General features: G+C 39.1%; 2 protein-coding genes and 1 pseudogene across 4 annotated transcripts; 1 reads left to right on the top strand and 2 right to left on the bottom strand.

Annotated features, from left to right (window-relative positions):
- Positions 1-52,110: 52,110 nt before the first annotated feature.
- Positions 52,111-211,578, bottom strand: LRRK1 (leucine rich repeat kinase 1). 2 transcript variants are annotated; one of them, XM_036735425.1, is made up of 35 exons: positions 211,529-211,578; positions 206,115-206,325; positions 159,382-159,542; positions 147,156-147,327; positions 143,773-143,952; positions 143,035-143,183; positions 126,716-126,942; positions 123,227-123,354; positions 121,798-121,961; positions 121,005-121,142; positions 116,888-117,000; positions 115,932-116,008; positions 110,180-110,309; positions 109,216-109,328; positions 108,304-108,518; positions 105,879-106,043; positions 104,358-104,530; positions 102,399-102,519; positions 101,321-101,480; positions 98,353-98,629; positions 94,835-95,006; positions 92,960-93,123; positions 90,820-90,959; positions 84,293-84,542; positions 79,927-80,093; positions 75,583-75,780; positions 73,818-74,095; positions 71,429-71,623; positions 70,254-70,405; positions 66,493-66,610; positions 65,702-65,818; positions 63,019-63,866; positions 62,441-62,542; positions 58,050-58,091; positions 53,483-53,541 (listed from the first exon to the last, which is right to left on the bottom strand). In XM_036735425.1, exons 2-34 carry the CDS (start codon positions 206,182-206,184, stop codon positions 58,064-58,066), a joined length of 5,862 nt encoding a protein of 1,953 aa, XP_036591320.1. In that variant the 5' UTR covers positions 206,185-206,325; positions 211,529-211,578; the 3' UTR covers positions 53,483-53,541; positions 58,050-58,063. The 2 variants fall into 2 exon arrangements, with proteins under 2 accessions (XP_036591319.1, XP_036591320.1); XM_036735424.1 differs by lacking the exon at positions 58,050-58,091 and having other exon boundaries at positions 52,111-53,541.
- LOC118828626 lies at positions 177,573-181,148 on the top strand (annotated as a pseudogene).
- A 5,096-nt stretch (positions 211,579-216,674) lies between the features above and the next one.
- On the bottom strand, positions 216,675-265,468 carry ALDH1A3 (aldehyde dehydrogenase 1 family member A3). Of its 2 annotated transcripts, XM_036735417.1 has the most exons (13): positions 265,370-265,468; positions 259,059-259,163; positions 254,576-254,716; positions 249,179-249,308; positions 248,448-248,509; positions 243,983-244,111; positions 240,158-240,271; positions 236,081-236,183; positions 233,897-234,081; positions 224,603-224,767; positions 221,877-222,034; positions 220,986-221,060; positions 216,675-216,859 (listed from the first exon to the last, which is right to left on the bottom strand). In XM_036735417.1, the coding sequence occupies exons 1-13, from the start codon at positions 265,466-265,468 to the stop codon at positions 216,787-216,789; spliced, it is 1,539 nt and encodes a 512-aa protein (XP_036591312.1). In that variant the 3' UTR covers positions 216,675-216,786. The 2 variants fall into 2 exon arrangements, with proteins under 2 accessions (XP_036591312.1, XP_036591313.1); XM_036735418.1 differs by lacking the exons at positions 243,983-244,111; positions 248,448-248,509; positions 249,179-249,308.
- Positions 265,469-288,358: the final 22,890 nt, after the last annotated feature.

The following is a 288,358-nucleotide window of genomic DNA, read 5'->3' as shown; positions in this document are numbered from 1 at the left end:
CTCTGGACCTGGGATACTTTATAACACCCCTCCATTTTCAGGATGTTATTCCACCACTGATAGCCATAGGAGGAGCATGATTTCCAAGCTGTTTCTTGACTGCCTGGACTTGTTAAACTATCCTGTACCACATGTTGAAGATAAGCTGATAATCGGAGATGGGACAGCAGGGCCATTGACACTATGGAATCAAGGTCTTTGTGTTTAGAACAGGCTCCTAGAAAGTTGAGCCACAATAAAAGCTGTGTTGAAAGGCCCATTCATGAGATGTGCTTGAGATAATTTAGAAACTAAATAATTTCAGAGCTCTTAGTTGGCAAGGGAGTATGTGGGGGAAGCCCTTAAAAACCATTTTCTGGTTTTTGAAGATATTTTGTTATGGGATAGATTATTTTTATTGCTCAAAATTTATTTTAAAAGTTCTTGGAAATTCCACTTAACCCTCAACCGTCTAATTTGATGAGACAATTGTTTTCGTTACTATTAGCATCACTACTAGAATGTTATCATTAATCTTTTATTGGAGGTGGGGCAGGTAGCTCTATGACTTCATCAATATAGGGAATTCTTGTTCTGGAAACTCCCTTCAGTGATAGTGATCAGCAGCACATACATCAGAGCCCACTGCACAGGGTATTGAGATTTTAAGTGACTTAACCATGATCACAAAGCTAGGATATATTCACAGTAGGAATTCCTCATTGCAAGGATGGTTCCCTCCTTACTATATACTAAGTTCCTCTTTTTATTACTAGTAATAATCATAATTTAGGGGCAGCTAGGTGGCGCAGTGAGTAGAGCACCAGCCCTGGAGTCAGGAGGACCTGAGTTCAAACCTGGCCTCAAACACTTGACACACTTACTATTGGTGTGACCTTGGGCAAGTCACTTAACCCCAATTTCCTCCCTCCCTCCAAAAAAAAAAAAAAACCAAAACAAAACAATCATCATTTAATTGGACTTTGGAAATTGATGCTTTTGCTCCTGATTGTCGGGAAGTTGCCATATACTCTGAACTCTCATGATTTCTTCAAGCAATTTGTTCCAAGAAGAAGACACAGATTCCTAGAGAAGATATTGTCAGTAGTCAGCTTTGTCACAAAGAAGCTATTGGCTAAGTGAATAGATATCTGTTTCCATGCGTAAATGTTCCTTTTTGGTGACTCGACAAATATGTGATCCAATAAATGCCTTTCTTTGCTTCCTTGGCTGATAAGGACTTTTCCTACTCCAGGATTTCATGATTAATGGAAAGAAGCAGTGGTGCATATTACCTCAGAGTAACTTATTTCAAACATGGCTATATAACATAGAGAGAAGAAGACCTGGTTTCAGGTAAGGCCTTGACACATACTGACTATGACTAACTAAGACTCTTAATCCTCTCAGTATTTTAGCCAATGCTGTTGACTCAAATAGAAATAGATCTCAGTGGGCTGCACACTGATTTAGAAAATCACAAATTAACATTATGGTTATTTTGGTTTTATTTATTTTGTCAAACATTTCCCAATTACATTTTAAGGTGGTTCATTCACTTGGGAGTTTAACAAGCCCTGCTGGTAGCCTTTGGGCCCTAGGCTGACACCTCTGAGGGCAAATTTCTTCTTTGTTTAAAAAATTATTTTATTTTTTTAAAATATTTCCCAACTATATGTAAATTTTCTTGAACAATCATTAAAAAAAAAATTTGAATTCCAAATACTCTTCTCCCTCCCACCGCTCACCTCTCCTTGAAGAAACTAGGCATAGACCAACATCTCACACTGTATCCAAGACATGGTCTAAATGATTTTTGACATAAAGGGTGATATCACAAGTAAATCAGGGGAGCCTAAGAAAATGTACCTGTTGGATCTATGAATAAGAGAAGAGTTTGTGGCCAAATAAGAGTAGCAGAGATTACAGGAAGTAAAATAGATAATTTTGGTTATATGAATAATAAAAAGCTTTTGCCCAAACAAAACTAATATAGCCAAAATTAGAAGGAAAACAGAAACTATGGGGAAAAATTTTGCAACAAAGTTCTCTGATAAAAGCCTCATTTCTTAAATGGGTGAGCCAATTTATGAAAATAAGAGCCATTCCCCAGTTAATAAATGGTCAAAAAGGATATGAACAGGCATTTTCAGGAGAAGAAATAAAATTATTAATAGTCACATGAAAAATGCTCTAAATCATTACTGATTAGTCGTTGTTCAGTGGTTTGACCCCATTTGGGGATTTTCTTGGCAAAGGTACTAGAGTGACTTGCCTTCTCCAGCTCATTTTACTGATGAAGAAACTGAGGCAAGCAGGGTTAAGTGACTTACCCGGGGTCATATAGCTAGTAAATGTCTGAGGCTGCATTTAAAAACTCAGGTCTTTCTGACTCCAGGCCCAGTGCTGTAACCACTGTGCCACCTAGCTGCTGGACTCTACTGATTAGAGAACTTAAAAATTAAAACAATTGAGATACCACCTCACACCTATCAGATTGGCTAGCGTGATAGAGGAAAATGACAAATGCTGAAGGGGTTGTGGAAAAGCTGGGACACTAATGTACTGTTGGTAGAGTTGTGAAATGATCCAACCATTCTGAAGAACAATTTTGAATTACACCCAAAGGGCTATAAAACTGGGCATACCCTTTGACCCAGCAATTCCAGTATTAAGGGCTGTATCCCAAAAGAGTCAAAGAAAAGGGAAAAGGCCTTTTTTGTACAAAAATATTTATAGCAGCTCTTTTTGTGGTGGCAAAGAACTGGAAACTGAGGGGAAGCCCATCAATTGAGGAATGACTGAACAAGTTGCGGTATATGATGGTGATGGAATACCATTGTGCTATAAGAAATAATGAGCAGGATGATTTCAAAAAACCTAGGAAGATTTATATGAACTGATGAAAAGTGAAGTGAGCAGAACCAGTAGCACATTGTACACAGCAATAGCAATATTGTACGATGATCAAATGTGAATGACCTAGCTATTCTCAGCAATGCAACGATCCAAGACAATTCTGAAGGACGAACTGATGGAGTTTGAATGCAGATCGAAGCATACTATTTCACTTTTTTTTGACTGTTTTCTTTATAACATGACTGATAAGGAAATATATTTGCATGACTGCACATATATAACCTATATCAAATTGCTGGGGGCAACTTTCTAAGACTATGAGTTGCAAAGAAGATGCTTACCTTCATTGGGAGAGAGTTTCCTTACCTGAGAACTCTGATTCCACGACCCTTAGCTTTCTGCCACTGGGCCAGGCATTAAGGTGGTATGCTAGCCATAGAGAACTTAAAAGTATAATAAAGCCATTGAAGAGTCCATCTGCTTTTCATTATTACTGTGTGCTGGCAATCTTAAAGAACATCAGGGACAAATCTTCCATCTCAAAAAATTTTGTTGGTCTAAGTTCTAAATATTTGCCTCAAAACTTGCTTCAGTTCATTTGTCTCCAACCTTGTGGTATTATTACATAGTCATTTATTTAAACAGTATTTGAATTAATATTAAAAGAGCAACTGTAAATACAAAGAAACAGGGCTCAAGTTACTTCAATTCTGTCATTCTGTGACCACTTGGACTTTTTATTTGTGTTTAAAGTTTAAACAGGGGAAAAGTGAGAATCAATAGGTATTATGTTTTTGTTTGGCGAGGGCAAATTTTCTTTCATATAAAAATATTTTTTGAATTTGAATAATCTTTTAAAAATGAAAATTTGGTGGTTCCTCCCATTGGTTCTAATTCTTCTTTACAACATGACTAACGTGAAATATGTTTATATAAATGTACAAGTAGAGCCTAATCCAATTGCATGCCGTCTGAGGTGGGGGTAAGGGAGGGACGGGGAGAAAATTTAGAACTCAAAATCTTATGGAAGTGAATGTTGAAAAGTAAAAATAAATTAATTTTTTAAAAATGAAAATGTGTTCTCCTTTAATTGTTTTGAAACTAAAGAATGCATCAAGAAATAAAACATTGTATTAATGATCTGATTTAGTAATTTTCTAAATTGTGCCTTTTTGAAGACATGGTTTTATTAAAATTCACTTATAAAATGGAATTTTTAATGATCTCTGCCAAACATCCTTATATTTGAGACTTTTTTAACTATTTGAATATCTGTGAAAGATACTTTTTAAAATTAAAATGATAAAAATGTTCTTCCATCAACCATGAACAAAGATAGATTGACAAATCTAGCTATATTATCTATTGAACATAAATATGGGAAGATCAATTTGATGGTCATTGACAAGTTTGCAGAAATTAAGGCTCTAAAATGTTATTATTCATTACTGTGACAAGTCAATATGTAGATATAATTTTCCCTTTTAAAATATTAATGTAATTAATATTAATCTATTGCTTTTTACTTTTTCCTGTAATATTTTATTTTCATATTTTTAAACTGGAATGATTATATATGTGAATTTCAAGAGAAGAAAACTTTCACTGTCTGCATTTCCTTTCTGACTGTTATATTATTCATTTAATTTCATCATAATTATTAAAAATCATTTTCTTGCCTAGAGGAGGAATAATGTTAAAAATTAACTTCTCTAGGTATCAAATATGCTGGGTAAGACTTTCCTAAGAGTTCTCTAGTTCAGTGAAATCACAGGTTTAGTCTCTATCCTGTACCTAATTAGGTTTAGTGAGACTCAGAGTCTGACTTTAAACTTGGGATATGGGTTGCTTTTAGGAATCTCAGATCTATATCTCTCCCCAACATTGCTACTGCTAGAAATTTCTTTAACAAATTTTTTTTCTAATTCCATAAGGCTTAAAATGCAAATGTATCTGACATTAATGTATTCACTTCAACTCATTCACTGGGAGTCCTTCTTCAGACTCATCTTTCATTCTCTCCTCTTCCTCACTCTCCTTCCCCCAAACCAATCAGTTGCTTGATCTCATTAATTCTACTTCCCTTTGTTTTACTTAACTATGAATTTTTATTACAAGGGTTTTGTTTTTCTTTTTTTTTTCTTAATTGTCAAAATGGGAGGGAAGAGGTAGGAGGGAGAGAAAATAGATCTTTTGTTCATTAAAAATAAATAAATAAAGATTCTATTTTCACATCTCTTACCTATCCCCTTCTCTCCATTTACATAGTTACTAACTTATTTCAGGACTCTTCATGTCTCTCCTATACCATTCCAATAATTAGTCTCCTAGCTTTTAGTTTCTCCCCCTCTTCAAACTATTCAGACTATGTAGATGCCAAAATAATTTTCCTAAGGCACAGATCCTATCAGATCACTTCTCTGGTCAAAAGATTTCAGTGACTCCCTATTGGGAGCATAATGCCTTATACATGACAGCTTCATTCATTCAATTGTCTATTTATTTACGTATTTATGTATCTATCTGTTTATTTGTTTTTGTTTTTGTTTTGAGAGGCTGAGTCTCTCTATCTCCCCTGAGCTGGAAGTACAATGGTCATTGACAGCCAATCTCAATGATGATGGGGAAGAGGAAAAAGAAAGGTACAAGTTAAGTCCCTACTATGTCACCTTCTGGATCACTGCCTCCCCTCTTGGATCACCGCCTGTCATGGCAGAGGGGCTTGTGTAGCTCAATGAAACTATGAGCTACACCATACAGATTTATCCAAGAAGGACAGGTCATGGTCCTGATAAAAAGTGATCCACTGGAGAAGGAAATGGTATCTTTGCCAAAAACCCCATGTACACTATTAAAATAATGAAAGATAGGGTATCTGAAGATGAGTCCCTCAGGTCAGAAGATATCCAACACAAGGGCCTGGCAGGCAATGTTCCAGAGGGTCAGGAAAGGTCGGACACAGCATGACTGAATAACAATAATGTGCCAAGCACTGTACTAAGTATTTTACAAATCTTATCTCATTTGATCCACATAACACTCTGGGAACTAAGTACCATTATGATCCCCATTTTTACAGTTGAGGAAACAGGCATACAAAGGTTAAGTGACTTATCTGATCATAGTAGTAAGTGTCTGAGGATAGATTTAAACTCAATTTTCCTGACTTCAGGCCTAGCACCCTATCCACTGTAATACTTCTATGCAAAAGAAGCTTTGCCTGGCTCTATTTTTCCAATGGGGTCGAGGCGTAAGGGGTGGGGGCATGGGGGTGGGGGGTTGCCGGACTTACTGTAGATACCATATTGGTTTCAACCCTCAAAACTCCTAAGCTCAAGCAATCCACTAGTTGTGCCCTTTCCCTAGTAGCAAGGATTACCATTCTAAGCAGGGTACAGTGATGAATGTTTAATCTCTGGGGGAAAATAGCATGTACATACACTTTTAAGTTTCTACATTATTATTAACATTTTCTTAAATTTTGGCAATCAACAAAACAATATATCAAACCTGATTTCTAGCAATTGAGGATTCGGGGTGTAAAATGCTCACACTGAAAATTTAAGGATCGACTTTCCTTTAGAGTTGGCTATAGCACACCCCTGGACAGAAGCCTAATAAATGAACAAATAATTGTTTAATTAAATTCACACTAAGATAAAAGTGAAAAATATTAGATGCTTTACTGAGTACTGGTTGTAGTGAGACATGTAGGGAGAATGAGATAGGGGAACAAGGGAAGGGAACAAGCATTTAAGAGATTACTATGTGCCAGGCACTGTATTAAGCACTTTAAAAATGTTATTTCATTTGATCTCACAAGAACACGGAAGGAAGGTGCTATTATTATTCTGGTTTTGCAATTGAGGAAAAGCAGCTAGGTGGCACAGTGGATAGAGCACTGGGCTTGGAATCAGGAAGACTCATCCTCATGAGTTCGAATCCTGCCTCAGACACATATGAGTTGTGTGTGACCCTGGGCAAGTCACTCAATCCTGTTTGCCTCAGTTCCCTCATCTGTAAAATGACCTGGAGAAGGAAATGACAAACCACTCCAGTATCTTTTCCAAGAAAACTCTAAATGGGGTCACATAGAATCAGACTCAACTGAAACAACAACGACACAACTGAGGAAGACAGAGGTTAAGTGACTTGCCCAGGGTCACACAGCTAGTAAGTGTCTGAGGCTAGATTTGAACTCAGGTTTTCCTAACTCCTTGCCCAGTGGTGAATATCAGGCCACTGGACCCAGATGGCTCTGGAGGAGAAAGTGAGGCTGGTGACCTTGCACAGCCCTCTCTCACTCAAATCAAAGTCAACTGCAAGTCACGTATCATTTCCCTGATGTCAGGTCCTCTTCAAGAACAGAAGGACAAACACAACAACAATCCATTGCACCTAGGTGGGAAGGTGAGGTCACAGAAAGAGGAGTTTAAGGAGATCGAAGACAAATTCCACTTACTACACAAGCCTGCCCCAGGCTCCCCCTCCTCAAACCCTTAATTAAAATTAGTTTGCTTTTGCAGAGCTCATGGAAAAATGGATGGATGACATAGCAGCATGTTTGTGGTTAGTGAAAAACCAGTTGGAATTTAAAATATGAAGTGGATAGTAACCAAACAGATCAGCCATGTGTATAATTGAAAGTTGAGTCCAAGTAGGCCTCCATATAGGCTTCAGAAGGGCAGCAGGCCTTGAATTACCAAAATACTGTGTGTTTTTATATGTTGGTAGGTATCAACATGACTGTATTAGGATAGCTACAGGAACTTCTGCTAAACTTTGATAAATTCTAGCACCTCCTGCATAAAGCTGGGGAATTTGGAGAGGGGGTGGGAGAAGAAGGGACAGATTCAGTTGTCATTGGGAGAAGAGTGCCACATCTTGTCTCTGCAGCTCTGTCTTAGGGCTTTGAACAAAACCAGTTGCCCTGAGGCTGCCCCATCAATATTCATTGCATTGAATGGAAGATACCCTGGAGAGTTAATCCAAAGGTAGGAAATCTCTTCCTATCAGCAGTATCTCTTACATGCTTAGGTTAAACATTCAGGTCTTTCTGCTGGTGCCAGAAATTTTTTCCTTTTTTTGCAAAATAAAATAGATTTGAACATTTGTTTAAAAAAAAAAGTATTTCTGGGTATTTGATGCAGGCAGGCCAAGGCTTCACACACCTAATGCACATATACCTACAGCTTTATCTTCAAAGGGTTTGATTTTCAAATTCCTGTAGGTGACTGCGTAGATGTTTTGTTTTGCATAAAATGCTATTTATTTGTATGTATGTGTAGAAAGAATCACAGGCCTCTAAAAATGATCATATGCCCATGGGGGCCTGAATAGTTCAGCCCATGGGACAGATTCTCAAGTCACCTTGAATAAGTACATGGTTTCTTTCATAATTTAGTCAGGAGGATCAAATGATAACAAGGCTAGCCTTTAGGGATTAGAGAATTGGGGTGGGGGGGCAGGGGAGAGAAGTCCAGGAGAGGAATCTGTAAGCTCCTTTTCCCTCCTCCAACACGTCTCTTTGACAGGGTTCCTCAGAAGAATGTGCAATTAATTCCTCTTTAGGTGATTCTAAGAGACTGGAGAGACAGAAAAGAAGTAGGAGGTAGAGCGGGGAGAGAAAATATACTTACAATCTACTCCCTATGGCAGAGTTGTTACTAAGATTGCTGTAAAAGATTAGAGCTCTTTGTAGACAGCAAACTCTCGAGTAGAAAGTAGATGTTTTATGAGCATACCTTGCCTCTTGTCTTCAGTTCCATGAGAATATGACATTAGGCAAAATAGCCAGGGTGGAGAAGAGGTCAAGGGGTACAGGAGTTATTGTTCATCAGTCTACAAGCATTAATAATTACCTGCTATGTGGCAAAGCACTCTAGTGTCTTTGCCAAGAAAACCCCGAATGGGGTCACGAAGAGTCAGACAGGACTGAAAAACGACTGAACAACAGAAGACAAATGTGCCAGGTACTAAGCTTAGGTGCTAAGTATACAAAGACAAAAAAATGAAGCAGTCCCTGCCCCCAAGGCGTTTACATTCTATGAGGGAAACAAGTGTATACGTATAAATAAATACAAAATATTATACACAGTAACACACAAGTGATCTCTGGCGAGTGGAATCACTAGTGTTTGGGTGATCAGGGTAGGTAGGAGTCTCATGAAGGACTTCTCACTTGAATTAAGCTTTGAAGGAAAACTAGAGATTCTGACGTGGAGAGGGGAGGAAGGAGTGTATTCCGGCAGGGCCAGGTTGTGCAAAATCATGGAAATAAATGGTCTTATGAGGGCATCACTGGCTCCAAGCAATCCTGAAACTCATACTATGCCAAAGGCACCATAGGGCCTGGAGAAGCAACAGATGTCTGTTATTGGCATTCGCAGATAGCATTAACTGACAGCAATGACCAGGTGTGGGTTCCTGTTTAAGTGATAAAAGTGCACATTTAGCTAGTGCTTTAAGGTTTTTTAAAGCTTTTAACCTACATTATGTTTTTAAAAAGGGGACTACACCATGTCCCAGGATAATAGCTGGCAGGGCTAGAGCTTCCAGAGGAGATATTATGGAATTATGTTATGAACAAATAAAGCATTTACTTAAGGATTATGTGCAAAGCATGGTGCTAATTTCTCGGGATACAAATAGACAGTTCCTGCTCCCAGCAAGCTCACATTTTAATGGGAGAGACCACATATGGAAGGTTTTAGCTGCAAATCAGATGGAAAAGACCCATGGTCCTCAGGTGCCACAGCAAAGGAGATGGTAATCCTTTAAGTCATTTCCCTTGATAAAATTTTATCATTTCTAATGTTGTACCATTTGGCAGTATAAGAATGTTGGTGGTAAGAGCTTCCTTTCTGGGTCTTCAATTACTGTGGCTGCTCATGAGAAGTTGCCAGGCTCTATCTCCACCGGGGTTGCTTCCCAGGGTGATTGCTGAAGGAGAAGCATTGGCTACTCCTAAGGCTCTTGGGTTCAGGATCCTGAGCTATCCACACTGGGGTCTGAGGAGAGGTGCTGGTCAAGGTGCTGGTGGAGGCCTGACCTGCCTGGCTCCTGCTACCTCCTATCCCTCCCCCAAGATGCCTTGCTACTTCAGCTATGCTGGCTTGCCTGCCCTGTGGGTGGCAGTTGGTTAGCAGTTGGTGGGGACTGCTAGCCCTTCCTCCATAGGAGTTGCCTGTCCAGATGATGGCTATGAAGGTTGGTCTGGAAGCAGGACCAGTGGTCTGGTAAGTGTTGTCATTCTCAGGGCTTCTGTGCTTATCAGTTATGAATGGGGCAACCAATGACTTAAATTGCAGGCAACGTTATATGGAGTATGCTTGATTTCTACATGTTGTTATGTGTCCATAGGAGAGCTAGATGTGAAGAGAACTCAAGGGCTTTCTAGTCCAACCCTTCACTTTACAGATGAAGAAGCTGAGACCTGTGGAGTTTAATCTTGCCCAAGTTCATAGTGTCAGAGGTAGGATTCAAACCCCTGACTCCAGAGCCTCATTCCCATACTGCCATCACAGCAGAAAAGTCTTATCCATATAGTGATAGTCAGAAGCTTATTTTCCCTGGTCAGAGTACCCTTTCTTCTACCCCCCCTAGCTTGTAGAAGACTATCTTCTGCTTAAACAAAGAGCAAATGTCTCCTTTGAAAACCCTTTCCTTTGATTCTACTGCCCCTCCTAGCTACTTTCCTATCTCTCTCCTTTTCTCAGCCAAAATTCTTGAATACGTGGTTCACACTTTCTTCTCCCACCTCCTCCCCACCAATTTTCTCCTTAGTCTTCTATAACCTGGTTTCTACTCCCTTTCACTTCATAGATTGTTAAGCCTAATTGTCTTTTCAAAATCCTCATCCTTTGATCTCCTTCAAGACCTGACATAATTGCTCCTCAGTGTTCTTGAAACCAGCCCCTCCCGCAGTTTAGCAATACCGTGTTATTTCTGTTTCTCCTTCTATCTAGTTGACCCCTTCTTCAATCTCTTTCGATAGATCATCTTCATTCTTCTACTTCCTACAAAGCTCCCTTCCTAAACCCACTCCCACCATGTGGTTTTTTACACGACTTGGTCCTTGGAGCCTTGTGCTCTGTCTTCTCTGCCTTTTCTTCACTTAATAATCTTATTCTCTCCCAGAATTTCCCATGCCTTCCTCTACCTTCCCACCTTTTCCCAAACTTATCACAGCTTTTTGGTATATAGGTGCTCAATAATTTTAATATGAAAAATATTTACTGATTGATTAGCTCTCACCTTGCCCAACTCACAGCTAATTGACTCTTTCCCAGAGACTGAATTGCTGTGCTTTTTATCTGACAGAAAACTGGATTTCCTGTCTGTCTCTACTTAATACCCTGATCCAGAAACAAATCAATTACAGAGAGCCCACTAACCCTCTCTATATTGCTTGATATGCAGAAGTTCTTCCCCTCTGTCCATAGAGTTGTTTTTTTTTTTTTATATTCAGAATCTTTACTATGTTCCCGGCACTGTGCTATTTGCTGGTATAAAAATACAAGCAAAAAAAGTTCCTGTCTTCAAGGAGTTTGTATTCTAATGGTAGAAGACAGCACTCAAAAGGGATCTGAAAAGGGTGGGAGGTACCTGAGGGGACTTGGTAGTGATCTCCAGAGAATCACAAGTAGATCTGAGAGGGAATCAAGCATGGCTGGCATAGGGCCCCCTCCAAAATGGAGGCCCTGGAAGGAACTCATCATATGTTTTACCAGACTGCTAAGGAAATTCATGACTCAGAGAAGGTTGAGAACTCCTGCTTTAAAGAAATTGCTAAGCAAAAGGAATAGATCTGTGCAGAGGTCCTTGTAAATGACTTCCAAACCAGTATCTCAAGCTGGGATCCACCAATCCACTCCTGTATTTCCATTTGCCTGCTGGACATTTGCATCTGGGTGATCCTGAACTCACATCAATCTCCACATGTTAGAAATAGCCCTCCCCTAGTTTGCCCAGACTCCAAACCTCAGAGTCATCTTTGACTTGTGTTACAATCGTGTCTTGTTCAGGGCCCCCTGACACACTCTCCCTACCCCCTCACTTATTCCCACCCCCCCATATAATAAATTTATAAGTAGTCAGCATAAAGTGAACAATAGCAAGAAGTAAGATTGATTGCAAAGGGGAACCTAGAAATCATGTACAGACCATTCCAAATATCAAAGGAGCATAATTTGCAAACTATCCAAAATCACATCCTGAGACTGTGTGTTAAGTCAGAGGAAGTCATTTAGGCTTTGATGTCTGGCTGTTTTGTTCCTTTGTAAATTTCGGACATTTGCAATAAAAGCCACAGAATACAAAATGTTGCAGGTAACTTTGATGCATATGTACATTTTAAAGTTTTACTTACAGCTTAGACATATGCTGACATTGCCCATAACCTATGCATATGTTAATGAACTAATCTCAAGGTGGTACAGATAAGACCTAGTCTGTCCCCAACCAAACCCTATAAAAATGAGACCTAGAATTCCCCCCTCTCCCTCCATACTTGTCTGTCTCTAAGTCCATGCTGACTAGCGTTCCCAACTCTAATCCAAGGTTAAATGAGGAACTCTGTGACTTTCCCCCTCCCCATTCGTTTCCCCATGCTGCCTGCCTTCTCCACCAACCCATCCCCATCCCCATCCCATCTGCCTCTGTACCTCCCCCTTTTTGCCACTTGTCTGTGCTTTGCCTGTTCACCCTATGCCTTATTAAAGTGTGACTGAAGCCTCACTCCCTGATGCCATTGTGGTCTTTCCTGGCAAATCCCAAAGAACTGGGAGTGCCTGCCTCCAGTGCCTGAATCCATAGATTATTAGCAATTCAACTCTTCTCCGTAAATCCTTCCTTTCTTCCCTTTACTGTTATCAGCATTTGAGTCCTATGGGTTTTCCTTTGAAATGTCTGCCCCATCTGCTTCTGCCTTTCCATTGTCTCCCCGGCTCTACCCTAGTTGAAACACCCACTCCCTGATAACTATAGTAGCCTGTAATAGGTCTCCCTATACCCAGCCTTCTTCTTTCAGCCCATCCTGTATGCTGCTGCCCAATTAATCTTTCCAAAATACTACTTTATACATATTGTCCTGCTCAGAAACTTTCAATGATGATCTCCTTAGCCTGACTGCAGAGCCCTCTTCAGGGCTTCAACCTGTCTTTCTAGTTCCATCTTTTATCACTTTCCTATATGAACCCTCTGCTACAGACAAACTGGTCTACTTGCCCCTGAAATATATCTTCTGTTTTCCCGTTCTTAGATCTTTGCTTGGCCATTCCGACGCGACACTTGCAAAGCCTTTCCCTCCCTCCCCTGCCCCAACCAAATCCTACTTATCAAGGCCCATTTTATCTCTAAAGCCTGTGCAGACCACTCCAAGTTGGTCACTCTCCCCTCTAAACTTCCCAGGCATTTAGTGACTGACACTTATTGTTCTACCACTCAGCATTAATCATTTACTGTTGTTTTTTTAGTTCTTTCAGAAGTACCCTCATCCTTATCTACATTACAAACTTTTTAAGGGAAGAATTTTGTCACTGAGTACTCTGAATCCAATTTAATGTGATAAACATTTATTCAATCTGCACTGCCTAGCCTTCTACTTCCCCATAATACTTACCAGTCAGGGATGAGGAACTTGAGGCCTGGAGGGCCTCCAGTCTGCAAGTTCCCCATCCCTGAGTGATTCATTATACATATTATTGTTGTGGTTGTTCAGTCCTTTTAATCCTGTCGACTCTTCATGACTCCATTTGGGATTTTCTTGCCAATATACTGGAGTGGTTTGCTATTTTCTTCTTTAACTAATTTTACAGATGAGGAAAACTGAGGCAAACAGGGTTAACTACTCCATTATACATATTAGGTACTCAGTATTTGTCAATTGATTGATTAGTTTTTGCCTTCCCAACTCAAAGCTGATTAACTCTTTTCCAGATCATAGGCCCTGTGCATTCTATTTTTTATAAATTGGATTTCCTGCCCCTTTCTACTCTAGGTTACTTTTTCTGTATCCTGTATTCCTTTTGTAGTCTGTTGAAACATATGGATCACTTTTCAGAATAATGTTTTTAAATGCATAAGTAAAATACTTAGTTATAAAGGAAATCAATTATATTGAAATAAAGATGTAATCTTTTTTGCCATCTATGTTCACAGATCCCTCGAAATCTCATAAATGTGCTGGAGATCCATGTACACCAGGTTAAGAACCCCTGTCCTACTCAGTATCTTCTATAGCAGAAAAATCATTGCATTTGGTGTCAGAGGACCTGTGTTCAAATCCTAATTCTGGTGTTTATGGACTATGTCATCTTGGGCATGTCCCTTATCCTCCCTGATTTTTGGTTTCCTCATTTACAGGATGAGGAAGTTGGGCTGAATTGTGTCTAAAATTAAAAAAAAAAAGTCTTCCAACAAAAAATCCTGTCTATGATCCTATTACTTGCCAGAGGTTGAAAGGGAATAAGTAGCAATGTCAGAATTGAACCTAGGTTCTCCGTCTCTAAATCCAACTTTCCATTCTATCATGTGGTCTCCTTCACCCGTATTAAGGTATGTTTGAGTCAAGGGTCAGTCATAGGCTCATAAATTCAGAACTTCAAGGGGCGGTAGAGATCATTTAGTCTAGTATTGTGAAACTCAAATAGGAAGATCTCCCTTCACTTAGAAAACACAAATTAACATTAGCTATGCTTCATTATATATTCTTACTATACTTATGTTTTATTAATTTCATTAAACATTTCCCAGTTAGATTTTAATCTGGTTCCCACCTCACTCAGGAGTTTTACAAGTGGTTTTCCTTAAGTTTGACACCCCTGATTTGGCCCAACCCCCTTATTTTACAAATTATGAGGCCCAAGTCACACAGATAGTAAGTGGCTGAACTGGCATCCAAACCTAGGTCCTTGATGATTGCTAGTCTAGTCTTCTTTCCATTATATGACTCTGCCTGAAAGGAAATGCCTGCAACACCTGGTATTTCCAGGTGGTCTCACATCCAAATACACATGAGCCATCTCAGTTTCTGAGATCAGACAAGACTGGCTATGTTGAGGGTAGTATTTGCACTTTAAAAGGGATCTCAGGCTCTAGACCTAGGTAGCTTCAGAGTCTTGCCTACATCCTTGTGAATTCTTTCTAGGAAGATTGGTGGCTAAGCTAGGAAAAGCTACTCCTTCTGTGGACTAAAGAATTGTAGAGAAAATCCGACCCCTCCCCCTCTCATCCTCTTTGGAAGTCATCAGATTTCCCTTGGACTTCCAACAAGAGAGTAGGGGAGCATCCCTTCTTTCCCTCCTCTCCCCTTCTCTCTGCCCACCAAGCATATCACAGAAAGAGCAGATGCTTCAGCAAGAGACCAGAGCAAATGTCCACAGAAAAGGGTTAAAGCATTTACAGAACTCCCTAAGAGGTATCCAGCAGATCAAGGGTGCTCCCATTACCATTCTTATGGTGGTGCAAAATGGAACTCTGATAGTGGAATTAATGACATCATCCATGAATGGTGAGAAGGGATTTTCACTGGGGCCATCGTGCCTCAAAAGCACTTTGGGGTTTTTTGTCATAAAAGACTGGCTCTGACAGAAGCCAAGGTTCTTGCTCCTAATGGTCATGCCCAGATGTTGGCCACCAAAACATTTGTGACTCATGATTTCCAAATAGTCCCACGTCTCCCTGAGTTGCTTAGTTTTCTGTTAATATTCTGTTTCTGAGATAGGAGAAATCTTTGGACTATGAGTTTCTCTATATCATGGTATCATCTTGGGATTTCTATTAAGGAAATTATTTGAGGGAGAGATTATGGATGAGCGGTAGAGGTGAATATATCTTTTCTTTTTTCCTTTTGTTCATTATATGGTCTGCCTATCAGATGGCTGGACTTTGCAAAAAAGTGGCCCTACATTATTGCTTTCTCCTCTCATTTCTTGGTTACTGTGAGACCTGGGCAAAGGAACAAACATCTCAGAAAGTCTCTCATTTGGTAAATTCAGTTCCACAGAACTTGCACCAAGAATGGTGTTTGCATCTCTCTGGCATGGCAGCTGCTCTCTGTGTCCCAGCCCTGCTCTAGGAAAAGGATATGAGTGATAAGAAATTGATGTTAGGTCATAACATGGGCAGAAAATCCAAGGCCCCATCTTTCTAGCTCCTCTTTCTGCTTAAGATGGACAGGGTGATCCACCTAGGGGGCCGGTTAAAAAGAAATTTGTGCCCTGGGCCCAAAGTGTGAGAGAAAGGCGATAGGAGAAACTTGATGAAAATTACAGAAATAAGATCCATAATGCAAGCGTGTGGTAGGAGCAATGTTTAGTTTGCACCACCATCTCCAGGCTTGCTCTGAGGTTCCTTCTTGGTGGCTAAACCAGGAACGTGGATAGGGGACTAGGACCTTTGCTGCTGCATGGAAATGGCTGATATGCCTGGATAACTGTATTCACATTCAGTTGCTGCTACAGCCTGGGGCCTTCTACTCTCCCTTTCCCTTTGGTTTTGCCCCCTTTGCTTTCCCTTTCTCTTTCGTCTTTGCTGCTTTATTCTCCTTTCTTCCTTCTCTCCCAGGAAGCCCAACTAGAATGCCGCTCTAGCATAGACTGCTTCTTTAAACTGAAGGGAGGTGGTTTCGCTGTTTTGTTACCAAAGCGTAAAAAAGACCCATCTGAGTGGGAATTGGTGTCAGACAACGTATCTGAATTCCTACAGTTTTGGTGAGAACATTTTCCTAAGTTTGTGATCTGGCAGCTGTAAAGAAGGTGAGGAGATGTGTTTTTATATGCTTTGCCTTTAGCAACTTTGTTCTTTTGATCTATCAGTAAAGTTGTTTGTGATTGCATTTTATTCTTCATGAAGGCCTTATTGCAATTTAACCCTTGAGCCTGAATCATTGGACTGGCCTACCTTTAGCCTGACCCAGAATAAGGAGCCTTTATCCTGGCACCATCACACTGAAATATGCAGTTTGCTTCTTGTGGGTTGACAGATTTAGAGCTGGAGGGGACCTTAGCAACCATCAAGTCCAAAGTCTCACTTTACACATGAGGGAAACTGAGGCACAAAGAGGTTAAGTGACTTTCTAGGGTTACGTAGTAAGTTTGTAAGGTGGGATTTTCCTTTAGGCTTCTTGACTCTGAGTCTGTCTACTATCTACTACTACCTACTACAGGCAATCGGGTATTCATAGATAAGCTCCAGCTTGGTCTCATCATATGTGTTAGAAAGAGCACTGGTTTAATCATTAGGAGATCTAGGTTCTCTGGTCTCTGTCACTTTCCATTGGCCTTTTGACTTTGAACAATTGCTCACTTATTGCCTTTGACCCTTGGTATCCCCATCTGTGAAAAAGGAATACTACTTGCTTTACAGAATTGTTTTGAGCATCAACTCAGGGATTAAACTTGAAATTTCAATGGCATAGGGAACTTCCAGATAAAGAACTCCCTCTACCAATGTAAGTTGGTATCTCTCGGACCTTAGAACTTATCATTTCTCTGAAGCTTATTAACTAAGATAATGCATGTGAAAGCACTTATAGCTATCTAGTGCTATACAAATATAAGATAATATTATATTCTAGGTTAACTTTTAATTGGCACCTACATAAGCTTCTATCTCAGAGCTTGTGAAGCTGTTTTCTGGTAATAAGCCTTAGAGCACAGGTAGCATGAGTAGCATAAGCTTTTCATTTGGACCCTGGACAGAAGTGAGGGCAACTTAGTGGAACTAGCCCAGCTCTAATAGAAGCCTATTAGTTTCTAGGAGAGACTAATTCAGTGTCTATCATTAATTAGCAGTGTTTCTGAACTTTTCATTCAACAATATACATTTTTAAGAGTGTTCTGTGTACCAGAAGTCATCCTGACAGCCCCTCTCCCTCCAGCCTAAGAGACATTCTTTGTTCTAGTGACTATGTGGGTGCTTTGGGGCCTGCTTCTGGCTGTGTGGTGCCCCAGCACTAAAAGGGCTTCACATCTTAGTATGACATGGTAAATCCAACTAGTTCTGGCAGTGGCAAGGTGATAAAGACTCAGTCAAAAGAACAGATAGCTTCCTGCTTGACCTCTTGGCCCCAACTCTCCTATGAGGTAAGTAGTTTACTTTGTTATAACTCTCCCTTGCAGAGAAGGGAAAGGATGGGGAGTATTCTTTCCCTTTCCCTTCCTCACTCCATGTAGAGCTTGAACTTCAGTAGACTTGGACCCCTGCCAGCCTTTTCTGATTGTTGTTTTCCGCCCTGATTGGTATGGATACTCAGTTCTCAAGGTGAACATATCTAGACTTGGAAGTGATCTTTTCAGTTCTAGAGGTTCTGGAGTCACCAGTCCAATGAGGCAAATAGTTGGTTTTGGCAAAGGCAAGGAGAAGAGTGGCCTGACAGGAGAGGCAGTACATCTATGACAACAAGAGGATTGACTAAAGTCTGGCTATTTTACCAGCAGGCATGTTTGGACAGTGTGAGTCAAGGTGAAATGTAAAATGCTCCTTAGAAGTATTGTAAATACTTAAGTTCAGTGAATTTTAAACATCTGTTTCTTAGAAAATTGAAAGAATAATTGTAAGTAAGTTACCGAGTGCTGTTTTAAGTTTATTTGTCAGATTCATGTTGTGAGTTCCTGGGTTTAACCATTCCTTTTCTGTGTAAGTTACCTGTCACATTGTACTTTGAGTATCGTTATTCTGGTAGGAAGGCCTTAGAGTCAATAAGTAAATCATCCTGAAGGATGATTTTATTTATTTGGTGGGAGGGACTGATAATAGAAGCAGACCTCTTATTAACTTTAACCAGTAAGATTGTGTACATTTTAAAACAGAATTTCTGGATCTGACCTGGTCAAACTACATGTGTGCATTCAGAACAGGTGGTGCAGTAACCTGGCCCTGTGGGACCCACATCAGTCCCTCAAGGTAGACTTTCTTCTTATGAACTTAACATCAACAGACACAAATATGTGGTATACTGCATGGAGAAGAAAAAAGAGGGGTTACATATGAAACCATAAATATGTATGCTTTGTTTTTTTAAAAAGATATTTTAAAGCTATTAAATACAATTACAGCATACTACTGTTCTATTCATTCTGCATTAGAATTTGCAAATTCATTAATTCTTGGGCTATACCTGGAGAAGACAAGGAAGAAGGATATCCTAAGCCCACTGATAAAGATAGATTTGTTTAAAAAAAAAAAAGGATAGTAATACCTAGCTTTACACAGTATGGAGCTTTGAGGTTGCAAAAGCCTCATTGGATTCTCACAACAATCCTGAGAGGTAGGCACTATTATCATCCTCATTACAGATAAGGAAGATAGAGGTTAAGAGGTTATGCCCAGATCACAAAGCTAAATGTCTGAGTAGGATTTGAACTTATGTCTTCCTGACTCTGGTCCAGCATTCTATCCTTACATCACCCAAAAAGGAGAGAGAAAGAGAGAGACTAAAAGCTGAGCTGCTGCAGTCAGGGCATAAGATTAGATACTCCAGACCATCTTTGACTGGTCCACCTAAAACTGGGTTTTGATTGAAGATACTACTGCATGGGGTACAAACTGAAGAGAAAGAAGGAGCCAGAGGGCATTGTAGCTTTTGTCTCTGGGATAGACAAAGAGCAGGGGCTAGCTATGGGGAAGCCTGGCTTGCTGCAACATGCTAAGGAAATCTCAGTGGCACATGGGCACGCCCCATCACCCAGGCTGTGAAAACACTAAATTAGATCATCACTGTCAGCAGTGAGTGCTGCCAAGTGGTGGGATTAGAGTCCTGGAAGCTTTAGGCCTTAATAAATACTAGAGTTTGGAAACATTAGAACTTATTACATTGTTTAAAAAAAAAACACACACCTTTAAAACCACAGATTTCGGAATCTTCCCCAAGAAAAAATGTTACTCACTAGCATCGGTTACTTTAAACAATGGACTTTGAATTCAAACCTACCAACCTTTTTTCAGACAGGGCAGCCATGCTGTGCCTCTAAGTCCACTCAGCCCAGGTCACTGTCCCTCTCCTGTAGGGTTCCCACGATATTATATCAGCTTGTAAGCAGCCTCACATTTTGTTAACAACCAGAACCCACCAAGGAGTATGGAAATGTATGAATCCATGCTTTGGAATGTGCTACTGGGGATTCGGGTGGGTGGTCACTTCAACTCTATCATTTCCCCTTTAAGAAATCCACCATTAGGCAAGAATAACCTTGCTGCATGGATTGTAGAGGCCTTTGCTACTTTCCCTAGGACCTTCTGGGGGAGAAACAACATATCCAGGCCCATAGACAAGCAGAGAAATGTGATAGAGAGCAGAGGAGTAAGATCTCCCAAAGGAGGAAGCCCTATGCCTGGACCTTGAGTTGGACAAATCCCCAGCCATCTCACTCTGCTGGAAAGCCCAGCTGTTACTAACCCGGTTTCCTTGGGGAGGGGAAAGTATGCAGCCAAACCTTGAGTCCTACAGTAGATCTTCCAGATTTGATCTGAGGGGTCAATAAAACTCTTTGACTCAGAGCCACTGGAGAGATATTAGCTTAGAGAAGATGCCTACTAGAATCTCATAGACCAACTAGACTCTTCATCCATAAAACCAGCCCATTAATAATCACAGTTTCTTTAAGCTTCTCTTTCCTCATCTGTAAAATGGAGGCGATAATACCTATCATACCTACCTCACAGAGTTAGCTATTTGTCAGGGGCTTTTTTTTGGTAGTCGGGCCTGGACTTGTAATCCCATTGGTTAAAGGGAACTTCCAGTGTGAAAATAACTTCCACTGGTGTATATCAGTCTAGACCATAGATGCTCTTAGAGTGTTGCTCAGAGAACTGAGAGGTCAGCTAGCTTGCCTGTGGTCATACAGCTAATAGGTATCAAGAGACAGGACTTACTTCAGTGTTGACCCTTTATCTACAATACCAGGCTGCCTTTCTTAGGGTTGTTATGGGGCACAGATGATCTAATGCATGTAAAGTGCTTTGCCAAATTTAAAGCACCATATAAACATCAGTTATTATCTTATTCTTCTGATTGTTTTCAATGGAGTTCTGAAATAAACTGTCCTGGAAAAAGCAGTACTCTTTTATATTTAATGTCTTATAGATCAATGCATAGGGGATAAAATAACTCATTATTATCATGTCTCCCACCCATTAGATTGCAAGGTTCTAGAGGGTGGGGAATCTTTTATATCTGCAGTCCTCAGCACAGTGCATGGCATATAGTAATTTATGTTATTGATTAATGTCATTTCATTTTTTTCAATGGGATTCCAATGGAAATGGGCCTGGGAAAAAGCACTCTTCTGCTAGTATATTTTTTGTATTTAATGTTCTATAAACATCACAAGTGGATAAAATAATTTCTTTTTGTAGTTGAATAGAAGAATGTATGCTTATCTTCTGTAGGTTCACTGAAAATGTCTTCAGTACAACCCTAGTTTCAGGCAGGTTATATCACCTCATTCTGTTCCCACAGGATTTTGATCTTCTCAGCTTGGTTGGGATAGTTTTGTTGGGATTGGGAAAGTGACTTGATTAGGGAGGAGTAGAATGATGACCTTGCCAAGGTGAGAGCCCAGCTGATATTAGATAACCTATGTATGACTGGAGTGTTGATTGAAAAAAAAATCAATCAAATTTTCCACCCTACTTAAAGTAGATGATCAGCATCATAGGCTTTAATTTCAATCAGCTGGTTAGTCAGTCAGGTCACAAGCTTTAGACTAAGTGACAAAAGTCCTTGGAACTAAGTGATTTTGCACAGAATTGTGTTCTGGGTTGGCTGAGGAATTTGGTTACATCCTAATGATCCAGGGCAGAGATGTCAAACACATGGCCCTCTGGCCACATGCTGCCCATAACACTCCTAAGTATGGCCCAAACCAGATTAAAATGTGATTTCAACGTGCTATCTGATTTTGATGTGCTGGTATGTTAATACAAAGAAATATACATATATATATATATGTATATAAATGTGTGTGATTCTCTAAGTCAATATGCAGCCTGCAGAGATCCTTGTGAGTAGTTTAGTGACCTCCTACACGTTTCTATTTGAGCTGGACATCAGAAATCTAGGGAGAAAGGGAAAGGAATAAGCATTTATTAGATACCTACTACATTCCAGGAACTATGCTAAGCACTTTACAAATGTTACTTCATATCTTGATTCTCGCAACAACCCTTGGAGGTAGGTACTATTATTAGCCATCTTTGACAGCTAAGAAAATTGAGGTAGACAGAAGTTAAGTGGCTTGCTCAGGGTCACATAGCTAATAAGTATCTGAAGCTAGATTTGAACTCAGATCTTCCTGACTCCAGAACTCTATCCACTATACAACCTAACTAGCTCATTTATAAAATATAGGGATTAGAGAGAGAGAGGCCAAGTCTATCCCATTCTCTCACAACTTTGGCTATGAGCCTTAAAGGGTTTGGAGGATTTTAGACTTCCCATCTTCCATCATGGGAGGTGGTAGGGCGGGGTGGGGGAGCTAGATGGCTCAGTGGATAGAGCACTGGGCCTGGAGTCAGGAACATTTGAGTTCAAATCCACCCTCAGACATTGGGCAAGTCACTTAACCTCTGCTTTAATCCACTGGAGAAGGAAGTGGCAAACCATTCCAATATCTTTGCCAGGAAAACCCCATGGACCCTCCCCATGGAGTCATGAAGAGACTTGACTGAATGTCAACAAAAACAACTTTCATCAGTATCATTGCAGAGTCTTTAGATCAGCTGACAGAACTGTGTACATTGAGAGCCAAGGATAGACTGGACACCGGATTCACTGCTCCATAGGAGGCCCCAAAAAGAAGCCAAATCATGCCTAAGGAGAACTTCTTGAGCATCCCACAAATGAGAGAAAAAGACTTACAGAAGTGAGAAGCTTTGAATTACTCCCTTTGTTACATACCTTCTTTAAGCCTGAGCCCATTTTCCCCTGGAGGCTGTATGTACTGGTGGGAAAGTGTCATAGACTTTTGGGAAATATTCTGTACTAACTGTTCTTACTGTGGCACCTTAGTAAGTACCCCTTTCTAAAAATCTCCTTAAGGTTGATTGGCCAAATTTATTTTTAACTGGCAATCTTTGAAGAAAGCACATTGATAGGGGCTTGTAAGTTATAGTGTTAAGAAGACACCCCCAGTACTCCAGAGGTACCCCTAGAAGCCTGAGGAGCTCTAATAGCCAAGGTCTGGGGACCTGACTCTCTGTGGGAGTTGGAGTTGGGATTAGGGCATCAGAGCATGCTATACATAAATTTGTAGTGGACCCAATCGCATAGTTTTTTGTAATTTCCTCCAGCTCCATTTGGCAGCATGTGAATGGGAATGAAGGAAGTAAGTGGGATTAATTGTCAACAGAACAAGAGATTGAAGGAAGATAGTACAGAGTTGAATTGCTTTACCAAGGGGCTGAGATAGTAAAGGTAGAATAGAATCTATTTGTTGAATTCTCCAGAATATTTGGGGGCTTCTATTTGTAGCATAAGAATGTTTTGTTGGTTATTTTATAAAGGATAGCAATCCTCTGGTGTTTGATTCTAACCACCTGAAATCCAGCAAATGTTAAAATTCTGTAGCTTCCTATAATGTTATCATCATCATTTGTTTATTGTTACTTAGATCCCAATTGCCCTCCTCAGAATTGTTCTGTGTCATTGACTCTATGATGCCTATCCTCATTTCCTCCGCTGAAAGGTGGGGCTCCCATTTTCAGGTTCATGCCTTTGGCTTCTGGAAATGAGCTAATGTTGTATAAAGTGCTTTAGCAAACCTCCGAATTCTACAGAAATGTCAGCTATTTTTATTACTGAAGACAGCAACCAGGATAGTGAAGGGCCTTGAATCTCAGTCATGACAATCGATGGGAGGAACTGAGGATATTTAGACTGATACCTCAGTATCCCATAAAATCAAATCATTATCAGTACTCACACCTCCTCAGTACCCTCTGACCCTCAGATCGAATGGCGGTGATGAGCTCCAAAAACCTCCATTTAAGGAGGGGACTTGGGCCAGCTGTCTCTTCCCACCTGACTGAACTCCTTTGACTTGACTTGACTCTCCGTTATGCCCCCAGCCTGGATTTCTTCTCTGTACCCCAGACCCCCTTTCAGCTTTCTTTTGTGTATTATCTTCCCCCACTACACTGTAACCTCTTTGAGGGCAGGGACTATCTTTTTTTGTATTTGTGTCCCCAACCTTAGTTCAGTGACTGACATATAATAAATGCTTAATAAATGTTTATTGACTGACTGACTGAAGAAGAAAAGACTCAGAGGGGTTATGGTAGCTTGGAGGACTTGAAGGGTTCTTATGTGGAAGAGGGATTTGACTTGTTCTTGTTGGCCCTGGAGGGAAGAACCAGGAAAAATGGACAAAAGTGGCAAAAAAGAAAATTTAGGCTGATGTCGGGAAAAACCACCTAACAATTAGAACTATCCCAAAGTGGATTTGGCTGCTTCTGGAAGTAGTAGGTTCCCCTTTGTTGAAGGTTTTTAAAGTGAAGGCTGGATGGATAATTATTTGGGTATCTTGGAGTGGGAATTCCTTTCAGGTATGACTTGAACTAGATAGATGCCAGGATCTCTTCCAACTTTGAATTCTGTGATTCTTTGATTTTTTTTTTTGATCAGGGAACCCACTCCACAGTGGGATGTGGAAGTAAAGTCACTCTTAATATGCGATTGAGCATTCTTCTTATGATTTCATCAATGTGTCATACTTTGATGAAGGCTCAAACTTTCCCTAGTGTTACCAAAAAAAATCAATATTCTAGTTAATGTTGAAAGTAAAGTGGAAAGCTATTTCCAAGTAAGGATTTCCAGTTCTAGGCACGTTTGGCCTTAGGAGGGGAAAAATGATGGTTTTCCATGCCAAAACCTCATTTGGAAGGCAATGGAAACGAAGGCTTAAGATTTACCAGAGCATCTTTAAAATGTGCAAACCCAGCTTGTGAGGCGAAGGGAAGTTGAAGTGGATTGGAATGTCTCCCTCTGTGTTCTGCTGCCTTGGACAGTTCTTGGATTTCATGGCTTTGAAATAATGGTTCTTGAGAGGCAGCTTAGCATAGTGGATAAAGGACCTAGGGATCTTGCCTTGGAGTCAGGAAGACCTGGGTTCGATTCCTACTTCTGACAAATACTAGCTATATGCCCTTGAGTATTTCCCTTAACCTCTCAATATCCCAGACCCCTAGTCTATAACTTGCAAAAGAGTTGGGGAGTTTCCACACTGAGTTCCCGCCCCAAGATGGAATCACAGAAAAGAGTATGGAACAAAAAAGGTACAGTCAGAATCTAGTATTACATTTTGGTTTGATTTGGGTTTTACATTTGATATGGTATTGACTTGTTTAGCAGAATGTAACACTACTCTCTCTGGGCTACCTCCACCCACAACTTGCAAGCAAAAATGGTGTCATGGAAGAGGCAGTGGGAGGAGGGGTGTGGGGGAACTGAGGGGAACACTACTAACTCAGATTTAAAATAATTTGCTCCCCATCACTTTGGTCATAGTCTCTGTAGACTGCAGCTTGATGCTGCTCTGCTGAAGTCGTTGGCTAGGATACTGCTATGCTCCTAGCAAAAGCAGACATCCTTCCCCTAGGACCAGCAAAAACCAGCCTGCACCCCCCTACCCCCTCCTCCTTTGGTTTCCTCAGAATTTTGGCCCAGAGGCTTCTCATATCCTGAGCAGGAGATTCCTAGTCCCAGGTGCCAAGCCTTTTAAAACAAAGAGAGGGGCTGTCCCAACAATTTCACTCATGTTCAGCTTTCTTTTCTCTCCCCTTTCCTGGTACAGAGTTCTCATTCTAGCCAGCCAATGGTGTTTACCCAATGCCCTTCCTAAATTTGCATCTCTGCAGGCCAGGCAATGCTTTTTTCCCCATGACTACAAAGCAGTTTCAGTGTTCATGGATCCTCCAATCTTCTAAATTTCTGGTACTTGTCCATGTAAATGAGCAGGCAAGGAAAAAGATAGAGAGAGGCAATCTACCCTCAGGAGGCAAGGTCACTGTTGCTGTTAACTGCCCAGAAAATTTCCATATGGCAATACACAGCCACTAACAGTATGAAAGGGCCAAGTCTGAAAGGGGCTTCGTGTCACCCCCACCCCTCCATTCCCTTCTGGGACTATTCAGGAACTTTATTCTGGACTGACCAGAGTGAACAAGGCAGCCATTCCTTGTATACTTACTTAGGGATACAGTCGTGTGTGATGAATTACTAATCGGTCAGGAAAGCAAAGTGATTTCATTGCTTCTTGAAACTGCTTGATGGATCTTCTTTCCTTTTCACTTATGTGTCCATGGGATACCTAAAGGGGTTTCCTCTCCTATTCAATAAACTCCAGTGGCTCCCATTAGGTCATTAGGATCCAATACAAAATGCTCTGTTTGGCATTCGAAGCCCTGCATAGTCTGCCTCCTCCTACCTTTCCAGTCTTCTTACACCTTACTCCCCAACACACGTGTGCAACTCTGCCTCGCTTAAATCCAATTCGTGCTCAAGTCAAAACATCACCCTGTGATGTCTTTGGTCCTCCTTGAAAATAAAGGACAAACACCTACTCTTCAGTCTAGTGACACTGGCATCCTGGCTGTTCAACAAACAAGTCACTCCATCTCTTGGCTCCAGGCACTTGCTCTGGCTGTCCCCTATGCCTGGAATATACTCCCTTATTTGCTCAGATTACTGACCTCTCTGGCTTCCTTAAAGTTCCAACTACAATCCCACCTTCTATAGGAGGCCTTACCTGACCCCTCTTAATTCCAGTGCCTTCCCTCTGTTATTTTTTTTTCTTATTTACTCTGTAACTAGCTTGCTTTGGATAGTCAGTATTTGTTTGCATGTTGTCTCCCTCAGCAGATTTATAAATTTCTCGAGGGCAGGAACTATCTTTTGCCTCTTTTTGTATCCCCATCACTTAGCACAGTGCCTGGTACATAGTAAGTGTTTAATAAATATTTACTGATTGATAGTATCTTTGCTAATGTCGCTTCATAATCCTGTTGGCAGAGACATAACTAAAAGAGTATCAAGGCTGATTTTGCCCCAGAAAGGATCTAGTGGTGGTTGTTGGGTGGTTGGGTGGCACTGAGGTCCAGTCGGAATATTCTTAGTCCTTTGCTTCACCTGACAAGCAAAAAACTTGGTAAAAATTAAGGCAGCTCCAGCCATGTCTCAATTTATACTCCAAAGGACCAGTGACCACGCCTTGAAGGACTTACCCTTTCAGCCCCAGAACTTCCACTTCAGGATCCTGCTGTTCTCATTGTCTGGTGACTCACTTGGCCAATTCAAGATGAACCTAATTTTAACCCTACTTCCCAGCTGCCTTGGTGTAGATTCCCTTCCCCCTTCCCACTTCTAGAAGCCTAATAAAATCAATTCTATCATTGACCCTGGGAGGTGTGTGTCAATTCACTTCCCCAAGGCTCCATTCACCACTCCAATAACTTTCCAAAACAAAATACTTCTTCCTGACCACCATTCCCCTGCTCCCATCTGTCACTATAAGTTTGCATCCCCACTTAATACATATTTTTTTTCATTCATTCAAGTGCTTTAATAGAATATCTTTAGCTGGAAGTGATCTATAAAGCATCTAACCCAACCCCTTATTTTACAGATGAGGAAACTGTGCCCCAGAGAAGTGTAGTGACTTGTCCATGGTCATATAGGTTGTGACAGAACTGGGATTCAAACTTAGTTCTGCCAACACTAAATCCAACACTCGTTCCACTATAACACACTGCCAGGCACACATAATGATGCAAGCATTTCTTAGTTCTACAACACTGACTTTTTTCCTTTCCCATTTCCAGTAGAATGTCATCTCCTTGAGAGTAAAGGCTTTTTTTGTTTTTGTTTTTGTTTTGTTATCCTCAGCTTAACATAATGTTTGGTAGATGACTAACAAATCCTTGTGGAATTAAATTTAATTGAAACTATCATCATTCTTTCCACCTCTTCCTCTTTCTCTATCTGCCCACCAGTGTTAAATACCCATCCTTGGGACTGAGTGATGAAATATTCTGCATTTCTATCTTCTTCTAAAGCTTTCTTAAGGTTTACATGCTCTACAGGAGGATCTCAACACTTTAACTGAAATGCTGCCTTAGCATGAAGAGATAATCCTACACAATTTGAAGTTGGCAAAACTTCTTTGGTGATCTCCTTATCTTTCCCCTTTCCACATTCTTTTTCCTCCTTTGGGGTGCCCCCTTCATGAACTGGTCTCTGGGTTTTCTCTCTCCCCTTCCTCTCAAAAACTACTCTGAAAACAATCTGATTCTGCTGATGAAAAGTACTAGACTGTCACTCAGGACAACAGAGTTCTACTCCTGGTCCTCTGAACCAACTGTGTATCTGTGGGCAAGCCATTTAATCTAGGATCTAAATGTTTTTTCTTTTCTTTAGTTTGACAAAGAGTTATTTGCTGAGAAGGTACCAAAGTACAAAACCTTTTGAAAATGGATATCCACTGCCTTGGTCCCTGGAGAGAGTGGACTCAAAGAGGGTGACAATTAAGCATTCCCCTCAACCAAGTTCATTTCTGGTTTGGGGCAGAGGGGTCCTCTGAAGGTCTCTGAAATTATACTAGGCATGCAGATCCCTACTTAGCCTAATATTAAAGCTGGCCCTGAGCATCAGCACCAGGCAAAGGAAGAATAATTTTGTTTGCTAGAAAGTATTTTTGATTTGCCAAGTCTAGAAAGGGTAACACCAAGAACTTATACCATGGAACTATCTTAGTAAACACATGGAGCTCTGCCAGTGTCCCTGAGCTATACCCCACATATGGGATTTTCCTTTTAAGGATCATTTCCAATAGGAAGAGCAGAGGAGTGAAAGAATAAACTCTCACCTCTATAAATACCACTGGAGCCCTTTTTAGGTCACTTACAGTTAGTCAGACCTCCCACTGTCCTTTCTTGCTGGTGTGACCAATTAGTCCTAAATCCAGACAACCATCTACAACCAACAACCCCAGGAGGGGTGAAGAGCAGATTAGGAGCAAATCCAAATTTTCAGCTGCCAAACTGCCTGATGGGAGACAGTCCCAGATGCAGAAAGCCTGTGGTTTCCAGTGCTGTCCACTTGGAAGGAGTCTGCACATAACCAGGGCCTGGCATGAGGGTGATCAAGAGAATATAATTGTTCTTCTTAGATGATCAAGTCAAATCAGACTTATTCAACCACCTCATGAAATATAGTGAGAAACACACTTTGTTCCTATCTAATCTTATCCATTAGATTTGGGTTCCCCTGTTTATTCTGTAGGGAAAATAAAAGTAGTAGAAGGTGCCATCCCCCAAGAAACTGACATTCTGAGCAGAAAGGCAAAAACAAATTGATATAAAACCGCTTAGTGACTACTTGCTAAGCTGTTTGGTGTTTGCTGTTTATATGTGCAATGGGAGTTCAGGAAATGAAAGATCCTGTGGAATGTTATAAGGGAGCAGGTTTTTGTCTCCTCTCCCCAGCTCGATCTGATGTGATCATGGGAGGTTATCATGGATGATGAGGTGTCCCCATTATCTCTTTATGTAGTACAAACATCTCTCTGCCTGGTTGAGTTGACAGGAAGAAATATCACTGGATGAATAATGCTTCACCATGCCCCAAGGCTTACTCTTAAAGATAGTCAGGCTGTTTGAGACCCTGGAAATTGGATCACTTTGTAGAATATGATCTCTGCTGAGGAAGAGGAGACAGCAAAGAAAAGAATCAGCTATGGACTTAAGAGAATTAGACCCAGAAATCAGAAGTCATGCTTCTGCAAAGAACAGATCAGCAGGAAGTAAAGGAGCTTCCTGAGGACTCCACAAGAAAAGGACATTAAGGCTGTCAGTTTACTTAGGCCACATGTGCCACCTGTGTATGTGTGTCAGTATCATTTCACTCTAAATATGCGCCCACTCTTCCCATGTATGTTGTATATATTTGTGGGAGAGTATGTCCCAGGCTTATGAGGGCAATATTTTGTAGCTACTGTTTTTACTATGCTAATTTAGTAAATGTCTTTGCTTTGAAGTGATTTTTGTCTACTGGCAGACAGCTAATGAGAAGCATACCAACCCAGGGCTTATGAGCCCTCAGAGGAATCCTTTCCTATCAAGTAATGCATTGTATACTTGTTTTAGTAGTGCAGACCTACCTATAGGGTAACCCCTAGACCCTGGGAGTAGCAACTACCCCCTGGAGATTTCATTTTCAAAGCTCTGAGTACTAAATTGGGGTCGTACCCCCAAAGGGGGTGCTATGTTGGCATAAGATGACAAAATGGGACTTGAGCTTGGCATGGGAAGATGAAAAGTAAGGGAAAGGGAGCAGTAGAATAGGCAAGAAAGAATGGGCAAACGGGAAAGGATATGTGAAAGAAAAGAGGATTAGAAGGGAAGAAAAAGTAGGAATGAGTATAGAACTGAAGAAAAATTAGACACTAATTGCTGCTGACATTTTTCAGTGCAGCCAAGTATCCAGGTTTGTATCAACATGATTTTTTTTAATGTGCAAATCTAATGACAGGAGCTCAGGGCAGGTTTATTAAGTAGTGACACTCTTGGTTGAATAGAGATCATTTTGCTCAGTTAACTCAGGTTTTTTTTTTTTTTTCAGCAAGGAACATTGAAATTTGCTTCATCATCTTTCCTGTTAGTAGGAAAGTGTGTACGAGCACAGTTGGATTATTGCCTCTTCAGCCGTCTGAGGCTACTACAGTCCTATTTCGGTAAAGATGTTGGATCATGATGTGAAATCACCCCACAGCTCTGAGAGATCCTAAATCTGCAGAGCAGAGGAAATACGGTGTCTGCACCAACAGTCCAGGAGCCAATATCGGGCCTTTCACTTCATCACTCAAAAAGAGAGACAGAGAAAGAAAGAGAGAGAGAAGCAAAGAAAGAAAGAAAGAAAAAGAAAGAAAGAGAGAGGGAAAGAAGCAAAGAAAGAAAGACAGAGAGAGAGAGAAAGAAAGAAAGAAAGGAAGGAAGGAAGAAAGAGAGAGAGAAAGAAAGGAAGGAAGGAAGAGAGAGAGAGAGAAAGGAAGACAGAAGAGAAAGATGAGAGAAAGAGAAAGAAACAAAGAAAAAAAGAAAGAAAAAAAATGTGGTGACTGTTAGAAATGTACAAACCTTGAAGGAAAAGGGCTGATCCTTTCCTCTCAAGTAATGCATCATGAATGGGTTTGCTCTCTTCCCCCATAGTTTGGTTAATATAGCAAGAACTAGACCAATGCACTTCGAAGGGCTTTCTCCCTTGCTCCTTCTGCTTCTTAACTCCTCAGCTGGTGTCTCCTTCTGCAGACAGAATAAAGGCGTCTGTGTTTGCAGCAGTTCCCAGGGCCTCCTGCCTGGGAATGGATTGTATGGTAGCTGATAAACGCAGCTGCTAACAGCCACTCAGACCCTTTCTTCCCATCTGGGCCCCAGTGAAAAGTGCAAGCTCTCTCTCTATTTGCACTTCCAACCCTTACATGGAAAGAGCATTAGCTCTGCAGCTTGAAGGTCTAGAAGATTCAATTCCCCATTTTCTCTGGTTCCGAGGGTCACATGGAACCACTGACCTATTTGCACCAGTGACCTTCTTCCTGCACCCAGCCAGGACTCAGACTACACATCAAAAACAATTAGGTGACAAGAATAGTTGGGTGAGTAGTCATCATAGCCTTCAAGGCTGCCACTGTATTCTTGGACCCTCCCTGGGGAAAATGTTCTCCTCTGGGCACTTCCTCTTTCTTGGCCTGTTTGCCCACTGGAGTGCTGAAAGGCAGAGATCAATTTGACAAATCTTACCTTGGATTTCAGCCAGTATAACAGTGTTCCCCTCCTACTATCTCTTTTCTCTGGTTTCCCCAAAGTGAACACTGATTTTTGCCTTGGAATGTTCTACCAGGTAGCTTTCCTTCTAGTGAGAATATAAAGGCTTTAAGTGATTGGCAGTAAACCCTTTTTGGCTACAGATGCAGAACTAATGTTACTTTCTGCTTTGTTAGTCACTAAATTAGGGAAAAAAAGAATACACTACAATTTAAAAGTAACCATCACCTGCTCAGGTTTGAAGGCCCCCGGGGAAAATGAAAAAGGAGATGAGGAGAGAGGGCCAAGAAGGTACAGAATACACATTTGGATACTCTATAGTTGCCTCACCAATGGGACCCCAGAAATCGTTTATCAGACACATTGAGAGGCAGTGGAAGTATCTGGTGAAAACAGCTCAGAACTCATAGCCAGAAAATCTGGGGGATTCCAGTGCTTAGTAACCATGCAACTCGGGGCAAGTCACAACTTTTCTACACTTTGGCTTCCTCATCTGTAAAATGGGAGATAATAATATTTGTGTCAGAAAGATGCATATCAGGAAAAGGAGGTGGTCCAGGCTTGTAGACAGAGTTAGAGGTAACCATTGGATGGATAGCGCTTATACTCTATTGGGATCCAGCCAAGTGAAAGGCCCTGAGCTCGTTGGGTAAATCCCCCATAGAAAATTTGGAGAGGAAGAGAAATGGACAGGAGTTGCATAGGCTGATAAAGGATAAGTGGATTGTACTGGTGGAGGGAGTGTTTACATGGACAAGAGCCAGAGTTATAACTAAGGTGGGATGCGTGGGGCTCTGGCCCAGGACACTGACATAGGTAGTAAGCTTTCTTCCCATTCATGTTTCTATGGCTACCAGCCCTGCCCTGCTCCTTCTCTTAGAGGTAGTTCTTCTATTTCATAAGCAGCCTAAAATGACCTGGGGTCTCTTCTCCCAAAGGGACTTTTTCTCAATATATGAGAGTTTTCCCAATATATGAGATCTTCAGTTGTGACTTTTCTCCAAAGAATTTGCCCCTGTGTTCCTAGTGGCTGTGATGAGATAGCAAATCTATTATTTACATTGCTTCAGGGTTTTGGTGAAGAAAGTAATTTGTGAACTATGTGCATTGCAAACCCTATGTACATGTGAGTTATTACCATAAAAATGTGGGAAACTTCATGGGGATGAAGACTTCCCTATGAGGCTTAGATTAGATTTGCATTGTAAATGGAGCAATGACCCAAATGCCCCGTTGTGGTTCTTGGTCTCATCTTCACCCGCCCTAGGTTTATGAGACTGCAAACTGTGGAGATCAGATCAACAAACCTTCTCTTTCGTACCTACTTTCTTTGTAAGCCCAGCTGTGGGTGCATAACTTTAATTCCTGATCTAATCTGAGGCATCTGGACTTCTGTTGCAAGAACTTACTTTTGGAATAAACAAGACTTCTATGACTGCAGTACATCAACCCTTCCTCCCTTTGACAAGTATAGACTGTGTGACCCTGGGCAAGTGGCTTAAACTGCCCAGTGTTGTGCACAAATCTCTAAGATTATAAATTGAAGAGAAAGTGCCAATTTATATTGGTAGGGGGAATTTCCTCCTCTGAGGGTTTTCTATATTAGTGAAATCACTGGTCCAGTTCCTGGGTTTAGACTTTTTCCAGTTCGGGGTTTACTTGAGGTCAGAAAAGTGGTTCAGTTGTCCACAGGAGAACATCTCTCCCTGCCCTCGCCCCATTTCCTTCTCAGTCCACATTCTATACTTTTTCTAGCAGGTTTTACTTACTTCACTGAGACATTTAATGTCTCTTAATTAAAGCTTGGTTGAAATTCCTACTGGAAGAAGAGGGATTGATTATATACAAAGTAAGTTTAACAGTCGTGGCTCTAAGTCCCCACTGGGCTGATGACTGGGGAGCAGATAGGGGTGGGAGTTCTAACCCCCAGGGAACCCTGGGAACTTCTAGAACACAGGCTAGTTTTTCAATGGTAGATTGGCCCAATTAGGAAGGTTCCCCTCCATAATCCTGGTTGTTTGGAAGGCAGTCAGAAAGTCGAGCTCACTCATCACAGCCTTTAGTTTAGGTCCGGAAAGTTACCACAGTCTGAGGAGCCTGGCTGAGAGCCCTTGTCAAAGGCACAGTTCCTGTGTGCTGCTAAGATAAAGAAAGCTACAGATTAGTTCATTGTTGTTTCTTTAACTCCTAAAGGAGAATGGGAGTGTAGAAGGTTCAGAAATCTTTGGGTAAAAAAGTAATGAAAAACTGCCAGAATGGGCAGGGCCCCTAGCAGGGAGAAAAGGGGAGCCGGATGTGTGGGACCTGTGGTTCTTGAAGCTACTTGGGTCAGAAAAATTCCACCTTTCCAGATTTTGGGGCTTATGTGTTCTGTTTAAAACAACAATAACCACATTTTTGAAGTGTGGATGGACCTTCAGCAACCTTGAAATACCTGGGGAGCAGGTACAAAGGACCCTGGATTTGTGAGGTAATTGCCAGGCTGATTTAAGGGGAAAAAATAAAATTCAAAACAAAACAGGGCAAGCCACTGGACAGGCTGAGAAGTAAACTCTTGGAACTCTTTAAGGGTCGACTTGCTCGGGAGGGAGGCTGGGGAGAAAGAAGAGGAGGGGGTGGAGAGAAACTGTTCCCTGCCCCCACCCCACAACTGTCTCTTGTGTTAACGAGCTAAATGGGGGGTGCTAATGTGCCCAGGTCACCTGAGCTGCACAGTCCGGCACTAATGGTTTGTAGTAGAGATGTATGCGCCAGCTGGGCAAGTTCCCAAGGCTCAAACAACCCTCCCTCCTTCCCTCCTGGCCTGCCTGCCTGCCTGCCTGCCCCATGCATAGCTTCTTAAAGCAGGAGCTCCCCCTAGCACAGTGAGAGAGAAAAGAGGCTCGGGAAAGCCATGCTTAGGACCAGCTCTCTTTTAACTGAAACTGGGAGGCCTCTCAGAGGCTGCTGGAGAAGCCTCTCTAGGCATCCAGATGCATGACCCACTTAAAATGAATGAAGGAAACCACTGCATTGCAGAGAAAGTGAAGGGATGGGGTGGGGTAGAAATGAGATGGAAAAAACATTGAATACCTCAGCATAATGCAGTGAAAAGAATACTAAATTCAGAATGTCAGAAGATATGAGTTCTGATCCCAGCTAGGCTATTGACTATGTGGCCTTGGGCAAATCACTTATCCTCTTTGGATCTTAGTGGGTTTTTATTTGTGTTTGCTTGTTTGTCTGCAAAATGAAGGAACTGGACTAAATGACCACTAGGGCCCATTCCAGCTCTCAATCTATGATGGCATGAGCCTAGATTTATCAACTAGAGATCAAGCTAAAAATCAGCCAGTACACAATTATTTATTAAATACAAATACTTAAACATGAAAGTATTTCCATGCCAGGCTCTGCACTAGGTGTTGATGACACAAATGAAACAATCCCTACTCCATGGGATGGTGCTCAAAGAAAGAGGCCAAGGAGCAGGTTCTCTGTACTGACCCCTTACAACAGAGGTGTCAAGCTCTGGCTGGAATGCTTTTCCTCCTCAACTCCTACTGTCTTCTGTGGCTTCCTTTAAGTCCCAACTAAAATCCTCTCTTTTACAGAAAGCCTTTCCCAACCCCACTTAATTCTAGCACCTTCTCTCTGTTAATTATTTCCTTCTTATTCTGTAGATCGCTTGCTTGGTCTATATTTGTTTGCATATTATCTTCTCCATTACGTTGTAAGCTCTTTGAAGACAGGGGTTGTCTTTTTGTTTCTGCAGTACTTAGCACAGTGCTTGGCACATAGTAGGTTCTTATTAAATGTTTATTGATTGATAGCATCAAGTGTACTGGAGCCAGACTAAAATGTAATTGAGAACTATTTAACAAAATTTAAAAAAATACAGCAAGACATAGATAACATTACATTGTAAAACTAAGTCAATATACAGTAAGACATAGATAACGTTACATTGTAAAACTAAGGCAATATGTGGCTGGCAGGAATCTTTATGTATGGATCATTGGCACTGTTTCTACTTGAGTCTGATATCATTGCTTTAGAAGATCATCCAGAGCTGGGTCACTCACAAGATTTAGAATTAGGAGGCACCTTTGAGATGTCCTAGTATGGTCTGAAGAAGGTATGACATATTTTTGCTTGATCTGCTCTTTACTGAACGGTCTGTTCTGGTAACAGATCTTTCTGAATACTTGGAGGCAGGGAAAAGGGTCAGTCCCTAGCCCAGGTCTCTTGGGACACCTACAGCTACTCAATAGTTTTTACTGATGATCAGTTGATAAAACACCTACTATGTGCTAGGCATTAGGGACACAAAGCCAAGAGTGAAACAGTCCTTGCCCTCATAGAACTTACATTCTATTAGAGAAGTAAATATGAAATTAGAGATGCTAAGAGAAAAAAGGGAGGAGGGGGTACATTCCATCTATGGGAGAATAAAGGCAGAGAGATGAGGGATAGAGTCTTGTATGTGAGCAACAGTAAGAAGACCAGGCTGGATACAATTCTTAGTGAAGGGAAATCATGTTTAATAAGGCTAGAAAAGGTAGATTGGAGCCAGGTTGGAAAAGGCTTTAAATGACAGAGGAGTAGTCTTAGAGACTTTAGGGGGTCACTGGAGTTTAATGAAAAGAGGCTCAGACATAGCCAGAAAGTCACTTTGGTGGCCATGTGTAAAATGGTCCAGCCATTCAAGTATTTTCTCCATAAACATATCACCTAGGGGGAAAGGGATGGGAATAAGCATTTATATACTGCCTATTTTGTGCCAGGCACTCATCTCCTTTGATCCTCACAACAGCCTTATGAAGTAGGTGCTGTTATTATCCCCATTTTATTTTACAATTGAGGAAACTGAGGCAAAGAGGGTGACTTCCCCAGTTGAGGAAACTGAGGCAAAGAGGGTAAGTGACTTCCTCAGGATCACACAGCCAATAAGTATCTGAGGCTGGATTTAAACTCAGGCCTTCCTAACTACAGGCTCAGCACTTGATCCACTGTGCCACCTATGTGCCTAGGCACAAATAATATGCATCCAATAAATGCTACTTTACTAACTAGTACAAAGATGGTTCTGAAGGGAAGAAAGTGGACTTTTTTTTTAAAAACAAATTTTTTTACATCAAAAAATATTTTCTTTCTCAGCTCTAGCCCCCCTCAATTGAGAAAGAAAAAAAAGAAAAACTCCAAACTCTCATGACAAACATGCATGTTTGAGCAAAACAAATTCCCACATTATGCGTGTCCAAAAAACGTATGTCTCATTTTGCAGCTTGAGTCTGTCCCTTCTCTAAGATGAAGTGGGTGGTATTAGTCATCATATAATCGTGACTGTTCATTGCATTGATTAGAATTCTTAAGTCTTTCAGAGTTGTTTGTTTTTATTAAAAATTATTTGCCTGCTTCTGCTCACTTTATTCTACAGCAGTTCAGGCAACTGTTACCAGATTTCCTTGGAAATGTCCCTTTAGCCATTTCTAATGACACAATAGTATTCCATTATATTCACAGACCATAATTTGTTCAGCCATTCCCCAACTGATAGACATCTCCTTAGTTTTTGGTTCTTTGATTTCTTTGTGGTATAGGCCTAGTATTTTCATGGTTCTGTTGTGTCCAATTTTTCATGATTCTATTTGGGCTTTTCTTGCCGAAGATACTGGAATGGTTTGCCATTTCCTTTTCTAGCTCATTTTTCAGATGAGGAAACTGAGGCAAACAGGGTTAAGTGACTTGCCTAGGGTCACACAGCTAGTAAGTGCCTGAGGCTGGATTTGAACCCTTCCTGACCCCAGGCCCAGCACTCTATCTGCTGTGCTACCTAGCTGCCCAGGCCTAGTATATTTATCTCTTAATTTAATAAGCACTTTTTATGTGTCTATAAATAGGGGGAAAAACCCATCTTTGCCTTTGTAGAGATTGTGATCTACTAGAGGGATAAGACACACACCCACAGATACACACAAATAACTGATTATGAAATAAAAAATAGTAGATAATATGCACCATTCTTTAAGACTTATTCATTATGGTATAGATGGTTTGGAATCTTCATTGATGAAAGAGGTAGAATACCACCATCTCAGAAGACTCAAAATTGTAGATGACAATAGTCCAAATTACTGGTAAGGATGATTTGGCCAGAAAAATGTAAGGTATGAAATAATATAAATATAACATAATTAATATATGATATGATATGACATGATATAATGTAATAAATATGCCTTTCTTGGGGGCAGGGACTTTTGTTAGGCCTTTGTATCCCCTGAGGAAGGTAGGTGGTGTAGTGGCTAGAGCAAAGGGCCTGGAATCTGGCCTCTGGCACTATTTACTAGCTGTGTGATCCTCAGCCAGTCACTTCACCTTTGTCCGCCACACCTTCTTCAACTATAAACTGGAGATTGTAATAATACCTACATCCCAGGGTTGTTGTGAGCATCAAATGAGAAATTTCTAAAGTGCCTAGTGCAGTGCCTGGCGCACAGTTAGTACTTAATAAATGCTTTTTTCCCCTTTTCTTCCTTCCTTCTTTCACCGGGCCTATCATAGTGCCTTTTCCATAATAGATAACTTAATGTTTGTTGAATTCAATTTGTTGCACTGAGAGGTGACATAAAAGAGAGCTCTGAGAATCAGATAGACAGGTCGCTGGTTCAGGTAGTGAGAGTGAGAGATAACAGGTGACCAACCTGAGTGCTGCCCTGGTGTTCACAAACTATAGCAGAGGAAGACTTCCCGGGTCGCAGACAGACCCTCCAACAAGATTTCCACAAGATGAGAAGGCAGGGATAGTTGCAATTTGCACCAGTGCAGGGAGTACCCATGAGGACGAGAGTATAGTATCGAGCAAAGTATAAATCAAGAGATGCGCAATACTGCCTTGCATTGTCCAGAGCTTCATCAAATAGAGCTTATTTCTGCCCAAATTACTCATAATTACTTCATGTATCTGCTGAACTATGCCAGCAGGATAAGGATGCTAATACTCACTGACATTTATAGGGCTTGATTCAAGATTTGGAGAGCACTATAATGAATGAAAAAATCACTTATTAAACCCTTGCTTATATGATAGGCAACTCTTAAACACTGAGGACACAGATCCGAGCATGCAGTTTTGGTGCAGTGGGTGGAGCTCTGGGCCCTGCACTCAGCAAGCCTGGGTTCAAATCCTACATCTGACAATGACTACCTCCGTGATCTTGGATAAGTCATTGAATATCCCTGAGTCTCAGTTTCAGCACCTATAAAATGAGGGCATTGGATTAGATGACCTCTGAGGTCCTTCCTAGCTCTAAATCTATGATCCTATGAAACCAGACAGTCCCCCCCCTCAAGGAGCTTACATTCTAATAGAAGACAGCACATATGGGGAGAGGTGGTCACAGAGGAGTGTATGGAAGGGGTGTTTGGAGTCAGAGGACAACTGATGAATACATTCATTCCAAGGGTGATAATGTTGATTTGGTTACTCTTCTCAGAATTAGTTATAAAATGGGCGGGGTGGGGTGGGGGTGGGGGTGGGTTGTGTTTGCTACAAGCACATGAAGAAGCTAGGAAGTAGCAGGGTGGGTCTAGATCCTGACCAACACCTGAATTGGGTCATCAATCAGAAGCTGAGGATCCCAGGGTAAGAGCTTGAGTTCAGGGTCAGGGGTGGAGGCTGGAATGTTGGATCACATTGGCTTAAAGAAATGCGTATTTGAGGCTCTAAACAACTCTGGGCGGTGGGTGGCAGGTTCTACAGGTACTATTATCCCCTTATTTTCCTGGTTCATTTGTTTGTGGTTTGTCCTTCATCCTTAAAGGGGACCTTGACACCAGGAATGTGATATCATGACTGGGGAATGAATTGGATTTAAGCGAGGGAGGGCTATGCAAAGTCACCAGCCTCACTATCTCTTCCCCAGAAATCTGGGTCCAGTGTCAAGATATAGATTAGGATGACTAGAGATTGCCCTGATGCAGGGGGAGACCTTGGCTTTTTTAAGCTAAGGTCTTTCCCAGGCCTCAGTTAGACTGAGGCAAGGCCCAATCTGTGATTAAGGCTAGATTAGAAATGAAGCAAAGAATGGCCTCTTTGGCTTAGTCAAAAAGACAAAAACAAAAAAACAAAAAAAAACCAAAATCAGTCTGGGAGGGGAAAATCCTCTGGGTTTTCTAGTGAAACATAAACAATTGCTATTTACACTCACTCTGAATCATGGGAGCCCAAACTATGGCCTAGTGAGGCTTGGGCTGGTACCTATTGTTGGCTAATCAATAAGAGCCTGAGTGAGGTGGGTTTAAGGCATGGTCCCTATAAATCTGAAGGTATCTAGTGAGGTTTCAGTGATCAAAATTTACATTCCTTTGGGCAGAGCAACTGCAGGTAAGGGTATGATTCCCTATGTGGACAGAGGGAGAGAAGGGAGGGAGAGGAAGGAGGGAACAGGGAGGGAACAGAGAGGGAAAAAAGCAGGGAGAGAGGGAGGGAAAGAAGGAAGGAAGGAAGGCAGGAAGGAAGAGAGGAAGGAAGGAAGGAAAGAAGGAGGAAGGGAGGGAGGAAGGAAGAGAGCAGCATTGCCCAACTGGAACTGGCCAGTTGGATCCCCAGTGAGACAGCTACTACTACTCACAGATCGCAGTTTGTCCTTCATTCTGGTAGAGGACCATGACATCAGGAAGGTAATGTCATGACTTGCAAGTGAACTGGATTTAGTTGAGGGAGGTCTGTGCAATCAGCCAAACTGAGACCTGGGAAAGGCCTTAGCTGATACATTCTTATTGGGACCCTACACCCCCACCCAAAAAAAAAATTTATGTTGGTTATATCTACCAATATTTGCCAAATTAGGAATTAAAAGATATTAATATTATTATGAAAATAGTCTTGACCTCATAGACCCCGGAAAGAATCTTGGGGACCACTAGGGTTCTCATGCCACGTTTTGAGAATTGCTGATCTAGAAGACCCCTGAAGACCCTTTCTAATTTTGTTGTTGTTCAGTTGCATCCAAGTCTTCATGACCCCACTGGAGGTTTTCTTGGCAAAGATACTGGTGTGGTTTGCCATTTCCTTCTCTAGCTCATTTTAAAGATGAGGAAACTGAGGCAGACAGGGTTAAATTACTTGTGCAAGGTCACATACCTAGTAAGTATCTGAGGCTGGGTTTGAACTCAGGTCTTCCTGACTCCAGGCCTAGCATTCTATCTACTGCATCACCTAGCAATAACAATAGATTTAGCCATTTCAAACAAGCACTTCCTTTCTACCTCAGTGCTCTCCAGATGAAAAATTATTAAACAACTCAAAAAAGAACACAGGGAACTTCATTAAAATTAGTAATGGGCTTGCCTTTGGCAAAGTTAACAGGCTAGGATCATAGCAAAGGATTTTAAAGTTCATCTAATTCAACTCTCCCATTTTATAGGCAAGGAAACTGAGGCCCAGTTATGCGATGTGACTTTGCCAGCATGAGAGTGGCAGCACCAAGATTCAAAGTCAGGTTTTCTAATAATAAACTTACCGCTCTTCCCACTGTCCCTTGAGTCTTCCCATTCTCGTCCAGGTTCCTGAAGTAGGTAGTTAGATCCACATATGAGGTTGGCTTTTTAGAGTGAACAAGTTTGTGCCTGCAACTAGGGCCCTGTGGTAAGGGATGTGGGTAATAGGTGTGATTGTCGGCTGACTTAAAAACCCCAACTATTTTCATGGCTGTAATTACTAAAGTTTTAAAAGCAATCAAAGCCTGGATTTCTCCTTGAAGAATAAAGGGGAATGAACACCAGCCAAGAAAATCCTGCTTGCTTGGGTTGTATTTGTACCATGAACGAGCAAAGTTGGGGAAAAAATAAAAAACTCTAAATGGTTCACTCAAGAATGAATCAGTTTTGAGTCCGGAGTCTTTTGTTCACCCTAAAAGGCATCTGATAAAGGGCTCAGATTGTGAAAAGAAATCCTCTAATTCCTGTTTCACACACTTTTGGGGGGGGCAGTGGGGACACAACTGTTAAGTGACTGGTTGGATACTGTTTATCACCAAGTCACCCCCCGCCCCAACTCCATATCCAATCTCTTGTCAAGTCCTATTTCACCTTTGTAACATCTCTCCAATAGGCCCTCTTCTTTCCTCCAACACTGCCATCATTCTGGTGCAGGCCCTCACCTCCTCACACCTATAGCTGCTGGTGGGTCTGCTTGCCTGAAGTCTCTCCCTGCTCTGATCCAAACTCCAATGACTTCCTATCACCTCCAGGATCAAACACAAAATCCTTTGATTGACAATCAAAGCCCTCCATAGCCTAGCTGGTCCTACTTTTCTAGTCTTCTTATACTTTATTCCCTGAGAGGTACTCTTTGACCTAGGGACACAGGCCTCCTCTGTTCCACAAACAAGACATTCTATCTCTTAGTTCCAAGAATTTTCTCTGGCTGTCCCCTATGACTGGCATACCCTCCTTCTTCATCCCCACCTATTGACTGTCATGGCTTCCTTTAAGTCCCAAACTAAACTTCCATCTTTTATAAGAAGCCTTCCCCAATCTTCCTTAATTCTAGTGCCTTTCTGTTAATAATTTCCCATTTATCCTGTCTATAGCTTGCTTTGTATATATTTGTTTGCATGATGTCTCCCTCAGATTGGGAGGTCTTTGAGGGTAATCTCTGTCCTTTGCCTCTTTTTGTATCCCCAAAGCTTAGCACAGTGCCTGGCACATAGTAGTTGCTTATTAAATATTGATTGATTGAAGTTAACAAACACTCATTAAATTCCTACTAAGGTACAAGGACTAATTAAATTACTTTGACCAAAAGAGACTATGAAATAGAAAATTCCCAAAAGCTATGGGGGTAGCAAAGGCTGAAATCCTGTACTCACTTTTACACCACTGGTTTTTGCACATAGTGGGAATTCAGTGGGTAGTGTAATGAAAAATGCACTGGATTTAGACTCAGAGGACCTAGATTTGTGACCTGCCTCTACTTTTATCTGTGTCATCTTGGGCAAATCATATTACCTCTCTGGCCCTTAGTTTCCTTATCTATAAAACAAAGGTGACAACCTCCAATGACCTTTCCTAGCTCTAAATGTAGGATTCAGTTCTCCAAATGACATGCTTTTGAGGATAGGGAACAATTTTGATTGCTTGAGATTAGGCCTTTAGAAAATAATAGATAAGGATTTTCCTTATTTGTACAGAATGCTAGGATTGCACGAGATGCTGTGTGGGACAACAACTAAACCCAAAATTAAACTCAGAGGCTTCTCAAGTAGAAAGTAATTTTATTAAGATCCAATCGGTAGGGAGAGGCTGTGCCCAGAGGGCAAAACTTTAGCTTTATACCCTAACATAAACAACCCCCCACCCCACCACTGGCCTTTTACTCTTATTGGTGGGAGTTCAGGCTTACAATCTAAATGTGGAAATCTAATACCCCAGGTACAATTTAGCCAATGCCAAACTCTTAAAGACACTCTTATCCTTATTTGGCGAGGTTCATGCTGGGGGGTTCAGGCTACTCTAAGTTTCGGATTCCTGTAAGTCAGGTGACTTTAGTACATAGAAACTTGGGCCTAGGGTCTAAGCTACTATCGTAAGGTGTCTCTCCTGAGAAGCCTTCATTGTCACTCAATTTACAGAAAGGCTGAGGCTCAGATTTTATGAGGTCTTCACTTATCCCACTCAATACACTAGACTGATACCCACTTTGATTGCAAAGTTGGCTCTCCAAGTTTCTATCAAGTGCCTATTTTTCTTGGTGCCTGTTTCTTGTGCTTGTTTTCGTTTTCACATTGTGTGGAATATTTGGTGTTCCACCAAATACTTTACACTTTGTGCAGTAGTTGTAACTTTGTATGGAAAAATTATAGGAGACTTAGCAAATATTGTAGAGCTCCTTAGCCCTGGGGGCACTTGGCTCCTTTATCAATTCCTACAAGGATCCCAGAACTCTTCCAAAACAACAGCAAAGATCTGGGAGATACTGCATAGTTTTGAATTCATCTATATAATTATCTCTCCCCTCAGTAATTTGTAGATTGCGGTGCTTGGTGAAAAAGGTCATCTACTAGATTTGTACTAGTTCAGGAAAAGATTATTGTGTTTTCAAGGGGTAAGACAGTAGAAATATCAAATCAGATGATTTTTTAAGACAATGCACTGAGACCAAAGTTACTATGGTTGTAAATTCTCAAATTCCAGGGGCAAAAGTCCATCACTATCTGTGTTCTAAGAAAGACCAACCCTTGTTTGCTCTTCAGAACCTGTGTTGACCAGTCTTCTCTCTCATGGCCCCCTTTTGCTTCTTGTGTGTTGTCTGTTGGCAGTCAAGTTGTTTTGTTCCTTTCCCAAGTGGAATACTGGTTCCATTTCAGAAAAGAAAACAGGATTCCCATAAATAATCTGGTATTTGCCAGTGAATCCACCCCCTCACTGCTTAAGGCTATTTTCAAATCAAAACTAATTCAAGATGAATCCACCAGCAATTGGTGGCCATGAATCTCATTTCCTGTAGAGTGTGTAAAGCCATTGCGGTAAAGGTGTCTTTGGAACTTACACCCAGGTTGTAAATGTAGTCAACCAGTAAACAAGCATCCATTTAAGTGTCTATTATGTGGCAAGCTTCCTACTAAGCACTACAAAGAAGCAAAAATACAAAAACATCAAAACAATACCAAAAAAATACCTACTCTCAAGTAGCTTAGTGTATTAGGGGAAATGACATGCAAACACCTATGTATAAACAAAGATATAATGAAAATAATCAATAAAGAGGAGGCACTAGCTTTAAGGTGGATTGGGAAAGGCTTCTTGTAGGTAGAATTTTAGCTGGAAGCCAGGAAATGGAGATGAATAGGTAGAGAATTCCAGGCCTGGAGGACAGCCAGTGAAAAAATGTGGAGTTGGGAGCTGGAGTGTTGTGTGCAAGGAACAGCATGGAGGTGAGCATCCTCACTGGTCTGAAGTAAATGAGGGAGAATAAGGTATAAGACTGAAAAAGTAGGAAGGGACCCGATTGGCTATAAAGGGCTTTACGTGCTAGAGGATTTTATAGTTGATCCTAGAGGTGATAGGAAACCACTGGAGTTTATTGAGTAACATGGTGAGACCTGCACTTTAAGAAGATCAGTTTGACGGCTGAATGGAGGATAAACAAGAGTAGGGAGAGACTTGAGGCAGAGAGAGAGACCCCAACACCATGAAGCCATAAGGTGATGAGGACTTGTAACAGGGTAATAACATTGTAGTATTCCTCAGAGAGAGCAGGAAAGACTGCAATTGCTATTGAAATCAGAGATGCTTTACTTCTCCCTTGTATTGGTCTTGAAGAGGTTAAAGCAAAAATGATGATGGTGGGGGAACCATAGGTTTCCAGGGGTGCTCGAGACCCCAAAATACCTACACGCTGGGTCTTGCCGAAAGAATTCGACTCAAGCCTTCTCAGCCAAGAGAAAAGACAAAGTTTATTAGGGATTAATGGGCTGTCTTAAGAAATCCCACCCTTTGTGACACCTGTTTCCACAAGCCGGCCAGATTCAACCTACTGAATTAGATTGAATCTGAGCACCTTCATGGAGGCAAGATGGAGATTATATACACAAAGATTGTAGGAGGGATTGAGGGGTGGTCTGGGGTGACTAGAGGAGGGGTTTAGGGAGGGTCTTGAGGAGGAGTCCAAGGAGGACCAGGTGAGGTCAGAGTCCAGGAACCAAGAGAATGATATTAAGGATGGGAAGTAGCTGAAGGTATGGATACTGATATATCAAGGGTGGGGAAGTAGCTGGACAATAAAGGGCGAGGCTAGGTAGAGATTTGGGCCCAATGATAATGCAAGGCTTATGGCCCTAGGGGAAGGCCAGATCTAGTTGGAAGATTCAAGGACAGTTCAAGGGGGCTCCCAGAGACTGTATTCCAGATTCAAGGGGGTTCCCAGAGACTGCACCCTCATCAGTCTTAAGGGAAATGTCCATCTACCCTTCTCTTCTCAGGCAGGGGAAATGCAGCGTCTCATACTTCATTCCCTTATTACATCTGCCAGGCTGAGCTGTTCTCCTGAATTCAATTTTTCAACACTGACCCCTTTCCTTCTCTGCTGTGATAAACAGCCTGCCCTTCCTCAAATAGGATCCAGTGAGTCTCTTGCCCATCTACCACAAGAATCCCCAAGTGGGCAAGTTCTACTTTTCTGATACAATCACCAAGCCCTTTATTTAGGGGAACAGAACAATATGGTTAGGGTCCATTAGCTTTAAAAGCAGAGAGAATAAATTGCAAAGTTAGAAGACTCCCCTTAACATTAGCAGAAACAAACTAGTTTCTCCCATAATATCTGGATTTCAAGTTATGGCAGATTCTCCTGAGCAAGAAAGGTTTTTAGTCCAGTCCCAGGGAAGGACTAACAGACATGGAACAGCCTAGCTAAGTATGAAGAAATTCCACACTAGCAAATTGATGACTAAATGATGAATTCTTTGGCCATGATTACTCACTAAATAGCTTAAACTAGGAATCCCAAAGTACTAGGGCCTTTTTTATTTTTTAAAACCAGACTTGTGATTTCATTGGTATCTGCAACTCTCATCTGCTCTGTAGCAAAGTCTGATGAAAAAGTTCCCTGGGGTCACTAAAAGGTAAAGTGACTTGCTTAGGGTCATACAACTAATGTGTCAGAGACAGGACTTGAATCCAAGTCTTCCCCTGTGAAGTAGGCTCTCTATCCACTAGGCCACATTTTACTGCTTAAAAATAAGTTAAGTTGCAACTACAATAGGTAAACCAAAATGGAGGAAATGTATCTAAAAGGGTGCTAAAAAATTTAACTCTACTCTTTCTCCCAGACCAGCAATGGGTAGAGCCTAATTTGGTCTGAGACAAGTTCAGCCTTATTTAGCACAGGGATTAGTGAGTTTTAGACTAAATACTACCGAGATCATCCTAGAGTGGATGTGAAGTCAGAATAAGGGATGGCCCAACAGATAGGGACAGCTTTCTCTTAACATGGTTGAACCTATTTGACTCAAAACAGGTGTGTCTCTTTAAAGGCAGCAACACCCCCAAACCAGCACAGAGCTCTTACTCCCATCCATTCTTCCCGAGTCTGTTGATGCTGTAATGTCACTGAGGAAGGCAAAGGGGCAGATGGACAGTTGATAGTCATTTTGACCCTTAGTCCACTTCAGGGGTTGCCATGGTCCAAAGTATTTATTGTCCAGTAGCCAACATGCTAGTGATAAGCTTTTCCATACCAGCTAGACTTTTCCTTGGACAACAGAAACATAGCTGTCAATGGGCCCACATGTAAAGCCTTTGCTGTGTAGCTCTACCTCCAGATTACTTTCCTAATTCCTATTTGCAATGGTAGGACTGGGGGACCAAAGGGTGGCTAATTCTTCCCTCGGGATCCTGTGGGTAGCCACGAGGAGTTGGGATTTTTAGGATGGTTGTTTAGTCTCCTCCATACAGTGTGCTCCCCATTGATCAGCCAGAGTTCCTTGGCTTTTAGGAAGACTATTTATTAAGCAGGTAAAACAAGGAAAGTTGTTACAGGAACATTTTCCCATACTGGAGGCATGATTTTCTGTTGTATATACAAGATCCCGGAGGACAACAGGCTCAAACTCAAGAGAGCTCTTGTGCCCCCAAAGGGTAAACTCACAGCTTCTGGTTGCTGGAAGTCTGTTTTCCCTTTCTGGTGTCCTCATGAAATTCCCATAACTCTCTGCTGAGCTCTGAAGTTCCTGAAGCTGCATTTCTTTGGTGTGTTGAGTTTTTCCTCAGCATCTCTCAGCTCTTGCTGCTCCGTGAAATTCCTATCATCTCTGGTTGCTAGTGGACCTTCTCTAATGGCACTGAAGGATGATTCTTCTGAATTCATAGAGTTGCCTGTGGTTGGGGAAGTTTCTGTCTTACCTAAAGCTGCATAGGGCCTGACAGATTATCTTTGATTTATAAGATATTTTCTGGGTTGCATCATCTGCTTTCATCCAAGGACCTTCATTCCTCCCAAACTGATTAAAAACTTGTTTGAACTTAGTTTATGATGTTGATTGATTCAATCAATATGGCTCAGTTTTTGTTATTAATGTGTTTATATTTATTGGGGTGAGGGTTTCTATCCTCATCCTTGTATCAGAAAAGTAGAACTTGCCCAAACTTGTAGTTTAATAACAAAGCCTTGGAGAACCTGGGGACGCCTTCATGTGAGGGTGAAGCACGAAAGCAGGACTATTATGGGAGAAAATGAAAAAGGGTCAGAGGCTGGTAGATGGCTCGGTTGCCTCATACCTATACATCATTCATCTTTTTTTTTTTTTAACAAGTAGAAAGTTGGAGGGTACATGGCAAAATTCAAATGACAGAGTAAAAATAAATTTGACTACATTTTAACAGACAGGAAATGACTGTTTACAGACATAGCAGTCATTTCAGATTACACTGTCTGTACTGTCAGATCATTGACTGGTTAGAGCAAGGTCAGAGTAAATATCAAATTAGCAGAAAGGATAAATCTGACATGAAGACATGATGTGTGATTACGGCAGCCCTATCTTGATTTGTTCAAACAAGCTGTGACCTCTGAAAAATGAGAAATAAACAGAAGTAAAACATGATTATCGCCAGTTCTTAGAGGTTTAACCAAAACAAAGCAGTTGTTACAATGAGGAGGCTGAAATAGACTTAAAATGATCTTATCCAGCAAATGTTTCGGATCTTTGCTAGAAGGATGAAAAACCAGCAAGCAGTCAAGGGTAACATCAATTTAGAGTACGAGCTCATTTGTTAAACACATCATGGAGGAGACTGAGGGAGTGCAAGTGGTACCAGCAACAAAACAATGAAAAACAGTTGAAATGAAAATGAGTTTATACGAGAGAGCTTAGTGTGAGATCTATCTAAACCAGATTCTCCAGACAGTATCTGTAGATGAAAGCAAGAGAACAACAAATGGATATGGAATGTTTACCAGTGTTTTGTTTTTTTTGTTCAATAGCAATGTCTCCATAAAGGACAATAGTGGGATTAGCACAACTAGTCTCTACCATTCCAGAACCTAATATATTGTGTGATGAAGTAGCACAAGGGCACACAAGGAAATGAAAGCTTAATCATGTCTTGTTGGATTTCTTATAGTAAGGATTCCTCTTGTGTGTGGGTTTGACAAGATGGCCCTTGAGGTCTCCTGTTATTGTTCAGTCATTTCAGTCATGTCTGACTCTTCATGACCCCATTTGGGTTGTGGAATGGAGTGCTTTGCCATTTCTCCAGCTCATTTTTATAGAAGAGGAAACTGAGGCAAACAGAGGTAAGTGACTTGCCCAGGATCACACAACTAGTAAGTGTCTGAGGCCAGATTTAAACTCAGGAAGAGGAATCTTCCTGATTCCAGGCCCAGCACTCTATCCCCTATGACACCTAGCTGCCCTACTGAGGTCTTCTCCAACTCTCTAATTCCATGATTCTAGGAAGTCAAGAAGAGTACACACAGAATTCCATGCTGAAACTGCTATAGCTTTTGAGACATTGAGACTGTTTTTCAAGATATCTTAAATGGGAAAGTTGCAAGAGAATGAAACATATTTAACTGTTTCTACCAAAGAAATGAACACAAGGACACAATGCATCAGATAGGGGCAGTGCTGTAGCAGGACTTTGACCTCTGGTAAAATGTTGGGCCTTTGGGTGAAGAAGTGCAGACTGTGTGTGGCGGGGGGGGGCGGGTGGGAGGGGGGGAGTTGTACATATGCATACATGTATTGCTGTCTTCAAGTACTGAAAGGATGTCATATGGAAGAGTTCTATTCATTTTTCTTGGTCCCTGGACAGCAGATTTAGGATCAGTGTAAGAAAATACTTCCTAACAATCAGAGCTACTCAAAAATGGAATGAACTGCTTTGGTAGACGGTGAGTGTCTCCTCATTGAAAGCCTTTGGTTGAGGTCTAGAGTTTTGCTCAGTTATGCACAGGTTGCATTAGATGGCCTCTAAAGTCCTCTCCAACTCTGAGATTCTATAACCTGCTTTTCTGTGATCATACCTATTCTCAGTGATCACTGCTTGCCTTTCTAAATGCTCACAAACCCTCCCTTTAATAATATGCTCTATAGTTGTGTATTGACAGAATTCACACTAACAGGCTTAATGTTTGCAGTCTTTCTTCTCATTTTTGGAATTGGGAAATATATTCATTTTCAGGATTGTGGCACCTCTCCTAATAGCCACAATCTTTAAAAAATCAGTGATGACTACTCAATAATCAGTTACCAGTTCTCAGGGATGTAGTCATGTGACCTGAACTGAGTGCAGCTAGGCTATATTTTACTATTTTCACATTTATCTTGGCTCTTAGTTTCTTGTTTACCATTTCATTCTACTATTTCCTGCCTGGGAAATCATTCTCCTTGATAAAGAAAAAAAATGTAAGTAGAGGCAGGGGTGGTGGGGTGGTGTAGAGGGGATTCCATTCCATCACATCAATAAATATAAACAGAGATGGTTCAGGCACCTGAATTGAAGCAGTAACATAATTAATTAATCAATGGGCTCAAAGTGTGATTTCCTACAACCCTACCACAATTTGTAAATTGGTCCTCTAGCAACTTGAGAGAGCTTTGGTAACTGGATAAAGATAAATAATACTACATAGGAAACATCTTGTGATTGGTTGAATCAGTTATACCCCATGGCCACAGGTATAGGAACAGCAAGTCAGTTCAAGAGTCCACTAGTCCAATGACAGAAGAGCTTCAGTTTGGAATTTGTCAGAGTGAGAGTTGGGGGAGGCATAACTGGTAGGAGAGAAAAGGCAACTGAGAGGGTGAATGGTTCCGGGTCAGGAGTGGAGAGTGAGGAGTAGCCTTTCAGAAATTTTCTACCCTTGCTGGTTTCCTCCCCACATTATTGGCCATGTTACTAGAGAGTCTAGACTGGTAGGAAACCATGCATCCAGGTAGGAGGAGAGAGATACACCAAAGGCAAACAAATTCAAAGACAGTTGAAGGGGGAGGCAGCTTCAAAGATTCTTTACAGCAGAGAAGAGAAATGTGTATGGACTCAAGAAAGGACTTTCAATTCCAGGCATTGTTCATTACTGCCTCTGTTACATATGTTTCCCACGTGTTTGCCTCATTGCCATTGTGCTCTAAGTTTGGGCTCATTCTTTCCACAGATGCTATATTTGTGGGAGAGTGCGCCCCAGATTTTAGGAAGAAATGATTTCCACCAACTGTTCTTAGGTTCTTAATGGGAAGCATACCAATGGGGGCTTATAAGAGATAGTGTTTCAAGTTCTGTCCCATAGATTTATCCTCTACAACTGTGAGTGTAGTAGCACTTCTGGGGACCCAACCAAACTGGGGGAGGGGATGGTACATAAGTAAAATGAGTTGAGTAGTTTTGCCTTCTGTCATCTGTTGTAATTCCATCTATGCCAAGCTTAGGTCTTATTCCTTTTTTTTTTAACATTCTTCTTGTCCCCCAAATAGCAACAACAATAAAAGCCCAACACAAGAAAAACACAACCTTTTTTGTTGTCCTTGGCATTCAATAACAATCTCTGTTCATCCTGAGCTTTAAAGTTCCTGATACTTTTCTTAACACAGTGCCACTTTTTCTCTTCATCTTTTGCCCTTACTTGCTCCCTGATCATTCATGTCTTTAGGTAGAACTCCTTTCCTTCCTCACTGGATTTCTGTTTGTTTTTGCCCTAGAACACTATAAAACTTTCCTAGTGAAATCCACAGAAGTTTAAAAGAGGAACAATGTGAACTAAAACAACAACAAACCATACTGCCCAGACTGTGACATACACCTAGATCTAAATTTCACTGAGTTCGTAAGTCAAAATATTTGTCTTAGGTGCTGCAGATGGAAAATAACTTAAGCCTTGAAATGACTAGTGGAAGAAGATTGGTCTGGATCACATTTGGGAAATTGTGCAGTGTTTTCAATTATCCTAAACTTCTAGATGCCACCAAAGACCATTTCTTGATCACCAGTATGCTCCCAATGATGCAATATGGCTGTGGATCAGGGAATCACAATCTTGGAAAGATAAGGCCAAAATATTCCAAAGGGCATTGGAACTATGGAAGCCTCAAGGCTCCTGCTTTCCTTTGCAACTGACAACGGTCTTCTGGAGGTAATGTTCCTGACTTTTCTTTTTAAAAATCTGACTTGGAAGAATAAGTTTAGACATAGGAATTTTCATTTAGGAAATAGGGAAGAGGGAGGCAATATGGTACACCAATGAGGGAAATATTTTGGAGTAAGCAGAAGTCTAATTGTCCTACTCAGAGGACACCACCTACAGAGAGCTAGCTTTGAAGATCAGGGAGTAAATATGGAGGAAGTATATTTCAGTGACATAAACAAGCAAGGACTCTGTGTAGTATAAGATATAATTATCCCAAGCTGTCAACAAAAGATTATGAGCCATTACCTCATTTTAAGTAGTCTGTTTATTTTCAAATAAATGAAATTGCCCCATGTCAAATCTTATTTTATTTTATTTTTTTAAGTCAACAGTTGAACCAAAGCATAACTCTCCCATTTCACTTTCTGGTTCTGTGTCAAGCAGCCTGGAATGATGAAACTGAGTTAATATATATTATATATATATGCATATAATATATAGTTCCTTCATTAAAAAAGTTATGTAATATACACATGAATTCTCTGTGAACTAATTTACATTTTACACTCTACTGTACATGCATGCAGCACATTTTAATGTAAATGTAGTATTGTGCAACCCAGAAAAATGTGAATTCATAACCAAAGGGCTAAGAGAGATATTAATTTTTAAAAATAACAAACAGGATTATGTACATACTGAGCTTTTATATTCCATCTGTGTTCAAGTTTGCTTTTAAAAAATATAAACACGTAAGACTATTTTGAAATGCCACTGATCATTACTTCTTCCTTTTGTTAACTGGAAAAGCATCAGGAACCTTGCAAACACTGAAATCATTTGCCCTCTGGATGACATTTCCTCTTTGCTTCTTAGCCACACGATTTAAAGATGTTCGTTCATACCCCAGGACTGGACAATGTTGGTCACCAAGAGTTCATCTGGGGGTTTATCACAGTGATATTTTCTGCATTATTCAACCTCATATAAATCAATGAATTTTGGCCAACCCTAGGAACCTGCCTTTGGGGATGGCAGAAATCTTGTACCAGCTTTTGAGCCTTGGAATCATGGAAGGAAGGAGACAGGGGTCACTCCCATCATGTTCAGGCTAGCCCTCTTAGCTAAGAAGGCATAGTGTAATTACAACCATGACTTAGGGCATGGGAAGAAATATAAAATGGGGGCAGGGAAAGGGTACTGCTCCATCATCATTCTAAAAGTCCAAGAACTCTTGTTCAGAATCTGGATATCCTCTTCTTTGTGTGGATAGAGAAGGGAAAAGGAGAAAGAAGTCTAAAGGACTGGTGAGAGTATGAACAGGTTCTCACCAGGCTTTTTTGCTGGAGAATGAAGAATGAAAGGCAGAAAAAAAAGAAAGTATCCAAATGACTTTATATTCAAGAAACCCCCCCCCCACCCCCAACACACTGCACAGCAGGTAACTTCTCAGTAGTTCTTAGCAGCAAAATATGAAGAAAGAAAGAAAAGTCCCTCTTCTGGGTACATGGAGCTCTCCAGGTTACACTGAAGGGTGTCAGTTGAATATTCCTTGGTCTGTTCATCCCTCAGAGACCATTAGACTTAAATTCCATAAGAATTACCTTCTTTTTCGCATACCAGCTTCAAGCCTTCCCAGTTCTTCATAGGATTGGTAGAAAATGTCAAACTCCCTGGCCCCCCAGCCTCTCCAGACAGCCAGGCACCATTCCATGTTTTCCTGTTCAAAGCAGCACACAACCGTGTCCTTTGCTACAACAGCAGCTTCAACCAGCTTCCTGGGGAATCAAAGGATAGGCCTTGAGAATGGAGTTAGAACTCGTCTAAGAAAACATACAGCACTGGGGAGGAGGCTGCAGACAGAAGCTTCATTTTACAGTATTTTGTATAGATGTTTAGAGAGAAATACTGAAAAGGTGAACAGTTCCAGCATTATAACCTTGCATAACCAATGTGTTTGAAATAGATATAAATACACACACACACATATATATCATTGTGTGTATATATACATATATCTCATTGCATATATACACATATAATTATATAATATATACACACGATATACTTTAAACTAGCTCCTAGAGCAAAACTACCTCCTTAAATGTATGTATGTATACATATTATATATATTTTCCATATGTAATAAAATAATATACATTTTCTATATATATATATATATATATATATACATATGGGAAGTTGGGGGTACAGTGTTTAGAGTGCTGGGCCTGGAGTCAGGAAAACTCATCTTCCTGAGTTTAAATCTGGTCTCAGACATTTGTTAGCTATGTGACCTGGGCAAATCATTTAACTCTGTTTGCTTCAGTTTCCTCATCTGTAAAATTAGCTAGAGAAGGAAACAGCAAACCACTCCAGTATCTTTGCCAAGGAAACCCCAAATGAGGTCAAGAAGAGTTGGACACCACTAAAACAACTAAACAGCAACAAAATATATACATAAATATTTAAATAAATGTGTGTGTGCGTGTGCGTGTGCATGTATGCCTAAGTGCTCTGTAATAGTATAGAGCTGGGGTCAAGAGAGACAATTTTACTTTATGGTTTTTATTCATAATGGACTAAATCTTGGTAATTTCAGAGAGGTGAGTTAGAATGGGCATTTTCTTTAAGCCAGTCAAGATCTCCAAAGCAATGGGCCAATACCATCAATCAATACCAATGATTCTCTGTTGATGAATTAGCAAATTTTAAATCCCAGGCTGACTCCCTTCTGCCAAGCGAAACACTTTTAGATCTCTTATCCTTGTCCTCAGGGATGGAAGTAGATGATATTTTTATGATATGATATATGACATTTTTCATATATAAAACATGTGTATATGTAAGGCATATATTTTCTATATAAATTATATAGAAAACATAATATATATAGTATATATTCACACACACATGTATAAGTGTATACAGATATACATGTAGGCATACAGATATTGAACTAAAAAAAAACCAAAGTGAAGATTTATGGCAACCCTGTGTCATGCAAGTCTGGGTGCCATTTTTCCAGCAGTATATGTTCTGTGTCACATTTTGGTAATTCTCACAATATTCCAAGCTTTTTCATTATTATGATATCTGTTATGGTGATCTGTGATCAGTGATCTTTGACGTTACTATTGGAATTGTTTTGGGGTGCCACGAACTATGCCTATATAAGCAGCGAACTTAATTGACTTACGTTGTGTATGTTCTGACTGCTCCACCTACCAGTTCTTCCCCCCATCTCTCTTGCTCTCCTTGGACCTCCCTATCCCCTGAGACATAACAATATTGAAATTAGGCCAGTTAACAACCCTACAATGGCTTCTAAGCATTCAAGTGAAAAGAACAGTCAACTGATGTGGCAAACTTTATTGTTGTCTTATTTTAAGAAATTGCTACAGCCACCCCAACCTTCAGCAATCATGACCCTGATCAGTCAGCAAACATCGAGATTGTGGCAAACCCGTCCACCAGCAAAAAGATTATGACTTGATGAAGGCTCAAATGATGGTTAACATCTTTTAGCAATCAGTATTTTTAGTTAAGGCATATACATTTTTTAGATGTAATACTACTGCATGCTTAATAGACTACAGTATAGTATAAATATAGCTTTTTTATGTATTAGGAAACTAAAAAATTCATGTGGCTTGCTTTATTGTGGTGGTCTGGAATCAAAGCCACAATATCTCTGAGGTATGCCTCTCTATATTAGAATATACATATTGGATTAGATCCATGATTTCATCTGTATATGGAGCTTCAGGTGAAAAACTCTACCAACACAGATTGGCACATTCTTTGCACTTTCAGTCTCAGAGAGTTGCCCAGGGCATCAAGAGGTTAAATGACTTCTTCAGAATCATAGAGCCAGTTTGGGTCAGAGACAGAACTTCAACCTGCATTTTCATAGCTCTACATCCCCTGGATGCTGCTTCTTGCAAGACAATATGAAAACTTGCCTAAGCCACATATAAATCTACTACTGAAAGTTATGATACAGTTTGGAGGTAAATGTAAATGACTTTGGGATTTTGCCTGGTTTTGGATTAATATGTCAACATTTTCCTCCATTGTGCAGCTGACTGCCAGAAAGGAGCAGGGTGAAATAAAAAGAGGCAAGAGACTTGGGTTTAAGTCTTACTGTTACTTAATAGCTGTCTGACCTTGACCCTCAGTTTTGTCATATGAAAAAATGAAGAGGTTGAGCAAGATGATCTCTAAAGACCTTTCCAGTTCTAAATAATGGTGATCCTCCTTCTGAGAATGGTGTCAGGAGGGCTAAAGCTCATAGTGTCATGAGACTGGTGAGGAAATAAAAAATGGCAGATATCATTTGTTAGCAGGGAAAAGAGGAGGATCAAAGAAGGGAGAAGAGGCACGCTACTTGGGATAAATAGGACAAAAACAACTGATGTCAGAGAGAAGAAAGACCTACTCAATTTATCTTGCTTCTCCTTTTTCTGCTGAGAATTATTTTTGTACTGGAAAGAATAAATAAGTGAGGAGATAGTAAGAGAACAACTTTGATGAGTCCAAGTCACCAGGCATAGGTGAATTACATCCTAGGATCCACAAAGAACTGGCAGATGTGGTTGCTGAGTCACCATCAGTAATCTTTGAAAGACTGTGTAAAATGAGAGAGGCTTAGAGAATGCCAAATATCCCAAAGAATTGAAGAGAACAGGACCTATAAACTGTAGACCAGTGAGTTTTTCTTTGATTACTGACAAAATTCTGGAATGTGTTTTTAAAAAGAAGGTTTGATAACAGTTAGAAAAGGAAGTGGAGATCACAGAGCAAGCACAAGAGCAGGTCATGGCAGTCGAATCTTCTTTGCCATTTTAACAGAGTAACCAGACTGGTGGATCAGAAGAATGTGGTAGATATAGTTTTACCTAAGTTTTAGTGAAGCATTTGACAGTCTTTCATGCTATTCTTGTGGGAAAGGTGTGGAGAGCGGAGCTAATATTCATAGTTAGCATTTATATGGTGCTTTAAGGTTTGCAAAGCATTTTCCCTATTTTAATTCACAGCAATCACTGAGTCAAATCCAATAAGATGAATTTTTTTAAGGACTGGACCTGTGATGTAATTGGTCTAGGGACCTACCTGGTAGGTAAGAAATTTCCTTTACCAATTCAGATCAGCACCTGCCCTGCAACTTATAGCTTTAAAGAATTTTCTGATGCACTTAGGGTGAGAAGGGCAACCTGTTGATTGGGCAAAAAAAATCTTTATACCAACTATCTCTGATAAGGGTCTGATATCCAAGATAAAAAGAGAAAAGTATATAAGACCAAGATTCATTCCCCAATAAACAGTAAGAGGATTTGAATAAACAGTTCTCAAAAGAAAAATTTCAGACTATTAGCAAACATGAAAAATTTTCCAAATCATAAATATTGTTAAATGCAGATCAAGACAACTCTGAGGTTTCACTTTATACCTAGCAAGTTGGAAAAAAAGGACGAAAATCCCTAATGCTGAATCAGCTGCAGAAGGACAGATACACTAATACACTGCTGATAAAACTATGTATTGGTCCAAACACTTTGGAAAGCAGTTTGGAATTATGTTTTTAAAAAATGATTAAAATGCACATTTACACTACTTAACCCAGAGCCCACTACAAGGTGAACACTCCAAGAAAATTAAAGACAGAAAGGCGCCATATTCATAAAAATATTTATAGCAGCACTTTTTGTAGTAGCAAAAATTGGGAAAAAAAGTTGATTGAGGAATCCCTAAGTAAACTGAGATACACAAATGTATTAGAATATTACTGTGCTATAAAAAGAGGAATATTAAGAATTCAGAGAAGCCTAGGGACAGTTATATGAAGTGATGCATCATGAAATAAGCAGAACCAGAAAAAAACCACTATACATAAAGACCCCGACAAAGTAAATAGAAAGAACAAAAAAAGGTGAAAGTGACTGCTGGGTAATTAAAATGGCCAGGTTGACCCTGCAGAAGAGATGAGGAAATATATGACCCTTCCTTTTTTTGTAGGTATGATGGTTATGGATGTAGAATACTGCATATGCTGACAGATTTGGTTGTGGTATTGATTCATCTTGCCAACTTTTTTTTAAACTTTCTCTTTAAAGAAAATTAAATAAAAAATTTTAAGACAAACATTTTATTTTCCCCCATGATTTCTTTTTGATTCTTTGTTATGTGGGATGGGTTACTAGGTACAGGAGGAGGGAAGGACATATTTGGAAATGAAGGTTAAGTAAAAAGAAAAGACATAAATGCCAGGAAATTGTATTCTTACACTCTGTATCACTGTCATCCCTGGCTTCTACTAACACTTCTCCTGTTAATGAGAAATAGGCAACATCACAACAAAATAATGGTAGCTCTTTAGAGTACATTGTAGTGTTTTGCTTAAGAAGTCCATTTGCTACATGAACCTTTATATACTCTCTACGATTGATTCACATTTTCAAGAATAAGAATAGCTTTTTTGTTAAAAAAACAAAACAAAACAAACTTCATTGTTTCTTATAGCAGTTGCTCTCAAGCTGAATTTTTTTTTTTGTTAGAGATCAGTAAGTATTTATTAAGCACCTACTATGTGACTAGGTGAGGCAGCTAGATGGCTCAGTGGATAGAGCACTGAATCTGGAACCAGGAAGACCTGAGTTCAAATCTGACCTCAGACACTTATTAGCTGTGTGACTTTAGGTAAGTCACTTAATCTCTGTTTGCTTTAATCCACCAGAGAAGGAGACTGCAAACTACTTCAGTATCTTTGCCAAGAAAACCCCATGGAAAGTATGTCCACAAGGTCATGAAGAATTGGACACGACTGAACACACGTGCAAGGCACTATGTTAGAAACTGGGGATACAAATATAATTAATAAAACTATCCCTCTTGTCAAGGAGATTACCTTCTAGTGAAGGGAGCAAGGGTGTGTGTAATGTGTGTGTGTGTATATAATACAAATAAAGAAAACAAAAACAAATATATACAAAGCAATATAACAGTTTGAGAGGGAAGGCACTAGCTGCTGAGGAGATCAGGAAAAAACTTCAAATAGAAGATGATGCTTGAATTGTGGTTGCTTTTTTTGAGAAATTGGGGTTAAGTGACTTGATCAGGGTCACACAGCTAGTAAATATCTGAGGCTGAATTTGAACTCAGGTCCTCCTGACTCCAAGACTTGAATTATTTCTTGAAGGAAGAGATGGATTCTCTTAGGCAGAGGTGAAATGAAAGTACATTCCCATCATGAGAGACAGTCAGCCCAAAGGCATGCAGACGGGAGATGGAGTACCACGTGTGAGGAGCACACAGAAGGCCAGTTTGGCTGGATCACAAAGAGCTGGAGGAGGCTCCTAGAATAATCTAGGCAAGAGGTATGAGGGGATGAATTAAGGTGGTAACCATGTGAGATGACAGGAGTTGGACTTGGGGGATGCTATAGTGGGAGAAAGAGCAAGCTTCGACAACTGATTGACTATGTGAACTGAGAGTGAGGACTCAAGGATAACATTAAGGTTAGGAACCCCAGAGATTGGAAGAGCAGTGGTGCCTTCAACAAACAAAAATTAGGAGGAGTCCATTTTTGGGGAAAGACAATGAAATCTGTTTTGAACATACTGGGTTTGAGATTTCCCTAGGACATTTAGTTTAAAAATGTCCAATAATTGGCAGAGGGTGATGTGGAATTGAAGTTTTGAATTGAGATGATAATTAAACCAACAGGAGTTGATTAAGTCACCAACAGAGTGTAGAGAGAAAATAGTAGGGAGATCTCTGACAGGATCTTGGTAATACCCACTGTTGCAGGGGATGGTCTGAATAATAAAACAGGAAAGGAGACAGCACAGTGATTGGACAGGTAGACAGAGAACCAGGAGACAGCAGTGTCATAAAGGTCCAGAGAGGAGAGAGCAGTCAAGTGCAACCAATAGATGGAGAAGGATGAATACTAAAAAAAGACCATCAGATTCAGCAATTAAGAGGTCATTTGAAATGAGGAAAGGAAGTCGAGATAGTAACAATTGAGATACTTTTTCTTGGAGTTTGGCTGAGAAAGAAAGGATGTAGAACTAGGAAAATAATAAGGTGTTGGTAGGATTAAGTGAACGTATTTAAGGATGAGGCAAACATGGGCATGTTTGAAAGTAGAGGGAAAGAAGCAGTACATAGAGAGGTTGAAGGTAAAGAGACAGAGACAGAGTTAATGAGGGTGCAATCTTCTGGGATATGATCAAGGGAACACATGGCGGTTGGCCTTAGCAAGGAGGGGGAGCATCTCATGGGTCAGATACTATGGGAAAAGAAAAGAGAGGGGGGGATGATGTCAAGAGATATTGAAAGGAAGAGAAGGAGAGAAGAGGTAGCACATGTCAAATGATTTGGTTTTCTCAAGAAAGTAAGGAGTGAAATCCTCAGCTGAGAGAGAGTAGAAAGGGGGACATATTGAAGGTTTAAGGAAAGGAAAGTTTGGAAAAAGTTTTTTTGTGTGGGGAGGGTGACAGAGATTAAATTAAGGAAGAATAAAAAGGTTGCCTTATGACAGCAGGCACAGTTATACAGATTAAAATTACAATTCCTGGTTTGAATATGGATTCTTGAACTCCATGCCTTCCTGCATAATTTGGCCCATAGTTAGGGAACCACTAAACTAGGTAATTATTTTTATTAGAGATCCATTGGTCTGTCCTCAGTTAGAACTGATCTAAAAGGGCTAATGTCAAGGCAACCCACCCCCTTTTCCTAATTTGAGAGAATAAAATTGGAAACATGATGGACTCAGGAGCACATCTCTTATTTCTTAAATATAATCATTTACAAAACAAGGGTCATTAGCTAAAGAGTGACTCATCCTGGAAAGCTCCATGCGGGTGAGTGCCAGAGGTTGATTCACTGCAGACATTTCCTTTGTCATCATTCTGCTCTGAGAGAAATAAGTGAAATAGGACTTTCCCCCATCTCTGTGCTTCAGGAGAAACGAAAACCAATGGACCCTCCAGAAGAAGGTGAATTAATGTAATGTGGAAGTGACCCAAAACATATACAAAGTAGAATTTGGGGACTTTTCATACAAATAATTTATTACTTGAGACTTGGTAGCTGAAGTGAAGAGATGTAAACATTCCAGGGTGTTTGAGTACTCAGGAGTTGCAGCCCAGACCATAATTAGTCATGCTCTGCCTCAGCCTATACATTTTCCCAGCCTTGCATATAACGTCCTGGACAAACTGTTCTTGCTCCTGCTTTATTCTCACAGTGGAGCCATGCATTTCTGGTGGAAACAGCTGGCAGCAGAAGTACAAGTCACAGAAGGAAGCCAGAAAGGGGCAGCACCCCTTCCTGCAGTAACTGGGTATCTCTGTAGGCAGCGGTGGATCTTGGGATCATAGATTTAGAACTGGAAAGGACCCAAGGGACCATCAAGCAGAACCACCCCTCCTCTTTACAGATGAGGATTCTGAAGTAGGAGGTTTTGGGGTAGGGGGAAGAAGGAGGCAGAAATGAGAAGGGCCACTTGAACTGCATGGATAATTGCTTCAGCTCCCAACTTAACACTGATCCTGGAGACTCGGCCCCAGTGGGTTGTTCACTATGACCTTCACTGGGCACACAGGAAATGGGCTGAACTAACAACTGAGTCACACATTAGATGGTTACTAAATGGCTAAAAGCTTCTTAGCACTGTCCTATGCTATGGTGCTATGGCCAGGATCACTCCTTTTTAGGGATATTAGTAGATGATTAAAAAAAGAAACATCATATGCTGCAAACTGGTGGATGATGGAAGGAAGGGAGGGAGGGAGGAAGGAAGTTAAGGAAGGAAGGAGGAAGGAGAAAGGAAGGAAGGAAGGAGGAAGGAAGGGAGGGAAGGAAGGAGGAAGGAAGGGAGGGAAGGAGGAAGGAAGGAGGAAGAAAGGAAGGAGGAAGGAAGGAGGGAAAGAGGAAAGGAAGGAAGGAGGAAGAAAGGAGGGAGGAAGGAGGGAGGAAGGAAGGGAGGGAAGGAAGGAGAAAGGAAGGAGGAAGGAAGGGAGGGAAGGAGGAAGAAAAGAAGGAAGGAGGAAGAAAGGAAGGAGGAAGGAAGGAAGGAAGGAAGGAGGGAGGAAGGAAGGAAGAAGGAAAGAGGGAAGGAAGGAAGGAGGAAGAAGGAAGGAAGTAAGCTTTTATCAAATGCCTACAATGTGCCAGCTATGCATTTTACAACATCTCCTTAGATCCTTACAACAAACCTGGGAGGGAGAAGTTATTGTGATTCCTCATTTCACAGTTGAGGAAGCTGAGGCAGACACGGGGTGGCGGGGGTGGGGGGAGAGAAGGGTCACATAGCTAGTAAGTGTCTGAGGTTAGATATGAACTTGGCTCTTCTTTATTCTAGGCCCATTGTTCTATTCATTGTGCTGCCCAGCAGCCTCATGATTCTTATTTACAGAAGACAAGAAGGGGAAAAGTGCTTTCTGAATCTTGGGATTTGGAGCTAGAAGGGACCACTGAATCTAGCTCCCTTATCATTTGCTCAGTGTCATACAGATAATAAACAGGAGAGTCACACTTGAACCCAGGCCTTCTGACTACAAATGTAGTGTAGAGAAACCTCAGTAAACCAAAATGCTAAAACGTTTAGTGCGTTGGGTTTCTTTTGTGTATTTTAACATTCAAGAGGCGTTTCTAATTCAGCCTTACCCATGTGGGGCTAGTTCTCTAGCCTTTAATACAGCTATCACTCTACCCCGCTGGGTACCAGATTCCTTCTCCAGTCCAATGACGATAACATCTCCTCCTTGCCTAAGAAACAGAAAGTGGGAAGAATTTTACTCACATTAGTAATCTCCAGGGTAAATTGATACAGTCAGCGGAAAAGCATTTGCAACACATATATAGTTTCAGCTAATGTATTAAATTACTGAGATGGCATGACAGAGAAATGGTAGAACAGAACTTCCCCAAAAGGAAATTTAATCACAATGAAATCACCTCTTTTACTGCATTGTATCTGATAGGGGCACTGGGCTTACTGCTGTTATTATTAGATTTGCCAGAGAGAAAAAAAAAGACTTAGAAGCAAAAAAAAATACTTGTTAACAGAGCTATTCTCTTCATCTTTCACTGAGAGTGGTTTTAAAAACTTGCCCTTCACTGTGGCCCCAAATGGAATAAAACTAAAAATGAAGAATTAGAGGGCAGATCTCCCCCTCATAGGTCAATAGGAGATTCCCCTTTTTTTTGTATACCATGTAAACCTATTTAATGGAACACTTTACCTGGGGATCCAAACGAGGTCTTTTACTGAGAGGATTTTCACTGCTTGTAGTTGTGTGGATGCTTCGCTGCTCATGAGAGGCCCATCCTTTTCAGATCCATCAGAGCAAAGGATGGGCTCATGAAATTTGTCCGAGTCTTCATAGTCAGCGTGAAAAGGCATGCCAGAAGAGCTAATGGGTGAACTTGGCAGACTCGAGAAAGACCTAGTAATTCTGTTGGGAGGGGAAGATGAATATGAGGACATGGAGCAATAATCCGTAAGAGAATCTTGGTGGTTTAATATCTGAGTTCCAAGTTCTTGGCTATAGATTATGCTCACATCAGCTATGCAGTCACTCTCAGGATGCTTCTGGCTGGCCAAACCAGCAGTGGAGAGCCCCAGAATGGGCTGCTCAACTAGAAATGTGTCTCTGAGTGGGCTGCAGTCCCCACAAAAGTACCGTGCGCATAGCTGATAGGTTGCAGAGAAGTACATCACCAAAGAGTTGTCTTTGTCATCCAGGCACCAGACCACTTCTTCACCATGGCACTCTGAGTTGCCCACTATTGATGTTATCACAGAAGGAGGAGAATAGGGATCTAATCGTCTATTTATTTCCAGTGTGGCACAGTCTATAATTAGGATACCAGGCCCGTTGCTGTACCAGACCTCAGATCCACTGTTAGCTATTTCCATGGCTTTTACGGGGTAAGGATTCTGTCGGGGATCATCATCGGTGATATTAAATTTGGATCTGTTTGCAGTATGGGAACACAGATAGGAGCAGTTATTATCCGGAATGCCCTGGATCACAGGAAACACTGCTACAAGTCCATCAGACATACCAGCCAACACAAGGTAGGAATTCTGTTGAAAGGAGAAACAAATCCACTCTCAGTGTTCTCTTTGAAATTCTCATCCAGTCTAATTTTACAACTTTCAATAAAAGGCTGCAGCATTATCCACATACAGATCTTAAGGACATCTATTCTCTCCTCCCACTCTCACGGCTCAAGCAAAGGTCATTTTCAGGGCCATGGACCTCCAAATTAGTTCCCTCTGTACATCCTCTTAATAAAATATTATATTATGCTGATCAAAAGGATTTTCCTCCCTGAAAAACTAAATTAAATACTAGAGATGATTAAATTGTGTCAGATCAGGCAATCAACACTGTCTTTCTTGTTCATCATTGGTTTTATACCATTTTACCCTTCATAGTGTAAGCAGGGCATGAGTTGACTTCTTAATTAAGATGGATGCCTTCTGAGCAGGCCAAGAATTTTGGCATGGAGTTGATTTCGAGGGTGACTTGGGGATGTATAGATAAACTCTTGTTCCCAACTCTCAGCAACATCTCAGTCAAGGGCTTAGTACACTCCTATACATTTTGTAGGGGTTTATATTTCTTAGCTACTAGGTCATAGAGATTTATTTAGCTACGAAAGCAGTATCGAGTTCTATGTCACCAGGCATAGGCCAAATAGACAATGCCAATGCCTAGCGTTTATCCCTTAACCCCAGAACCTAGCTCATAAACTGTCAGCCATTTTGGGTTTGGCACAGACCCTCTAAGTCCCAAACCATGGTGCTGAATATGATCTCCCTTTAAAAAAAACCTTTAGGTGGGAACCAGCTCAGGTTGGAAAACCCAGGACAAAACAGAAGTAGAAACCCATGTCCTTGTGCCAGTGAGGATGAAAGCATAGAAAGCCACCTCTCAACTGGATGTTAGAAGCTCTAAGGAGGTTTGACTCAAACTGTCAAAGTTAAAACAGTGACCTGACCTGCAGCTCAACAGCAAAGTCAATAAGCCCTTAGTAACTTTCTCAGAATTCATTTTCAGTATTTTAAGAAAACAGCCAAGGAAAACATGAAAATAAAACTGCATTTGAAGGCCCCAGGCCGTCAGCACTCCAGCTGTGGCAGCAACCACTGCCTTCCAGTGGGAACGTGTGCTGGGCAATCCACTTTGAGACATTCTGCTCCCAGGACAGGACAACGTCTCCCGAGGAGAGGCATTCATCAAGTCCAGGTAAGCCAACAACACAGACCACGCTTTATTACCTTGCCTTCATTCTGGAGGCTGCTCACTTGGCACAGAAGGGAGGGCTTTTGGCTGGCAGAAGACCTTAAATAACTCTTTGTTTCATGTTTTCTAGGTCTCTGATGCAAACTGTGTCCTGAATTGCTCAAATATCTAGCTCCTTTCTTTCTCTTGGGGGTAAGGTTGGAACTGAAATTTAAAGCTAATGTCAATGAAAATTCCGCCCCCCCCCACCCCATCAAATGGAAATGATTTGCTGCTATCAAGACAAGGGAATCAGCTGCTGCTATCATCAACTATGGGGACTGACATCTTCTCAGTTTAATAGAGAAATCAACCCTACTTTTATTTGGATAACACGCCTCACTTCTAGGAAGATTTGTACGTTCAGTGAAAAAAATTATTAGAAAACTACCTAGCACTTAGCATAGTGCCTGGCACATAGTAGGCGCTTAATAAAAATTTATCGATTGATACTCGGCACAATTAGCCTTCCAACCTGGAAAAAACACAAAACAGTTCACCAAACACCTTGATGTACATTTGCTCTATGAAAAGCAGGCTTTCTACACTGTCTTCAGTTTTGTCATCAGCCCCTGTTTAAGCACAATGGTTGATGACTTTTTCTGAACTTTCTTCATTTGTTCTTCCTTACCTTTTTCATAACAGGTACTGCCAGGAAACAAGTGACAACAGCTGGGGTATCTAATGCGTTTTGGGGGGCATTTAATGGGCACATACCCTTTAAACTGTATATGTAGATCTTCTGGTCCTGTGGACAAAAATGAAAAGTGGTGAAATTTGTAGCAATAAATTTAAATGGCGGGGGGTGAAGTCTGTTCAAATGGCTTTAGATGAAGAGTAATGAGGGGAATTTGATACGTCCAATTTTTCACTCTCCTATCATCAAGGTTACTGTTTTCTTAGCAATTTTCTCAGTTTTATTTAGGGCATAGCAGATTCGTGATCGAAGGTGCTGTAATGCATCGTCTGAAGTTCAGTCCCTCCCCTGTAGTACCCTGATTTCATTTCTTGCCTTGTATCCTTCTTCTTTCATTCCCAGCTTCTACTTCACTGATAATCACAGACAAATCATAGCCTCCAGATACACATTAGGGTGGTGAGGTGCAGATGGATTATCACCAGGCCAGCTATTGTACCAGATCCTCATGGTTCTAATTTCCAGCTTAAACAAGTAAGCCATGAGCTTGGGAACAGGTGTCTCTAACCTCAGGCTGGGAAACGGGCTCTGGAACCAATGTACCAGGGAGAAGGCAAATGTAGCGTTTGATTGACCTTTCTACAAATCCACTGTATGACTGCTCTTACCCCTCCCAGGACTAATTGACTATGCTAATGTCTTTAGTTTTATGATGTACACGAACAACAGGGCCGTGAAATGGCCATGCAGCCAGGGCATTCATGGTGGTGGGCAACAGTAATTACCTCAGTGGCGGTCCATAGTGCACTTTGAATTTTTAATTGACAGCTCAGCTTCATACCTAGGCAGCTCATTCTCTGTACTTCTATAATTCCTTTCTCAGTGTTTACCACAGTATAGTTCCTAAAATCAGAAAACAAAATTCTCATCACCGTAGAGTAGGGAGAAGTCTATCCCGCCTTTTGCCTCAAAAAAAAAAAGGCAAAAGGCAGTCCCCTGTCCTCAAAGAGCTTATAATCTAATGTATCCCAAATTTCCCATTTTCATTTAAGAAACCCAACCAGGTCTGCTCACGTTTAATGATGTTATCTCCTATTGCCCTAAGCCAGTAGTTCTTAACTATTTTTTTGTGTCATGGACCCCTTTGGCAGTCTGATGATGCCTCTCAACCCCCTTCTCAGAATAATGTCTTTAAAGGCATAAAATAAAATACAAAGGATTATGATGGACACCAAATACATTGAAATACAGTTATGAGAATTTTCTTTAAAAGTTCACAGACCTCACCTTAAGAATCCCTGACCTAAGCTATATCCAGTTCTCTGCTGCAGATGGAAGGAGGACCACCTCCAGTCATCCTGATCTAGCCATTGGACCCAGATGGCTCTGGAGGAGAAAGTGAAGCTGTTGACTTTGCACAGCCCTCCCTCACTCAAATGCAATTCACTTGCATGTCATGGCATCACCTCCCTTATGTCACAGTCTTCTTCAATAATGAAGGACAAACAACAACAACGGATGAAAGGAAATGAATGCCTACTATGCTTCAGGCACTGTGCTAGATGCTTCACAATTATTATCTCATTTGAGCCTTACAGTAATCCTGAGAGGTAGGTGCAAGTATTTATCTGATTGAGAAAACTGAGGCAGACAAGTTAAATGACTTACCTAGAGTCACACAGCTAGTAAGTGTCTGAGACTAGATTTGAACTTAATATCTTTCTGAACTGACTCCAGGTCTAGTGTTCTATCCACTGTACCATCTGGCTGGAGATGGGGAAAGCCAAAATAAGCAGAGTATCATTGTAGACTACAGCAAAGATGGCACTTTTTACATGGCCGTATGGATTCTTTTTTGGTGGGGGAGAGGGCTAGAATGACTAATTTTCCAATTAACCTTAAGGTATTCTCAATGCCCATCTAGTCAGATGCCCTCAATTTCACGAAAGGTACAAATCTGACAAAAGAGCCATAAAAAGAGGAAGCAGAATCAATTAAATTTGGTTTAAGCCTGCTGCCCTATTTCTTTTAGAATATATTTGGGTGCTGGCTAATCTGTATCCCAATTATGCCAGTTAAAAGAGTTTTCATGCAATAAAAATGCTCTCTCAGGCTTTTTTCCCCCTCCAAAGGTTATTACATGAATTATATGGGACAGAAGGCATACATCAAATAGGGAATAAACTCACTCACAGAAACATGCACACACATTCTTGAATAAAAAATCAGGATCCAGATTTTTAAGGCTGAATAGCAAATTAAAGGGAAAGCTCTTGGGGATTTAGTAGTACCAGGAGAGTAGTTTTCATCTCAGAAGAAAACGAAGATTCCACAGTCAAATATTTATATTTTCCTAATGCTAATTGGATACTCATCAAAGCCTTAGAGAGCAAAGCTCATTATGCTTTACTGCTACTAATTTTTATTAACTGAAGCAGTTTTCTTTAATGATGGAATCAGCCTTCACTGAAGTTCCTCTAAGTGTAATTCAGAAGCAGGTAACAGGGGTAAAAAAAAAAATTCTGCCAGGTAATGCTCTCTGATTTAGTTTCTTTCCCCAACTCCCTTTTATAATTTATTTTTATATTCTTGATAGACCCTTCTACTTGCCTCTCAGTATTCACCACATTGAAGTTTCTAGAAAACTACTGACCAGTTTCCCTCTACGATGATTTCTCTGGAGTCAAAGGACCTGACTTCTAATCCTGCCTCTGCTCTTGCTACCTGTGTGGCCTTGGACAAGCCACTTAATGTCCTTGGTCTCTTCAGCTTTAAAATGTTGGGTCTGGGTTACACGGCCTCTGAAAGTTCTAGATCTTTGTTCTAGATTCTTGATTCTCAGTTTGATGCTTCTTTCCAGAACCACACTGATGCTTAATCTATTGTAGGTGCCTAGATTTACCTCCAGGATTACAGCCCCTGACAGCCTAGGGGAAAGAATACAGGGTCTAGAGTCAGATGTATGTTAAAACCCTGGTTCTGTGAATTGGGGGGCAAGTGACTTCCCTCTCTAGGCCCCAGGTTCCTCATCTTTAGAAGGGCATTGGGCTAGATGATCTTGAAGGTCTCTTTCTTCTATTGAAGCAGCTTCCTGGCAGTGTCTCCAATTTCCAAAGTTTCCACCTCAGCTTTAGCAGCAAGAATAGGAGAACCTGCATCTCTCCTCTATTTCTGCAGCTGCTTCTGATACTACTTCTTTACAACCAGCCTTGCTTCTTTTCCCCGCTAAACCCCAGATCAACTGCTCCCTTTCTGATCCTATTCAGTTATTGGTAACCTTGAAAGCTTCCTCTGTATTTTAATGCTTCAACAGATCTGTGGTCTTAACAGCCTGGATGCTCCTTCCAATGATGAAGAATGAAACCCATTCCTGCCTGCTGCCGATCCTTTGCAATTTCTGCCCAAACTTCCCTTTTTTATAGGGCATAAATCTCCCCTGGGGGAACCACCCAGTCTAGAGCTGCCATCCTCTAGATCTCTTGGACATTACATGGATGTGTCACTTATCCCTAGTTATTGCTATGCCATTGGCCCATCTTTATTTAAAGCATAGATTTCTCTAATGACAACCTTTCCAGGGCTTCTCCTGTGCCACTTCTAATTTGTAATGCTTCACAGTTTCCTTGTATCTACCATGTTTTTCCCAGTTGCTCTCTGTGTGACCCACAACAGCAATTCTTCAGGGACTCTATTATTCCATGATTCACAGTCACACAGTAGTATTCCTGATAAGAAGATGGGCCTTTGTTTCAGGGAGAAGGATCTTGTCATTAAAAGAGCTGTTCAGTTTCCCAAAGGCAACCCAGCCGACTATCCTCTTGATCACTGCTCATTTGTCATGCTGTCCCAGATATATGTACTGATGCATGAGGTCAATTGAATTGTCTGTCTAGTTGCACAGCATAGTTTAGAACAGACTCTCTCCACAGACTCAAATTTTTGAGCTTGAATGGGGAAAACTTCTGCATCTTTATTTTCACTAACCTTTAATTGTTAGCATTTCTCTCAATTATGAATGTAGCACCAAACATGATTCCGAGAAGGAATCCATAGGCTTCACCAGACTACCAAAGGGGCACATGACACCAAAAAGAGGAAGAATCCCAAGTCCAGACAACATGCATTTCTCAATCACTTAGTCTTACCAGTGTGGAAAGAAAGGTTGAACTCTACCTTCTCTACACTGCCTGCTGATATAGCATGAGTCTTTTTACATTTCTGTATCCGTGTGCAATGACTTTTTTGGTCCCTGTTCAAGGTCTAATAATAAAATCATAGAATGTTAGATTTGGAAGAGACCTTAAAGATCATCTAATCAACCCACAAGCATTTATTAAACACTTACTACATGCCAGGCACTGTGCTAGATAATGGGGATAGAGAGGCAGAAAATGAAAGAATCTTGTTTAATTCTCTCATTCTAGACTTAAGGGAAGTGTTCTAGAAGATGATTATAGGTTTTGTAAAGGTTTGAACTGTGTCTTTTTAGGGGTCTGTGAGCACTGCACATTTCTGGATGATTGAAAAAGCAGCAAATGAAGGTTACCTGGATTCCTCTTTTCCATCCCAGAACACGACAGTATATTCTTGTCCCGGGGATGAGAAGAAAGAAGTCTGCTTCCCACAGTGCAGCATATACATGAAAGTCGCAAAGGTGGGGTCCTTCATCTGGCTAACTACGGAAATGGCCAAAGGTCGCTGAGAGAAAAGACATCCACCCGACCATGTGAAGAAGGGTTTATGGCTCATTAACAACAAAGATCAATGCCAGTTAGCAAAATGTTACATATGAAATTAGCTTTCATAAACCCAGGGAAGATGCTTTGCCTTCAGATTTACTTGTTCAGTATCATCACTTTGGCCACATTTTAGAAAATACAGGCAAGAGGATGAAGCAACTTTGAACATAGAAGGTAAACTTTGGGGGTTTTCCAGATTAGTGCAGAACCAACTTAAAATATTTTAGTCATGGTCAATTTAGCATTAAACTACTCATGCTGGCCTAAATTCCAAATGTTCTAACCTTCATATCCAGGGCCATCCAATTTTCTTGAGGCTCTTTCTTAAGACTTCATTCAGCTTCCTACAACATTCCAATATTTAATCTAGTTTGATAATAGCCCAAATTTAACCCTGGAACCACTGCATCCTCACAGGAAGGTTATTTTCAGAAATTACAATATGATCCACATTCCTCATGAGAAAACATATGATTGTTTCTCTGAAAACAGGTCCTTGCACCCCCTCCCCCTTTTTTTCTCCAGCAAAATTAGAATTAACTTTATTGCTATGGGAGGAACTGCATTTTTTTGGGCTATTTATGTGATTATAGAACTAAGATTTTTCAATCTTTATTTTTTAGAAAGGGAACTTTTATTTTCTTTAAGTGAGGATAAGGAAACAAGAGACAAAATTAGGAGAAATAGGTGAATGAAGGAATAAAAAAATTATTAAGCACTTACTTCCTGTATGCCATATACATATTAAATATCCCATTCTAATACAGGAGAGAAAAGGCATGTCAACTATAGTTACGCTGGCCAAAAGGTGGGTTCGATACGGTTGGCTGGATGGGTATATATAGTCTGATTTAACACACACACAGAAGAAAGCTTTAACTAATACTGGGAAGTGAGGATGCAAGTATCACAAAGACTGCACCTTGCTTCTTCCCTTCCTTCTTCCTCCAATCCCCTTTGTCATACTCCTCCTCCCAGGTACCTTTTCAGGTTTGGTGTCCCAACATTCTGTCATAAGCGCCTGTAGTCTATGGAATTGTACTTCTTCTGGGTGTCCCAAGACTGGACGAATGCCCTTGGATAGCTTCTTGGCAATCTGAAGTTGATGATGACCAAGCACAGGCCGCTGACCTGACAGCAATTCATAGAGCACCATTCCATAGGAAAACATGTCCACCTAAGGAGAAAAGGCAAATCTCTTGAAATTCATCCAACCACACTGAGTAAGGAGCTACAGGGTACCTGGTACTGTAGCTGATGGGTGGGGGATACATAAGGAGCAGAAGACATGGTCCTTGCTTTAAAACAACTTACAACTGAGCACACAAACTTTTCTCACTTAAAAATTGTTATCTACTACAATTGAGTACAAGGAACCATATTAAATAAGAGGCATTATCAAGACCATTCAATATTAGTATGCTATTTACTTTGTTATTGGAAAAATTTGCTATAGGTGGTTAAGAAGTGCCATTTTTAGCAAGTAAATAGATATGGGTTATAATCTGCACTGATGGAGGGATCCCCACATCTGTGAGAGCCACTGAAGTCCTGAAGGATAAGATGGGTGAGAAAGAATAGAGACTTTTCTGTAAGTGGGAGAGCATAATCTTACAGTTCTCTCCTTATTTAAAAGTCATCTATTTCAGAATAAGATGAACTTGTACTGCTTAGTTTCAGTTGATACTTAGAATTTCATATTTCAACTTCTACTCCTAAAGTCTTCTATGCTTTGACTTGTCCTATATCTTGGACAATTTCACAGAAACATAGACTTTCAGAAAGGACTTTTGAGATTCCAGATCTGTTGGATACCACATGAGTATTCAGGAAAACTATTGTTTTTATTCATAATGCAATTAGTCAGTGACCCATGGGGAGTCACAAAATAATAAGCTGCCACTTTGACCAAAACTGTACAAGATGATATTTTTATGCTGAACAATAAATTGCTATGTAAGAAGATTGAGCAAAGCTACAAAGGCAACGTTTTTTCCCTTTTCTGTGCATCTCAAGATAATTTCTAGTTTTCTTGTGTGTGTCTGTAAAATGAAACTGGCATTCATGTCTCCAAATTGATTTGGCCGTTTCCCTGTTTAGGGTGAAAGAAGCCAAGGAGGAGGATAAATATTTAACTATAATCAAAGACTGAAGCTGGCCCGCTTGTGAGCTGATGGCTAACTGCCTGAACCTAAGCTTTGTTTCCTTTGGATTTCTCTCTCCTCAATCTTCTTGGCTTAGGAGAGTTGCTTCACAGGTGGTTAATACACAAGAATTTCCTGAAGGAATATAGGCTATCATTTGCCAAATCAAAGTCTAATTGTTTGAGCCCTCTTATCTTCAAGGCTTAGAAGCTGCTAAGGCTAACTCAGGCTTTTCATTATCAGAAAGCTACAGGGTAGAGATTGGGGAAAAATAAAAACAAAACAAAACACCCAAACTTTCATTTTAGCACATCAAAGTATTACCTAATACTCCCTTATTATACTCTACTGAGAAAGAAAGGGGAAAAGAAAAGACATCTGGGAAAACTTTGACAATTGCTGAAGATGCTTCTAAAGTCAGCTCATTTTATTATTGACAATATACAATTAATAATAATATACAGAACAAATAACATATTAATAACAAACCAATAATATAGAATTATATATATACATATGGCAATAATTATTATAATTATATGTGGATATATGTAAAACCAGTAATTATATATTAATGGATTCCCAATATCAAAAACAAAAATAAAAATTTCTACAACTTTTTAAAGTCTATAAAGTATTTTACCCACACAAACCTTGTGAAGTAAATAAAACAAGGACTATTATTATTCTCATTTAGTGAATGTGGAAACCAGGGCTTGGAGAGTTTATGATATTTACCCAGGATCCTCTAGCTAATGTCCCAGGTCTTCTGCCTCCAAAGTCTTATGCTCTTTTCACTATATGAGTTTGCCTGAATAAAGCAAGGACAGCTAGGTGGTTCAGTGCCTAGAGCAATGGCCCTAGAGTCAGGAGGACATGAGTTCAAATCTAGCCTGAGATGTGTAACCTGGACAAGTTACTTAACCCTAGGGTCCTCAGTTTCCTCATCTGTAAAATGAGCTGTAGAAGGAAATGGCAAATCACTACTCCAGTATCTTTGCCAAGAAAACCCCAAATGGGGTCCCAAAGAGTCAGACACGAATGAAAGAAACTCAGTAACCACAAATAAAGCCTCAGCTCCTCAGAAATGTTCAGCTAACCTTGGGCTAGCATTTAAAGCCTCTCATGCCCAGCTGGGAATACAGATATCCCCAAAAGAAGAATTGACATTAGACTCTTTTCACTGATCTATAAAATAAAGGTTTGCTTTGGAATGGTGCCAGTTACCTTTTCATCATATACAATCCGGGGCCTGATCTCAGGGGCCTGGTAGCCGGGGGTGCCCTCAACTCCGAGAGCTCCTTCATGAAATGACTGCCGAGAGATCCCGTAGTCGGAGAGTTTGATATTGATGTGTTCTTTGACATCAAGGGACCAAACTAAAATGTTGTCAGATTTCAGGTCACAGAATATGATGTTCTTCTTATGGAGGTAGGCCAGACCTGAGACAATCTGATAGGCTATTTTCTGTGTAAGCATGTGCCCCAGGGGCATAAAGGAAGAACCTTTTCAAAGAAAGGATAAAAGCCAAATTCATTATAGCAAATATCTCTTTGCCCACCCCTCACCCACTCCAGTAATTCATATATTACTGATGTGACAATACGGATTCCTTGGTTTGGCATTTAAAGTCCTTTATAACTTGGCCCCCAACCTCTACTCCCTTTTCTGCGTTCTATAGTCCAGCCTGACCTTCTTACTGTAATTCACATGTGTTCTCCCATTCCAGCTGCCCTCCATCCCTGGAATGTATTCCTTCCTCACCTCTTAGAATCCTGTTTTCTTCAAGACCCAGCTCAAGGACCACTTTCTTCCACATGAAGTCCTTCCTTTGCAACTGCTAGTGCCCTCCCCACCATAACTGGCCTGTATTTATTTCACGGGCATTTTCAATATACCTTTATGCACACATGTTGTCTGCCCTAGTAGAATGGAAACTCGTTGAGAGCAAGGACTGTTTGATTTTGCCTCTGTATCCCCAGGGTCTCATAAAGTAGGTATTTAATAAATTCTTGCTGAGTGACTAACATATCTTGATAAACCTCTTATTTCAGTGTTCTACCAAGCCACAAGCCAGAAGAGACTCAGAATCATGTCAATGAAATATTACTTAGCATTGAATTTATTTTTGATATTAGCATTTCATTTATGATACATATAACATCACTGAGTCAAAATTTCTGCAGATTAGCCAACCTCAACGGCTGTATCTTGCCATACCGTAAACATTCTGTTGGTATTTTATAGATTTTCATCAAAGACAACGTTAGGGGAAAAATCCATTTGCGTGCTATTTCTTCCACTTCAACATACAAAGAACACTTCCCCAGCTAGTTTAAAATTTAGAGTTTCCTGTTTCTTTGGATGGACTAGTGATTTTACATTTATAATTAACCACTAACGAAAAAAAATAAGCATACTTTTAAATGATTGAAATATCTCCTCAATTGTTTACTTCCCATTACAGAATAGATAGAGAATGGCCCTCAAAGCCAGGGAGACCTGGATTCAAATCCTACCTCTGACACATACTGGCTCTGGGAGATGGGCAAGTTATAATATTTAAATGTTCTAGTCAACTCTCTCTCTCTACGTTGTAGAGCAGGTACTGACCTACACTGGTAGAGGGAGTTTTCTCATATGGGAGTTCCCTGAACTGATGAAGTCATGGGTCCAGTCCCTACCTCTATCCTGATCCCGGAGTATTTTAGTCCAGAGGTAATTACCTCTTTATTGCTAGACAATGTCACCCCATGAACTTTCAGGGACTTCTCTATATAGTGATGGGCTTACTCTCTCTCCTGTCTATTCCCTCATAGGAGAGTGCTGTGTTTCACAGCCTAAGGATGCAGATTCTCACTGCCCTGAATATTTCAGTGCTTTCTTCTACAAGTCACAGCATGTTTCTTGAACATCAAGAAACAGATGAGTGAAAGAAATCAAGCTATTACACACATTGCACCTATGGAAAAGAGAGAGTCTCAGGTGTTACCTTTGGACTTTTCGGAAAGCACGGTAGTAAGACTCCCCAAGGGGGCAAGTTCTAGGGCAAAGCAAAGAGGGTGGATGCTAATTCCAATCAAGGAAACAATACATGGATGTTGTAAGGAATGTAGCATGCTGGCTTCCTGCCGGAATTCTGAAAAGTTCTTCATGGCATCCATGGCTCGTAGGTGCTTCAGCATGGAATCTGACACAGACAAAAGGAAAGAATGCCTGCTTTCAGTTAAGCAAAGGACAAGATAACAGAACCAAGATGCCAAAAATGTCCACAAGAGTTCACCAGCCAGATAAATAACATTGTGCAATGTAAGCGATGCTTGTATTGGCTCCAGTCCTACACACTGGAACATGACTTAAGTTGTATGTACTTCCAAAATGGTTTGGGCCTACAGAGAGACCCACAAAGACAGGAGTCCCTCTTTCTTGAGGATTTAGCTATTTTGCATATAACAAAGAAAAAAGTTTTCTTCTGAAATAACAGCTCAGCACAGTGATCTCCAAAATGGGGGTTGAGGGATGACTTCAAGGGGGCTGTAGCCTGACCTCAAGGGGTGGGTGACCAATTAATAAAACTGTGAGAAGATGAGTCACCTCCCACCCTGCATCCATAGCCAGTTGTGGACTTATTGCCAACACAACCACATCATGCCCTTCAACATTCTCCCACTCTTACTCCTCCCAAAGCTGTCCCCTTTCCACTACTGTACCTGGTTTTGGCCCCTTAGAGTGGTCAAAACCTAACCCAGATTCCCACAGCAGCTGAACAACAGCAATTTCCATTGCTCACCCCTATAGTTACAATGCTCATACTCTCTCTTCTGGATCATCACAGCAGTTGGCTCTGCACTTGGGGCAGTGGTCAATGAGTAAGGTTCACCCTTCTAGAAACGCATTTTTCATTTGTCGCTGGGAAAGAGTAGCACAGGATTCATTGACATGGATGGGTTGCAATTTTGCTATCCTCCCCAAAACCAGTCCTTTAGCAAACTTTTTTTTTTTAAATGAGGGTACCACCACCAGGGGTCTCTCAGGTCTTCAACTCCTTTATCCTTGACTCATCATTCCTCAGACTGACAGCACTCTCTTCAAAATTATCAATAACTTCTTAATTACCAAGCATGATGTTCTTTCTTCAGTCTTAAAATTTTTTGACCTCTCTGTAGCATTTGATAACTGTTGGCCATATTCTCCTCCTGTATATTTACTCTCTTCTCTTTGAATTATCCATCTGTCTCTCTCCTACAGAACCTCACTCTTCCTTACCCCATATATCTGACTCCACAATATCTCTTGCATCTGCCCCCTTCTCTAGTCACACAACCACCAGCCTATTTGAGAGCCTTCTTACCCCTCACATGAACTACTACAATACCCTCCTAGTTGGTTTCTCCACCTTTTCCAATCCACACTCTACACGGCCAGCAAAGTGATTTTCCCGAAAAGCAGATCTGACAGTGTCACTGCCCTACTCAATAAACTCCAGTGACTGCCTATTAACTTAAGGAGCACATATTTCATTTTTATCTCATCCTTTTTCATTTCTATTTTTATGTAAGTTTATAGTGTCTCTACTTATTTCTATAGTAGAACATACATGCAATTTACAAATAAGCAAATTATAAATAATGGGGGAGCATGCAATTTAAAAAAAAAGATGAGTTGTGTAATAAACTAGTGGCTTAGAAGTCTAGAATTAAATTTAAACCTTTTAAAAATATTTTAATTTTATTAATTGCAGGTTATCAAAGTGGTAGTATTACCTAGCACTTAAATTCTTGTGAACCTGAGGATATTTGTCCATTCATTAAACCTCCCTATTGAGCACCCTACTAAGTAAAGGCAATATGTTAGGTACTGCACTTAGAGGGAGCCTAGTATGGTGGAAAGACCTGGAATTAAAAGTGACTTGGGTTTAAGTTTTGCTTTGGATACTGGCTGCATGACCACTGACAGATCATATAACCCCTGTGATTCTCAGTTTTCTCATCTATAGGAGAGGTAGAATACTACCTTCCAATATCTATCTTTTAGGGTAGGTATAGAATCAAATGAGACAATGCATGGAAGACATTTTGCAAGTTTTAAAGTACTTTGAGAAAGTCTCCTATTAGAAGCCTGTCCTAAAAGAGCTTAAAATAATGCAATCTAAAAAGCTCCTCTAGTGGCAGGACTGTCCTTGGTTTGAATCCTAGCTCTGCCACATATCTCTGTAAATCTGGATAAGTCGTTGTCTCTGAGTCTCAGTTTCCTTATTTGAAACAATGAGGGGTAGGCCTCAAATGTTCCTGCCGGCTTTAAATCTATGCTCCTACGAATTAAGGGAATTTTTCTTTTGATGACTGATTTAAAAGGGAAAAAATGTACACATAATACCCTCTAGTATGTCCAGAGGCTGGGGACATCTACACCTCAGATAAAACTGAACCCTCTATTTTTTCACAGATATCTTCAAGTCCTGCCTCTCAAGGAACAAGAGATTATAAGAAAGTAATGGGGAAAGTACTTTTTGATTGACATACTCCAGAAGTGTATCAATCAAAAAGCAAGTGTAAGCTTGCTATGGCAGGCTATGTGAAATATTCCAATTTGCAATTTGCCCTTTCCAGTGAATAGTCTCTGACTTGTGCAGCAATAGCATTTTTTTCTGATATCAGTCTATGGTCAGACTCTCCTAGAGAGATGAAACCTTTGCTTCTGCAGGTTCTTCAAACAGCATCAAGGAATCTTGCTGCTCCAACACTGAATTTCCTCAATAGGATGCAAGCTCCTCGAAAGGAGAACTTGTTTCTTGTCTCTGAATGCCCATCGCCTAGCACAATGCCTGGCATGTAGCATTGTCATATTCGATTGACTGATTGGTTAAAGACCTCTTACAGTTATAGTTCAACCTCTTCCCAGACTTTCTGTTGACTACACTTAACGATGAGATCAAAGGCTATTTTTATCATTTTCAATATGTACTGCTGTCTACTACTAGGTGTTACATGGCAACAGCTTTTTAGTTTTAGTGGTCTGTGATGAATTCAAAACCAACAGAGTTAAAAACTCTGAGCTGATTCCCTCAGTGAACTAATTCCCATATGTATAAAATTCTGGCAGAGACAATTAATGAAAATCAGCTCTGTAAAGATAACATAAGCTGACTTGTAAGATATAAAAGTGGGAAATCATATGCTCTTTAAAATGGAAATAAAAATATTTCTCTCAGAGGCCTACATTCCTCCCACTGGATCCTAAATAGTAAGACATCCCTGGGGTGTGAAGTAAAAAATCTCTATTTGGAGAATGCCATTTAAATGCAAATTTCCCGTGGGTGTGAATATTATTTGTGTTCACTTCTAGGGGAGAAAAAAAAAACACTCTTTTCCAAACTACTTCCTAAAAAGCTCTGGTCCCAGATCTGTGACTTTGAGTAAATCACTTCACATCTGTGGGCCTCTGTTTTCTCACTTGTAAAATGAGGCAGCTGAACCCACAAGATCTCTAAAGATTCCTCCCATTATCTACATTATCTTTCCATATTCAGCTGGGGAGAAATAAAAGCGATTACTTTTTTTACCTAGGCTGCTACTTCCCTTAAAGCTGGGTGGCATAGAAGATGATCTTGAATGGGAGGATGGGGGAAGAGAAGACCCCAGGTTCAAATTCTGACTTCTGCCTCATACTAGTCACTTAACCTCTCAGTGCTCTACGCAACTTTCTAAGAACATAAGTTTCAGAAAAAGTGCTGACCTACACTGGTAAAGGTTTTCTCACCTTGGAACTCCCTGTCCCAACGAAATTACAGGTCCAGTCCCTGTTACCCACCCTTTGAAAGTGTTGCCTGAGAAAGGGGTAAATGATTCAAATCCTGAGAATGAAATATTCAGATTTATGTTTGGAAAGTCCTATTGATTAGTCACCCTGGCCTCAGACCAATGTCTGAAACTTAGCTTTAACAGGAAAGGAAACTGAGGCACAGAGAGGTGAACCTGCTTTGCTAAAATAGCTTAGTGAGTCAGACGGTAAACTAGGGGTCACAATCAGACTCCCTCAACATTCTGTGTTTACCATTGCGGGATCCTACATCCAGTTGCTAAGCAACAGAACCCCAGGCCACAATTTAATGGCACATTTACCATTCTTATAGCCGGTCTCAGAATACACTGTGTATAAAGAAAGTTTCTCCCTTCATACCTTCACACACACACACACACACATAGTCTGCCCATTTTTGACTCTGTATTTATACAGCTGCAGATGCTGCTTTAAGGAAGGGAGATGATTTGTGGTTGTTCTCTACAGGGAGCAGATATCTGGAAGGAAAGGAAGCTGATCAAGGATCCCTGTTTACCTGCTGTCGCATTAGCAAGGTTCTTGAATTTTTTGAGCTGGAATCTCTTCACGGCCACCGGTTTCCCGTGGTACTGTGCTTGGTATATAATGGTTCCACTTCCACCTTGGCCCAGAACATTGTTTTCATTTTCACTGCATTCTAACTTGCTATTTTCCAGAAATAGCCTGCCATGAACATAACACAAATGATTAGTGTGGTGGGAGCTATACTTTAAACATTTCCCTGGAGTGCCTCCTCATACCTCCCTATGTTTGGAAGAGAATCTGCAGAAAGTGTGGAGTTCGTCAGGTGCTGTGTCCACTACTTGATAGCTTACTCAGACTTCTCATGGAGACAAGTGAGTTAAATTCAAACAGCATTTTAGTGTCAGGCACCATGCTAGTCACTGAAGATACAAAGCCTGAAATAAACCAGGTCCTACCCTCCAGGAACTTATATTCTCCAACTTGTATTCTGCTCATCTAGGGAATAGGCGTATTAGATAATGAACTAGTATCTGTCCAGAAAGGGCAGAAAAAGTCTTTCAAAATTATGGACATTACATTTTAGTTATTTCATAATCGTCAAGAAAAAACAACTTGTAAGCATAGAGAATGCTAATATAATATAATTAATATAATGTAATACAATTCAACATAACATATAACATAACATAACTTAATTATAAACATAGAGAATTTTTCTTTGGACACTCTTAACTGGCAAAGTTCTATGCTTGGTAGCGCAGTAGATAGAGTGTTGGGCCTGGAGTCAGGAAGACTCATTGTTGTGAGTTCAAATCTGGCCTCAGACTCTTACTAGCTGTGTGACCCTGGGCAAGTCGCTTAACCCTCTTTGTCTCAGTTTCCTCATGTGTCAAATGAGCTGGAGAAGGAAATGGCAAACCACTCTAGTATCTTTGCCAAGAAAACCCCAAAGAGGGTCACTAAGAGTCAGATATGACTGAACAACAACAAAATATTTGTCAACACGAATATTTTCCTCAGTTCTTCCAATTTCTTGCTCAGCCTTGATTCATTCTCCTCCATTTCTTTCTTCCGGAGGTTGGGAGGTAGAAGAAGAGAACCATTTAAAACCCTTTTTCCTCCCGACCTCAAGTGTAGTTGACACTATAGCATATACCTACATGTTTTAAAAGGTTTTACATCTGCTGCTTTTTCCAGATTGCCTCACTGTCAAACCAAGGTTGTACGATTTATGGAAAAGCTGTGCTTTAATTTCTGACTTTTCCCTCTTGATGCAACTGACCAAATTGCCGTTACTTGTGTTGCAATTCATCATTTTCCATTATTTTCCAGAGACAGGCCCTACATCTGCTCAGACTTCAAACAGCTCAACTAAACTGTACATCGGTCAAATAAAACTAACAAATTACATCCCTAGTCCAGATTCTCAGACAGACATGCTGGGGCTGTTACCCCAAATGCTCATTAATAACTACCTGGATAAGAAAGATGCAGATTGTTAAAGGGTCTTATGTGACTAGCGGGCAGAGCTATGGAAATACTAGCAATTTATGCTGAAGCTGTTTGAAATGTAGCTTTCTGCTGTGACTCCAGAGGCTGGAAAGTTCTCTCAGAGAAAAGATCCTGGAGATTTATATAAACCAGGGGGAAAGCGCGCGCGCGCGCGCACACACACACACACACACACACAGAGAAAAATGTTGCTTGACAAGGTTCTGGCATTATGGTTCAGTAGATGCCAGAATCTTCGTGGCACATGGTTTCAAGCTCTGAGACCAGGTTGACTATTCTGGGTCACCAAAGTCATCACCAAAGTGTGGCTTATTGTTAATAAGTTTTGAACCAGCTAATGTGGTAAAATATCCCCCATGGACTTATTAATCCCATTTAGATCACAATGGATTAAAAAAAATCAGAAAACTCCCTATCAAGAAATTTACTTTCTTTCATTTGGGAAAGTGGAGGGCAGGGAAGGATTATCAGGAAGAACATGTCATTTTTTAAAAAAAGAGAAGCATTTAAATTCCTTTTTTTCCTTCTTTATCTCAAGCCCGGTCTATACTACAATATATGCTTATCTACTTTAAAAAAGGTTTGACATTTGTTTTCTTATCTGTGGTGCCTGACTGTCCAATCAAAATTGCCCAATTTTTGGAAAAACTGAGTTTTTTTATGGAACTGATCCATGTTGTTGCCTCAGGACTAGATTTGAGTTAGTGGTGACAACTTTTCTCCTATCATGTTAAGATGAACTGAGTTTCATACAAATTGAGCTTTTTCAGATGAGATTTAAACCATGATAAATTTCAGTCTAAAAATGAAAATTTTTAACTTTAGTAAGGGAAAAAATTGGGGCTTTGCCCCAGATGAGCTCTTGACTATTTTTAAAGATGTTTGAGACTGGCCCTCAAAATATGGAAGCCAGATGATCTTTAAAGAACAATGGTGATTTAATTAAAGATGAATTTAGAAAAAAAGAAACAATAGTATATTTCATTCTACAAACATTTGCTTCTCATAATGTTCTTCTAAAACCTTGTACATATTCTCTCTTATACCTTCCTACCGTCTCAGAATTTAATTGCTTTTATCTGTCGGGCCTTTTGATGCACATCATGAGTAACAGGAACCTGAAAAAAAACCCTTATATTTGCTAAACGAGTTTGTTTATTTCTCTGATGATGAGTCTGGGAAGTTGAAAAGACTTATAAAATACACTTGATCTAAAGCCTGAGATTCTCTCTAAGTGGAAAACCTAAAACCATGGATTTTGAATGTTGATTTTGCAACAGTCAAGCATGTCACCTAATTCTTTGGCAGTGGTGGGGGGAGGGACCCTGAAGAAAAGCAGTCAAATTTTCAAAACATTTTGAGAAAATATGAAGCTTTACTACAGTTCAAGATGAAAGAAAAAATGGGAATACTACTCGCCCTCAAGGAGATGACAATCTACAGTAGAAATGAGATGTACATAGATAATTTATGTTAGAATGAGACAAGTTCATAGGAGAAGTCAGTAAGAGTGGCATAAAGAATCTGAGGAAGAATGAATCACCTCTAGCTGTGAGTGATCAAGGAAAGCCTCAAAAGGGTATTGGGAAATCAGATAGGATGTCACAATCCAAAACTTGCTGGAAATTAATGAGGAAGGGCAAGTTGAGAGATTATTTTCAGTGACCACTTTTTTGGGTGATTTGACAATATTTTATATTTTCTTCAGAAGCTTATTTCTAGCATTATTATCTTAAGTTAATAGTAGATACCATCAACTCAAGGACTTAAGGAATTAAAATATTCAGTCATGAGGTTGCAGTTATAAAAGTGATATTTTAGAAAAGGGAAAATGAAAGCAGATTGCTTGGAACCCTTCCTGTTCTTGAATATCTGCTGGAGACCAATTCTAATTTATCTTCTGTTTGTTGAGCAAGCAGCAGAGTAGAAAATGGGACTGAGAGCAAGCTCAGCAGAAAGATAGTTTCAGCTTATTTATCAGAAAGAAAATGGAATACACCCAGGATACTGATGGTTTGACTTTCAAAGGTAATCATTTTTGCTCCTGCTTTTTCACTAGCCGTCCTTGTCCGAGCAATGAAAACATAAAGTAAAAATGACTTGCTTCCTTTCAGGGAGATGCTGAGACAACACACACTCTCTCTCTCAACTGGAAACTGTCTTTCTGAGTTAGAAGTGTAGAGAGCCATCAGGGGCCTGGTCTCAGTGCTGCTCAGGATGCAAACACACTCCATTTGTCTGACCTCCTGACTCCTCTTTAGCCAGCCTGGTGACCCTCTGCTCTCAGAGGTACACCATATTAGTGCTAGACTTTGTGTGGACACCTGATTGGCTATAGCCTGTTAAGAACTCACAAACTTAAGCAATCTGCCAAGACTATGAGAATTGAAAGAAGAAATCTACTGAAATATGATCAAGAGAATCTATTGGCATGATTAGTGCGAAATATAGGAAGCTAAGTCACACAGTAGATAGAGTGCTAGGTCTGGAATAAAGAAGACCTGAGTTCAAATCCATCCTCAGATACTTATTAGCTATGTGGCCCTGGACAAGTCACTTAACCCTATTTGCCTCAGTTTCCTCATCTGTAAAATGAGCTGGAGAAGGAAACGGCAAATGACTCCAAGATCTCTGGCAAGAAAACCCCAAATGGGGTCACAAAGATTCAGACATGACTTAAATGACTCAACAGCAACAGCAATGCAAAATATAGTGTTGCTGGTATACTCTGGTTTGGTTAAGTCATGGCCAGAAGTGATACAGATTAAACTGTTAGTAGAAGAGCCAGATTGTTGGCTGTTTCATCGGTCACTTTGAAAAGTATTTGCAGAGGAGATGGGATGACTCACTAATAGATCTGATTAAATGTAGTCTGTTTACATTACCTGGCAGGAAAATCAGTCATAAATAACTCTGGGACTAGCTCTTGCAAAGGAACAGGAATGTCGGAGTGACTGGGACATGTGATAAAGTCTTGCTCGATTGCAGTCAGGACACAATCCTCCATATCAAAGTATTGCACATCTTCTGTTTTCTCATTCAAGTCATTTTGTTGAGTTCTTGAAGACTCACAGATGGGGCATGGGACATATTGCTCCATAAGCAAGGTACCATCACTCTCAGTAGCTGTAAGGGCTGAAAAGGAACAGATTTTGGTTAGCAGAAAAGCCACCCTTAGGGTTGTCCACTGGCTGGACATTTAATCACAGAAGCCTATTCCTCTTATCCCATGGCTGTTTTTTTTTAAATATTGGTAATTAGGATTGTGTAACACAATCTGTACTATCTGACCCAAACAAATCCCCAGTAGGCTGGCCTATATTGCATTACTAATAGACCAGATAAATTGAAGTCTTGATCCACAGGTATAATATGGTGCTTTATGGGCCTTGGGTTATTATTTTAGGGACTGTAAAAAGATTTATACTCATGCATCTGCTCTCTCATATAGCCTGCCTTGGGGATCATAAGTTTGGAGGGTGCAGGGGATGTATGTCTGTAGCAGAGGTACAGCATGTGACTATAAGGGTTCAATTCAGACCTCATTAGTACTTCACACTAACTGCTCATCCAGAATCAGAATACTTTGTTTTATGACAGCTGCTTTATAAAAACAAAGAGCTTTAAAAGAATTCAGAATTCTGATCAATGCAATGACCAACCAGATTCCAAAAGACAGATGACTGAAGCATGCTATTTCCCTGTCTAGCAGGGAGGTGATGGATGCAAGGTGCAAAATGGGACATATATTTTTGAATGTGGCCAAATTTGCTTTGCTTGATTATGCATATCTGTTAGAAGGGTATTGCTTTTCTTTCTTTTTGGGGGAAGGGAGGAGTAAGAAGAAAGAGAAAAGAGTGCTTAATTAAATTTTTTTTAAAAAAAGAAACTGTGACAAATTTGAGTTGGCCCACAAAACCAACTGCTAACTTAATTCAACTAGAATTTATTATGTTAGTACTATGTTCAGAGTCTCCAAAATGCCTAAATTCTGAAAAAAAAACCCCACATTTATTTTTCTCTTTGAATTCTTCTCTTCCCATTCTGAGCTTCTTTTTGTCTAGGGTCCTATACTGCCATGAATTGCAGTGAGCTCCTATACCTGAGGCTACAGTGGGTTGGATGGTCTAGGGTAGAGAATGTAGTTGATTTTTTAAACCACAGTGTAATTTGAGCTATAAAACTCTGTTTTAAATCAATAAATATTTAGGAATCTTTGGGTGGAAAGAAAACCTTATTTACCTACACTATTTTTTGATGGTGCTTGTAACATAGAGATTTGGCATGCTTCAGTAATGGATCGAATCAGTGATGAGCTGTAATGGGTTGGAAGTCAGAATTTTGTAATTTCACATATGTGTACATATGTGCATATTCCTACCACAGTCCCCTTTGTGTGACTTGTCATTGATTTTGCAGACTTTATGCTCAAACTGAATGAGACCTGTTTTTATTCGTTAATCAGGCAGTCATTGTCTTAGCATACTAAATGATTCCATATTCATTACAGAGCTAATTCACTTAAACCATCAGTCAACCAGGCAGTGAACAACATCTCACAAGCGCCCACAATGTGTAGAGCATTGTACTAGCTTTTGGCAATAGCTACACAGTACCTGGAAATAGAGACACAAAAAAAAAGAAAGCAATGGATTCTAGCAGCTGACATAAATTAAAATACCCAGTCCCCAAGGACAACTTACCACCACCTACAAAAAACCCTTGTATCACCCACGTTGTGGGAGCCCCTTTCTGGTTATTCACCACCACTACCTTCAAACACTCTAGGGGGCTCTATAATAAATGACATCTATGGATTCCAACTGGAAAAACCATCCTGAGTCATTTCCACCAAATCATCAAATAATGGCATTCATTGTTCATAACAGCCTTTCTAAAAGGCCCATAAAAACAGATTTCCTGGGACAGTCATAGGATTATAGGATCACAGATAAAAGAGCTGGAAGCGGCCTCAAAGGGTATGTTGCAGAGAAGAGAGCTGAGGTCTTGGGCAGTGAATCACCCATGGCAGTAAGGCTTTAAGAAGGCAGTAATAATGGGTAGTGAGTGTCAGAGGTGGGATTTAAACTGAGGTCATCCAACTCTATTCTTTTCACTTACAACACCACATATGCCTTCCCTGTTCATAGACTCCAATACCGTGGGGATCTGGAGCTGGAAGGCACCTTAGAAATCTACTCTGAACCCCTCATTTTAGGGATGATCAAAGTCCTGACTCCATGTTTTTTTAATGAAGCTTTATACAGAGAACATCCTTTTGTCAGACTACATGTACTAATGTGGGTTCAGAGACCATAGCCACCATAACATAACCTTTCAACCCTTCTCCTTACATCACTTTTCCAAGCACTCCCTTCAGTTTTAAAACTACCTTCCAACCTGCCCTCGATTCCTCAGTTATGTCAAAACCAAGACAGCATCACAAGGTTGGGAAGTTGGAGTTTTTTGGATGAATTAGAGCTAAATAATAATAATATGGAGTGCCTACTGTGTGCCATGTACTGCGCTAAGAGCTTTACAAATGGGGATAATAATTGCACCTATATCCCAGGGTTGTTGTGAAACTCAAATGAGATAATATTTATAAAGGAATTATCACAGTGCCTGGCAGACAATAGGCACCACATAAATGTTAGCTCTTACTATTATCTCAGTTGATCCTCATAACAACCATGAGAGGTATGCCCATTTTACAGATTAGGAAATGGAGACAAACAGAGGTTAAGTGATTTGCCCAAGGTTGCACAACTAGTAAGTGTCCTGAGGTCAGCTGAATGAGAAGATTCCAAAGTGAACCTTTTAAGTCAGCATGCCCATTAGGAAGAGATGAGGCAGAGGTGGGGGGAATGAAGAAATCGAAAATCATTCAGTGTTAGGGCTAGAAGAAACCTGAGAGGTCAGCTAGTCCCACTCATTCGTTTTACAGAGAAGGTCACTGAAGTTTAGAGAGATTAAATATTTGTCAACTGATAAATATTAAGAGTTGCTCAAGGTGAATGAGTAGTAAGTGGAATGATTATTAGAAATATTTTGGTCTGGCAAGAACACACGGGAATGATGAGAAGGGATCTGAGCTCAGGTCTTCCGTCTCTGGGTATCTGCAGAGGGAAGTTTTTGTTTGGGTCCAGGTTAAACTAGATAGCCTCTGAAATACTTCTCCACTCTGAGACTGTATGCAGAACTCCCAGCCCCACAGTATCTTTACACTGTGATTGCCATCGTTTGTTGTAGTTCCTGGGTGGGTATGTCATCATGAGTATTAAGATCATGATTGCAACACCTCTGGAGAAGTGGTTTACATTTACCCTGGGGTGTCTGGGCGAAGGTATGGGCTAACGTAGATGATGGTGGTCAACTATTCTTTCCTTCTTCTAAGCACAGAAAGATTGGTGGAGAAGAACTGCCTAATTTTAAAAGCAATTCTTGCTCTCTGGTCGTGGTGGCTTCTTTCTGAGTTGGCCACTTCCAAAAGCAAATTTGCATTTTGGTGGAAAGCATTATCCCTGCTCCCCCCAAAATCAGTGATGTGATAATGACACCATCATTAGGAATATTTGGATACCCTGATTACTGAAGGAGTGAGGCACAGAATCAACCAAAGGTGGGAGTCTGCTCAATGCCTGGGAAGCCAGGCCAAACTCTGTGAGTGACAATGGATCCCATTTGAGAGATGTTTTGATTATATCAAGCCCCATTGGTCAGCTGTAAACATGAGCATTGGGCTGACCTCCCTCTCTATTGAAAATCCCTCTTCCATTTGGACTCTCTGCTGGACATCTTCCATGGAAAAGGTGAAGCCCTCTGGTGAATGTACATCTCTTTGTTCTATGCCTTGTTTCATATTAATGTCAGAAGGGTGCTGAACAAAGTCATCTGCTGTTGTGGCTTTTAGGAATCATCTAGGATTTTAACACAAGTATGGGAGATACCTTGGTGGGGAAAAAACCTTTTAAAAAAAGGCAGCACTTTGTTTTATGAAACAAGTCACCCTAAAATTGAATAAAAACATTTTTGCAGTCCCTCTCTCCTCTACGAATTTCAGTCTTTTCAGTCTGAACTATATAAACAAATCAAAGTTTTAAGGGGCCATGTGCATCCTTCCTTTACTACACCGAGGTTCAATTGTCTGCTTTTCACATACAACACATATGGGACATCCACACGGGAATCCCAAATCCCACATCTGTTATTCTGCCTTTTATTTTGCTTCAGCAGACCCTCCCTCAATGAAGCCTTTAGGCCGGGTTCCCATGTGGTCAAAACTTCTACCAAATGGGCCTCACGATGGTCTTCTCTATGATTCTCTTACAGCTGAATACAGTCCAGTGAGAGTTCTGGAGGTGGTGTAGCGGATAGGACACCGGGCCTGGAGTCAGAAGACCAGAGTTCAAATCTGGCTTCAGACACTTACTAGTATAGACCATGGACAAATCATTTCCCCTATCTGCCTCAGTTTCCTCACTTGTAAAATGGGGATAATAAGGGCACCTACCTTATAGGGTTGTTACAAGGATAAAATAATATTTGTAAACTATTTTGCAAACTTAAAAGTGCCAGTTATTTTTGTTATGTCAATGGGATGAATGAAATAAGCATTTATTAGGGAGTCTACTATGTGCCAGGGCAGCTAGGTGGCACAGGGGATAGATTGCTGGGTCTAGAGTCAGGAAGACTCATCTTCCTAAGTTCAAATCTAGCCTTAGACACGTATTAGCTGTGTGACCCTGGGCAAGTCACTTAACCCTGTTGGCCTCAGTTTCTTCATCTGTAAAATGAGCTGGAGAAGGAAATGGCAAACCACTCCAGTATCTTTGCCAAGAAAACCCCAAAAGGGGTCATGAAGAGTTGGACATGACTGAAACAACTAAGAAGCAAAAACAAAAGTAAATGGGTCTTCTGTTTAGTCCTTATGACTGTATCCCTTTCTTTAGTATTTCTTATCCTAGTTTTTCTGTGGGAAGAGACAGACACTTTCTCTTTCCCCTGGGGCAAGACTAGGTCACAGAGAAGAGTGTCAGGCACTTAGGCCCCCGCTACTTTCTCTCTATCCAATGAGGATCAGCAGGGTCAGATTCCTCCCCTTTGAATGTGAATACTACCTTACTTTCCGAGACAGTTCTACTCTGATTAGAGGCTGCTGAGGTAGTGTAGTGAATGAAGGGCTAGACTTGGAGGCAGGAACACTTGAATTCAAACCTGGCCTCAGAAACTTACTAGCGGTGTGACTCTGGGCAAGTCTCTTAACCCTGTTGGCCTCAGTTTCCTCATCTGTAAAATGAGTTGGAGAAGGAAATGGCAAACCACTCCAGTATCTTTGCCAAGAAAAACTCAAATTGGGGGATGAAGAGTCAGACATGACTGAAAACAACTAAACAACAACAACAGACCTAAATTACAAATCCTTTGCTTTGTGAGTCTTGTCCATGTCCTCCCATAAATCATCTGAGATGATCTACCCTCTGTTTGGAGGCTTTCTATTTGGTATTTGTCCACTTCAAGGGTAATAATGCAGAATTCAGGCTGCCCACATATCCCTCACTTAATATAGGACTTTTTGTGATCATACACTTTCTCCAGTTATCCCTCATTCCACTTCTTATCTGTGGGTCATTTTTGGGAATTGCTACTGCCTACTTATACCCACCATGTGTCACCCACTATCATTTTTCTTCAGAGGCTGTTGTATGCCAAGATTCAAAACCCCACAGTATCATTGGAGGGCATCTGTGCTAAAACGATAAGTTTTTGTGCCAGGGAAAAGTTCTCGATTGTTGAAAGAATTGTGTAATTTCCTAAATATAATACACCCTACTTTCTTCTTCCTATTCAGCTCTGGACCCAAATCATTGTCCATCTGCAATGTCAGTCTCGGAGAGATGTACTAATGCGCTAACTCCACAGAATGGCCACCCAACTGTATGTTATGTCTTAGACAAGTCATTTTCATCCACTTAGTTTTTCCTATATGGATTATTAGACTGATGTTCTTTGAGTAAACATGGATTTCATTAAGGAGTCCTGTAATGCTCTTGGACATGAATTCCTTCTTCTTTTTTTTAAAGGACTTTGTCTCTCCATCTTCCCTAGGCACAGAAGCTTTGATTTGTTCCATTTCCACCTGGGGCTGGTTTGCCCTTTTCTCAGAGGCTCACAATATTAATACAGAACTTAGTGTGGACATCCTATTGGAATAACCCACTATAACTCATAATTCCTGAGCTCAAGAGATCCATCAGCCTCAGCCTCCCTAGTAGCTGAGATTGCAGACTGCCATGCTTGGCCAGGCTTCAGTTCTTGGCAAATAGGAATTTTTTCTAAATAAGGCTTTTATGGTGAATTGCAAAGGCACGTTAAAATAAAATTACAACACAATTCAGTAATGCCTTCTTACCAGGAAACCACTGGTCTATCAAGGAGTTGATATGATCAGTGATAAAAGCCATGGCTGAGAAATCTCTCATTTCTGATTGGCAAATTATTTTTATTCCTCCACTTTTTTTCTTCTTCCAATTGACATCAGAGGATTCGACACTACAATTAAGAAATAAAAAGAAACATATTATCCTATGTAGTTGGACTTGGATGATTCACTAACATTCATATTTGGATGTGTTGCTAGATTTACAAATGTCTCTATTCTTTCTCCTTTCACTATCCTTAAATTATGTCTTTCCCCCCTTTCTATTCCTTAGTTATCATATTGAATTAAGATATATTTAAAATGTTTATATTCTCTAACAGCTCTTATTTTTAATGTATATAATAAACATTTTAAATGTTAGTTTAAATTTTTTAAAAGGCATATAAGTTTAGCCTTTTTTTAAGTTTAACCTTTTAAGTTAAGTTGTTCACTTAAAAACCCCTCATTAAATCTCTCCCACCCACTCATCACCCAAAACTCAAACTATATGTAAAGGTTGTTTTTTTTTTTAATTCTGCAGTGTGTTGTAATGGAAAGAGCATTGGACCAGGAGTCAGAAATGTTAGTGAGTATTAGTCCTGGCTCCTCTCAGGACTAAATTTATGAACCTGAGCAAGTCATTTAACCTCTGTGCCTCAGTTTCCTCATCTGAGGGAAAATAGGGGAATGTGGACCAGATGATCTATTGCTGGCTCTAAAATTACATGGGACTAAAAATTACACACCTTTTCTCCCCCCATGGGTCAGTGATCTTGCTCAATGGATACTGACTCTCATGGAGTGAAGAGTCAAGTAAGCTTTATACCTGATGATCTATTAACTAGCAGAGACCTAAAGTGACTTAAAGGAAGAGAGTTAAATTCTCCTTTATGCAGACCAAATCATGGCACATTCTTTTGCCCATTTTGAACTAGAACCCTAAAAACAAAACAAGACCAAGAAAAACATTTTTCCTGGGTCATAAAATACTTTTCAGAAGTGAGTTCAGTCTGAATCATACCCCAGTGACGATGCCTGGTCTACTTTAGCATGAGAAGTCCATGTTCATAATAGAATTAGCAAGACATACCTACTGCCCTTGAAGACCAAGTGTTTACTGATGATAGTTTCTCTGGGGGACTATCTGCCCTCGTCAAATCATATCTAAAGTGTTGTTTTCAGTTCACTGTGTCACATTTTAAGGGCACTGATAAGCCTGAAGAACATTCAGGGGAGGGTAAACAGAATGGTTAAGGACCTTGAATTCATACTATAGGAGGACTGGTTGCAGGAACTGAGGATGTTTAAGGCTGAAGAAGGGAATATGGGATGGATGAAGAACTGTGGCTATGATGCAAAAGAGGGATAAAATTTGTTCTGCTGGGCCACAGAAGGCAGAACAAAGAACAATGGGTGGGAAACATAGATTTCATGTCAGAAAAAGTCTATTATCTTCTGTGCATTAAAAAATGCTTCAATGACCATCTTTTCTTCTTTTTGAGAGGGAAGGGAGGGGTAGGTGGATCCTATCTCTAGACCCATCTCCTTTCAACCTTATCTCCTTCCAGCCTCACCTAATAATCAGAACTGTCCCAACTGTAGGATGGGCTGCTTCCAATGTTATTCACTGGAAGCCTTCAAGCACCGGCCAGATGACCACTTGTTAAGTATGTTATAGGAGGCATTCCTGTCAGGTATGGGTTAGGTGAGATGCATGGCCTTTGGGGTCCCTTCCAACTCTTAAATTCTGACTTAGGACCATGCTGTTTTGAGTACAGAGGCATAGTCAAATGGCAGAAATGATGAGATGAGCAGGGAAACAGGTTTATTATATGTTTCTCTGATTTAAGTAATTTCTGTCTTTTATTAGTACATGACTCCTCCCATCCCCCTTTATGCTGGGCCAGTGAATCTCTAATGGAGAGGGCTACTATTGGATAGAGCTGGGGGAAGCCTTCTAAATATTTTGGTTGGATGCCCTCAAATTTCTACTTGGCCAGTAAAACCTATATTCTAAAACAGGAATTTAAAGTTAGTGACTATGGAATCTCAACACCCATATCATTTAGTTACTCTCATAATGTCACCTAACCTGAGCCAAACAATGTTGGGTCATAATAAAACATATTACCTGAGGTAGCCCCCATCAAATGTGACCAGGAGACCTTCTTGCCAGTATATGGTCTGGTTTCTTTTCACTCTAAATGTGCTACAGCGGTTTCTCTGGCTGCCCATAAAACTGTAAATGGTCATTTTTCTGTTCCTGCTCTTGGTATTCTTCTTGTTTTCAAACAGCTGAAAAATGCAGAAAAATGACACACTTTTGTAATTTTATCTCCAAGTTACAAATAAAACTTTTTGTCTTAAACTGGTACTGCAATACGCTTCCATATTAGGTCGGGTTGGTGTTGCTGATAGTTGTCAGTAAACACTGGCTGAACTTTTGATGAAGGCCTGTCATTTACTGAATGTACTAGGTTCGACTTCCTGTTACTTTCCTCAGTGAAATAAGGGTCTGTATATCACAAAAATATATCTGTTTTGTAGCTGTTTCTAGATACATTTTGGTTACTGACCGACACAGCTCTACATTCAGATCAATTCGATGAAATAAAAATGTATTAAATGACTCCTATTAGAGTTGGAAAAGAAGTAAGAAAGTATCTAATCCAACTCACAAGTAAAAGTAAAAAAGAATCCCAGTATGCCCAAGAAATGCTAATCCAACCTTTGCTTTAAGACACCTAGTGAGGGAGAATCCACTACTTCCCAAGGGAACCCATGAGATATGTCTCTAATTGTTAGGAAGTTCTTTCCTGACATCAAGACTAAATTTTGCTCTTTGTATGTCCCATGCATTGCTCCTAGTTCTGCTCTCTGGGGCCAAACAAGCCTAATCCTTCTTGTCTTTTAAATATTTGAAGACATTTATCATGGTTCCTGAGTCTTCCCTTCTCCATCTTAAACATCCCCCGTTCTTCCAACTGATCTTTGAATGGTATGAACTTGAAGCCCCTGATCATCCTGGTTGACCAAACTGATTACTTTGGGCAAGGATTAGATCAGATCCAGTTCATGTTCTCACGGAACCTATAATCTAAATACTATAAAGTGGGACAGGGAATATGGAAAGAGGAGTTTGAAATTAGGTCAGTGTTATTTAAGAATTTTTCCCTATGTGGAAAAGCCTGGAGAGATGTGTTCTTTCACATTGAGTTCTTTTAATCAGTCTACCCTCTTGGCATTAAAAATGAATCATTTCTTCCACTGTTAAGGTATGTGTTAAAATTTATGATCTTCAAGCTTAGCTCTTGTACTCATTTTCTTCATGGTTCGGCAAGCCTGGAAGATCACAAAGCACCTCTTTTCTACTGATTAAGGTCATAATACAGGAGAAGTAAATATATCTGGGTTTAGCCATTGGAAGGGGAAAAAATACCTTTTCAGGAAGGAATGGTGGGCTAGTGAGTGGACCATACCTTGAAATGACCCCCGAAGGACAGAAAACTATGCCAAGATAATACAATTTAATAGCACAGTTATAGGAGGAAGTAAAATTCTAATGGTAATGTGAATAACTCAGCAACTAGTGTTGCATGGAAAAAGTATGTAATGACCATTATCTTTCATCAAATTAACTTGAATTGACAACTATCATTCTTTTTAATAGCATTAAATATACCCACAACAATTCTTGGTGACCATAAGCATGTCTTACTCTTAATAGACCAAATCCTGGGTTCTGAATGAACCACCAGGATTTAAGGAGTGACAAAGGGCAGTAGATGAGGAATTTATGGAAGTCATCCAAGTGAATCACACCAGTAGGAAAGAAAAGTAACTACCATGCCAAAGAACCTAGTTCACAAAGGCAGAGACCTTATGAAGTCAAAAAGGGGAGGGGGGGGCATTTCCAAAACAGGAAGCAGCAAACTAAGACCCTGCAACATCAATGAAACAACTTCAGTCTTGACTTATGTTCTATTCTAGATGGACACCAACTTACCTGGAGATCCATTTCTGCCAAACTAATTAACATCCGAGCTATAAACCTTTGCCAGAAGCCAACGGGCACAAAACTCATTTTAAACACCCTCTGAATCGTGTTCGCAGCTTGGTGCCGCAAGCCATGGGTATCTAAACCTGGCTTGGCCGGAAGAAGATGTGGTAAGAGGTAACTGAAACAAATCAGATGTGATAGATCAAATTTTTAGCCAAATCTTCACAGTAACCTTGATTCTAGATAACAGCCTGGTTTGAAGAATATGCTGCACTTTAGACATCTAAGTTTTGTGTAGGTTCAAAAGGCATCTATCATGGGGACTTTGGAATTTTATTATTTGTAATAAAGCCTGACCTGCTGAGAAGCAACTACATACCTTATTTTTTTCAGTTCCAAGTGAAAATAAATGACTTTACCGTATAAATTTATCATGTAAAAGTAATGTGATGTGAAGAAAATGGATTCTGAAAGCATTTGTGGTTAGAAAAATATGATCAGATATGACATTAAGATTAGGGGCCAAAGAATTTTTTAATGCTAATGAAGATATAATAGAAGCAATGGAGTTTTGGTATACAGTAATAGAATTAACACTGATTTGGAACTAGAAGAGTTAGGCTCAAATCTTGGCTTTGACACTTATGTCTTGTCTGAACTTGGGAAAATCATATCACTTCCTTACGCCTCAGTTTTCCTATTTGTAAAATGAGGAGGTTGGACTATTACCTTTAAGGTCATTTCTAGCTCTAAATTCTCTGAGGATCAGAAATAAATATAGCTGTGAAGGTTTGAGAAAAATATAAAAATCACTTAGGGCAGACACTTAGTAGCAAGTAATATTTTTTCCTTCAAAACAACTAATTGTCTTAGTCACTTAAGACAAATTTATGTGTCCTAACAGCAAAATTAGATCTATATAAGGTTTTCATCTTTTTTTAAAGAGAAAAATGCAGGCTTATAATGAAAACATTGCGATGTTGTGTCAATAAGGAATTTATGTCATTTCATCTTCATCATTTTGTGATGATCATGGTTGAGAATTTTGTTTCCTTAAAAACCTCTGCAGAAAAGTTATCATTTGTTATGTGTCTGCGTGTGAGAGACTATATTATAAAAGGCTGAGGAGGGGTAAGATGCCCTCTAGGAGTACAGAGAGCAGGTAGGTGGCACAGTGGATAGAGTGCTGGGCCTGGAGTTAGGAACACTCATCTTCCTGAGCTCAAATCTGGCCTCAGACACTTACTAGCTATGTGACCCTGGGCAAATCACTTAACCCTGTTTGCCTCAGTTTCCTCATCTATAAAATGAGGAAATGACAAATCGCTCCAATATCTTTGCCAAGGAAACTCTAAACAGGGTCACAAAGAATCAGGCACAATTGAACAAAAGGAATATATAATGGAAAGATAACAATACATCTTTGTAATGTTTAGATGACAGCAATTTTAATAATGAGAGGCTTGAATTTCAATCTCATACAGGGAAATGATGAATCCCTTAAAAAAAACTATAAGGCTTAAGACTGATTAACATTCAAGAAGTTCAGTTTAAACATCATACCCATTATGAGGTCACAGAACTTTTTATGAGATATTACCTAAAGTATTTTACAAGATAAATTAGCCCCTGTCTGAAACCACCTTTGATATGTAAAGTCCTGACGGGCAGAAAAAACCCAAGTTTTCAAACATATTATACAAACCAAGATGATATCAAACTTTGATTTGGAACAGTCTGAGTTCTGAAAACTTGGGACATAACAGCTAGCAGTGATATAGCGGCTTCATGCCATAAAGCTAATGGACAACCTGTTGGATAGCTAATAAATTAACCTTGGAAGATATCTAAAAAACCATTCCAGTAATGAAGGCAATTTGAAGGTCAATGAAATATGATGGACAATGATGTCTGTTGGGAAGATAATAGGATTTAGAGCTGGGAGAGACATTGGGGAAGGTCTGAGTCTCCTCCCTCTCCTCTGCCCTTCACATCCAATCAATGGCCAAGTCCTATTGATTCTTTGTTGGCAATCTCTTTCAGATCCATCTCTCTTCCTTTCCAGTCCCACTATTATCAGCCTAGGCCATCAGAGCTGGAAATGGCTTAAGAGCCATTTCTTCTTCCTCCATTTTATGGATAAAGAAACAAGGACCCAGAGTGGGAAACTAACTTGCCCCAGGTCATGCAGGGAATATGTAGCATGGCTAAATTCAAATCCATGTCTTCTAATTCCAATTAAGGTGGCCTTTCAATTGCATAGAATCAAGAGATCTCAGAGGGCACCTTGTTAAGCTGATACTTAAAACAGAGATCCCCTCGATAACACCCTCAACAAATGGTCACCCCGCCATGACTGGCAGATCTCTGGGAATAGGGAACTCACTACCTCTTGAGACCATTCCATTCACTTTTGGATTGCTCTACTAATTTAAGAAGTCATTCTTTCCCTCAAACCTGAGTCATCTTCTCTTCTCCTTCTTATTGCTCCTGGTTTTCCCCTTGAGAGGCTGGCAGAACAAGTCTAATCCTTCACATGGCAACATTTCAAATGCTTAAAGAGAGTGATCATAATACCAAGCAATTTCTCTTGTTCTGACCCCTCTCATCTCAAACTTCACGGACTGAATTATCTGACTAGTCTCCCTTCCTTCACATTTCTTCTTCCCTAATCTATACTGCATACTGTAACCCTAAACAGATTTATATTTTTATCAATAGCATGGAGAAAGGCATACATCAATTGGAGGATGACACTGATCTGGGAAAGAAAGCTAGCATGCTGGATGGAAGAGTCAGGATTCACATAGATTCTGGCAGGCTAGAATACTGTATTTAATCTAAAAAGACAAAATTTTAGAAAAATAAAAGGTACTGTACTTAGGTTTAAAAAAATCAATTTCACAAGGACAAAGTGGGAAAAGTATGTCTGGACAATAAACCAAATGAAAAAGATCTGGGAGTCATAGAGCCTACTCAATAGGAGTCAACAGTGACACATGGCAGCCAAAATGACTACTGTTTTTCTAAGTAGCATTAAGAGAGATAAGCTTGCTATGCTGTAATGTGTTCTGTTGGAACACAAGTATTATGTTCATTTTTGGCCACTGCATTTTAAGAAGGACACTGGCAAAACTGGAAAGTGTCCAGAACAGGACAACCAGGAAAGTAGTAAGCTGGATGCTGCAATGGACAGACCACTAGACCTGGAATCAGGAAGACCTGAGTTCAAATCCTGTCTCATATGCTTACTACATATGTGACCTTGGGCAAGTCACTTAGCCCTTGTCTGAAGGAGAGGAAAGAGTACAAGATAATTCCAAGAATTTGAACCTGAATGATTGGTGGCTCCATCAAAAGAAATTAGGAAGTTGAAAGAAAGGGCACTGCAATCTTACAATGCTATATAAAAGTTAGCTATTATTATCTATTAGAAATCACTGTTAAAATCACAGTGGATCTCTCCCTCAACTCCTCTTTGTCACCTTCCTGGTTAGTAACATCCAAATACCAAGTCAACTTACCTGTCATTGGCAACTGGCAAGGCAATTTCAAATTTGGCTAGAAATTGAAAATATTGTTCTTCGGTTTGTTCAGTGAAGCCTGTTCCAACTAATAGCATCCTGAGATCTTCTGCTCTAATCACTCCATTCTTGGCCACTGACTTGGAGCTCTTAATGTTAAAAATCCGTTGCAGACATTCTGATAACCAGATTGGATCAAGGAAGTAGAGGTTTCTAAGTCCGTGGCTTGTGTCCGGGAAATGTAAGAGTGTTCCTGTTTCTATGAGGAAGCTGATAGCTAATCCAAGAAAGATAGAGGACAACCAAATACCAATATTAGAGGAATTTCAGTAGTATGGGATCTAGGAAAAGCTCTCTGATGGTCCCTCTCTGTTGATTGTTTCCCTGGTGCACACAACCATGCTCAGGCACGCTATCCTAAAAAGTCCTTCTCTTGACCCTCCTGTTCCATCAAGCAGTTCGCTTATATCTCCTCCCCTTCATCGCTACACATGCCAACTGTGAGACTTCAATTTCCTCTACACCCAGTCAGCCTCCTGTGGTGTGGCTTCTGTTTCTACTGAAACTGCTCTCTCCTAAATTACCAATGAACTTTTATTTGCCAGATTCAATGGTTTTCTCTTAATCCTTATTCCCCTTGACCTCTCTGTACCATATGACCCTGCTGACCACTCCCTCCCTTCTAGATGATTTTTCCTTGGCTGTAGATGCTGGCTATGATGATGTTCTCCCCTGGTTATTCTCCTACCTCCCTGAGCATTCCTCTATCTCTATCACTGGTTTGAGAATTTCCTTTTGACTTCGAATGTGGGCGTCTTTCAAGGTTTTCCCTCAATACAAAGTAAGCTCTTTCAGGAGAAGGCTGATTTTGTTCTTGCCTTTGTGTCCACAGTGTCGGGCATATAGTAGACACTTAATAAATGTTTGTTAAATGAACAAATGAAGGTTCTGTCTTTGGCTGTTTTCCCCCTACAGTTTCTACTCTCAAAGATTTCATTCATTCTCATGACTTCGATGACTATCCAGATGATTCTCAAGTCAACATATTCAACCCCAATTCCCACCCCCACCTCAAAATTTATGTATGCAAATGCTTGATGGACATTTCCACTTGGATGTACTACTGGCCCCTCAAACATGTCCAAGAATGATTTACCATCTTTCCCCCAGATATGTCCTTCCTTTCAACTTTCTAATTTCTGTTGATAGTATCATTCAGGCTCACATCCTTGAATTTATCTTTCACTCTCTCCTCTCTTTCAAAACCCACATTCAACCACTTGCCTAGTCCTGTCTACTCAACCTCCACCAGGGCATTATGCCCTCCTCTACCACCCCAGTGTAGGTTCTTACCCTGACTACTACGACAGCCCCCAAATGGCCCACTTGACACTAGTCTCTCCCTTCTCCAATTCATTCCTTACACAGATGTCAAAATAATTCTCCCAACGCACAGCTCTGGCCATGTCAGTGCCCTACTTAAAAACCTGTGGCTGTTCTCCATTATCTATAAGACAAAATAAAATCTCCTTGATCTGGCATTTAGGTCCCTCCATAATATAGCTCCTATTTACCTTTCCCATCTTATTTTACATTCTCCTACTAAATGTACCAGTCAAACTAGACTACTAGCTGCTCCCTGAACTCATCCTGTACTTCCTGACTCCATCTATCTGCATAGAATTTCATTCATGCCTGGAATATGACATCTTATATTCTCCTATTTAAAGACTTTTTTTCTTTTAAGGCTGAACTCAGATATTTTCTATTCAAAAAAAAGACTTCCCAGGTTCCTGTATCTGAAAATGAGTTTCTTCTACAAATTTTCCTAGAGCTCTTTGTCTCATACTTTCCTTTGCCTTACAACAGTCTATCTTGTATTAAACAAACACAAATACACACACATGTGAATATTTTCATAAGGCTATGAACTGACAAAGGGCAGAAGTTGCTTTATTCTTATCTTTGTATTCCCAGAACCTCCCACACGAATTTTTTTTGGGGGGGAAGGGAATAGCCACATGATTTCATTGGTGTAGAGAATTAACTCCCAGTGAGGAAATTTTTTTCCTACTGTTGGTCTGCACCTGATATACAACTTAAGAATCTTAGAGAACTATCTGGAGCACTGAGAGATGAAATCTTACTCAGGGTCTCAGAGTCAGTATTTGCCAGAGGCAGGACTCGAACCCAACTTTTCCTGCCTCCACAGTCATCTCTTGATCCATTATACCATGCCGCTTCTCATGCACCTTGTATAATAAGAGCTTAATGAGTGTCTTGAATTGAGAGATCCCCACAGGATGATGTACTAACAAGTTTACTTTATAGTCAAAATGAATACTTCAAAACCTCACAGATTGCGAGGTCATCTCATCATGTTAATCTGTAGCCTTCTTATTATGATGTTCTTTTCATAGTCTTTCATAGAGGCAGCTAGTTGGTGTAGTGGACAGAGCCCTGGACCTGGGGTCAGGAAGACGTGAGTTCAAATTGGCCTGAGATAATGACTAGCTGTGTGATCCTAGGCAAGTCACTTAACCTGTCTGCCTCAGTTTCCTCATCTGTAAAATAGGGATCAAGGTTGTTGTGAGGATAAAATGAGATATTTGTAAAGAGCTTTGCAAACCTTAAAGTAGTACGTAAAAGCTAATTATTATTGTTATTAATTTTTTCATTTCCTCTCTCTTGAGCTACAGCAGGTTTTTAATTATATTATCAGACAGTGCTATTGACTCACTTTTAAAAATTTCCCTATTCCCACTGAAGGTAAAACTATAATTCCCCAAGTCCCCAACTATAATTTGGTTTCTCTGAAGTACAGTAACAGGAGGTCCTATTTTCTCTGTCAGACACCCCTTCTTCTATCACAGCTTCAGATTTCCCCTCACGCCTCTCCTCCTCTCCCCAGTCACAGCATTCATCAGTTGCCTCCTCTAAGATTTTAGGACATGATTCCATAGCCTACCAGACTGTAAGTCTTCATAGTCGTTGATGTCATTTCCTGGAGTTTGTTCTATTATTTGTTCTATCTGTTTATCTGTCAGATACTGGACGTCATCTGCCTGATTTCGTCTCTGCTGCTCAGCTATGACTGCTTCTTGGAGACTGAGGTAACTCCTTGGTATCTGTGAATTAGGTTAGACAAAGGCCTTGCCAAGTTACTGTGGGAAATATACCATTTCCAGTTAATTTCGCTGTGATTTAAATCTGTGGGACCTTGGACAAATCGCTAACTCTCTGGACCTCCCTCATCTCCCCAACTTTTCCTAATTCTGGTGCCTTCTAATGCCTTCTTCTAGTGCCTGTTAATCATTTCCTATTTATCTAATATAGCTTGCTGTGTATAGATTTGTTTGCATGTTGTTTCCATCATTAGATTATAAGCTCCTTGAGGGCAGGGACTGTCTTTTGCCTCTTTTTGTATCTCTAGCACTTGCACAGTACCTAGAACATAGTAGGCACTTAATAAATGTTGACTGATTGATTGTTCTATCCATTTTATTTATTTTTTATGTTGAACTTAACAGACAGTAAACAAAATGAACATTTCCACATACGCTGAAGAGCAAAAGGCCAGGAATGTAAATAAAACCACAACTTTCCACCGCGTAGACTCTGCTCTTCTTTTTGGGAATACAACAAATTCAACAAGCAACTATTTCTGCCCATTTTGGTTTTTTTCTTTCATTGTAAATGTAACAATCCCTAAACAAAATGAGCATTTCCTCATACACTGTAGAGCAGATTGCCTCGTTTATCAAGTGGGGGGTGTTGGTGAGGAAAGCAGTGAGCTTCCTTACCTGAAGTGAAGGCAGGGGGTTGGATGTGAGGATGTCTTGACACCCTTCCCAGTTCTAACCCCTGAGACTTTACAGAAACTATATTTGGTCAGTGAACTTTCTGCTAAAACATGCTTTCCCTTTTTGCCTCTCTGACCCCTTAAGGATGTGATTTTATAACCAAGAAAATATAAATGTGCATATCTCCAAACAAATGGGAACCAGGCAGGACAAGATATTTTTCATGAGATGAGAAATACACACCAGTCTCCCTGCAAGTTTCTGAGAGCCGATTGTGCTACCAGTATCCTTCATGTTACATGTAACATGAAAAATCAGCTGGCGGAGCCCTTCATGGCCTTCCAGACTTTTACAAGACAGTTCACTGCAAATGGAAAGGGGAACAAAAATGGCAACATTTACTCATAAGGAAGAGCAAACTCCTCAGTGCATTATTATTCCCATTGCTTCGTTCCTTAACAAGGCACTGGATAGTCTCGATTACTTGACCTAGAGGGAACTTTTCCATATGTGGGATGAGAAGGTGGGGGAGGGGGAAGAAGGGGAGGGAAAAGGAGAGGGATGTGGAAGACTGGGGTAGGGAGAGATGACCCATCAAAAACCAGAGTCCATATTCCTTATCCAGTCAACGTGTACTGCAAGTAAATGGAACTCAATTCCATAGTAGGAAAATCTACAGCAGGGAATCAGGGACCGTGCCAAGAATGTGGTACAGTCTAAGCAGGGATCTGTCATTAGGGAGAGGTGGAAGCAGCTGCCAATACTTCTCTGGCCAACACAGAATCTATTTTATCCTAGGAGACAGGGGCCTGGGATTTCCTGAAGGGGGCCCAAATCATCCTCTTCACCAAAAGGAGGCTGTCACCTCCTGATATTATTATTGCAAAAGAAATCCAAGCTTGCAGAAAGGGGACTGCTCCCCAATAGACCTTTGTTTACCTTAATGTTTAATTGATTTTTTAGTTTAGGTGTTCTTTTTTTTTTTTGGAAAGGGGGGGGGAGTGACTTGATTTTTAAAAAGGCACTAATCCTGTTCCTCTGACTCTTCTCATGTGACTCAGGAGTTTAGATGAAATGGACTTTTGTTCTCTTCCACTCCAAGAAAAACTTATAGCCTTTACAAGTCAAGAAATGTTTCCATGTGGGAAAAGAAAAAAGCAACCCCAGACATTCAGGAAGAACCTGCTTGCTCTAAATCAGGCATACCCATCCAGCTGCCTTTCCTGCACAATACAGTTTTAATAGTTTATTTCACTGAAACAGGACTGTATAACTTCCCTATGACAAAGACATATTCTCACTAAATCCTCTTCCCCCTCAGGGAAAAAAAAATGTGTAGGGAGTGGGGAAGGGGAGGAAAGTGGGAAGAGAAATTTTAAGGAGTTTGATTTGCATGAGCAGCCCAGGGTCAAACCTGCTTTAATCAACGGTCAGTGGAATGAGCCTCATGTATCAGTAGTGATAAGGGACTTTTTGTGTTACTCCACAAAGATTCCCTAACAACACATGGTGATTGTTCACAAAGCAATGGCTGTCTTGGATTTCCATTTGGTGAAGTGGGGTTCCTGCAAGCTCCAGGAGGATCATGATTAATGTGTATCATTGTCCTGGCCATCCCTGGATCTTGAACAGCAATAGCCCCTTTGATGAGGAATTCAGGTAGGAGGGTCTCCATAACCCTCTTATTACAGGGCAAACTCTGGCCCTCTGTATCTAAGGTCAGAGACTCTGGGCTAGCTAGATGCTCTGGCCTTGGGAACAGAAGTTCTTAACCTGGCGTCTGTGGATAGATTTTAGGCAGTTCATGAACTTAGATGGGAAAAAAAAATTACTTCTTTATTTTTACTAACCTTTGGGTTAGTTTGTTTAAAAAAAGAAACTAAAACCAAAACCATGATTCTGTAAATGGTTCCATAGGCTTCACCGGGCTACCAAAGGGGTACATGACACAAAAAAGGCTAAGAATTCCTGCTCTACAAGGTCCTACCAGGAGATAGGTTTAGTACTAGAAAAAGGACAAGAGGCTGTGCAGAGCCCCGGTGAGTTGCTGGATGAAGCTGGATGAAGAGCGCCCACACATAGGGGAGCAAGGACCAGTTAACAAGATTCACACCTGGGAGATGGCCAGTGAATACCTGTTTTCACTTACAACCCAGGGACACAATAGAGCAGTGGACACGGAACAAGAGAAGGTACACTCACTGCAAATGCTTAAAGGTGATATCTGGAAAACCAGTGGCTCTTGATCCTGATGGAGATCGACAAAGTGCCAGCACGTATGCTCTCAATGTAGCAATCCTCTCGACACGAAATTTAGTCTCAATTAAATCCAGGTGTGTCCCTACCACTAGCACTACTGAGTTTGGGGCCTTTGCCTGCAAGGGAAAAACCAAGTACATGTGTCATCTTTTATGTACCAAAATGCAAAAGAACAAATAAACAAAAAACTTAGGAGATGGTAAATAAATAGCTTAGAGAAAACACAGGGCTAAAATTCCAATAATCCTTAAGATCTATGACTTGTTTATAAATTCTCAATTGTGAAGACCTCTTTGGTTTAAAATATCTCTTTTAAAAGCTCAGTAGCAGAAAGTGATGTTCAAGAATAAATGACCAGCCCACTACAACGGAGGCACAAGGGGTAGAAAAATGTCTTAATAGTCCACATCCATAATCCCCTACCTGTCTTGATTCTGTCTTGCTTTTAAGGTTTTGAGGGACCCCCTCAATCATTGTTTACTGCATGACCTTAGGCACCCTCCGACTCTTGACGCTGTTCCACCCAGGCCTGTATCCCATATCTGAGAACTTTTCTGATTTTCTCATCAAAATTTATCTCTCTTGGGTCCTTTTGGGTCTTGCTATATGCTAAGTGATAGCTAACAGAACATATAACATTAACAGAGGCCTCTCCAAAGAAGTGCTTATGATGAGTCTCAGGTAAGATGGTGTGTGGACAGGCAAAGACTCACAGAGGTAGCCCCCTGGAGAGGCAAGATCCTTGGACGTGGAGTTGGGAGCAGACTTGGGTTCAGATCCTCTCTCTTGATAAAATACTAGCTATATAACCATGGGCAAGTCACTCAATCTCTATGAGCCTTTATTTTCTCCTCTATAAGATGGGACAATACTATGTTTATTGTATCTACTTCACAGGGTTGCTGTGAGGGCCGCATGAGATAACATGTTTGTTTGCAAACCTTAAAGCTCATATAAGTGTCTGTTATTATAATATCCTTAGATTACATCACCGGGATGGGTCCAGTTAGATGGCAAAGTGGATAGAATGTTGGGCCTGGAGTCAGGAAGACCTGAATTCAAATCCAGCCTCAGATACTTAACTAGCTGTGTGACACTGGGCAAGTCACTTAACTTCTGCTTGCCTCAGTTTCCTCAACTGTAAAATGGGAATGATAATAGCCCTTGCCTCATCGGGTTGGTGTGAGGATCAAATGAGTTAATATTTGTAAAGTGGTTAATATATTGGCACACAGTAGGTGCTTAATAAATGCTTATGCCCTTCCCCTTCATGTACTCAATGGATTCACAAAAGCTACAACTGAGTAACAGCAGGGCTTAGTTATTATATTTCTGAGGTCTTCTCCTCAGGCCATCCCAAATCTAAATAGCCTTTGAAGTGAATGGACACAGGTATAAGAGAAAAAACACGGTCCCATTTTATGTTCTGGATTCCTAAGAAAGAAAGTGGTGGCAGTTTCTTACCTCAATATTCAACAACCAGAACTGAAGGTTTGCGACAGCCTCTTCCCCTAGTGCTAAGTTCCAAACAACCACATACAAGGCTTTGTCTGTGAAGAAACACTGATTGACTGTGGACATGCTGGCTGGGCCGCCAATATCCCAAACATTGAACTCCACAGAATCAACCTACTTGAACAACAACAATAAGAAAAAGCCATTTTCACAAACTGTTTCAGTAAATCCCAAAGAGATCATGGTGAACTTATTACCCAAGGCTTCAATGTTCCCTTTGTTCCTCTCACAAATCAGTAATCAGTGGGTGGGAAACGGGCCCAGCCACTCATCCTGGTGAGGACAGAGACCGGATTTTTACTGGTGGCCTTGCAGTAGATTCCAGCAACACTCTTCTGCTCACAAGGATAGAGGGTCTCTGCTAGGTACAACTCTGGCAACCTCAATGAGACAGTGGGCGTTTATATTAATTTTGGTCCATGGCAGATTGGAAAGGATTGTTAAATCTAGTACTCAGCTGAAAATGATTCTGAGAAATTCAGCTGGAGGAAAGCCCATTGCTGAGATCACTTGTGAGCATTCAGTCATTGAGGTTTAAGCTCACAGCGAAGCAAGATCCAAGGAGACTCTGGTTTCCAAACTTTGTAGGCCAGCGAACACCACCTACTGGGGATTCTTAAAACATTTGCTGACACAATGAGGGTAAAACACAAGTTGGCATATCGGACTGCCTAGAAGAACACTAGGCAACTGGGGTTTCCAGACATTAAAATGAACTGTATAGAGAAGTTCCAGCTTTAGCTTCACAGGCCAAGTTTATGTATCTGGCACCTGATTGTAGAAAGAGATTTTTACTTACAATCCTCCCTTTTACTTCTCAAAGACACAGCCTGAGTTTCTACCTTTATATAATCGACTAAGAGGCTACCATGTTTCAAAGGTCAATATAATGCCAAGCACAGCTTTATAAGAAACAAACTGTTCAGTTTATTCAAGCATTCACGATTTTTCCTCTAATTAAACGGGAGGAGGCTTCATTTTTGTGACAGAAAAGGGCAGGGAAAATTCTAAATGAGAGTAACCCAGTAATGGGCCCTCAAGACCAATAATTCTTAATCACAGTCAAAGGAATAATAATGGTATTAAGTAATTGTTAATGACTGAATCCAAAATGTGGTTACATTAGGAAAAAAAACAACTTCCTTTCATCAGAAAACTGCAAAGTCCTTTTCTGATACTAATTAGCTAAGGCTTATGTCTTGGCTACTCTGGGGGGTAGGCTCAGTGTTAATTAGCAGGGGAAAAATGTTTTGACTGTTTTGACCCTCAATGATAGAACTCTGTTCTTGTGAGGATTAGACTCTGTGTCCTTGTCAGAATTTAAATCCAGTTTAAATGCCTAATTGCTTGAACTAGATTTCCTCAATCTGTGAAGCAATTTTACGTGAAGGACTAGGCATAAAGGAAGGCTTCTTTCTGCCATTGAATGATTCATTGGAGAATGTTCTGGGGAGGATGACTATTGGAAAATTCCAACAAGATGTGTACATCAAGACATCCGAGGTTTTCCACCATCAAATTGCTATATGGTGCCTTGGGATCCCTATGAGTACAAAACGGTAACAATACCCAGGACAATGTATGAAGAAATTATTTTCCCTTCTGGCATGTCACTGCCAGTCCTGGAGTCAGGAAGATGTGAGTTCAAATCCAGCCTCAGGCACTTACTAGCTGTGTGACTATAGGCAAGTCACCTTACCCCCGTTTGCCTCAGTTTCTTCAATTGTTAAATAACAACATCTACCTCCCAGAGTTGTGAGGCTCAAATGAAATAATAACTATAAAGTGCTGAGCATAATGTCTGGCACATAGTAAGCTCTATATAAATGTCAGTTACCATTATTATTAATACTTCTCCATTAGCTCTATAAGATAAATCTAACTTCCTCAGACAAAAATTTCTGTTACTCTTCATAGTAGCAAACACACACATCTATGTATGTTTGTATACATACATACATAGGAATATATGTATACCTACATAATCCCAATAAAAGTTTTGGTATTGAGAAAAGCTCTTTTGACCTTCATTACGTTGAAAATGCATAGAGAATATGATGACTAACATACATTCCCAAGGTCAGGCCTTAAGCAGAACTTGAAATATGATAATGCAGGCAGATACTCGCCCTATTTCGCTGCCTAAATTTCAGCTTCACCTATAGTGAGAAATAGTGAAGGGACGTTAAGAAAGTTATTTGCTTTGAGAGCAATTCCATTTGAATGAAAGCATACAATGGAAGAAGTGTCATGGGAGAGATACTTTGTCAGTGTCTAAACCAATGTTTAAGGATAACCCTGCTGTGTTGGAGAAGAGAACCAACTGAGAAATTCCCTCCCATGCAAATGAACTTTAACTCTACGTGTTATTGACCTTTGCTCTCAATCCAGGTGGTTTCTGTAGCTCCCATTTAGTGGTCCTGATAGTGGCATCACTGTGCATCATCTGTGGAGGTTTCCCAGTCTGTAAAATCTCTAAGAGAGTTGATTTGCCCTGTCGTGGAGGACCAACGATAATCATTTTCATTAGCTTGCATTTTTCTGCTTTCCGAAGTTGAGCTCTCAAGTAAGCTAATATAGTTTTGGGGCCTATACAAAAAAAAAATCATAAGAAGGAGGAAAATCAATATAACGGGTGGTTAAGAAATAAACATGCTCACAGGTATCCAAACAATATTTTCAAATTCTACTGCAGAGTAGGGGAAAAAAGAAAAAAAAACTTCACAAGGAAAATTTTCACTGAATTCAAACATGGAAATGATACCCATTGAGAAAAAGCATTAGGGTTGAGTAAGAGAGAAAGAACCACACTGATGAGCTGCATGAGTGAAAGTCTTCAAGGAGTCACAAACAAAAGGAAATAAATTTTTTCCTCAAGTACGATTAATATAATTTGTGTTTATGGGCAAAATTATATTAGTTTAAAACCAGAAGAAAAAAATTATTATGTCACTTTATTTTTTGAATGATTTACATAAATAACCAAAGTAGAGTTTGCCATCAGCTACAGAATACTTGGAAGTGAGGAAGGTAGCCCATGAATGATAGACAGATAGTGGATTCAGAGGAGAATATAGACAAAAGAGGCCCAGAATGGACAGTCATAGCTTTGAATGGGTGCATAATTGGAGAAGTACTCCTATTGATGAGATCAGAGCTCCAATGGAGTACTAAATAAGCGAAATATCTGTTATATAATTGCTTTGTACTCATTATTAATTGGGGAATCATTTTTTTTCAAGGTAATCTAGTGAAAACATGGGCAGTAGATAAACTGATTGCCTACCTTCTTTCTGGATCTCTGCAGGAATGTTGCTGATATTCAGTTCTTCTATATCTAGCTGCCAAAGATTAGCTAACTGGCCAAGTTCTGGAGGAAGCTCTCGGAGACCTGGATTACTGAAAACACACGTGCGCGCGCACACACACACACACACACACACACACACACACACAATATAACCAATGCTAGGATGATCACTGGGTAAAGACTATGTCTTATTCATTGCCATTTAAAGTTTCCAGTTTCCATAATAAGCACTGAATCTTTGTTCTATTTTTCTAGTGTTCCATTGCTTATTTTAAAGTCTTTTCCTTTGGAAAAAATCAGTGAGAGAGATGGAAATTCTTTCCTCTAGGAACCTTGGGTCTCAGAACTGTGTTTTTCTAGTTTCATTTTCCTCTAATTTTACTACCATGGAAGATTACAGAAATGTGCTATTGGAAGATCATGAACAGTGAACAAATTTTGTATTTTTATTAATCGTACTTAAATTATGTTGCCTCCTTTTTTTTCTTTAAGGAGGAAAGCATAACAGTGTTGTAAATTTTAGCCTTTTCTCTCCCATTTGAAGGAAGTATTGAGGACTATTATTAGTAAAAAAAAATTGCAAAATTCTTTGCACTCCAAATATAGATGCAGTAAATTGAAAGTGCCAAGTATATTTTGAACTGTGAAGAATTTTACAAACTCCCATATAATGGCTAATAATCCTCATAAAACCTTCAGATGGGGGAGAAAGGGCTAAAATTTACAAAATGGAATCTTCCAAAAAACAAAAACCATTTCAAACAATCCAATTTAATTTTTAAAAGCTCATGATTACTTCAGGTGATAGAACTGCTTTTATTTTTGATTTATGCAATCATAAGACATCAGAAGGCAGGGGAGGTTCACTGATTCAGGCAACACCATTGGATGTACAAGTCATGGGGTAGACATCATACAACTTTCCCCAATTTGTACTTACTTTCCTAAGTAGAGCTCTGATAAGCTTTTCAGTAGGCAGACAGACTGTGGCACCAGGTCAAGTTGATTGTCATTCAGGCACAGGACTTCTAAGGATTCGCTAAGAAAGGATGGAAATTCCAGCCCAGAACCTAAAAAACGATGATAGAGACAATTATAAAAATTAAGATGACATTGTGCCAAAATGTTACTCCATGGTGACATCATAGGAAAAGCCAACTCATCTCAGGAGGTAGAGAACTGGCCTCCATGTCAGGAAGCCTTATGGACACTCAGTGGTTATGTGACCCTGGGCAAATCACTTAATCTCTGTGTTGTAGGTGACTCTGGGAATCTAAATGGCCGAAGAGGTGATAATCCACATTGGTAGAAGTTTTCTTAGCAAGAGTTCCCTATAGGTTGGGGTTAAAAATTAGTGCTTAATTATGATTATAATTATTTTTAATATTGATGCCATCAATTATAAGGCACATAGTGAATAAAATGTTAGGTTTAAAGTCAAGAAGCACTAGGTTTAATGTCACCTCTGACGTTAACCAACAGAGTAATTAGTAATAATTAGTAAGTAGTAATGAGCTATGGAAGTCACTTAGTATCTTTGTACATCAGGTAACCCCCTAAGACTTATCTGCTAAATTAGTAATGGGCTGTATACGTTTTGGTGAAGGAGACTTCCATACTAGGACCCCCCATGCTGAACATTACATCATCAGTTGGGACCATTGTGTGGCCACCATAAAATAAAATGTGGTGTGGTCATTTAACTAGCATTATGGGGTGGGGGGCAGAGAGGTGTGTAGTGCATCTAAGAGCTCTCGGTCCTCGGTTCTTAAATACAGATTTATGAGAATAATAGGCTTGAATTTCAGCAGAATTTTTGAATCTGCCTTTATTCTTCCAAGGAGAAAAAAAAAATAAGGACTCCTTGAGATTCTTTTCAGCTCAATAAACCCATGATAAACAGACTACTGTATAGTTCCCTTACTTGTGTCCCTCTCAGCATGGCCCTTAAAGATAAGCCAGCATTTTCTTTTTTAAAAAGTTGAAGTAAGTCTCCTTTTCTCCTTAGAGACACTTTCCTTTCAAGCAGTAAAGTGGTACCTTTGCCTCAGAGAATGTTTTGTGAGAGAAAGTAAAGGAATACCAAAAATTCACTCACTCCTTTGAAATTCAGGTTAAGTTGCATTTGGAATAAAACTCTTCTCAGGAGCTCCTGCTACAATAATGAAGAATGCTACCTTTAGAGGTCCTTTTGCACGAGATCCTTGTTCCATGAGCATTTGCTCAGTAAGTGCTTTTAACAACAGATGAAAGAGGTTGAAATTCCTTAATCAGTTGCATTAATTCCCTTTTTCTGGAGAAAAGAACCTTTAGATTCTTCTTTCAAGAAAAAGTCAGTCCTCTTTAACACTTCTCAACCTAATGTTCCAATTTCAAAGTTTCATTGTAGTGTTGAATACCTATTGAATATGTATTGACAGAATAAATCTCCATAACCAACTGATGCAGGCAGAAGCTGCTATGGCAAACATCAGCTTACACTCATCATACATCTTCCATCCCAACATGTAAAAATGTCTGTTGTGTAGAACACAGCTCAAGGTATTTATGAACTATAATTATTTATTCATAAGTTATTTATGACTCTGCTGGCTTGAATTTTACTGTAAAAACAGCTATCCAAAATTATTTTTGGACGAGCCCACTGCACAAATATGACCACTCGTATGTGCATAAAATTACCCTGAATTTTATTACCCATCTGCACACAAGTTATCTTTGGTAAATCATTCCTTATCCAGGGTTAAATAGTTTGGGAGGACAACTACCTGAAAGCAGTAGCTTTTTTAGGCAGTAGTCTTCTTTTTTCCCACAATTGGTAAGTCTAAATTTCCCTATAAATAGTAAAAAAAAATTTTTTCTCCAGTCCTGTGATTTCATAGTTGTAGGGAACTTTTCATGAGAAAACTCCTTCAACTGATTCAGCAATTCATCAGTCACTTATAGTTTTGGAGAGTTGTCTGGGGACACCAAGAGGTTAAATTACTTGTTCATGGTCACACAGCTAGTATGTCTGAGGTAAGATGACCCCCAGCTCTTCCTGACCCCAAAAGTCAACCCTCTATTCACTTGATCATACTGCCACTTAATAATAATTTTTTTAAAAAATAATTTAAATCCAGGGGCCTTCTGGTTGCCAGTTGTAACCTCAAATTAGCAATCTACATACCCTCCAAAGAATTCTTCCAAGGAAACTGGGCATGTTTTTGCTTTGTTCCCTTAAACAAAGAGATACTTGTTGGACTCAGTTTATTGTCTAGATCAGGAGTGGGGAACCTGGGTCCTTGAGGTCTCATGTGGCCTTCTAAGTCCTTGGGTGTGGCCTTCTAGGTCCTTGGGTGTGGCTTTTTGACTGAATCCACGTTTTACAATACAAGGATTTGTTTCATGAAGTTCCGATTCAGTCAAAAGGCCAATGAAAAGATTCTATCTATTTACCCTCTCCAATACGTATGGGGTATTCAGGGAGGATTAGCACTTCCGATGTGAGGGCTTGCTGAGCCCTCTTCAGGGCTGCTCATCTACCTTTGGCGTCCACTTCTCATTCAACTCTCACCTGTGGCTCCAAAAATCTGTAGCATGTGTAACTGCCACACCCCACCCCGGTAAATGCATCTCAGCAGACAGGCTAAACCAGGTTGAGGGTAACTGACAGGCCTCAAACCATTAATGAGTTAGGGGGATGTTTACCCCAAGCACACGAAGACTTCCTCCGGAAGAATGGGGGGATGAGAATAATTGTTCCAATGGCCATAAAGGAGGCTGAGGTGGGTGCTATGGAGGACTTAGAGTGTAGTCAGACATGGAAAATGCCAAGATCATTCACTGCATGCCAGGCCGTCTCTACTCATCTTGCCACTGAACTTTGATCAGACGCAGGAAGCACAACTCCACCTCACTTAAATTCAATTCACATGCAAGTCAAGACATCACTCATGATGTCATTGGTCCTCACTGAAAACAAAGGATTTACAATAACAATGCTATACTGGACACTTTCAGGATCATAGCATCAGAGCCAGAGGGGACCTCCAAGTTCATCAAGTTCAAGCCCTTCATTTTACAGATGTGAAAACTGAGACCCCAAAAAGGGTAAGTGATTTGCAATTGCCACATAGACAGTGGCACATCTGGAAACTCAGGTTTTGTGATTTCAAATCCATGGGCACCAAATCCTCTATACCAAGGGGTTTTAATCTGGATTCATGAACATTTTTTAGAACTGTATTTCAACATTCCTCTACAAATCCCTTTGTAATCCTATGTATCTTACTTCATACATTTAAAAACATCTTTTGGAGAAAGAGTCCAAAGGCAGTCCATAGACTACCAAAAGGGTCCATCACTCAAAAGAAAGTGAAGAACTCCAGCTTTCTCCCATGAATGGATATGATGATATTATTTCATGACTTAACTTTTAAACATCACAAATACCTTACCATAAACTATTCCTGAACTTTGCAAATTGTAAGCACCCTTCCACTATCATCTAATAATGAACAGTACAGCGTAAAAATCATTGGCTCCAGGGTCAAAGGTCCTGGGTTCAAAACTCATCTTTGATATTTACGACCTTTATGAACTCAGACAAGTCATTTAATGTCTCTAGGACTCAGTTTCCTCAACTGTAAAATGAGGAGGCTGGGCTAGGTGGTCTCTGAGATTCATTCTAGTTCTAAACAATGATTACAAATATCAATGAACATGATAGGTTCAAATATAAAATTCAACAAGCACAGTAATTGTTCCCTAAAATATTAAAGGGAAATAGACAGAAATGGTCCATTCAAACAAAAGACAACTGAAAACCACGTCTTTTACTTGTATTTCTACCATGTATCACAAAACTACAAAATCATCACATGATGAGCTTTTCCATAAATATTTCTGGAACTTCTCTACATTTTCTTCCAGGTACCGCTGTCATGGATTTTTGGGTTGACTCTGCATTGAATCCTAAATCCATTCAAAACTGGTTTCTGGAAAAATACCATCCATCTCCCAGTCAGGTTTGCAGTTGCCCTGGTTGAGGCAGATGGAAGACACATAAAGCATTGTCCTTTTCCTTTCTATCAATCTACATAGTTGTTGGGGTTTAGCTGATGGCCCTCTGATCTGGGGACTGGAAGTTCAGTTTAGCCCAAACAGGATATTGCCTTCATCTGGCAAGGCTTTAAAATACTGTGAAGGAAATATTAATAACATTCTATTAACCTTCCTATCCCCTTCCAACTGTGGGGCTACATGCTCCTCAGGAGAGTTGTACCTAAGAATTCTTCCACTAATAACTTATTACAAGTGTCACCTACTTTGAAAAAAAGAACAGATAAACTTGTGGATAATTATTTGCTTTCTAAAATCATTCTTCACTTAGAAAAATGATGTACCAAGGTGAGCTTTTAAAAAGCAAATTTTCTTCTCATACGTGAAATAGAATGTAATTTATGAAAATTAGACTTACAGAGAACTTTACAAGAATATATCAATTCTATAAACTGAGGTGTATAGGTACAAATAAAACCAAGGACGAAACTACCAGAGAAATGAGACAACTTACCAAATCATATTATATTCTATTTTAGTCCATACAGAATTCCAAGTTATACATACCCTAGTAAGCTCCTTAAAAAAGAACAATGAAGATGAAAGTAATGATCTCTACTGAAAACAGGAAGATAGTTACACTCAGAGAAATTTGGCACTGATCTTATAGATCAGTTATAGCCAGGGGTTCATATCTTTTTTGTGTCATGGACCCTTCTGGATGTCTAGTGAAGACTACTTGTCCCCCTTCTCAGTAAATAAAATAAAATATACAAGAATATAAAGAAAACCAATTATATTGAAATAATTATCAAAATATTTTGAAAAACTTCACAGGTTAAGAACCTCTGATCTAGTCCAATTCCCTCCAAATGTTCTTTGGTCTCTGTGGAATTTTATTTACACTAATCCAGACCATCTCCACTATAAGCTATTCAAAGCTAAGCAAATGGATCTTTCAAGTCTAGTCAGAAACTTGTATTGCCTTTGAGAGGGCTAAATTATTGGTTGGTTGTCACAGAACAGCCTACCCAAGGATACACTTTTAGAATCAGCTCACTTATAAGCACTTTAGCTTTTAGAACAAAATGGGATGTTGGTGGACTTAAAGGCAGAAGCAGGTTCCATTGGTCCCCTCAAATTTCCTAGCAATTTGTTTCAGTCATCTATCTTTCTAAATTAACCACAGTAGAAAACTACTGGAAATTGTACATCTAGGTCTGGGAGATTTTCAGGAAAATCTTTATTTCCTTCTCAAACACAGTTTAATGAAGGCAATCTGTCAGGTTGGTATTACACGGGCCTGGTAACATCTACTTTGGGAGATAGGAATAGGGATCGTTGGGTTGCACTGTCACAAAGAAGGAAGCACTGCAGACAAAGCAGGACTGGCTTATCTGACACTGCTACCACTGTGGACTGATTTGTTGAGAAATGCTACATCAGGAATCATGGGATACCTGAGTAAAAGACAGCCTATGTCAGGATACATCATTCCAATATGACACTACATGGTAACAGCATTTTCAGGCACTGCAGACAATAAATCCCCTATATGGGAAAATTCCATATATACAGCACCTGGCAAGCCTACCCCACATGCTGTTCTAGTTTCTATTTCAGGATAGGAACTGAGCATGCAGATATACCTGTCTCTGTACATGAACGCTGTCTGTTCTTTGTATTGAAGAAGGAAATCCGCTTTGTTTTAAGTCCATCTTCATTTCTGTGGGAAAAAGGTAAATGAAGAAGGCATGATGGAGATATGACCAGCTTGTTTACATCTATAGGTGGTGTCTCTATACAATGTGAAAACATCTGACCAGAAAACAAAACAAAAAAAATTCACTCTTGGAAGCTATGCTGTAGGCAGGGGCAACTCTTGTTTGATATTTACCAACATTACTGTTTCACGGGGAAATTACAACACACATTTTGAATAGCTGACCAAATTTATATTTGATACGTTATTTTGAATTTCTTTTTAAAGATGCTCTTTGCTTTAGTTTCTGTTCTCTATTTTTTTTTTCAGATAATGCAGAGGTAACATTTCCTTTGCCCAGTACAGTTTGGATATGCATCAAATGTCATCTGCACAGATAGAAATTACATTTTTAGACTGTTTACTATGGTTAGCCTTTTGAGAAATACATTATCTAATTGGGTGTAGGCTACGCCCAGATGCTAGATAAGTGGCTCCCTGTAAATAAATAAATGAGACTTTTTATTTCCAGAAGGCCATATTTGCTGCATCTTATTAATACCACTTACATTTTATTAGAAAGGTTTTGGATTTTGTTTTTTCTATTCTCTCTGCTCTCTTATTTGTGACTTAAATTATAAGATGCAAAACTGAGTCACCATTCAGGTTGAAATTATTAATAAAGAATCAGAAGGGGCAGACTAAGAAGCATGAAAACAATGGTGCTTTATTTTGTTAGTCTTCATTACAGTTAAATTTAGGAATAATGCTCCTGATGTAATAGGGAGAAAGATCTTATGTGACCAACTCAAGCATGCTCAAAGCTTAAGCTATTATAGCTAAAAACTGCACCAAGACGTGGAGTACCCTGTACTGAAAGTTGACCATAATACAGCTGCTTACTTTCCAAGTTGATTTTTAGAAAGATCCAGGTATTTAAGTTGCTTGCAGGTCCATTTATCTTGGGAGGGAAGGGTGATTAGTTGGTTCCCTAGCAATTTCAAGGACACCAAAGTCTGAAAGAGAAAAGCAAGGCTAAGAGGCCATCAAACACATATACAAAAGTAGGAGAAACAACTTCAACTAAGAAATTAATGACGTGTGAGTCAAGGAAGTTGTTTAGTTGAAAATGTATGTGTGTGTGTGTGTGTGTGTGTGTGTGTGTGTGCATGTGTGTGCTTGTGTAGAGATAGGTATATTTACATGTTCAGATCCCATCCTGAAACTCCTTTCAAAATCAGGTTCCTTAATTCCAAGTTCAATCTGTTTTTACTACACCATACTACGTTTCTACCCAGGTCATAAGATCATAGGATTTAAGAGAGGGAAGTGACGGGTCTTGGAGCGCTACTCCCTATTCCCCCACCATTACAAAATTGCCTATTGAATCTTATGCTCATGTCTGTGATGGAAAGGCAACAGTTGAAATGGGAAACTACAAATAGCAGTGTTGGAAAAAAAAAAAGGCAAAACTATATTGGACCTTGGTTTTCTTTCTGCCCTTAGGGCTAAAAAAAGCCAGTGTCATTTTTGCTATTTGGGACAAGGCTAGGCTGTTAGAATACGTGGCCTCACTCACTCCTCCCCCCACCTCCTATGGGCAGAGAATTCTGAATTCTGAAGGGGTGGAGTCAGGGCCAGTGACTAGGGAGGAAAAAAGGTGTGGCTGGTCCTGGCCAATAACTCCAACATTCCAAAGGCCAGAGAAGGGAAAGGAATACCTTTCGCCACTTGGCTACCTAACCCATATCTCTTTCGTGGTTTTTTTTTTTAACAAAGGTTAGAGATAAATGCTGTTCACCGTCATAAAATTATTTCTAAGGTCAATTTTAGGAACCCGTGCTGTACAAGATCATATTTCATAAATGTGAATTTTTTTTTCTTTCAGGATATAAAATAAAAGCAGACCAGCCAATTTAGCCTTCAGTCCTGGTTCTGTGATCTATTTAGTCAGATGTCACTGACTTCCAACAGAATAGTTAAGTCAGACATGTTTGAGGGCAATCACCAAAATAAAGAAATCTTTAAATCTGAATTTAGGGATCCTTCTCAAAAAACAAAAATAACACTCCACCCCACCCCCCAAACACACACACACACACACACACACACACACACACACACACACACACACACATACACACACCCCTGCCTGAGATTTTTCCTTTAAGAAAATGAAATTAATATTTTGATCAAGTGATATGTATAACACTGAACAGGAGAGACAGCATGGCATGATGGTTAGAGTAGTAGAGTCAGTACTTGTGTTTGAATAAGAGGAACATTGAATTACAGGGTTTTTCTTGGAGCTCAAGGAGACTGTGGAGGCCATTTAGTTCAACCTCCTCATTTTACAGATGAAGAAACTGAAACGTTAGGGAAGTGACAGTGACTTCCCCAATGTTACACACCTAGAAAATAGCAGAGCTGAGATTTTAAAATCCAAGTTTTCTTACTCCAGATCCAGTGATCTTTCCTTTCATGGAACCAAGGCTCCATTACTTTTTAGCTGTGTGCCCTTGGTTTAGTCACAACCTCACTAGTCTCAGCTTCAGTTTCTACGTCTGTAAAATGTAACAAAACAAACAAACAAAAAAAACAAAGTTGTACTATCTTACTCACTGGGTGGTTGTGAGGATTAAATGAGCTAATTTATGGAAACTGCTTTGAGTTTGCAAAAGGCTATATAAACATAAGTTGTTATCATGATTTTAATTAATCATTATTGTTGTTGTTTGTTGTTATTGTTTTACCCCTAATCCCAAGATACTGTACTCAAAATACAAGACAGAAAGAATCAGCTAAGAAATAAAGTACACTCTCAAAAGAGGAAACAGCAAAATTTGATACTAGGGTTAAAAAAAGGCCCAAGTATACTTTAAACTTTCACTTCCCAGCTAAGCGGCTTGGGGGGAGTTTAAGCAATCCAGGATCACAGAGCTATGACCCATTCTTCTCTACTAGGGCAAAAATGAAAACACCAGCAATAACTAGGAGCTACATGTCCTTCTCCAAGCCTGAGAGAACAGCGCGCTCTGGGCATGCCATCTGGTGATCAGAGAAGAACACAACAGCCTCTTCAAACACAATGGTGGCCAGAGAAACTGGAATGGTGTGAGTTATGGTGGTAATTCCTCTCAAACAGAGATGCAAATGAAGACTGAACTATTCCCATGATATGGATGGGCTTTCTAAGGGGCAAAGCACATTAAGAACAGAACAGAGGATTGTAGACTGAGAGCTGAATTTTGAAGAATGTTAGAGAGTAGTTGAAGAAAGAAAAAAAAATTAGCATAGGAAATAGAGCATCATGAGACAGGGGCAAGGGTAGTTGGGTAGACAGGGGAGTTGGACCTTCTTAGCATCCCCCAAATCACACCATGTAGGCAGCTGACTTACCCTATACTGAGGCTAAGTGCTGGGACTGACATCTATGTTTGCTCGTTGTAGTTTTACTCTTTTACTTTGTGCTTTTCCAAAACTCTGTTAACTAATTTATTAGCACTAGAAGGACCTTGGACATGATCTCAAGCACCGATCAATCAACAAGCATTAAGTGCATATTCATGTTCCAAGCACTGCGTTAAATGCCTGGGGTAAAAAGATGAGGAAACAGCCCCTGACTTCAAAGGACTTACATAACATGGGTGAGGAGATGGGGGGAGAGAGAAGATGATGACAATATGTACACTTCTAAGTTTTTATTTTTATATACATACATACATTTATCTATTTTACATTCATAGTCACATGTATATTTGTGTGATGTGACTTATAAACATGATATTTATAAATGTGATATATAGATATGTACATTTATATATAAACATTAAAATATGGATATAAAATATATAAATTTATGTAAAAATATATTTTATACATATGGATGCATCAGATATGGTAAATATGATATGTAATAATAATAGATAATCACATCATGCACACACATATAGGAATGAATATGTATATATACACACACACACATATATATATATATATACTTATATGTACATATATGTAGATAGATAATAGATAAAAAGATAGACAGATGGATGGATGGATAGACAGAGAGAAAGATAGAGAGAGAGAGACAGAGAGAGAGAGAGACAGAGACAGAGAGGTAGATAGACAGACAGTGAGATAGAGAGATAGGTCAGTCATTTGTAGGGGAAGTGAAAGGTACCAGGGAAGGCCTCATGTAGGAAATGACATTTGAACTGAGCTTAGAAATAAATCAGGGATGATAACCAGCAGTCTTAAGGAGTGAATACATTCTATACATAGGAGATGGTTTGTGCAAAGGGATGGAGAGCAGAGTAGAAGAGGGAATGCTTGCTGTCTGTGAGGAACAGAAAAACCAGTTTGGTTGGATTGAACAGTGTGTGAAGGGGAGCGATGTGTATAAAAAGGATGGAAAGGTGGGTTGAAGCCAGGCTGTCAAGGGACTTAAATGTCAAATAGAGGAGTCTGTATTTGGTCCTAGAGATAACAGCAAACCACTGGAGGTTACCCAACAGGAGAGTGCCATAGTCAGAACTGTGCTTTAGAAAGAACACTTTGATGGTGGTATGAAATATGGCCTGGAGAAGGCAGAGAATTGAGGTAGAGGTCTAGTCTAACTCCATCATTTTACTGATGAGGAAACCAGTTTGCCCAAGTGACTTGCAGAAGTAGCAGAGGTGGAATTAGAACCTAGGTCCTTTGTCTCCCAATGTAGAGCTCCTCTACCATCCCATGCTGCCTCTACATTGAAAAGGAAATAATTTCCTCTCCTTGGTCAGAATAGGAAGCATTTACTCTTCTGGCACGTCTCCTACAGCTGTAAAACTATCTAGTCATATACCTTCTACCTAGAAAAAGTAGTGAAACTCCTACTCCTAAAATTATTTGACACAGCCATAGTTATGAAAAAGTAAGAAACTGTCAAGAGACATTCTTTGCAATTAGTTGGCATTATGCTTCAGTTCTGAGTATGTTGTTGTAAAAACTGGAGATTAGAACTAAGTGCTTTTAGACTTACATCAAGCTGGAAGAGTCCCACAGAAACATCTTTGAGTGCATTTTCTGAAAAATCAACTTCTTTAAGGTGATTTTTCCAAAAAACAGCGAGTTTGTCTGGCAGATACTCGAGTAAATTTTTGGCAGCTTTACAACATTTCTAAACATTCAAGGAGAGACAGAGAAATATTAACTAGCTCTCTGAGACAGAGAATATTGTTGTACAAGGTAGTTCAAAGTGTTAGAATTTTCATTTTTCATATTTATACTAATAAGATTAAGTTATTTCATGAGTATGGACCCAGTGCTTATTTAAAAGGGCAGAAACTTGATTTTTTCCCCATTTCTTATTCTCTTTATCGAGCACTCACTGCATACAGAAGCTTTCACTAACTTATAACTGAATTCCTTACTCCCTTTAAGACTCAACTCAGGAACCACCCTCTACATGAAGGCTTTCCTGATTCCCCCAACTGTTAAGTGTTCTCCCCTTAACTGCTTTGTATTTATTTTACATAGAACAAATGATAGAAATTAAGCTTCTTGCAAGCAGAGACTTTTTTCTTTCTTTCTTTCTCTTTCTTCCTTCCTTCCTTCCCTTTGTATTCCTGGCACTTAGCCCATGGCCTGGCATATAGTAGGCACTTAATAAATACTTGTTGATTAATTTTTCTGTCTAGATCTTTGTGTCTCTCTTTCTACCTCCTTGTTCCCAACCCTACGATATCTGCAACATTTCTCTTGCATGTAAACTAATTTCTTCTTAAGTTGCAATTATCATAAATATTTATTTTAGCTTCAGATTCTATACTTACCAAGGGGCAGGCCCAAGGATCAGGAAAAACCTTCAGCTTATTTCTGGAGACATTCAGGAAACTTAGTGATTTGAACGAGTGAAGGAATACAGCAGGTAGTTCTGTCAATTTATTGTCGGACAGGTCAAGCTCCTGTAGCTTCCTTAATCCAATCCAATTTGTTGCTGAAAGAAAAAAAAAGAGGAAACCTTTCTGAGTTGGGCCCTCTTCTCCCTCTCTATACTATCTAGCTTGATCTCACTAGATCCATGAAATCAACTATCATCTCTATGCAGATGATTTCCAGATATATATACCCAGCCCATCTCTTCCTCCTGAGCTCTGGTCCTATATCACCAACTACCTTTGGATATCTTGAACTGGATGTTCCATGGGCATCTCAAACTCATCATGTCCAAAACAGAACTTGTTATATTTCCCCACAAATCATTCCTTCTTCCCAACTTTCCTAATACTGTTGAAGCCACCACCAGCTCACAAACTCAGTGTCATCCTCTACTTTGCAATACCAATTCACCTCACATGTTGAATCTGTCATCTACTTTTCTTGTTTTTGCCTGTACAATATACATCTCCCCTTCTCTCCATTCACATAGTCACCATCCTAGAGCAGACCTTCATCACCTCCCCACTGCAACCACCTTCTAGCTAAATGATCTCCCTGCCCCAAGTCTCTCCTTACTCCAATCAATCCTCTACTCAGCTACCAATGTGATCTTCCTAAAGCACAGTCCTGACCATGTCATCTTCCTACTCAACAAGCTCCAACGGCTCCCTACTTACCTCCAGGATCAAATATAAAATGCTGTTTATCATTTAGTGCCATTTATGACCTGGTCCTGTCCTACCTTCCCTGTCTTCCTATACTCCAGTCTTCTCTATATATTCTGTAATCCACCTACATTGGCTTTCTTACTGTTCCTCAAATACATCTTCTGACCATGACTTCTCACTGACTGTCTCCCATGTTTACTTCCTTGGCCTCCTTTAATAATCAGCTCAACTCCTACCTTCTGCACAAGGCCTTTCTGGGTCTCCCCCACTTCTAGCACCCTGCCTTTAATGTTGCTTTCCATTCACTATATTTCTATCTTATATGTACGTAGTTGTTTGCCTGATGCCTCCCCCATTAGAATGTCAGCTCTTTGAGGTCAGGGATCATTTATTTATTTTATTTTTGTATTTATTTTATATATTATTATCATATTATATATTTATATTATTTATTCATGCATTCATTTATTAATATATATATTTATGTTACATATGTTATATTGATTTTATTTTTATTTATATCACTAGCACATGCTGCCCCTGGCACATGGCAAGCTCTTAACAACGCTTGTTGACTGACTAACCTTGTTATTTGCTGCAAACTCTTTTTCAGAAAGAAAAAAAAAATCCATCAGATTACCAAAGATTAACATACCATTTTCTTCTTCAAATAATTTTTCTAAGTAATTTTTTGTAGCCGTCAGCTTTTGAAGTTTTGAGAGGTGTAAAAATCCAGGAGGAAGATGTGATAACTTGTTGCTGGATATGTCAATTTCAAGTAACCTGTAATTAAGAGAAGTGAAGTAAAATCACAGGGGCAGCTTTTATTAGTGCTCTAAAAACAATGATATCATAGTTTTCCTGCTTGTACAAGAGAGACCATGTGCTGTAGTGCATAGAATCTTATGCTTGGAGGCAGAAAAACCTGGTTTCAGATCCTGTCTCAGACACTAGTTGGGTGAACCTCAGGAAGTCATTTAATTCATTTGAGTCTCAGTTACCTTACCTGTAAAATGGATATAACAGCTACCTCACCCAAAATTATTGTAAAGATGAAATAAGGTAATATGTTTGAGTGTTTTTTAAGCCGCAATGTGCTATATGTCAGCTATTACTATTTTAACAAGATTTTTTTCCCCCTTATTAGGGCTAAAGAAAAAAATCTGCAGTGTCCTATTCAAAGGACAGTAGTCAAACTGTCTTAATTTAAATGAATTTGAGTAGATAAAATTGTCATCATGCCTCATGGTGAATGAAGATGAAAGCAGACAACTGTATGCTTCTAGAGGCAGCTGAGTGGTGCGGTGGACAGAGGGTTGTGCCAGGAGTAGGGAAGAACTGAATTCAAATTCAGCCCCAGACACTTCAGGACTGTGTAACCCCAGGCAAATCAACCTTTATCTGTCTCAGTTTCCTCAGCTGTAAAATGGGGATAATGATAGCATCTACCTCCAGGGTGGTTGTGAGGATCAAATGAGATAATATTGGTAAAGAGCTTAACACAGTGCCCAGCATATAGTAGGTACTTAATAAATATGTATTTCCCTCTTTCCTTCCTTCTTTTTACCTCAAAGAAGCAATTTTCCTTGTATGGGTTCAAATACAGGCCTCAGCCCTCAAACGAGACCTCTTTCACAGAAAAAAAATTTACACAAAATTAGCATTTGAAAAAACATTAACCCACTGGTGGTGGTGGTGGTGTGTGTGTATGGGGTGGGGGAACCTAGTATTTTACCTAACTCCAGGAAAATGGAGAAACTTAGTATAGTCCATCAGTCTGACGTACTAGAAAGAATTCTATATTTGGAGCCTGAGGACATGGGTCTAAATCAGGGGTGGGCAACGTATGGCCTCGAGGCCACATGTGACCCTCTAGGTCCTCAAGTGCAGCCCTTTGACCGAATCCAAACTTCACAGACCACATCCCCTCAATAAAAGAATTATTTATTGTAACTTTTTTATTAATTTAATTTCTACTCATTATTTATTTAATAAAAGGATCCTGTAGATTATTTATTTAAAATCTTTTATTAATTTAATTTTTATTTATTTACTTAATAAAAGGATCCTGTGGATTATTTGTCTTAAATTTTCCATTAATTTAATTTTTAATTATTATTTACTTATTTAATAAAAGGATCCTTTTATTAAGGGGATTTGTTCTGTGAAGTTTGGATTCAAAGGGTCGCACCTGAGGGCCTAGAAGGTCACATGCGGCCTTGAGGCCACAGGTTCCCCACCCCTGGTCTAGATCATAACTGTAATTTTTACTAGTTGTGTGGTAGTGGACAAGTCACAGACCTTCTCAGGGTCTCAGTTTCCTCATGTGTCAAGTGAAGGAATAATTTCACACTTTCTGAGATCACTTTCAGCACTCTATCCTCTGATCCTAAACATCAACTTCTCCTTTCTCCCCCTGTAGCATTTCCCCATCTCCCTGCCCTCTTCCTTGTTTCTCCCTGCCCCTCTTTCCTCTTGGAAGCTTGGGCTAAGGGCCAGGTGCTTTGTGGAGGCTTTCTGAGGGATCTTCCTTCTCCCATACCTCTCAATTAAAAGCTTCTCATTATGACCTCCCCCCCATCCATTATGGAGTCAGAGAACATTTGGATCCCAGCCTTAGGGAGACGTTTTTCTGCACAGGAGGAATAAAGAATAGATGGGCCTTTCTTACCTGCTCTTCTCTAATCTTTACTCTAGCACTCTTAGGGCAGCCCCTCACTTAGTCACCCAATTTAGAAACTCTACTGTTCTCAGGAGGACAGTTTATATAAAAACAACAGACAAAACAACTAGGAAAGATTTAGGAACTTGAATCAACACAATGATCAGTCATAAATCCAGAAGTCTCCTAATGCTACCCACCTCCAGATAGAAAGGTCTCAGAACACAGATTGTAGAACATTAGTTTTTGGACATGGCCAATAGAGGAATTTGTTTTGCTTGACCTTACAGGTTTGCAACAGACTTTTGTTTTTCTTGCTTTCTCAGTGGGTAAAGGGTAGGGGTGAGAGAAGGAGGAAGAAAAAAAAATGGATATCTGAAAATAAAAAAAATTGAATTTAAAGGTTAAAAAGAATCTGTTCTTTCATGTGCTTTTACTCTAACATTCTTTTCCACTAAATGAGCTCCAACCCATTTCTAACAGTCCACTTCTGTCTCAGGGATAATGGGGGAGGAAAGGAAAGCTGATGACCTTTGTAGTGAGATCCCTAGGTCAGTGTATGGCAAGATGCAAGCTTCAGGGATCTCCTAATTGGTTAAGCTGTCCTCCATGTCAGGGGGATCCAGCATAAGTTCCTTCAGCCTGGATGTCAGTTGCGGGGAAAGCTGTTGTTGCTTTCACTGTGGCTAGAGACACCATTTGACACAGAGACACAGCTGAATCTGTGGTCTGAAGAATGGGATGATGAGATGCACTCAGGTTTTTGATCAATAGAGCTAGGCCAATCATGGCTTTGCCCCAGGATACCAAATAAAAATAATTAGTTAAAACAGGAAGCTATCAGATAGCAGGCTGAGGTGAACTCTGTTGACTTCGCTCTAGTGACCTGGATTCTCTCTGCATTGCCTCCAATCCCAGCTCAACTGGGAACACCCTTCATATCACTAGACCTAGGTGTGGTTTTTGGTCTTTCCCCCGTCAGAAAAATTCCTAGTTACTGCTCTGTATGTGAGCCACACATTTAGGGAAAATACAGCTTATATTCAGAATATTTATTCAGGCATATCACATTAATATGTCAGCCAAGATAGCCCACAGACTGTCTTGGGTGATGTTCAGTGCTGGTCCAGCTAGTCAATTAGTCGGTTAAAAAATCAAAGTGCAGGCCCTTCTGATGAGAGCTCATTAATACTTCTTGTATCCTAAGGATAACACCACAATATTATGGGCCTAGTCAGAGATAACAGTGCATTTAAGGAAATGAAGTAGGGACAGAGTAGCAGGGGAAGAGGGTCTCTCCCTCGTGGAAATTGATTTATAAGAGGGCAGGAACTTCCTGCTCAAATTTCCAAGAGGAAATTATATTTGAAAACATAAAATAAAATGATGGAAAGTTGGCAAGAGGAGAAATGTAGCTCTCTCCCTGGAGAATGAACTATTTCTTTCACACTCACTCTTCCATGACTTGGGACTACAGCCCACCTGGTACAGATGATTTCATCGGAGGATTGCACACTGGGCAGCTCTACCAGCTGGTTGTCAGAGAGATTCAATTTTCGGAGGTTTATCAGTCCCCAAGGAATGACGGATGGGAGGGAAGTCAGACAGTTGGCAGAAAGGTCCAACTCTGTGATTTGACATGAAATATCGATCAGCCAATCTAGATCCACCCACGGTAGCTTCAGATGGGACCATTTCACACGGAGGGCCTAATGTTTGGAGTAAAGGAAAGGGAAGAAAGGAAAAACATACATTAATTTACATTCAATCACCAAAGAGCCACTATAGAGTGTGGTATAAATCCATTCTTTTTATTTTTAAAAGGTGAATCCTTTAAAACTATATCTCCATGCTGTTTTGTGATGAACATAATGCCACAAAAGAAAGATTGTGGAGTCATCAAACATCCCGGGTTCAAATTCTGGCTTTAACTCTTAATAACTCTAACTCTTAATATTTACTATTTTCCTATTTGATTTTAGACAAGTCAGCTCACTAATCCAGGTGAACTGGCCTCAGTTCTGTCATATATAAAATGAGGGAAATAGATTAGATTATCTCTAAGGTTCCTTCTAGCAACGAATCTATGACTAAAGAAGTTGGTAGAAGGCAATGGCTACAAAATGATGAGACCCATTAACTAAGTTGGTCTTCCCTGGGCTAGAGAGGTTGGCAGTTTGCTTGTGGTGAAGAAAAGGATATGGTTAACTGTTAGAACACATAATCTGGATATTTTTCTGACATCTTGATTACCAAAGAATTTGAAGCCCAATTAGGTTTCTGAGGAAGGAAATCTGGTTTTGGGGTCTGTTTCTCCAAAGTCACTGGAAATCCATATCGGAAAAAAAATTAGAAAAGCAGGAATATAAACAAAAATTAGTGCTTTGTAAATGGAAAAATGTTAACAACCCAATGAAGTCTCCATGGAAAGATATCAAAAAATGGTTTGGAAACTATTTAGCCAAATATTTTTGCCTTCAAAGTTGGCATTAGTTGAGGGAACTTCCTTCTATGGACGCTAGATGGTGGCATATCACCTATGTTTTATTCAAGTATTCATTCCTTCTACAGAAAAGGTAACTGGGATCGAGCCTTATTATCTTCGATTCATAGGATCAAGAAGTGGAAGAGACCTGAGAAGGAGGGAGACCACTTACCTATTCCAATCATGTCCTGTATTCAAGTCTTTCCACCATATTACTATTCTACAGTGTGCATAAATCTGGTTTCCAAAAGAGCCAGAAGTGACTAAACCTACTGAGTCAAAGTATAATAGAATTTTAGATCTGGGAGGGATTTGAAGATCACATAGTTCAGCCCCCTGATTTTAAAGATAAGGGCCTTGAGTCCAGAGAGGTGAACTCTTTTGGCTAGTCAGGGCCATTAAAAGAACTAAGAGTCCATGTCTAACTTCCATTATACCACTAGTACCCATTAGGGGCTAGATGCTTGGATAAGGATGCTACTTAACAGTAATATAGAAAAATAGATATTTCATGTATTCCTAGGGAATTTTTGATTCTCTGCTCTTTTCAGGATGTACTGCAGTCTCAGTGCCAGAAAATGAGGAGTAATCAGAAAAAAAACCTCAAAGATAATTAAATGATTCTTCACCACTAAGGTCTCATGACCTTCCGCCTTTAAGGAGTTACATTTTGTGTTATCTACATGTATGATCCCACGACAAATTAAATTAAATCATGTATACTAAAGTGCTACCTACTTCACAGTGTTGTGGTTAGGAAAGCCTTCTGTAAAACCGAAAGCTTTATATAAATACGTATTGTCATTATTCTTTCAAGTCTTATGACTGAGGGTCTATAAAAATATTCATAACTACCATAAGAGAAGTCTATACATTACAAAACAAAGCGATTTAGTGAAACTAATAAATCTGGTTTTCAGTGTAGGTCCATGCAGCCAGTTCAACCCTAAAAATGAATCTATTTAGCTTACATTTGCAGCATGATTTAGTGGACTGAGAATTAATATATCTAGGTTACATTTCTGGTTCTGTCACCAAATTTAACTGTGTGATCTTGGGCACTTAATATCTGTGGCTCTCAGTTTCCCCTCCTCTAAAATTAGGGGATTCAATTAAATGATTTCTAAGGTCCCTTTCCATCTCTAAATTTTAGTACTCTAGGATATCATCCTCTATGGAAAGACATGACTCAATATTCTCCATGTTTACCAGCGTTAAACCTCATCAATATTTTCCCCCAATTAGAAAAAACTTTCCTCAGCCGATGCCTTTATTATTTTTTAAGGAGACATCCTTCTGGTCCCTTCCATCTAGCATAGGTAATCATCCCCTTATGCAAAACCCACAAATACAGAAGGCAGCTTCTACCACCAGAGTGAAGAAGCTGAGAAAAGCCAGAATAGCTTAGAGAAGCCTATTGTAGAGCTCTATGGTTTCCTTTATCCTTTAAAGGTACCTCTTTCCCCTCTTTGTCCCTTTACTGACAAATTGCTAGAAAGAATAGTATCTACTTATCTCCTTCTCACCACCTACTTTTTTTTTTTAACAATATGGCTTCTGATTTCACCAACTCTACTGAAATCACTCTTTCCTAAGTCACTAATGAAGTCCTTATTTCCAAATTCAACTCCCCATTCTCTTTTTAATTGTTGTTTCTCATCACAGCACTCCATTTCTCACTCTTGGCCTTTGTATCAGCTGTCTATTATGTCTGCCTCCTGGATCACATCCATCTCTTGTTTCTATCAAGACTCAATTGAAGTGTTACCTTCTGCATGAAACCTTTCCTGGTCCCCCACAGCTGCTAGTGACTTCTCTCCTGAGGTTTCTTTGTACCTGTTTTGTATATACATCTATAGGTGCACAATTGTCTCTCCTTTTAGAGTAGAAGCTCCTTGAGGGCAGGGATTGTATATGCAGCTCTTGATACAGAGCAGACCTTAATTGTATGCTTGTTGATTGATTCTCTTGCACTGTTGCCCACCTTGTCCTTTTCCACCTCTCTTTTCTTCAATTCTATGTCAACATGACTCTTGTTCTCTTTCTTTGGCAACTTTGCCCCTCCTCCCAAGACTGTCCTAAGCCCTTTTCTCTATTCTCTCTAAACTCATCTGGCTAATTAATCTTTTCCCATTAATTTCGTTATCAACTATATATACAGATGTACGTCAAAATCTTTCTCTTTGGTTCTAACCTCTCCCCTGAATTTCAGTCAGTGGTTTCCAACTCTCTGTTGTTTATCTCCACCTAGATGTCCTGCCATCACTTCAAAACTCTAAAATGGAACTGTTCTCCTTCCCATAAACTGCCCCTCCTTCTAACTTTACTATTTCTGCTGATACCACAATTCTCCCAAACTCTCAGCCTTAAGCCCTCTGCATAATTAAAATTTTTTTTCCCCTTTCCTTTACCCCCATAGCCGAGCCCTATTGCTCCTGGGCAACAGTTACTAAGATCTGCTGATTCTACTTCAGAAACATCTCTTGCATCAATCCCTTTCTATTTTTCACTCTTATTATCTTAGTTGATATATTCATTACCTCTTTTTTCTAAAGTTTTTAAAATATTTATTCATTTCAAACTTAAATATATACAGATAAGAACATTTCTATATACATAGCACAACATAAAAAGAGGATTCACTATAAAACCATGAATTTACATTTCACACTGTTTACTTTTAAAAAAAACTATATAGTATTACACATCATTTTCAAAGCTATTCTGCTTTCTATGTTTCCTTCTAAATTTTCTTTTATTCTCTGCTGCGCACTTTTATATTTTTTCCTCTCTCCCTACACTCCATCCTAGAGACGGCTCCCATTAGATACAAACATGTATGTATGTATGTGGAGCCATACTATACATACTTCTATTTATCAATTCTTTCTCTGGAGGCAGATAATAACTTCCTTCATAAGTCCTTTGTAGTTGATTTGAGAATTTATAATACTCAAAATGAGTTAGTTGCTGAAAGTCATTTTTAAAACAATATTGCTGTTACTATGTACAACGTCCTCTTGGTTCTGCTTATTTGCTCTTCATTATTATTACGAGATCTTCCAAACTGATCTCTGGACCTTCAGTCTCCAATCCAGCCTTTACACTGCTGCTGATATAATCTTCCTAATGTGCAGGTCCGATCACATCATGACCCTTTCCTAAAATCTTCAATTTATCTCCAATCTCCAAATTACAAATTTAGCTTGGCACTAAAGACCCTCCAAAATATGGGCCCCAACTTTCTTTTTTTGAGGGGGGAAGGTAGGGCAATTGGGGTTAAGTGACTTGCCCAAGGTCACACAGCTAGTAAGTGTGTCAAGTGTTTGAGGTCGGATTTTAACTCAGGTCCTCCTGACTCCAGGGCCGGTGCTCTACTCACTGTACCATTAAACTCCTCCCCCCCAGCCTTCCTTTCTGACTTGAGCATGTACTAATCCCTTTTATAGTAACTAGGCAGCAAGGGGGTGCCTGGGGTGACTGGGCCTACAGTCAGGAAGACCTAAGTTCAAAGCCTGCCTCAGACACTAGCTGGGTGACCCTGGGCAAGTCACTTAACCACTCTCTGCCTTAGTTTTCTCAACTATAAAATGGGAGGTAATAATAGTGCCTCCCTCACAGGGTTGTCATGAGGATCATACGGGATATTTGTACAGTGCCTGGCACAAAGTAGGAGCTTAAGAAGTGCTTGTTTGGCGCAGCTAGGTGGTGCAGTAAGTAGAACACCAGCCCTGGACTCAGGAGGACCTGAGTTCAAATGTGACCTTAACACACTTACTAGCTGTGTGACCTTGGGCAAGCCACTTAACCCCAATTGCCCTCCCTTCCCCCCTCCAAAAACCAAAAACAAAAAGAGAAATGCTTGTTCTCCCCTCTCCATAGAGATTACAATCAAGTAGGGGAGAAAAAGTATGCACAAATAACCACAACATAAAATGGAAATACCAGAAATTTAGGCTGAGCTCTATCACTAACCATTAACGGCATACTAGGAAAATAACTTACTCTCTTTCGGCTTGAGCTTCCTTGTCTGTAAAATGAAGTTGGTACAGTTTACCTGTAAGGTCGACCAATAAACATTCATTGAGCACCTGCTTTGTACCAGGGACTGTGCTAGTGGTTGAGGATACAAATGAAGCGAATGAAGCAACCCCTACTCAGAAGAAGCTGACATCCTAACTGGGGAGACAAACATGGACATGTTTGCACAGATGCTGGATAGATATAAGAAGAATAAATACAAGACAGCAGAATGCAAAGCGGGGGGAGGGCACTAGTAGGTGAAAGGTGTCAGCTGCTTGAGCTGGATCTTGGAGAAAAAAAAAGGATTCCATGAGGCAGAGGGGAGAAAGGGGTCCTGCACAGGGATGGGGGAAAGCCAGGGGGAAGGCATGGCAATAGGAGGCAGAGTATCATTTGTATGAGGAACAGCTAAGAAGGCCAGTTTGATCAGACTGGAGAGTTGTGTACCATGAGGCTAGAAGGACAGGGTTGGGCCAGGTTATTTAAGGACTTTTCAAACTACCCAGAAGAATTCATATTTTATCTTAGAGACCATAGAGAGCCCCTGCAGATTCCTCAGTAGGACACTGACCTGATCATACATACAACCTAAGGAAAATCACTTTAACAGACGCGTGAAGGAAAGACTGGAGAAGAGAGAGTCTCAAGGCAGGGAGACCAGGAGATGTGACAAGTGTCTGAACTCAAGGGAGTTGTGTGTGTATAGAGGAGAGGATGGATGAGAGGGAGTTATGGATGACTAACTGGAAATGTGGGGTGAGGGAAAGTGAGGATCCAAGGATAACACTGAGATTATTAACCTGGAAGACTCAGGAGAATGGTTCCTTTCAGCACTATGACTGAATGTGATATGCCTCTAAAATATTCTCCCTACCCACAGCGTCTGCACAGCGTGGTACTTTATACGCAGTATGTACCCAATGAATAGTTGGTTGTTCACAATTTTCAACTGTTATCAATATATTTAACCTGTGGACATACAACGCTGTATCAGTTTAAGTCCGATCTATGCTCTACATGGCTTGATGGCAAATGTAATTAATTAGTTCTATAGAGAGATAATCATAATGAGTGATTGACAGTGATAGTGATAGTGATAAGGGCTGGTGTGATTTCACTGGTATAAAGGAGTTACAGGTAAAGAAACTCACCCAACTAATATAGGAAGGCTACTCTTCCGTAATTTATATATAGTCTCAGAGAGTTTCACTAGAGCACTGAGAGAGTGCCCAGGGTGATACAGCCAGTGAGTGTATGTCAGAAAGAGGCCTTGAATCCAGGTCTAACTGTTTTTCTTCACCATTTCATTCACTACACCTATGCTGTCGCTAGTTTTACACATATACACAGATATGTGTGCGTGTGTGTATATATATATATCTATATAGGTGATGATATATATACATCTTTTTGTACACACACACACACATACACACCCCAGGTCTGCACAACCTGTGGCCCTTGGGCTGCTTGCAACACACCAAAGGATTTGGGGCGGCCCATGAAAAATGTAGAGGAAAACATCCTTTGTACGTGGAGGAAATCTTCTGGCGTACTGCAGGTTGTGCAGGCCTGATACACACACACACACACACACACACTCACACATACAAATAGACACATATGTGGAGATATCTCTCTCTTTCGAGAGAGAGAGATACACAGATGAAGAAAAAAGGAGAAAGAATGGGGGGAAAAGTGGAAGGGGAAAAGAAAAGGAAGGGGGAAGGGAATGGAAGAGGGAGGAGGTATAGGAGAAAAAGGTAGAGGAAGAGGAAAAGGAGGAGGAAGAATTGCAGTATAAACTTTTAGTCTTTTTGTTTGTGGCTAGAGCTGCTTTTAGGAGAAAGAATTTACAAATCTAGAAGATCTTTACCTCCAAAATATTTATAGTCATACTTTTTGTGGTAGCAAAGAACTGGAAACAAAAGTAGATGCCCAATGACTAGGGGAATGGCTAAAAAAAAAAACCCTCTGGTACATGAATGTAATAGAATATTAATGCCCCACAAGAAACAAAGAATATGGTGAATATAGAGAAGCATGGAAAGACTTATATGAACTAATACAAAATGAAGTAAGCAGAGCCTGGAAAATAATGTTTGTAAGGACTGCAATGGTGTGAATGCAAACCACCACAAACAACAGAAAACTCAGGTTGCAAAATTACAAAGAACAAGCTTCACTTCGAAGAAGAAAAAATATTTCCCCTTTCATTTGCAAAGATAAGAAAGTCCACCATGGGTGGAACACTGCATACAATGTCATTTTTTTCCCTATGTTTTGATTGTTTTTGCTGGCTTTTACCCTTTTCTTTAAAAAAAAAAAAACTATTGTGAAAGATGGCTCTCTCAGAGGGGAAGAGATACAAGGTCTAAACAAGGTAAAAACAAATATATCAGTAATATATGTGTATTTTTTAAAAACTCTAAAACATTTTAAATTTTAGTTAGTCATCTTTTGAGGAATGAGTGGCTATTTGCAACCAACTTCTCTAGGCATAAGGAAGAAGAAAAAAAGGGTTGGGGAAAGTTCCTAAAATTAAGCCCCTTCTTGACCATTTACCTATATACTCTTTGGGCTTATATTGTTAAGGTAATGATTTTATGTCCAGAATAATATAACAACAACAGTAATAATAAAAACAAAGCTAGCATTTAAATAGAGCTTTTAAGATATGTAAAAACTTTACAAACATAAAAATATATGTGAATGATAGAAGTCTTTATAAATTAATTTGATATTATATTCACCATTACAGAAATGGCTTCAAAATGAAGCTATCTCTGCTTGGAAAATTGTGAAGATTATATTTGGGGCTGAACCTAGTATAAAAACTTTCATTAAAAAAGTGATTTCCTTCGTCATATTCGAAGATTATAGGCTGCCCAAATGTTTACTCAGAGACAGAAGAAGAAAAAAAAAGCATGCAATTAAAAAGGCCTCACATCCAGTATTGCTGAAGTTTAAATCTATCACAGTAAGCCGCAAAGGCCTCATTTTTGCCTGTGTTTAGTCCAGGAAGACTCACAATAAACAAGATTCCTAGGGAGGAAAGCCAATAATGGCATGATTAATTCATGAACATCTCACAGCAAAATCAAAAACAGAATATCACTGAGACCTCACTAATACAACAATATAGTATAAAGGGACACCAACTTTCAGTCTAAATACAAGCACAGTCAATGTGTGTCTGGGAAGAGAGGGCGCCAAAAGAAATTCTAGGTCAAGAATTGTATTCCCTCAATAGCTGGTTTCAGAACAAATTGAAGGAAGTAGCAATTAAATGATCCATGGTTTCTTCAGCATAGATACCTCTTACCAAGGCTAGCTGCAAATTCTTAGGAGATGGTCTTTGAGAGCTACTATGGCCATAAAATCATCATGTCATTGCATCTAGCCCCTGTGGACAAGCCTCTTCAATTTGGCAAGGCTGGTCCTTGAATGGCAGACAAAAGTCAATCCATATTCAAAATGGGACCATACCAATCATTCTAGCCTGGGAGGGCCTTCCAGAGCTTGCATTTTGCTGGCATGACCTATTAGAGCTAAGGGCTTCTTTCATACCACAATGAAGGACTGGAGGAAGACTAAAACAGCAGCATAATAGTTTCAGACTTAGGAGACTAATGAGGGCCTGGGATATGAAGTCCTGGGAACTCACAGAAACACAAGTAAAAGACACAATTTTAAAGGTGCTGAAACAGGGTTTGATGGTCTCTTTAGGACAACACAATACCTATGAGTGGTATGCCAGCAGGCATAGAGTAGGGAGAAGAAAAATAAAGGAAGAAAGAGGAATGAAGGAAGGAGAGAGAAAAGAAAGAAATGAGAACAAGAAAAGGAAAAAGTGTGTATGGTAAATTATAAAATAAATTTATGCATGATAGGTTAGCCATAGGTCATTAAAGTTATTCGTAACCTCTTGTGATTGACAGATTTTCTTCCTCCAAGAGAAAGAATAGATTCTGGAAAAAAAAAGCATAAGTAAATATTTCTTAAAATATCTCTCAAATATCAGCATGAGAAAGAGAATACTGAGTTGAGACACTGGTAGATAGAGAGCCAGACTTGAAGTGAATAAGATATGAATTGGAATCTTGCCTCAGATTCATAGTAGCTGTGCAACCCTGGTCAAGTCACTTAACAGCTGCCTGCTTCAGTTTCCTGATCTGTAAAATGGGGATGGTAATATCTAACAGGTTTGCTGTGAGGATCAAATGAAATCATGTATGTAAAATGCTTTGCAAACCTTAACAGTATCATATAAATACTATCTATCATTATTACTTTTTTTCCCAAGGAGGCTCAATCTATCTTAATAGAAAAAAAGAGGCAAAAACCACAGTAAAAGATAAGTATCTTTAGTTCCTGCAATCTGGCCGCTTGAGAGAACACTACGCTAAAAACTGCGAATTACTTCAATTCAAGAAACATGTTACTGACACCTATACCACTTGCAAGGGACTGTGCTATGCACTAAAGGTACAAAGTGAAGTAAGACAATTCCTGTCGGTTACAGAGTTTACAATTCACTGGGAATTGAGGTGGGAAATAAGTTGGCAAACAGTTATGCTATATGATAAATGTAAAGCAGAGGTTCAAGAAGAATTTCATAAAAAAAATCTGAAGAGGAAGAGATCATTTCCAATTTTGGAGGGGTGGACTGGGGTAAGAAGATCATCAGGAAAAGCCTTTTGTTTTGGTATCCCTAAAGCTTAGCACAGAGTCCAATGCATAGCAGGTGTTTAATAAATGTTTATTGAATTGACTAAAGGAAAGGAAGGATTTCAACAGAGATGGGGGTGGGCTATTCCAAATATGGGGGATGATGAAAAACAGGAGAAGAAAATAGCCAAGGAGATGGAATGGAGAAAGATGAGGAGATGAGTTTTGGCTCAAAAACCATTTTGGCTGGAACACAGAGTGCATAAGATACAGCATTTTGACATATGGCTAGACTGATGTGTTGGAGCCAGATTGTAGGAGGCTTTAAAATACTAGGCTAAGGAGTGAGCACTTTATTCAGTAGACAATGGGGAGCTATGGAAGGTTGTTGAGTGAAGAAGTAAAATGATTGGAGTGGCTCACCTCTGAAAATTACTTTGACAGGGATATGAAGGCTGGATTAGAAAAGGAAGAAAGGCAGAGAGAGAAAGACCCATTAGGAGACTATTTCAATATAAGAAAAATGCCTAAACTGGAGTCATATATTATAATGGGAGTGGAAAGAGAAAGATGATTGGAGAGATTCCTTAACTTCTCTGTGCTTCATTTTTCTGCACCTTCAAAATGGGGTTGGAGGATTGGATTCTATGGCCTCTAAAGTCCCTGCTACCTCTAAATCTCTGATCATAGTCTTGAGACCAGAAACTGGCTGGATGAACACTTGTTGAGTATCTTATAGTATTAGCATTTTGTGCATTAGTTGGACTAAATAGTCTCTGAGGCTCCCTTGCAACTCTCAAATTCTATGATTCTGTGAAATCTCTATTCACTTGACAGTATAACCTCCTTTACTTTCCTCCAATAATGGAAAGGCAACCATTCCAGGTATATCCCAGGTCTCCTAGGACCTATGGAATTGTGGATCTATAGCATGGATTCTTAACCTGGGTTCCATGGACCCCTTGGCAGTCTAGGAATAGATTTCACAGGTTTATGAACTTGGAACTTATAATATTTTGATAATTATATTTCAATACAATTGGCTTCCTTTGGAATCCTACTTATTTTATTTCATGCATATAAAAACATTATCCTGAGAAGGGGACTATAGGTTTCATGATGTTTCTGAAAGGGTTCATAAGACAAAAATGGTTAAGGACCTCTGTTCTATAAGCCACTAGAACATTAACTACAGTAGACTTGATGAAATTGGTTTCTACATGGGGGAGGCTTGGATAAGCATATGAATAGTTTGGCCCCAAAGTACACAATGATTCATCTGGTAGGTCACTGTGAATTTAAAAGCTATAAATATGCCAGTTTACTAGCATACATTTGATTCAGAAGGCAATAAGAATGGTTGCTTTCTTTGACTTAGCTGCCAAATTTTGGATTATTAGGTGCTTTTTTTAAGGAAACAAATAATTCCTAAGTAAAAATGAAAACTAATGTAAGTTTCAGTTATTTTTGCAATGGTAAAAACCAAACCAAAAAAGCCCCAACCCAATGTTCGAAACCACTGAGCAGGGAGAAGGAGCACCAGGATTCCAGGACCTAATTAGCTCTTTCCTGGCATTTACTACAACTTTCAAAATGTTTTCCAGCTCTTGCTAGGGTGTGACAATGCCAAAGCATGAAAGTCACTTCTCACAGAAACAAAATTAACTTTCCTCAGGATGCTCACAATGAAAATAATCCACTTCACTAAACTTTAGAGCCATGATATGGCAGAAAAATACTCAACCAAATGGTACTTTCTTTTTTCTTCTTTTAAAAGAAGAAAATGTTGTTGTTTTTTTAATTTCCTTCTCGGCAGCTAGAATGACAGATGTGGCTTCACCCTCCTTCTACTTCATTTGTAAGCAAAAGCAATGAAAGAAGTCCATTTGCCACAGAAAGAGACATTTTTGTCCTTTGAATTTTTGGCATAAAGTTTCTACTCTTCGTTGGTCTTATACTATTTCAAGTGTTTTTGTTTGGGTAGGACCTATTATTCCATTGGCATACGTAATTTCCAGTGAAGAAACTCCCACTACCAATGCAGGTTAGTACCTTCTCTGAAATTTAGACACTTATAACAGAGGTGTCAAAATCACTGCCTGCTGACCACCAGAACCACATTAAAATGTAATTGGGAAATGTCTTACGAAATAAATAAAAATGAAATAAAACACAGACAATACTAACTTGTAGCTTTCTAAGTCAATATCTGCCACAGGGATCTTTTCTACTTGAATATGACACCATTGCTCTAGAACATTGAAACATGAAATAATTTGCCTAGGATCACATGACCAGTATGCTTTTGACTCAGAAGCAGCTCCTTATCCACAATGCCAAGGTACCCCTATTAATTTTAGAAGTCTGAGGAATTAGGCAAATATCCTTAGTCTACAATGCATTCTTATATATGTGGATCAATCAGAACATCATATTTTCCTATTAAATCAAAACAGCAAATGTTTACAAAGCACATTCTGTGTGCTGGGCACGGTGGAGGGCATGTTGGCTTTCCTCCCTTAAGGAATTTATGGTCTAGGTAGGGTGGTAAGATTTAAATGAAGAAAAGTTAAATAACAATACAAGAAAATGTCAAGAGGCAGGACAAATGAGTGGCCTAGACAATAAATGCTATCATTTCAGAGGGACTTTACACAAAGGTCTTTAACAAGAAGTCCACAATTTAAGGATAATTGTGTTGGTCAACAAGAGCTTTAGAACCTATACACAAACACACATAAATCTATATAGGAGCTTAAGTAGAATCTGGGTCTTTTGTATGGACCTCTAAGTGGGAAAGCTCTACTGATCTGTTCAGATGTGGAATTTGTTTTTATCTTAGTGGCCGTGGGCACTAAAAGGTTAAATGACTTGCTCCCAATCACAACACTAGAAAGGATTCTGGGAAGATGGCAGAGTAGGTCAGTGAACTTTGAACTCTCCAAATTTCCTTCACAAAAAGAGACAGAACATTGCCTCAAAGTGCACATAGAGCATCAGAAACAAATAAGTCAGGGTAAAGCAGTTGTCTTCCTAAGATGATTTGAGAAGACTCCAGGAAAGACCAGACCTTCAGGAGTGAAAGCTTAGCCTGAGTGAAGTTCAAACACCTCCAGGCCAACTCTGCTGAATCAACAAACAACAAACAACAAACCCTGAGGACAGCTGGGTTGGGAGGCAGCCTGAGCCTCAGGAATTTTCACCTCATGGATAGTGTGTGTGTGTGGGGTCAGACAGCTGAATAGAAGATTGAGGGACCTTCCATTGTTGAGGGAAGTCAAGCATGGCTGTGCCAACCAGATGTGGTCCCGGGTTGGGGCATTTGTAGGAGAGCAGAGTCCCTGATTTCACTTCCAGAGCAGAGAGGACAGTTAAAGTTTGCAGCCACCAGAGGGACTATAGGAAGCAAGAGTGGTCTAGGTTAGGCCCCAGGATACAGCTCAGAAAATAATAGTAAGAAGGATCTGAGGCTTGGGGCATCATACCCCACACCACAGGTCTAGAACTTGATTAAAATAATGAGCTGCTAGAAACAAAATATAAATGTAAATGAGTAAGCCAAGGAGAAAGAACTCAACCATAGAAACCAACTGTGGGGACAGAGAAGATCTGGGCTCATATTCAGAGGAAAATAGTGGAGTGAAAAAAGACACTCTTTTTTCAATGAGAAAAGTCAAATGGTCACAAGCCCAAAAAGAGTTCTTGGAAAAACTCTAAAAGGACTTTAAAAATAAAATAAAAAAGATTAAGGAAAAATTAGGGGAAAAAAAGGCAATCCAAGGAAATCAGGAAAATTATGAAAAGAGTCAACGAAGTAGAAATAGACAATCAAAAATTTAAAGAAGAAAATAATTCCTTGAAAACTGGAATTGGGCAAAGGGAAGCTAACGACATGATAAGACACCAAGAAATACTAAAGCAAAACCAAAAGAATGAAAAAATAGAGGATAATGTGAAATATCTCATCAGAAAAACAATCATCTGGAGAGCAGATCAAGGAGAGACAATACAAGAATAGTTGGACTAACTGAAAGTTATGATCAAAAAAGGAATCTTGATGTAATGTTATAAGAAATTATTAAGGAAAATTGCCATGAAGTTCTAAAACAAGAAGGTAAAGCAAAACTGAAAAAAAAATCCACCAATCATCACCTGAAAGAGACCTCAGGAGGAAAACTTACAGGAACATCATAGCCAAAATCCAAAGCTCCCAGGTTAAGGAGAAACCGTTGCAAGCAACAGAAAACGAAACAAAACGCTGAAGTATGAAATGGACAATTATGATAATTTTAAATTAAAAATATCTAGTATAAATAAAACTACTGTAACTGAGATTAGGAAGAAAGCAGAAAACTGGGGGAAAAACTTTCATAGCCAATCTCTCAGATAGGAAATGATTGTGACAGAATATTGCTGTGATATAAGAAATGATGAGTTGGTTGATTTAGAAAAACATGGAAAGACTTGGACCTATGAAAGAAGATGCGCTCCACCTCCAAAGAAACAGAGGACAAGTGGAAATATGTATAGTAGATCTTACATACATGTATATGTGCATATATATGTATATGTTTATAGATATGTATGTATGTATATATGTATGTATTCATGTTTAATTAGCCTTTCTAGGGTGGGGGAGGGAGGGAAGGAGAAAAAAAAAATTTTAAGTACACAGCAGAGAACAAAAGAAAATCTAGAAGGAAGCACAGAAAAGATGGGTTGCTTTGAAAACAATGTGTAGGATTTATTGTATAGGTTTTTGTGAAAAGGAAATTTATTGTTTTATATTGAATCCTCTCTTATGTTCTGCTCTGCACATGGAAATGTAAATTTTTTTCTTTTTTCATTTTTAATTTAAGTTTAAAATGAATGGAAAAGATTCCAGTGCTATGATGTATCAAAGGCAGAATGTGAATCCAAATTCTCCTGGGCTGTTTCTCTATCTACTACACAACACTGCTTCTAATATTGATTTATTTGTCTAATACACTCTAGGTACCTAATAAATGCATACATAGATACATATTCCAGGAAAGTTTCTTTTTAAGCTATATAGTTTATGTAAAAAACTCTTAAAAATAGGATTAGAAGGGGGATATAAGTCAAAGTCATTTGAAATGTAACAAATCAATTGATATCTTGTTGCTTGCTGGCCTCAAAAATATACAAAATCATAAAGACAGACAAGAACAATAAAACTACAAGATATCGAACACTACAAACACTCAGTACTCAAATTAAGCATTAATATCAAATGGTACAAATGCTTATCTGTTGCAACACAGTTAAATATGCATGGCTGTTTTCTGAACCCAGACTGAAAATGTAGATATAGAGACGACAGTAGACAGACAGACAGCAGATAAGGCAATTCAGATTTTAGATGACACTTACCTCTGGTTCATTGGACATTTCTTTATCTGATTACTAAATCTCACTGCTTCTTGCCTTTTATTAAAAACCTGAGAAGCACCACTGCTAAACCGAATTATTATAGCAAATACAAACACACCTACTTTAAGGTACTTGCCACTGGAATTCATATGAATTTAGAAAAAAAGCTATGTACTTCAAGAACCTCGAAGAGATTTTATGCATCACATTTTTAACTGGTTTTATTTTCTCTTTTACTCTTATGCCAGGAAAGGTCTTAGTGAAATTTGTAAGCACATAGTCTTGAAGTTTCTTTACTGAGTAAACACTGGATATGTTGCCTGCATGATTACATATTCAAAAATCTGGGTCAGGTACAAAGATGCAACATAACCATGCCTATCTCATACCAAGAGAAGCCAAGTATACTTAGAAATGTTTGTGGACCGGACAATGGGATTATTCTATCTTTTGTAGACTGAAAGGCAGTTTGACCTTGGAGCCAGGAAGCTCTGGATTCAAGATCTGCCTAGGACATATACCGGCTGGGTGAAATTGAGCTTCTAGATGCTTTTAGTAATTCTCTAAGACTAAAACTTGTTGCCAACCCACATTGGAAGGAGAATCTCCTCATTGGGTAGTTTCCTATCTGTATGAAATCACAGGCCCAGCCCCCTATCTCTTTCTTTACTCAATTGTATGATGACCATTTACAGCTAATGTAATATTAAAAATTTTCTGTTCCCTAACCAGACAGTCATGACAGAGTTAACTAGTTTTAGGAGAAAAGTCATAAATGCAGTATACGAAATACAGGGTACCCAAAAGTCTTAGTGTAGTTTTAACCATTTTTTTTAAGATTAGAGCTGTTAATCCAAATGCTGGGGCAGCCAGGCAGCACAGTGGATAGAGTATTGGGCCTGGAGTCAAGAAGACCTGAGTTCAAATCCAGCCTGAGATATTTACTAGTTATCTGACTTTGGACAAGTCACTAAAACTCTGTTTGCCTTAGTTTCCTCATCTGTAAAATGAGGATAATAACAGCACCCACCTCCCAGAGTTGTTGTAAAAATCAAATGAGATATATATAAAGTGCTTACATATGCCTGGCGTACAGTAAGTGCTATTTAAATGCTCGTTATTATTAATAGCAACTCAAAACTATACCACGTCTTTTGGGACACCCTGTATAGTTACAATGGATTAGGCTACACTTTGGGTCTGTAGTTTGTAGGTACTGGCTACTTACTGCTTTTGTTGGAGAACCAGTTCCTGGTATGCTCGTCTCTATGAAATATTTCCTAAGAAGATGTTTACTTAGATCAGGACTATCCATTAGAATGTATGAACAGAAGAAGGCCCCATGACGAATCAGAAATATAGCAATATCCTCGTTCCCTAAAGAAGAGGTAAAAAAAGAAAGCTAAGAGGGTTCAGTCTCCTTTTTTCATTCTGGGTCTTTTTTTTTTTAAGAAACCATAAGGAACTGGTCATTACCAATGGCGGGGAATTCAACATGTGAAAGAGGAACTAAGAAAAGATTTGCTCTGGTTTAACATCTTGCTGTATATTACTTCCCCTGAAACATCAAGATCCTGTAAGTGACAGAATTTTGTGGGATTTTATTATTTGGAGTACCTTATAAAAATGCTCCCATTTGAAAAGTTTTTGTGTGTTTCTGAATTTCCCGACATGCAGAGGTGTCAGAGAGACAGAGACAGAGAGAGTCAGACTGAAAGTGAGTGAGTGGGGGAGGAGAGAGAGAGAATGAAAATATACTTAAATATAATAATATACTTGGAAACAGAGGAGGGAAAACTGGTTACAGATGCCTTCATCAGGAGGAAGCTCTAAGAGCTTAGGAGATTGTGCTTACTCTATGGTTCCACATCCACTAACAGCTTCAACTGCTGCTAACAACTTAGAAGAAACAACAGCCCCAAATCATTAAGGCTTGCTAAAGACTTCAGTAAGTACAATTACATACCTGACTTGATAGCTGCATAAAGTGGTAACCTTATAATGACTGGAAATTCATTCTTCCTCACTGCATAGCTCTCTGGGTCAGCACTGTAAGTAAGTACTAGGAGTTTAACTACATCTAGGTGTCCTTGTTGGCAGGCGATGGCTAGCATCCAATTCAGCAGTCGTTGGTAGCTGCATGGACCTAGTGAGGCAATTAAAAAAAACCCAAAAACGCATTGAATAGTCCCATTCAGTTTTACCACCGTGATCCTTTCATTTTGGCTGCTGATAAACACAAGCCTTGATTTAATTGGAAGATACTTGCATCAAGTTGATAACATTTGGCTGGTGGGGATGTGGGGGAATAGATGGTTCTTCTTTTAAGTACCATGATACTCTCTAAATTCTATGTAATTATAACTGACATTCAGAAATCTTTAGGAGCCACTCCTTGAAATAACCATTACTGCCCATTTTATATCAGCATGAAATGCTATTTAACAAGCCAACTGAATGAACAGAGACTGTGTGGGTTGTAGTGCTGCAGTATCCTCAAGTTCAAATTAGCATGACAGCTTTTCTTTGGTCCAATTTCCATGGAAATTACCTCATTCTTTGCATGCACCCTTAGCAACCTTCATCATAACATCATCTCATTTCCAGAGCCTCAAAAAAGTCTGAAAATCCATGGTTACTAAAGAGTTCCCAAAACTTACCAGAATCAACCTTCTTTTCTTAAAATAGGAAGTTCACCTGAAAACTAGAAAGGCTTGAAAATCATATGACATATAATATATATGAACATGAATGAATAATATTTGTTATGGGCTACCTAATTGTTAACTAAGTTTCACAGTTTCAAGTTTAGCCATGTCCAGGCTGGATTGAAGAGAAGTCAATTGAAAATTGTTCCCTGGTCATATGACCAGGGCAAAATTTAGCATACTCTAAATCCCAAAGTAAGACGGCCCATTAGTTTAGATACATCTTTTTCCTTCCCACTCTTCAGTTAATCTCTATTCGGTAACAGGGAATACAGAGTTCTATAATTGAGCAAGGTAACCCTCAACAAGCCAGCTGATCCACCAGACAATGAGAAAAAAAGACCCTTTCCATAGCTCCAGAAAATCATTTTGAGTTACATCAGCATTGTCTTCTAGCCCATCCGTGGCCCTACCAGAGAGTTAAAGAAAGGAATCTTGCCAGGATCCTCCCTACTCCTGGCCTAGAGAAGATGTTAGGACAGTCCTGAGGGAAACCACTGGAATCAATCAGCACTGTGGTAGTCATTAGCAGTCTTAGGCATAGGCAGGGAGAGGAGTGTGAAAACAACAGTAAAAGCAAATGAAGAGAGAGCTGGGAATAAGGAAAAGGTGAAAGAAAGTGCTGTATGTAATAGGCATAATGATGAACATTTCAACTGAATTTTTAGTGTACCCAGGTACATTTTACTGTCATCATACATTCCAATGCACTAATCATTGCCCCAGATGAGTAATTAAGCTTGTGGTTTTTCCAAGGGATTCTACTGTGCCTAATCTGAAAGATTCTCCAAAGTTTAGGAGCAAGGATAAATCCAATCCAACCCAACTAGCATTTATTAAGCACCTACTAATGTGCAGAGCTACTGGGGATAAAAAGACTAAATAAAAAGCAGTTAGTCCTTAGGGGGTTCCTAATAGGTTATGGCTTGGCTCAGCCTTTTTTGAGTGGAGCCAAACCTCATGGGGTGCTAAAACTCATCTCTCCTCCACCCTTTACTCAGAAATCTTCTAGATAAGTGGGATTGTCCCAGGATAGGGAAAAACCTCTTAGCAAAACTCGAAAGCAAATCTAGGATTGACCCCGGTACAGAGCCCAAGGTACAGGACTCCATTCAGAGGGGAAAACCTCTATTACATCAGATATAGACATATGGGCATAAAGTATACCAAGCTGGTGCTTCACCACTGTGACTCAATTGGACAGTGGAAACACCTCCCTCTTTAAGGAAGCAGGGGTGGTAGAAAGTAGATCTCCCCCACTTATTTTTTGTTGGTTCCACTTAGGCTACAAGTGAAAAATCACTCCTAATAGTTAGGAGCTGGACCTGGGGGAAGGAAGATCTAAGTTCAAATTCTATCTTATGCAACTACTAGCTGTGTGACCCTGGGCAAATCACTTAAAATCTCTCAGCCTCTATTTGGGAATCTATAAAATCGAGATCATAATACCACCTACCTCCCAGGGTTGTGGTGAAAATCAAATGAAAATAACATAAATTACACATGTAGTGCTTTGCAAATGTTAAAGCACTATGTAAACGCTAGTGATAATTTTTACTATTAAAATAGCAGTTGTGGCAACAACATTGTAAAAAAAACAAACAACTCTGAAAGACTTAAGAACTCTGATTAGCGAAATGACCAGTCATGATTCCAGAGTTTCAATGATGAAAAATGCTACCTATCTCTTGACAGAGAAAAAGGTGATGGGCTAAATATGCAGAATAAAACATATATTTTTGGACATGGCCAATGTGGGAATTTGTTTTGTATACTCGTTAAAAAAAAAGTAGATTTTTTTTTTCTAACTAGGAGGGAGAGAGGTGGGGAGGAGAGAAAAAGAAATAATTGTTAATTTTAAAAATTTAATTTTAAAAAGATAGTAGTCATGGTAAGAAGCATTTATAAAAGAAGGAGGAAGAGGAGGAGGGGGAGGAGAAGGAAGGGGAGGAGGAGGAGAAGCAGCAGCAGCATGTTGGCTAAGGTCCCAAATGTGGCTTTCTATCATCATCACAATAGCTTATAATTTTGCATGCACCTTACAATTACAAAGTGCTTTATGCAAATGACCTCAAATTAACCTTAGTCCCTGACTACTGGGTTTCAAGAATAATAATGAGTAATAATAATAATAATAATAGCTAATCTTTATGTAGTGTTTACTATGTTCTGGGCACTATGTATGCTAAACACTTTCCAATTATGATCTCATTTGATATCTAAATCATTTACATCGATCCTCAATTTTTGTAAGTTAATGTCAGAAAGGTGTCTAACTTTGCACTTTCCTTCAGAGGGGAGTTTTCACAAACAAGCTCTTTTTTACTTTGTTTTGCTAAGCGGGTTGGGTACTGTGAAACTTTCTAATCTTGAGGAGTTTGAAAACCCTCTTTACAAAAACTACCTAATGATATTGGTAACTTTCTGGTGAATAATAATATCTAAAACCACTCATAACCATCCTATGAGGTTAGAATTCCAAATATTGACAACATTATTTTACATATGAGGAAATAGAGATTAACTAAAATATCAGAGTCTGGATTTGAACCCAAATTTCTCCAAATCCAATGTTCTTTACATCACCCCATGCTGAAAAGACATGGTATGTCTGGTAAATAGCTCTTGACCAACAACTTACCCAGTAAGGAATCTAGTAATTCTTTTACAACATCCATGTGTCCAAAATAAGCCGCCACCACAGCTGGATTATCATCATTTGGCTCCGTGGGTAACTCAACAAATTTTTCTTTGAGAAGATATCTCACTGCTTCTAGATCTCCATAGGCCGCAGTGATGCTCAAAAGCTGGCACTAGGGAGAACACAAAGAGACCCAAGTGTAAGTTTCCTTCTCAAAATCCTGAGGTTCTTTAAAAATCATCTCACAAACTGGAGGATGACAATAGACTGATAAACAGGTTGGTTATGGTGGGTCAAGGACCCAGCAAGTTTTTGAGAAAAGCCTTGAGTGTGGCTGGAGAACTATCAGCCTAGAGAACGTCTGTTTCCTGGCTGGGAGTCGCAGTCCGGACCTCTCATTTTGTAGATTAACAAACTATAGGAGTGATGTGGACTTGGTTCAAGGTCACAAAAGAAACAAAACAGAGTCAAGACTGGAACCCAGTGCTCTTTCCCCCTATCCAGCACCTAGAAAGGCACTGGATTTGGGGTGTGAGCACCTGGGTTCACATCTTAGGACTTCATTTCTTCACATGAACTTTAAGATGTCTTCTAAATCCTATGATCTTGATTTTGTGATCCAAGGGAAACCAACTGTGAAGACATCTGTGAGGACTTCTATTTTACAATTACCTGAAATATTCTGGTATCATATTATTAATCTGATTCACTTCAGCATATGTTTACTAAGTACCTACTGTATAAAAAGCACAATGCTAGGTGGTAATTTAGAAACCAAGATTAGACAGAATTAGTTTCTGCCCTCATGGAACTTTAAATCTAGTGAAATTTTGTAATGTATTCAGTGGTCCTGACCCCTGGGGCCAGACTAAAAGCAGGAGGCCCTGCATTTAGTGCTTTTCCTTAGCTACACAGCTAAGTCCCATGACTTACAGAACTAAGTCACCACACTACAAAGATTCTGGGTTCAATTACTCATGAATGCACACACAGCAGTTTTCTCCAATACAAGTATCTTGAAAGTAAGTTCCAACTCACTTTCTGGTCATTTATTATCTCACCCAAATCTATTCCAAATCTCATCTAAATTTATTCCAGCAAGGTAGATGACAGTAGTATTTACTAGTTGCTTCCTCTTTCTCTTCTCAAGGAACACAGAGCAGAAATAAAAATTCCCCTTCCGTGGGTCTTAAGATAATGGAATTTCCCTCAGTCCAAACAATTAGGTTATTGGTCTAGCATAAGTCTAAAAATGTGAGAGAAAGGTTTGATCTATGTGTATAAACTAGGTGGCCCTTATTTGGTTTTGTTTGGGGTGTGCTAGGAAGAATCTTCATCTTAGTTTTTAAAAAGCCCCTCACACTAATGACTGTTGCTTGAAATCTCACCATTAAAGATTTCCATCATTTAATTTTGTCCTCCATTAAAATACAAATACTCCTGAAAGGAGACTTATGCATTTATCTTTCTAAGTACTTTATACCTTAGGAATAATGAAGTTATAAGATTGATTCCTAAGAACAGATTGTATGGGGACTAGGTTTGAGAACTGGGAGCCCATGGGGTAGAGGAGAGAAGAAGAATAAAAGCAGAGGTGTAATGATGCTCATCCTTCTTGACCTCTCTCTGGTGATAACCCTCTTCTCACTGATATCCTTTTCTCTTCAGGTGTCTATTACACTACTCTATCCTGGTTTTCTTCTTACCCATCTGACTTATTCTCAATTTTCTTTGCTGGATCTTCATCTAGGCCATGCACCTTTAAGGTGGGTGTCACCCAGGGTTCTGTTCTGGGCCCTCTCCTCTTCTCCTTCTGTCTTATTTCATTTGGTGATCTCATCAGCTTCCATGATTTCAATTATAATCTCTGTGCTAATGATTCTCAGATCTACTTCTCTAGTCCTAACTTCTCTCCTAACCTACTAATTCACATCTCCAACTCACAATCTCAAACTGGATGTCCTGTAACCATTTTAGACTCAACACGTCCAAAACTGAATTCGTTACCTCTCCTTCCTTCCAAACTTCCTTACTACTGTCTAGCACACCACTGTCTTCCCAGTCTCCAGGCTCAAAGCCTAGTTGTCATCTTTGACTCTTTATCTCACCTCCCACATCCAATCTACTGCCAAGGCTCATTTTTTTACCTTAAGAAATCTCTCACATGTCTTCTTCTCTCCTCTGACACCCTCATGCAAGTCCTCATGCTCCCATATCTGGATTATTTCAGTAGTCTGCTGGTTGGCCTCCCTACCTCAAGTTTTTCCCAATTCCAGCCTATCCTACACTCGTGACAGATTAATCTTCCTAAAGCTCATGTTTGACCATGTCACTTCCCATTCAATGAAGTCCAATGACTCCCTATCACCTCCAGGATCAAATACAACATGTTCTGTTTGCCATTCAAAACCCTTCACAATCTAGCCCCCACTTATCTTTCCAGTCTTCTTAAACTTTATTCCTCAACACATATTCTTTGATCAAATGATACTGGCAATCTTGTAATTCCTCAAACAAGAACAAGACACTCCATCTTTTGTCTCTGAGCATTTTCACTAGTTGTTCCCCATGTCTGAATTGTTCTCCCTCCTCATCCCTGCCTCATGGCTTCCTCCAAGTCCTAGCCAAAATTTTATTTTCTATGAGAAGCCTTTCCTGATCCCCCTTAATGCTAGGGCCTTACTTGCATTATCTCCAATCTATCTGGTATGTATATGTGTATATATGTGTATATATGTATATATATATATATATACAGAGAGAGAAACAGCTATATAGATATACACATACACACATATGTATTGCTTGTATACAGTTGTTTTCTTCTTCTCTCCCTAGCAGACTGAGCTCTTTGAGAGGAGGAACTGTCTTTGTATCCCTAGTGCTTAGCACAGTGTTTGGCACATAGTAGGTGCTTAATAAATGCTTACTGACTGACTGGCTAAGTTGAAGACAAACTTGGCCAACTTTAAACCTTTTCCTGAACCATTCTTAGTAAAAGAACAGGAATGCTGCTGGTAGAAATACCCACTAGTGAACCTAACTCCCTACTTACAACATATCGAACCCAGGTTCAGAAGTAGACCTCATGGAGTGGTGGAAGCAAAGTTCACTTGGGATGAATTTTGTTGTCTATTGTTAGCCTTAAAAGCAACAAAGAATCACAAAATTTCAGAGTAGAAAGGCATCTTATTGAAAAAGATTCTTCACTACAACACATCTCACAGGTGATCATCCATAGTCTTTGCTCAAAAAAATCATTCTAAACCTAAGAGATATCAATCAAAATCAGCATTTCAATATATATGGCAGAACAAAAAAGGAGGATTGTGCACAAAATTGTAAATCTCTAGTGTGTACGGCTTGATTTGCCTTTTAAGTTTATGATAAATTCAACACAGAATGTTCAAAACTGCCTTGCTTGTCTGTGTTTCTTTCTGGACTTCTTTCTGTTCTCTCTTATACATTTTTAGAAGCTTTTCTTTATCTCTTTAGAGGGTTCTCTTTTCTTCTCTCTAAAAATATAGAACTCTCTTTTCTTTCTTTTTTTTGTGGCAAACCTATTGCTAGCCTCCCTCCCAACTCTTTTCAACTGAAAAAGGAAAGAAAAGAAAGGAAACCTCTTGTAACAAATATACGAAGTTAAGCATAATGAATTCCCATATTGGCATGTCTAAAAGTATGTCTTATTCTTCACTTTGAGTTCATTATCAGTCTTCTGGAATTGTGACTAGACATAGCTTAAAAAAATTATCATCCTGTGGTCAGTGCAGTAAGAAGGCTCTGAATTTTGCTAGACTGGTCTGCCGATTGCATAAAGCTATCTGGGGGACAAGGAAGTATATGAGAATAGAGAATTACAATCAAGTCCTTTAATCCCAGCTCCTTTCACTGGTGAACTTGAGACACACAAAGCTTGGTGTTCTGCGATTCTTTTAATGGAGGTACAACAAAAGAAAAATTAAAAAAGCACTAGACTTGGAGTCAGAGGAGCTGGGCTGTCTCACTGCATGACTTTGTGGGCAAGCCACTTAACCAAGTCTAGGTCTCTTTCCTCATCTTTAAAATGAGAAGTCTGGACCACGTGACCTCTAAGGTTCCTTCTAGATCTAAAACGGCTGATTTGATGATTCTAAATCTCAATACAACCCCAAATACATTGACTGTTCTTTACACCAAGTTTTTCTGATTTGCCATCCTGGGTAAAAAAAGATATATGGTTTTCAGTGCTGCTCCAAAATTAGAGAGGATGTGTTTTAATCATCTCTGAAGAGCTCAGCACATTTTACAACTTCAATTTCTAAATAAAGAGACTAGGTCAGCCTAACAGTGGAAATTTCTTCATCTGTTCTATTTTCCACTGAGACGATTAGGATGATTATTTCTGATGACTTTGTCTTTTACTGAGGGCAAGAGTGCATAGTAGGTTGTATACAGCTAAATGGCATCAAATGGCTACTGTCCTGCCAACTGCATATAGATAGAGAATTTAAAAACAAATAAAAATATTTCACAGGGAGTGGAATGGGAAATGAAATCACTAAATCTTAGGAGCAGAAATAGCCATGTTTATCCCAAGTGATATATTGATGTAATTATAAAAACAACATAATGTGCATTCTGTCTAATGCAGGACCCAACAGTCTGGTAATCTATAACCCAAATTCCAGGAAAGCACTTGCATTAGCTGAGATGCTATTGCAATTGATTAAATGCTTCACCACATGCAACAACCAGCTGTCTAGACCACAGATGATTCAATGTTAAAAGCTTGATTCTCTAAAGGTGGTAAGTAATATCGTAGCAGATAATGAAGGCAGAAGAAAGCTAGAAGAATGGGTGGGCTGTAGGTTCAGGTGGACCCTGTGTGTTAGCCTGAGAAATTTCCAGTGATTTCTAGCCTGGAATGGGCAGTCCTGAAATTTAACAAACTCTAGTCTTTTAGAGCCAAATGGGATTATATTCATCTTCATGATCTAGTGGTGAACTTTACTTCCAATTGAATAATATCTCTCTCTCTCTCTTTCTCTCTTTTTTAAAAGTCAGCACAGGGAAAACTTCCAAATCAGTCTGGAAGATTTTCTGCTTTATTTTTCTTTGTCTAGAAATCTTTGTTAGATAAACATACTTTCAAATACCAATGAGAAGTTAAAACCAGTTGGCACACTGATTACCTTATATTAAGATATAGATGGCATTCCTCCATAATCTGACTCCAACTTTCCTATCTAAACTAATTCATGCCATTCCCCTTCATATTCCCTATGGTCCAGTCAAACGATCTACTTAGCTTTCACCAAACTCAGCATTCTGTCATCTTCTGTGTTTGTGCCTTCACATAGTCTAACCCCTACACCTGGAAAGTATTCCCCATTCCCTCTACCTCTTAGAATCCTTACTTTTCTTCAATGCCCAATTGAGATGCCACCTCTTATATGAGGCCTTTCCTAATCTCCCCAATAGTTAATATTCTTTTCCACCTCAAATAACTTGGTATTTATGTAGTGGGACCTTCACTCCTCCCACTTCCACCCATACTGATAGGATGAATCTACAGAGTGGTGGCTGATACTACCCTCAATGTTTTAGGGGAAACCTTGTGAGGGGCTACAATCCTAACATTGTAGCACCTGAGCCTCCACTGGCATATTCCCATAAATAGAGCAGCCCGCTGACTCAATTAACTCTTGACAAAGACATGAACAAAAGGCAAAAGCAAGAACAATAACAAAATATATCCCTCCACCCATAAAACCAGGGTTCACTCTTCCCCAAACACACAGAGAATCCATGGAGAAATGGGACACAGACTTAAAAAGTACCATAGTAGTAAGGCACACATGTAAGCAATACACATTGTCAAAGAAACTGGCCACTCTGAAATGATGGCCCTTGATGTTCTTTTTCTATTAATTGGTACTGTCCTCACAAAGTTCACTAATGAGTGTGGTATCTGTGTTGACTATCTGGCTCCATTGTTAAGTCAGATTGCATTGCCTTGATGTTTGGGGAAGGAGGAAGTTAAGGTAGGGCTGTACTCTTTCAAAAAGGGCAAATATCCTTAACCTAGGATTTGCAGAAGCTTCCCCATTTCTACTCTATTGGATGGGCTACAAGGACTTTTTAGCTTCTCAGGAAACAGACGGGTTTAGCTTCCCATTTCTTCCACACAGCTCTGAGGTCTTTTCTTTGACCAACCTTCCTGATTTAGATCTGGGTTCTCTTTGCGAAAGGCCTTATTCTGACTTATAGTGTTTAATCAGTATACTCACCAAATCCTCATCTCTGCAGAACAAAACATAAACAGGCAATAGATATTTGCCCAATAATCACAAAATGGCACTGAGGTTTAGAGTTCCCCACTTTTTAACTCTAAATTCTCTTGTTGGTCTTACCCAAATGAACAGCTAGGGAACAAGACCTTGAGGCAATCTTTGCCCTGGGCAAGTGAAATGGCTCTTTTTAAATCCAAGTCTCATATACAATCTTGTATCTGCTCCTTTCAATCAGCAGATTGCCAAAGTCTGAAAGGGGAACATCCTGTCTACTATATCATAGAATCAGAAAGGAACTCAGGAGTCACCCAGTCCAAGCTTTTCTTGAAGAATCACAACTACTCCATCATCATAATCCTCCTCCTCCTCCTCCTCCTCCTCCTCATCATCATCATCATCCCTACTAGCATTTAAATAGCACCTACTATGTATTAGGCACTGTGCTAAGTGCTTTACAAATATCTCATTTGATCCTACCAGGCAGGTGGTGACCTGTACTTTGCACGAATATCTCTAGTGAGGTGCTACCCTCCCAAAGCAAGCCATTCTACTTGGTGATAGTTCTGGATAGAATGCTTTTGATTCCTCAAGCCTAAAATCAGATCTTTGATACTTCTATTCATCATACCTATTTTTGTCCTTTAGGGCCAAGGGGAAAAAGCCCATTCCTTCTTCTACATGGCATCCCTTCAAATAGTTGGCAGCTATTATTGACCACCATTATCATCACCCTGTCCTGCACCAAGAAGTCACTTTTCCAGGTTAAACTTTCCCAGTTTCTTCAATTGATCCACTAGTTCTGAAGATTTGAGCTTAAATCCCACTTCTGATAATGTACTTTCTTAAAAAAGCTTTTACATTGTATTTTTATTTATTTTGTTAAACATTTCCCAATTGTATTTTTTAGTTCTAAATTCTCTCCCTCCTATACACCATCCCCTCCATTGAGAAGGCAAGCAATATGACACTTGGATAATGCACTTTATTTGTGGTGTTGGCTAAGTCTTCTCTCTCCTTTCTGGAAACTGGGGTTTACCCCACTCCCCTTTCCCATTCTTCAATATCTCTCAGGTTTTCCATCATCTTTAGAAATCCTGGACAGTGGGCTCAGCAATCATATCTGTGAGTTCTTTTAACACCCAAGAATGTAAAAGTCTCCTGGGCTAAGTAACTTAAATTCAAAGTGCTCACTTGCAATCTTCTTACTACTCTGAGATATTACCTCCCTCTCAACTATTTTAGTTCTGTCCTTTTGAGCCCAAATATCATTTTCTGTGTCAGAGAAAACAGAAGCAAAATTAATAATTGAGCCCTTCTGCCTTGTCATGTTATAATCATACCATTCTTTGGCTAAGCAGGGGACCTATCCCTAACTTTGATCCTCTTCTTTCCCCAAATATAACTCACCCTCATCCCCAAGTGCTCCTTTTTGATATCCCTGTACTATACCTGCCTCTCTTCCCCTGCTTCAGTTCATTGTGAGACTGCCATCTTGACCTTATCCTTATAGGATGGCCTCCATTTTCTGAAAGTATCTTCTAAAAATCTAAACTGATTGGTAGCTCTTGTGCATAGAGAAATTGGTCCCTTTTTCCTCCACACTTGTTTCTCTTTGGGTTTTTCAAATTTAATTTTCCGGAACTTCCCATTTCTGTTGGGCTGGCCCATAGTAAGTGTTTAATAAATGTTTATTGACTGACTGACTCCTCCTGCAAAATTTTAGGCTCTCATAGATTGATTCTATTTAACCTTTCTTTCCTTAAATCCTTTGAAATCTGTTTTTCCAAAATCTAAAATGCATGTGAGTCTATTCCCAGCTTTCTTCTCCTCTATCACAGACTCCAATATGGAGTATCACTTCCCCTTCAAGGTTCTCACTTCTACCTCAGCAATCAGTTCTTCCTCATTGGTAATAATCAGTTCTAGAATAAACTTTCCCTTCATTTTGCCACATTTTGAAAAATAATGTTATCCATATAACAAGTCAAGAAATTTTAAATAGGTATGCTTTTGGCAGAGAGAAAATTTTAGCAGATGTCCCTCATCGTTATTATACTAATGGTTCAATTATAGGTTTGTGATTGGTTTCCCCAAATCTTTATCCATTTCTTCTGTCTGTAGTATCTACTGATGATAATATTATTTCTGGATTTGCCTCAGCTGATCTTTACTGAAGTGTTCACCACCATGCTAATCCCCCTCTAGCTGTTAAATACAGCTTCTTAACATGTACTATCACTGAGCTTTGTCTCTTGCCTAGCCTGTTTCTTTTGAAAAAGGCATACCTTTCCAGAGCCATCTTCCAATCATGAATCTCATTCTACCAAGTCTCTAAGATCTATAAGTTAAAATTTACTCTCTTGTATTGGGATCTCTAACTCATTCTTGTTATCTCTGTGCATTTTGTACATAGGTATCTAAAGCCATGGAAAGTTTTACTGTTGGATTCTTTCTTGACTTTCTCCTGTGAATTTTTTTGGGTGTAGATACTGCTATTCTTCTTCCTATATTATAGCTACTCTCCTGGTGGATAAATATAGGTAGTGTTCTCCCTCCACTCACCTTTTGAATTGAAATTCCTTTCAATTTCACCAACAAGACTCTAAAATATATATCTTACCAGTCTTTGTTAGACATGTTCCAACCTGGGCAAAGATCTTGTCATTCCTTTGTTTTAATCTTTGATCTCAAAATCCAAATTCTATTCTAGGACACCATCTTATTAATCAGCCATTATTTTTTAAATCTTCCACTCTCTTGGGAATCTCTTAGCATTTAGGAGTAGCAATGATCAAACATCTCCTCTAGCCATAAAAATATCTTCATTTTCTTGCCCAAGAGTTCATAATTTTAAGCAATGTTTTCTGTGTTCCTTCTGGTAGCTAGTGGCAGAGTATTTAGAGTCCTGAACCTGCAATCAGGGACACTTGGCTTCAAATCCTTCCTCAAACTGTTATTAGCTATGTGACCCTGAGCAAATCAATAAGCTCTGTCTCAGTCTCCTCATCTTTCAATTGGGACTAATAAAAAATCACCCATTCCCCACTTTAGCACCATTGTGAGAATAAAATGAGATAATTTTTGTAAAGTACTTTGCAAACCTTAAAGTGTCATAGAAATACTAGCTACCATTTTATTAGCATCATTATTATTGTTATTATTTGTTCCTACAGTGATCAAAATAAGAGGTGAGTTGTCATCATTTTTGACAAGTCTTGGGAGAATGTCTATTATATGCAGAGTACATGCACAGGAAGATAGAAAACCTCTTTAGTGCTATCACATCAACCAATAACAGGTCTCAGCACCCCTTGGCAAGGAGGCCCCAGGCACTACAACTCATGCTTCCTCCTCTGACCCTGAGTGGCTGCTTTAAGCAGCTGCTTCTTCTTTAGAAAATACAGCTTCTTCCTCTTTGGTAAGAGCCTTCTTTCCATTTCTTAGATATAGTCTCCAACTATCCAATGATCCTTTTTCCCATTGCTTCCTCTGTGTGTCATTCGTTTACCCTTCAACTTTCTGACACAATCAAGATTCCCTTATCTGTCTCTTCAGATTCTTTTCTCACTAAGTTTTCACTTTGAAGTCTTTCTTTGCCATGAATAAGAACTTCAATCCTGCCTCTCCAATTTATCTGTATGTTCCATAAGGACAGGAAATATTAATTATTCCTCTTTTTATCCCAAGCACTTTACTTTTTTAAGAAAACACTTTTATTCTTCCATATGACCTAGGGAAGGAAGAGGTATTCTCACCTCTTCTGAGAGACCAGTATGTTCTTTGAGTAGGGGCTCCTTGGACATGACAGTAATAAAAACCCCTTTATTTCTATCTTTATATTCCTAGCTCATTGCATAATACATGAAATGAGCATTTAATACACAACTAATTAAATTGAATACCCATTGTCACAGTTGAAAGTATCACTTTTGAGTAAACTTGAGAACTGAAATGAGTACAGTTTAGGAGGTAAACCAAACCAGGCTCCTCACTGTTGAAGACACTGCAGGCTACATACATTGGGACCTGGATGCCTTTCCCCTGCCTACTGTGCTTCCTTGTTCTTCATGTTTCCAAGTCCTGCCCTTCTGTTGAGGCACACCTCAACACCTTTGCTTGACTCTCTCTGCCTAGTTAAGAATAATGGAGTAATAGATTGATCCTCTCAACTGTTATAATCTTTATTATTTATACCACTCCACCAGTATGTCATACCCTACCATGTATTATATAATATTTTTATGCATAATCCTGCCTTCCTGGCTAGTCTGTATGCTCCATGAGGATAGGAAATATAGTTTATTCATCTTTTTATCCCCAGCACCTGGTATAGTACCTTATGCCAGGCAGGTACTTAATGTTCATGATCACAATGTTAATGATAATAGTCAATCATAAAGTGAATGTGAGTCAGCATGATCCTAGGACTAGAGACCTAGGAGAGAAAGTGGGATTTTTTTTTCTAATTCTATCTTTAAGTTTCTTTCTTTCTTTCTTTGTCAGATCTGTCTAATTCTGTCTCCCTCATAAACTATTCCTAGATTGCCTTCTGCTGTCTATCCCATCTCCTTTTCTCTAACTTTTTCTATAATTGAGACTTTAAAAAAAAGTGATTGGGAGAGACATCATGGCATAGTAGGTAGAGAGCTACCTCGGAGTCAGTAAGACTTGGGCTTAAGTACTACCTTGGACACATACTGGCTATCTAACCCTAGGCAAGTCACTTAATCTTTCAATACTCCCAAGCAACTCTCTAAGATTGTAGGTTGCAGAGCAGGTGTTGGTATGCATTGGTAGAGAATTTCCTTCCTGGTAAGTCTCTACACCAATGAAATCATAGGGCTCTGACAAAAACACAAATGAACCATCCTTTCCCTTCCAAAAAAAACCCACCCATCCAAATGAAGTGAGTTGAACTACCTAAATAAGCCACTAGAGTAAATTACACAACAACCAAATAACTTTCGTCTTTCTTATAAAAAGGATTCATCTATTGCCCCAAGAAGACTTTTGAAGATAATTAACTGGACACTAAAATAAAGTGGGAAAAATTAATTCATCAAATTCATTTCTCACCCCTTAAACGTGAAATACAAATACATACCCACTGATGCAAGGAGAGGGCCTAGATATAACCTATTTTGTGGACCAATAGCCCATGCACAATAGATGTGGCTACCAAGGTGAACTTGAGCTCCATTTAAAAATTTTCCTAAGGGATAATGACTTTTCACAGCTGTACCAAACTACTAGCATCAATTCCATCCAGCTTTCTATTTATATGAAACAGTGAATGCTTCCTCAAGATGTCTGCCATGCATCTGACATCTAAAGCATGCTCCAAAGCAGGGGTGTCAAACTCAAATAGAAATAGATTCCTGTAGGCCACATATTGACTTGGAAAACCACAAATTAACATTATCTATGTTACATTGTATTTCTATTTATTTTGCTGAACATTTTCCAATTCCATTTTATTCTGGTTCTGGGTATATTAGGGAGTTTGATACTTCTGCACTAAAGCTAAAGCTGGCATTTGATCATTCTGCACTACCAGAAGAACAACATACTTCTTCTGAGCATGAGAGTGGAAGTTCAAGAACGAAGTAGCTTAAGCAATCAGACCAATGCTTTCACTCTTTAAAGCATATTGTGAAATCAGGAAGCTTAAAATTAACTCAAGTACAAAAAAGGCAGCAGATAGGGGACTGCCTGTGTTATAATCAGTGGTTCAGCATCTTGTGAGGAGCTAAATTTTATTTAAAAGTAATTCGTCCTGCTCACCTACCTGACCAGGAGAACAGGACTGAACATGTAGTCATGCTGTTCCTTCCACAAACTCCCTCCCCACATCCCACAAAAAGCATGACAATAACCAAAAGAGTTTGTCAGTGTCTTTCATACCAAACAGTGACTTCCCCAAATTTGAGAACATGTAGTATTCACCCTACCTTTTCCAGATGTGATATGCTTTCTTCAAATACTTTAACCAGCTCTTGGACCTTACTGGTTTTTTCCTTTTTATATGCTGCCTGAATGCTTTCTATCATAGGGGACTGGTCTATGGAGACATTGCCCAGCGTGGACTGTTTGCTGCCCATGTCCACGGAACCTGTGATAAAAAAAGAACAAAGAAACATTCATCATCACTGCAGACACTGCACTAGTGAATCATAGCAAAGGAAAAGCAAAGGGACAATTTTAGTTATGTAATTTTTTGGTGCATTAAAAATTAAGATGGAGCAATCTTAAATGCTTCCTGTCACCAAGGTATCACACATGGAACCGATTACTTTTCAGCAGGGACTGGAAACTGTTTCTAGAGGGTGATGACTTCCTTCATGTCCACTGAAGGTGATTTCCAAAGGGAGGTTCCTTAGTAACTAAAAGAAGATGCTGCAGCTGAATTCTGATTCACTGAAGGCATTTGGTAGCTGAATGCAGCTCTGTAAATATACAGGCAAGAATGCCACCTGGAGTAGTTTGGAGGAATTGAGTTGATTATATTGACAGAAAGTTAGTTTGAAATTACCATTTCGATGTGGCTGTTAAGACTCATTTGATAGATGAAAGGAAAAGGCATTGAAAGGAAAAGGCACTGTCCTAGAAGGTTCCTCCCACCCCTACTTTAAAGCTGATGTTCATGAGATTAAATCATATGTATGGTAGTGGAAGACAAGCTGGATCTTGGAACATGAGTACTTGGATACTTTCCTAAGGTCCCTTCTGCAATAGAAACATCCATCTAACACACGGAATGGGAAAAATGCAGAACTGGGAGTCAGGAGACCATTGTAATCCTCACTTAACAAGTCACTCAACCTTGCTGAGACTCATTTTCTTCACAGGCTATATGAGCTCTAAGTTCTCTCTCTCTCTCTCTCTCTCTCCCTCTCTCTCTCTCTCTCTCTCTCTCTCTCTCTCTCTCTCTCTCTCTCTCTCTCTCTCTCCCCCTCCTGTTTTCCTCCCTCCCCCCTCTTTCTCCCTTCCTTCCTGTGTCCTAAATCCCTAGGATTATGTGAAATTTCACTCAGCTTTAGCAGTAGACTTCTGCCCTGTTCCCATCTTGTTAACTACCAAAATGATACTGTTAGACATGTGCAGAAGTGTACTGGAGCCAGCTCTAATAGGCAAATAAATTGTTAAAGTGTCAATGTGAGCATTTACACCTCAGAAATTGTCCTACAAATCACAGCTTGATTTATTTTTTGTTGATTGTCTAGACCTAAGAAAGTGTTAATAATGCAGATTAAACTTAAAAGTCTATGTGCACACATTTCCAGCACTCAGATTGTTCAACATTTACCAGTACACCCCTATATGGCTCTACAAACATTGCTTGAGCTCATCAGTGGTACCACAGTAGAAGCCTAAGAGAATCACCAGTTGGGAGGCCTGGTACCTAGAGACTAACAAGGACAACCACAGTAATGATGAGGATGATGATAATGACTATGACACTAATTGGCACCTGTATAGCGCTTTATGGTTTGCAAAGTGGTTTAACACCCATTATCTCACGTAAGCTTCACAACATCCCCTGGATATCAGGAAACTAGTGGTGACTTCCTACTTTTAAGCTTCCATGGAAGGTTAAAAATGTGCAAATTTGGCAAGACGGCAATCTGTAGAAAGTGATGATGGAACAAGTAAATGAGTCAACAGGAATGAATGCTAATGTTCTGCTAGAAGGCAGTTAGAAAGGTAACACAGTACACTCATAAAGATCAGAAAGCCTGATTTAGTTAGAAGACCTCAGTTTGGTGCCTAGCTCTTCTACTTCCTAACTGAGCGATCTCAGGAAAGCTGCCTCACCTTTAGACTCTATTGTCTTTATCTATAAAATGGGGGTGATATTTGGACAACCCAACTCACAGTATTGTTGAGTGAGGATCAAATGAGAACATATGTAAAGCACTTTGTAATTTTAAATTGCTATGGAAATACGATCTATTATTACGGGTATTTAGGGTTAGAAATGACCTTAAAAGCCACTAGTACACCTTTTCACTTTCCAGATTAGAATATTGAGGTCTAGAGAGGTCAGATGATTGTCTAGATAGACTGGAGCTCCATGAAGCCAGGGAACCATGTCTTATTTAATATTTGTATCTTCTCTGGTCCCTACCAAAGAATTTTGAATATAATCAGTAGCTAACAGTTAAATAATATGCAAAGCCCTTTGAAAACCTTTCAAGTACAATAAGTTAGCAGTGATTAAGGTCACACTGCTAAAAATGATAGCTAGCATTTATATAGTGCTTAAAGGTTAGCATACACACATATATGTGTATATACATATATATGTGTGTACATATATAGATATATATCTGTTTATATCTATATCTATCTATTTATCGATCTATGTGTACACGGTGTCCATAAAGTCCATGTGCAATTTAAAGTTACAACTATTTTAAATCTCACACGGACTTTATGGATACCTTGTATGTGTGTGTGTGTGTGTGTGTGTGTGTATGTATATGTATATGTGTATATATACATATATATATATATATATATACACATACATAATTCTCATTGTATCCTCACAACAACTCTGTGAGGTAGGTATAGATGAAGAAAACTTATAGATGAGGAAACTGAGGTTTAGAGATGTCAAATAACTTGCCCAGAGCCTCACTAGCAGTGAGAATATGTCTACCCTAGGACTGGACCTCAGGTCACCCTGACTTGAGGTCGAACACTCTAACCATTTTACCACCTAACTAGTTAATGGCAAAGTCAGAACTAGAGAATTCTAGTCTCCTAACTCTTAGGTCTGTGTTTTTTTCTATCACACTATACTGCCCCTTCCAAATTTAAAGTGATGAACTCTATATTCCCCAACCATCAAAAATTAAATGATCAAAAGGCTAGCTTCCAAATATTCTTGCATGAAAACACATGGTGTACCATGATGGCCCCATTTTTAAAGTCAGCCATTTTACATATGGAGTGCAAAATTGCCAAAAGAGAAAAAAGGCCCTTAATAATTTACTCCAGGGCTTTCAAAATCTAAACATTAACAATTCTGTCCTTTTAAAACCTGTCACTCTAGAAATCCTTGTTACTATCAAAAAGTTACCATTTTTATTATTATTATTATTGAAATGTTAAGATGAGACCATTCTGTGCTTACAAAAAGTTATTTTCCCTTCCCCTGTGGCAAGCTTTTGGGGATCAGAAAAAAGCCTGGGTTAAGATTAATATATAAGTAGCTGTAAATTTAAATAATGCAGTTTCAATTACCAACACACACTGAACACTCCTCATTAATTATTCACTCCCTCTGAAGACACTAAGATATCTGAGACAGCTCCAGAGATTCCATACCATTAATACGAGCTTACATCCTTGAATCTGAACATATTTCCTGATGATGGAGGGCAATTAGCCAGAATGAAGAAAAAGTTCATTTTCAATCAAAACAATAGCCTTCATTAGGCCGTATTTCCTATTATAGATTAAGGGGACACAATTTTCTTTTTTAATATAGATGAAATGAGTTTTTCTAGCCATTCTTTAGGAATATGATATAAAACTCAGATTCTGAGTGAATATAGTGCATACTATATATGTAAGAACCTAAGGTTGCTTTTATAGTAATTTAATTTGGGGATGTGCAACTTCTGTTACAAATCAAATGATACGGGGAATGCTTTGAATAAAAAGATCCGAAAAGCAAACCCGGTGTCCTGTCCATACTGAGATATTTGACCATGATGATCTCTACTCTATGCCCCACTCCCTTCAACCTGTCCTTGCTGCAATGGCTTTTAGAATCATTTCTATTAAATCAGTGTCTCATTTTTTTTTCATCAAATGAAACTTGATGCATATAAAACACTTCATCACTGAGAAGGATTATGTAAATATCTTACCTTATTATTTCTAAATTAGAATTTTTTTAGCCCTTTCATCTTTTCTAGATGTTGATGCAGATGCATTTCCTCAGTGTCAGCTGAATGCCTAAGACAATTTTGCTAACCAGCAAACATTAAAGAAAAACATCAGTGAAAATATTCATTTCCCAGCAGAGTATACTAACTAGCCAACTTTCAGTTGAGCCCTTTAAATCATAAATATAGTTGAGTTCATACATGCTTCAGTTCTAGATCTAAAGATTGTTACATTGTGGTTGACATATAAGATTGGGGGGGAAAGTCTTGTGCTACCTGTAATTATTGAAATAGTCATATTTTTAACAGTTATCAACCTTATGGGAATAAGAATATTACATATTATACTAAAACAGGAAAACAACTTTAACTCTCAAAAAATCTAGAAATTCTAATGCCACCCAGCACTCTCTCTCACAGGCATCTTTCACAACCGAGGGTGAGAATTTTTCCTGTGGAAACAAGGACAAAAATGACTCAGAGAAGCCACAAGAACCAAGCTCTTTTAGCTGTAAATGCTAAAATTAAATTAGTTTTCAAATATTAAAAAAATCATTAGATCAGGACTGTATATGCATTCATACAATTCTGCTTAGATTCTTAATTTTTCAAAATACTGAAAGAAAAGAATAACTTATTTATTGGAGTTTTTATGATTAAAATGTTTTTCCTTAAAGCATCAATTGGGAAAACAGTATTTAGAGAATGAGCTTTTGGGATGGTAAATAAAAATTGTTTGAGGATGCTGAAAATTCAAGGGAATACTATAATAATACAAAAGTGATTAATGACACTACCAGAATTTTAGGCTCCTGCTTTTCTAAGATGCTATAGCACTGTCTTTAATGATGACTATTTAAATGATATACTAAGCAATCTAGCACACTGCTGATGTTTGGGAAATTTAAATACTAGTATGTACATATATAAATACTTATTAATTATTCAATTCTTTCTCCATTGTTTAGCACAAATGATTTTCCATATCTTTACACATTTCACAGCTTTTCCTAGCTTCTTTCTTATTCTATTCCTTTTAGAATCTAGAAGAAAAAAATCTTAAATGTTTCAATAATACAAATTGGAGCAAAGAATTTGTTGGCAAGTATAATTTCACAGGTTGCGAATAATGACCTTAACTAACATATAAGTTGAAAAACTCTTACATAAAGGAAAACACTTATGTAACAACTAAAATACTATTTGTCAGTTTAAGAAACATTACCTTGTCTATAAACAAGATAAGATACAAACTACTTATAATACCTTGAATTTATGTAGAGATTTTTGTGTATTGATATAAAAAATTAAAATATAGCCATTTACATTGCAATAAAGATTGAACAAACCAAACTATATTTTAGTCTATTACTAACCTGATCATAATTTTTAAAGGTAGTTTCTAAGTTGTCGTCCAGAAAATATCAGTGCATTCAGAAGGTCTCTGAGGGCTGCTGCTGCTTCTGCTGCCGTGGCAGCACTATGATGACCACCCATTGTAGTCAGAGCTCCCTTTCCACCATTACTGCAGTACCTAGGTCTAGCATCCCTTAGCTGAAAGAATCTCTCTTTGTCTGAAGTGACTACAGACTGAGTTTTTAGCTTTGGCAGCAATTTTCATTTCCATGTCCCATTAGGGTGAAATCCAACCCTTTAGTTCTTCAGGGAAGACTCACTCAGAGATTGTAGAAGGGGAAGGGGTGGGGGTGCAATATCAGGTCCAGGGTGACCTCAGATAATAATTCCTCAACAGCACCAGATGGTGGGCACTCAGTTTAGTCAGATTAACCTTTGGCCATTTTGAATTATAGTGAACATTACAAAATAAGATAAATGTGGTAAAAAAAATTCAAATTGGTTCGTTTCAAAATATTTAAAATAATACAGTAAAGTAGATACCAAACAATTTTTAATAAACAGAAAAGTTTCACAACACGCATTCATAAATTTTTATGTGTATGAGTCACCACAGAATCACTGAGAAGGGATTTCTTGTTTGGATTTTTTTTTTTGAAACAGTATGTTTAAAAACAAACCCAGGAAAAAGGAATAATTTTACTCTGGGTCAAAAGACATTGAAAGAATTGCTTCTTGTTGAAACATATGGGAGGAAAAAATCCTACATACACCAAGAACTGTAGCTTCTTTCTGGGGACAAGTATAGAGAGTAAAAAAAATGTCTAGGATCCTAAATCTGGCAAATAATACAGTGGGCACAAGTATCCCATATATAAGCAAAAAGGGAGGTACCCATGTGCTACCATTTTGCAGATGAATGAAGTTTATAATGTATGTGATGAACCTCATTAAAATTTTTGGGACATACCGTACTTAAACAGTAGGACAATATGGCGTTAGCAATCACTAACAAAAACTGAGTAATGTTTTAAAAGTCAAGGAAGCAAATTTTCTGAGTCTTTCTTGTAGCAAAGGGGGGGGGGGCATTTCTTAGAATTCTTACCTCCAAATTCAATTAATTGTACAACCATTAAAACATCTCATCTCCTTATTTTATGTTTTCTAAATCCTATACCAGATATCATGTTTGTTAACCAGTAGAAGACTAAGGAAGGAAGTGGCGGGGGGGGGGGTAAATAAGGAAATAAGGAAGAAAGGAAAGAAGAACAAAAAAGAAAGAAAATAACATAGAAAAATAGGAAAACTTAATTGTCAATAAGGAGAAAACAATCATCCTTTCGGGGGAATAAAAATCACATCATAATAGTTTCTTTTGCCAACATTCCCTAATGCACCCCCACATCAAAAGTCTACCATATGACTAGGAAAGATAGCCTCCCTTCCTGATCTCTGGAAAAGGAATTACAGTTCCAAATTCTTGAAGGCTCAAAATATCTATCTTTCATTTTAAATTGTAAATGAATGTAACTTACTGTAAGATACTTGGCAAGGAAGAATTGACATGAGCTAAGAAATAATCAAGATCTGTAAGAATAATAATTTGCATTTATACAACTAATATACAGGATGAACTAGAGATTCTAAGTCGAGAAAGCAAATTTGATCATATAGATTATCACTGAGATCTGTTTGGATGAAAGCCATAACTAGATCATGGCTCTTGAAGGATAAACCTCATTATTCAAAAGGAACAGAATAGTTAGAGTGGTTAGAATTTCTCATATTTTAAGAAGATGTACTCATATGAAAAAAATCCAGGAATTAGTGGATGGCGGTGAGGGGGAATGCTCCATGGAGAGCATTTGAGTAAAAATCAAAGTAGATGAAAACAGAAATAATGCTGCCATCAGAGTATACCATAGATGATATGAGGAAGGTGGGGAAAAGGACATAGATGAGGAGTTTGGGAAACATCACAAGACTGATACAGAGTCATGAGATAGTAATATGAGAAAGTCAAACGAACATTTATTAAGGACCTACTCTGCACACTTGAGGACCCATAGGGCCACATATGGCCTCGAGGCCACACGTTCCCCACCCTTGTACTAGATGATAAACTTAGGATTCAAAATATTAAAAATAGTTCTCAAAAGAGGATTTGCAAATTCTTAATAGCCATATAAAAGACTGCTCCAAATCAGGTGGAGCTGTAAATTGGTTCAACCATTTTGAAAAGCAATTTGAAATTTTTCTAAAAAATTTGACTAATACATCTACACACTTTGACCTAGGGATCTCACTGCTAAGAACATACCAAGAAGGTCAAAGACACAAAAAAGATTCCACATACACCAAAATATTTACAGCGTCACTTTCTGTGGTAGCAATAAAAGTGGAAATGAAGTGGATGATCATGATCAGGTGGCCACCAAGATGGTGGATTAGTTACTTTCTACAAATCTCTTTAACCTCTCAACCTTAAAACAAACAAACAAAAGGAATTATGCACCATATATAAAGTAATTGCAGCTGATTCCCCAAGAAAAGGCTAAAGAATCTCATCCCTGACTACTTAATAAAAAGTCAAAATTAGCACCAATGAACTGTAATACTTAGATTTTTCACTCAGCACTTTTATCCCGATGTCCTGATAGACAGGGACCTCTTTGGATGCAATGATTCTGCCAGAAGACCCTGCAAAAAGCAGCAATTGCTTATCTGTAAACTGAGGTGGTTGGACTGTCCCTTCTAGCTCTATCACCCTATGATCTCTATTGACAAGAACTGCTAGAAAAACTGGAGAGTGAGATGAAGAGAAATTAGGTTCAGATCAACATCAACATCAACCCATAAACAACTGTGGGTTGCAACCCATAGTTTAAGAAGCATTGAAGGGGTCATGAATGGAAGAAGTTTCAAGAAGCCGAATTAACATAGACCATACACCGCAATGTCTTGATAGTAACAAAGAACTAGAAACAAAGTTGACGCCCACAAAGTAAGGCAAAACTGTTTTTTTCTTTTTTAGTCTTTTTTTCTTTTTAGTTTCAAGTTCTCTTTCTCCCCCCATCCATGAATAAGGCAAAAAATGGTACCCATTATACATATGAAGTTAAGCAAGATATATATTTGCATTAGCCATGATAAAAAAAGGCAGAAAATTAAGAAAGGAAATACAAGTATGCTTCAATCTGCACTCTGGGACCATCAGTTCTCTATCTGGGGGTGGAAGCATTTTACATCATGAGTCCTTTGTCATTGTGGTGGATTGCTGTATTCATCAGAGTTACAAAGTCTTTCACAGTTGACTATCTTTATACTATTGCTGTTACAAGATTGTTCTCCTGGTGCTGCTCACTTCACTTTACATCAGTTTGCACAAGTCTTCCCAGGTTTTCTGAAACCATTCCCTTTATCATTTCTTACAGTACAATAATGTTCCATCACATTCGTATATCATAACTTGTTCAACCATTCCCCAATTGATGGACATCCTGTTAATTTCCAACCCTTTGCCACACCAAAAAGAAACATATAAATATTTTTGTACATATAGGTCCTTTACCTTTTTTAAACAAAATCTCTTTGGGGTACAGATTCAGTAGAGGTACTGCTAGGTCAAAGGATATGCAGTTTTATAGTTCTCTAGGCATAGTTCCAAATTGTTCTCCAGAATGGTATGACCCGTTCACAATGTTACCAACAATGCATCAGTACGCCTATTTTCAAAGCAGTACATAGTTATGAAATTGTGGTACATGAATTTAATTAAATATTATTGTGCTATGTTTAGTGATAAATATGAAGAATGAGAAGTATGAAAACATAAATATTTAGTGATGTAAAATGAAGTAAGCAAAACCATGAAAACATAGTATATGAATACAACAATGTAAATGAAAAGGAAAAAAAGAAACAGAGCATGATGTCATCATAACCATTCTTGTCTCTGAAAAAGGCATGAGAAAATGTACTTCCCTAGCTTCTTTGTAAAAGAAGGGGAAGAGGGAAGTATAGTTATAGAGTATTGCATATAGTTTCACACTTGGTTGATATATTGGTTAGTTTTATTGAACTGCTTTTTCTCTCTCCAGCTAGATGGCACCATAGTGCATAGAGCACTAGGCCTGGGTTCAAATATGACCTCAGACTCTTACTAGTTGTGTGACCATGGACAAGCCATTCAATTTCTGTTTGCCTTTATTTAAAATGAGGATCATAATAGTATCAATTTCCCAGGGTTGTGAGCTCAAATGAGACAATAATTACGAAGCGCTTCGTACAAAGATGGGCACAGAGTACACACTACATAAACGTGATGATGATGATGATGATGATGGTGATGGTGGTGATGATGGTGATGGTGATGATGATGATGATGGTGATGATGATGATGATGATGGATAGTTCTCTTGGAAGGAGAAGGGAAAGGGGATATATTTGGAAATGATGTAAAAAACAAAAGGTATCAATAAAAAGTTTTTAAAGTAGATCACCACTGATCGGGAAATAGCTAAACAAAATTTGGTACCTGAACATAATGGGAAATTAACATATCATGACAATGTAAGAGGAAAGACCAATAACAATGAAAAGCTGAACACTTCAATTAAGAGACGAGATAATTTCCATCTTCCCATATCCTTACAGAGGTGAGAACCCATAAACTATTAAATTAAACATGGTTGATATGTTGGTTAGTTTTGCTGATCTGGTTTATTTCCCTTTTCTTTTTTATTTTACATTCTTGGGATGTCTTTCTTGACAGAGGAGTGATATATCTAGAAGTGAAATTATGTAAAAACATAAAAACATATTGACATGGGGCAATTAGGGGGCACAGTGGATACAGCACTGGCCCTAGAGTCAGGAGGATCTGAATTTGACTCAGACCTTAGACACTTACTAGCTGTGTGACCCTGGACAAGTCACTTAACCCTGACCGCCTCTCAGAAAACCTCCCAAAACCCCCAAAAACATATTGATAGGCTAGAATACTGAGTCAAATGTAATAAGATGCAATTTACTGGGGATAAAGGTAAAGTCTTACACTTGGTTTTCAAATATCAACTTCACAAGTAAAAGATGGGGAGGTATTGCTAGAAAACAATTTGTCTTAAAAAATGGTTGTGTCACCTCATTCCCCCTCCAAATGAGCTCCAATGGGTATTACCTTCAGGATTAAATATAAATTCCTTTATTTGGCATTTAAAGCTCTTCATAATCTAGTCCCTTCTTACCTTTTTTTTCCTTCTTATACCTACTTCTGCTTCACATACTCTATAATCCAGCAATGCTGGCCTACTTGCTGTTCCTTAAACGAGATACTCAATTTTCTGTCTGCTATTTTGTGTTGGCCACTCCTTACATATGGAATGCTCTACTTCCTCACCTCTGTCTCTTAATTTTCCTGAATTCCTTCAAGACTTAACTCAAATCCCACCCACCACAGAAGGCTTTTCCCAGTCCCTCAACTGCTAATGCCTTTCCATCTATGACTGCCTTCCATCTCTTCAGGATATATCTTATATGTACCTAGTTATTAATATGTTAGCTTCCCTATTAAAATGTAAAATCCTTAAGGGTAGGTTCTATTTTTGCCCTTCCTTGTATCTTTAGGGTTTAGCACAGTGCCTCACACATAATAAGAACTTCAAAAAGGTTTGTTAGTCCATCAACATTTATTAAGCACTTACTTTGTACCAGACAGAATTTTCCAGTTGAACCCATCAGAGAACAATACAAGTCAACATATAATGATAGTATCAACAACACCGAAAACACCCAAACTGCATCATAAGCACAGTTTGAGGTTGTAGGTCCTCTTCTCTAAACTGATGAAAAAGCTACCATCTTCAGGATAACCCTTGGATATTAATTAATTGACTTTTTGTTACCTGGTTAAAACAGAAGCTCTAGGTTTCATTTTTAGCTAACAGGCTCATGTTTAAAAGTAAAGGAAAAAGTCATGGAGCATTCCCAATTAAGGAGCACGTTTTATAGCTAGTATGGGTCAAAATCCCAGAAACAACATTTGAAGTCAATTGTACAGTAACTGCTCTAAAGTCCCCGATGGGGACAGTTACAGTAACATAAGCTGGGGGTAACTGATGAGCAGTTCAGTGTCCTCTCTGACAGCAGTACTATCCCTAAAACTGTAAAGTGATAGCCCTGCAGTTGAGCATGTCACTAAAAGACAGATGATGCCAGGATCACACTAAGAATTTTTTTCCAGCATATGAGAAAAAAAACCAACTGGATGTCACTTCTCAGAAGAGAAAAGTTTCCTGAGGTCAAAGCCTGACCCAGTCAAAAGCAGGCCTACCTCATCAGCATCTATTGTCTAAATTCATTAGAACAACTGCTCCATACACTTCCACCACTGGTTGGAAGAAAAGGGCATGTAAGAGCTGAGTTTTGCATTTCTGAAAGAAGAATTCCTCAGGAAAGCAAGTTCATAAAAAAGGGAGTTATCTCATCCTGGCTCCATCTCTAATGACAATAACAACACATTTATTTAGCATTATAAAATACAACACTTTATATACATCTTCTCATTTGATGCTCACAACTCCATGAGGTAGGCAGCACAAGTATTATTATATCCATTGACTCAGAAAGTTGAAAAGGTCTGTCCTTGGTCTCTTTTCCTTCTCCCTCCCGCTCCTTCCATTATTCTTTCTCTCTTCCTGTCTCTCTCTCTCCCTCCCTGTCTGTCTGTCTCTCTCTGTCTCAGTTTTTCTCTGTCTCTCTTTCTCTTACCTTCTCTCTCTCCAATGGGAAATCTCATTCATTCTCACCGCTTTAACTACTACTTTTATGCAGCTGGTTCCCAGTTGCATCTCCAGTCCCAACTTCTCTTTCGAGCTCCAAAAACCCACCTTAAACTCTGTCAGAACATCTCCACTTTCACTGCTTACAACCTCAAGAGTTAGGACCCCCAACCCAATACATGACACTGCTATTTTTAATAGTCCATTGCAGGATGTCAACCACCTGATGATGGAATAAAAGATGTAAACCCCAGCAAATGTGATGGTGACAGATGGAATCTTGGACCCTCTTAGCAGTAAAATGGGTGATGGTGGCAAGGGTGCAACAGGCGACAAAGGACACAAAGAGAAAAGAGATGTTCTGCTGATGTCTTGATGGTGGCTAATACTCAGTCAATTTAATTGGCACAACAACCTCATGTAATAAAGGCAAACCTCTTGCTCTTCAATATAGGACAAAAATCTAATAACTATCAATCAGAGGCTGGTAGAGAACTATAGGTCATATCATACTAACCTATCACTATTCTTCCTGTCACTCAGGCTCCCAACCTAGTTATTGTCCTTGATTCCTTACTCACACTCAGGCAACATATCCAATACGTTACCTTAACACCTCTCATTTGTGTCTCCTCTGTCACAGCTGCTACCTTGGGATAGACCTTCATTACCTCACGTCAGAACTATTGCAACAGCTGTTGGGAGTCTCTCCCCACTCTAGTCCATCCTCTCTACTCAAGTGCCAAAGTGATCTTCCTAAAGTGAAGGTCTGATCATTTCAATCCTCTACTCAATACACTTTAAGAGTTCCTTTTTATTTGCAGAATATCAAATTCTCTATTTGGCTTTTAGAGCTCTTTACAACGCAGCCTGTTTCTACCTTTCCAATCTTCTTTCACTTTACCCTCCCTCCATATACTCTACAATTTAGTATCATTGGCCTTCTTGCTATTCCTTACACAAAACACTCTATCTCCAGAGTCCATACCTTTTCACTGGTTGTCTCCCATGCTTGAAATACTCTCCCTCCTCAACTCTGCCTCCTGGCTTCCTTTAAGAGACTCAGCTCAAATCTCACCTTCTGCAAGAGGTCTTCCCTATCCCCCTTTATGTTTGTACTTTCTTTCTGGAATTATCTTCCATTTGTGCTGTATATATCTGTATGTACATAGTAGTTTGCATGTTGTCTTCCCATCAGAAAGTGAACTCCTCATAGGTAGGGATTGTTTTTTTACTTTCTTTGTATCATCCCCAGTGCTTAGCACAGTGCCTCAAACATACTAAGTGCTCGATAAATCTTTGTTGATTGACCTATCTTTCAAAGGCAGATGCTCTCTGTGGCACAAAAACCAAACAAAAAATCCATGATTGAGCAGCTGTAGCTTCATACTCCTTGGTCAAGTCATTATATAGTTCTGTGTCCACATGGCATCATGGAACTCACGTGCAAAATGATAATGAACTCAATCTCCAGTCTCTGCTACTGTGAGAGCATCACATTCAGTTCATTAGGAGATATATGATACCTCTGATGTGAACTAAAATGTCCCACAAACAACCATAAGCAGTAGAAGGCATCAACAAAAACTTCCATTGGTCTTGACCTCAAAGTGGAAAGCCTTTGGCCGCAGACATTTTGGCATCCAAATCCACTGCTACTTTCTAAGAATGAGTATAAATAAAAACCTCATTTATCCCGTTCTTCAAAGCTTTTTCATATACTAGTTATGCAGCCCATGAGTTGGCCCACTGTGAGGACTTGACAGGTCACCCATTCTTAGTGGCCCCAGTTAATGAATTAATAGCCACCAAGTTCCAGTTGTGTATAGTTTTCTCACAGTGGGCACAAAAACAAGCAAAGCAATGTTTCTTAAGAACTAAGTCTTCCTAGGCAGGGGCCCACTGGGTTTACCCCAGGAGCCAACTTAGCCACACACAACAACACAACCTGTTCACAAAAGGCATTAACACATTATGGACCATTTCCAATGAGGTCTCCAAAGCCTACCCATCTTCTTAGAGCAACCACCTGTATTGCTCAACAGGTAATTCTAGATTAAGGCTAATAGTATACGACCATGCTTTATCTGTTGAGTAGAAACTAGTGCTCAGCGACACCCAAAGAAAGCCTAATGTTATTTGGTCTGACCAGTCTTGAGTACCTTTTAAAGGTTCCCACTGCTAGTACCTTCCCACTGGGCTTACCCCCCCTCCCATTTACACTGTATATATCTTGTATTTAAATAGTTCTTTGTATGTTGTCTCCTTCATTAGAATGAGCACTCCTTGAGGGCAAGGACCATTTATGTATGTATACATGTATGTATGCATTTATTTTTTAAAACTTTCTTTTTATCCTGAGCATTTAGTACAGTGCCTAGCACTAGTAAGTGCTTAATATATGCTTACTGATTGATTGACCATGGTGATCCGGAGATTCAGTTTTCTTAGTTGCTATTTCCAGCCTTACTATACTATCCAATAACATGAACTTAATGGTCCAGTCAAACTTGCCTCCTTACTGTTACTCACACATGATATTATATCTCCTCTCTCTCTTTGTTATTGCCTGTCCCCCATACTTGGAATGGCTCCCTCCATGAAATTATTCCCTCTTCACCTTCCCCTTAGAATGCTTACTTTCCTTCATAACTCAAGGGGCACCTTCTACATGAAGCCTTTTCTGATCATCCAGCTCCAAGTGCCCTCCTCAAAATTACCTTCTGTTTATCTTGCATATTCTTATATATGTGCACATCTCCTCCAATAGAACGTAAGCTTCTTGAGGGGAGAAATCATCTCATTTTTTTTTGGTTCTCATATCCCCTCTTACCTATCCCCACATACATTATAACTAATGTCTACCTTGATAACTGAAAATGGAGCCATAATGATAGCTGTGGTATCTTCCTCATAGAGCTATTGTGAAGCTCAAAGTAGATAAAATATATATAATGCCCTCTGCAAATTTTAAATTACTATATTAATGTCAGTTAATATTATTAAAAGCTCTTGATAAATGTGGTAATATTACCATTGCCAATAATAATAATTATTATGAATTTCTTCCTCTTCTATACTAAAATTGAACACAAGAGAGGTAAAAACCTGGAAGGATATACTTTAACCTTGAATATAATTAAGTGTCCCTGTGCTAAATCTTCAGCAATCCTCTTTTATATCACAACATTTACAAATACACAAAGAAGCACATATGGACACAAACACACAAAAGCTGACTTGGAGCTCTGTAGTTAGATATGCTGAAAACTCAATATAGTGGTAGGAACCATGATACCCATAAGAATGCTAGAGGAGCCTGAAGACAAAGAGTAGGGGACGAGGGAAAGCATTTTAGGGTATTTTTGGTTACACAGCTCAGACCCCTCCAAGGGATGGTTTTTGTTAACTTGGCAATCCTAGGAGTCAGAGAGATACCAAGGGAATCTTGGGGAATCTCCATCCCTGAGAATCTTTCAAACCCAGAGAGATAACCATTTGTCTTAGATGATTTAGGGGTTTTCTGTCATAGGCAAAGAAGCTAGCCAATAATGACTTCTTGACCCTGATCATCTCTGAGATTCTTTTACTATCTGAGGGATAGATGGTGAGTCCAGTCTAAAAGTTAAGACACAAGTACATGTACTTTCCCATCTACTCTCTTTTTAAAAAGTTTGCCAGATATTATATAGACTAATGGTACTCAAAGTATCATTTAAAAGCAAATTCCTTATTGATGGGTATAAGAAAGGTGAACCCAAGGCACAAGGGATTAGATGGAGCAGATCCCTTCATGAGGACTCCAGAGACCTTGGGAATATAGTATGGGGTAAAAGTGCCCACCACCAATCTCAAGGTCCAGGATTTGTGTTTTCCCTATGCTGTGAATGTCAAATCCAGGAGTCCTATTTGTTGCATCCGGTTTTAGGGTCAACAAGATGGACTACTAAGCAACCAATCCTGCCACCAAACCTAGGAAGGCAGAGGGCTCCAAGTCACTTTAGGGTAGCACAATGGAAAGTACAAGTGTTCTAGAGTTAAAAGATATGGGCTCAAATCCCACCCTGGATAATTACTATCCATGTGACCTTGGGGCAAGTCACCTGACCAACCCTGCAGGGCCTCAATTTCTTCATCTACAAAAAAGTAAAAAGTTGACCTAAATGTCCTTTGGGATCCCTTCAAACTCTAGATTTATGATCACCATTCATTTTCTCAAACTGTAAAACCTAGTTAATTATGCTATCCCCTCCCCTACTTGATCCTTATCTATTTGACTATTTGAGAGAATGTCTAATAAAAGACTTTGAAGTCTTAGCAAGTACTACAAAAATGTAAGGGGTATTTTTTTAAATTTAAATCAAGAAAGAGAGAGATTATGTTCTGATTATAACACATAAAACTTTTAAAATATGCTCAGAACAGATAATGCCACACACAGAAATCAAGTGCCAGTTCTGCCAGCTATAACCTTAAGTATCACCCGTAAAAAGAGAGATTGGACTAAATGATTGCTAAAGACCCCTTTCAACTCTAGAATCTACAATTAGACTAAGATAGACTAAGACTGTCCCACTCCATCAAATATCTACATTTGGGGGATATAATAATGTTCTTGACTTTCATATTGGAAGATGATACTAATGATCCCATCATTGGTGGGACATGAGATATAAGTTGTTTTCCCACAAATAGCTTGGCACTGACCAGTGTCATCCTGGCTAACTTACAGGTGTACTTTGAGACCAGGGAACTGTGTAAATCTAACTTCATGGAGAATCAAATTCATAGCCAGTTGTAATTTGAGGTAGGAGAGCATTAATAACTGGGGGAATCTAGGAAGATTTCATAGAGGAAGTGGCCACTAAGTTAAACACTGAAGGAAGGTAAGAATTCTGAGAGGCAAAGATAAGGAAGGAGTTCACTCCAAATAAAAGAGAAACTTGGATAAAAACAAAGGGATGGGAGATAGAATGCTGTTAGAAGAAAATAGACTGTGTGAAAAAGGATGGAGCTAGACTGTAGGAGACCTTTAACTCTAGGTTGAAAAGTTTTATTTTGTCCTGATGGCAGTAAGGAAACACAGGCATTTTTTGAGGAAGGTTCTGGCAAGGAAATAAGAGTCGCAGAGAGGATAAGATATCGAGATTTCCTAGGGAGTCAAGGATATTGACAGGACTGGGACTCAGGTACTTTGACTCCCACACAGAGACTCTTTCTATCTTGAATTTAATAAGCAACCAGTTACCAGACCATCTTGAAAGATCTTATAAACCACCAGTGATCTTTGGAACCTATTTTGAGAATCAACCAACCAATAAGTATTTACTGTCGACAGTTTCTTAGGGCAGCTAGGTGGAGCTCCCAGCCTGGAGTCAGGATGGCCTGGGTTCAAATTCGGCTACAGATACTTATTAGCTGTATGACCCTGGACAAGTTGTTTAACCCTGTTTGCCTCACTTTCCTCATCTGTAAAATGAGCTGGAGGAGGAAATGGCAAACCACTCCAGTATCTTTGCCAAGAAAACCCCAAATGGGGTCACGAAGAGTCAGACACAACTGACGGAACAAGGACAACAACAATTTCTTAATATTGTGCACAGTGATGTGAGAATACAGAAAGTACTGTATATAGTTCTTGACTTAAAAGAGCTTACAATACAGCTGAGAAGAAGCCTAACACACACACTAATTAGAAAACAGTTCAAGACATTATATATGTTGTGGTATAGACTATCAGTGCTATAGGATTTGAGGGGAAGGAGAAGAAAAATGTAGGAGGTAGTATTGAAATTGGCCCTCAGATAATGAGTAGAATATAGGAAGAAGGGAAGAGAAGGAAAGGAAGTAAAGGAGATGCCTTGTTATAGAAGGTTTTAAATAATCTTTCCAACTTTTTAATAGTATAGCTATTTGTAGCCAAACATGGCTGGTGGCTCAGAGACTCCTGTCCTCCAGTCCTGTCCCACTCCTCACCTCCCACTAGACTTCTTAGAAGTCAGAGACAACAAAGATGATAATGGAGCATGAGGTGCTGAAAGAAGGAGCAGTCACTGCAGCCCTAGACAGTACTGAGCGCTCTGGTACTGAGGCAGAGGCCGGGCCATGGAGAACCAGCCTCCTCCAAGCCTCAAAGCCACCTCCTCCACACAGTCACTTGGCTCTGAGTATGTGATGAGAGTCTGGGAGGAGCAGGGAAACATGGTCACTGACTCGCAAGAAAAGGTCCAGCATTAGATGAAGGTAGAACGTGACTCCAAGGCTCTTCAAGAGAGAGTCAGCACATTGCCAGGTAAACTCTTTTATGATATCATGGTACCTTTTGGTCCTTTTGCCTTCATGCCAGGGCAGTTTGTTTGTATCAATGAAGTCACAGTTGGGGAAAACTGGTTTTGCAAATGCTCGGCAAAGCAAGTCTATAAGTTTAGTAGAACATAGGGGAAAACATGTTCAGAAAGCATTGGATGAATTTTTAAAAGTGATGACCAGAGTTGAATTCACAGATTTAAAGAAAATGAATAATGATGCAGCAGGTGATACTGTTGCCATAAGATATTAAAAATGACACAAGTTAAAGGAAAGCACAGAACTGCTCACAGAACTCAATCAAAACCAAAAACTTTAGGTGTTTTTGAAGGAGATTTTGTAGATGACCCCAAATCCAAAGGCAGTTTCCTCAGTGAGAAGGAACTATGAGCTCCACTTTATGAGCTAGACAAAAGGTCCCCAAAAACTTATTTGGCTTACTGCCTCCTTTAAAAATATTACTTAGCATCCCCCAGGAAATCTACTTTCTTTAACCCTTTAATGTTTTTTTTTTAATTTGTGTCATTTCAAAAAAATATAATTGTTTTAAAAAATGATGCATCTTGCATGTAATAATTTATTGTAAATTTGTGGGTTTTCCTGCATTGAAATTTTGATGATGCAATACTGTGTCACGTAACCAGATAGTATATCACATTGTAAACAAGTCATTACAGGCCTGATGCATGCTGGACTTCCTGACAATGCACTACACACTGGTCTGCCAACATTTGCTTTTTAAGACCTGTCAGAGGACTTGACCACTAACTTGACCACTAATAAACCACTGTTTATAACTTGCATTTTGTGTGTTTATTTGGAAAATAATGTAATCACTACAACTTTAACTCTGTTACACAACAGATAAAACATGTATAAATGGTTTTTCAAAGTTTTCTTCTCTTCTTTCTTTATGCTTCCACCACCCTCTTATTTTTATGCAACACCCCGCAATTGCACCCAAGGCAACTACAGCCCCCTGGATCGTTCCAGCCCGCCCCCCAGTATCGCCCACATTGGGAACCTATGCTACAAAAACAAGATCTTTTGGCTGAACTGGATAGAAAACCTGATACTTTGTTTGCAAATGGACAGGATATATATATATATATATATATATATATATATATATATATATATATATATATATATATATATATAACCTTTTCTGAAGAGGAGAAGGAAGATCAAAAGACAGGTGTGACTATGAAACAGTAACAGATTATCTTACTCAGGGAAATTTTCAAAAGGACATTACAAATTTAAAGTTACTCAACCACCAAGTGAATTCTAGCTCTTACGGTGATGGCAGTGGTGATGATTTCGGAGTCGGAGATAATTCTGTGCTGACTATATATTTTTCTCAGACAGTTGGACCTAAGAGGGTAGAATAAATACTAGAAAAAAACAGTACTTTAAAAATTTAGTGAAAAGAAAAAAGCCAAATGTAAATGAAGGAATAGCAATGGCAACAGTAGCCAATCTTTTCCAGAACTACACAATATTAGAACTCAAACCAGTATTTAAAGAGTCTTGATGTTGTGAATGGAGAGTATTCTGAGCAGAGAGAATAGTGTATTCAGTGACATCAGTGAAAGCAGGGCGACTGAGCTTGAGGACCAGTGGAGGAGTAATGAGGAACCACAGTCACAATGAGGATGGTTGCAGTGATGCTGGCAAAAACATTTTTAATGGTTTTTTAAGGAATTACTTTGTTAAATATTTCCCAATTACATTTTATTTTTAAAAGTTTAATATTATTTCATTTTTCCCCCTGTGACATGTCAAGAAAATTTTTAGCACTTATTTTTACAATATTTTGAGTTCCAAATTTGTCTTCCTCCCTCCCCTCCCCTCTTCTGAAAATGGTAGACAGTTTGATACAGTTTATACATGTGCTATCATGTAAAAAAAATTTCTATATTAGTCACAGTTGTGAAACAAGAAAGAGATCAAAAGGAAAAAAAACATGAGAAAGAATAAAGTGAAAAAATATGCTTCAATCTACTTTCAGAGTTTATCAGTTCTTTATCTGGATATGGATAGTATTTTCCTTTGTGAGCTCTTTGTTGCCATGGATTACTGTGTCACTGAGAAGTGCTGAGTCATTCACAGCTGATCATCATACAATGTTGTTGATACTGTGTACAACATTTTCCTGGTTCTGCTCATTTCACTTTGCATCAGTCCATACAAGTCTTTCCAGAGTTTTCTGTAATCTGTACATCATTTCTCACTGTACAATAGTATTCCATTACATTCCTATATCATAACTTGTTCAGCCATTCCCCAATTGATGGGCATTCCCTCCATTTCCAATATTTTGCCACCACAAAAAGGGCTGCTATAAATATTTTTGCACGGGTGGGCCCTTTTTCCTTTTTGATGATCTTTCTGGGATACAGGCCTAGTAGTGGTATTGCTGGATCAAAGGGTATGCACAATTTGGTTGCCCACTGGGCATAGTTCCAAATTGCTCTCCAGAATGATTGATCAGTCACAACTCCAACCAGCTTCAGTGTTCCAAATTTCCCACATACTCTCCAACATATATCATTTTCCTTTTTTGCTGTACTAACCAATTTGACGGGTGTGAGGTGGTATCTCAGAGTTGTTTTAATTTGCATTTCTCTAATCAAAAGTGATTTAGAGCACTTCTTCATATGCCTATAGATAGCTTTGATTTCCTCATCTGAAAACTGCCTGTTCATATCCTTTGATCATTTATCAATTGAGGAGTAGCTTATATTCTTATAAATTTGATTCAGTTGTCTCTATATTTGAGAGATGAGGACTTTATCAGAGACACTTGCTGTAAAGATTGTTTCCCAGGTTTCTGCTTTCCTTCTTATCTTGGTTGCAATGGTTTTATTTGTATAAGTGCTTTTAAATTTAATATAATTAAAATTATCTATTTTACATTTTGTAATGTTCTCTATCTCATGTTTCACCATGAATTCTTCCCCTCCCTACAGATCTGACAGGTAGACTATGGCTTACTCTTCTATTTTGCTTATGGTATCACCCTTTATGTCTAAATTATGTACCCATTTTGACCTTATCTTGGTATATGATGTGAGATGTTGGTCTATACCTAGTTCATGTCCTATTGTTTTTCAGTTTGGCAAAGGCATTTTTGAGGAAGAAGAAGATGAGCAAGAAAACCAACAGAAAAAAACTGTTACTCCTATCAGGAAGTCTTGAGGTTTTTCTGGAACTAAAACAGAAAAGGAACTTTTAACTCCTATAATACCACACCCAGGCACTATGCATTCAAGAATACCAGAGCAAAAAGAAGTTTTGTTAGAAGTATCAAAAGAAATTACAAAAAGGAGTTCAAAATTCAAAACTGCAAGACTGCAACAGAGAAACTAGGCCTGCATTTTAAAGCACAGTTTTGTGATTCGTTATGAATGTCAGTTACATGTAATTGGGAGTGATGAATCTTATGTCATTTTGGTAACAAGTTCCTTTTACCTCTTTAACAATGGTATTTTTAAAAATTAAAAATAAATGTTTGAATACTCTAATATTCAATTTATTTTTGTTAATTTCTCTGTATGCTGTCAGTACCTTTGTGTTTTGCCTCAAGATGCAGTAGCAGCATTTGGAATTATTTTTCAAGGAATACTATTTACATGTTTTGTTTTTGTGTTTAAATCTAAGGAAAGGCAATTTTGTACCAGCTGCGATATTCTACACACCAAATGGACCATTTCAAATGGATTCAACAAGTATATTTCATTAAATGTGTTAGCATTTTAAAGACAGCTTTGTATCTACATTGTTGTAGGTTTTGCAAATAGGTGGCTACTTCAAAATTTGTTTGTTTTCCCCCTCTAATAATTTTGCTTATAATGTAAGAATTTTTGAGGCAGAAAAAACTATTTATATCCTCCAGAGGAAGTCTCTCTGATGGGAAGAATGGTTTAAAAATTATGAAATTTAAAAAAAAATGACTGGTGGCTCCTATCTGGTTTTCCTCTAGTTTAACAAAGAAGAAGTGATACTGAAACACAGTCTAAAGTTAATGCTATTGCATAGTTAGGTTCTCAGAAGAATTAGAAATAGTGACATTTGTAGACAAGGAATATCAAAGCCATACTGAATGAAAAGGATGTGAAAATTTAGAAAAAAAAATGTCCTGTTTAACCCAAAGGAACAGCTGATATCCCCCTGAAAAGAAATTCCCCAACTAGTTGAGAAGTCTTCAACATAAAACATTAAGAAAGGGGAATCATGGTACTGCAAATTATTTAATAAGTAAGTAGACAGAATTGTTCCTTTATAACCAAATTCACTTTTGAGGAATGATGCATAGTGTCCATTTAATGGGTTAGGGATGACATACTCAGTACATCAAGTTTAGGAAGACTACAGGGTCTTCTCGGTGAGCTCCATGATGTAACAACAATGTTACTTGCAGCTTCTATAGCTGTGTAAGGCCAATAACAACAGCACACAGAAGGGCAGCCAGCACAGGTTCTTTGATCTGATTTTCAAACGAAAAAAACTTTAAGGGGTTAACAATCTCACTTTAATCAAGCATACATATATAATTCACTTAGTTCAGGGGGAAAAGCCAGCCTCCTGAACTTCAGAGCAAATACAAACAGAAATTACAAACAGAAAATATCAACAGATCAAATAACACAAACCAGTAGACAGGCTTCTAGCTTTCTGTCCAACATCTCAGTACATAGTTACCAGGGAAGCACCAACATCTGGGTTTTCAAGCGGGATGGGGTGGGGCGGGGGGAGTTTGCTCCTTAATGAGGACTACCCAGAGTCTCATCTGGTTAAATCACACAACACTTCCAGAGAGTGAGAGCCCCAAACAAAATGCTAACCTCTGAGTTTATATACCTTTCTTAGGGTCTGAAGGCTCCACACCTAATCAGCAAAAGGGTGTGGGCCTGGGGCTTCACACCTACTTAGCAAAAGGGTGTGGGCCTAGGGCTTAGCACCTAGCAAGACTTAATCAAAGGCACTTGATTGCTTTAGCATTCTAAAAGAGAAAACAGTAAAAAAAAAAAAGTCCCACCTTAATTACCATTATACATGACTGCTCAAAAAAGATCAATGTAATAATGGATTTTTAAAAATACTTGTTGTCCATACTATGACATGTAGGATGTATATATATATATGTATATGCATATGTGTTTATGTTGATGCATATATACACACAGCATAACATGCCCACATAATACACATGTGTATATTTTATATACATGAATAAGCTCACATATATGCATGCATACAGACACATATGTACATATGTGTTCTACATTTATATAGCTATATATCTTTATGTCTATTAGGCAATGCAGCTAGGCAATGACCTAGGACCAGAACAGAAAAAGAAGAAAAGGTTAGGCTGGATTGCGTGAATGAAAACTGTCCTATTCTTTCATCAATATCAAGATACTTTCTGAAACAGAAACTCATCTTAATAGTATTCTTCTGGGGTTGCTGTACATCTGTGAAGCACAGAAAAACGCAATCTTTATCAACAATACAAAATGAAGATAACCCAAAGGGTAATCGAAAACTGCATGGTAGACAGTAGATTGAAATTTGTAACCAATGATTACGATATATGTGCGAGAAATGGTTTAAAAGTTGTCATCCAGGAAAAGTATATTCACCAAAGGATCACAGATTAGTCATGTAGCAAGACCAAGGGATGACAATATCTCAATACACTACATTGGCATCAAAATAATATTAAAAGACTTAAAAGAAGACTTTCAGTGAACTAGGTAGATTTTCAATAGAATATTCATTGGATTCTATCAAACATTCCAGCATGGATCAGAATCACACTGGACAAGGAGGCATGGATAAATTATAAGCTGAATACCCAACTGATAAGAAGATGGATGCATCAAAGTACCCAAGTCAGCTATTTAGCACATTAGGGGAAAGTTGAAAGAATACATATATATATATATATGTATATACATATATATGTATATACATATGTATGTATATATATGTATATACATATATGTATATACATACATACATATACATACATACATATACATATACATATACATATACATATATATATATATATATATATATATATATATATATATATATATATATATATATATATATATATATGAGCGGGGAAAGGCAAGGCAATTGGGGTTAAGTGACTTGCGCAACGTCACGCAGCTAGTAAGTGTCAAGTGTCTGAGGCTGGATTTGAACTCAGGTCCTCCTGACTCTGGGGCTGATGCTCTGTTCACTGCACTACCCAGCTGACCCAGGAATATTTTTTTAAAAAGATTTAGAAGCTCAGCCCAGATGATTTCTCAATAAGTGAGCAGAGCCCAGCCCTAACATGAAGTCCAAAATCAAGAGGGCATCTGGAAGAATGAACAAATAAAAAAGAATCTCACCAGAGCTAGTTTTATGACAGGGAAGCTCAAGACACAAACCTGAAAGAATAGAATGACTCAAAAACATTTATTAGCAAAGAAAAACACATCCTAGGCACAAGTCCAACCAGAATTCTTACAAGAGATAAAGCAAGAATTTCAAAAGGAGGCAGGTAGGGCCAAGATGGTGGCTGCAAAGCAGGTTTAAGCAAGTTTAAGCTCTACCCCAAATTCCTCCAAACACCTATAAAAATGGCTCTGAACATATTCTACAGCTGCGGAACCCATGATATAGCAGAGAGAAGCAGGTTGCCAGTCCAGGATGGCCTAGATGGTCACTGGGAAGGGTCTATCCCACGGTGCTGGGAGCGGAGCGCAGCCCAGCGTGGGCTGTGCCAAGACAAACCAGACCAGGAGTCAGCCCGGAGCAGGCCTTAGGGCCATGAATCATTGAGCTGTGGCAGTTACCAGACTTCTTAACCCACAAAGGTCAAAGACCATGGAGCAGGTTAGTGGGAAAACTGCTAGACTGGGTTAGAAAGTGGTGTGGCCCCAGCCCTGGGGGTGGTGGAGGTGGTGCAGTAGTGGTGTCAGCAGCAGCAGGAAGCTCCTATGGCTCCTTCCAGAGCTTGAGCTTCAGCTGCTTCCGGAGTTCCTGGCTCACATGGTGGGAGGAATCAAGTGGCAGACCAGAGCAGGAGTGGAGGGCTTGCTTTGCTCTGCTTGGATCTGGGTCACAATCCTGGTTGGCAGTTCTTGGGGAGGAGAAGCGCTAATGTGGCAGAGCTTGCGGTGACAGCGGAGTAGAAGTAGCTCTGAAAACAGCAGCACAAGTGCCCCCAAGCTTGGGACAAAGTACTCTCTACTCTACAAGCAGTCATACCCTGACAAAAAGCTCAAAGGTAGTTGGCTGGGAATATTGCCAGGAAACGAAAAAGGATGCGGATGCAGACTCAGACTCAGATTCTAGAATCTTTTTTTGGTGACAAAGAAGATCAAAACATACAGCCAGAAGAAATCAACAAATTCAAAGACGCTACATCAAAAACCACCAAGAAAAGTATGAATTGGTCTCAGGCCATGGAAGAGCTCAAAAAGGATTTAGAAAAGCAAGTAAGAGAAGTAGAGGAAAAATTGGGAAGAGAAATGAGAGAGATGCAAGAAAACCATGAAAAACAAGTCAAAGACTTGCTAAAGGAGATCCAAAAAAAAAATACTGAAGAAAATAACACCTTAAAAAATAGACTAACCCAAATGTCAAAAGAGCTCCAAAAAGCCAATGAGGTTCTCCTTTGAAAGGCATGCTTTGAAAGGCAGAATGAGCCAAATGGAAAAGGAGGTCCAAAAGACCACTGAAGGAAATACCACCTTAAAAATCAGATTGAAGCAAGCAGAAGTTAGTGACTTTATGAGAAATCAAGATATTATGAAACAGAGCCAAAGGAATGAAAAAATGGAAGACAATGTCAAATATCTCCTTGGAAACACCACTGACCTGGAGAATAGGTCCAGGAGAGACAATTTAAAAATTACTGGACTACCTGAAAGCTATGATCAAAAAAAGAGCCTAGATAAAATCTTTCAAGAAATGATCAAGGAAAACTGTCTGGATATTCTAGAGCCAGAGGGTAAAATAGAAATTGAAAGAATCTACCAATCGCCTCTTGAAAAAGATCCCCAAAAGAAAACTCCTAGGAATATTGTCACCAAATTCCAGAGTTCCCAGGTCAAGGAGAAAATAATGCAAGCATCCAGAAAGAAACAATTTGAGTACTGTGGAAACACAATCAGAATAACACAAGATGTAGCAGCTTTTACATTAAGGGATGGAAGGGCTTGGAATATGATATTCCAGAGATCAAAGGAGCTAGGATTAAAACCAAGAATCACCTACCCAGAAAAACTGAGCATCATACTCCAAGGCAAAATATGGATTTTCAATAAAATAGAGGACTTTCAAGCTTTCTCAGTTAAAAGACCAGAACTGAATAGAAAATTTGACTTTCAAACACAAGAATCAAGAGAAGCATGAAAAGGTAAACAAGAAAGAGAAATCATAAGGGACTTACTAAAGTTGAACTGTTGTGTTTACATTCCTACATGGAAAGATGATGTGTAATTTATGAGACCTTTATCAGTATCTGGGTAGTTGAAGGGTATATACATATATACAGACAGAGGGCACAGGGTGAGTTGAATATTAAGGGATGATATCTAAAAGAAATAAAATAAAATTAAGGGATGAGAGACGAATATATTGAGAGAGGGAGAAAAGGAGAGATAGAATGGGGTAAATTATCTCACATAAAAGTGTCAAGAAAAAGCAGTTCTGTAGGAAGGGAAGAGGTGAGGTGAGGGGGAATGAGTGACTCTTGCTCTCCTCGGATTTGACTTGAGGAGGGAATAACATACACACTCAATTGGGTATCTTACCCCACAGGAGAGTAGGGGGAAGGGAAAAAGGGGGGATGATAGAAGAGAGGGCAGATGGGGGAGGAGGTAATCAAAAGCAAACACTTTTGCAAAAGGACAGGGTCAAGGGAGAAAACTGAATAAAGGGGGACAGGATAGGATGGAGGGAAATATAGTTAGTCTTTCACAACATGAGTATTGTGGAAGTGTTTTACATAATGATACATTTGTGGCCTATGTTGAATTGCTTGCCTTGTTGGGGTGGGGGAGGGAAGAGGGGAGAGAATTTGGAACTCAAAGTTTTAAAAGCAGATGCTCAAAAGAAAAAGTTGTTTTTAGAGAAAGTGGCCTAGCCATACCAGATATTAAACTGTACTACAGAGCAGCAGTCATCAAAACTGCCTGGTACTGGTTAAGAGACAGGGGTGTGGATCAGTGGAATAGGATAGGTACACAAGTAGGAGAAATCAACAAGTTTAGCAATCTACTCTTTGATAAACCCAAAGAGACCAGCTTCTAGGCTAAGAATTCACTATTTCACAAAAACTGTTGGGAAAATTGGAAAATGGTAGGGCAGAATCTGGGCATAGACCAATATCTTACACCATATACCAAAATAAAGTCAAAATGGGTTCATGATTTAGGAGTAAAAGCTGATACTATAAGTAATTTGGGAAAGCAAGGAATAGTTTACTTATCAGATTTATGGAAAAGTAAAGAATTCATGACCCAACAAGAGATAGAGAGCATTACAAAATGCAAAATGGATAATTTTGATTATGTCAAATTGAAATGTTTCTGTACAAAAAAAGCCAATGCAACAAAAATTAGGAGGGAAGCAGAAAATTGGGAGAAAATCTTTGCAACTAGTATCTCTGATAAAGGCCTCATTTCTAAAATATACAGGGAACTGAGCCAAATATATAGGAATACAAGCCATTCCCCAATTGAGAAATGGTCAAAGGATATGAACAGGCAGTTTTCAGAGGAAGAAATTAAAGCTATCTATAGGCAAATGAAAAAATGCTCTGGATCACTACTGATTAGAGAAATACAAATCAAAACAACTCTTAGATACCACATCTCTCCTGTAAGATTGGCTAAAATAACAAAACAGGAAAATGATAAATGCTGGAAAGGATGTGGGGAAATTGGAACATTGTTGCATTGCTGGTGGAGTTGTGAGCTGATCCAGCCATTTTGGAGAGCAGTTTGGAACTATGCCCAAAGGGCTATAAAAATGTTCATACCCTTTGACCCAGCAATACCACTTCTAGGGTTGTATCCCAAAGAAATCACACAAGCGGGAAAAGGACCCATATGTACAAGGATATTTATAGCAGCTCTTTTTGTGGTAGCCAAGAATTGGAAATCAAAGGGATGCCCATCAATTGGGGAACGGTTGAACAAGCTGTGGTATATGAAGGTAATGGAGTACTATTGTGCCATATGAAATGGGGATGATACGGACTTCGTAACAACCTGGAAAAACCTACACGACATAATGCTGAGTGAGTGGAGCAGAGCCAGGAGAACATTGTAAACATCCACAGATATATGGATTCCGTGAGGACCAACCCTGACATACTTCGCTCTTCTCAGCAACGTAAGGTGCAAGGACAACTCCAGGGGACTCATGATGGAGAATGCTATCTTCATCCAGAGAAAGAACTGTGAAGTTTGAATACAGATTGAGATTCACTACATGCTTGCCTTTTTTGCTCCTCTTTTGTTTTGGTTTTTGGGTTTTTTTTGTTTTTGTTTTTGTTTTTTTGGTTCTGTTTCTTCTTTCTCATGATTCATTCCATTGGTCATAATTCTTCTCCACAACTTGACTAGTGTATAAATTAATTCAATGCGAAGTTATACATGGCAGTTATATGAGATTCCATGCCGCCTTGGGGAGGGAAGGGGGAGGGAGAGGTGAAAATCTGGAACTCAAAATTATGTAGAACTGTGTGTGGTAAACTAAAAATAAATAAATTTAAAAAAAAGTTGTTTTTGCATGCAACTGATAAATAAGACATATAGGAAATGGGGCATAGGAATCTATCCTGCCTTACAAGAAAGTGAGGGGAAAGGGGATGGGGGGTGGGAGTGGGGTGACAGAAGGGAGGGCTGACTGGGGAACAGGGCAATCAGAATATATGCCATCTTGGAGTGGGGGGGAGGGTATAAATGGGGAGAAAATTTGTAAGTCAAAATCTTGTGGAAATCAATGTTGAAAACTAAAATATTAAATAAATAATAAATTTTTAAAAAGAATTTTTAAAGGAGCTAAAAAAATATTAAAAACCAGTGCTAGAGTAAAAAAGTGTGTGTGTTGAGGAGGGCAGGGTAGAATGAGACCTATGGGGGAAAATCTAGGAAGAGAATTAAGAGCTTGGAACAAGAGGTATAAAACTTAAAATAAAGAGTTAACATCGATTAAACAAGAATACCTTCATCATCCTGTTCCCTCAAGGTCTCCAGATGAGACAGAAATATCTCAAAAGGGTGTCTAGTAATAGGAAGACAGAGAGACATAGGTGAGAAGTAAGAATTTAATTCAGTTCAGTTCTATGCAAAGTATTTGCCAATGACTTATGTCCCAAATTGATTAAAGAGGGGGAGGATCCACATGTACAAAAAAATTTACAGTAGCTCTTTTTATAGCAGAAGAAACTGGAAACTAAGGGTGTACCCCTCAATTGCAGAATGGCTGAACAAGAAAGTATTGGAATACTACTGTGTTGTAAGAAACAACAAAAAGGAAGAATGGGTTCAAGGAAAACCTGGAAAGACAACTGACACTGAATGAATTGATAAGAACCAGCAGTACAATGTATATAACAACTTTATAAAGAAAAATAACTTTGAAAGGCTTAAGAATTCTGATCAGTGCAATGAGCAACCATGATTCCAAAGGACCCATGATGACTTGGTAAGGGAGTCAGGGTACAGAATACATACACGTACACATACACGTACACACACATACACACAAATACAAACACACACACAGACAATATAGGAATTTGGTTTTTTTGACCATTCATATTTGTTTAAAAAGTTTCCTTTATTCTTTTTTTCATTTTAAATTGGGGGTGGTAGGAGAGAAAAAAATAAATGCTTGTTAATTGAAAAATCAAACAAAATGGAAAAAAAAAACCAAGTATTTGCCCACAAAATCTTCAAGAAGGACGACTGTTAAAAAAAATAGTTAATCCTGTTGAGACCACTTGTAGCCCTTACCCTACTCCTCAGCTGTAACAGAACACATTAAATACATGGAGTTTGAGGTGAGTGGATGACAATGTTGCTTCTGAAATATTAATAGATCCTATCCGTTAGTGCAAAATGTGTTCTAACACACAAGTGAAAGTTTGCTCTAAAACTCCCTCGACATTTCTGATCCTCTAGAAAAACCAGTTCTTTGGTGATTATCAGCATTTCCAGTGACTTTTGCTCTTCAGAGGCAAAGTAGTGTGTGGTTGAGAACAGGTTCCAAGCTGAGCCAAACCCAGTTTTGCTGTTCTTCAAATGCATAGCCCTCATTCTTGCAACTGAAGTTCCCTCCTTAAGCAAAATAAGCTTCTTCAAAGTTTTAATATATAACTCAAACTACTTAGCTACAGTTTTTTTTTAAAGAGTGCTATTCTGATGAATTCAACAGACACTATGAACATACCAAGAATACTTGGGCTAAATTTATCAGGATTTCCTTTGCTCTCTCAAACCTGAATCACTGCCGTCCTTCACTGTTTTTCCATGACTTGCCTAAAATAAAAATGAAATTGAACTTTTTAAAAAAAGACATCTCATGATTTTTCTGTGAGACTTGCAACCAAAAAGATTATAAAAAGAAGAAAAAGTGAGACTTATTTTTTTTTTGTACAGCAAAAGAAGGAAATAATGAGGAATGTTTAGTGGATAATTTCCAAGTGGAGGTTCAGGAAAAGCATCGTTTGTTGTTGCTGTTGTAATGTTGTTTTAATCTGTATTTGCAACTCTCTGGAAGATACTACTTATTTCAATTTCTGGCAAATATTCTCTGCACTTACGTTCTCATTTCCTTTAATTGTTTATAACGTAACAAGCTTAAAATTAACCATCAATACAATCAAAAAGCTTCTTTTGAACCCATTTACATTTTTAAAAATTTATTTCAATCCATAAAAGCTATAATTTTCCAGTCAACTGTCCAAATCTCCCTCAGGATTCTTTCTCCATTCATTTTCCTTTTTTATGGTCATAATTAGCTTTTCATCTGGTTGGGTTTTTTTTTTCACTCTACATTGTTTCTTTCACTCTACATAGTGCCTTTATGATCCTAGAATTTAATAAATGCTTATTAAGGCCTCTGGATGTGCCGGCATCAGGGATAAAAAACAAAAAGGGAAGTACTTGGTCTCTAGGAGTTGAAGTTCTTGGTAGAAGGGGAAGGAGAAGGGAAAGGACAGGATACAAGACAATTTGACAGAGGAGAAAACACAAACAATAGGCAGACCACTAAAGGCTTTCTGTAAGTGAAGCTGCTTAAATTGAAACTTGGAAATAGGAAGCAAATGATTTTTAAGAAGCAGAGGTGAGGAAGGAGTGAATGCCAGGCGAAGGAAGATAACATATGTCAAGAAATGTACTTGGCCAGTTTGGATGGCGCACAGAGTGTGTGAAAGAGAGTGATTGAATTAAGTCTAAAAAAATAATTTGGAGTCAGATTCTGAAGCACTTTAAATGTTAAGTTGAGGATTTTGTATTTTATCCTATGTTCAGTAGGGACTCATTGAATATTATATAAGGAAGTGCCATGGTCAGACCAATATTTTAGGAATATCATATAGGTAGCTGTATAAATGTGGTAGAGGCGTGGGTTGACTCCTGGAGCAATTGCAATTGTTCTAACAACTGGCTGCTCCTTAGGTTAAGCCAGCTAGATGTTTTACACACCTGGTGGCTTGAACTCTAAGAGAGTTAGCCTCAGGGCAGGGAAGATAGAATAAAGTCATTTCCAGAACTTTAACAGCCAGCAAATCACTTCCCACAGTTCCAGACTTGGTGACAGAAGGGGAGCTGTGTTTTGTATCCTTTTTTTATTCCTGGTTTTGTGTTGTTAATGTTTCATTGTTAAACTAATTTTTAATTGGATTTATGATTCACAAGTACTTACTGAATTAAAAAAAACAGCCTCAAGCCTATTGGACCAAACCAAATTTAGGTTTAGTTCATTCTTTTTGAATTTATAAGTAGAGATGTGTTTCTTTTTTTTTAATGTTTGTTTTTATTTTGTAATGACCTCACTGGCAGAAAGGTATTGTGGAAAGAAGGTTGACTGGGATGACAGGCTGCTTAGAAAAAAGGTTCTCCCCCTAAGTGACAAAAGTCTTGTTTGCACAATTTGGAGAACAACTTTTTTCATAGAGGGGGAAGGTTCTACTGAACCTAAATCTGAATAACCTAAGTAGGATTATTAGGACATGTTATCAAAGGAAGCAGAATGCTAGAAGCACTGTTAGTTACTTTCATCATTGGAAAACCTATACCGCCCCAAGCAAGGAGAAAGAACACAAATTGTCTTTATGTAGTAAAAAATTAAGAGTTAGAAGTAAATTAGCTTTTAATTTTTTTTAAAAGTGCGCTGAAGTCAGAGGACAGCCTAATGGGTCTGTTGATTATCTGGGAGAAGAGGTCAGTGTTAAAGCAGGCAGGGACTAATAAACTGTAAGAGAAAAGTATGCTTTATGATAAGAGGTTTCTCCAGAGAATGCTCCTCAAACCCTATTGAACTGAGAGTTATAAAGCATAAAAATAACAACAGTAATCATCACTGGGACTCAGAGCAAGTGATAAAAAAAAAAGCCTAAAGCTCATCTTCTCACTACCTGCCTCTCTCCCTTTCCTATCAATATTTGGGGGAAGGGGCAGATTTTAGCAAACGGTAGAATGTGTGGGCTTTTAAATTAAGGCCCTTGGGCAGTTGAAACAGAAATTAAAACAAGTCATAGAAAATTTAGAACAATGGCTAATAAAGGTGTTCAGGTCAGAGTTGGGAGAGCAGGTTCAGATGTGAAAGGATTCACATAGACAATTTTCTACTAATCAAGGGGAGCTTTATTGATGCAAAAGCAGCAGGCCAGCCCTGGAAGAAGGACTAGCAATTTACAGAGGGCTAGAGGCTTGTTTTTATAAGGACAGGATAAGGGAGACAGGGGAAAATTTATGACCCAGGATGAGGGAGACAAGGAATTTTGTGGTCCAGGATAAAGGGGAAGTTTTATGGTGTTTCAAAATAAGGGGAAGAGACTTTCGGATGCCTTCAGGTTAGAGAATAAACTAGGGGCTTCACAAAATCAACCCTTAATATATTATTTTTAACTCTTAGGGCACTGTTTGTATTCACATCAAAGGTCTGTTCTAATGGGGGAGATTTAGATTATTTGTAAATTGGAGAATTTCATTGACTGGGAGAGTTAATGAGCAAAATTATTTGCTCTTCCAAAATGAGTAGAATCAATTGGAGGCCCCCTTAAAGGAAATCTTTTTATCCCTTTTCAGGGTATATAAAATGGGGAATTCTGCATACCTGGCCCCATAAAGTTGAAAGGGTGTTTGTGTGTGTGAAACGTTTAAGAGACAGATTTGGTTGGTTGGATTTATGACCAGTCTGATTAATTCCTCTTCACTTGCTGCCTGAGTGGTATTATCTGCATATCTGAAATAGTTGATATTTCTCCAGGCAACCTCAATTTTGGTTTTTGTTTCATCCACCGTGACATTTCCATGATATACTCTGCCTTTAAGTTAAATTAAAAAGATGACAACATTCAGCCTTTTTGAACTCTTTTTCCAGTCTTAAACCAATCAGTTGTTCCATGTTCAGTTTTAACTGCTGCTACTTGACCCACCTACACGTTCCTCAAGATGATCTGGTACTCCCATCTCTTTGATGACTTGCCACATTTTGTTGTGATCTACACAGTTTAAAGGCTTTAGTGTAGGCAATGAAGCAAAAATAGATTTTTTTTTTCTGGAACTCCCTTGCCTTCTCCATAATTCAGTGAATGTCGGCAACTTGGTCTCTAGTTCCTCTGCCTCTTCAAAAACCAGCCTGTTCTTCTGGTCATTCTTGGTTCATATATTGCTGAAGCCTAGCTTCCAAAATCTTAAGCACAACCTTGCTAGCAAATGAAATGAGTGCAATTATTTGGTAATATGAACACTCCTGGGTATTGCCCTTCTTTAGGATTGGGATGTAAACGTATTTTCTAATTCAGTGGCCACTGTTGAGTTTTCCAAATTTGCTGGCATATTGAGTGTAGCACTATAACAGCATCATCTTTTAGGATTTTAAATAGCTCAGTTGGAATTTTATAACCTCCACTAGCCTTGCTGCTGGCAATGCTTCTTAAGACGCACTTGACTTCATTTTCCAGGATATCTGGCTCTAGTTCAGTAACCACATCATCATAGTTATTGGTGATGTATGTAGTTCTTTTGTGTATTACTGCCACATTCTTTATCTCTTCTGCTTCTGTTAAGTCCCTACCATTTTCATCTTTTATTATGCCCATTTTTGCATGAAATATTCTCTTGATATAACTAATTTTCTTGAAGAAATCTCATCTTTCCCATTCTATGGTTTTCTTCTATTTCTCTGCACTGCTCAATTAAGAAAACTTTCTTATCTCTCCCTGCTATTCTCTGCAATTCTTTACTTATATTCTAAATCTTCTTCTATATCTATATGTTCTATATCTTCTATTCTATATTCTATAACTACCTTAATCTATATCTTTACCTTTCCCATTTACCTTTTACTTTCCTTCCTTCCTCAACTATTTGTAAAGCCTTACAAGACAGCCATTTTGCTTTCTTGCTCTTTTTTTTTAATCACTTCCTTGTTGTGATAGAAGGGCTTGCAGAGGAAGATAAATTGCTAAAGTTTAATTGAGATATTGGAGCAGTCCCAGCAGCTGTCCCAAAAAATAGGACTAATCACACAAATAAACTGTCTGGAGATCAAGGAAATAAAGGGAAAAGTCATGGTGCCCACCTACCTCATATTAGGTAGATAAAATGATGATACTCTCTTCAGGAAGGAGTACTGGGCATGGTTTTTAAAACATGGGGTGGATAAGATGATTGATCATCAGTCTATGGGGGTGTTAGTGAAAATGTATAGAGATATCTAGGGCCAGGGTAGCAAGCGTTCTTTATCCCCACCAAAATTGAGGGCATCTCTGAAAGCCTCGACACCACCCAGTGGCACAAGGCCACATGAATCGTTGTGCCAAGACTTGAAGAACTGCTTAAATGAGTCCCCCTAGGGTGAGGACCGAGGTTTCCCCTGGAGCCCTTAGGAAATTAGAGGTCATTTGCTTGAGTCACTGTGGTTTAGAAGGTAGATGGGGCAGAAACAGTACTAAAATACATATAATGGCAGTGGGTTATTGTTATACCAAGGGTTCTTCAGTGGCTTTATGGGGTACTCCAGAGTGGAATAAAATTCCATACTAAGACCTTCTAGAAACAATTTTTATTAAATTAAATCTAAACATTTTTTGCTTAGGTTCAAAACTGCACAGAATTACCCCATGCCTTAGAAAATCTCTCTAACATGAGCCATGTCAGAGCCATGATTCACCACATTCTCAAACAATAGATAAAATTTCACAGTGAGATAGAAAACAGTTACAGAGCTTAGGTAAAAGTTCAGAAGTCAATTATCTTCCAATCACTTCTGTGCTATATTTTGAATATGGAAATGCTCAGGGGTTTTCTTTTGGAGAAGGGATTTGATATAAAATTTAGAATAAAAATTACATTTTAAAAATGCACATAGGAAAATAGCCAGGCAGGACAGTTTTGAAAGTAACCTGCTGAATTACTACATACTTTTTAAAAAAAGCAATAAATATGTAGTGCATACATATTCACTGTTTCATATCTTTTTTCTGTTCTACTTTATATATGGGGAAACTTTTTTATTTCTTTTTTGGTACTTAAGTTCAGAATAAAAGAAAAAGAAACCAAGCAAACAAATATAATAATATTTGATAAGATTTTCTTCAGGTTAGTCTGGAAAGGATTTCAGACTGGAAAATATTTATTATTTAATATTTCTAAGATGGAGGTGGTTTAGTGTGCTTTCACACCAGTTTTCTTTTGGGGACAAACCAAGGGAAAGAGGCTATTGCTCAAGTGGAAGCTGGTAGAAGATCCTTTTTGGGGGGACCTCATTTATGGTGGCTAACTAGGGAAATTGTAGACAGAGAGACTGAGCTCTTGGGAGTCCTTACCTGTTTGGACACTTACAGTAACTTCTATGGTGGTTATTGTGGATACAATTCAATTGAAGCCTTCAGTGATGCCTGAAACATCTCAAATGGTTAATATTAAATAATAGGGAGTATGTATATGCATAAAAAAGATTTTTACTTCACAGAAAGGGAAATGAGGGGTAGCTAGGTGGCCCAGTGGATAGAGTGCAGGGTGTGGAGTCAGAAAGACTCATCTTTCTGTGTTCAAATCTGGCCTCAGACACTTACTAGCTGTGTGACCCTGGGCAAGTCACTTAACCCTGTTTGCCTCAGTTCCCTCATCTGTAAAAAGAGTTAAAGAAGGAAATTGCAAACATCTCCAGTATCTTTATCAAGAAAACCCCAAAGGAGGTCACAAAGAGTCAGACACAACTGAAAAATGACTGAACAACAATGATAAGGGAGATGAAGAAGGCTTGGACAGGGAGTACTTAGCATCTCCTCTTTAGCAGGTGGTAAGAGCTCAGAAAAAGCCTGACAACCTTCTGGACATCTTAACCCTCACCCCACCCCCAATCCTTTTATAGTCCAAGAAAGGACTGGGGGAGAGTAGAGAATGGAAAACAGAAAAGAGAACTCCAGGAGGCTACTAAGCTCCTGTTACGATAGAGGAGATGTGGAGAAAGAGGAACCTGGAAGCAGGCTGTAACAACAATGCTGCTTGCAGCTGCTGTAGAGGTATAAGACCAACAACACCAGCACGCAGGAGCACTGCTAGCACAGGTTCTTTGATCAGCTTTTCTAAGGAAAGTAACTTTAAGGGGTTAACAATCTCAATTTAATTACACATACATATATCATTCACTTAGTTCAGGGGGGAAAGTCAGCACCCTGAACTTCAGAGCAAATATAAACACAAATTACAAACAGAGCAAATAACAGCCAGGATTCTGTCTGACTATAACAGTACATACATACCAAAGAAAGAAGCATCAACACCTGGGTTTTCAAAGCCAGGGTGGCTCCTTAATGGTTACCCAGAGTCTTGTCTGGCAAAATCATAGGAACAGTCTTCTAATGAGTGAGCCCCCAAAGCAAAATACTAACCTCAGAGTATAAACACATGCCTTCAGGGTCAGCCCACAGAGGGCATCACAACCATGCGACTCAAACTCATGTGACTTAGGCTTTCTTGTGACTTAAGCAGGTCATCAAAGATTCTTGACTAATCAATGACTCTTGATTCAAACAAAGGCAAGTCTCAATCAAAGGCACTTGATTACCTTGGTTCTGAGAACTCCAAAAGAAAAAAGAACAAAACAAAAAGTCCCACTTTGCTTGCCATAGTAGAGTTAAGAGTTGGAGTTGGGGATGGGGGGGGAGTGGAGAGTATGTGAGTAGAGAAAAGGGGACAGAAATGACAGGTATTGTGGAGGTTGAAGTGACAAGACCTGGCATCTGATGTGATATGGGGGGAGGTAGAGGAAAGACCTAAGGCTCACTAAAGTTGCAAACTGTTATCAAACTGTTATGAGTGGAATGATGGTAGTTGTTTCAACAGTAATAGAGTTGAGAAGGGGAAAAGAATGCTTTTCCATTTGTATAAGAATAAAAAAAGCAAAAAAAAAACCCAAACCATATACTTTTCTTTGCCCTCCCCATAATTCACAAACAACTGAATTCACTTTTAACATGTTTTTCCTCATCAGAAACACCCCTTGAGAATTTTGCAAAGGGCTATTTAGAGAAATCTTCACCTTAGTCTCAGATCTAATGATTACATGAGAAGGCAAGTCACAGTTTTGAAGCTTATACCACAGACATGTGAATTATGTGCGCGTGCGCACACACACACACGCAAAAGCATCCTCAACAAAAATGGGGATGCCTTTGCAAGGATATGTGCAGCTTGTGAGAGGCAGTGTACACAGTGGATAGCGAACTGACCTTTTAAGCCAAGAACACCTGGGTTCAAGAATGGCTTTGGTCCCACTCTTGATGCCCCCAGGTAACTCTAGGGCTGTAGGGTGAAGGTATCAATTTGCATTGGTGGAGAGAGTTTTATGCTCGGAGATTTCTTAGATAAATGAAATCACAGATCTGGTTAAAAAAATTAGCTTGTATCCATTGGCTTGTGTGAGTCCAGCCAGGTTTTGAGGTCCATAGAACTTGGCTAAAAGCTGGCATCCACATTATGGGAAAAGCCATGGCCCACCAGTTTGCTAACATAGAGCTCTCCCTCTGCAAATAAACCCAATCTTTGTTGTTGTTGAGTCCTTTCAGTTATGTCTAACTCTTTCTGACCCTACTTGGGGTTTTCTTAGTAACAATACTAGAGTAGTTTGTTATTTCCTTTTCTAGCTCATTCTACAGATGAGGAAACTGAGGCAAACATGGTTAAGTGACTTGCCCACAGTCACACAGCTAGTAAGTGTCTAAGGCCAGATTGAACTCAGGAAGATGAGTCAGTTCCTGACTCCTAGCCTGGCACTCTATCCACTGTACCACCTAGCTGCCCTAATAAACCCAACGGGATTTATTAAATCTGCTAGAACAGATTCTTTTCTAAATTACCAAAAAAAAAAACCAAACTCAGGGAAAGTATAAAACCAGGCAGTGGGGCCACTATGGATACAAATTTAAAACCCATAAAGGAAATGAAATATTAAAGCCAGTGTTCTCAAAGCAACGTTCATCCATTTAGCACAAACTTAACTTGTAATAGGTTACATAACAACCCCAAAGGCCCCTTATAAACACCACTACATGCTAATAAAATGCTAATAAAAAAATTCCCGTTTCTTGATTTTTATGTATTTAAGCTTTTTTAACCTCACATGTGAATTACCATGAAGTTTTGTATTTAAAACAACAGGCCAGGAGTATAAATATAATTTCTTCCTAGCTCTTATAAATGTGAACCTTTGGGGAAGTTACAAGTACCACACATAGTTATTAAAGTATTTTATTAAGCACTTACCAGTAACTGTGCTAAGCTGTAGGTACAAAGAAAGGCAAAAGATAGTCCCTCCTTAAGGGACTAACAGTCGAAGGAGGGACACAACACGCAAACAACTATGTACAAACATGATATGCCCAAGAAAAATTGGAGATAGCCAACAGAATTGGTTCTTGTCCTTCATTCTCAAAGAGGACCAAAATGACATCACTATGCTAGAGTCAAGTTACAATGCATCTGACTGTAGCTGATCAGACCAATACAAGCTCGGAATGCTCTACCACAAGTTGGGCACAAATAGTCCATGTGAATACCTGGGGTGGATTCTCTTAAATTTGCGCATCTTGCATTTCCTTTGAGCTGCTACAGTTCTGCTTTGCTCACAGAGCACAGCACCTTCTCTGATGAGGGCATGCCATGCTGAGCAGTCCTGTGTCAGTGTTTCCCATGTCACAAATCGATTCCAAAGTTCTCAAGAGAGACCCTGAGAGTGTCCTTGTATTGCTTCTTCTGACCCCCATGTGAATGCTTGCCTTGTATGAGTTCTCCAAAAAATAAAGCTTTAAAATGAAGGAAAGATCTCTTGCAGAAGGTGGAATTTTAGCTGGGACTTGAAGAAAGCCAGGAGGCAGAGATTAGGAAGAAAGATTCCAGAATAAGTTTTACACATATTGCACATACATAGCCTATATCGAATTGCTGACCATCTTAGGGAGAGCGGAGGTGAGGGACAGAAGGAGAAAAATCGGAACTCAAAATTTTTAAAAATGAATGTAAAATTTGTCTTTACATGTAATTGGAAAAAAACCAAAATACTATTTAAAAAAAGAAAGAAAAATACTGAAGGTGAAGGGGAGCAACCAAGGGAAATGCCTAGAGTTTGCAAATGAAGTGTCCTGTATGAAGAGTAGCAAGGAAATCAGTGTCACCAGATTATAGTCTGTGGTAGGGATTAAGAGGTAAAAATGACTGGAAGGATAGAAGGCGACCATGTTTTGAAAAGCTTTGAATGCCAAACAGAGGATTCCAGTCCAGGGGTGGGTCTTTCTGCTTCCAGGTCCAATATACTACCTACTGTGACACCTGGATGCCTCAGGTCCCACAGTCCAGTGGTTACACAGTTACATGAACTCTGAGTTGTTTTTTCTAATACTGATTCAACAACATTCAGTCTCTCTTTTAACAAAGGACAACCTGTGGTCATCAACAGTAGTATAAAAAGAATTGTTTTTTTTTCTGCCTCCATCCACGTATGGCTGAAATCACTTTAACAAAGTATTCTCCCCAGCTTATTCAACCATCAACAGTTTCTCTTGTTTGGTTTTTTTTAATCAATAGAATAAGTATTTATAAAGCATCTACTATGCGGTACACTCCAAAGAATACTAGCTCTGCAACCAGAAGACCCGGATTCGAATCCCACCTTCTATGATTATTCCCAGTGGGACCTTGGGTAATTCAATGCCCTCTTCTGAGGGTACTTCCTGCTCGAGGTTTGTGAAGTCTCTGTGCCCAGCACTGGTCTAGGTGGCCAATAACCCATAAATGCTATGAACATACAAGAAGCTGGAAAGAGCCACACCCTTAATAAAGGGCCCTTTCAGAGATGTGGCCCTAGGACAGGAAGTGAATTATCCATTCCTCGTTCCTCCTATTTCATTGATAAATTTCAACCTGGTTGTTTTCATATTTTAAAGAGTGTCATCGCATAAAACACAAGTTAAAGATAAGAGCTGAGGTTTATGTCATAAATGAGGTTCTATAACTAAAAAACAAAAAAACACCCCACATCACCAGCTGATAGCAGGATTAGGTATACTTCCTATTTTAGTCTGCTGGTTCCTACTTCTATTTCAGGAAGGCAGAAGCTCTCTACTACCAGCTCAAACTACCTCAGATTATGAGAAATTACTCTTGTACGTTTGCATTTTAAAAAAGCAAAACTGGGCATTTTAAAAAATAGAGGTTCAGGGACTTGGGGTAGTTTCTCTTCCCTTTGTATTTTTGCCTCTGAAGTCATGGTCTATATAATATTTACATTTTGGTAGCATATGAACATTATGGTATTTTTTTTTGGCCATTGATATAAATCTTAGCAACACTCAATATAATGCAGACATTCTTAACCTTTTCTGTGTCATGGACAGTTTGGGCAGTCTGATGAAGCCGATGGACCTCCTTTCAGTGAAATGTTTTTAAGTATATAAAATAAAATACATAGCTTTACAAAGGAAGCCAATTATATTGAAATGTAGTTATCAAAAAAATTTTAAGTTCATAGAACTGAGGACAGCCCCCGATTTAAGAGTACAGAAGTCATACCTACACAAGGAAATGGGAAGGGAGGAGAACTCAGCCAAGTACCTGGAGTATATAGAAATGAAGAATTTCAGAAGGAAACTCTTATCATCCAGTCCAGGGGTGGGGAACCTGCTGCGTGGCCTCAAGGTCACAGGTGCCCCACCCCTGATCCAGTCTAATAATCCCTTATTTCACAGATGAAGAAACTAAGGCCTGAGAGTCTATGGGATTTGCCCAGAGTCACAAGTCTAGTCGGTGGGAGGGCTGGGCCTAGAACTTGCATCTTCTGCTTACCTGTTAGTCTTTCCTCCTCATCAGAACATAAGGCATATAACTTATCTGCCTCAATCTCTGTGATGGATCAGGCTAGATGTTTCTCTAGGTTGAGTCACTTGGATAATTGTCTCAATTCTTTACTTGACTTTGTGTGGGTAATCACAGCCAGAGAGACAGGTTTTTCTAAAGCTGACTGGTGTTTCACTCCATCAAGAATGCTCAGTTCTCCTAATAATACGTTTGTCTAAGGAGATTTCTTAGTCCCATTATCAACATTTCATTTACCCTAATTTCACATTTATAATAATATGTTACATCCAACACACACCCTACTTTCAAAGGGTTCTCATTTTTAAATACAATTCATAAAAGTCTAAGAAATGTTTTTCTTTCCTATGACATGTATATACATTAGCTGACTTATCTAATAGATAATAAGGGTGAGTTTGTGGTTTTGGTCTTAAGATGGACTCAGTTTTTAATTAAATTTGGCAATAAATGAATTATGCACAAATCGCCCTGCACATAGGCCAAGGGAAATAGGACTCAAGTTTTACCTACCTGTAGCTTAAAGTCTGGTGGGGTGTTAGGATTTGCACGCCCCTAAATTCTTAGATGTGTTTATTATTTCTGTGGATCCAGAACTCCCTCCACCCAGTACAGATTACAACTTTCTCAGAGAGGCAGGATGTCTAGTTCATTTGGTAGGACCTGCTAAATCCATATTTTAGCAGAAATTCTCATAGATCCCACCAAATCAACTAGAGATTCTGTCTTTATGCCTGGCTCATCTCCTTTTCCAGGAAGATGTATTCTTGAGGTCATTTTTAGGCCACTTCTTATGTCTAAGTCATCCCTGCTAACATGCCGTAGTCTACTTACATGTGCCAGCATGCTCATAGCTTTCTTACCTATAACTTTGATTCTTCAGAAAGCATTGTATTCCATGACTTGGCAAATTATTGAAATATCAGTGTTGAAGAAATGGGCTTTCAAAGCAATGAGAGCTTCATGCAATTTTCCAAATGTGATCCAATCTGAGTTCCTATTCAATTCTACACTCGGCTCATTCATCTGGGCAATATGCATTTTTTTTACACACTTCGTTTTTCCAGGTTGGAAGGTTAAACCAATCTCTTGAATTTCTATCATTCCACTAAGGAGATTTACATATAGTGTTCTGAGGCTCAGAATTCTATGAAGGATGACTGAAAGGGACAAAAGAATGGACATATCCTGCTATTGCAATAAGCGAGGAGGACAGTAATGAAGGCTTGTGATTAGATAAGATCAAGACATTTGGAGGAACAGAATTAAAGGAGCTCCTTTCCAATAGCCTCCATTTTCTCAATGAAATAGGGGCCAGGTCATCGGCTTTAAATACAGCTATGGAGAGATGGAAGGGTATGCTTAGAGCTTGAAGAGAGAGGAAAAGGTTTAGAACCGTTTCTAGGAAACATGATTTGTTGGTGTTCAGTTGTTTCAGTTACGTCTAGGAAATGTGATAAGGAGTCAGTAAGAGTATGGTAGATGGGGTACTGAGCTCAAGTAATCTGCGAAATGTTACTTTGCCATATGGTGATGAAAACCAGCTCAATTTTTGTTATTTTCTCCAAAAATGCTCAGCTTTGTTCTAGAGCTTTTAGCATACCTCTACCAGAATTCTTTGAAAAAGTTGAAAATGCTATACAAACATAAAATCATTTATGCACAACCTTATGATTGGATGAAGATTAATATGTGGAGAAACAAATAGAAAAAAATTGGTACTATAATTTCAAAATTACTTAAAGTCAAATATGTTTTAAAGGGTTGTTTTTTCTTTTAACTTTACTCACACTATAGTTTACTGATTTTAATGCATGTTACCTTTTATTGATTAAAAAAAACTCAATCAGATTGTCCTAATCCGTATTTAGATTCTCAGGACTATAACTTTCATAGTCACAGATTGCATTCCTTACTGTGAATGTTAATGGTCATTAGAGTAGAGAAGGGTACAAATGTATATCATTGATTTCAATGAATTAGAATGCATGTGGCTTAATCTGTACAATGCTATCACCTTAGTTTGATGAATTCCTGTGGTACTCTTGTCACTGATGTACATTGTAAGCCAGCCTAGCTGAAGCAGTAGGGTACCCTGAGTGGGAGACAGGAGGCAGCATATGCCAGGGAAGCGAAATCCCAAATACCACCACCACCTTCACCACCATCCTGAACCCAACAGCTCTGGTAATGGCAGTGTGCCATAAACCAGCATTCCTGCCTCTAACTCAGCCCACAAAGCCATCACTGAGGGGAGAAATCATTGTGGAGAAATGGCCCACCTTTCTCATCACTCCCAATAACAGTAAAGTAGGGACGAAAGCCCTTGTCCCCCCAGACCACCAGTCCTGCTTTCCACCCAACCCTCATGGTCATCACGTGGGGAGGTGGCTCCCATAAGAGAAGAAGTCAGTCATCCCCACCAACTGCTAACTAAGTGGGACATACAGGACAGACAAGTCAATCTAACTGAAATAGCAGGACACCCTAAAGGAGAGATAGGAGTCAGTGGGAGCCAGACAGATCATGCCACAGCCACCTCCACCACTGCCACCACCATCACCGCCATCTCCCTTCAGGCTTTGATAGAGATGGTCCAGGACCCTGAACCCAAGAACCTTTGGAATAACAATGCTTCCCACTCAGTGTCCAAACCATCATCCTGAGAAACAAGCCCCTCCCCCGCCGCAAGAGATGCAGCCTGGCAAATGTTCCTGAAGGCTAAAGCCACATCCACTAAAGACTCAGAAAAGAAAGTTCTTGTCTCCAAAGTCCTTGGCACTATCAAATGGTTCAACAACAGAAAATAATATGATTTTACTAGGAGGAATGACATTAGAGAGGCATTAATGTCAGCTTTTCTGCTATACCCTAAGGACCGTGGGATCTTTCTATCTGATTTGTAGGTGTTGTCTCCAGTAAAATGTAAGCTTCTTGGGAGCAGGGACTATCTTCCTTTTTTATTTGTATTCTATTTGTAAATTAGCACTGTGCTGTGCATACAATAAGTACGTAATAAATTCTTCATTCATTCAACTCTTCCATGCGTTCTTATCCTGTGCAAATTTTGACCATGTCTTTCCAAAAATCTTTCATGGAACAGGATGGGAGTTTTCTTTTTTCATTCTTTTGCTGTTTCTGACACAGACATAGCATTCAGGCTATCCAGCTATTATCTCTCATTCTCAATATGTGACTGACTGGCCCACCTTCTTTCTTAATATTTCCTTTTTGGGGAAGAAGGCCAACAGGTCTGGACCTCTGATTATATCCATGAAGGGAATGCCATGGTAAGGAAGCTCCTTCTTCAAATGCAGATCAGCAACCATTCTGCAATTCATTTGTAGTTGTCTAAACCATGGAAAGGGTAAGTGACTTGCCCAGGGTCACATAGTCAATATGTGTCAGAGGGCAAACTTGAACCCAGGTCTTCCTGACTCTGAGGCCAGCTTTCTATTCATTATCTTGTGCTGCCTTTCTAGGCATACATTTCTTCAATAATGTCTTTTATTCTAGCCCTCAAACATAACTTAATATTCCACAGTCTATTTAAACCATCTTTCCATTCTATAATATCACATATAATATCATTAATAATTATCAATATTGTCAATAGTTGTAATATATAATACATGATATTTTATAGTCTATTTAAATAATCTTTCCATTGCTTTTTGAGTTTTTGGTCATTTTCATTCCTTCACCACTTTTGGAAAACCTCAAAACCTATGGATGCCAGCAGCAACAAATTATGTGAAAGACAACACCCTGCTACCACCATATCATGGACATAACACAACACTTGAGTAATAAACAGAGATGACATAGGTTTCAATAAAACATCTGTCCCGCCATCAACCTCCTGCATGATGGGGTGAAGAGGGGTAGCAGTTTACTCCTCTGTAGCCACATTTATGTGTAATTCTTTAAGTCAGAGGGATTTTATTTTATTTTTTTTAAGCACTTAGTTCCCCACTAGAAGAGCAACGGCCTTGGAGCCAACATTGCTGACCAATTAATTAATTGACTGGCAAACCAGTTAACACTCAAATAAGGATAATAATACTTTTCCCTTTCTACATCAAAGGGTCATTGTGTGGGAAAGAAAAATGAGATCTATGAAAGCTCACTTAAAAGTGTTAAAAGAACTAAAAATAAAATTTTGTATTTCTCTGTTTCATTCTGTTCCAGTACCACATCACTGACGAACACTAATAAAGAAAGAGATTTACAATAAGCAAACTTTTAAAAAGATGTATGTCTAAAACTTTGGGACAATTCACTGCGGGGCACATTTTCCATTTTTCATAATTTATGTTCAAGGAGGAGCTGACATTTGAAAGTTAGGTCATATATTCCTAGGTCGTTAGCATCAATCTTACTAAAGCATACTTTTGTGATGAAAAATAATATTCAATCTCACTTCCATTGATTTGAAGAAAAAAACCCCAAACCATGGCATAATATAAAACTTTGGTCTTGGAATGAGAATACCAACAAGTAACAACCTACTGAACTTGCATCTCAAATTCCTCACTTGCAAAATGGTGACATAATAATCCTTAACCTAGCTGTCTCACAAAGTAATTAGGAAGAAACCCACTTTAAAAACGTTAAGCAAATTATATAAATGTGAGTCACTTATATCACTCAGACCTCTGACTTTACAGATAAGCCTGGCCTTGTAATGTCCTAAACCAAAAGGACTTACCATCTCGGCCTTGGTCCATGATGTGCTCTTGGCCTACAGCAGATGCCTCAGTACCCACACACCAGTACATTCTGGGTTACAGTTGTGAAACTCCAGTAATCCAGTTTCTGAAGCAGCCCAGTCAAAGGTCACCATCTGTACAGTTCAGAGTACAGGTGACAGTATGGAAGCAAGACGACATTGTGGTTGAGAAGAAATCTTGTTTGCTATACTGGAGGAGGGAAAAGAACTTTTTGAATGATCAAATCTTTCTCCATTCCTGTAAATCTCTAAAATAATTATTTCTCTCTATGACTCCCCTCTTCCTTTCAGTGACCTTCAAGTGCTACCTACTCCAGCTAAGCCCTGATGAGCTGGGTGAAAACAAGCAGTTTCCCTCAAACATCTCAATCAACAGCCATCATTCAGCATGTACATAATGTGCATACAAAGAAAGTGTGTACATTTTGATTATCACCATGACCTACCACAATTCCAGAAGATTCATGATGAAATACACTGTCCACTTCCTAATAAAGGTGATAAACTCATAGTAGACTGAGATTTCTTTTGGGGGGGGGCGGGGAATGATCAATGTGGTAATTTGTTTGACTATAACAGACAATATTTGTAAATCATTTAAGCACAGTGCCTGGCAAATAGTAGGATCTTAATAAATACTTGTTCCCTACCTCTTCCACTCCCCTAAGTAAGGATGGAGGAGGTAGGAAGAAGGGAAGGTGAATTTTTGTTCAAAAATAAAATAAAATCTAATTTAGAAAAAAATTTTATTTTATAATCAGGGATTGGAGAGGATATGGACTATGCCATCTGAAGGGTCTCCTACCCTTTTCTAATTAGCAGACTCCCTTAAAATTTAAACTCTTAAAGGTGGGGATTATATTTACTTATGACATATGCCACAGAAACTAGAAAGCTAGATTTGTAGTCAGAAGACCAAGGTTCAAATAACCCAGGGGTAAATCATTTAGTCTTTCAATGCTCTAGAAAACTCTCCAAAATTTACAGAGGAGCTTGGAGGAAGTTCCCTATAATTAATGAAATTATAGTCCCAGTCTCTATCCCTATTTATATCTAAATAAAGATAAGTAAATATAAATATAAAGATAAAGAGGAGGTCCTCCTTACCAAGGACAACTTTTCTTGATCCCATACCCTCCCCTCTACTTCAGCAAACTGCCCCCACTATCCTCTCCTGGTCTAATCTTCAATCTCTCCCAATGTAACGCCCCTTCCCTGCTGTGCCTACAAACAGACCTCAAGTCTCTTCCTCTCTACCTCTTCAAGATATCATCCTGTAATCTCCTCTGTCTTCACTTCCTCTCCTTTCACTTATTTCCCATTAGAACATAAACTCTTTGAGGACAGGGACTTTTCTTTTGCCTCTTTTTGTATCCCCAGCTTGTTCAGTGTCTGGGACATAGTAGATGCTTAATAAATATTTCTAGATTGACTAATTCTCAACCTTCTGCAATCTGGCTTCTGCCTTCATATCCCTCCAACATGACCAATGATCTTTTAACTGTTAAGCTAATGCTCTTTCCTCAACATACATCCTTCTTGATCCCTCTGAAGCATTTGACAGGATTGACCACCTTCTCATCTGGAATATTCCATTTTTAAATGAGTTTTCCTGGCAGTGTTTTCTCCTAGTTCTCCAATTACTTGTCTGGCCACTTCTTGGGCTCCTTAGCTGGCTGTTATCTTTACGGCTTTGTCCTGAGTACTCTTCTCTCCTCTATCTATACTTTCTCACTTGTATTTATTTTGTATGAGTGCATATTGCCTTTTACCAGTAGAACATAAGGTTTTGCTTTTTTTAAAAAAAATTTCTCCCATATCCCAGATTTTAATAAAGGCTTAGTAATTAATTGATCCTGGTTCTGCACTACACCAAATATACTGTGTCTCCAACAATTATTAAGCAACACAGCTGCAAAAATATGTCCAACAGATTTCATGACTTTGTGCTTAAGAGCACTGAAAATCAAATAGCCAGTACTTTTCTGAGTCCTCAGATAGTTCATATTATGAAAATCATCTACCATTGCATTCCTCAGCTCCTTTAAGAATACAATGAGTTGTTTGGAGGGGCACAATCTGAACAAAATTCACAGATGTGGTGCTAAATATTATTTGGAAGTACTTCAAATAGAAGGGAGAAATATCTGAACAAGTATCAGGTATGTTAGCTATTTAACATTCTGGAGCCTAAGAAGTAGGGAGGAGGGGAGGGCAGGAAGGGGTGGGTAGAGACTGTAGATCTTGCTGAGATTTAACCAAGAGGTGTTAACTCTACAAAATCTAATCATAAAAAAAAAATAAATTCACAGGGGTTGGGTTTGGGGAAGAGATGTAGAATGGGAGTAAAACTATTGTAAATAACTGCCTTCAAATATAATGAGTTATTAAATATTTACTATATGCACCTGACACTAAAAGCAATATAATGCTAGGCAACTGTCTAAAATTTTTAAAAGTTTCCTACCTGTAATAATGTTTCTCCACATTTTTACTTTTTGCTGCAAACTTGAAATTTTAGCTTCTGCTAAAACCCCCCCCAACACATGCTGTTCCCCTTTTTGCTTTCAGTTTCTCTATGAAAATAATTTTTACCAACATAATATTTTGCCACCAGAGCGGCTTTATAGCCACAATTTTGTTCATTTGCTAAATAGAAGTTACAAGGTGCAGCAACTTAAATTTTGCTCAATCTTTGCCCTCAAACAGATCTCTCATTCCTCATAGATCCCCTTATCTTTCGGCTCCTGGTATAATCAAATTTCTAAATTGGGAAATTATCTTATATTAGAAGTGGCCCACATTTTCCCTTCTCAGTCAAAATTTGCTATAAAATCTTAGCTTCCTCGAAGTTCCCCTCATCTTTAGTTAGGTTCCTGGTATGATCAAATTACTAAATTATGAAATTAGCTTGGAAGAGATAAATAGTGCAAAATTTCCATTTTTCAGCCAAAGGGTGGTTTCCAAACCTTTTCCATCTATATAAATGCATAAATGTTCCAAGATCTTTCAAAATAAAAAGGTCTGTTTTCTCCTGGTAGTTGTGTCCCATGACATCTCATCTTACAAAGCTTCCGAAGTCTCAGAATAATAAAGTCGGTATTCTCTTTGTGACCTCACATCTTTCTCCCACAAAAGAAGGATAGTAATGAAGTCGATTTACTTCAAAGAGGTGTGTCAGGGTGAAAGTAGTAAAACCATAAAGTCCTAAGGCCCAGCCTCATTGTGGCCTAGAGGTGACTCTGGGTTCAGAAAGTCTTTGCAATGCATAAAAAAAAGCTCTAGAGGGTTCTACCTGGCAGCAAAGACTTACAGGGTAGCTGGTGGGTCTTTTGTGTAAGAACCAGCCTAATTTTGGAGAAATTCATCAGCAACAGGTTAGCAGCGGGTGCTGACTTTTTGCTGGCAACATCAATTCTCCAGCTATACAAATGTGCAAAAATGTACAAATTAACTGACACAAGGCAGAATGTGATAACAATAAAAGCTCAGAACAAAGCGCTCTAAGGAAATTTGAGGACAAAGAGATGTATCACTTTAGCTGGTAGTTGGGGGTAAGGCTGGGGACAGTAAGATAAGCAACCATGGAGGAAGTAGTACCTGGACTGGGCCTTTAAAGATTTCAGTAATTCAAGAGGGATTTCTTTTGCTGACTTTTTATTAAACCCAATAGGTAGAGATACTGAGGGAGTCCATTCCAGCCTAGTGAAAGGCCTTCTGGTGGGAGACAATCTTAGAAAAGATGAATCGTAAAGCTCTTCCAAATCCAGGGTTAGAAAAGTGTTTGTTCCCCCACCCTCACCCCTCCAAGGACAAAATTTTCCAAGGCCTTCAAATCATGACTAGCAGATAAAGAAGGCATCAGTTGAGAGATCCTTGTTCACCTGCTAAAGTCAATTCTTTAACTTCTAGGCAAAGTTACTTAATGTAGAAACTCATAAACTTGGGCAAAAACAATATCCCAGGTATCATAGAGGTAAATGGTATTCTCATTAATCTTCCCAAAATCCCCATGAGAGTAATCAGGGTATAGAAAACTCAAATTTTCCTAAAATGTTTAGCTGAGGTGGGAAGACCTGAACGTTTATTTTTCTTAAGTAAATTCCTGTCAACCAGACAATATTATGCTTTACAAGCATACTTAACAAAATTAAACTCCAAATGCCCTTTCTCTCCAAACACCACGATTTGACAACCAAATGTTAAAAAAAAAATTAAACAAAAAAAAGGCATAAGGCCAAGTATTTTGTCTGAAAGCAAAGGGAAGGTTTAGATGTTACTTCTTTAACACTACACCTTCTTCCTTTTTCCTTTTGTTGTTCCATTCGATGCTACTTCATCACAATTGCCCCTCTAAAGATCTTACTGAAATGCCACTGCAGTTTATCAAATCAAGTCTAGGTCCCGAAAAGATTCTGAAGGATCATTTGAAATTCTAGCTAAGCAGGAGTGCCACAACCTTTTTTGTTGTTGGTTTTTTTTTTTCTAGAAAGTGACTTTTTCTCTTCCAGTATGTCCTGACAGATACTGAAGAGAGAAATAAAAAATCTTACATATGCTTTAAAAAAAAAAAAGCAAGGTGCTTTTGTTTCTGGGCATCTTAGTTCAAGGTACAAAAAAAATCTCTGGGGGAAAATAACCCGTATGCATTCCCCTTAACAAACATCCTTTAAAAGACTGACAAGAGGAACTGCACGCAAAATATTGTTTGGCTGATATATCAATCGATCGATAACTAAACATGTATTTAGCGCCTACTATTTGTCAGGCACTGTTTAAAATTCTGGACAGATCGTGGATACCAGAAGTGACTTGTTTCTAAGGGTAGGAAGCTGATGCATATCTACGCGAGGAGGTCCGTCCGCGACCTCAGATTTCCTTCTCGGTTCCCTGAGTCTTGCTTCAACCCCAAACCCCAGGTTCGGACGCCAAAGCCCCTACCCACCCCACCCCACCCCCATCCGGTCCCACATTCCCGGTCCCTTTCGCAGGCAGCTCCCAGGAGATGTGAGTCACTGCAGAGAAATCCCGGCAGCAGAAAGAAAGTTTGGGTTTCGGAATCTCCCCGAAGCGCTGCAGGCACCTCGCTCTCTCCCGGGCACGAGCCAAGGTGAGCAGCACCTGGAGAAAGGTGCGTTCTCCAGCCTTCCCGCCCCCCTACCCCCACCGCAGCCAAAGTCCACGTCCTCCTGGGCTTTGAGGGCAGCGGCGGCCGCCCCCGAAAGAGGTGGCCGACCCGAGGAGGCCAGCCCTTGGCATGGCCTCTCCCTCGCCGCAGGCACAGGGAGTTCAGGAACCCAGCCACCCCACCCCACCCCACTCGGAAACTGCGTGGAATGCGTCCCGGAGGAGGAAAAAGCCAAGATAAGGGAGGGGTCCGAGGAGAAGCTTACCTGCTACTCTGGGAGGGGTCCAAGGGGCCCCCGCGCTGCCAGGTGGAATAGGGGCTCAGGGCTACTGCCGCTCCCTCCGTGGGGAGGGGAGGGGAGGGGAGGGAAGCGGGAGGCGTGGGCGGGAGTCCCCCGGGGAGGGCGGAGCCGGAGAGGAGCAGCGCCCCCCTTCCTCCCCCCCGCTTCCCGCGCTGCGCCCCGGGCCGCGCGCTCAGCCTGGGCCACGGTCATGGTCACGGTCCTGGCCAGGGCGAGGACCTCCCTTCCTCTATGGCCAGCCACCCCGGGCTAGGGGCACCGGGAAAGCAGGGGAGAGTCGGAGGGGCTGGCCGGCAGCGGGGGAGTAAAGTTGCGGGGCTGGTTACTTCTGGAACATCGGACCCTGGAAGGAAACTTAGCGGTGGCCGGGGGAGGGGGGCTGGGAGGGAGAAGGAGTTCGGACCCAGAGGCTGGAGAGGTCCGAGAACTGGACCACGGCCTCGGGGCAGACTTTAGAGGCTATCGAGTCTTCCCTCGATTTTACAGAAGTGGAAACTGAGGCCCATGGAAATTAGGAGACTTGAATCAAGATCCTAGGAGCCTGTCGCCTTATTCTACGGATGAGGAAACTGAGATCCGGGGAGGGTTACTCACTTCCCCAATGTCACTCTATCTATCGGAGTCAGGACTTGGAGTCTTTCTGGCTCGGAAGTCAACGTGCTCTATCTCCCATGGGACCCTGCCTCATCATTCTATCAGATATTTTATGTATCTCTTTGCAGCCATCCCTTGTCTGTATTCAGTGAAGCAGAAACTAATGTGAAAATCGAGTTTGTCAAGTAAGGCCCTTCCCCCAATCTGACTCCTGCCTACATTTTTCAGTCTAAACTTAGATGACTTCCCCTTCCATTATTACTCTGTGCTCCAGCCTTCAAAATATGTCTTAATTCCTTTAGGTGGTCTGTGACTATTAGCATTTAGTGGCAGGCTCTAGGCTTGTAGATAAAAAAGACCTGAATTTGAATCTGGTTTACCACTAACTCTAATGAAGGGAAGGGAAGAGAATAGGCATTTATAAAGCTCCTACTATGTGCCAGGCCCTAGGCTAAGTGCCTTACAAATATCTTATTTGATCCTCGTAAGAACTGCTTTTATTATCCTCATTTTATAATAAAAGTTTAGGAAACTGAGGCAAACAGATTAAGTGATTTGCCCATAGTCACACAGCTATGCTGTCACGCAATGAGGTGTAATTTGAACTCATATCTTCCTTACTCCTGACCCAGCATTCTACCACACCACCTATCTGCCCCTATAAGGCCAAGAAAGTAATTTAACCTCTTTCTACCCCAGTTTCCTCATCTATAAAATGGGTCTATAAGCTGCAAGTATAGTATTTCGTGAGATTGTCATTAGGAAAATATTTCCCAGGTCTTTCAAATGTGAGTTATTATGGCTACAGGCGCTTTTCTGCATGTTTCATAAGTCTCTCTCATCCCCATGTCCTGGATTCAGTTATTACTTAACTCTTTTCTGGGCCTACAGGCAGGCTGAACTTCTGCTAGGAAGCCTCGCCCTGTGAGGCAGAGCTATAATTGGAGACCTGACAAGACTGCAGTCATATTAGGGCAAATCTCTTTTCATAATTGGAAAACAACTCATAACACAGACCCTTATAAATAGCAAAGGGGCACAGTATTGCCACTTCCTGGTAATGTCCTGATGTGATTTTTGTCTGTTAGGGCTAAAGAAAGAAAGAATGAAGATAGCAGACAAGTCCACTCCACAGTGCAGACGTTTATGATTTCATTACACTTCTTAGTCTTAACTTCCTTGTTAATACTCCTCCAGCAACAACGCCATCATATGCCACCTAGTGACTTCTTTAGGAAATGCATGGTAGGAGATGTAGCAAGATTGGGCCAGGCTGAAAATTCAGTACTTTTTTCCACTTTGTTTTTTTTTTGGGGGGGGGGGGCGGGGGATGGTGGTGTGGAATGAAATGACTAGGTTGACAAAAAGCCTCATAGCAAAACAGGAGGGCATTGGAAACTACAACTGTCCTGTTTAAAGTTGGTCAAATCATAGTAGTAATTTAACACATATGTTCAAAAGAATTCTCAAATTTGTTTTCTTAATAAACTTCTCTTCACCTAACACTTGGGAGAAGAAGAATGTAACATTTTCTAATACATAATTCTTGAACAAGGCAAAACTATTCCCCTTTTTGCCTCTGTGGTATAGTGGAAAAGGTGCTATGATTATAAGATTTCAAGTCACGTCACCTCTCCTATTTTCAATGTCTCATCTGGAAAAGGAAGCAACTGGCTTCTCAGCTCCAGAATCTGACCTGATGACAAAGTCTATCCATTTTCTCTTTTTTTTTAAAGTAGCATTTTGCTGAAATATAGAAGGAACTGCATTTAAAACTTCAAATCCAAGACATTAGATTAACCAGAAAATGTTGATTACTACTTAACCCCATTGGTGCTCTTATTCCAACTTTAACTTTCATCTCTTAGCTATGAATTATTTGCTGAAGTTTCAAAAACAGATTTAAAGTTGAGAAAGTTGAGATACAAACATCCAGATAAAAAAGTAGTAAATCTTATTTTGGCAATTAGAACTCTCGTCTAAGGCTGTGAATCTGGGCAAAGGTAAGTTTAATCTCTCAAACCAGCAAGTGGATTTTTTTTTAATTTGGATTAAGGTACTCCATTTGTCTACCAGGTCCAGGTAAAAGAAGAAAACATCCAAATATGATAGGTATGAGTTTTTGTTGATAAGGAAAACAAATCATTCTGTTTTGTCTCAAAAGTTTATTCTGTTTTAAAAGTGTTGTTGCATTGCTTTAAACTTAATCTGCAGTGGAATTAGAATTCACAGGATTATAGTGGGGTTTTTTTTTAAACCACACCACAGAAAAGTAAATCTTTAAAGAATAGAAAACCTAATATTACATAGATTTCCATTTCTAAATACAGTATATACAAGAAGTTTAAACATACCATTTCCATGTACTTTCAGCTATAAAAAAATAGGATATACCGTATACTAATTATAAATATTTAAACAATTTAAGTAGCATTTCATATGAAAAGCATAACTGTGCAATGAAAGAAGAAGAACCCTCTGAGGGATTATTTTTAAAGTTAGTGTCTAAAGTTATCTAAGAAAAAATTCAGAAAGTTCAGTGTGTAAAGTCAAACCCTGATTTAATAAAATAATAAGACAATACGTTGAGTCTTAACTGATAGGGAAAAAACAGTGAATTACATATGGCATTATTTTCTAAAAGGATAGAAATTCTATATCATATACATGATTTTCTGTAGTGAAAAGTGTTGATTTTTATTTTTGAAGTTTTACGTTATTATGCTACCCCCCCAATCTCAAATATAAGCATCATTTTTCACATCCAGGAAAAAAATACCAGTTAGGTGATACTAAAAGTATGCCTTAAGAATTTTTTTAAAAAATAAGCTTTGATATTTCAGTGCCAAATGGGAAAATTTATAGCATTCCCAAGTTTGGAATTATAGAACATCTTAAGTTTTTGTTATATAAAAAGAAGACAAAAATTCACAACTTTTTTTTTTAAAAGCAATATTCCTAAACCACTCGGGTATAGTAGGAGACCTCTTGTCTCCACTCAGTCCGTATAATTATTTGCTGAATCAATTAGAAATCAATATGAGTAGCAAGCTTCTAAAGTAAGGCTAGGTGACACCAATCTTTCCAGTAGTATATAAGTCTTACTAAGCAATTTGGATCAACAAGCATCGTGGCCCAGTGGGAAGAGCCCTGGGATTTAATGTTGGAAAACCTGGGTTTGAGTTCAAGCTCCCTTCCAGCTGTGTGACTGTGGGTAATTCACTGAAACTTAGTGAGCCTCCGTTGCCTTACCTGAAAAATGGGGATAATAACACTTATGCTGCCTACTTCACAGGATTGTTATAAAGAATGCACTTTAAGGCGCTGTTAAAAACAAACAACAAACGGGACATGTTACTTATGATCAGTGCTCCAGAGGGGAGAGAGAGAGCCAAAGAAGGTCTTAGGGATAACCACAGAGCATTACTACCTGTTGCAGAATTGCAGTTTGTGGGGGAAAAAAGAGTTCTCACTTTAAGTAGCTTGTTAACGCCTAGTGCTTAGCACAGTGCCTGGCACATAGTAGGTGCATAACTGCTTATTGATTGTTGCACAGAGCTTAGCACAGTACCTGGCACATAGTAGGCACTTAATAAATGTTGCTTAATGTTCTGACTCTACTATCCTAGGGACAGATATGCAGAGCTCGTGGTGAAACTGCTGTGAAAATCTCCCATTTTGTGCTTAAAAGTTAAACATATACCAAGCTATAAGACTTTATAAAATAGAGGAAATCTTTGTGGTGAATGCAGTGCAAAAGTCTCTTTTCCCCCCAAAAAAGAAAGTGCTTGGCAGGATATATATGTTGTGTGTAGTGTGTTTTGGGGGCTACTGAATAAGTGATATTTTGGGACTTATATATTCCAAGTCATGAAAGCATACCGTACTATGAATGAAGATAACTGCCTGCCAAATTAATTACCATTCATTATGTCCTTTAATGATATTAACATCTTTATGAAGGAACTTGACACAGGATTATAGTCTTCAAATCAAAGTAGAATTAAAGTTTATATTAATCCATATCATTCCATTTGTGTTTTCTACCTAACCTCTGGCTGAATGGCCATATCCAGCTGTGCTTAATATAAGACTAATAATAAAACTAGGATGAACCACAGAATTCAGTTGGACTGGTCTTAGTGGAAGTGGGGGTAGAGGAAGAGGTCTTTGACAAGACCCATCACTATAAATTATACAGTTTCTCCTCTCTATGTCTAGAGAAGACTTTTTTTTTTTGCCAAATTCTTAACAGAGACAAGAAATTTGGTCAAGTGCTTTTCAAGCGCGGGTCAAATGTCATTGTTTTGGGAAATGTCATTTTTTTAAACAATGCCCTGAGCTTCTTCACTGTCCCCCATGACCAGGTCTAAAGGGGCAAAACTCTAGTAATAGCTGATAACTTGATTACCATGAAGTGTGACAAAATTCACAGGTGGCTAATGGAGCCCTCCAGAATTTGGATGAATGAAGGTGGACATGAATGAGAGAAAACTTCTTTCAAAATTCGGTAGATTTAAAAGTTCTAGAAGAAATTAAGTTGTTTTTTTTTCAAAGAAGTGCTGTGTTCTACAAAATTTCTCTGCCACATTCAGAACGTCAGATGCTTAAGGAAGGATATCTCCCATTCAATGATTCTTCTCATTGAGTTTTATAGTAACTGTTTTCACTTCTGTGTATTCCGCCAGAGCATATTCACCTCTGTAATAATAAGAAAACAAAATTAAAAAAACACATTTTCTAGATTCCTTATGTGATACATGTATATGTATATGTGTATATATATGTATGTGTATATATACATATGTGTGTATATGTATATGCGTATATATAAAACTTGCTTTATCCATATGACTCTGCCAAGTCACTTTGAATTCATGCAAGGGAGAGATCATCAGAAAGCAGGTTAAGAAACTGAACAACTGTGAATGATTTAGATATTCTCAGCAATACAATGATCTAAGACAATCTCAAAGGACTAATGTATCAGTCAAAAAAAAAAAGAAAGAAAGAAAGTGAGGACACCTGAGAAGATTTGTTTAAACCATGTTTTAGTTTGGATGATGGCTTCAAAATATTCAGAATTCATGTGGCAAAAGGAGGGTGCATTCACCCCAGAGTAAAGGGCTCTAGAAGGAAATGGGCCTGGTATATTTGCATTACACAAATCTCTCTTAAAGGGCAGTTTAAAATCCTTCAAAGGAGGTAGGAAAAGAATGTGTGGAGGTTGGAGTTTCTGAAGGCAGGAGAGGTAGCTGTAGCCAGAAGTCACTAAAAATAATTGGGGTACTTAGTGGTCAGAATGGGGTTTCAGGAGGCAGGAGAGAGGCTGTGGCTAGAAGTCACTAAAAATAATTGGGTATTTAGTGGTCAGAGAAAATTTTCCCCCTCCAAAAACAAAACAAAACAAAAAACCCAAACACCTCTGTTTTATTTAAAGCAAGGGCATCATTTTTTTGGTTAATTTTTATTTTCAGTTTTAAATTTTCTCCCTACCTTCACTCCTTCCCCCACCCATTGAGAAAGCAAAAGTACAATATCCATTTTACAGCTGAAGTCATGTAAAACATTTTCACATTAGCTGTGTTGCAAAAAAGCAAGAAAAATAAAATGAAAAAAATACTAAATCAGCAGCATCTTAATTTTTTAACCCCTGCATCCTAAACAGAAGAACATATGTGCATAGCGGATAAAGGACTAGCCTTGGAATCAGGAAGATCCGATGTGTGACCTTGGATGGACAGGGGGCTTCATTTCTCATTGCCTCAGGCAACTCTGAGCATCATTGGAAGCAGATTTTTTATGGGGTCATTCCCTAAAACAATTAAATGGCTACCCCTTCCCTCCCCCCGCCCCAATCCAAAACAAGGGAAAGTGGCCCAAATCTCTGAAAACCTCTGTGCCTACTATGTACAAAGCCCTGTGCTCGATGCCTGGGTAGAGGAAAAAGTGAACAAAACACAATCCCTTTCCTCAATGAGCTCATGATCTAATAGGACAAATAATCTGTAAACATTTATAAATGAGTAAATTTTGAGAGAGGTATGGTTTTACTGATCTAGATCAGAGGTATCAAATATGCTCTATACCAACAAGATTAAAATGTAATTAGGAAATATTTAACAAGATAAATAAAATACAGTAAAACATAGATAATATTAACATGGTTTTCTAAGTCAATATGTGTCTACAAGGATCTTGAAAGTGGCCCCCATTTCTATTTGATACCAGTGGTCTAGAGAAATCCTAGTGAAAAAATTTCCTATACTACTGTAGGGCAGCAGCTGCTCAGCTATATAGTTTTAGAGAGGACTGGAGACGGTGAAGTGACATCTCTTTTTTTTTTTTCTTAGAAGAATTCTTTATTTTAGGTGGTGCCAAGAAGACTTATCTGTCTGACTTTGAATCTGACTTCAGACACTTCTTAGCTCTGTGACCTTGGGCAAGTCGCTTAACCCTGTTTGCCTCAGATCTTCATCTGTAAAATGAACTGGAGAAGGAAATGGCAAAACACTCCAAAACCTTTGCCAAGAAAACCCCAAATGGGGTCATGAAGAATTGGACATGACTGAAATGACTCAACAACATTTTCACAAAATCTGCATAAGGAAATGCACTGGCATTTGTGTCTCATTCCACAAACGATCCCCAGACTTCTTTGTCTTCAGTGAGTCTTGTACAGATGGTGGACTCTGAATGGACACACAGCCTTATTTTGCTGAACCCCTCCTGCCCTTCCCTGGCTACAGTAGGAGCCAGTCTTGCCTAGAACCAATGGAAACTGGATCCTTGTCCTGGTTCTTGCTCAAATCATTGGCTCAAATAATTTCCCACCTTGAGGGCACTGTATATGACTCATTTCTACCACCTCCTCCAGAATTAGAGATAGAAAATAATCCTTCCTACTGTACATATAAAGTGGGGGAGGCAATATGGCATAGTGGAAAGAGCTCAGTATTAAGTGAGAAGACCCAAGATTGAGTCTAAAGTCTGCTACTTATTATTTGTATGTATTTGCATTTCTAAGCCTCCATTTTCTCACCTGCAAAATGGGGATACTAATAGATACACTATATATGTCACTGAACTCTTGTGAAGGTCAAAGCATAATTTAAACAGTTTTGTCCATTCTAAAGCCTATACAAAAGCAAGTTAAATTTAAGTGAGCTTACTTAACTCCCACAACAGAGGGGGTAAAGCTCTGATGAGACTGAGGAAGATTCAAAGTTAAGCCAGGTAGTGATAGTGGGTAAATTTATTTACCTAAACCTGGAATGTCAGAAAGCTTCATTGGGAGAAGAAACGGAGATGAGATTTTTGCATAATACAAAAGCACTGCTGCCCAGAACAGATAATACAATGGCTCATGAATATATGGTGGAAAGACGGGAGTTAGAAGAAGCGCTTTTGAAATCCTACCTCTTAGACTTGTGTCACCTTAGAAAAGTCCCTAGGCTTCAGTTTCTTCAACTTTAAAATAAGAGGGTTGGACCAGATGACCCTTTCAGCTCTAAATCTATGATACTGTGATCTTAAGTACTGATTCAATAATATTTATTGAAAACAACTTTGGACACGAGGCAAGAACTAAAAACAACATAATTAAATTCTGTATCCAGCTAGGAGAGAGAAAACCCACGGAATCAGTCATTCAATATTAAAAAATGTAATTACAATAAAATATAGACATTAAAGAACACTTAAAGGATAGTCTTGAAAAATTAACCCTCAGGAAAAATGCGTACTAAGGATCCCTGAAAAAGTCAAATTCAAAGAAAAGGAAAATCCACAAACCATAACAGCTATAAAATAAAACTGAGACAAAAAAGTTTGTGATCCATTTTACAAAGGACTCTAAAAACCAAAGCAAACCAAAATTTAAAATGCATACATATATATCTTATATATGTGTATTTACACATATATGTATATATATAATATATGCCACATATACCCACATATATAAAATTTCCATACATCTATCAGAAACCAATGATTCTCTGTATAGAACCAAAGGGCCCCCTTGATGATGGTGAAGCAAAGGATTTGTTTAGGGTTTAAAGTGAGAAGATCAACAGGTTGAATGAATTCTTTGGTTTAGTTTTCACTGAGAAACACATGAAGTAGGAAGTCTTACTTTTAAATTGTCTTCTGATAGTGCTAGTTCTAAGAGTAGTAACTAGTGAGAATATTCAAATCAAATTTACAAAATAAGACCAGAAAACATACACTTGAGGGTTCTGAAGGAAATGAAGGATGAAATTTCAAAGTTATTCACCAAAAATGAATCACTTAGCAGATTACACATTAGAGCCCTTCTGTGAGCAGGGTATTTCAAGTGGGATTAGAGGGTAGGAAACAGAATTATCAAAGCCTCAGACATAGAAATGAGAATGACGCATATAAGGAACTATAAGATCACCAGACTGAATGCCATTAACAGTTCAAGTTGCAGCAATGAAAGAGAAGTTTGGATAATTAAAGTGGAGCCCAAACTATTATGTTCTTGAAAATCTGGTTCATTTTGTGGTTGCTCACTTAGGGGCTTAATGAGATAGGAATGACAGTATGTGGTTCTACAAAGAACACTAGACAGTTGAAAGAGCAGAGTTAAAGCCTTATTTTGCTATTTAATAGTTGTGAAAACTTGGGTCTCTCTGGGCCTCAGGTTCCATACCTACAAAATGGAATAATAATACCTAAACTGTCTAACTCACAATGTAGGAGTAAGGACTGAGATAACATATGTTAAAATACTTTTGCAAATATAAAATGCAATATAAATGTAAAAGAGATCATTAAAATTATTATTATTAACAAAACTTACAGTTCTCTGCCATTTCCTGACATTTTAAAGCCACCAAATGGAGCCTGTGCATAGATGGCATTGTAGCAGTTGATCCTACAGAAAGAATTTTAAAAATATAATTACATGGAGAAGACATTGGTATTTAATAAAGTCCATCTATAGTGTTTAACAACTTTTGATCTCCTCGCTTCGCTTCTCACCCCTTTATGATAAGCTAAATATTTCAAGCATATAGCTTCCAGTTGAGGAGGATTCTAAATAATGATGGAGGGGGTGGAGAGGGAAGGAAGGAGGAAAATAGGGAGAAAAAAAGGAAAAGTCTCAATTTCTCTTTTCTACCTGTAACACCTGAAGATGTAGTTTCATTATTTGCCATTCCACATATCATAACTAGATATCAACCCTTTTTTCAGTGGGTGATGTTTTATTGTTACTCTTAAGGTAAATAAGGATGGTAGCCCTCATTTACTTCAATTAGTCAAAACAGATGTTTGATCGAATTAATCCAGAAACAGCTGAACTAACAAAAGATTACATCATTTCACATGTGTGTTCATAGTAGGGATAGAAACTCAGAGTATAAATTTATGAACAAAGGAAAAGTGAGCCAAGGAGGAAAAAAGGCAAATGAAAGCAGAGGGTTAAAAAGCTGGGGAAAAGGAAGAGTGAAACCAGTAGTTGAACAAATAGAAATAACAAAAAAAAAATTTTTTTTTAAATCATCAGACTCCCATGAACTAGACAGGATTTTTTAAAAAACATGACACCTAGTGTTCACTTCTGCATTGCAGCCTATTCTGAGATCATTTGGCCATTGATAGGCTTTTGAAAACGTTTAAAAGTTAGGAAGAAAGCAGTCTCTCCAGGGGTTCCAAAGCCTGGGAGGAACAATGCATACTACATACTTACCAGACTGTTCCAGATTCTAATGCCGAAGCCAGTTTCAATGCTTTATCGAGATTTTTCGTGAATACAGCTGCAGTGAGTCCATACTCAATACTATTTGCTCTTTTTATAACTTCTTCTATATTTTTGAACTTCATTATTGGCTGTACTGGTCCAAAGATCTACAATGAAATATAAGAATGGTAGTAAGGGACAAATGCATACTGCAATCCCATGACCTCAGAAAGAATTTCCTCACTTTAATGGTCTTGTCCAAACATGCAAAATGATCATCAGTAACTTGGACTGTGGGACGAACTGGACAGAGCACTCAATTTGGAATCAATGGATCTGGGTTCAAATTCTGACTCTGACACTTACTGCCTTTCCTTTGCGGCTTCAGATAATCCTCAGAATTATAGAGTAAGAAGTCTCAAGGGCTTTTTTTTATAAAGTATTTTGTCTTTCTGGAAATCTAAGAAAAACGAATCAAAATTTTTAAAAATGTTGAAGGTTAAAGTTCTTCTAATAGAATCCTTTTCTGAGCTCCTGAGCATGGAAAAGCATGGAAGGCTTGCAGAGAACAACTACCAAGCATACACTAACAATGAAGATGTTGGGACCTTTTATGTAATATTGTTAAGGAACTGGGGTAGATACAGTTCTATGATTATGCCCTGCAACCCACAGAGTGCCACATTTTCCACAAATGGATGATCTTCAGAACAACGAAAGGACTTCCTGCTCTTAGCAAGTTCTGGTAAGCATTGGAAGAGGCATGGCAAATTTTTACCAAAATGGAGTGTGAGTAAAGAGGAAAAAAAGAAAAAAGGAAAACAGTGCTATAAATCTAAAGTTGAGAATTTAAAAGGTGGCTTTTGAAGGAAACTTATTACTAGACTCAGTGTCCAAACCTATTTTTAGATCTAACATTATGTCTAGGCTGAGGAAATACTTTCCCAGGTTCCTTAGAAACTGCATGTCACAGGACAGTTAAAAAGTTGAGTTGTATGCCATCAGTGTACAGTAAGTAACCCATAAAAATCTCAAGACTAAAGTCTATAAAATTTCCCTGCCAGAAAGCCTTTGGCAGTAATTTACTCTTTTATGTTTCCCAATGGACACATTAAAAAAAAAAAAAGGCAAAACATCCTGGGGTCTAATCATATGGGGCCAGATTCTCATCCTACATAAACTCTATAGGAATTGTTACGAGGATGCAAACCTGGCCCATGGTAACCAGATGCCATCTTGTTTGATATTAGAAAGACAGTGTTAGATTTATGTCTTTGTGGGGTTCTTTTGCCTTTCTATCATTTCAAAATGATGACCAGAAGGGAAAACTTCAACAAGAGCTTTACAAGGGATGCATTCATTGAATAAACGTTCCTTATAGGAATTTGGTTGGGGAGAATAGAAAGTGGTACTGGGTGCTGGCTGGTTTCAGGAATCTTGGCTTGTCAAAATCCCAAAGCAACCACCTGTGCTTTGTTGTCAGGATCACGTCCGTCATGTAAATAAGAGGGAAGTTCTCAGGACGTCACTGTTTTCTAATTGTAGGGGCTTTTGTTTAACAGGTATAGCTTTGATTTTAAGAAATATGTATAGAGATAAGAAATATCAATCCTCTGCACCAACATTTATTTAAAAAGCCAATGAAACTTAAAATAGAATTTTCCTTGATGTGGAATTAAAGCATTATACTATATTGATGGATGGGTGAAAATCAGTAGAGGGTGAATGGCAAGCCAAGTATTTTATGAAAGAATCAACTGACTTTTAAAAATTTTTTTTGGGGGGAAAGAGTATATTTTCTTTACTTTGAATTTACTCTGATTAACTTTCAGAAGTGGAAGAAGGGAAAAAGAAGGCTTACCTATGGCCACAGCCTTCCTCCTGGCTATATGGACCTGAATTTTTTTTTTAGAGGTACCAGTATTTTAAAAATGGACTATAAAGATCAAAAGATTTAGATTCTGGCCATGAACAAGGGAAAAGTCATTTGATTTTCCACAAAACTAAGCATTACAGCTTCTAAAATTACATGAAGAAAGTATTAACTCTAACTAAATAGTTTCCTTTGGAAAGAAACGAAAGTAAAAAACTAGGATATGGGGGGGAGGGTGGATTTTAACCTCCTCATCTAATTCTCTTTCCTTCTATCCTAACCAGAAGTAATGTCACTTCTATGTGCAGTTTAACTGTTGAAAAGTTCAAATGGCAGAGAAAGTGATTTATGTACTGTTTGAAATTGTTGAATTAATAACAGCTTCGTGTAGTCTGCTTTCCCCTTTCTTCTGGGATATTTAGAAAAACATCCCTTGGGAAAGACAAATCTTTCAAATGTCAATAAAACATGATGGCCCCAAACTGAGGTGTGGAATAGTAGGGCTGGATTTGGAGTAAAGAGGATTTAAGATTACAGGCTAGCTCTGTTACTTACTGGCTGTGTGACTTTGGTCAAGTCACTATCTCTCCAGGCCTCATCTATAAAATAAGAAGTTTGGACTACATGAACTTGAAGTATCCTTCTAGTGCAAAATCATAATCCTTCTGAAGTATTTTTTAGGATGACAGGAAGAAGTGCTATAAAAATTTACTTCCACTAAGAGGAAGCAAAAAGTTATCACTGAGGTCCTTTGGACTCAAGGGACATGTTCTCAGGCTCCATGCAATTTGATAGGCCCAAACCTCCAAGTCCACTGAGTCACACTATTTCTGTTTTCCTATTAAGATTCATGATAACCCACCTCTTCTTTGGCAATCCGCATGTTGTCTGTAACTTCTGAAAACACTGTAGGTTTTATGAATAGCCCCCTATCTTCCATGGCTGAGCCCCCATATTCCAATTTAGCACCTTCTTTCTTTCCACTCTCTATCAGGTCCAGAATTTTGTCAAATTGCTTTTGATCAATCTGTAAAATAGAGAGAAGAGGTAATTAGGATAGAATCCAGGCTTCACTCAAGGTCAATATGGATCTAATGATCTTTGTACTGTTCAGACCTTCAAAATGAGCTATTTTCATGCCTCTAAATATTTCTGCAAAGGCAAGGATATTACACTTTTGCAAAGCAAGAAACTGAATCATTTGCTAATTATCTGAGCAAGGATTTATTGAACATCTACTATGAGCACATCACTGTGTTAGACATGGGAGAAGGAAAATGAATGCAAAGAAATAGACCACTCTAGCTCCAGCCTCCAAGTAATTTTTATTCACAGGATTTGGAGTTAGAAGGGTTCTTAGACATCCTCAAATTCTAACCCATAGTTTGTGATCTACTAATAAATTTGAGTCCCTTCCTCAAGATTGTTCAGTGTAACCATGCTAGAAATGGAATCAGAACTCATGATATTCTCAGATATAGGTGCTGGCTGCCTGGCTACATGGCTTTTGCATAGAGTACACCTGGGTCCTGTTTTCTAAATAAAGGTTTTGGTCTTTGCAGGTCATGCTTCACATCCAGCAGATCAACTACGCTGATATTATCCTCACCATTCACCTTGCTACTGGGCTTCCCAACACTTGTCCTAGGTAACTTAATCAGCTTAGCTTGGAACCACAAGGCTATGCTATCTTGATTGATGAATCAGCCAGCACAAATGTACATAGCCCGGGTGCGTGTGTGTGTGTGTACATGTATAGATATATAGACAGATAGATAGGTAGGTAGATATGTAGTTGGTTGTTATCCTTTGTGCTCAGAAAGGACTAAAATGACATCAGCGTGTCTGACTGTGGCCGATCAGACCAATACATGCTTGGAAGGCTCTACCACAGGTTGGGCACTAATATTCCATATGAACATTGGAGTGGAGATGTCTCTAAATTTTTTCCTCTCATTCTTTTGAACTATTGCAATTCTGCGTTGCTCATAGAACATAGTGCCTTTTTTGATGTGGGCATGCCATGGTGGACAATCCTGTGCCAGTGTCTCCTATGTCTTACAATTGATTCCAAAGTTTTTCAGAGAGACCTTGAGAGTGTCCTTGTATCACTTCTTCTGACCTCCATGTAAGGGCTTGCCTTTTGTGAATTCTCTGTAAAACAGTCTTTTAGGCAAATGTACATTTGGCATTTGAACAACATGGCCAGCCTATTGGAGTTGGATTTTCTTCAGTAGAGTTTAAATGCTTGGCAGGTTAGCTCAAGAAAGAACCTCAGTGTCTGGTACCTTATCTTCCCAGGTGATCTTCAGAATCTTCCTAAGACAATTCAAATGGAATTGATTCAATTTCCTGGCATGGCGTTAGTATACTGTCCAGGTTTCACAGGCATACAACAATGAGGTCAGCACCATGGCTCTGTAGACCTTCAGTTCAGTGAGCAGTCTAATACCTCTCCTTTCCCACACTTTTCTTTGGAGCCTCCCAAACACTGAGCTAGCTCTAGCCATGTGTGCATCAAACTCACCATCTGTGTGTACATGCTTTAAAGTACATTGCCAAGATAAGTGAACTTATTCACACCATTCAAAATTTCTCCATTTTCTGTAACTGATGGTTCCACATATGGATGGTGCAGGCTGGATGGTGAAGTACCTCTGTTTTCTTGGTGTTGATTGTCAGGCCAAAATTAGCACAAATGGCAGAGAATTGATCCATGCTCTGTTGTATCTCATCCTCAGAGGCTGCACTGAATACACAATCATCTACAAACAAAAAGTCACATGCCAACTCTTCCTCCATTTTAGTCTTGACTTTGTAGACTTTTCAAGTTAAATAATTTACCATCAGTGCAGTAACTGATTTTGATACCATTTTTGTTGTCCTTGAAGGTTTCCAGCAACATTGCTGAAAACATCATGCTAAAAAGCATGGAAGTAAGCACATGGCCCTGCTTCACTCCCCTGGTGACTGGGAAAGCTGTAGAACATCTTCCATTTTCCAGAATCTGTGCAAGCATGCCATCGTGGAACTATTGGACACACTGTATCTTGACCCTAACACAGTGATGTTGTTTTGGTCCTCTTTAAGCATGGACAACAACCAACAACATGTATATGTATTATACAGGCATATGCTATATGTGTATGGACAGAATAAATAATACTGATTTATATGTCACAAATTCAGACCATATTTCAAATCCCATTCAAACTTCTACCCTCTCCCTTCATAGCACTTTCCACATTCAGTGGGAAAAATATGATTATAATAGTTCTTATTATTCCTGGGACTCTACTTTCCACTTAAAGAGGTGGAAACAATAATCAAATACTACTGCCAGTCCTTTTGGAAAAGCTATGACAATCAATGGCTCTGTGGCTCCACTCACCATCCAATCCTTGTGATTTCCCAAAACCTTCCTTGCCTACCCCCCTACTCTCTATCCCCACTAGAAAGTTAGCCAGCTGCTGAAAGAGATTATTTGACTTTGTATTTGTATTCCATCACTTAGCATAGTGCTTGGCACATAGTAAGCATTTAATAAATGCATTTCATTCATTCACAGTTCTTGTACATGTGGACAAACTGAAATAGAGATGGGAGCAATCTTGTAATCAGCCTGGTGAATTTGCAATTGAATTATCCAGCTTTTGGATGGTCATTGATCAAAGACCTGCTTTGAATTTTGTTGAAAATGGGCTCAGTTTTCCTCTTCACTTTGGCTTTGGAGACACAGCTTTTAGTATGTATTTGTTGGTATTGATACTTAATGATTTTAGACGGAGTAACGAGTTTGACTTGAAATAGGTTAAAAATGAAAAATAAAAAGCAAACCCAACAGCCTATCTGCATTTTTTTCTTTCTACCACAGGAGAGCATATGAGTCAATAATTGGGGGCATATGCCCAAATCCCACAGTCTTCACAGATAGCCTCATTAAAAACATATTCAGTATTAATCTCTAGTTGAATACGTTCTCTATTTCCATTCCTGTCCCAGTCTCGGGACAAAATAAGTATGATTCATGTTTTAAACAAAAGAGGTTAGATTTGGAGTCAGAAGACAGATTGAATCCCTGCTCTCCACATAATAGCCCATGTAGTCTTTGGCAAATCACTTAATCCCTTGTACCTCAGTCTCCTCATCTGTGAAAATGAGGACTATCACTGGACCACTCCTTTTACAGAGTTGTTGTGAAGATCAAATCTTATAATTCATGTACCATGTTCTGCCATCCATAATGCTTTTTATAAATGTCAACTGTTGTTATTTTCCACTGCCTTCTCTCCAAGATCAGTGGTTTCCAAAGGTTATTGATGACATTACCAAAAATTAGTTTTTGCTAAATGTAAGTGATATCTTTAGAGCCCTCACAATCTGGCGCTGTTTCATAAGTTCAGTCTCATCTGAAGCTAAGGCCATGGTGCAGTCAATTTGATTACTCTGTGCCAAGCCCCACCTACACTTCCAGCATCCCTTGCCTTTGCTAAAGATCTTCCCTATGCCAGCAATGACATACAATCCTCCATTTGGATCCCTTTCCTCATCCCTATGTCCTGGATCCTTCCCCACCCCCTCCTCGAATCCTCCCCATGATTCACAGTACTTGGCTTGCACTTTTCATACGCATTTATTGCATATATAATTTTGTATGATAGCTATTTTTGCATTTTGATCTTTCTTTACTAGCTGGTGAATCTCATGAAGGCAAGAACCTTGTCTTATTTAATAGTTTATTTCCCCCAGAAACTAGCACATAGTTTAAAAAATATATACACAAGTGATGTGTATGACTGTCGACTGTTTACCTAATTCATCCCAGTAAAATCCATCTGTTTTTCAGATAGCATGCTTCTTAATGGAATCCTACATACCAAAAATAAAGTCTCCTGTTGATAGTGGATGAGCCCATCATTTCAAGTCAGAGAGCTCTCTGGTAAATTTCAACGTAAGCTAAATGCTGTAGGAAGTGGTACAAAAACATGAGACCCCAAGGTATTAGATGAAAAGGCCACTATCAGCTCAAGATGGGAAGTATGCTGGATCTCAGACAGGCCAGGTGGCTCGCATACTGTTTATCTGCCTTGTTGCTTAGTTGCCAAATAAAGTTGAATAATTTTAAAAAATCTGAGTGAGTGCTCTGCCTCTGGTGGACACCAGACTAGATCTGTTAGCCTCTTTACATTACTGAGTCTGGAATATTTAGACAGCTGGAACTTCTTGCAAAGCAAAATCTTATTACCATAGATGAAAAGACACATGAGGGAAAAATCCAACAGTCTCCTAGAATAATATTCTTGGGTTGGACTATTTAAGTGAGCTTTGAAAAACTGAGTTTAGCAACACTGTCAAAAGGGTTCATGAAATCAATACCAACTTTTTTTGGCTTTGTTCTTCCAAAAGACACAATTAGGCCAAGGATTTCTGTCATCTTCCTTACACTAAAAGACCAAATATGTTGGAGAGAAAGAATTTTCAATCATAATCAGGTACAAGACTTTCCTTAGCACAAGGGATCAGTTCACATCTTTCTGCAGGAAGCTTGATTATCCTTAATGTGGTAGTTTATTCAATAATCTCTTGTGGTTATGTTTCCATCTCATTTGGAAATTAAACTCCTGCAACTCGTTTGATGGCCTGTGGGTTACTAACAGCTGTGCTTCATAGGGGCCATCCTCATGGAGGCAACTGGGGATGAGTGAATATAGGCCATACATAGTAACCCTGGCCCACAAAAGCTGTCTAGGAATAATGCCACAACCCTTTTAGCCTAGGGGCAAGGAACTGGTGCTAAGAGCAGAAACAAATCACAATATTCCTCTTTTCAAAGGCTTCTTTTCCATCGCCTTAGCCAGAAGGACATATGCATGTGGAACTGCTCAAAATGACTAATAGGCCTTCATTTATTCATTCAACAAACATTTGCTAAATTTACTGAGCATTGGGTTAGGTGCTGAAGGGGACACAAAATTCACACACTAGATCATTGGATTACAAAATAACAGATCTACAAAATATGTTATCTTTCCATCCAAATATAAATTTCCCCATTTCTTTTAAGAGCACTGCCATATTTCCTGTTGCCTGAGTTCCTAACCTCAGTGTCATCCTCACTCTGTCTCACCTCGCATATCCAACCAGTTGCCAAATCTTGCCACAACATCTCTTGGATGCATCTCCCTTGACACCACTATAGCTCAAACTCTCATCACATCTTGCCTGCCTTATTATTGGTTTCCCTAACTCTAGTCTCTTCCCTCTAAAATCAAGCCTTTGCACTGTTTCCAAATGGATATTCCTAAAACACACATCTGACCATATTCCCTACCTACCTCCAAAATTTCAGTAGCTCCCTATTGGTGCTGGCATAAATTACAAAGCCACCAGCCTGGCATTTAAATCTCCTTATAAATTGCCTCCCATCTACCTTTTCAGTCTTATTTCTCATTCTCTCCCTCACACATTCTGCATTCCCATCCAATGGGTCTGCTAGATACTCACTATCACTTCCTTCCTTTTGCAAAAGCGGTCCTCCATCTCTGGAATACACTCCTCTTCACTTTCACCTCAAAGAATACCTTCCTTCAAAACGAGACTTTTCTTGATTTCTCATCATTAGCACTTTCTACCTCTTCGAAAATATTTTATAAGGACTTTCTGTTCTTATATAGATGTTGTGTCCTCAGTGCAGGATAAGCCCCTTGAGGGCAGGTACTATTTTGTTTCATCAGAACCAAGATCAACCCTCATATGTAGTAGATAATTAATAAATTTTGAACATAATTGAATCGAAGATTTAGCCTGAAAGAAAAAAGACTTAAGGGGCATAGTCATTGTCTTAAAGTATTTGAAGGGCTGTCATGTGGGAAAAGGGCAGCTAGGTGGCGCAGTGGATAGAGTGCCAGGCCTGGAATCTTCCAGAATTCAAATCTGGCCTCAGACATTTACTACCTGTTAGTGCTGTTTGCCTCAGTTTCCTCATCTGTAAAATGAGCTGGAGAAGGAAATGGCAAACCACTCCAGTATCTTTGCCAAGAAAACCCCAAATGCGGTCATGAAGAGTCAGATACAACTGAAAACAACTAAACAACAAGAACATATGGAAAAGGCATTATATTTACTCTGCTTCATCCCAGAACAAAACCAGGGATGGGGAACGGGAGGGGCAGAAGTTACACAGAACCAAATTTAGGCTGGATGCAAAGGAAAACTTCCTAGTGATTTGAGCTATCATAAAGTAGAATGAGCTGCCTCCAAATGTAGTAGATTTTTCCCCACTGGAATTCTTCAAGCAGAGATGGGATAAGGACTTATTAGTCTTCAGTTTTATCCCAGAGAGGTCTCTTATTCAGGTGTTCACTGCACTAGCTGGCCTCTGAGGTTCCTTCTAATTTTGAGTTTCTTTGATCTTATAATTAGGTTATTAAATATAGTACCTTGTTTCTCATCTTCAGGCCTTTGCCCTGGTTGTCCCCAGTGCCTGAAATGCACTTCCTCCTTCTTGATGCCTCTGAGAATCCTTAGCTTCCTTCAAGACTCAGCTCAAACAAAGACTACACGAAGCCTTCCCAATCTTCTCAGCTGCTGATGTCTTTTCCTTCTCATCACCTGGTACCTCTTTTTTTAAAAAATTATACCTATATATGTACACGCTGTTCCTCCCAACAGAACCCAGGCTCTTCGAGGGCAGGAATGAAATCATTTTTTAGCGTGGTATCCCCAGTACTTAGTACAATGCCTGGCACAAAGCAGGTGTTTAAAAATGTTTGTTGACTGAATGATAGAGCTATTTGAAAGAGGAATGGGTTGCTTTAAGAAGTAGTAGGTACCCCTTCACTTCCAGTCTTCAAATAAGGATTGGATCATCCCTTTTTGGGGATCTTGTAGAAAGGAGTTTTGGTCAGGCCTACATGGTTTCTTTCAATTTTGAGATTCTGAGAATAGATATTACTCTCATAGGCAGCTAGGTGGCACAAAGGATAGAATACTGAACCTGAAGTCATGAAGACCTGAGTTCAAATCCTACCTCAGACACTTACTAGCTATGTGACCATGGGTGAACTATTTAACCTCTCTCTGCCCCAGTTTCCACAGCTGTAAAATAGAGACAATGATAGCAAGGATTAAAGAGACAATGTTTGTAAAATGCCTATTTGTTTCTACTTGAGGGATCACTTAGGAGATTCTGAGCCTTGGACTTTCAAATTTTTTTTGTCAGAGAAGTTCCACAGAACTCTTTGTAGGCTGGTGAATCCTCATTTTTTTGGACATGACCTGCTTCTTTTTTATTTGTTTGTTTTTTGGCAGGGCAATTGGGGTTAAGCGACTTGCCCAAGGTCACACAGCTAGTACATGTGTCAAGTATCTGAGGTCGGATTTGAACTCAGGTCCTCCTGACTCCAGAGCCAGTGCTCTACTCACTGCACCACCTAGCTGCCCCATGACCTGCTTCTAATAAACATTTGCCCATGATTTGTCAGTCCCCAGCTGGTAGTTGGAGGCTAAACAGAAGCCAAATCAGGCTGTTGTTGGTAGGGTCAGTTCCATCTCAATAATGCATGGAATGGCCAGTCTGATATCTCTTAAATATTTATCCATCTACTCTGCTTTATAATAGCAATCAGGTGAGACAGGATACAGACCACCGAAGAGCTCATTATACCTAGTAGTTAGTCATCTCCTCTTCTCACCCTGTAAATAAAGCCTTCAGAGACATGTTCACTAATGAGTCTTCCTGCTCATCAGGGAACATTCGGAACAATGGGAAAGCCTTCAGACGCTGAACTTATAGTTTCACATATTCACTGTGCACCCTGGCAATTCATCGTGGCTCAAATTACTTTCTCCTCCCTGGTGACATTCCCTGTCTTGGATTGGCTGCTGCTACCTCCTGCTGAAGGCCTAAGCAAGAAGGGGCTAACTCTTCTTTAAAAAAAGAAAAGATTACCAGACCTTTTCAGTAGGTGACAATCAAACACTCTAGGGTATGTTAAAGACAGAAGAGCACCTAGTCAAGGTGTTCCCCCATGTGTAATTTGGAAAACAGAAAGAGTCCCAAAAAGGAGAGGTTTTGGAGAAGTTATCATTCAAGCAACACAAGGGCACTGCGGGGTTCTCCCTTCCATACTCTGTGATGTAAGTGAAACTTCTCAAAACCCAATTGTAGACCAAAGGTTCTTCATCTGTTTTTGTGTGATGTGCAGACTGGTGAGGCTGATAAATGTCTTATTGGGATAATGTTTTTAAATGCATTAAATGAAATGCACAGGGTTACAAAGGAAACCAAGTATATTGAAATGCAGTTATATATATGTATATTATATATGTATATACATATGTGTTTATGTGTGTGTGTATATATATTAAACCACATTCATGAACCTTCAGTTAAAAACTTCTTGTGTAACTCAATTGGGTATCTTACCCCACAGGAAAGAAGGAGGATGAAGATAAAAAAGGGGGAATGATAGAAGGGAAGGCAGATAGGGGGAGGAGGTAATCAAAAACAAACACTTGAAAAGGGACAGGGTCAAGGGAGAAAATTTAATAAAGGGGGATAGGGTAGGAAGGAGCAAAATATAGTTAGTCTTTCACAACATGAGTATTGTGGAAGGATTTTACATAATGATACGCATGTGGCCTATGTTGAATTACTTGCCTTCTTAGGGAGGGTGGGTAGGGAGGGAAGAAGGGAGAAAATTTGGAACTCAAAGTTTTAAAAGCAGATGTTCAAAAACAACAACAACAAAAAAGTTTTTGCATGCAACTAGGAAATAAGATACACAGGCAATGGGGTGTAGAGATTTATCTTGCCCTACAAGAAAGGAAGGGAAAAGAGGATGGGAGGGGAGTGGGGTGACAGAAGGGAGGGCTGACTGGGGAATGGGGCAACCAGAATATACGCCATCTTGGAGTGGGCGGGAGGGTAGAAATGGGGAGAAAATTCGCAATTCAAACTCTTGTGAAAATCACTGCTGAAAACTAAATATATTAAATAAATTAAAGAAAAAAAAAGAAAAAAAAACTTCTTGTGTAGACAATGTAGGCAACTGGATTCTTGATAAAAATTAGAGCCTCATCTTCAAATACTCTCTTCTGAGCAGTCCTCACCCATTGAAAGAGAAAGCAGGCACAAGCATACACATAAAAGTACCTGTGGCCCTTGTTCAGTCTTGACATCAAATGGGTCTCCAACGAGTCTCTTCTTAGCATACTCCACGCTCCGCTTGACAAATTCAGGGTAGATCTGTTCTTCCACAAACACTCGGGAAGCAGCTGTGCAGCATTGGCCTTGGTTAAAGAACACTCCCTGATGGGCACACTCTACTGCCAAATCCACTAAAAAAAAAAAAAAGCCCGGAAAAATAATGTGAGAGAGACAGAGAAGGAGGGAGAGGGAGAGGGAAAGCAGGGGAGAGATTCTGTGATCCAATGAACTAGGACCAACCACTCTAGCAAACTGTTGCCTCAACTATAAGCTCCATGAGAGCAGCAGCTGTGTCTTATCTGAGTACTGAATCTAATTAAAAGGCAGAAAACTGCTCTCTCTACATTAGACTCTTCATTAATGTCTGTTACATTGAACTACGTAGGAGAGATCTTTAAAGAGCTTGCTTTAGTAGATAATGAGAACTGGCACATTATTTGTATGCAATCTGATACTTCTAATGTAGCTAAAAACTGTCTAAATAAATGTTCCCCTTAATCTTTGTTTTAAAACACATTTACTTTGCTTAGCAAAGTCTTCAGTGGTAACATGCCAAAGAAAGTGGCACAGATAATTTCCTGGTTTCTCAATGGAGAAACGGGACCAGATGTTCCGAGGACTTACTTCCTCCCTAGTCAGAAGTCCAGAGTCAGCCCTCTCTGACTTGAAAAACGAAGCTCAGAAAGTTTCCATGGAGCAGCACAACTCCAGAACTGTGCTTAGGAGCCTCTGAACAGGGAAGCAGCACCCTTTTGCAGGCCCCTAAGCCAAATTGGAATACCACCCCCCTCTAATGTAATGAATTCCTCTTCTGTGCTATTGAGAGAAGCTGGGGTAGGGGTGGGGGATGGAAGAGAAGAGGAGGTTAGTCAACTCTGGTATTTTTTAGCTTATATCATGCCTGAGATTCCAATTATGTCAAGAATTAATTATATGGAATTTCACAGACAAAAGAGTCTAACACAGATAGCCAGCATGTTTATGACTGCTTTCCCCTCCCCCACCAGGGAAAAAAAGCCCCGTATGTTAAGCTTAGTAAAAAAAAAAAAAAAAAGGAAAAGCTGAGACTTATGAAACTAAAGCGAGAGTCCTGTTGACTTTCACTTCCATACTCCAATTTTTGAGCTACAGGTAAATGACAGAGAGTTGAGGGCTGTCCCAGGTAGAGAAACATCAACAACAATGGCTACTATTATAAGACCCAGGGCTGTCTCCGGGCAACATTTATCTCCACTCCTCCCAATTTCCCCCTTCTGCACCCTCTCCTGTCTCCTATGGTGCCTCTTTCCCCTCACCTACCAAGTGTCTTTCCTTCCACCAAAATCTACTCTCTGAAAAGGATCTGATATCAGCCAGTTACACAACATTGAGTCAGAAGTCAGTGTGATAATTCTCCAAGGGTATTTGCATTTCAAACCTTATCTCTAATCACGGAATGAAAGCCTTTATCCCCCGGTAAAGTAATTTCTGGCATCAGTGAATACAGGCAGTAGGTTCTGGGAGGCTGACAGTCTTCCTGTTCTCCTAAAACCATCCACTGTAGGCCAAGGAAACTCTGTTGACCTTACAAAGAATTGCTAAAGTTCCATGGTGCCTTTGTATTTTCCCTTTTTGACTCTAGCTCTGATATGTTGTTGAGTTGCTGCCAACAGGGCATTCTTCTTTAGTATTTGGAGGTGTGGCGCCAGGTAAACAGAGCTCTCTGATGGGACCAAGGTGACCAAGTAGAGGGTGCTGGTCTTGGTTCAAATCTTGCTTCTTACATGTAAGTAGCTGTGTGGCCATACTCTCATCTGTTTCTTTATCTTTATCTCACTGGGTTGTCAGGGATCAGGAAGGAGGCTCTTTATAACCATAAAATGCTGTATAAGTGAGTTATCTCTATGATGGCTGTCATACAGTTCACCCAACAGTTGCAGAAAGTCAACTGGGGATGAGGTCTAGCTTACCATCCAGACTCTGAGGGACTTTCATTCACCCAATAGATCTAAAGGGCTACTGTAACTAGCAAATGCTCAAATTCGGATTTGACCTAGCAGGTAGAAGGAAAAAACAACTATCTTTCCTTAAGAGAGAATAAAAATATCATTGGGAAAAACTCAAAGACTTTGGAGGCCAAAAGGTACTCACAGTCGGCATCAGCACAGACAATACATGGATTTTTCCCTCCAAGCTCTAAAGTTACTCTTTTTAGATTACTTTTAGAAGCAGCTTCTTTGACGAGCTTTCCAACCTAAAAGTGAAAAGGACAAGTTTAGACTGGTCTCCCCATTACCAGAGAGTAATGGAGGAAATGAGAGGTTCTAGTAGAGTTAACCACATGATGTGGCAGCCCCCCAAAGCTAATGCGATTGTAGGCTGCAATTAAAGAGTGAAAATGGAATTAGTCATAAAGACCTGAATTCAAATCTTGCCTCAGAAATGTACTAGCTGTGTGACCCTGGATAAGTCCTTTAACCTCTATGAGTCTCAGCTTTCTCATGTGTAAAAGGGGGATGATAATAGCAGTGACTTTGCAGGGTTCTTATGAGGATCAAATGAAATAGTGTGTGTAAAGCCCATTGCCAATTTTGCAGCTCTGTATATTAGTTATTATTATAGTCTAACTATATTCTGCCCTGGTCAGACCACATCTGTTCTGTTCTGTTTGGGACACTGGTAGACCATGTACAAATGGGGACAACCAGGATGGCGAAGAGCCTCAAGATCGTAACAATAGATACTATGGACTCATGCCAGACTGGGATTCATCACTGTGCTGTCCCAAGGTTGAAGGTCCTTTTCAAATACCTCTCCCTGGCTCCTCCATCAAAACTTACCTGTCCTATCTATCCTCTTCCCTCAGGACCTTATTCTCTCTGTCCACTAAAGTGTTCATCAGAACTAATGTTTCAGCACTCCTACTTTTACATTAAAAACTAAGCTATTAGGAAATAATTAGCAGTAAGGCAGTGAGGTGGCCTGGATAGAGTGCTGGGCCTGGAATGAGACAACTCATCTTCCTGAGTCCAAATCAGACCTCAGACACTGACTAGCTGTGTGACCCTGGGCAAGTCACTTAACCCTGTTTGCCTCAGTTTCCTCATCTGTAAAATGAGCTGAAGAAGGAAAGGCAAATTGCTCCAGTATCTTTGCCAAGAAAACCCCAAATAGGGGCATGAAGAGTCGGACGTGACTGAAAACGACTGAAAGACAACAACAAAAGTGGAATGAGTTATGGTTTTGAAGGGCTGACTTGCTGAAAAATGAATAGACTTACTCTGCTTGGCCCCAGAGGGCAGAACTGAGACCTCAGTGGAATAGTGGAAGTTGTAGAAGGAAATTTGAGCTTGATATAAGGAAGACATTTCTAGCATTGGAGCTATCCAAAGATTAAATGGCCTGCCTCCAAGGTGGTAGATTTCCCTTATAGGAGGCCTACAGGTAAATGCTGGGTGGCCACTTGTTAGATATATTATAGAGGATTTTTTTTCAGGAATGGGTTAGATTAGATGGCCTTTGCTCTTTCAACTCTGAGATTTATTGAGTCTGAGGTGGGAAATTCAGGCTAATCTATGGCAGGCTCCAGAAGGGAATCTCACCTAGATAGATATAAATATTGCATTAAAAAGAACCACCCATGCAGGCAGTCTCACATCTTCACATATGCAAAGAGCTAGCTTTGCATATTTGTGCCTGAAAGGATCATCATAATGGGCTAGTTAATAATGGCAGCTAAAATTTAGGATAAAAAATACCCAAAGCCTGAAGAGAAACAAGTAAATCTCAGAATACCAAGTGAGGGAACAGTTATATTTGTGCATAATGAAGGCATCTGAATACAAGAACAGAAAAGAAAATTGTAGAATAAGTTTTTTTTTAAGGCAAAAACCATGCAATAAGCCTGTCCAAGACAAATGACTTAGATTATTCAACTCTCATATCCTGTTTATATTTAAGCATATTTTCAAGAAAAGGGGTTTCCAATCTGCCATGTTAAATAGAAAATACAGACTAAACAACTAGGAATAGAGGAACTGGTTATCTTATTCTCTCAGAAAAGAAATAAGATTCTTCAGCATAGGGACTGTTTCATTTTTTGCATTTGTATTCCCAGCATCAGGCACATAAGAGGTATTTGATAAATACTTGTTTACTGATTATCTTAGAAGAGGTCATTCTAAGGAAATGCTTGCCAAGTTATATAACACTTAGCAGTAAGGTGTGATCTCTTAAACGTAACAGAAGGTCAATTAACCCAACCAGTTTTTTTCAGTAGAAAGGCATAAAACTTAAATAAAATACAAGGTTGTAGGTTTGCACACAACTAGATCATGTTTATCAAGAGGAAAGGCCTAGTATCATGATTGGGAGCAGTATAACTGCATTTTAAACACCAGCATACCCATGGGTCATGGACCAAATGAGATCTGGAATAGTTCTCAGGTGAGGATATTTCTACCTAAGGAGAGCAGTGAAAGAAAAACAGGGCATGCGTAAGTGAATTATTTATGGGTGGTGTTTAGGTACATTCTTATAGTGGAATGCACTTAGGGTGACATAAAATCGAAGAAACAAATCACAGAGAGACCAAAGCTTGCTTCTAGAGATAAAACAATTCAATGGACCACCAAACTCATCCTTTAACCTTAAAATACTAAATAGTAGAAGTACATTTGCATATCATCATCATTACCAGCTAGCATGTTAGGAAAAAATGGGCGTGTCTCTCCCTCCATAACCATTTGGATACTACCCTTTCTCTCAGAGGTTCTAGTCCTATGATGAAAAGTATTCAGTAGTAGAATCATATTTAAAGCCATTTTCAACCTGGCACCAGACTGATTTTCCAGACTATTTTATAGTTATATTTCACACTATTCTCCTTCATGCACTCTACATTTCAGCTAAAATGGACTCCTTGCTATTCCTCAAACTTGGCATTCCATCTCCCACCTTCATGCTTTTATATAAGCTGTCCCCCAGTCACAGGATGTGCTTATTTCTTGCCTCCACCTGTTAGAATCTCTCTCTTCCTTCAAGACTTGGCTCAGGTATTACTTCTTACACAAGACTCTCCTCATCCCCCAAGCTGATCTCTCTGCCTTCAAGTTATCTTGTATTTATTTATGTGTGTACTCGTAATCCCTGGATATAATGTAAGCTATTAGAAGGTAGGGATTATTTTTCATGTTTTGTCTTTGTAACTCCTGTCCTGTAACAGACAGTGTGGTATATAGATAGAGAACTGACCTCAAAGCCAGAAAGACCTGTGTTCAAAGCCCCCCTCTGACACACATTGGCTGTTAGACTTAGGGCAAATCACTTAAACTCTCAGTGCTCCAAGCAATGAAGATTGTACATTGAAGAACAGGTGCTGATTTGCATTGACAGAGGGAATCCCCTCATATGGGAGTTCCCTCTTCCAGTGAAATCACAAGTCTAGCCCTTATCTCCATCACCCATCTCCACTCCTATCACAATGTTCTACACACAGTATGTGCTTAATATCAATAATTGCTTGTTGAATTTAATCTTAGCCCTCCAGATAGAGGGTTATTAGAAATAGAAATTGGAATGATTTTGTGGCTTTGAAATAAACAAGTAAATTAAAGCATTCATAAACAAATAGGTCTAAGTAAAAAAAAATATGGAAAAAAAGTTCTGAAGATGAAACTGAAGGATTGTTATGATTTTTGTAACATGGTAGAAATGAGTCTACATAAAATAGGACCTAAAAATGAACATCTCCATTTGTATAATGGAGGACATAATACTAATGTCTTATCCAGGCTAGAGAATCACAGAATCATAGGGTTAGAGTTGGAAAGGACCCTTAGATGTCATCTATCCTCACCTTCAAGAGGTAACTGAGGACCAGAAATATAAGATAAATTGGCCAATGTCATAAAGCTAGTGAATGGCAGAGCTGGAATTAAAATTCAGGTCCCTACATTCCAAATCCAGCACCTTTTCCCCTGGGCCATGTTACCTCCATTGAAATAAAAAGGAAGAAGTTCCTTGGTTGAATTATATTAGATTTTTTTTAATGAACAATATATTTTAGATTTGTATTTAGCTTGGAGACACATCAGGAACTTTTTAACTACTGAAAAATCTTCACATTAAAATAGAAAATAATCTAGCCTCCCAATTGTTTAGAACAAACAGATCCTTCTTTATTACATTTTTGACAAACACCAATATTTGGAGGAAAGGAAAGCATACCTCTGTTGATCCAGTAAAGGCTATTTTGTCGATCTTGGGATGTGAAGAAATTGCTGCTCCTGCTGTTGGTCCATAACCTGGAACTATGTTCACTACTCCTGGAGGGAATCCCACCTAGAAAGAAACCGAGATGTCATTACAAAAAAAAAAAAACAAAAACAACTACTCAGAGCCCAGGTGGGATGGTGGTAACTGACTAACCCAAGGATACAAAGGACATTGACTGGCATTACAATGTTTTGTGTAGTCTTGCTAAGATGTACTACATTTTAGGAGACCTTCAGACAAGGTATAAATTAATTCGTGTCATCTTTTGAAACTTGAGCTGTGATGTATAAGGGAACATATCACGCTCAGGTTACATTCTCATATACCATGGAAATTGACTCCATCCTATTTTCATAGAGCCCTGAATATCATTCATGGAAGTGTTTTGCACATTCATTCATCATCACTAGGAGGGGGATCAAAATCACTTTGAGATCTTCTACTAGGCTTAGATTGGAAAAAAATATTATAAAAAGGAAAAGACTTGTCATGTTGCATGACATTTTTCAAATTGCCCCATCAAGTATGAAGAGTCTTAGCCACTGGTGTTTATATGCAGTACTTTAATAACAGCTAGCATTTATATGGTGCTATCTAGTACTTCTTACAGTTTATATGGGATTTGCAAAGCCTTATTATCTCATTTTAACCTCATAACAACTTTGGGAGGTAGGTGCTATTATTATCTTCATTTTATAGGTGAGAAAACTGAAGCTAAGAGCTGGTTCAGAGTTTGGTGTGTCGTCGGAGGTCAAATTTGAAATCAGATCTTTCTGGCTGCTGGGCTAGTATACAGCCTAGTTACCTTAGCTTTACCTTAATTAACCATAGAGAAAAGTTTGAAGCATGTGCTCATAGAAAGGCCTAATTTCATGCTTCTCATGACTTTTTCTCTAGTTCATCATATGGAATTTCATTTATTAAATGCCTGTTCTCCAGACTAACAATAGACACTTAGACCTATACCCTGCTGTATTGAAGGTCTAACTTCTTACATAAAGCCTCTCCTGCTTTCTAGTCTCCAGTAATCGCTGCTTTCTTCCTCTTAAAATGATTTATTATTTTGGATACGTTCATCTGCATATATGTTGTATACTCTCAATAAAATGTAAGCTCCTTGAGGATAGGACCATTTCATTTTTGCCTTTATATCTTCAGCACCTAACACAATGCCTAGCACATAATAAACACCGAATAAATGTTTCTTGAATTTTTCATTTGCTTCTATGAGGTAGTTTACATTTTTCGTCAACTAGATTAGAAATGCCTCGAGGTCAGGGACAACATCTTAACCAATCAAGGGAAGGTAACAGCATTTATTAAGTGCCTACTATGAGCCAGGTATTGTGTTAAGTGCTTTATGAATATTATCTTATTTGATCCTCATAATACTCTTGCAAGGGTAGTATAACAAACCCCATTTTGCAGTTGAAGAAACTGAGGCAGAAGGTGCTAAGTGACTTGCCCAGGGTCACAAAGCTATTAAGTGTCTAAAGCTAGAGTTGAATTCTGCTCTTCCTCACTCTAGGCACAATGTTCTACCCACTGAATAACCTAGTTGCTTCCATCAATCACCAAGAATATATGTGCTAACTGGCAGAGATAAAAAGACAAAAATGGAATAGTTCCTGCCCTCAAGGAACTAATATTCTAAAGAGGGAAGACAAGAGGTGTACACACACATACAACGTATGTATACACAAGATATATATACAGGGTATGTGTATATACATAACCTTGAGAGGGAGGGCACTAGTAGCTGGGACATGAGGAAAGGCCTCAGACGAACAACAGCATTTGAGCTGAATATTGACGGAAACCAGAGAGTATAAGAGTCTGAAGTGAGGAGAGAGAGCATTCCAGGCAAGGAACACCGCCCCCCCCCCAATTATAAGGCACAGATACAGGAGATGGAGCATCATGTTTGGGGAAAATTAAATTGGCCAGTATGGCTAGACCATAGACTAGAGCATGGAGGGGAATAAAGTGAAAGAAGACTGGAAAGGTAAGAAGGATCTAGGTTGTGAAGAGCTTTTAATGCCAAGCAGAGGAGTTTTTGATCCTAGAGAAAAGAGGGCCAATGGAGTTTACTGAGTAGAGGGATGACATGGTTTGACCTGTACTTTAGGAAAATCACTTTGGTGACTATGTTGGAGGATAGATTGGAGTGGGAGGAGACCTGAGGCAGGAAAATCAATTAGAAGGCTATCACAATAGTCCAGGATCCACATACATAACAGGCACTTAATAAATGTGTTGAATGTGCTATTGTCATTTTCCAAATTGTGACAGAAAATAAAAATAGTTCTTGATACTATTGATACTTGATACAAGAACACTAAAAAGTGTTCTTGATTTTTCAATGTATAGTATATATACTATAGTATATATTGCAACTAGACTATGCCTTCTCTCAATCTCATCCACAGTGTCTCTACAAAGGGTAGGTACTCGATTATAATCAACTGAAACCACATATCACATTAGGGTGATACAAGCTTTCCAATGAATTATACTTGTTGCCACAGAAATTAATATGCTTAGAGGTGACCACATTTGGGGAGATATAATAAGCTTTATCTTTACTTCCTCCAGAAAAGTTCTTAAAACAGACTTGCTGGTTTGGAAGGCACAAGCCAAACAAACGTGAATTAAGTCTCCAGCATCATCAGTACAAGGCCAAGTGAGAATCTGGTGAATTATGGATTATTTTAACCTACTCTGTTTGCAATAATGTAGGCATGTCAAGTGTGACAGTAAAGCCAAAAACCAGTTTTCCAACCTCTTGCCCAAGGAAGAAAATAAGCATTTACTAAGCATCTAGTATACACTAGGCACTGTGCTAAGCATGTTATAAGAACAAAGTCTCTTCTCTCAATTCCTGATACAAATATAAAGCTAGTAGCAAATACCCAAACTATGTTGTGAGATTTGTCTTTGAGGATGTGCCTTGTTCTTTGTCCTAGAAATAGCCTATAGAAAGACTTAGCTGTTAGTGATTGTAAATTACTTGAGCTGGAAAGCACCTTCTAAATCAATGTCATCTGTACCTCTCATTAGACAGGTGAGGAAACTAAGGTGGAGCAAAGTGACTTTGCCATTGTCATGGACTTGATGGGGAGAGGGTGGGTTTGGCAGAAGCGGGTAGTGGTTAGAGTCCAGGTCTCCTTATTCTGATACCAGTGAGTGTTTTTTCTCTGCTGTACTACTTTCACCCTTTCCCTCAACTCCCAACTAAAATAAGATAAAACCCAAACCCAAATTATTTCAATTGAATGTAAATTATTTTTGAAGTCAAGACTTTTGTCTACTGGGCTTGCTCTTGTGTATTGATTTTAGCCAGAACAAGCAAGATGACATTAGATCACCCCTTCCAGATAGCTTTTCATCCCACAATGGCAAAGCCTGATGAACCTCCTACATATTCTGTTCTTTTTCTGATAACCTTCCTTAGCATTCATTCTCTTGTAAATTCAGTAAGCAAAACATTTGGTTCTAAATTATTACATTGAACCCATAATAAAACTTAAGTGCCCTCATTAGCCTGACTGGAAGGAATAGAGTTTCTTCTAATTCAGCAACCATGAGCAATGGAAAAAAAACTAAGTTGCCAAGCAAAATTTAGAGAGTGATATCCTGCCTACTCAACTGTAAATAAGTTTGCAACACTGGGTTAGGTAAATCTTGATTGGAGCAGTTTTATCTTGCTCAATGGCTCAGTTCCTAGGAGTGGGTATGCTGTCAAGGACACAAAATATTTTCTTTTGGACATCCTACCTCTTTGATCAAAGATCCAAGATAAAGTGATGTTAGGGGTGTCTGCTCAGCTGGCTTAATAACGATGGTATTCCCACAGCACAGGGCTGGTGCCATCTTCCAAATAAGCATCATCAATGGGAAGTTCCACTGAAACAAAGCAGACATTGTCTTGATGTTGGCTTTGGAGAGAAATGGTCTACACATCACCCCTTTCCCTTCAGTGACATCTACTGGCTAAGAAAGAAACACGGAGTGAAAAGGAAGACTTGGTTGGTGCGGGGAGGTGGACCTTTGAAAAATGGAACCATCATTTATGTACCTGGACAATCATGGCGCCACTGTTGGGGTGGACTAATAATAGTCACAGTGGCTGTTTCCAGTCCCAGTTGAAAACACTCGCCTTTTAGTCTAATAGAACTTACCTTACAGTTTTGTTGTGAGGATCAAATGAGTTAATAGGCAATGTGTTTTGCCAACCTTAAAGCGCTACGCAAATACTAGCTATTGTTATCAGGTATGGTCTATAAAGGGTTAAAAAAGTTCTATCACCTGGTTCCTTTTTTTCTTCATAGAATACATAGTTCTAAAGCAAGGATTCTTAACCTGAGGTCAATGATTTTTTAAAATTGATAACTATTTTTAATATAATTAATTTCATTTGTAATTGTATATAAAATTTATGTATTTTAAAATGTTATTCTGAGAAGGGATCCATAGGCTTTTCCATCCTGCCAGAAGGGTCAATGACACCCACAAAAATTAAGAACCCCTGTTCTAGAGGTGGAAAGGGCTTCAGAGGCCAGAAATAATTTTGTGGGTCCTGATGAGACAGAAAGAAATCAAGTATTGCCAAGAGCCAGACAGCCAGAAGGGACCTTAGTTAGAGAACATCTCATTGAAATCTTTAATTTTACAGATAAGAAAACTGAGGCTCAGAAAAATAGAATGACTTGCCTAAGGTCACACAGTAAATGTCACAGTCTATCTTCAAACCTAGTTCTAGATCTATGATCCAGAACAAACTCCAAGTTCAACACTCTTTCTATAATGCTATGACCCCTCTATGAACAGAATAATTTAATTTCTATCCCCTCTGCCCATGCCTCTCCTTTTACTCCTCCCTCTCCCCCAACAAACCAACCAAACCAAGCAAAAAACATTTACTAGGAACCCACACTGTACTAAGTACTTGGGATATTTAAAACAAAAGTCAGAGTCCTCAGGGAGCTTACATTCTAAGAGGAGAGAGAGAGAGAATGCACAATGTGGGACACATATGAAGGCAGTCTTAGGGTACAGCTAGAGCAACCAAGAAAGATCTTGTGAAGAAGGTACCTCTTGAGCCAACTTGTGAAGGAAACCAAGGACTCTGTGAGGCAGAAGTGAAGGGGGAGAACATTCCAAGCATGAAAGACAGCCAGTTAAAAGGCATACAAAGAGATGGGACATGGAGCATTGAGTGTGGGGAACAGCAAGCACACAGACAGAAGTACTATGTAACAAGGTTGAAAACCTAGAAAGGGGCCAAGTTGTGAAGAGTGTTAACTTCCAAACAGAAGACTTTACACAAGATCCTAGGAGAAATAAAGAGCCACTGGAGCTCATCGAGTAGGGATGTAATGTGGTCAGATCTGTGCTTTAGAAAAATCTCTTTGGTAGCTACATGGACAATGATAGTTTACAGTAGAAAGAGACTTGGGGCAGGAAGACCAATTAGGAGGTCATTGCAATGATCTAGGCAAGAAATAATGAGGACATGAATTAGCCTGTGAGTGAAGAAAAAGAGTGGTAGGTAAGAAATGTGAAGATAGAAATGATAAAATTTGGCAATTGCCTGGCTATGTGGGGTCAGTGAGAGTGACAAGTCAAGGAGGACGTTAAGGTTGCAATTGTAGAGGACTAGAAAGATGGTGGTGCCCTTGACCAAACCACATACGTTATCTCATTTGATCCTCACGACTACCTTGTTCTTTGCTATTATTGTTATCTTCATTTTACATTTGAGGGAAGTAAGGTTTAAAGATTGTGACTGACTCCGAGTCCTACAGGTAGGCATTGTGTCTGAGGCAGGATTGAAACTCAGGGCTTCCTGATACTAAATCCATCACTCTGTCCACTAACCATTGTACAACTTAGCTTGCTGTAGTAGGGAAGTGCTTAAGAGGGCTTGGGAAGATAATGAGTTTCATATTGGATACGTTGAATTTGTGATACCCACAGGACATTCAGTTCAAAATATCCAATAGGTAATTGATTCTGTGAGACTAGAGTTACACAAAGAGACATTTTCTAAATATAAAGACTTGGGAGTCATCTGTAGATAGTTGAACTTATGGATGCTGATGAGTTCCCCAAGGGAGAGAGTAGAGAAAAGGCTTAAGACAGAATGATGGGATATACCCACATATATGGGAGAGATTTGATAAAGATCCAGTAAAGGAGACTGAGAAGGAGTAGTTAGAGGGGTAGGAGGAGAACTCAGAGACAACCGTGTCACTAAAACCCAGAGAGGAGATGGAATCCAGGAGGATAAGGTGGTCAAGAGTAGCAAATGATACAGAGAAATCAACAAGAATAAGGACTATGGAAAAGGCCATGAGATTTGGCAATTAGGTCACTGGTAACCTTGGAAACAGCAATTTCAGCTGAGTGGAAGCAAATGAGTTTCCCAAAGTAGGACTATATTTGACCAACCATACGACATAGGCTCTTTAAGTCACAGATAGGCAAAAGAAGAAATAATCAGCATACCAACACCTTTCTATAACAGATCCCGGTAGGGCTGGAGGAGGTGGCCACCTGTATGATTTGTAGTTATCACAAGGACCAGCCTACTCATAAATTACTCCTCCACCCACCGATCAGAGCCTAAAATTCCCACCAATCAAGTCACTAATGGATTAAACAACAAAAGAAAGGTATTGTCCTCAGGGGGTCATAGTTAAAATGCCATTAGAAGGGATTAGTTTATCAGATTAGCTAATTAATACCTTGGGCTTTGAGAATGATAAGACAGATAACATTTTGATATCTGAGAGGAAGCATGGCAGCCCCAGGGGCAGAAACCAGTGTGAGGGACCTGGCTAAGGATGGTAAGGCCTCCAAAGAATTGATCCAGATAAAACAGAAAGGCCAGGTGAGGATAGTAAAGGAAATAACAACAACAAAAAAAATAGGGTCAGCTATAGATATTGAAATCTCCCTGTAAAGACCACATATGAAATAATAGCCACCCAGACATTTAATGTACAGGTCTCCTAGTAGGTAGCACATGTGGTTCATACTAAATGGGAAATCATGTTTACATTTAAGTATACATTTAAGTGGACCTGCCAGTGTTTCTGATCCCATTACTACTCAGTGTAAAACTGTCCATTGATTTTAACTATCTAGAGCTATGGTGGCTCAAAGTCATATTGTGATCAGCTACAATAGGCTTTGGAGACCACTTAATCCCATCTCTTATTTTATAGATAAGGAAACTAGGCCTGGTAATGGAGACATGGAGTCTAGATTCCAAATCTACCTAATCTCAGGCCTGTGCCCTACAATAGCATGGCTGCCTTCCAGTGAGCTACATCTCACACCTTCACACAAGAAACTGAACACTTTCTCATTGATTAGAAAAGGATAAGGATAGGAACTAGAACTGTGATTTCATAATCATAGAGAACTCCCGAGGGAACTCCCTCTTCCAAAGCAGGTTGGCACCTTCTCTGCAACTTATAGTCACATAGAGCAATGAGAGGCTAGGTGCTTGTCCTAGGTCACATAACTGGGATGTGTCAGCAGTATGACTTGAACACAAGTCTTCCTAGCTTCAAGGCTATTGATTAGAATTTGCTCTAATTCACAAACTGTTTATAGCTTTCCATTCAAGGCAGTAGCCTATACCAATCATTCTGGACAAACAGGAGGTCACTGCAATGGAGCCAATGTCCTCATGATGCCAGAAAAGAAATTAGAGTTTGGTGCCTAACTTTCAGCCTTTCAAGAAACCAACTTAGGTTCATTAATGCTACAGAGTGAAAATTCAGTTTACTCAACTCAGTGGATGTACTCAATAGATGTATTCAATACGTGAAGCCTTTCCTGATTCTCCCAACTATTAGTGTCTGCCCTCCCTGACTACTTTTTATTTATGGGTATTTATTATCTTTTTCCTCATTCCAGATATATTTCTCTATGTACTTATTGTTTCTCCAAAGCAGAATGTTAGTTTCCTTGAGAGTATTTTTTTTTGTTTCCCCAGTGCCTACCTCGGTGTCCAATAAATGCTTAATTGACTGAAGAAGAGAAAGTCTAAGAGTGGCTTGCTTTGGTCAATTAATTTTAGTTCAACAATAATATTTTATATCGAGACATCAATTCCTAGTTTCCACCGTACTTTATAGGCGCCATCCCCCTTGAACAAAGCAAAGTTGCTGGACATTGGTTCAAAGCAACTGAGGCATCATATCTTTGGAGAAGCTAGTATACTCACAGGGATTATTGCTCCACATACGCCTATTGGTTCGTGCCTGGTAAAACACACAACGTTTTCATCTGTAAGAGAAATGAGAGAGGGGGAGAGGAAACACATGTACATATTAACCTGGGATAATAATTCCAAGTGTTAAGCAAAATCTGAAAAGGATTCATGTGGACCATAAAAAGTTAATAGGAAGCAACTGGAGTTGATTAGCGGGGGGTATGATATGTCTGACTATAAAAAGTAATCCTTGGCTGAGCATGGTGGTGAACACCTGTAATCCCTGCTGCTGGGGGAGGCTTGAGGCTTGTGGATCACTTGGGCTCAGGAGTTCTGAGCTGCAGGAGGCTAAAGCCAATCATATGTCTGCACTAAATTGACTACCTACATGGCAAGCGTTGGAGAGCAGGGGCCTACCAGGATGCCTAAAGAGGGGTGAATTATTCAAAAAGGGAGCCGTTTAAAGCTTCCAAGATGACCCACAATAGGATCCAGCCCATAAATGGCCTCTGCCCTCACAGCGTCAGGGAGATATGGGAACTCAGTATCTAAAAGTTAAAAAAAACAAAACACAAAAACCAGATGATTTTTAGCTCAAATTCACTTCAAGGCCTCTGGAGAACAAAAGCTGTATCACAACTGAATGTTGTTTTCCTTTGAATAGTAACAGCAGAGATTCTGTCTTAGAAGCCTGGGCCGCAAGAGAGATTCAGAAGAGAACTTTCAATCCTACTCTAGCTTACCTGCTGGAATAGTTCTGCCATGTATCTTGTCCGCCCACCCTGCGTAGTATCTGAGTGTTTTGATACAGCCCTCCAGGTCAATGAAAAAGGCCTGAAGGAAAGGTTTTCCTGTATCCATGGTTTCTAGAGTCTGTAACAACAATAAAATGGCATGTCAGTTACTAAATCCAAGTTCCTGGTTTGTGAAATCTACATGAGTAAAGAGGAAAATACAATGTGGTCCTTGGCTTTTATTCTCCAGGATCCACATTCAGAGATGTACCTTCTTTAAAAAAAAAAATAAAGAAAGAAAGAGGAAAAAAAGTTGCTTGAAAATATTAAAGTCTGACGAAAGTTGGCAAGTACTGGTTTTATTTCAAAACACCTAAGAGTTGGGCCACTAGCCAGAAAAGGGGGATGAGTTACATGCATCTCAGTGGGACCACCCGGATTCAAAGCTAATTTGAAGCATCACTGGAAAGAAATAAAGTTTTGCATTTGATCTTCCATCTGAAGCCAAATGACTCAGCCCACAGAACAGCTTTAGTTGTTTAACCTTGTCATGTGGGCCTATTTGTTCACAGGAATCATTTTCAATATTGGGGCTGGCTTTAGTGTTTTTGATAAAATAGCCAGCCACTTTGTCTGGTGGCAGCTTTGGAAAGTGAAGGATAATGACAGAAAAAGAAAAAAATAAGATCTGGGCTTACTTAAAATAATGCTTTTTTCCCCCTCACACAGGCTGGCTTCTGTCACTGCAGAGTAACTGACGTTCTTCTGGAAAGAACGTCTCTGCACACAAGAGAAGCGCTATCCCCTGGTAAAATTAAATGTCTAAACAAAGATGAAATCATACTTTGCTGGTGTTCAAATACTAGTTCTAAATAGAAGCTGAATAGACTTTTCCTCCACGATAAGGGCGATTATTATCTACTGAGGCTGCTGCAGCTACTAAATGACGGGTTATTTTCTATTTTCAGCATCATTTTAAGAGAACCCTTTTTGTTCGACAGACAAACCCTCCCAGTTCAAGCTTTTTCTAAAGCCCTAACATTGAAACTTTCAGTTGTCCCTAAATACAGGAAGTTGCTGCACTGCCACATAGCCCAAGGCTCGACTTCTTGATAACCAGTAAATGATTGAGACGCAATACCCGGGCCTCTTCAAAGTCTGAGTCTCCATGTCTGTAAATGGTAAGACACTAATAGAGTCACGACATTAAACACCTGGTACTTAATAATAATCATCTCTCACGTTTACAGAATGCTTTGCAGTTGACAGAGCACTTTTATGAAAACAACTCTGTGATATAGGCAGTATAAGTATTATTTATTCCATTTTATTGAAGAGTTAAACTGAGGTTGGCTCAGAGAGTTCAAGTGATTTTCTCATAGTCATACAACGAGTGAGTGGAAGATCTGAGATTCAAATGTAGGTTTCTTGATTCCATGTCCTGGGCTCTTTTTACCATTCCACACTTTTCTTTTCTCTTTTCTTTTCTTTTTTTTTAAGGACACAACACTCTATAGATGGAAATGAATAATTTTCAAAATACCTTTTAGGGAACTCCATAGGTTTTTGTCAATAAATGAGGGGGCTCAGGCAAAAAAGGCAGAGCCTGCCCGCTGAGCATCACAAAGCAAATCAGTGCTGCAGCTGGGACTCGTCCTCCCATCTTCTGTTTCTAATTCTCAAGTGCCATCTACTAGACCACATTGTGGCCTCATATTGATGCAAATTTTGTTTGAAATTTTTGCTTTTCAAGGTGAACCTCAGGAATGATGGTTCCTGCCTACCTTTCCAGATGCATTTCCTATTACTGCCCTTCATGTACTATAAATTCCATGCAAACTAGCCTACTGGCTGTTCTCTGAACTCAGTGTTCCATCTCCCATTTCCTTGTCTTTGCACGGGCTGTTTCCAGTGCTTGAAATCCACTCCCTATTCAAATCCAAGTTTTGGAATTTTCTAGCATCCTTCAAGACGTAACACAGATGCCACCTTTTCTAGCTGAAGCCAAATGAGTCTGCCTCTAGAACTCTGAATCTTGTTATATAGCCTGTTTGTTCACAGTAATTATTTTCAATATTGGAGCTGGCTTCAGTGTTTCTAATAAAATAAGCAACCACTCTGTCCAGTGACGACTTTTTTGTTTCCCATGGCACAAACTTTTCATGATCTTCCCAATTGTTCATGCATTCTCTCTCTCTCTCTCTCTCTCTCTCTCTCTCTCTCTCTCTCTCTCTCTCTCTCTATTTACAATGTGCATTTATCTTGTATCTGGTCCATCAACCCCCACCCCCAGGTAGAACATAAGTTCCCTGAAGGCAGGGACTATTTGATTTTGGCTTTGTATCCCTAGCATAGTACCTGATACATGACTCAATAATGACACATGCTTAATAACAATAACAAGAATGATAATAGCTAGTATTTATATAGTGCCTACTATGTGCCAGGCACTGTGCTAAGTGCTTTACAAACATTATCTTGTTTGATTTTCCCCAACAACCCTGGGAGGCAGGTGCTATTATCCATATTTTATGGTTGAGGAAACTGAGGCAGACAGAGTTTAAGTGATTTGCCCAAGGTCACGCAATAAGTAAGGGTCCAAGGTAGGATTTGAATTCAGGTCTCCATGACTCCAGGCTCACCACTTTAGCCCTGTGCCACCTAGCTGCCTCTATTAAATTAATACATATTGATTGAACTAGATAGCCAAAAATGGTCACCAGTATAGGCCTACTCTAGAAGGCAAGGGGGCTTATGTTAGATGTCCCGTGAATTATCCTATATTCCTTCTCCTTTTCCTGAGTGGGATATTAGACAGAACATAGCAATCTATTAACCCCTGGAAATTACGCTTCTCAGATTAGCATCTGAGTTTGCCAGGTTTGTTTTGTCCAGTGGACAGAATAGTCCCCTAATCCCCAACCCTTAAAAAAATGCCATAGACAGTAAGACCAATACATCAGGTTTTGCCCATAGTTTAAATACCATTTGCATTTTTTTTGCTATTGCTGTATTTGGTAGCTCATAAGTTAACCACTCTTTAGTTACAAATTTTCAAGAAAAAAAAAATAACCAAACGAAAAGCTACCTTCTAAATAATTGGAACCCAAACTTGTAGTATATATACATATACATATATATATATATACACACACACACACACACACACACACACACACACACACACATACACGCACATATATATATACATATTTTAATGCTAGAAGAAAACTGTTGACATCATCAACTTTGCCATATGACTTGTTACAGAGTAGCCGATATGGGTGAGGTCCAGAGATGGAACAGCAGGTTGAAAAAGAGATTTAAAAAGCCAGCTCTGAGGGAGGACCCAGAAGTTGAAACCACAAAAAGCTACACTCTGTGATTAAAGCACATCAGTAATGGAGAGAATTCCAGGGACACCAGATGCACCCACATCTGTTTCTGAACATTTTACACCAGAAATGGGTAAACAGCTCTGTCAAAACCACTAAAACCGAAATGCTAACAAGACTAAAAGAAGCACTTCACTGTGTGAAAATGCTGCCGTCAGAAAAACCATATCAAGGTAGAGTTTGATAGGCATTTCCCTATGATGTGGTTTTTACCATACTTGCCAGTAATTCTCTTGTCCCCTTTCATGTCATGGCAAATGGATAGCTCTTATTTCTTGTGGGCAATATGATCCTAATGGCAAAGTAACTCTCTTCCTTCTAGTTATGAGTTCCTCCAATATTCCTTTTATTATCAAAACACAATTTTGTGAGAATAACAGGAAGGATAATGAAGGTTATCTTTGCACTGCTGTTCTCTAAGATGTTTACATTAACACTAAGGGTGGGGGGTACCTATGGTAGAGTCTATAACCAAGTTATTAGCCCATGTTGAGCTGTCAGACATATGAGATCATCTTGGTTAAAACAGAGATGTTTTAAAAAGCCAGTTTGGCAGCTTAAGAGTTGAAACTGGCCTTCTTTGCAGGAAGAAACCAGAGGCCTAATGGCAAGAAATGCTTACTTTGGTAGGGCACTAACCCTCACTCCCACTTGGGACAAGCTTGCCAGATGAACAAATTCAGAAGTAAGTGAAAGACTCCAGTTTCTGCAGAGACACTTATCCTGTTGCTTTCCTGATAGCAAAACTCCCATGAGTTAGATGTGAAGAGTTTGTTTTAGACCCACTGCCCTAAAGAAACAAGTTTAAGGGAGAAAATAGTTTTATTGTCTTTGTAGATGCTGCCCAAACCTCTTGAAAATGATGTGTAGTCTATTCCTCACCCTGCCATGGATAGGATATAACTAAAGAGAGGAGATCCAATTTTTTCAATGTAGTGGCCAGAAGGGAGATCATCTTATGAGGTATCTTACCATGTAATTTGTGGTTAAATTTGGGGATAACTATTCAAAATGTGGGAAGTCAGGTGGCACAGTGGATAGAGTGCCAAGCCTAGAATCAGGAAAATTCATTTTTCTGAGATCAAATCTGGCCTCAGACACTTACTACCTATGTGACACTAGGCAAGCCACTTAACCCTGTTTGCCTCAGTTTCCTCACCTGTAAAATAAGCTGGAGAAGGAAATGACAAACCAGTCTAGTATTTTTGCTAAGAAAACTTCTAACGGGATCATGAAGAGTCAGACATGACCAAAAAATGACTGAACCACAACCACAAAATTCAAAATGGGTCTCAGTTGGTGTGTTTAGCATAGTGCCTGGCACATAGTAGGTAGCACTTGATAAACTTCATAAAATTTGTTGACTGTCTGACGGACAGTATAATGGATATTGAGACAAAGGTAGCCCTAGCATTTCCTGGAACCAAGTGGATAATCTCTGTACCACTGCAAGTTTAAGGAAAACTGTCTCACATTTGGATAGCATTTTAACATTTACAAATACTTTCTCCACAATAACTCTATGAAGTAGATAGCTGCCATTATCTCTATTTTAAATATAATGAAACCAAGAGACTAAGAGGTAAAGTAATTTGTCCAGGCTAACTCATCTAATAGATGTCTAAGGAAGGCTTCAAACCCAGGCCTTCCAATTTGAGGTCCACTAACCTTTTTCTACTCTACCATCCTGCCCTGGAAAGGCCTGAGAATGCCTTTGGGTTTAAGAGCTGGTTTACTTATTTGAACTAGCCTTTAGTTAGGTTTGGTTAGGAAGATGAGCTTTAAAAAAATCAGAGAAAAAAAATCTGACGTAAATGAAAAAAATATGAAGCCTACGGATACTGAGGTCTGCCTGCAGCAAAACATCCTCCAAAAACCTGAACAGAGCTCAACCCAAGCTGAAGTTAGTCCCCATTTCTTCTTTCTTGATATGCTAAATGGCAGGAGAGAATTGAACAATCAGTCATCACTTTTTGCAGTTTCCTTATTGTTCATTGAGCATTTCACTTACTGCCAAAATGATCCTGTCCCTCTCCATGAGGTCGGCCAGTTTGTGAAGGAGCCTGCCTCTGCTCAGGGCATCCATTTGTCTCCATAGAGATCCCCTCTGGAATGCTGCTTTTGCGGCCTCCACAGCCTTATCTATATCAGGCTAAGGGACCAAAACAACATCTTCAAGTTACAGAGAAAATTTTAAAACACACATGCACATGCACATACACAACTTAAAAAACACACAAAGAATTCTAAAATTAACGTTTGTGCCTTTTCCAATATTTCTAAACACAGCAACAGCCAAGGTGTTACCTAAAGAACTGTCCAAATTATATTTTAACATATGGACATGATAGGGTATAAAATATAGAACCAGAAGAAATATGACAGTGATGGCAGAAGGGGTGGAGTAAGGAGTTGAAAGTTGAAAGACCAGATTGATGCTTTTTTTAAAAATCACCTTCCATCCATATTTTTCCCTGCTGTGACCCAAGTGTAAAAATATTTCATTTGCTCAGAGTAGCACAATTAAAGAACCATCATAGGCTAGATCACAATTTTATAGACACCATCAAAAAAAACCAATCTAACAACTCTCCATGGTTTACAAACCTACATGGAAAAAGAATATTAAAATATTGTCCTGGCAAAGAAATGTATTCTAACACCAAAGACAGGAGAAATGATACCCTTATTAAAACCCAGAACTAGCTATTTTGGAAAATTCAATATCCTATGATGGGAGTGGGAGGTGGGGCAGGGAATGGGAAATGCCTATTAAGATGATACTTAAGAATGATACTTTTCTCAAAAAGAAACATTAATATTATAAAGAATAATATCACCCATATTTATATTTCACCAACTGTATCTCCATTTTCCCCCACATACTTCTACAATATGCCATTCTCTAATAGGCAGCAGAGAAATACTGCTTTTACTCCACCCAGCATAGTCCCTGATTCTCCTTCCTCTCAGCTACAGATGTGGCAGTAGCCTAACAGAGTGACCACACTTCAGTGCAACTTGGGTCCAGTGAAGAAGTCCTCCTGATATCTGTTTTTTTAATGGCACATTTTGACCATGGGGTCAAAAAAAGTGAGACTAACCATCTTTCTTTTTGGTGGGGGGAGGGAAATGTGGAAGCCAAGGTTAGGAAAAGGAAACAACTGGGAACAGAGGAACCCTAAACTCTGTAGTTTAAATACAGCTTAACTAGTTACAAGTGTGGCCAGAAGTAAAACAGGCAACACAACTACCCAAGGACAGAGAGCTGTGGCCATGTGAAGGGACTGAGTCTTCTACTTAAATGAATTCAGAGTAGCTTAGCTGACTGAAGAAGAGATAAACTGGACATGACACACGGCAGAAATTTAGCTCTTTCCTCTTCCTTCTCCTCATTGCTGCACCCTAAAATCTGATCCTGTTATAAATTATAAGCTTATGGAGCTGGTAATTTCATCTCTTTGGTACACACCTCATCTACAGTTGAAATTCAGTAACACATTATTAATAAGGCCAGAATATTACAGTTTTCCTTGGGGCGAAGTGTATATGGTTTCCCACTCGTAGTTAGCTAGCATTTCCTTCTTAAGTGAATCCAAATGATTCTTCTCCCTCCTTGGCAAATACATGCAAAATAAATTTTTGTAGCTTTGAAATAACCATGAACTTTGTAACAGGTAGGTCCAGAAGCCATATAAGTTGTACAGAATCATATATTATGTGAAACACTGTAGAATATAGAAGAATAATAAATCAGGTCCAAACCCTTTTGTTTACAGATAAGAAAAATGAGATCTAGCGAGGTCTATTGACTTGCCCAGCACACAGATGGGATTCAAACTCAAGTGTCTTGACAAAAGACCATCACTCTTCCCATGCACCCCACATTAACCCCCATGACCATGTAAGGTAACACGGGTGGTATTGTCTTCATCTTACAGATGAGAAAACTGAGATTCAGATAGGTTACATTCATAGTCACACAAATAGTAATTGTTAGAGGCAAGATTTGAACACAGATCTAGCATGCTTACCACTATTAATCTACCTCTATGCTTTATAAATTGATTACATACCACCTGGACTTCTCCCTCCCCCCCATGCTTTTACATTTTGAATAGAAATTAATGTTATTCAATTAAAATGTAAAATTGTGAAATACATATTACCTGACCATTAATACTTTTCTTCTGACAAACATATTTTAATAGGTCAAGGATTTGTGATTTCACTGGTGTGGATACTCCCTCCACAAGTGCAGGTTGTAAGCCCCTTAAAAAGTTAGAAAATGCTCTTTATGACTCACTCTTGTTTTTATTTTTTTAAAAAAATCATCACCTAATGGCCATGTCTCCTCACTTAGTTACATTGGTTCTCAGGTAATAGGACACACTGTCTGTTGCCTGAGCCTATTCTTAAAGTTTTTTTTCAGCCTGGTGAGTGAGCCTGCTGGGATATGTGCTCTATTGGTAGAACCTTTGAGAACTCAGGGTCTTCTTCATGGCCTTTGGGGTTATCAGACTAAGACACTGGGAGATCCAAGATATCCCAGATACTGCAGATCTGGAGATCTCTCTATTTATTTTGGAGGGGGCTTGACCTCTGATTTCACTGAAAGGAGACTCCAACGAGGGAACTCCCTCCGCCAGTATAGATCAAGAACTACACTGAGAGGCTATAATTTGTTCAGAAGCATATCATCAGGATGTGTCAGAGGCAGACTCTTTATATACTGTACCATACATATATACATACACATATATATGCCTATATACACATACATACACACATATTTTATGTATAGAAAATATGTGTATATAATATGTCCAATATGGCTAGTTCTAGGCTCCAATAAATATTTATTTCTTCTGTCATTGGTGTTAGAATACATTCCTTTGCCAGGATAATGTTTCAATATTCTTTTTCCATCTAGTTTTGTAAACTTTCCAGAGTTATTGGGGATTTTTTTTGGGTGGTGGCTTTTAAATAAGTCAAGAAGTATTTATTAAGCACTTACTATGTGCCAGGCACCAGTCTGAAGACACAAAGAAAGGCAAAAACATAGTCCTTACACTCAAGGAACTCACATTCTAATGGAGGAAAAACATATTAGTAACTATATACTTATAAGATACATGCAGTGTAAATGGCAGGTAATCTCAGAGAGACGACACTAGCAGTAAAGGAACCTGTGGTCTGGCCATTAATAGTTTTTAAATGTACAAATGAGCAAATGTGAGACTTTGGTTACAGAGTTTGTAAATTTTGGTTACAATTTTATGAATGCATGATGTGTATATGTATATATACACATGCATATGTATGTGTGTTTGTGTGTGTGTACGTTCCATAGAATATTAGAAGTAACAAAATAGAGTTGGACTGATAGAGGTAGGTTAGGGATATACACATACACAGAGACAGATAAAAAGGAAGGAAGATATAGACATCTATATCTATATACATCTGTACATACATTATTATAGGGGGGAAGAGAGGGGGGTGTGTGCAATTTGTCATCATGGATGATCAGCCCCAGAATCAGAAATACCTGGGTTCAAGTCCTGTCTCTGACACCTACTGACTCTAATCTGAACAATAAATAACCTCCCAGACTCCAAGAAATTCTTTAAGGCTGTAATTTGCAGAGAAGGTAATGATCTGCATAGGTTAAGTTTCTCTCTGGATTCCTCCTTCACTGATGAAATCAGAGATCTAGTCCTATATATGTATATGTTCATATGTTGTATATATATATATATATACAAACATAATACATATTCATATTTAGTACATAAATATAAAATATATTGAAAGTATGTATCAGCTTCTAGAGTCTCATATTTTATATAAAGCTAGCTGGTGCAGTAGAGCACTGGGCGTGGAGTCAAGATGACTTACTTCAGTTTAATATCCTGCCTCAGAAACTTACCAGCTGTGTGACTGTAGGTAAGTCACTTGAAACCTCATTCAACCTCAATTTCCTCATGTATAAAATGAGATGATTAAATGAGACAATATATGTGAAGTGCTTTGTCCAAACTTTAAAGCATATGTAAATACTAGCTATTCTTATTGTTCTTGTTATGAAACTCACTGATAATAACACTTCGCTTATTCAAGTAGCATATTGTTTTGGGGTTATACTCTTTAATATTTTCTGTTTCAAATAATTGATAAGAAACTTTTTCTAACTATGTTAAAAAGATTACTGCCTTCCTCATATATATATATGTATATATACACATACATACATACATATATATATACACACACACATTATGTATGTATATCAAATGAAAATGACTCACATGTTTCCAGGGGAGTTATCCATAATTGATCCCATTCTCTCTAATCTGTTTAAACAAGCATGCCAAAGTGTTTAACTATCACAGACCTCAAACCCACATTTGAGCTAGTTGTATTTTGAAGCAAACTTCTTCATTATTCCTTTGCTCAGGAAAAATTTTTTTTTTTAAATTCCAACAACCTACCTTGTCTCCTTCTTCCACTTCACATATTTTCTCTACAGTTGAAGGGTTATAGGTAGGAAACTTTTTTCCACTCTTGGATTCATGCCACTCATTGTTGATAAATATCTAACCGGGAAAAAAAGTGTTACAAGCAGTAAGATTAAACAAGATGTTTTATTTTTGTTATAAACTTTAAAGAATTGGTTCCTTTCTTTCTTTCCCCACTCCTTATCCTCTTGCCCAAATAAAAGGTAAAGTCTGCTGTGAAATATATATGTGTATGTGTGTATGTGTGTGTGTGTGTATATATATATATATATATATATGAATATATTTAAATTCACAATTCTGTATGTCTAGCAATGAAATATGGTCAAATCTTTATGAGAAGTGTAACTCACTTTACATAGCAGGCATATTTCTGAAAAGTTGTACACAAACTGAAGTGTAGTATGAGAGTTTGCTATTTAGTGGAACATATCAGTGAATCTATTTACAAAATAAAACATTCCATACTCCAAACACATTATTTTTTTAAAAATCTGGATTTTTCATATACGATTTGCTTAAATAGGACATATTAGTAAAATGCAAAAATTGGGTAATGAGGATGAATGCTGATTCTGAGTTCTAAAGTTTTCCAGGCCTCGAAGCAAACAAAATGGATATCACAAAGTTCATACACTAATGTTAATGCTGAAACACTGTACTTGTAGGTGTTCTCTTCAGTCTCTTTTACATACAATTCAAGCATGCTTAGATAGCAGAGCACAGAATCCTTGAATTCTTGGAAATCTTTGTCGAGAATTTTAGGGATCCTGTCCATTGACATGACTCTTGGTTTTATAATCCATAACATATTAGAAGCAGCAAAATAGAATTGGACTGATAGAGGTAAGTGATCTGCAGCAATAAGAAGTGAGAGCTGGCGGCCATGGGAGAGGCCAGAAAAAAATATGTCCAAGAACTCCAAAAGTAGGTTAGTGTCGTTAGCGTCTGGGCAAACAGTCTTACACACAAAATAGCCCCTGGACAATTAATATTCTTAATGATAACCCTGAGTCACAAAGGCAAGATTAAATTATATTCTGTAAACTTTCTCTAGAAAGTGTGTTATTAAAAATGTCTTTCAAAAAATTTTTTTTAATGTCTTACTCCTGTAAGAAGCAAACTTTCAGTTATCTAGAAAACTCACTGATGTGAAATACTACATTTTCCAAGGAGGTCATAAAAATTAGGTATTACCATATAATTGAAAGGGCTTTGCTCTATTAACATCATAAAGGTTTGGTAAGAAAATGACCCTCAAGAATTACTGTATGATAATGTAGTATCTACTATCTATTCATGGAATTGGAAAGACTATTGCTGTGTGAAAGCAAAACAGGCACCACATTTTCAGTCCCATCATTCTCTAATACTCTTCAATGTGATAGTCATGGGTCAAAAACAAAGAAAATCTCAAAGGATCCTTCCAAAGACCCTCTTTCAATTGAAGTCAAGCCACCTCTAACAGGGCAAGAGAACAATGATGAGTTTACCCTTCTATCCAATGTGGTAGAATCATGTGTTATAACAGAATATATTTCCCATAGTTACAGTGAGATATAAGTATAGAAAAATGGTATGTAAAGATAGGTACATGCATGTCTTCTAAAAAGAAGACCATGTGAAGGCTGGATAATTATTGATTGGGGATTTGGTAGAGGGAATTTTTGGCTCACCACAGGAAAACTAGATTAGCCTCTAAGGTTGCTTTGGAGATGACTTCAAAGTTATTTGTAGTTTATGACTCAAAAAGAATATGAAATTATATTTGTAATTACATTCTTATTTAGATTTAATGAAATAACTTTCTTTATGTAACACTATTTTTTAATTCAATTCAACAAACCTTTATTAAGTTCTTAAGTGCAAGGCACTGAATGAGAAATTGGGAACATAAAGACAAAAAAAGGGGAGGAGGGAGTCCCTGACCTCAAGGAACTTAGACTCATCCTAACAAATCCTACAAAGAGCTGTTAGTGCATTTTTATACTTTAAAATGTGGGAAAGGAAGGGAAAAGATAGCTTATAGGTATGCAATATTCAAGATCAGACTGTTACTGTAATAGCAGAGATATTGGGATTTACAATTTCATTACAGTCAGTGAGTATTAAAAAAAAAACACTTGATGGACATAGGATCAACAGTTTAGAGCTGGAAGGAGTCTTAGAAATCATCTAGTCCAATAACTTTTATTTTACAAATGATGAAACTGAGGCCCATAGAGGTTAAGTCACTTGCTCATGGCCACACAGAGAGTTAAGAAAGAGTCAGAATTGGAACTCAATTCTTCTTACTCCAAATAAAGCACTCTTTTCACAGCATCATGCCTTCCCCCCAACATCAGGACTGCTCAGCTGAAACACATTCCACAATTCGTTTTTTTTAAGCAAGTTATACACATACAGAAGTGCTTTACATAACAGAGAGCTGAGGAAATTGTATCTTTTTAAAAGGCAGATAAAACTTGTATATTAATGAACCATGAAATCATAAATATTATCTCTGCTGCCTGGAGGGAATTGTTAATGGGGAAAATGGACCCAAAAAGTGAAAGGCTACTACTTCTGGGATCTGGAAAGGAATCTCTTTAAACAATCCAGAATCACAAAGCATGAACTACTAGAAGGCAAAAGTTAAAACTTGAAAAGAAATGAACCGAAAACAAGTTTTTCTTCCCCAAGATACATGATTCTATAAATTGGTAAAAAAAAAAAAAAAAATCAGGCTACTCCTAGCTCTAATTCTATAATCCTATGCCTCTTATGAAGCTAAACAAACTTAATTCCATTGTCGTCTACTCCTGTAGCACTAAGCATTTAAAAAAATAACGTGTAAAACTGTTTGCATTTAGCCACTCAAACCACATCTAGCTCTTCTTTCGGTCTACCTTCCCTTATCAGCATTTCATTTAAAATTATTCTTGGTGATCTGTACTTGGTTCTGTGTATTTCTCTCTTTCTCCCATTTCCTCTGTCTTCAATGTCCAAACTCATAACTTGATTGCTTTCTTTCTTTTATATCACTCTTTTTTGAGGAAATAATGCCTGCCCTTACATACCGAGGCCAGCTCAGGCTGCTGCCACATCAATATTAATCCCCCACCTGTTCAGAAAGAAACTTTTCAAATGAGTCTCTTCAAAAATCTCTGTAAATTAGAATGGGAGCAAAATATAGGAAGAAGAAAATGAAATCTCATTATTAAAAAAAAGCACAACAGGAAGGGGGAAAAATGGGAAATTAGGAAGACCTGATTCTCGTAGTAAAGATTCAGTTCAGATTGTATTTAAGGTCTGGATTTGTCCATCTATAATCCTTAAAAATCTTTTGCTGCATATGATTTTTAGCTAGTACACACAAAAAAGTACATTAATGATGTTTACCTAGCAAAAAAAAAAGTACCATTATTCGCTATACTCATCCATGTTTATTCTCAGATTTCTAGATGGAGATTATTCTGTTTGGGCTTTTTAGAGGGTCACTAAGAACTATGTGGCAATTATCCTAGAATTAAGAATTGGCTTTAGAAGAGACCTTAGGAGTCAACTAGTCTAATATCCTATCTAACTCAAGGGCCCTTTCGAAAACATCTCCCTGACAGCGCCCCTCCAGCCTCTACTTGAATACCTCCGGTGATAGCTATATTAATATCTACCTTGATTATTCTAGAAAATATTTTAAAAATTCAAGTAATGCTACAGTAATGTTAGCCTTCTGGCTTCTGTAGTATACACACACACACACACATATATGTATATATACATACATATATAGACACACATATATACACGTATATACACACACATACACATACATATATAACATATGAATATATATGCACTAAAAGCATGTGTAAATCTATCTATGCAAGTATATATGTGTCTATACACACAAGCACACATAAACATTAAAAGTTCTAAAAGCTAAAGAATAACATATTCCTCTCATTGCCAACAAATTTTTTGCTTTTCTCATCATAAAACTTAGGGTATTAGGCAAATACTATTTTTGTTAGTTTGAAATGGCCTCTTGATTTTCAGGAGTTCTCATCTCCATTGGTTATAGAGGCCTTTGAAAACAACATTAAATTAAATGTCAAGCACAGTTAGACATATAACAAACATCAAGAATTAGGTACTGAGGGAATAAATAAAACAACAATCTCCCTAAATGGTCTGCAAAGTTCTTGGTTCAAAAGAAAATACTTCAGAAGACTGAAATGGCTACTTTCAAAAGCGGAATCGGGAGGGGGGAACATACAAGAACCATGTCTGTAGCACTTGATAGATATGAATAAAATAAAATCTTTGTACATACATGGATCTGTAGTAAGTAGTGAAGATTAGAGGTGGGAAGGAAAAAGGGAGCAAATCTAGAAGCTAACAGATTCATACTTAATCAACCAGCAATGATTTCCTAAGAGCTTGTACTCTTCAAAGACCTATGCTAATGCTACAAACTACCCACTATAATGTGAAATTTAATATAAGATACATCTCCTTTGGGTTTCATGAAATCAGAGGCTTTGATAAGAAACTCAAAGGTGTCTTCTTTTCAAGCCCCATGTTCTTACTGAAAGTGCCAGAAAGAACTCACTCTGCAGTTTTACATTTAATAGAACTCCACGGCATTAACTAAGCTCAGACTCTTTTCAAGAAGTATCCCTAGGCCCAATTTCCCATAATACCTTGTTAGCAGAGGATAACACAAAATCATACGCACCTTATAGTTTCCTACAGTTCATATAAATCAGGGGTTCTTAATCTGGGGTCTTCAAACTCATTAAAAAATCCTTGATAGTATATCAATAGAATTATTTTTCTTTGTAATCTTATGTATTTCATGCATTTAAAAACATTTTATTGAAAAGGGGTCCATAGGCTTCTTCAGACTGTCAAAGGGGGTCGATGACACAAAAAGGTTAAGAACCCTTGCTGTAAATCATCCTCCTTATGAAGCTCACAATCATAACCTCTGAGCTTACTGTTTTGCAAAGGAAAGCCCATTGTGTCTCACTAAAAATGGATTCCCTTTGGCTAAAGAACAAGTGAAGTTTTACTGAGATTCCAAGAAAATCTGCTGTATCTTTTGACCCCCTTACACTCAATTTAAACCAGCTGTGATTTTCAAGGGGCTGAGAGCCGATGCCTTTAAAAAAAATCATTAGTAAATTTTTATATGAGGTATTTTTGTGAGCTATGGAAGGGCAGATTTGGAAATATACCATTGACCGATAAGATATGATTCTTATATATTTTAATTAAATATATTTATTTAGGAATTTTAATAGTTAAATTCCGCATAAATTAAACACAAACGTTTCCTTCTTTGTTTCCCATTTCTCATAAACAGTATGTTTCCGGGAGACTCAGAATTATTTAGATTTCAAATATTATCAGTCCTCTAAGAACTGGTACTTCTGTGTTTTCTAAGTAGCTCAATAAACCTCACTAAGCCTGGTTTTGTTTAACATACAAAAACATAACCCCGGTTCCATGCAGCAGCGAACTTAAAAAGAAGTTTTAAACACACACCACAAGATCAATAAGATTTAACAGAGCTTCTGAATCACAACCGACCAGGCAATGTCTGCTATTAGTTAAAAGCGGCAGACAAATCATGCAGCCACGGGGAAGTGCAACAACACGTCGAAGACCAGAAAAGGTCTCATAATTGACGGGCAGAATCATTAGCTTGTAAAATGCCCTTGGCGTGAGCGAGGAGGAAGTCTCTCCGTCTACCTGCCTACCCAGAAAGGGACTGGCTACCTGTGGGATGTGAGGGACAACCCTTAGCTTTTCACGTTAATGAGAAGTTAGAGACTCGCCACCACCTCCAGCTAAGGTCCCTCTTTTCATATCTGGCTTGAAATGTTCACCCCCTGGGTCAAGTTTCTGGGAGAGTGTTTGCTTTTTGGGGACACCTCTGGGTGGCTGTTAATACGTTTTCAGAAAATGTCCAAGTTTCTTGTTTAAAGAGACGTTTGCATACCTTGGGAATACAAAACTGGTTTCACCTACTAAGTGACGCTCACCCGGGTTCAACCAGCAGCCCTTCCATGGGGAGAAGAAAGGTTTCTCGGGGACACGGTGAAGAGAGGGTGGTGAGAGCCTATCACATGTGATCAGAGTCCAGAAGCCATAGCAGAGAGCCTGATAGGAGCACTCTGAGTTTTCTTTTTCCTCTTGAAACTTAATTGCTGCTCCTGCCCTGCAAGGGGCTGCCCGGTGGGGCGCTGAGTGCCCACGGGCCCCTCTCAGCCGACCAGCACAGACCCAGGACTCACCTTCGTGTGTTTGACCTCCAGGTTCCTGATGGGATGCGGCAAAGGAGGCATCTTCTTGTCGGGCTGCCCGTTCTCCAAGGTTCCATTGGTCGTGGCCATGACCCTTGCCTCTTTCTCCCTTTCTCGTCCTTCCACCCTGCTCCGCGTCTGTAGCGTCCCAGTGCTGGGACTGATGGATGCGCCTCGGAGGGTGACAGCTCCCAGCGCCTGTTTTATGAAGGACTCCACGCCTCTTGGCCAGAGGGGCTGCTCTAATTGGTTTCCGGAGGAGACCCCGCCCCACTACACCACCCCCGCCACCCCTCTCTGGAACTCGAGTCCCCCTCCCTCCTTCTCCAGCTTCGCTCCTGGGGCAGCCCAGTGCAGGCTGCTTGCTCGGCGTGGTGTAAACCGCCTCTGGGGCTGGCAGCGCAGCCTGGCCAGAGTTGGGGAGAGCTCCCGTTGCATTTCCAGAGACGGGAAAGCTGGTCCTGCTCCTCCCCGCGGAGGAAAAGCGCCCACGGAGGGAGTTCCCTCCACCTCTGGCTTAGGGGAAAACTTTCCTTTCCTTCCTTCCCCGGAAGCCCCTCAGCTTTGAGAGCTGGGATGCTGCCCCGAAAGAACGGAGTGGGCTGGTTGCAAGCCGCTGCGGCTTCGTTTCTCTAGGAATGATCCCTCTGAGAAAAAAAAGCTGAATTCAAAGCCCGTGAAGCACCTGTTCTCCCACCACCCCAGCCTTCCCAGTTCCCGAATTTAATGGGCGAGTCCTAAGGAGGGACCTAAAGGCGCACAGTGACTTTTGAAAGCCTTCTTAGCTCCGGGGCTGGGAGGCAGTGATGCAAGTGGGTAATGAGAGAATTAAATCCACTGTTTACACTCACCGTGCGCTTATTCTACGGGGCCGGGAGGAGACCCAGGGGCCGACCGAGACCTGAGCTGAATGCACTTTGCGTCAGGAATAGGTCGAACTTGTTTCTCGAACCCCAGGTGGCCCCACACCCCATGGCTGAGTAGGGGGAACGCCTGAATCAGAGCTCCCTCTTGACACTTCTGAAAACATCTGTGCTAATCTCCAACAAAGTTGGTGCTGATTTCCTCGAGTTGGAATCATGCTGTTGAATTCCCTGGTTTGCAGGTGGTTAAACAACTAAGCCCGAGCCCCTTGAATAAGTTAAAAAGCATGGCTCCTAGCAAGTGACCCAGAAAGAGGCTAATTACGATGACCTTGTTTTTTCATGAAATTGCCCCAAGGTCAAGGACCTTTCCTAACCTACAGGAAAGAGCATGGCCTTTTCTTTCCCATTTACCAGCTTGGACCACTACCTACAGGGTAGGATGCGGACAAGAAGAAATGAGGTGCAGTGTGTATGGTGTCTTCTCAACCAGTTTCTATATTTGCTAGGAAACAGACTCTGCCTCTCCTAAAGATCAGGAGATTAATCATCCCCAGTGGTGTTATACCTGTCCTTTTGACTCTACAAGGCTACTGGTGTGATACTTCTGTTTTATCACCAGGTCCATTGGTTTTTGTTTTGTTTTTCTTAATCTCTGGCCTGTGATCTGGCTTTATGGGCAGGTTTGCGTTTGGATCTAGTGTGTCTGCTTTACTTTGTATAATACAGGGTATCCCCAAAAGTCTTAGTGCACTTGGAAGCTACCAAAGCTTTCAACTACACTAAGACTTCTGGGATACACTTTTTCTGAGATAGGCTAACAGCTTTCATTGGTACTATCTGGTTGATTTCATTCAGAAGCAGCAAATTATTCTCATTTTACATATGGAGATGTAGGAGCTGTTCCACTAAGTTGTGAGAGCTGTTTTGACCTGTCTTTGAATCTCTAGCCCTAGAATAGTGTCTGATATGTAGGAGTCACTTAGTAAATGCCTCTTGACTGTGAAGAAACTGAGGCTAAGACAGGTTAAGTTATTTGCTCATAGCTACATTCTTAGTACTTGCCACCTGATGAGTTCCTACCAATCCTTTATAACCTTCCTGATCCCTCAGTCAGTAACAAATGTTTCCTCCTTGGATCTCATATAACATGTTGTTTTGTGTCTCTGTAATGCATTTATCCCATATTATTTCACATTACAATTTATCTCCCAAAGAATTTAAGTGCCTTGAAGGGAGGGACTATTCATGTTTTGTCTTAGTAACACTAGCACCTAGCACTGACCTGTACCTAGCACTTAGTAGATAGTTAATAAGTACAGGTAGCATTTAGCCTTGTACCTGCTGTATTCCTGCCATAAGCCTTACAAAAATAGGAATCACATTTTACATAATAGTTAGCATTTATATGCATTAAGGTTTGCAAAACACTTTACAAATATCTCATTTGATCCCCACAATAACTCTGGGATGTAGGTACTCTTATCATCTCCATTTTACAGATGGGGAAATTAAGGCTGGGAGAGGTTAAGTGACTTGTTCAGGGTTATATAGCCAAGTAAGTGTCCAGGGTACCATTTGATCTCAGATCTTCCTGACTGCAGGCAAGGCAATGTATCCACTGTGCCACTTAGCTGCTTCTAAACTTTGTGTCTGCCTCATCAATGAGCAGAGTGCTCTGCATCTCCTAGGTATTTTTTAAAATAAATATTTGTTTGAAATGAACTAAAAAGAAAACACAGGGTTTTTCTGATACCTTGTCCATTTCTACATGCTATTCAAGCATCTGGTTGTTCACTTGATTTTGCTATCTAGAATTTTTCTTTGTACATGAACTCTGAAAGAAAGGGGTTATAGTAATTAAATCCTCAAGAACAGTCCTATACATCAGTGGAAGAAACCTATTGGCAAGGCTAATCCCCCCCAAAAAACATATAATAGAAATAAGAGATTTGCCTGCCCATTGCACTTCTGAGGCCTGGTCCTAATTGACTTGAGGGCCTAAACATAGTGGGGATGCTAAATTTAGGGTGATAATCTGCTGTTTCTTTGCTAAAGTTTGCCATTCTAAGCCCACATTTATCCCTTTCTCTGTCCTTTTCTCTATCCCTTTCGCACTTGGAGAAGTAGCTTGTTTTTCCTTTCTTGCTAAGCAGTGTGGGGGGAACTCAAGTTCTAGAACTGGGTAGAAAAATTTCAGTGTGGACAACCAGGAATTAATGCTTACTTGACAACAACCCTGGAAACCAAACTACCAGTTCCACTGCTGTCATTTTCTGCAATATTAAAAAGGGTCATCAGTTCCATGCATACTGTTCTAAGCCACATCTGGCCAGGAATGGGCTTTCTTAATCAGTCAATCAAAATCAAGTATTTAATTGACTATTATATACCAGAGAGTAGGTAGGTGGCACAGTGGATAGAGTGCCAGGCCTAGAGTCAGGAAGATTCATCTTCCTGACTTCAAATCTGGCCTCAGACACTTACTAGCTGTGTGGGACCCAGGGCAAGCCACTTAACTCTGCCTCAGTTTCCTCATCTGTAAAATGAGCTGGAGAAGGAAATGACAAACCACTCCAATATCTTTGCCAAGAACACCCCAAATGGGGTCACAGAGAGTAGAAAATAACTGAAAATGACTGAACAACAAATTATATACTAAGCACTGCACTAGGCCTGGTAAGACAAGTACTATGAATGAAACAATGACTACTTGCAAAGAAGCTCACATTCTAATTTTGACCCAAGGTCAACGCTACTGATTGCTAAATTGCTAAATATTCAGATGATACTACTTTTAAAAATATGTGTTAAAATATATGAAAGGTGGGGTGGCCTGGATCTGTGATTTCATTGCTGCAGGAAACTCCCAGTATGGAAATTCCCTCTACTGTATAACATAGAGCCTTAGGGACTTAACCGGGGGGCACTGAGAGGTTAAATGGCTTACTAGTATGTGTAAGAGGCAAGACTTAAACATAAATTATTTCTTTTTTTTTAATTTTGGAGGAGGGAAGGTGGGGCAATTGGGTTTAAGTGACTTACCCAAGGTCACACAGCTAGGAATTGTGTCAAGTGTTTGAGGTCGGATTTGAATTCAGGTCCTCCTGACTCTAGGGCAGGTGCTCTACTCACTGCGCCACCTAGCTGCCCCAACCCAAGTTATTTCTGACTCCAAGGTCAGTCCTTTATGGACTTCAAAACATAGCCTCTCAGTCATTTTACTATAATGATAAACTAAGTGTTCCATGTGCGTTATCTATTCCTCTGTATTCTGTAATCTGGATTGCTAAGTAAAAGGTAAGAAATAATGTAGAAAATATGAATATGATATCCTAGGTCACTGGGGTTCCCATCTTCACTTTGGGGTCATAACTTCTGCAGGGCTAAGTGGTCCTCGAAGTGGGTGTGTGATGAGGCCATTCCCAGAGAAGGTCCCTTTGCAAGATTTGCCTTGGGAGCCTGGAATATGCAGTTAAGTCACAGCACAGTGCCCAGAACATAGTAGGCACTTAATAAATGCTTATTGACTGACAGGTTGGTGCTTAATGTTAAAAAATTTTGAAGATTCCATATGGAAATTTGAATCATTTTGTTAATTTATTTTTTAGTTTGGCAAACTTAGCTAATGATGTCACTTAAAGCATCACTTGTCCAGGGGGTATAGGCATGCTTGACAGTTGTCACTTCACTACTCATAAATTCTAAAGTGTGGAGCCGTCTCCTGCACACACACACACACACACACACACACACACCTGCTTCAGGCAACAGGCCAATTACTGTGAGTTGGGTCCTGATGTAGTCACACCCATCCCCCGTTTCTTGATCTTTAACACCTACATGATACCAGTAGGCTGAGGTCAGAGCTGCAATACTCAGCCACAGAACACATCAGAGAAACTGCATTCATCATCATTGTGCAAAGGGACTTAATGCAGTAAGGAGAATGCTAGCTCTGGAGGTGGAGGATAAGGATTCAATTGCTGTCTCTGCCAGCTGCCATTGGTGTGGCTTTGGGCAAGTTACTTCACTTCCAAGGAACCTTAGCTTCTTCATCTGACAAATGAGGGGATTGGACTAGATAACAGCTAAGGCCCCTTTCCGCCAAATCTATGACCCTAAAAATTAGGAAGGGGAAGGGAGGAGGAGAGAAGCTGGTTCCATACATGATAAAAATACTAAGGATGCTTCTTGTTTTTTCCACTCAGTCTCTACCTAGGGTAATGATTGCTATAGTTTTCCAATGTTAGTCTCACAGACAAAATGAGAGGTAAGTAGGGAAATATTATTCTTACTTTTTATGAATGAATAAAATGAAACATAAAGATTGAGCTGACTTTCCCACATGCAATAGTGTCAGAAACTGGGTCTTTAGAATCCGATGATTGTAGTATCTTAGATTTCAAGCAGGAAGGGACCTTAGAAACTACTAAGTTCAACCCTCCCCCCCATTTTTGGATGAGGAAAATGAGGTACAGAGAAGTTAGGTGACTTGCTCAAAATCACAGAATTTTAACCCAGGTTCTTCTAATTCCAAGTCCAGTAATCTACTCACTATGCCATGCTGCCTCTTATGAGAGTATGAGGTGAGGCAGCCAGGTGGCACAATGGATAGAGCACTGGAGTCAGGAAAACCTGAGTTTGAATACTGCCTCAGACAATAACTGTGTGACTCAGAGCAAGTCACTTCACCTCTCTTAGCCTCAGTTTCCTCAATGGTAAGAAAAGAGGGGGGCTATTAATAGTACCCACCTCCCAGTGTTTTTACAAGGATAAAATGGTATAATATTTGTAAACAAGACTGAGCTCTAGGCATTTTCTCTGGCTGTCCCACGTGCCTGGAATGCTCTCCTCCTCTGCTCTGACTACAAATTTCTCAGACTTCCTTTATGTCCCAACTAAAATTCCACCTTCTACAGGAAGTCTTCCCTAACCTTTCTTAATTCTAATAATTTTTCTTTTTTCATTATTTGCTATCTTTTCCTGTATATCACTTGCTTGATGTATATTTGTTTGCATGTTGTCTCCCCCATTAGATTGTAAGCTCCTTGGAGACAGGAACTGTCTTTTGCTTCTTTTTGTACCCCCAGTTCTTAGCACAGTGCCATGAACACAGTAAATGCTTAACAACTATTTACTGAATTGAATTGAAGTGCTTTGTAACCTTAAAGTATTGTATAAATGCTATTGTCAATATCATTATTATATCCTTTTATTGTTTTCTTCCTCTGGATTTTACCCTCCCCAGAAAGAGCCACTTTTTCTCTTCCCATCATTTCATCATGCTTGTTGTGAAAGCATAATCTAGAAAGCAGTTGAAGCTAGAAGGGAACTTAGAAATCATTTAGTTTAATATCCTCATTTTACAGATGTGGAAACTGTGAGAGGCTATAATGAGACAGGCTAAGAGACTTGAGTCAGTCATAAAGGCAGCAAATAAAGGAGCATAGGTTTGAACCTAGGTTCTCTTCCAAATACACATGAAAGTATCCAGAAAAGGATAAAGTACTCTAGACATGCCAAGTGTTATTATTGGCAGTATTGCTTTGTTTTCAATTACAAAAAACAGAAGAAATGTCCAAAAATGCAAATCTGAATGATGCTTAGCCAAAGCCATTGTTACACCCACAAGCCATAAAGTAACTCTACCTTTCAAAGGAGGGAGCATCAGATGCTCATACTGCTCGAAGTGATGGGGGTCACAATAGGAGTCTGAAGGGTAAGGAAGAAAATGGTTCTTGTCTTCCATAGTTCTACAGATGCTCAGGCCTGGATTTGGGTAGGAGTGAGAGCTACCCTGGCCCTCAAAGTCATTGCTAAGGTCTTATTTTAGCCCCTTTGGACATTTTGAACAGGTATTTTTTCTTGTTGGGTGAACCATTAACTTCTTCCAACTATTTTCTGACCCTATGATTCTTCGTGGTCAGAAACTGCTTTAACTTCCACCAACAGATATAAGCCCACAGCTATATGAATAAGAAACAAAGAAAAGCAACATGCATGAAACCGTAAGTAAAAATAACAGTAAATGATAAGCTGCCAAACAATTAATAGAATTTACTAAATGAAACCCAAAGAACCCTTATAAACAAAACAACGTAAAGAGGTACCAATGACAGAAAAATGAAGATTTACACAATAATATTAATAAGTTAACACCACTGTATTCTTTCTTTTTGGTTCAGAATTGAGATTTCACTGGTTGTAGGGAACTCCTATTAAGGAAACCACCTTGACTAATTCAGTTTGATAGTTCTTCGGCAGTCCTAGAGAATTACCTGAGAAGGTAAGTGACTTAGCCAAAGTAATTCAGCCAGTATGTGACAGTAGTGGGATTAAAATCAGGACTTTCTGCCTCCAAAGACAGCCATTAATCTACTGATATGCTGCCTCTTACTATTTGCATTTAATATGAGTTGTTATACTAGTTGGTATTATTTTCCTTTATGTAGTTGTAATCAATACATTTACTGTTCTTTTAATTCTACATTTTTCTCCCACTCCATATCACCAGCCTGCTCTTCACTTAATTCGTTGTGTTCTTCATGTTCATAGTTCCTTAGGCCACAATAATATCCCACAATAATATCCCACAAAAATAATATTTTTGTTCAAAAAAGTTGTTTCATCCTTTTACCAGCCTTTTTATAGTATGAACTCAAACTGTAGACTCAAAGGAGCAGGCATTTGGGGGTAACTTTTATTATATAATTTGCTTTCCAAAATGGTTGAATCAATTAATAATCATTTATCAAGCACATACTTTGCATGCCAACCGATTCATGCTTCCACCAATAACAAATTACTGTGCCTGTTTTCCCACATGCTTGACTGAATTTTGTTATTTCTTACCATCTTTGTCAACTTGATAGACACATCAGAATTGCCTTAATTTGTATTTTTCTGATGATTAGTTGTTGTTGATAGTTTAGAGTTGTTTTTTTTTTGATAGTTGCCTATTCATATCATTTGACTACTTATCAACTGGAGGCTGATCCTTGTTCTTAAATTTTGTGACAATTCTCTCTCTATTTTTTGGTGTTAATCTTTTATTAGAAATGTTTAATACAAAAACTCCTCCCCCCCTACCCCCCAGTTCGTAAATTTTCTTGTCTGGATATTTTATTTGGGTAAAAAGTTTTCTTATTATTATGTGATAAAATTAATCTATTGTTTCTTTTATGCTTTTCACTTAAGAATTTCCCTTATATCCCTAGTTGTCAGGAGTTATTTTGGCAATTGTATTCATTTTAAAAATTGATCTTATGTTCACTTTTGCGAGTCTGCTTCTCTCTCTCTCTCTCTCTCCCTCTTGCTCGCTCTCTCGCTCTCTCACTCTCCCTCTCGCCCACTCTCTCCCACTCTTGTATATGGCTTCAAATCCCCCATTTCCTTCAAAACTCTGCTTAGGTACCAGCTTCTACAGGGAAACTTTCCTGATCCCCCCAGCTGCTAGTGCCCTCCTTACTAAAAATATACTTTATATTAATTTTGAATACACTGATTTGTATACATGTTTTCTCCCCTAATAGAATGTAAGCAATTTGAAGACAGAGATCATTTCTTTTCTTTTCTTTTTCTTTTTATATACTCCTAGCACCTGGCATTATAGATTGTAAGCCTACTAAATGGTTATTGATACATGGATTACATTAACAATCTGGGCTTAAAATGTTTCATGATTTGTTCTCTGGAAAAAAATAAACCAAAACTAAATGTAGAAGAAAAGTAGAAATAAAAAGAGAAGCCAGATAAACCCACAGGAATTCCACAAACTTCCATTTTTAAACTTTTGGGTATATTTGGGAGGTTGCTGATATCTATATCAGAAAACAAAAACAGACAAAGGTAAATGCTGACCCATTTCTCTGATTTATTTTGAGTTAGACCCTCCAGTTTGTAGAAGGCTGGACCTCTTGTAGCTACTATCTCTCTAATCTTGACTCTTCTAGTTGGTTATATCCTTTCCTAGTCAGCTGTAAATACATACTGTCACATGGTCTCTGCAGACTGAGTACTGATCCAAAATGGAAGGGTAAGCCCTCTTCTTAAGATAGCCCTTTTTCATCTCACATAGAACAACAACCATTTTGATAGTTGCAAGGATGCAGACCAGAGTTTCAAGATGTGTTGAAACTGATCTCAGGAGGGAGGTGACATGAGTAAGGTATGACTTAGTGAAGAGAAGGGGCAAGGGCCAGTAGAGACTGCCTACTAATAAACCTTGATTGTGGGCCTTTTGGTGAGTGAGGGTAAATTGCTTAATCTCAGTTTCTTTTGGCTATAAATTGAGGATGATTATACTGCTGAGGTGACTTGAGGCGAACTTATTGGTTCATGTGAAAGCCTGTGCCAGGGAGGTCAACCCTTACAAGAGTATCCATAAAGTGGACTTCATTTTAATTCGGGCTTTTGTACATGTTCAAGCTTGACTTGAACAGAGAGATGTTGTATTATTTAATATTCACTGCAAATTAATATTTATTACACCTCCACAATATGCTACCCTAACATATTGTCCTCGATGAACCTACAAGCTAATCTGTTTACATTGTGTATTCATTGATGCTTAAACCAGAGACAGAGGCACTGTTCTGGCCCAATGGCTTATCATCAAGTAAGGAAGATTAGCCAATTAACATACAACAAAAGCAATGAGAAAGTAGATATGTCTCAGAGGCACTAGGTTAAAGGTTCCTCTTCTCATGTTTCCTTCAGCTCACTTTCTTTTTCCTGTTGTCTGTATGCTCCTTGTGAGTAAGGATTGTTTCCTTCTTTATGTTTATACCCCCAGCACATAGCACATAGTAGGTGTATAATAGATGCTTGTTGATTGGTTGCTTCATTATCCTTTTAATCCCTATGGGAAGACTTTTGGTTGAAATTGGTTGAAATTCTTGGTCTAATGTAAATTAGTGAAGAATCATTGATGTAATTTCTTTAGACAGGAGCAAAGGTGGAAGTTCAAGCAAAAAAAGAAAGAAATCAGTGTTCTATGTGACAAGCTTTAATCCATTTTGTAGGACCACTGGTATGGTGGTGGGGGAGGGGAAAGAGAAAAGGGTTGGTAAAAATCTAGTGGTTAGAGTGGAGCCTAGGAGTCTGGAACTTTGGTTGTTCTCGATTTCTGGCTCTTCCTTCATCTTAATTAATGGTTGGTGGTTTAAAAAGGCCACACACTGAACCCTTTACCAGGGCCAACTGACTTGCAAATGTCATGCCATTGGTCAAAATAAGGAATGGAATAGAGAGAGAGTGTGTGGATTAGATCTGTGGAAACCCATCCCTCCTCTTGGAGAAACAACTCAAATTCCATCTCCTATTGATGGTGGGATGATGGGTCAATAGTGTGTTGTATACAAGGAAAAACACATTTTTATCATTATCATGACATCACTATTTTGACTTTAACAGACTGCACTGGGTATATACCACTCTGTTCTGCAGTAAGTGAAATGAAGGCTGGGAGGCAGCTAGTGTTTTAATTCACAGAGCATAACTAGGGCAGGATGATCAGGCCTTTGTCCCAGGGTGCCAAATTTAGAGGGCACTGATGGTACTTAGAGTGCTACAGCAGCAGGGAAACAATAGAGGTTAGTGCCTGTTTAGCAAGCATAATTAATTAAAATAGAAAGTTAGTAGATGGCAGCTGGGGTGAGGTTCTCTTTTTTTTACCTTTCTTATCCCAGTTTCCCACAACCTACTTAGAAATAGCCTCATGTCAGTATCTGTTGCCTCCCAATAGGATGGTGTCCCTCCCCAAACCCTCAGCTAAACTTGCTTTCAGGCTGCTTGCCTCAAACTCTGTGGTGCTTGCCCAAGGTAGAAAAATTCCTAGTCAAGGAACTACTAATGCATGAATAAGATACTTTGACAATGAGGATCTTGCTTTTTGAAACTTCCTTTTAGATTCAAGTGGTACCTTTATTCCAAGGAACACAAAGTACTCTACACATAATCTTCTCTTTATGGTATTCAATGTCTCCTCCAATTAATTAGGTTTGGGGAATCCTGTCTTCCTATTAAGAGTGGAAATCCTGAAGCTCAGAAAGTGTTGGCACCTCAGCAAGCGTCAACCAGCAAATCAGAGCCAGGAAAACTCTGAGCCAATGCTTTAATGATCAAGTTATACTCTCTATCTAGGAAGTAGTTTCTGTGATACTTTGTAAGTTGCTGCTGTTGCTTTTATAATAGAAATCAGATTTTACCTCAACATATATACTGGTTTTTTTTAAAGCTGCCACAGAACATTTCCAGTGATAGGAAAGCCAGTTTTCTAACTTGCCAAAACTCTCAAAATTTGTGAATTTTGAGTATTGAACAAAACTTGAATCTTTTAGGGGTTTGATTTCAGTTTACTCCTGACAAAACTTCTAACTTCCTGGTTAGAAGGAAAATAGCTTAAAGGGACTTATTAAAAAAAAAGGCTCACGAGGATTCTTGGACATGAAGTGGCTTTCACAGAATAGAATTGTGCTGAGTTAAGTGTAAGGGAATCAGAAACACACATATTAAATTTCCCTTCAAATACACATGGGCATAAAAATGACGGGAAAAGGGGCTTAGCAAGATGCATTTTGCCAAACCCCAAAGTTTCAAAAATAATTTGCGAGGGTTAAGGTTTGGCAAACCGCTACCAGGTTCTTTCCCCCTCCAGAGCGACAATGTTTTCTCTTTGCTCTTTTATTATATTTCAAGAAAGTAGCATCAGTCACTGGAAAATTGTCATTTAAATATTTGTTTTACTTATATCTTGGGATTCACATTTATGTTTTTTCACCAGGTTACCTTTTTTTTTTTGTTGGGAGGGGAAAAAGTAAAATGGGATTATTTTACAGTATATAAGCCACTAAGGCACCGCTCTTGAGGTTTTTTCAGTAAACAGAAACATTTTCCAGAAAAACATATGGTCTCATATGGTATACTTAGGCACAATTTAATGTAAGTTTATCTCTATGTATTGTCATCATGTTTTGAAGACAACATTACTGATAGTAATTATAATCTGTGTTAAAACATACACACTGACTATGTGACTTAGTTTTATTTGTAATAATTTTCAATAATCAGTTATTATTGCATGCTAAATATATATTATATATGCTGAATATATATTATAAACAAAAAGAGAAGTCTGATAATTAGTTGCAATATACTTTCTATAAGTATAGAAGGAATAAAGTGTAATATAATTAAGAAAAAAACTTAAAACTTAAAGGTAATTATAAATTTCATTGATTTAACATGCATTTTATTATTGTACATTTACTCCAATCTTTCATCCTCCAAAAGTTAACTTTATTTGCACCTGCTCTCAATTTCATTTTATTACATTATTTGTACACTGCAATTCTCCAATTAGCCACTAGATGTCATGTGTCAGAGTTGTGTAGGAAATTGTCAATGAAACTAGTTCTAGCTATAGTCTTCGTGTAGTTTTCAACTTAAAACAAGATTTGTTCCTAAAGTTCATTTGCAAGTTGGCTCTTAATCCTGGAACATATTTTCTTAAAGAAGTGATATAATGAATTTGGTCCAAAATCTTATTTAACCCAAAATGTGGCTGAAATGCTGCAGATTTATGATGAAAAATACTAAAAATTAAAACAATGGTAACAAACAACCAGAAACCCAGAAGAACATCAACCATCCTAATACTGCTGTAATACTAAATTGTTTGGGGAACCTATACTTTTATTAGCATTTATACTGTCTCCACAAATGCAGGTAGTTAACTTCTTTAGCCTTAGTATCTGGCTTCACAAGCTGTTCTGGCTGGAAAAAAAATTCATCACTTTGTGGCTGATCCTCAGATATATAGTTCATTGTCTAATGTACACTTGCATCATTTCATGTTCCATGGAACTTTCAGAATTTGCAATTTAGTGGTCTAGTTTTCAGGAGCCCAGAGACTCTTATTTGACACAATGTAGTATTAGAAGAGGACATGAGTGGAGTCAATAGTGGAAATACTAAAATATAACAGAAAGAATAACATGTCTTCCCTACTTCCATTTCCCCCCTCATTGCCTAGTCAGTGCTTGGCACAGAGCTGATACTTAAATGTTTGAAATACATTGAATAAAAAAGTTTTCCTTTAAAAATCTTTAAATATTGGTTCTTAAGGAAATTAGGTGTTGAGTAAAAAAAGATGGATGGGGAATTTCATGTAGACTCTGAAAGTGATTTCTAAAGTTATAGGTATTGATTATATTTTTCTTCATTATATTTATTTTCAACTCAAAACATAGGTATTCCTTCTCTTGACAGATCTATCACTGAAACTACTTTTATTTTTACTAGAGTCTTTTTTCTCTCACAAATGAACAAAGGAGGAGAAATTTTCATGTTGTAACAGGAACAAGATGCTGCCTAAAGTGACCTATGAGGGATGGAAGGTAGATTAAAAAAAAAGAGACAACCATAGTTTGTGCACCATCTCCCAGATGAGAGAAAGGTGGTAGGGAAGGAATATTTCTTTGTATTGGCCACAAAGTAGCATAGTTGGTTCACAATAGCTTGGTGTATATTGAGGAAGCTAGAGGACTAGATGTAAAGATGAAGAAAACAATGAAACCCATGTAAAACAAATTATTTGTACATAAGGGGTATTCATAAATTGGGTGTCAGGAGATGTCTATATCCAAGAGGTCCACATAAAGATTAAATCTTGACTAATGCACTAAAACATTAAATGTAGATAGGACTTTGTTATCTTCCTCCTGTGGGAGCAGTAACAATGTTATGGGTCAGTTTCTCTCTTACGTTTTGATAATTTCCAAATCAATCAGTAGGATATTCATGTATGAGGCAACGGTATCATAACATTTTAAAATTGTAAGGGACTTCAAATGTCTAATGTCCAGTTTCCTCATTTTACAGATGAGGATTCTCATCTAGAGTCACATCTTTTGATATTTACTCCTCAGCTCTTTCTACTATACCTTGCTATTATTTATGACCTAAACAGAGATGCCAAAGCAATATTCTTGCTGGTATCTTTTAAGTAACAAAGGGTTAATCTTAAATAAATAATTAAGGAATTCTATGTGATATGAAAAGAGATTCATTGAGTGCTATGTTTTTTTATTTTCATGACCAAGTTGGATTTATTCCGGAAATGCAAGGATTGTTCAACATTAGGAGAAAAATCTACATAATTAATCATATTTTTTAGAATCTTAATTTATTTTTAGTCTAGAACATCCAGTCCCACAAGCTTTTGAGTTTTAAATTCTCTTGCCCTCCCTTCCCTCCCTCTTTCCTAAGATAGCGTGCAATCTGATATAGGCTCTACATATACATTCATGTTAAACATATTATCACATTAGTCATGTTGTAAAGAAGAATTATAACCAATGGAATGAATCACAAGAAAGAAGAAACAAAACAAAACAAAAGGAGAGTAAATAGTATTCTTTGATCTGCATTCAGACTGTAATTCTTTCTCTGGATGTGGATAGCATTTTCCATCATGAGCCTTTTGGAGTTGTCTTAGAACCTTGCATTGCTGAGGAGTGCTGTATTTTCAGCACTGTGATAGGTGTGGAGAAGTAAAAGAATTCCTTGTTCTCAAGGAACTCACAATTGGATAGATGAGACACACTCACATGAAACAAATTATGAACAATAAAAGACAGTATGCAATTAAATGCTACATTACATAGTATCCTCTGTAAATGTTATAGGAGCTTAGAGAGAGGTAGACCAGCAAATCAGTAAAAGCTGGAGTAGTCACAGACCTCTATTCTATACAGGATAGAAAGATAGGAACTTGATTAGGAAGAGATACATTCTAGGCAGAGAAAACAAAATGAGTGGAAGCACAGAAGCAAAAATGAACATAGTTATTCTTTTGTTTTAGGGCAATGAGAATGATATTACTGAAGTAAAAAGTGCAGAGTAGTAGCAAAATAAGGCTGTTTAAGTATAAGGCTAGATTATAGATGACTTCAAAAGCTAGGCAGACAAGTTTAAACTTGCTATGGTAAGACACAGGGAACTACTGTAGGTCCTGAGCAAGAGCCTAAAAGTACTATTTCTTGGAGATGGGCCAAGTCAAACTCTATGCCCTCCATGAAATCTTCCTTGATCTGCCCAATCAGTAATGACCTTTGTCACCTTTGACTTGGACTTGTTTGCACTTCTCTGATGCACTTAGTATGTATTAGCATTTAGCACAGTGCCTGGCACATAGTAGGTACTTAATAAATTTTTGTTGATTGATTGACTATTAGCACAATAGCTCACTATGCATTTGTCATATTCCTTGGCAAGACTGTAGATTCTATGAGGGCAGCGATTGTGTCTTGCCTACACAATATTTATTTTGTAGTGTGAGCAAGTAAATATATGTCTGAATTTGGATTCATGGCACTACATAGGAGGAGTTGTAGGGAGATGAATTAGGAAAAGAATTAGGAAGAGCAGCTAGTAAGTTATTCCACTAAAACTAATAACTAATATTTATATGTTTTAAGGTTTTTAAAGCACTTTACATATATTATCTCACCTGATCCTCACAATATACCTGGGAGGTAGATTCTATTATTTTACAAATGAACAAAAGCTGAGAGAGGCTAAATAACTTGTCCAGGGTCACATGTGTCTGAGGCAGAATTTGAATTCAGTACTTCCAGACCCAGAGTCTAACTACACCAATTCAAGAGCAAGGTGAGCACCTGCCTAAGGATGGTAATATTGGAAATGGAGATGAGGGACAGATGTGAGAGGCACTTAGAAGAAACAATCACTATAATATAGTGGCTTAGAGGAGAAAGGAAAGGTATAAGTCAAAGATGATGCTGATTTCAAGTCTGAGTGACTATATTTTACATTGGTAGGCAAAATAAAATCAGGTAGCCCTGTGGCTTTGCTAAACTTTAATAGTAATACCTGCCAAAATACATTGGTTTTATATATATAACATGTATATATGTATGTATACATTAGCACATATACAGCACATTCTAAGAGAGGTGAGGAAAAGCTAAGAGAACATTCTTAAGTCCATTATGCAGACTTAGCTTTACCTCATCTTAGCTTTCCTTGGGGCTTCCAACTTGGTCTCATCCCCTAAATTTCCTCCAACATTGAATTTTCTTTTTTTATTTTCTTTTTAATTTAATTCAATTTATTTTATTTTACATCTTAAGTTCCAAATTGTCTCCTTCCCTTCCTCCTGACCCCACACTAAAGAAGGCTGCTGTTTGACACATTCATAAATATATGTAAAACCATACTATGCATACTTTATTTATCAGTTCTTTCTCTGGAGGTAGAGAGTATCTTCCTTCATAGGTTCTTCATAGTTGATTTGAGTAGTTATAATACTCAAAATAACTTGGTCATTCACAGTTGTTCTTTGAACAACGTTGCTGTTATTATATACGATGTTCTCTTAATTCTGTTCATTTCATTTTACATTATTTCATGCAAGTCTTTCCATGTTCTTCTCAAATCAAACAGTTCACCATCCATTCTTACAACATTAGAGTATTTCATCACAGTCACATACAACTTGTTCAGCCATTCCACAATTGATGAACATCCCCTCAATTTCCAGTTCTTTGCCACCACAAAGAGAGCTGTTATAAATATTTGAGAACATATAGGTTCCTTTTCTTTTTCCTTGATCTCCATGGAAAACAAACCTAATAGTGGTATTGCTTGGTCAAAGAGTATATACAGTTTTATAACTCTTTGGGCATACTTCCAGATTGCTCTTCACAATCACTTGATCAATTCACAGTTCTACCGAGAGTGTATTGGTGTCCTGATTTTTCCACATTCCCTCTAATATTTGTTATTTTCCCTTTCTATCGTTTTAACGCATCCGCTGGTGTGAAATTATATCTCAACATTGCTTTAATTTGCATTTCTCTAATCAATAATGACTTAGAACATTTTTATATGACTATATATAGTTTTGATTTCTTTATCGAAAAACTACTTTTTTGCATCCTTTGAGCATTTATCATTTGGGGAATAACTCTAACATTCAATTTTCACAGTGCTTTAGAAATTTAAAACAACAACAAAACTCCATACAAAACTGAACAAAAAAATGAGAAAAGAGGAAAACCAAAAATGATAAAATGGTAGCCCTAGAGACAGCAGATGCTGGAAGTGCTCCATGTAGAAGGGGCTATTATATTGGACAAGATTAAGTGACTTGTTTGCCTTTCTGACAAAAAGCAAATGAGACCAATTTATAGTCAGAATTCTCTTCAGAATCACAGAATCAATCACAGAATTTGAGAGATGAAATCAATCCGCTAATAAGTAAATAAATGCTTACTAGATGGCCGGTATAGGTACTGGAGATACAAAGATAAAAGTGAAATGCTTACTTCTTTCAAGGAGATTAAATTTTAATGGGGGAGGCAATATATACATAAATAGGTATATACCTTATACATATTTGTATATACATACACATATACATAGTACATGTGTGTGTATGTGCACATAATGAGAGGCTGTCCAAAGAGGGCCCAATCAGAGCATGTACAATAAGATCTGCCTGGAATTCCAGGAGACTTAGCAGGATTGCTTCCAGGAATGCCTAATGGAGGGGACCTGACCCCCACTAAAGGTATACTCTTACTGATTCCTGTCTTCTCACATGGTGATGAAAAGTCTTTGAATTGGCTGCTGAACCTAGATTGTGTATATACAAAAGGAGGGAAGGAGGATCTTTTACATGGAGCCTTTCAAGTGAAGTAGGGGAAATGCTACGAGCCCTCTCAGTGAGGGCAGAAGTAAAGTGGAAGATCATAGCTGCCTTATCTCCCTACCCACCCAGCATGTAGCTATGGTCGCATGGTGCTTCTGTTTCTTTTGTCTCTTTGTTTTTATTCTTTCTTGATCTTAAGTAATGACTATTAGGGACAGAATGAACCAAAGTATAACCTTGTAAATTTAGAAAGCTTGGAAGAGCCATCAAATATCTTTAGCAACCAGAGCAAGTAGCAACAAGCAGTCCAGTCAGGTGAGGTGCCAACCTGATTCACCCAGCCTAGCAGTGAAATCAACCCAGAAGCTCGGACACCATGTCCCATAAAAAAAGAGTAATACCCACTGGCTGTGCCACATTCAGAAGTGAATTTTTTGGGGACTCTGAAGGGAGAAAAGGAATCCTAGAACCAAGAAGTACTATCTTCTTACCTCTTCCCTACCAGTGAGGGGAGTGGTAGTCCTCATTAGTGACTATTTTAAGTTTGCGTCCACTCTCCTGCAGAACAGAATGGGTGTTCAGGAGAAAAAGTGAGTCTTACAATTTGGGGAGAGGGTGATATTATACTTTGGCTTTGTTATTCCTTTTCAGTAATTATTCCTTTGTAAAAACCAGTTGATGTTAATTGGTTGCTTTATATTAGGGAGACGCTAATCCGTTAAATGATTTGGAGGGGGTCATACCAGATATGGGCTTATAAGAGGTATTATTAGAAGAATCCCACCCTTTCAGGGTACCCCTAGGACCCCGAGGGGAGAAGTAGAAACTACCTTCTGGGGATGCAATCTGCTAGTCTCAAGTGTGGGTTCAGAGAATGTACCCAGAGGGCCTATGCTACATATACAAAAAGAATCTGAGATAGGTTGTGGAGGGATATTGCTAGCATTGGGTTGGGGGAGGGGTGGGGATCAGAAAAGAAAGAGGAGCTATGCCCCAAAGAAATACCCACCATACCACACCTGACAAGTGGTCATGTAGCCTCTGCTTGAAGAATGATGATGAGGGGAAGCCACAGCCTTAGGATAGCCCATTCTACTTTGGGATAGCCACGATTATTGGAAAGTTTTTTCCTGACGTGGTCTAAATTTGCCTCTTTGCAACATCTTGATTCTTCCATCTGGGGCTGAACAGAACAAATATAATCTCTTTTCCACATAAATACTTTGAAGGCCACTATCATGTTTCCCTAGAGTCTTCTTTTCTCCAGGCTTTAGCCTACATCCCCAGCTCTTTCAACCAATCTTAGGTAAAATGGACTCAAGGCTCTTCTTCACCAACCCTGGCTGTCTTTCTCTGGATGCTTATCACTGTCCTTCCTAAACCAGATGAATTCTGATGAGGGCAGAATGCACTGGACTCTCATCTACCTATTCCTAGGAATTTTGCCTCTTTGAATGCAACCCACAATCCCATTAATTTTTGGCTGCCTCCTCATACTTCAGATTCATATTGAATTTATAGCCCCCCATAAACCCCAGATCCTTTTCAGACAAACTGCTATCTAGCCATGCCTCTACCATCCTGTATTTGTGACATCAATGTTTTGAACATGATTACTGTATGAAATACTTTTTTGTTGTTTAGTCGTTTTCAGATGTGTCTGATCTTTGTGACCCCTTTCTGGAGGTTTCTCGGCAAAGATACTGGAGTCGTTTGCCATTTCCTTCTCCAGCTCATTTTACAGATGAGGTACTGAGGCAAAAAAGGGTTAAGTGACTTGCCCAAGGTCACATAGCTAGAAAGTGTCTGAGGTCAGATCTCAACTCAGATCTTCCAACTCCAGGCCAGAGCTCTATCCACTGCACCACCTATCTTCCTGCTATGAAATACTGTGTGTTCAATTACTATTTGGAGAATAAATAAGTCCCCTCTTGCCCCAAGTTCTCAACTCCTAATCCCTTGAGAGATGCTCTAAAGAAGCCTTAGAGTTTCTAACCAGCCCTCTCATATTGGTTATACATTTCTCATACCTCCTCAAACCACACCAAAGTTCATTGGCAGTGGAATCTGCTAAAGACAACTGATGCCTGAGGAGAAATCTTTTTAAACTATGAATTTTCAAGCAAAATATATTGACTAGACATGAGCTACTGTTAGAAGTTTCTGATCCCACCCCATACAGAAAGAATAATAAAATGACTTCCCTACTCTCCCTTTGAGATGTTATTTTATAATCATAAACTTTAAGTATGAGAGAGGCAGACACCTAACAGCATGAATCAGTGGTCTGGAACCCTTTGATCTCTAAGAGCAATTGTTTCTCTAGACTTTTCTCATTTTTATTATCATCCACTAACAACTTCCTCTCTGATACATTTGTAACTGAAGGAATCTTTTTTTCCCTCTTCCCTATCAACAACAACAACAAAAAAATACTTGTTTCCAGGTGAAAAAGCACTGTACAACAACAGAGTCATTGTTAGATCATTAAAGAAAAGTAACTTTATAATCTCAGTCTTAAATTCCGGTAGTTAATGAAGTACAGTGGTTTGTAGGAAAACAGGCTAAACCCAAAATTGTCCTTTTATATCTATTACTGTTTATTTAGCTAAGCAATAACTTTGATCCAAAACTATGAGTCTGGAAGCTAAGGCTGGTCCTTCTTGGAATTTGTGAATCTGAAAACCTTTTGGCAAAGTAGATGTGGTGTGGGAAAAGAAAACGGCTGGAATTTTGCAAGCTTCCTCCCATGTGGGATTTGTCCTAAACCCAGGAGTCTTCCTCTCTTCCCCTACACACCCCGTCATCTCCTAAAGACTCTGAAACCACTGGTTCCGTCCGGTTGCACCTGCAGAGATTTAATTGGGAAATTCTTCCTTGAGGGAGGAGAACCACATAATGGCCTGGGATTGGTGGGGTAGGTGAGCAGCATGTGGGAATAGATTTAAACTGGTAATGATAATGCAAAGTGCAGAAATCTTATAAAGACTGAGAGGAAGCAGTTCCCTAAGGCCAGAGAATTACTGACCAGTTAAAGTTACAGAACAGATGCCTTACAGAACTGGAGGTTGTGGGGTGAAGATAGACATATATTTATATTTGTTTATAGGTTTTTTTGTGTTCCCCTAAAGCTTGTCCATCATCTTAACTTTACTTTTCTTATTGTCTTATTGCTATAAACAACAAATATGAACTTTTTGAATAATCAGGAAATAGTCAAACTCAGCATCCTTAGCCCTAAATATAAAGTATACCAAAGCACTTTACCCTATAGATTTAGGAAGCACTTTCATCTGCTAATGAAATAATAGCAGTTAGCATTTATGTAACACTCCAATGGTTTGCAAAACACTTTATAAATGGCATCTCTTGATCCTCACAACAGCCTTGAGAGGTAGATTATCTCCATTTTAGAGATGAGGAAACTGAGGCTGAGAAAGGTAAAATCTGGACCAGCCTATGACTACCTGACCACCTCTCTACCTCTATCCCAAGAGGCCTTCTTTTCATACTGGCAAAAGCCTCCATCCCTACAGCCTCTTCCTCTGATGGATGAGTTCCTCCTCAGTATCCATCTGAGGAAGTTCCCACAAGAGCCATGTGCTGTGGAAAGTGTCCCCATCCTTGTGGCTAGGTCTGGGTCTGAAATGAACTTCAGGGGTGTGCAGGTAAATGTTTAACAACTGTGGGGTGGAGGAGGAGGAGAGGAAGGGGAGGAAGTATCCAGGCACACTTTAAAGCTTACTCTGCATTATTAACACTTTCCTAAGTCTAGACAATCAACAAAATGATAAAACAAGCTCTGATTTGTAGAAATTGCCAATTTCTGAGGTGTAAATGCTCACACTGAAAATTTAACAGTTGGCTTGTGGGACCCAGTTCTACGTGACTTTCACACACCCCTGCCTAGGGAAGTAGGTTAAGTCTCACATCTATTGATTTCAGAAGCACTAGGAAGGTTTCCTCCTCCAGATTATCTGCCCTCACCTTCCACTGACCAAATCTTCTCACTCACCAGGTTTATTCAAATAGTCCTAGACTGATAGAACTGGAAAAGACTTTAGAGTTCATCTATCTAGTCCTACTTCTTAACTTTGCAGATGAAGAAACTGAAGCTTAAAAGAAGTGATTGGTCTGAGGTCACACAACAAGTTAGATGTAAACTCCCTGAGGACCAGAGTATTTTGTTTTTGTTTTTGTCTTTGTATCCAGGCTTAGTGCAATGCCTGACACACAGTAGGTACTTAATAAATGACTAAACATCAAGAAGCTCTACAATTCAATTAGAATTGAAGTTCACAACTAAAACCCTGTTTTCTTTTTTGTTTTGTTTTGTTTTGTTTTGTTTTTGGAGGGGAGAAGGCCGGGCAGTTGGGGTTAAGTGACTTGCCCAAGGTCACACAGTTAATAAGTGTGTCAGGTGCCCGAAGCCATGTTTGAACTCAGGTCCTCCTGACTCTAGGGCCGGTGCTGTACTCACAGGAACCCTATTTTCTTGATTCCAGAGCTAGACCATGATAGTGTTAATATTTGTTAAAACAAATTCCCTTTGTTAAAGTACAAATGGTTTTATGATTAGTTATTTTGATTTTGAGGTGAACATGTTTTAAAAAAAACCTTTCTTGGAAATGTTATTTATTTGTTTCTATGGCAACAGGTATTGTGCACGTGACTTACAGGGAGGCAGAATAGAAATATCTCTTGTCTCCTACCTCCAAGTCCAAGAGTAAGCAGGAAGTTGGGGCCAGAGGCTGGCCACCACTCAGCTCTCCTTAAAGAAAAGGGGGTTCTGGGCTAGAATTATATCTATGCTTTTCATATTATTTGTCTAGGGGGATGTAATTTTTTTTACATTCAAGCTAAACTCCTGATTGCTATTCATTAATAGGAAAGGGAGGTCCCAAGCTTTATACCCAAAGCTTGACTCCCTTCCCACCAAATATCAGTTCCACAATGAACACATATAGCAGATAAAGAATTACAACTTATCCAAGTTAATAGCAAAACAGAAACTAGAGAAAGTATACATGTAAGAATATATACCAGACAACACAGATTGAAGGGGCTCTCTCACTGGAAATGAGATAACTTAGCTCAACCAAATGAAGAGTATCAGATCACATCCAGGGGAAATTCCCCAAAGTCTCTAGTATAGTAAACTGAGAATGAGGACATGATTGAGACTGCCAGCTCCTTTCTTGTTGTCTTCTTTCCAGGATCTTTCCCTTCAGTAACCTGAAGAGTGGTTAGAAGGGACTATCTTCTCTCTCCAAGCAGGAAGCCAGAAGCCCTTGCTAAAATGTAGTAGAAACAGGAAGGAAAACAAATTCTTCTCTCTCAATCTCTCCAACTCAATTCTGCCTCCTCATGAAGGCCAGGGCATTGATCTCCACCAATAAGGATGAGAGCTCCATATAAAGAAACTTTCAGACTCTG

The sequence above is a fragment of the Trichosurus vulpecula genome, chromosome 8 (assembly GCF_011100635.1).
Source record: "Trichosurus vulpecula isolate mTriVul1 chromosome 8, mTriVul1.pri, whole genome shotgun sequence".
Classification (NCBI taxonomy): Eukaryota; Metazoa; Chordata; class Mammalia; order Diprotodontia; family Phalangeridae; genus Trichosurus; species Trichosurus vulpecula.
Note: the sequence above shows the minus strand (reverse complement) of the source record. Positions and strands in the feature narration are given on the sequence as shown.

Coding starts and splice junctions, on each gene's coding strand:
- ALDH1A3 (XM_036735417.1), bottom strand. CDS start 265,468: ATGGCCACGACCAATGGAACCTTGGAGAACGGGCAGCCCGACAAGAAG. Junction 234,082..236,080: donor TGTCTGTGCTGATGCCGACT/GTGAGTACCTTT, acceptor TTTTTTTTTTAG/TGGATTTGGCAGTAGAGTGT. Junction 224,768..233,896: donor AGACTGAACAAGGGCCACAG/GTACTTTTATGT, acceptor TCTATTTTACAG/ATTGATCAAAAGCAATTTGA.
- LRRK1 (XM_036735424.1), bottom strand. CDS start 206,184: ATGTACTGGTGTGTGGGTACTGAGGCATCTGCTGTAGGCCAAGAGCAC. Junction 123,355..126,715: donor GATGAAATCATCTGTACCAG/GTGGGCTGTAGT, acceptor TCTTAATTACAG/GTTACTTGAAATTGACATAT. Junction 104,531..105,878: donor TCTGGTTGTTGAATATTGAG/GTAAGAAACTGC, acceptor TTTCCCTTGCAG/GCAAAGGCCCCAAACTCAGT.